General features: G+C 38.5%; 7 protein-coding genes across 11 annotated transcripts; 3 read left to right on the top strand and 4 right to left on the bottom strand.

Annotated features, from left to right (window-relative positions):
• Positions 1-76,229: 76,229 nt before the first annotated feature.
• Positions 76,230-204,266, bottom strand: LOC127965256 (uncharacterized). Its single transcript, XM_052565955.1, has 2 exons — positions 200,842-204,266; positions 76,230-76,282 (listed from the first exon to the last, which is right to left on the bottom strand). Exon 1 carries the CDS (start codon positions 204,203-204,205, stop codon positions 202,892-202,894), a length of 1,314 nt encoding a protein of 437 aa, XP_052421915.1. The 5' UTR covers positions 204,206-204,266; the 3' UTR covers positions 76,230-76,282; positions 200,842-202,891.
• On the top strand, positions 91,975-94,760 carry LOC127965259 (transcription factor Sp5-like). The gene is made up of 2 exons (XM_052565957.1): positions 91,975-92,292; positions 92,972-94,760. Exons 1-2 carry the CDS (start codon positions 92,242-92,244, stop codon positions 94,022-94,024), a joined length of 1,104 nt encoding a protein of 367 aa, XP_052421917.1. The 5' UTR covers positions 91,975-92,241; the 3' UTR covers positions 94,025-94,760.
• Positions 98,355-114,743, top strand: LOC127965255 (glutamate decarboxylase 1-like). 2 transcript variants are annotated; one of them, XM_052565953.1, is made up of 17 exons: positions 98,355-98,965; positions 99,905-100,085; positions 101,567-101,626; positions 103,038-103,190; positions 104,098-104,340; positions 104,616-104,706; positions 107,523-107,635; positions 107,834-107,949; positions 108,542-108,621; positions 108,694-108,748; positions 109,288-109,404; positions 109,497-109,561; positions 110,234-110,312; positions 110,512-110,661; positions 111,786-111,893; positions 111,982-112,071; positions 112,156-114,743. In XM_052565953.1, the coding sequence occupies exons 2-17, from the start codon at positions 99,995-99,997 to the stop codon at positions 112,327-112,329; spliced, it is 1,785 nt and encodes a 594-aa protein (XP_052421913.1). In that variant the 5' UTR covers positions 98,355-98,965; positions 99,905-99,994; the 3' UTR covers positions 112,330-114,743. The 2 variants fall into 2 exon arrangements, with proteins under 2 accessions (XP_052421913.1, XP_052421914.1); XM_052565954.1 differs by lacking the exons at positions 98,355-98,965; positions 99,905-100,085 and adding an exon at positions 100,092-100,279.
• On the bottom strand, positions 124,029-168,940 carry LOC127965253 (serine/threonine-protein kinase tousled-like 1-B). 3 transcript variants are annotated; one of them, XM_052565949.1, is made up of 23 exons: positions 168,908-168,940; positions 168,665-168,776; positions 153,694-153,815; positions 152,089-152,160; positions 140,113-140,151; positions 139,211-139,286; positions 139,035-139,078; positions 138,175-138,270; positions 136,505-136,591; positions 135,982-136,074; positions 135,702-135,812; positions 135,413-135,549; positions 133,161-133,349; positions 132,764-132,830; positions 132,404-132,501; positions 131,687-131,768; positions 131,505-131,596; positions 128,847-128,936; positions 128,598-128,767; positions 127,275-127,410; positions 127,080-127,191; positions 126,864-126,971; positions 124,029-124,887 (listed from the first exon to the last, which is right to left on the bottom strand). In XM_052565949.1, exons 3-23 carry the CDS (start codon positions 153,808-153,810, stop codon positions 124,747-124,749), a joined length of 2,157 nt encoding a protein of 718 aa, XP_052421909.1. In that variant the 5' UTR covers positions 153,811-153,815; positions 168,665-168,776; positions 168,908-168,940; the 3' UTR covers positions 124,029-124,746. The 3 variants fall into 3 exon arrangements, with proteins under 3 accessions (XP_052421909.1, XP_052421910.1, XP_052421911.1); XM_052565950.1 differs by lacking the exons at positions 168,665-168,776; positions 168,908-168,940 and adding an exon at positions 154,842-154,860; XM_052565951.1 differs by lacking the exons at positions 140,113-140,151; positions 168,908-168,940 and having other exon boundaries at positions 168,665-168,843.
• Positions 204,267-213,238: 8,972 nt separating the features above from the next.
• LOC127965251 (integrin alpha-6) lies at positions 213,239-237,596 on the bottom strand. Of its 2 annotated transcripts, XM_052565948.1 has the most exons (26): positions 237,319-237,596; positions 226,123-226,250; positions 225,930-226,009; positions 225,584-225,845; positions 224,272-224,403; positions 223,982-224,195; positions 222,326-222,519; positions 222,144-222,238; positions 221,562-221,689; positions 221,384-221,473; positions 221,237-221,298; positions 220,737-220,906; positions 219,311-219,454; positions 219,074-219,189; positions 218,736-218,886; positions 218,442-218,525; positions 218,293-218,372; positions 218,132-218,209; positions 216,783-216,885; positions 216,504-216,683; positions 216,302-216,403; positions 216,093-216,203; positions 215,902-216,000; positions 215,691-215,816; positions 214,129-214,244; positions 213,709-213,857 (listed from the first exon to the last, which is right to left on the bottom strand). In XM_052565948.1, exons 1-25 carry the CDS (start codon positions 237,498-237,500, stop codon positions 214,143-214,145), a joined length of 3,213 nt encoding a protein of 1,070 aa, XP_052421908.1. In that variant the 5' UTR covers positions 237,501-237,596; the 3' UTR covers positions 213,709-213,857; positions 214,129-214,142. The 2 variants fall into 2 exon arrangements, with proteins under 2 accessions (XP_052421907.1, XP_052421908.1); XM_052565947.1 differs by lacking the exon at positions 214,129-214,244 and having other exon boundaries at positions 213,239-213,857.
• Positions 237,597-254,386: 16,790 nt separating this feature from the next.
• Positions 254,387-256,813, top strand: LOC127965260 (homeobox protein Dlx2a-like). The gene is made up of 3 exons (XM_052565958.1): positions 254,387-254,859; positions 255,235-255,419; positions 255,832-256,813. Exons 1-3 carry the CDS (start codon positions 254,538-254,540, stop codon positions 256,111-256,113), a joined length of 789 nt encoding a protein of 262 aa, XP_052421918.1. The 5' UTR covers positions 254,387-254,537; the 3' UTR covers positions 256,114-256,813.
• A 4,556-nt stretch (positions 256,814-261,369) lies between these two features.
• On the bottom strand, positions 261,370-264,172 carry LOC127965261 (homeobox protein Dlx1a). Its single transcript, XM_052565959.1, has 3 exons — positions 263,647-264,172; positions 263,191-263,390; positions 261,370-262,921 (listed from the first exon to the last, which is right to left on the bottom strand). Exons 1-3 carry the CDS (start codon positions 263,957-263,959, stop codon positions 262,676-262,678), a joined length of 759 nt encoding a protein of 252 aa, XP_052421919.1. The 5' UTR covers positions 263,960-264,172; the 3' UTR covers positions 261,370-262,675.
• Positions 264,173-288,358: the final 24,186 nt, after the last annotated feature.

The following is a 288,358-nucleotide window of genomic DNA, read 5'->3' as shown; positions in this document are numbered from 1 at the left end:
CATTTAATTCTGAGGAATAAAATGAAATATTTATCTGACTATGAGAAGTTTACCTCTCTTCCTCCAAGGAGGTTTTTGGCGGTTATCAAGGGCTGCTGGGCGAGAGATGTCCAAAACTACAGTGTTCCAGCCCCTCATTCTGGGGGTGTCACTTCTCATACTCTGCAGAGTCTAGAGTCAGAGTGGTCCTCCCAGGCCGAAAGCTTCTAGTGTAAGGTGGTTCTGCAGATGGTAATTCTCACTGGATAGTCTTGGTCATAAACATCCTGATGAAAACACTATTGAAAATTACTGCCAAATATGTCTCAATGGGTCCTGCACACCACATAATCCATTTTGGTTCTCCTCTTCCTCAATTCAATTGGACATTTCCCATCCTGGTGGGCCCCTAGCAGGCTCTGGTACTGGAACAGAAGTAGAGGATGTAGGCCATTGAGGTGGTCTCTACTTGCGTAGCAGAGTCCTGGTCGAAGAGCCGATACTTGACCGTTCTGAGAAAGGATGAAGGGTTGCAGCCCATTTTTGATGTGCAACTTTTGAACCGCTCAGTCTTTGGACTGAGGTTAAATATGTTCGCACTCAAACAGGTTTTGTCTCAGACCAAGTCCAAGGACTGGCATGTCATGATCGATCTAAAAAATGCACATATCTCCATCCTTCCTCATCATAGGAAGTTCCTAAGGTTTGCTTGTGAGGGCAAAAACCTACCAATACCAGTTCTTCCTTTGGCCTTGCACTCTTACCCCACACTTTCATGACTCAGCCACATTGACAATTGGTTGATATTAGACTTAACTCCAAGAAAAGTGTGCTATCTCTAGTACAGAATACCACTTATCTGGGCGTAGTGTGGGATTCGACCACAATGCAAGCACATAGGTCTCCTGCTCGATTCGAGTCGATCCTCACCGCTGTTGCGAGAGTAAGAGAAGGCCGGTCACTCACTGTGAAGCAGTTCCAGACTGCTGTGTCTGATGGCAGCTGCATCCAACGTGATAACTCTTGGCCTGCTGTACATGAGACCTGCGCTCGCACCCTTTGTACAAGCTGGTACACCAGATCCTTGTGTGGTCCCTGGGTAAACTCCTCTCGCTGAGAGCAGTTCACATTCCTGGGCATCTGAATATGGGAGCAGACATCCTGTCGAGGCAGTGGCCAAGGCACAGGGAATGGATGCTTCACCTCGAGGTGGTAAAGCAGATATGGAGAGTTTTGGTCAGGCTTAGGTGGACCTATTGGTGACTCAGATGACGTCGCACTGTCCCCTCTTGTTCTCTCTGACTCATTCAGCTCCACTGTGGCTGGATGCCATGGTAAGGACGTGGCTGGGTCTTCCTCTTAATGCCTCTCCTCTGTTTGTTCTGCTCCCTGGAAATTTGAAGACAGTGGGGCCCGTCAATTGTTAGTAGCCCCCAATTCTTGCTGAGCCTGGAATGGTTCTTGGGCCTGATTTCCCTCCTTGACTACACTCCATGGTAGGGCTGCTCCGATCACGATCGCCCGATCATTATGCGCATCTCGTCAGTAAAGCCGGTTCTCTAATCAGCGGTTAATTACATCAGGTGAGTGATTTCACATAGAGCAGCTGTTACTACACAGAGCCGTTGTTAACTGAGAAGATGCGCAAATCCACTTCATTTTCAGCGTTTATTTGCGCATCTTCTCAGTTAACAACGGCTCTGTGTAGTAAGCAGCCCTACTCCATGGGAGATTCCACTCAGTAAAGATCACCTCTCACAGGCGGAAGGTGAGCCTATGCCCTGAGGTGTATAAGCAGTGGGTGTGGCCTCTGAGGAGGTACAACTTATAGCTATCCACAGGGTTGACCCATTCCACCCTAGAAGTCTTCCATTGTGGCCTACCATGCCCATCTCGTGGCCATTCATGGGTTTCCTCTGCAGTGCGCAGCGTTTTGACTTCGGGTTCCTGAAGGGGAATGTCAGCAGGTTACGCATGTTACCATGATTCCCCGAAGGGAATGAGATGCTGTGTCTCAGGGCCATACTTATGGCATCCCTGCCAGCATTTGCTTCATTCTTAGAAGCTTATGCTGGTTCCACCACAAGTGCTTTTAAACTTTTTGGTTACTATGTCCACCCACCCATGACTTCCCAATGGACTGATTGTGCATGTGATCCAGAGCATGGTCAAGCTGGAGGCGTTCCCGTAGCATTTTGATGCAGCATCTATTTCCCTTCAAGGAACCATGGTTAAATGCGTAATCTGGAGACGTTTTATTTGCAGGACCTACAGCTTCCTATGAATAGAAAACTCACACTCTTCTTATTCAAATGAGTGCACACAGCTCAATTCACTTTAAACAATTAATATGTAACTTAAGTAAACCACAAAAACATAAGTTCCCTTGCAGAAACTCGAGCTGTGTCGAAACGCTTTGGGAACGCCTTCAGCATGACCACAATCTGAATCACATGTGTAATCAGTCCAATGGATGGCATGAGACGTCAAATGTGGGGTGACATAAAGATCACTGAGCTTTAAAGCACGTGTGGTGAATACAATTGCAAATTCTGTCATTTAGCGAAGTGCTCTCTGTGTGTCAGTGCTGTGTATTGTTGTCTTTTTATTGTTTGGGAGCACAGCTCGCACAGTCAGATCTCTGGCTGCTGCAAAAGCTCCTCTCCCACCGTGGGTTTCGATTGGGATACAGGCATGTTTGTCTCCTGCTCGGATCAAGTTGATCCTCATTGCAGTCGCGAGACTGAGAGAAAGCTGTTCACTCACTGTCAAGCAGTTTCAGAAACTGCTGGGTCTGATTGCAGCTGCGTCCAACTGGATACCTTTCGGCCTGCTGTTCATGAGACTCCTACAGTGGTGGCACAAGACCAAGGGATTTTCCCCAAAGGTCAACCCACTTTGCATGATAAAGGTCATGCAGTGATGCTTTCATGCCTTAGACATGTGGAGAAAGCCTTGGTTCTTGTCTCTGGGACTGGTGTTGGGAATCCTTGTCGTTGCGTATGCTATCAACGGATGCGTCCCTCACCCGATGTGAGTGGTCATGAGTGGCCACCCAGCCCGTTACTTACACTTACTTTCGGACCTAAGAGTCCAGCAGGTTCTCCGAAATACAGCAGTTTTTTCTTACATCAACCAACAGGGATGTCTGCTTGTGTGGGCCCTCCTTTCGGTGTTTCGGTCACTAGAAGCATTGTTAGGTCTCCTCTTGCCACAGAGATTTTTTTTTTTTTTTTTTTTTGAGGCCTAAGACTTGCAAGAGACTTGTAAGGGTTTCATATGTGGGTTTTTTTTTTTATTATTTTAGGGGCAAACGTCTCTTATCTTTCCCACCACTATTTATTTGATCAAAATAATGTATTAATAATATAGTGAAAAACTATTTGCACTATTTTTATATATTTATTTATTTATTAGAAATTGTGATAGGTTCTTTTGAAGGTTCTTTGGTTTAATTAGGTTTTTAGGACAAATTTAGTTTGAAATGGAAACCTTTTGAAGCGAGATTGATTATCTTTACTGTTACTTTGGATCAATTTAATGCATCGTTGCTGAATATATTTTCTTAAAAAAAATTAAATGTTAAAAATGATACTAAGCCCAGATTCTTTACTGTAGTGTTAATGTAATCATAGATAAACAGTTGCTATTTCAGTGATGCATTAACACATCAACACCTCTTGTATCAGAATATAAAGATTTCCTGCAGTTTCACAAGTAAAATGTGTACTAATGAAATGTTTTGTGTCTCTCTGTCAGGTATTGTATAATGTCAGTGGTTTTCTGGAGAACAAACGGGACACTCTTCCTGCAGATTGTGTGGTGATTTTGAGGACATCCGAGAACAAACTCTAGCAGCTGTTTTCCAGCCCTCTGACTAAAACAGGTACCAGAATCATTAAGCACTATCACATAAGCTGTTCATGTCACGTCTGTGGCGTCGCTTCTGTCACCTCTGTCTAAGCCAATCAGAACTGACTGTCAGGCCAGTTGTATCCCAGCAGTGCCACAGAACATCTAGGAGGCTGAAACAGAGTGTCAGATTAATGGAAATACAGTAAGGGTGTTAAAACTGTCCCAGTCATTTGAGATGCTTCACACCCTATTTTCACTATCCAAAGGTCATTGGGTCAAGTCAGGACCAATGGATGAGAGTTACATTAAAATTCATGACAGTGGATTGTAAAATGTTAATAGCTATTGGTGTAAATGTTTGTTGTTAAATGATAAAGCAATCAATTGAAAGTGATGTTCACACTATTTGTCAGTATGCCATTTTTCACCAATATTAAAGGTCAATCTTAGATCCACAGAACTGCTGAGAGATCACATTACTGAGAGAATATTTCCATAAAATATAGGACACAAAATACAAATAAAAAAGGTATTTAATATGTATGAGGTATTAGTATGAAATTAGTTGGTATTAAAATTTATGAAAACATTAAAAATAGATAATAGGGTTCAAGTAACAGGATTTTAGATTTAGCCTAAATAAAGCTATCTTTGGGGTCAATAAGATTATTTCTTAAATTATTATTAATGAATGCTTTTATTCAACCAGAATGCATTAAATTACAAATAAATATTTATAAAATATTGTAAAATAATTATATTTTAAATAAATTATGTTATTTTAAACTATTCTTTAATGATCCAAAAAATGTAAAAACATTAGGTAATAAAAACCCTATAGCATAAAAATAACAATATCACACATAACCATAACAAATAACTACTGTACATACTAGCATTAGCACCCATCATAGTAATAATAATAATAATAATAATAATAATAATAATAACATTTTACACACAAATATTACACAGCACAGATGTTTCTTGAACATCAAATCTGCATATTAGAATGATTTCTGATAATAAAGCTTTGCATCACAGGAATACATTACATTTTTATATATATATATATTCAAGTAGAAAAATATACAGTATATATTTATTGTGGCAATTTCACAATATAACTGTTTTACTATATTTTATAAATGCATCCTTGATTAAATTAAATGCAGCCATAAGAGAGAAAAAAAGCAAATGCAAAAAAAAAAAAAAAAAAAAAAACTACAAATCTGTTGAATGCAGTTACAGTAGTACACTCTCATGCTCAATGCTGTACACACACAGAATTGAGGAATCACTGAATATATGTATATATATATATATATATATATATATATATATATATATATATATATATATTTATACACATTCTCTCTCTCTCGCATTGCTTTAAATATACCGAAACACTGATTTATTTGTGAAAGCATTTCCAATATTGTCTTTGTGTGAGTTTTGAGTTTATGGAAATTCACCATCCCATTGAAAATGGTCTGACTCACAGATGATTGCTGTGTGGACGTTCAGACTCAAATAAACGAGCTGAATTCAGAGACTGTGGCCACAGTCGTTGTCTCTCGTCCTCTCTTTCCCTGTTTCTCTCTCTTTCTTTATGAATACAAATCTCTCCCTCCATTATCTCTGGAGGGGCTGATCTCCAGGCAGAAGAATAGTGGAATAAAAAGGAAGGATAGAGCTGTGGATGGATGTGTTTTCATTTCCTCTAAGCTGTCCGCTAGGCTCCCGCTGCTTCTCTGCTATCTTCTGGAGTTTGGGATATTGCAGCGATAAGATTCTCAAATACCCTGAGGAAGAAAAGCAGCTATTTAGCCCAGTAAACTGCTTTTCCTCTGCTATCGTTCTGCCAGCCAGGTGCTTAGTAAAGCCAAGAGTTGCTAGACGGACACTCGACTTAGTGAGGTGTGAATAGGAGCACGCTGGGTAATTATCAGATGTGTATTTTCATGCGTCTCTTTAGTTAAGCTTTTATGTGTCTGGCCGCTGCCTTTGGCTACCTGTTAATGAGTGTTTAATCAGAACCCAATAAAAAAAAGATTTGAAGAACTGTGTTTTCAAATGAATGTGCTGAGCTTATAAAAGTGCTGGATACTTTGCTAAATGGAATAGGAGAATTGTATTGGTGAGTGTGTGTGTGTGTGTGTGTGTGTGTGTGTGTGAGTGTGTGTGTGTGTGTGTGTGTGTGTGTGTGTGTGTGTGTGTGTGTGGAAAGAAAGAGAGAGAGAGAGAGGGAGAGAGAGAGAGAGAGAGAGAGAGAGAGAGAGAGAGAGAGAGAGAGAGAGAGATGTTGCTTCCCTTTAGGTCCAAATCATAGGCTTTTGAAAATGGTATGAAACAGGGTATGATGGTTTAATAATTCAGTGGAATTTAAAGTAGATATATTCTAAACGAAAGTTAAAATAAACATTCATAATAAGCTATTAAAAATGTTATCATTGCTTACTTAAATATGCACATACATACTGTCAACAGAGAACAATTTATTTTCAAAGCATAGAGTACCACACAGTTTTATTATTAGTAGTATAATTATAATATTAGTATTATTGTTATTTAATACCACTGCAGGAAGAGTGTCTTTTTAAAATGTTTTTATTTTTAGAAAACCACTGACGTTTTACAAGACCTGGCATCTTACATATAAAAAGTTCAGATGCAAAAGCCTCTGGCATTTGAAGTTTTCTTCCTAAATGAGCAATTTTCTTAGGCTCCTATGTTTACGTTCTGTTATTTCACTTTAATGGCAATAAAAATAACCTATTCATTGCCATTAAAGTGAAATTACTGAACCTACACATAGGAGTCTGATAAAAATGCTATATACTGTATGTACAGTTAGGTCCATATGTATTTGGACACAAGCACAATTTTTATTATTTTAGCTGTTGACCAAAACATACTCAAGTTACAGACTTACAGTTGTATAATGAATACGAGCTTAAAGTGCACATTCTGAGCATCAAAATTAGAGGAAAGGTTTAGGAATTACAGCTCTTTAAAAACTAAATTAATTCATGTGATGCACAGTAAACTGATTTGAACAACCTATAATGAATTCTCAAGAACTTTTAGCAAACTAAAAACTCTATGTCTATGCAAAAACAAATAGTTCTTGATAATAAAAGGGTCTTTGATGGGTCTAATATGCTACAAAGAATCACCGAGCCTTTATTTTTAAGTGTGTAGCCATAATCCTCATTACTTAAATCACCTGATCCTTTTAATCTGCATGGCTTTAATTTGCATGTATTTTCCATTGTTCTCTGTTTTATTTATTTATTTATTTATTTATTTATTTATTGCTGTTATCTTTACAAATTCTGTCAGAGCCTGATTTAATCCGTTTGTCCTTGGTGACTCAGTGAAGCTGGTTTTCCTCTTCACAGTGCAGGGTGAGTTCAGTCCAGTAGGGGTCAGACTTGATGATTCAACCACTTCTCAATCACAGAGCTTCTTTGTATGATGCTGTTCTGAATCAGTGATGTCTGTAGCATATGTACATGCTGTAAAATGATAGCTTGATCATAAGTCCTGTGCTGAATAAATGGTGTTTGCTTAGGTGCTATGGAGGTTTATTTAGAAATAAGACACTTGGACACTTGGCATAGTGTTTCAATAACAGTCAGTTCATATTGCAAGTCTGTTTTGTTGTATTCCAATTTTACATAGTGTTTCATATTTTACATTGCGCAATTGTAAACTGTAGGTTAATTTTACATATTAATGGTAAGTTGATAGATAGTGTGTTTTTTAATTTTTTTATTAACACCAATTTAGGTTTATATGAATGTTTAAGGAAAAAAATAACATCTGTAATTGGTCACCCTTTCTTTTTTCACTCTTCTAAATCCCATTTTGACATCACTAATTCATTTGAAATATTCATGCAGTGAAAATATTCAATTTTTCACAGTCTCTCAGTTAATATGAGCTCATAAAGACACATGCATAATCATCATGAAGGATTAGCAAAAGCCTTCAGAGAAAGAAAAAAAAATGTTTGTGTACTTTAAATCTTAAAGAAGTATTACAAAATTAAATATCCTTGCAGATAATATAATATGAATGAAGTATATGACAACTTAAGTGTACACTTTCATGACAATGTTTCATAAAATACTTAAGTACTCTTTTAAATTGGGCACTTTATTAGTCAAATAAAATGTTTACTTTTAGTACATTTTTTGAATCAGTTTTATGAATCTATTATTGTGTTTTAAAGAAGAAATTTTAACCATATATCAAAGACAAGAAGTAATTATAAATTTATACATAAAGATGTACTTAAGTCCTGCTTAAGTAGAAAAAAAGCTAATTGCACTGAAGTATAAATTTAAAGTATATCACATGTTCATTTAATTTAAAATAACATGCACTTAAATGCCTTTCAGTTTGAACTTCCTATTTAAGTCTATATCCTATTTAAGTTTATTAATTTTGTAAAAAAAAAAAAAAAAAAAAAAAAAAGGTACTACTTTTAAGTATGCTAAAGTGTGCTTATTATTACTATTTTTTCCGCAATTGAATAACAGCACCACATATCCATATATATTTTTACACACTTCCATCTGAAAGTAACAGCAGTGTGGTTTCTGAGCAAAAAAGAAAGAAAAGCATTGTTTAGTTTATGATTGGTTGTCTGCTGCTAAACAACTTGCCGTACCAATAAACCGTTCTAGCTCTATATTGTTTTATTGTTTTTTTCTTCACACTTTATACATTTGGTATAGCAATTCAGGCTTAGCACCTCAGAAACATTTAGCTGTAAGTGTTAAAGCTATTAAAAGGAACTTTTAAAACACATCCTAACACCCTTTCATGTGTTAAATCTAGTTCAAATTGGCTCTAGCCCAAGGTGAAACATAGATTTTTAGGATGAATAAAGTTTCAGGAAAAATCTGCAACTCAGAGACTAACTCAGTGTTATTTTAAGAAATGTCACAGTAATGTTATATTAGGATTTAGCATTGTAAGAGTTTGCTCAGTGTTTAGATGTCTCTTTGAACCTTTGAAACGGCCGTGCTCAGAGTTCAGACCTCTGGTTTGGGTCTGGGGTCGGCCTGGAGTCCATGTGGTGCTGTTCTGTGAGAGGAAATGGATTATATTTGCATGAACAAATTCCCCTAAAGCCAGAGCTCTTGTGTGGATTTGGGGGTTGGAGGTGTTTGGTTTGGCCCTGTTCTAGAAAACTCCATGGGGCTTTTACTGCAGGCCTGTGGCCACACTGCATGTATATGCTCCTCTGTGTGGCCTTCCAGTGGATTTGCATGAAACATCTGTGCACTAGAACAGAAGCGTATGCTGTTCTGCTTACTGTCAGAAAGAGATGGTGGCTCTCGAGGTCTCTGGTGAGGAAATGAAGGTGTTTTTGCTGTATAGGAAATTGCAGAGTGCAGAATAGATTGTTGAGCAGTTTGTACATATGGACCCCATGAGTCGAGTCTGACTGGTTATTGACATCTGAATGTCTAAACTAAGTGAGGTTTGAATGTGATTATATTTGCGCAGTTATATAAGGAAACTCTTCTTTTAATTCCAGTGAAACATGCAGAACATTTTGTTTAAATAATGACAAACTAAAACGCTTTTTCTCAGGTTGTTCTGATTCAGCTTTAGCACCATTAAAGAGATAGATTACCCCAAAAGAACAATAACAAACAATCATCATTTCTTACTCTCATGTCATTCTAAACCTGCTTGACTTTCAATTTTTCCATTTCACATGTTTCAAATTTTCAGTTATTTTGCTTCCCAAAGACTCTTATTTTGAAATCCTTGTACTCGTGTACTCGTGTTTTCCAGTTTTTTGGTTAAGCCTTTCCAAGCATTACACATGCTTCGCCTATGACAAAACAGTTTCGCTTATTAAAAAAGTAGATGGACGCTGCTGTGATATCTTTTGAAAACAACATGGGCCATTTGGATTAAAATCTTATAATGACCTACTTAGCCTGGAATGTGTAAAGTCAAATTCACACTGCATGATTTTAGTCCCGATTTCCACTCACTGACAATTTTTTGTGCAAAATCTCAGACAAATGCCGAAATTGTCAATGTGGTGCTCGTTCACACTAGTGACAAATTCGACAATCATGCAGTGTGAATGATGCCCGTGAAATATTTGGCATGCTATATATCTGCACCTGTCCGCGATTCACAATCCTGCTGTATAAAATGAGTTCTGAATGAAAAATACATCGCCAATGAGAGAGCAAGATACAGGGCAGTGGGAAGTTGAGATAGGAGTAGACCACATTATCAGCAATCCTTGCTCTCTGCGTCTCCGCAACCATTTCCTTCAGCATAATCTTATTTTTGCCCTTTCGCTGTGTATCAGCGCACAGACCATTTGTAACGTTAACTTCTTGCGGGCTACCACTTTAATCACATTTCCAGTCTTGCGTGTGAACTCTGATCTCATGTGTGAATTTGCGTTATTTCCATATCACTTGTCGCGTGAGTTTGCGTGAGACCAGACAGAGTTTTCAGCAGTTCTTTCTATTGTAAAGTGATGCAGTGTGCAATGTGAAGACAGCAGCAACTGAATGCTACCCCAGATAGTTGTGCAGTGTGTAAACTGATCCAATTTACTTTCAGTCTCTCTAAAAAGTCCGAAACTGGTAGTAGTGACTTTAACAGGGCCCAAATTGCTATGGAAAGTTGTCAGAATGTCTTTGAAATGGTGAGCCAGTCTGAGAAGGACCAATTGACAAGCCGAGGACAGGGTGTTGGGTGCCCAAGGCTCATCAATGCATGAGGGCAACAAAGGCTATCCCGCCTGGTCCGGACCAACAGAAGGTCTACTGTGGCATAGGTAATGATTGTTATGGTATGAATGTTTGCATTACACTCCTTTGTATATGGGCCCAATGAGAGTGCCTTTCACCATCAAAAGAACCTACAATTGGTACACTAGCATTGGAACTGGACCTTGGAGAGCAGTGGAAGAATGTGGCCTGATCCGATGAGTCCCGTTTTCTTTTACATCACGTGGACAGCCATGTATGAGTGCACCATTTACCTGGGGAAGTGATGGCACTGGGATGCATGGGACAAATGGAGGGAATGTGATGCTCTGGGCAATGTACTGCTGGGAAATGTAAATTTGGAAGTAAATGTTGGACGTCCTTTTTACCCCTAAATTAAGCAGAAAAGAGTATATCAGGATTTTTATTTTAAGTACACACATTGTATTTAGTGTAGAAGATCCTAATGTATATTAGTCATCACATTCAGTGTTGTACTCTCACAAGTATTGCAATCTTTCAAATAGGAGAACCACTTTTTAACTTCAGCTTGACCTCGGGCAGGACTGTGTTAGGTTGACAATATCCCTTGCTGCTTTTCCGACTGTGATATTGGTTCTTAGTCACACTAAACCTGCCCAGCAGACTATCTCCTGATTAAAGCGGTCCACATACAAGAAGCCATAGCCCTTTACAGTGGACAGAACTAACGCGACTCTCAAACGGACGCCTCAAACCGCCTCCGGTCAAGTGCTGAACGGAGAGGGGATATGGGGGCAGGGTATCTTGGACTGGAAAAAATCACATTTGCCTGCTTTCCAAGCTGAGTTTTGAGCTTATTTCATATTTATTTAAAAGAGCAGAGAGCGTCTGAATAAGATATGAAGTATAAGGAACCGCCAGGAGATACGAAGACGCTTTCCTCAGCAGAAGTCAGTTTGTGTAGACTGCTGTCTGACAGCTTTGATTGTCCCCATGTGCCGACAGCTCGTTCCTGGGCTTCACATGCATACGCTGGGATGAAAGGTGTCATACTGAAGCAGCGATTGCTTTATAATCCAGGGCACATTGACTATTCTGGTCAATAGTAAGGCAGCACAAGTGGCAGCTTGGGCCGCTGTCCTCTGGGAGAATCTTGCTGGGCTTAATTTTCAAAGTGAATGCACAGGGCTTTCTTTCTCTTTTTCCCGTCTCCCGTTCGGCAGCTTGTGTCAGAAGCACATGTGAGGAGAGATGCTGGGTGTCATCCTTTGTCACAGGCCTGTGACTTAACAGACAGATTGACCTGATGGGAAGAGTGCGCACACACACACACACACACACACACACTCGATTTCCTTGCATTGTGTCCTGACCTCTCTCTTGGATCCTGCGTTCTTTCGTTAGAAATGGATTGCTTTTCAGAAATGCTTCTACTAGACTTTCCTCAATTATATATTCAAATCATATGAAAAAAAAAAATGCTTTGACAGGGTATAAATAATGATGTGTTTCAGGGTTAAGCTTATAGATTTAATTTAAAGAGTTGGGGGTTGTAATTTAGAAATCAGCCATTGAAATCCCAATATTTGTCAAACACTCGATACTGGGCAGGTTGCAGATTCACAGTTCAATCTGGACGTATCATGAACTGCTATGTGCGAGTCAAAACATCAAGAAGTCATCATGTGAATTAATACATGCATACAGAGGCACTGCTCCACTCTGTGTGTGTTTGCAAATCTGTGTGAAGGACAGGGATCCAGTATGTGTGTGTCAGTGTGCGTAGGTGCGTTATAAGCTGACTTCAGGGTAGATCCCCTTCGTCAGACCATGATGTCTGTGTGAAAAGCGTGAAAATTGCACTTATGCATCGCATGCTTGTTCCACTTGCACTAATTCATTTAGACAAATGTCCTTCAATAATCTACACTCAGAGATGAGAGAGAGAGGATGGGAGAGTCTCAGGCAGCGTTGTAAGGCAAGGTGGGGGGGTTAAGACAGGCGGGGAGAATCAGAAGTTCTTCTACAGTAATTTGTGTTTACCAGGTTGCATTTATAAACACAATATTGCTGCAATTATATCAGCATTAACCAAGCCCCAACTATATCTGCAATGATTTCAGTAACAGTATCTCTTTAAGCCACCCTTTAATTAACAATTATTATTTTACCATTTAGAGATGTGAACAACTGTTTTGACATTATTTCACTCTGTTTAGAGTAACACATGTTTCTCAGAAGTCATTTTTTTTTTTTTTTTTGTCAAATTGGACAGTGAAACTAATACACTTCTCTTCATCATGGAAGAAAAACGTTTTTGGCAAAAAAAAATTCTACTTTCTTAATCCATGTCATTACTCATCTTATGGTAAAGTGCCAGACTTTCCTCTGGTGATGTATGCAAGACTTATCCAGTCTTTTAGTCCACAAAAACTCTTTAATCTACTGCACGCTCTCATTTAGATGCCTCCATCCTATCAACAACCAATCCTATCAAGGACCAAGTCCTGTCCTACATATTTTCTTAATCAATAATCTGCATTACTCACATCACTTTCCACATCACAATGTGGAAAAAAACTATCTGTCGGTACTTCCATTACATTGTTTCCATAATATGCAAATGAATGGGTGACCAAAAGTTGACGCGTCAAAAACCATGCTTAGCAAATGTAAGAAAGTAACTCCTATAATCTAAGCTGATGAGAAAAATACTAATATTTGAACTTATAGAAAGTAAAAACCACCGCTTCCAGTCTTACATGAATCAATAAAAGCATTGTAAAGTGCTGTGTCTGTGCATGTTGTGCTGTCGTTTGTCAATTTGATTAATTATTTAATATTGTTAAGATGCACTTTTCAACATTTCACTTTAAAAACGGTACTTACAGTATTACAGAAATAATAGCAGAATGTAATGTTTTTGGACACTGGTATGTTATTTACAATAAAAGAAAAATGCATTATGATGTACATTTTTGTTGGAGCCTTTTATTAGGACTTAAGTCTATCTTTAAATGTAATTTCATAATTATATTTCAAGTGCACTGTTAAATGTACTGACAAACATTTAAACTAAAACTAGTTTTAGTAAACTAAAATATAATTTAATGTTTAAAGCAAACAAACATTCTGTATCGCAGAATGAATATATTTTAACATCCAAATAATCTTTATGCCATCACAAGCTGCTGTTGATGTAACTTACAATTAATCTAAGCAAATATATGCTTCATCACATTTATACCAATCAATTCCAGCTTATGGTGTTCATAAAACTGATTTTATTTTAACTGAACAGGAAAAATTGTCTATCCGGAATAGCTGTGCATTATTAAAAAAGAAAATTAATAAAAATAGCACATGTTTATTGCAGTGTAGACAGATTTTTGTATGCTGGTTTAAGACCAGTGGAAACTGGTTTGGCTGTTTTGTAAATGGACAGGATGAGATTGAGCACCGGCTCCAGATCCAGCACCCGTCAGTGGAAAAGAGCCACACATGCTCCATCTAACAGTGCTGCGTCAGGGTTTAGACTACAGCAGAGACAACATTTACCAGCAGCAGCCTACACGTGTAATCCCATTGGCAGGAGTGTGGGATTCCTGAGCTATAGTTAGATCTGAAACAACTCAATCCCTGACAAATAGAGCAATTAAGCGCGATCTGCTCTGAATGCTGGGAACCACGCATGTCCGTTCACATGAGACAGTCGTTATGAAACCAGCGTGGCGATGGAAAGCAGAATGATAATTGTTTTCTTGACTTATTGTTTGTTTGTTTGAGTCTGTGACCCATTCTCATCTGTCATCTGGTGTATTACTGGGGTGCAGACTACAAGAACAACAGATGTTTCATCTCCCTAGATTCCTTCACACACACACACACACACACACACACACAGTTGTGCTCTGCTTGGCGTTCCTGTGGTGGGTATTTTTCTAAAGGTGTGTGGCACATCTGCGCTGCCATTGTTTATTCATGCACCAGAGCCTTTGAAACGTGCTAAAATGCTTCCCACTCATTATAAAACTCCTGCCACCCATGGATTAGCACTTTGATGTCACCAATCCGGCTTCAAAGGCTCCTTCAGTACCATTAATCAGAGTTTAGTCTCTGAAGACCCAGCCAGGGAAAACATTTGGACATCTTGTGCAGAAACTTTTGAAAGGCTCAGACGGTGCTGCATATGCAACAGTGAGGTTTTATATCCCGAAGACGTGTGTGTGTGTGCGTGTGTGTGTGTGTGTTTAAGGAAGAGAGAGAAGAGGAAGCAGAAAGAGAGAGTGTATAAAGGATAGAGAGAAAGAGAGATGAGAGACAGTGACAGCTTACTCTGATCCTGAACGCTCTCAGCACTTGATATTAAACAGTGCATAGGTCACGACACGGGCTTCACTGAGGCTGCCTGTTAAAGGGTTTTTTACTTAAATAAGAGTTGTACTCTATTTCCCCATATTACATCACAAAACACTGATGTATTTCAGCTAGTGGGTAAATGAAGATCATGGTTGCACTCTACTAGCCCAGAAAAGATACTCTTGTTTTGTTTTTACCACTTTCAAAGGCTATGGTTTTATTACAGTGAGCCATTATAATAAAGAAAGATTAAGTTTGCCATTTGTCAATTTTATTAATGTTATTTAATATTGTCAAGATTAAAAAAAGGGAGGAGGAATTGAAATCGCATCATATGACCCCTTTAAAGTGCCCTAGAAAGAAAGAAAGAAAGAAAGAAAGAAAGAAAGAAAAAAGAAAGAAAGAAATTGCAAATGTTGCATTGATTTTGAAAGCAATAAGATATTGATAGGTTGCACTTTATTTTACAGTATGTGTACTTAAATACTTATAGTGTACTTACAGTGTATTTATCTAAGAAAGTTATGGTAATACAGGGTAACTACATGGGGTAGGGTTAGGTTCAGGGGTAGGTTCAGGGTTAGTACCTAGTTATTACATAGTTATTGTAATTACTATAATAAGTACATAGTATGTACATGAGGAACAGGACTGTGAAATAAAGTGCTACCGATTGATAACTATATCTGTGGTAATTCTGCAGACTTTGTTCCTAAGGGTAGAGCAATCTGGCGTTGAGGATCAAGATTACCGTCTTTGTATTTATAGTCTAGACTAGTCTTCTGGCTGATCTCCTCCAGGGTTCAAACATGCATTCTTTGGGTTTGCCGGCTCAGAGCACTACATTACTATGTTGTTTTATTCATTTGTGCCTCAGAGAGGGGAGATTGATGTGTCACTGATCTGTGTTTCTTCTTTCGCTGAGCAGGTAACGTGTCCACATCCAGGACAAGAGTGACAGCAGCATCCAGATCTCTGCCTCCACCGCTCAACAGCAGGAGAAATAAGGTCCGTGCTGTCATCTTTACACTCAGTCACAATTCAGTGTCTTTTCTGCTTTTTGTACAATTGTATCTGTTCAGTAAAGATGCAGATTTGATGTAACCTCAATGCTTGTTAATTTACCTTAGCTATTAGAGTTTTATATACTTTTATAAGTTACTGTATGGGCCACTACCAGTTACTTCATCAGCCAAAATAATTTTGCATCGGCTACAAATTCTGACTAAATATATTAGATATAATAATATAATAGATGTTATTATTATGCCAGTGTATTTACTCCAGAACCTCTGAACTCCTGTTTGCATGCTTCTCATTGTAAAACAGACTTTTTTTAATCTATTATCTGACTGTCAGAACTATCCGCTCTCCTCTCACTCTCCTAAATACCTGCTAAAGGTAAGAATCTCTTCATATCTGTCTTTAAATTCACTAGCCTCATATTTTCTAATGCAATTTTCACTCCTTTATTTGCTCTGTCTGGTTTGATTTAGTCTGTGAGCTAATGGAACAAAACCTAGAATATCTACATCTAAGATGGTTAATGTAAATCTAACACAAAATTTACTTTTAGTAGATATAGGCATGTAAAATGTACAATATCTCTTTTATTCAAATTGCTAAAATGAGGTCCCTCCCCTTATTCTATCTGCCACTGACTAGAATGTTTTTCTTAAAAAAATAATAATAATAATTTAAAAAAATCACTAAATAATTAGAAAGAAAAGGTAAGTAACATATTGAATAAACATGAAAACTTAAATAAAAAATCTGAAATAGCATTTTTTTTTAATGAACTATTTGCAACTGAAAAAGGAATTTTTAATGTTTTATTTTTAATTCAATGTGTTACAGCACTTGCCGCTTCACTGTTAATATTTTTAAAAGGTGTTCCTAAAGTGTAAGAATCAGATTTGTCCACTATACAAGCCCTTTAGTAATAGCAAAGCCCCAGGTGAGGTTAACATTTATATTTGTCACAGACTGAGGACTGTGTAAAGCTGGATTTGCTGTGGTATTGTATCCTGACTGCAGTGCTGAGTTGCTGTTCTTATGAAGGGAAACCCAGGGTAATTATTTCTCCCTTTTCCTGTGTTCTGTGTGTAAGATTAAAACAGTCCTGCAGACTACCTGCTGTATCAGAGAAATATAATTAGGCAGTGGCACACAGCACCCAGTTAACTGTCTTTAGTTAATATTGCAGGTACTTTTAAACTGCTTTAGTCACAGACGAGACGCTGTACAGAGTTCTGCTTGTAAGCAGAAGTGGGACAGATGTCTTATTAAAACAGTGGGTTAGTTCGATTGTCTCTCAGTCAGGGTTCATGTCCAACCCTTCAGTTTCTCACAAAGATCACACACACGCAGATGAAATAGAATATGAAGACGTGCTTTGCTGGTATAGACCTGCTCTAAATTATGTATCACCTTGATAAATTCATGAGGTCTGTTATTATACACATCATATCTTGTCCTTGTTAAGAACAGCTGGGAGCCTGAAGTTCATTATGAAAACCCGTCCCTGCAGTATTCAACCCCTCGTGCTTGGATCATGATGTTTTTAGTGCTTGTTCTGAATCTTTATATGCATTGATCATTGTCATTAGTAGCATTATACAGTAATAGATTCAAACAAAAGCACTTCACAATAAGGTCTGATTTGTTAACTAAATTAGTTAACATAATCTAACAATAAACATGATGGTTACACTTTATTATAAGGTGTCCTTGTTAAAGTGTAATTATATATTTAAGTACTGAGTAATATTAATGAAATACATGTTCTTAATATAAGGTTAGGGTTAGGATTAGGGTTTGCCTTAGAATTAGTCGCATGTAATTATGCATAATTTATTGTAAGTATATGCAACGAAATATAGTATTACCAAATAAGTATTACTTGATCATAGTTAAATATACTTTTTAAATGATATCTGTTTTTATTATTTACTGAAATGACAATAAACAGTTGCATCAACTAGCGTTAACAAAGATTTAAAAATATGTACAGTATTGCTTATTGTTAGTTTATGCTAGCTGATGCATGAACTAATTCAAACTAATAAGACTGTATTGGAAAGTTTTATTTAATATGCTGTGAAGTGAAGTCCCATTTATTTGAATAGGGCTTTATACAATACAGTTTTTTTTATTTTATTTTTTTTCTCAGCAGCTTTCCAAAACAGAAAAATAACAGTTTTGCAAAATGCATGGCTAAACGTTACACACACACACACACACACACACGTTTGTTTTTTGTGAAAAGTGTGTTCATCCCATAGGCATAATGGTTTTTATATTGTACAAACTGTATATTCTACGGCCCTACACCAACCCTAACCCTCACAGGAAACTTTGTGCATTTTTACTTTCTCAAAAAACTAATTCTGTATGATTTATAAGCGTGATTTTAATGATTTTACTAGTGTGATAATTGATAAAACAGTGAAACCAACCCAATCTCATTAGAAAAAGCAACTATTTTATAAAGTGGCACTTTTAAATGGATTTGTATTATGCAGTTTGTATGTACAGATACATGCTGTTTTTAAAAAAAATACAAAATGTATAAATAAATTCACCAACAGTTCACCAAATCTTAAAGTCGTTATGATTACAAATTGCCATTAGAGTGTGTTAGACAGACATTGTATGTGTGTGTGTTTGTACACGTGTGTATTGGTGATGTGCATATGTTCTGCATGCGGACTAAGCTACAGTAAGTGCTCCTCACATCATTAGTTTTGTGGGACCATTTCTCACTATTAACTAGTTGCTTATTAGCATGCCTGTTATTAACATATTGGCTGTTTATAAAGCACATATTCTGCATGATTATATTCTACATCTTTATTCCTACCCAATACATAAACGTGTGTGTGTGTGTCTTCTATTGTATGTTAAATATGGAGCATGTGATGGTTCAGCTGTGATACACCGGCATCCCAGAGACTGTCAACATCTGTCGACAGGGCTATTCTCACCGCATACTCATCCAGGAGTCTGTTAACAGGTAGAAAACAGCCACAGTGAAACGTAACGCTGGCAGAATGAGTGTTGCGCTTGTCCCGCAGGGCCCGAGAAACAATGCAGATCACACAAAACACAAGCTGCTAATGAGAGCGGGAGGAGAGAGATAACTGAACATCCTGAGAGAAGACTGACGATTCACAGCAAGTCAGACAATATCGTTGAGTTTAATATTAGATGCACAAAGGCTGATCATCTAGTTTTGTGGTTCATTTAGTTAGTGGTCTATTGCTCTTGTAGGGTTAGAAAACCAAATGAACTCTTAAAGGGTTAGTTCACAATTAGTTTGGTCACACTTTCTTCTGGGGACCAATTAACAAACTTTTACCTCAATAAACTCTGAATTCGCTGCATTTTAATAGTTAATAGTAATGTAGTTGTTAAGTGTATGTATGGGGCAGAGTTAAGGGATCTAGAATATGCTCACACAAAATAAAGCAATAAAATGTGCTTTATAAGTACAAATAAACAGCCAATATGCTAGTAATATTTGTGCTAATGAGCAACTAGTTAATAGTGAGTATTGGTCCCTAAAATAAAGTTTTGCCATTCAATTAAAGGGGTTTGTTGATTGCTATCGCTCATATTTATGATTAGGAATCCAAATAAACGCTTAAAGGGTTAGTTCACCCAAAATGTTTTGGAGAAAGCACAAATAAAGATCATTTTAATATTCTCTGATTTGGTTCTCGAGTCTCATGAAAGCATGGTTTACCATATTTGATGAGCTATATGTACAGTATGTGCATTGATTAATGTTAGTATGTAAATAAAAACATAAATTAAATCTGTTTATCCTGATTAAACCGCTTGATTAATTTGCAGTAGTTTTTATGAACTATATTGGTTGATTTAAAGGATGCACCGTTATGAGAGAATATTAAAATAGTTTCCTTTGTGTTTCAAAGATGAACATTAGTCTTATGGGTTTGGAACGACATGAGAGTGAGTAAATATAATCATTTACATTTTTAAGTGTACTAACTATGGCATGTGATTCTTGTGTGCTGCTTTCTGACTTATATTGAAGGAGAGACTCACGCTTTATTTAGATCATGGTATTTTAGACTTGAGATTAACTAAAGAAACCATCAAGCAACCATTCACCCATAACACCAAAGAATTATGGCAGCATTATTATCAGGAAAAATATAAATGTAGATTTAGTTTCTCTATTGACTGAAATTCCTGCTCCATTTTAAAGAGGTTATGTTATGAAAGGTGATCGTAATTATCATGTTATCCAGCAAAGAAGAAAAAAAAAAAAAAAAAACATTCAAACTCTAGACTTCATCAGTTATGCAGTCAAATGACATTATTCCGGGCGTTCCTGTTGGACCACAGGAATGTTATTAGGTTTAATTAGCCGAAGCTCTTGGGCTTCATGAAAAGAAGGGAAAAAGACAGACAGACAGACAGCTCGAGAGATCAAAGCTTCGAGAGCTCTCCATGAGCGCATATTGAACAGACCCACCTCCTCTAGTGCTCCCCACAGCTCCTGGGAAACTCACGTTGCAGGTTTATTATCTATATATTTTGACAGCTCTGAACGCAGACCATAATCTCATCAATAATAGGTCATTAAGCCTCTGAGAATACAAGGGATGCTAAATTAGACTCTGGTTGAGTAATTAGTGCTGAAGTGGTGCTATGAAGGGGCGGAGTGAATCTGCTGAAAGTTTCTCAGCGCCGTGGAAATTTATGGTCCAGATTGACTTTTCCGAGGCTTTGGGAATCGCACTTCATTTTCCATAAACTTTTCTGTTTCTTGCGCTTTCTTTCAACCCATCCTTTCTCTTTGTCTCGTGGGCCGTGAGATGGTGGACATGTAGGTCATCTCTTTTACATAAACATCCCAGACAATTTCTCTGCGCTCAGAGGGGCCGCTTTTTCCCCCCATCATCCTTTTGATCACAGAAGTGTCCTGATTATCTGTATTTTCCCTGATCGGTTCGCATGAAAGCTAAAGAAATACTTTGAGACTGTTCTGTTTGCGTTTCTTTGGTCGGACAACGTCTGGTGCTGTTCCTGATCCGCACTGACACCAGCTCCGTTTCTGTATGAGGAAATGGATTCAAACGGATCTTTTTGGAAAACCTTGTGAAGGGGAACTCTTTGTATTTTCAACCAGAGACATAACAGCTTTCAGGAGCATAGTTATGAAAGACCACGGTTCAAGTAGAATCAAAGGCAGTACTCTTTCTTAAACACAAAGGCTGATCTCTTCCGCTAGAGAGGGAGTAAATATACCCGGGATCAACCACAAGCTTCAGATGTTTCTATGAGACTAATGAGATTCAGGCTAGTGTATTTATAGGCAGGTATATTCAGAAGTATAACTGATGGCCCCCAGACAATAACAACAAGGCAACAATGGCCCCATACCTAGTGATTTATCAGAGAATCAGGTGACGGTTTACTTTTCTGTCCTGAGGTTTTTACAGCAGAAAGATGTTATCATTGGAATATCTAGAACGATCTGGAAAGATAGTCTCGAGATTAAGGACTGGTTATGTTTAATATGTAGGGCTAAATTTAGTGAATGGTGTCAAGTTATTTATTTCTGTTTTTTGACGTTGAAGGGTGGTGTAGATTGTTTAGTTTGTTACTCCTGTCAATTGTATTTTTAGCATGAAAAGATATTTAATACTTTGTTTGTTGCAGTATGATCTGTGTTTAATGTGTTGTTTTGCAAAACAACAAAAAGTACCAACCATACTATGGTACTACCAGTAAATTTTACCCTGTACTGCATAAAAATAATTATATAAATGCCTCTGTACATAAACATCAGGTGTGACCCAGTTTGCATAACTATGCAGTATTTGCTGGTTTTTAGTATAAATAGTGCGAGTAAAGTGTTCACACTGAAAATTCCAAAAATAAAAAGTGCCCAACCAAATGATCCACTTAAAGGGACAGTTCACCCAAAAATGAAAATTCTGTGATTAATTAGTCACCCTCATGTCGTTCTAAGCCTGGAAGAAATTAAGGTATTTTTGATGAAATCCAAGAGCTTTCTGACCCTCCATTGAGAGCAATGCATCTGTTCCCAAGTCCAGAATCGCAGTAAGGACATCATTAAGAAGAATTGTTCAATAAAGTCGTTATTTTGGTTTTCTTTGCACTAAAAAAGTATTCTTCATATAGCTTTGTAAAATCACAGTTGAACCACTGATGGACTATTTTAACGATTTCCTAACTATGTTTCTTTGCAAACAAGTTGCATTGTTGTTAATGGAGGGTCAGAAAGCTCTCGGATTTCAAATTTAAATATTTAAATTTGTATTCCAAAGATTAACAAAGGTCTTAAAAGGTTTTGGAATGAAAACAGGGTGAGTAATCAATGACAGAACTTAAATTTTGGGGTGAACTAACCTTTTACATAACAGATAAAATGAAGTGTGGATTGCTGCATGCTCATGCATTTGAGAAACAGCTCAGGTGATTGTTTAGTACCATAGCTTCTGTGATCTATTCTATACTGTAGGACAGCCCCAGTATTATTATTATTATTCTTTTTTATTTTTATTTTACACAGGGCATAAAAAAAAAGTATTCAGACCTTTTCATTTTGTTGAATGGCAAAGCCTCAACCAGATTTGAATTAACTTTGCTGAAGAAAAAAAATATATAATAATATTATTACTTATAGCACATTCGGAAGCAATAAGAGCAATCCAGACTCACTGGGAAAAAAATGTGCAAAAAATCATGACACTTTCAAAGTCAAATGTTCAGTCAGTGGTGCAAGCTTTTATCCAAAAACTGATGAACATAAATCTGTCATCGTTTAATTGTGTTTGTTGTTGTACATATCACAGAACTAAGAGTTTGCTCTCTGGTGAGTGGTGCTAAATGATTATGCTCTTCCCCATTTGAAGATACATACAACAACAATTAACTCCGCCCTAAACATAACTGACAGTGTAAAATTTGCACGCTTGTTTGCTTCTACGAGGCTGTATTGTACCAGGTGAGCTGCTGAGCAAGTTTACTCATCAGACAATCCACACATACATGGAGCTGGTTATGTGACGTGAAAAATCAAATGTATTTTTTTAAAATAGTGCTCCGTGATGCATCCATATGACTATGACTGGCATTCCACTTATATCATAAGCTTACATTTTTGTGCTCATTGCAAAATGTGTCTACTAGGAAATGCACAGAGAAGGAAGAGATCTGGACTCCAAACTAACTAAACAAGCTCTACACGTGTCTGACTTTGTGCCTCAGAGATGGTTAAGTGGGATATCTACTTGAGATATGTTAGATTAGATTCAACTTTATTGTCTCCCGATGGGAGAGGAGTGAACAGTCTGTGACTGGGGTGAGAGGAGTCTTCGATGATGCTTCTCACTCTCCTTAGGCAGCGTTTGTGGTAGACATCTTTGATGGAGGGGTATGTCATTTATTATTAATTTCCCTTTAATAGCACAAAAAAGCTTTCTCCTTTAGTGCATGCATTTTTGTTTTTCAGACCAATGCTTGCAGAAAAAGTATTTATGCTCCAAGGTCATGGTTTCTTTCCTCACATTCTTTCACAAACTCTCACTTCTGTCTGTGGGAGACGTTAAGGTAGTTATCTGTGAATCTAATTGACCAGATGGTTGGCATCTGCAACTCTGGGAAAAAAAGAAAAAGTTCAAAGTGCTCTTTTTCAGCCTGAACCCCTTGATGACTTCATGTCCCCGACAGACACATGAAGGTGGTGTTTTTATTGTGAGGTATGAGCATGCTTCCCTGCATCTGCATCGATGTGTGTTTGTGTCTCGCAGGTGTTTCTGAAGTACTATCATCTAGAGCAGCTCAATCTGATGTTACGGGATGTGATCGTGTGGGTGGTGTTGATGCAGGCCTACACCAAAGGCTGGCTGGGGGCTCGGCGGTACCAGAGAGAGAGAGAGAAACACAAAAACGGAGCGATTATCATACAGTCAACCCAGACTCAGTGCCAAATGACTGTGCATGTAATAGATGCACATGCAGGGCTCATGTCAAGGCTAGTTTAAGAGGATCACTGCATTTTACGTTTGTTGATCATGTTTGATGATTTATTACTGCAACCAAAATAAAGTTACATATCTGTCTAATATATAAGAATAAATTTGTTGAAATTTAAAGAAAAAAACAATTCCTTATTGTTGATCTTTGTTTGTATTACACTGCTGTTATGAATACTAGAAATTGTTTGCTATTATAAACTAGTAGTTTGTGTTTTAATCGCCTCATGTCTCTCTTTGTGTCTCTGTGTAGCCTGGAGGGGGTTTGAGAGCGTGAGCAGATCCAGTCAGTTACACAGCTCTGAACGCTGAACTCAAATCACACTAATGTCACAACACTGAGGAAATGTTCCCTGGAGAAATTCTGCTCTCATTTTCTTATTTTTTTTCCCTCGTTGTCTCTCAATTTCAGTGTACTGTGATTTATTGGCATGACAGGCAAACTTTGTAATGCTATTGCCTCTGAAATAAAAAAAAACTTTTTTACTCACAAGACACTGAATATATAAATATTTTTAAGATAAATATGTAATATTATACAAAAATTATATATATACCCCATTAAACACCATTTAAAAGTTTGTGTTTGTACGATTTTTATTATTATTATTTATTAAAAAAATTTAATAAATTAATGTTTATTTAGTGCATTCAATTGACAATTGAAAAGTGACAGTGAACGTCCATAATGTAACAAAATATGTAACTTTTTTTTTTAATTCTGTTCTTTTGAACTCTCTATTAATAAACAAATGTATCACAGTTTCCATAAAATAAATAATTTTTTTTGGAAGCACAACTGTTTTTAGCTATGATAAAAATAAGAAATGTTTCTTGTGAAGATTGGAGTAATGATGCTGAAAATTCAGCTTTGCCATTACTTGAATAAATTACATTTTAAAATATATTCAAACAGAATTTAGTTATTTTTTACTGTATTTTTAGTATTATTAGTCTTCACGTTACTGTTTTTATTATAGGTCTCCTCAGATAAATGCAGCCTTGGTGAGTATAAATTATTATTTCTGAAACATTAAAAAAATCACCCCAAACTTTTGAATGTTAGTGCAAATAAACATAATTACACGTGATATATCAATCAAGTTGACTGGAGTTTTTGGAAAAATAAGAAGGAAAAAGCTATTTCTTTCTCTCTCTAAACCTCTCCAAACTTGCATTTTTTAATTTTCCTTAAATTCATAAACTTCAGCATTTCACAAAGCACCTTTCCTGATCTCGAGAAACAATCCCATGAACCAGTGCTTCTAAATTAATAATGTGTGAAGCCAGCGTCTCTTTTGCAAGTTTGGGTAACATCATTTGGTCCCCGTGTTTCAGTAGAATGCTGCATTTTGAGCTTCTCTCTTTGCTTTCATCTGTTTCCCAGTGCATGCAACAGAAGAGCGGAGAGAGAGAGAGCGATAGAGCGATAGAAGGAGGGATGGGGGGCGCTGGGGGTTCCCTGCCACTTCCTCTCTCACATTCCCGGCCCATTACAGACTCTCACATACCAGAAACAAAATGGCTTTTTATACTGTCACCCTTCTCTTCTGAAATGTAAATGAATTCTAACTCGGTGTGGCCTGACGGAGATCAAAGCGGGCGTATTAACCTTCTCGGGGCGCGTCTTCTGAGGGCGTGAGGAGGGAGGGAGGGGTCCAGGGGGAGGACGGAGCGGGAGGAGTGCTGCTATTGTTCTCCTCTCCTCTCCCTGGAGTACTTCAATCCCCCTTTTTGGCAGACGTCTCTCTCCGGCTCTGTGCTCGCTGGTGCAGGTGGCGCCGTGTTCGGCCACATGTTCAGAGCCGTGTAGAGGTGTGTGCACTTTGAGGTGGGCCGTATTAGCATTTCTAAAACAAACACTCGTCTCTCAAACGGTTGCGATCCATAGGCTGAGAATGTGCTGAGCACAGAATGCAAATTAAACAGCGGCTTTCAGTAGGATATTTTTTTCTATATCCATATAGGATATCCATGAGATATCTATAGGATATTACTGGTGTGCATTCTGTTTTGAGGTTTATCTTGCACAACCAAAACTACAGTAAATGGCAGCTATATTAAATATGTTATATGGGCTATATTTATTATGTTTTATGATGGTAGTTTTAAAGACCACCAAAAACATCAATGACTCGCTTCATGTTATTCCAGACCTGTATGCATTTTAAATGTGTGCAAATTTGTTTAAAGAATGTCCTTATCCAAACAGATTCAGGTTTCCTATTTTATTTTTTTTTAATATGGTGGACGTCAATGGAACCATAACTTTTATTCAGAATATATTTTTTTGTGTGTTTCATAGAAGAAAGAAATTCATACAAGTTTGAAAAAGGCATGAGAGGAATAATTGATGACAGAATTCATTTTTAATTAATTGAATTAATTTTAGGGGCATTATAATGAATCCATTGCCTTATAAAACACACTATAACTTGTTGTATTGTCTAATGTTTAATCGTAACAATATTTATAAAACATTATAATACTTACGTATTAGTGGTTATAATTTTTAGGACTGTGATAATTTTATAACACATTATAAACACCATGTTATATCCACTTTTAAGTTATAATGGTGTATACTGTAGTTCTTATAATGTATAAAGTTTCTTAAATTCTTTTAAATTAAATTGTTAAATCTAAATCAATGCAATATGATTTTGTTGAATGTACAATATATGTGGAAATGTGTCATATAGCACATTGCTTAAAAAAACACAGATAAGTACAACTATAATACATACAACTATAATAAAAAAATATAATATACTTTACAGTAAAAGATGTAGTTGGATACTGTGCAGATTTTAAATAGACTCAGTATGAGACGTATAGCTATATGGGAGTAAAGTGTACACCAGTTACATACTGCATGTTAACGTGGTTTAAAAATTAGCAGTTTTTTGTCTTGTAAATGAACTGTACAGCAAACAGTCATGACTAGCAACTTAGTTTCTGAGATGCATACTGTGGTTAAGCAGCAAGTTATGTTGTGTACAAGAAACACACTCCTGGATGAAATACATCTAAACACCCACCATACACATGGCAAGATCTCCACTGCTACACTGTTTCCAGTGGTTTGTGTGTTTGAGTTTACAGGCCTGTGTTCACACCCTGATCTGCTCTGATTAAAGCTAAAGTTTTGTACGTTTTAATTGGACGTCTTATTGAAAGTGGAATAAATGACTGCTTTAGCATTTTAGAGCAGCACTGCTGCTTTCATGTGTTCTGGGGTTTACACTCATTTGTGTGAGTGATACAGTACTAATTACTCACTCAGAGCTCATTGTGTTTTTATCCTAAACATTCACTTAGTGTGTCTGATCAAAGGAAATGATTTATCTGAATTTATGTATACAAGTAGGAAACTTTTACATTGCACTCGATACAACCAAAAAGAAAAATTAGCTATTAGTCATACTAGTTTGTGGGATTTTTTTTTTATTAATGGAGTTTGCAAACATTACCATTATCATTGCTCAAACTTAGTGTTTGTGATTTGAACAAACCCACTCTCTGTGTTAATCTTTAGAGCTCATTTTGTGCTAAAGATTTCTCATTTGGTGTGCTATTACATTTCTGAGATATTTATAATAATCTCCTTGTATATGATGAAGCTAATAAATTGTGATTTTTGCAATTGTATTCATTGTTTGATCGTGTGAATGTGTGTTGCAGCATACAGAGACTACAGGAAAGACTACAGACAGTCGACAATGGACTGACTAAGTGAGTGAGGGTGTGTTCATTGTGTTTGTTTCCCTTGTATGTTATCATAGTGTATTTTTTGCATGATTGTGTTTGTTCTATACACTTGGTCTCCTAGGGCTTGTCCCAGTGATGTTGTGTTATGGTGTGTTCAAGCATTGTATCCACCTTCATTAAGTCACAACTCTTGAGTGACATCCCACTCACATGCACATGCACTCTGTGAATAAACACTAGTAGATGACCGTCTTTAACCTTTGACAGCAGGTTCTGTTTCTGAAACATGTTGCAGTGCTGAATGCAAGTCAGTGTACAACAAAATGCTGATCAACTCAACTATAAATATCAGCTCATTATATAAAAAACAACAAAAACAATCCTTGAAAGGTTATAGGTGCAAAATGATTTAATTTGATTTAATTTAAGAATGTGCACTAGAAACGTTTTTAAATATATTTTAAAATGTCTGCATGTTTAAAAGAATATGAATACTAATTTACATTCCTGCTTAATTAAAACAAGCTATCTGAGCTATGCAGCAGATAGTTGCTGACAATCATATCATAACTCGTTTTAATAGATTTTGTCAAATCTAAAGTTTTCATCTGCCCTCCCACATCTGAGAGTGTTTTGGGTGAGCGTATATGTTTATGTGCATGTGTGTGTGTGTGTGTGTGTGTGTGTATCCTCCAGCCAGTTGGCTTATCAGAGGGGATTCTCAATGCTTGTTTATATCAGAAATCTCAGTGGTGAAACTTCAAACCTCACACTTTGCTATTCTGTTTCATCAGTGCTGGAGAGAAGCGTTATAGATTTATTTTGACATCAACTGGCCCAATTTTCCCTTGTAAAGTTCATAAACTTACCTACATGCTCATTAGCTGACAGAAGCAGGTGTGTGTGCGCGCGCATGTGTGTGTTTGTGTGTTCATGTGTGCCTTTAAATCATGTTTATCAGAGTTACTGCACTAAACAGTTATGTCAGGGTTGGTGACTTTGACAAACTGGATGATGATGTCATTGATATTGATATTGAATTGAATTTTGTGTTGCTCAGGAGACTTATAGCCTGACACACGTTTTTGCTGTGAAGCTATTCACACATCCATTTTTTTTAATACATAACAGAATTTTCACATACACTGTTTAAAAAAATATTGTGGCTAAAGGCCTGTTCACACCAAGAATGATAACTATAAAGATAACTATATAAGCATCCTAAGCACTGTTTATTATAAACACGTGCTGCAGTTTTGTCACTTTAAGTGCTCAAGCCCTTCAAAGCACGCTGCCAGTGGTTTTACATTTACATTTATTCATTTAGCAGACACTTTTCTCCAAAGCAACTTAAAATTGGGGAATACAGCGATTCATCTTAAAGAGGCAAATAGATACAGGAAGTGCTCGTAATACCAAGTTCCAAGGAATGTTTAAATAAGTACAAGCTAGACATGGAGAGATTAAAGAAAAGAGAATTATTATTATTTATTTATTTTTTAATTAGGAAGTCAGATAGTGACAAAAGTGCTGAGTTTTCAGCTGATGCTTGAAAATAGTCAGGGATTCAGAGTTCCAGATAGGGGTTGGGAGATCGTTCCACCAGCCAGGAACAGTGAACGAGAATGTTCTGGAAAGTGATTTTGAGCCTCTCTGTCATGGTACCATGAGGCAAAGCTCACTCGTGGATCTCAGACTTCTGGAGGGGATGTAGACTCATACTAACGAGTGGAAGTAGGCAGGTGCTGAGCCTGTGCCTGTTCTATATGCAAGCATCAGTGTCTTGAACTTCATGCGAGCTGCAATTGGCAACCAGTGCAGGGATATAAAGAAAGGTGTGACGTGGGCTCTTTTGGGCTCATTAAAAACCAGTGGTGCGGCTGTATTCTGAATAATTTGTAGTAGCTTGTTTGTGCTTGATGGAAGTCCAGACAGAAGAGCATTGCAGTAGTCCAGCCTAGAAATGACAGAGCCTACACAAAACGTTTTTGCAGCATGCTCTGTTAGAAAGGGCCTGATCTTTCTGATGTTGTGCCATGCAAACCTGCAAGATTAAGCAGTTTTTGCAATGTGGTCTTTTAAAGTCACCTGGTCATCAAAGATTACACAAAGTTTTCTGACTGGGTAATTGCTGATGAACCTAGCTGGATGGTGAAATAATGCTGTAGAGTTGGAGTGGCAGGGAAGACAAGAAGCTTAGTCTTTGCCAGGTTGAGCTGCAGGCTTTCATCCATGCTGCGATATCCCCCATGCAGCCTAAGATCCATGCAGCTACGTTGGTTCATCTGGTTAAAATGAAAGATAAAGCTGTATGTCATCAGCATAGCAATGGTAGGAGAAGCTATGTGCCTGTAGTATGGGACCCAGTGATGCTGTGTATATGGAGAAGATGAGGGGTCCAAGAACTGAGCCCTGAGGAACCTCTGTGACCAGTTGATGTGCTTTGGATACCTCCCCATCCCAGGCCACCCTGAAAGATCTACCAGTGAGATACGATTCAAACCAGCGAAGTTTGAAGAGGGCAGATAGGAAGATCTCTTGATCGACACTGTCAAAAGCAGTTTATAGATCCTGCAAAATAAGAACTGATGATTTAGAATAAGCTTTTGCAATCCGCAGGGCTTTAGTGAATGATAGAAGCGCAGTCTCAGTTGAATGGCCACTCCTGAAACCTGACTGGTTAGTGTCCAGTTTGTTGCTCTGTGAAAGAAACAATTATACCTGGTTGAAAACATCTCATTCAAGGGTTCTCACTATAAATGACAGGAGAGAAACAGGGCTTTAGCTTTCTATAAGTGAAGTGTTTAATGTAGGTTTTTTGATCAGTGGGGTTACCCGAGCCTGCTTGAATGCAGTTGGGAAGGTGCCTGAGGAGAGATGTGTTTATGATGTGTGTGAGTGCTGGTAAGTGTGTAGGAGAGATCGCTTGGAGAAGGTGTGAGGGGATTGGGTCTAGAGGACATGTTGCAGGATGACTGGAGAGGAGAAATTTGGATACTTTTGCCTTAGTGAGGAGACAGAAGGAGAAGAGGGGAGTTTTAGATGTGGTTGTGGTTGGTTTGAGTTCCTTTGTGTGTTGGGCTGAGAATTGCCTACTGATTATTTTAGTTTTGTCTGTGAAGACAGATGTTATAGAAATGGTGGGAGGTGGTGGAGGGGGACAGAGGAGATAATTGAATGTTTTGAAGAGGTCACTTGTGTCTGAGTGTTGCTGATCATGTTGAAATATGGAGATTTGGCAGTGTGGACTTGAGCAGAGAAGGATAAAAGCAGAGATTGATACATACTCAGGTCTGACAGATCTTTTGATTTGCACCATTTTCTCTCAGCTGCCTTGAGTTTGGACTGATGCTCACGAAGAACATCGGATAACCAGGGTTTAGAAGGAGCTCAAGTGCTGACCTGGAGGAGAGAGGACATGTATCATCTAGACAAGAAGTTAAAGTGGAGAGTATAGTGTTAGTTGCTGCATTTACATCCAGAGATGAGAAATGGGTAGGTGAAGAGAGGAGGATACTACAGAGGAAAGACAGGAGAGAGAAAGGGAGCGTAGGTTTAGTCTAAAATAACAGGTAGAGGGGTTGGTGACACAAAATATTTACAACAATTTTTAAAACTGTCTTGTTCTTTATCATCTTACTTGATGTGAACGGGCCTTAACCGAGATCATTGGTCTTGGAAGAAAGGGTAATTCTGTCATTGTCATTTACTTATTCCATCTGTATAACAAAAAGAAAGAAAGAAAGAAAGAAAGAAAGAAAGAAAGAAAGAAAGAAAGAAAGAAAGAAAGATTTGTCTTGGCAAATCTATGAACAGTGTAAAGCACTGAGGACTTTATTTTGTTTATTTTTTTTGCCCAGAAACTGATATACACAGAATTTGTATGAACAACATAATATATAAAGAAAATTTACAACATGTGTAATAAGAATAATGTATTGGAATAACAGAATAAATACACAAGGACCTATGTAGCGTAATGAGAGGAAGCAGCTGGACCTGGTGCTGGAGAACATGTGCTGTTCCTCTGAGTGTTCTGGACTTTTCTTCTGTTCCGCTGTTCACAGAATCAGAAGAGACTTCATAGGCCACTCAATGCCACACGTTGCTTTTGAGCAGATGTTTACAATGGTTTGAAAGAGAGAGTGATGTAAACCAGAATACTCACAATATAAGTGTTGCGATGATGCAATCATATGCTAACAATGACATCATCTCGTAATAAATTAAATAGCTTTCTTGGAATAACGGAAATCCCGAACTTGCAGTTTGTGGGAAATTCTGATGGTTTTCTGAAAGAAGATCCTCCACCAGTCACCTCCCAGATGAAAAGGTCAGATATGATCATTCCAGAAAGTATCTGTTCAATTTTAAACGCAAAATAAATATGTTTTTTCATAACTGCACCATAAGCAGGTTTCCCCTGCTTCCTGTCCTTTTGCCCTTGGTCACTCTATAGTATGGAATAATGCATCACAGGTTTGAAACAACTGAGTAAACATTGACAGAGTTTCATTTTTGAACGAACTAGTCCTTTAATTGCACGTCTGATAGAGCTCATGTTAATGTGAACTCTGCTGTCACCTTACTGCAGTGGATATTACACGGAGCAACCCTCAGATCAAACAGCACAGTCCTTGAGACAAAAGAGACAGTTCCCTCGCAGAGAATTCACTTCTCCGCTGAGAGAGAGAGAGAGAGAGAGAGAGAGTAGAAAGCGAGGAACCCAGGGAGGTAGAGAGAGAAGGAGTGAATCAAAAGGCTGGAAAAGCGTGGTAGAGAGTAAACGCTGACTTCTCCCTGAGGTGATTTGTCTTTTCGCTGCTCTCTCTACAGATGTTGGAGCCCCTTTTTTCAGTAAAGACCTGAGGTTCTTTGCTAGGACTTTGATATCCTACTCGAATTCAATATGTGAAATAGTAGAGCCACTCTGTGACTTGGAGCACATCGCTGAGCTTTGAAGTCTGATCCAATTTTTGCTGCTCGCCATTTGATGTTGAAAGGATGAGATGAAGAAAACGTACAGTTTTTGCCAGTAACTCTGCTGAGCATATGTAAGATTAAAACAGCCCGCTCCTTCGGAGGGTGTACTTAGAAATGTTAAGCAGATTAATTCTTTCCTATAGCTCTTTTATTCAAAGATAAAATTAAATGTGTGTGGAAGTCTGCGAGGACGGCCTCCGTTATTTCCTGCATTACAATGAAGCGAGCGTGACGGGAGAGAAAGAGAGGGAGCGCTCTGCTGCCAGTGCATTAGCACTTACTGTTGCCAAACACTGTGTTAATGGATGCTCCAGAGCAGCCTGCTCTTAATAAATCACTGCAATTAATTCACACAAAAGCCCTGCTGCTGTTTTATTCATTATTATGTGCTTGTTTGTATTTGTTTGCTTTGTTTCCTCATGTGTTTTCTGTTGACGTGGGTGTGTGTGTGTGCATTTCTTTTCAGGTTGTCTCTGTCAGCAGAGAGGACAGCTCCGGTGACGTGTCTGTGCTGAAGACAGACAATCGGAGTGACAGCACACACACACACACACACACACACACATTTATACACACACACACAACATTCCCACAGTCCCGTATGAACAGAAACACAGACAAACAAATTACCCAGCATTTACTGTCCCTGTTGTCCTTCCAGATTGACTTTTGGAACAACTTAACCTTTTTGTTTACCATAAAATGAAAGTGTGACCTGTTGTCAAGGACAAAAATACCATAAAAGTACTTCAGCACCTTCAGAACTGGATCTGTGACATGACATGAGAGATAAGGCATCACTGAAGTCAAATCTTGTGCAACATGTCTTTATGCCGAGTTTGAATACACAGAAGAATCCCTTGCTAAAAAGTTTTTAAAACTGTATTTATACATTTACATTTAAATAATTTACAGTAAGGTGTCCTTGTTACATGTTTCATGTACTTACTATTAAAATAGCAATACATTATACATACTTATGTGCAAGTAACCCTAAGCCAGACCCAAATCCTAACCCTAAACATTTACTAATTACATGTAGTTAATTAATATTACTCAGTACTTAAATATATAAAGTGTAACCGAATATACTATGCTATGTGTGAACTGAATGAATGAAAAGAAAATGTGTTATAGTTAAAATTTATATTAAATGCAGTTAGTTGAAATTTTGCTGAAGTTAGCTTTTTTCACCCACTCGAGTAAGACTCGTATGAAATTTCATTATTACTTCTATTGTCTGCTGAAGCACTAATTATAAACTAAATGTAGTTGAATTTCTATTGTAGTATGATGAATTTAAATATATTTGCCACTACACATTTGTAATAATAAAGGTGTAGTTTAGTACATTGAAAATATCGTATTTTTTAAATGTAATGTTAGATAACAATACTGGTGATATTATTAAGATTAAGTAATTTACATGTGCTTTAGTATGTTAAACTTCAAAAATAGGTAAACTTCCTTAAAGCATGACAATTTTTCTTCTTTTAATTCACTGTACTTTAAAGTCAATAAATAAAATAAAAAATTTTAATTTAGATTTTATTGCAAAATGCACTTTAAAAAGTGAACTTAAGTGTGTTAAGAAACATGAAAGTGAACTCTTTTAAAGTATATTTAATTAGCCTTAATAATTTCCTCAATATAATTTTCCACTACTGTTTTTTTTTTTTTTTTAATGTACTTTAAATGTCGTAAGTGCACACTTAAGAAGTATATGTTTTATACAATTATGTGCACTTCTTTTTCAAAAGCTACAGAAAAGAATAATTTTAGTGAGGAAGACCTATTTTCACTTCCTTACACAAAGCTTTAGTATGGATCACAAGTCACATGAACTACTTCATGGTGTGTTTTAAAGTTTGAGCAGCACAAACATTCTGCTAAATGTCTTTCTTTTAAGTTGCATGCAAGAAAGAAAGTCATGCAAGTTTGTAAGTATATAAGGGTGAGTAAATGATGACAGAATCTTCATTTTCTGGCTTAACTATTCCTTTGATACTAGAAGTACCTGCTTTTCTCTCTCTGTCTAATTCTTGTGTCCTGTCATATCAGCTTATGGTTTGGCTGAGATTTCATTTTCAGGCCATACAGTGGATGAGAGGTGTGTGTCTTTGTCGAGGGTTTTTAAAAATCACACCAATCACATCAAAGACTTACACACGCCAGTGACTCTATTAAACACTCACAGTTACAGTGACACAGAGACCAAAACACACATATCTGCAGAACATATGTTTGCTTTGTGTTTTGCCTTGGGCTGTGAATTCCATTAATGAGAGCTGCCTGCGAGGCGCGTGTGTGTGTGTGTGTGTGTGTGTGTGTGTGTGGATGCACAGAGAGAGTGAAGGTGTGTCAATCAGGGGCGGGAGAGGCGGTGCTGCTGGGATCAGTTGCCGGGGGTCCATCATTAGAGTGATTAGTGAGGAAGGTGTGTGTGGGGGTGGGATTGAGATTAGCCGTGTGTCCGCGGATTAGCGGATTAAGACAGATAATGTAACACACACTCGGCTCTGCAGTGGCTCCGGATTACTGTCAGATCACCGCAGCACGCCTGGGTTAGACAGCCGCGTTAACTCTCTGTGACTGAGAACAGGTGACCCCGCTCATCCTGTCTGTCAGAAACACACACACACACACACACACGCACTGGAGATGACATACACTAACACAGAAAAACACTCAGTGTCCCTTCTCATACAATGTTACTCTTAAAATGTCTGATTCATTTTATGATTATTATTTATAAAATGTTGTGTAAATGATTGGTTTTATGGAGGTAGCGTGCACCTGGTTGCAATTATGGAAATTCACTTAATTAATTTGAGTTTTTATTTGTTGTGCAGCAATATTTGTTGTGCAGAAATATTGAGGATTAAGAAATCTGTGAGGTTTTATTTAATTGATTAAAAACAATGTGTGACAAGATGATTCTAGTGAATCTCTAAAGGGGCCTTTGTCTCAGATGTAGCTTTAGAAATTCTTTCATTTCTGTTTGATTGCGTTCTATAAATGAGTCTTTTAAGGTGATTTCTGGGCCTGCCACTGTTACTGAATAATGTTCAATAGTTTCCATGAGCATTAAAAGCTAGTAGTGTCAATAATATGTACTATTATACATAATGTTTCACACAGCTTTCCACACAGTTCAGTCTGTCGTTCACTGTATTTACACTCATGCAGTGCTGGAGCATAAAGATCTGCCAGCATGACTCTGGCTCGCTCTTTAAAGCTGTTTAAGTCAAATTAACTCACCTTGAATATGTAAAGAACAGAACTGCTGACTGGATCGCCCTGAGAGCCAACACACACACACACACACACACACACACATATACAGTTTGATTTTAGATCACAGTTTGATGTCTTCATCAGAGGAGCTATAGGCTAAACTAAAGGCTTGATACTGTGTGTGAGGAGAGAACACTGGGAAGTGTGTGTGGAAGTTATTTGGATGTGTGTGTGTGTGGATGTGTGTGCTGTGGAAGAGTAAACAGGGCAGACTTTGATCGGAGGAGATCAGAGTGTGTGTGTGTGTGTGTGTGTGTGTGTCAGGGGAGACAGCAGTGCCAGATGTCTGGAGTTCTGCTAACTTCCTGCCTCTCATCCTGCTGCTGTCACCCTGACACACACACACACACACACACACACATTATCCCTGTCTAACCTCTCCATATCAAATGTTTGGGAGGTCATGGCCAGTGTGTTACACTGAGACCCAAACACACTTCTCCTGTCTTTATTGGACGTTAAGTGCACTGCTGAGTCTCTGATCTGATCCCAGCTGTGACAGAGTGTGTTATGTGTTTGTGTCTGAACAGAAAGTCAGAATCAGAATCAGAATCAGATTGAGCTTTATTGCCAGGTATGTTTACACATACGAGGAATTTGTTTTCGTGACAGAAGCTCCGCAGTACAACAGAATGACAGCGACAGAACATAAAAAACATAATAAAAAAAAATAAAAAAAATACAAATAAGTAGATAGTGAATGACAATATACAAATAACAATTGTAGGCAGGTATATTACAAAATGAAGTTATGTATGTACATATATATTGTGTGCAAAATTTAAGTGTATACTAAGTATGTGTGTTAGATAAATAAAGTGTATGTGTATATAAATATAAAGTGTAGTGTGTTCGCCGTTATTATCAGCTGTTCATAAGATGGATTGCCTGAGGGAAGAAACTGGTCCTGTGTCTGGTCGTTCTAGTGCTCAGTGCTCTGTAGCGTCGACCAGATGGCAACAGTTCAAAGAGGGAGTGTGCTGGATGTAAGGGGTCCAGAGTGATTTTGACAGCCCTTTTTCTCACTCTGGATAAGTACAGTTCTTGAATAGAAGGGAGAGTTGAACCGATGATTCGCTCAGCAGTCCGGACTACTCTCTGTAGTCTGGCTCGCTGTTTAAAGCTGTTTAAGTCCATCACCGTTTCACAAAGCCTGTGATTTTAACTCTACACTGATGCTGTACAATCAGTACAAACTCAAGAGCCTTAATGGAGTATTCAGAAACACTTTAGTTCAGGGACCAGTTTTCAATATTAATTAGTTGATTATTAGCATGCATATTATAGCATATTGACACATTAGAATAGCCTCATTCTGTATTTAGATTCCACATACCTAAACTTAACAAATACCTTACTACTAATAATAAGCAACAAATTGGGAATTCATTTGTACAAAAGTTGTAATTAATAGTGAATATGCGTTCCCTAATCTAAAGTGTAAACAATTATACACATCTTAAACTTAAAGGAATAATTCACCCGAAAAAAAATAAATAAATAAATAAATTGACCTAATTTGCATATAAACATTGATCAATTCACACAGAGAACATGACATATGGTAATTATATTTTCAACACCTTAATGAACTAATGAAGCGTCATTGCTTTGGTGCAATGGACTTTTAAGGGACAGAAATCACTCAGATTTCATTAAAATATAGTGTGTGTTTTGAAGATTAACAAATGTCTTATTGGTTTGGAATTACATTAGTGAATTAGTGCTTCAGTGTTTATAGACAGCATCTGTATCCATTGCCACAGACGAACAATTTTATAAACAAACAAAAAAGTTATACAAATGGACTTAAGTTTTTCTCTATAGAATCTATAGATAAGAAAGAGTGTAGGGCTCAATAATGATAGCATTCAAAGTACTTTGGAAAGAAGATGAGTGTATCACATTATAGCAATGGAGAATGCCACACAATGCATTCAGTTATATACTGCATAATTTTGCTAGTCCCTCACCTTTATTTATATAACGTGTTATACAATGCTGATTGTGTCAAAGCAGCTTTACAGTCAAACAGGAATCCGAAATCCTCTTTTGGCATCCTAAAACAGAAAGCATATGAAAATATCCGGGTTAATTTTTATTTATTTTTTATCTTGTAATTATGTATGCATTTATTTATTTATTTTTGAAAAAACTTCAAAAAAGTCCTTGTACATACAGTTCACAGCAGTTTCTAGATGTGGCTGCAATAGTGGCTGCAAAGCATCAACAACTTTTATTCCTTTTCAGACTATTTATAATTATAGCAACAGATGATCAATGAGTAAATATTTGATTTCACATGGTTATTTGCCCAAAATAATTTTATGACCCTTACATTTTTACCATATTTGCTAAACTAATAAATGTTGATGTGTACATCATATAACCAGTTCACTATAGATGGTATTTTGGATATAGTAAACTTGCTTAGTAGCTCACCTGGTACAGCACTGAGCTTGCGATGTGAAGCTCTCAAAAAATCTCTTGCCGAAGCTGCAAAGGTATGATTGCTTCAATAAATAAGTTTTTATCTGCCGGTCACTTTTGTTAACACAATTGGTTATTTTTATTGAAGGGATTAGTGTAGGTGGTATGTTATTTTCAAACATGATAGCGCATTTGCCTATTAGCACCACTCATTGGACACTTCATTTCCAAACTCTCACAGTATGCACAACAACTTATGGAAAACAATAAAGAAATAATTCATCTGGCACACGTTCATCTGTTTTGGATGAAACTGAACATGACATACAAGTTTCAATAGAAATTTTATTAAAGGATACTATAATGTACCAAAAATGCTTGTGAGTATGTTTAGAAGTATTATTTAACCATATTTCAAAGACATTTCAATTAAAATTGTACTTAAGTCCAGCTTAAGTTGGTCAAAAAAGCACTTACTGCATTAAATATAAATTTAAACTATACTACTTTTGAAACAATTAAAACAATATATTCACTTCCCACTTATATTCTTTTGAAGTATATTATTAACATAATAAATCTTTTCAAAAGTACACTTCTTTTACACAATGCTATGGGTAATTCTGTTAACATGTTCTGCTTGTTTTTACTGAGAACCAAGTTCAAGTTGTGGTATTCAACAGCATCTGAAGCATAGACATATAGGGCCCTATTTTACAATCTAAACACCAAGTGTAAAGTGCACGGCGCAGGTGCACTCAGGGCGTGTCCAAATCCACTTTTGCTATTTTAACGACAGAAAAAAATATGGTCCTTGCGCCATTTTTGGAATGGGTTGTCCCTGTTCTCTTAATAAGTAATGGGCATAACATTCAATACACCAATCAGAGTATCATTCCCTTTAAGAGGGATTTATATATATGTGTGTGTGTGTGTGTGTGTGTGTGTGTCTGTTTTGGCATGATTGTTCAATTAATTAACCAATTTCATTCATCTTTATAAGTAGTAATAGGCTGAATTGCAAATAGGTAGCCTAATTCTAATATGCGCAATGATTATCCATCATTACATTTTTATAATTTATGTAGCCTGAACAATAATATTATTTTACACTGTAATCCTTTCATTTGGCATGTTTGTGTGATGCGCATCCCTGTGTGTAATAAGCAAAGACAACGTGCACAGTGGACTCGCCCAGAGGCGCATTTTCTACCAACGCGCTCTTTAAATAACAAAAAAATATTGCGCCATTGACTTTCGACTTTAGACCAGGTTTGAGTTGGTCTATGGCACAGTCTATTTTCAGCTCCTTAAAATAATGGGCGCACAAATGGGCGCAAATGCATTTACTAATTAAACGACATGGCGCCAAACTGAAACTAGCAAACATACTTGCTCTGCGCCTTGTGTCACATTGCGCCGGGTGTATGATAGGGCCCATAGTTTGGAAATAACCAAATATTCCTTCAAAGTAGAAAATGGGAGTTAGAGTTTCTCTCTTTCAGCCCCTCAGCATCATAATTTACCTTTCTTGTTTTCTCAGTGCTGACATATATGTTTACCAAGAGCATAATCTTATAAAGCGGGTTAACATAAGGAGCTCAGCTTTCATAAACCATGAAGTCTGATCCTTTTTAGCAGAGAGAGCAACAGAAGAGAACTAACTTGCACTTGTGAAGTACGGACATATAAAGACAATAATATGTTATTCCATATACATAAGTGTCCTTGAAAGGCATAAATAAAAATTCTAGAAAGAGACACTTTATGCTGTCTTCTCTAATTTATTTGTGTGCGGATGGCAGGCCTGCACATTGGCCTGAAGGGTTCTGGGGAGTGGGTGTGTTAGAATAGTCTGATCTGGGCTTTACTCAGTTTGTTGGCTGTGAAACACACCTCTGAACATGCATCATTGAGTACAAGATCAAAAGTTTTACAGGATTAGCACAAATGAGTAACAAAACAAATTAATGTGTGCAAACGAATAGATAGTGTCATCCCTAGTTAGTGTGCCTTCACTCACTTTGGTGGATTAAGTTCAGGAAGTGATAATTTCTTCAAGGTAGTTTGTGCCCAAATGAATTTAACCTTGGTTTGCGTAAAGTCAGATCTTCTCTTTGATTTGTTCTCAAACTGTGAACAACATGAACAACTAAATTTAATTTACATGTAACTACATAATAATTGTAGTTATACATTTTTGGGTAGCACTTTATTTTACAGTCCTGTTCCTCATGTACATACTATGTACTTATTATAGTAATTACAATAACTATGTAATAACTAAGTGCTAACCCTGAACCAACCCCTAAACCTAACCCTACCCCATGTAGTTACCCTGTATTACCAGAACATTCTTAGATAAATACAATGTAAGTACACTACAAGTACATGTTAGTACACGTACTGTAAAATAAAGTGCAACCAATTTTTGGTTAAACTTTATTTTAAGGTGTTCTTGTTACAGTGCAATTATACTTCTAAGTACTGAGTAATATTAACAGTGAGAAAACAAACAAAAAAAACAAAACAAAGAAACAGCACTGAAATGGCAAAGCCCAGGATTAAAAGAAATATCAACAGGAAAAAAACAAAAAGAAAAAAATATCAGAAACATTAGCGTAACAGTAGAAAAAAGGGATTAAGGTTAACCGTTTAGGGTTAAGTACAGTTATTAGTGCCTACATATTACTAGTTACTTTAATTACTTAAAGCTGCAGTCCATAACTTTTTATGGTTAAATATGATCAGAAATCAATATTTGAATAAGTTCATAACTAGCCAGGGTTCAGTATTGCCTTACTTTAACCTGTTTCACATCAGTTTGTTTATAATAATGTTTTCTTATTTGAGTGGTGCAGGTAGGAGAATGCTGCCGCAACATTAGGTCACATCTGTAAACATAAAGACTGAATCCTGGCTAGGCTATTGCTTGTGAAGGATCCAGCAGGTAGTGGATCATTTGTGGCCTTTTCTCACAGCAGCTAGAATAACTATATGTACCATTTTGGCAGATTGTAATCCGGAAAGGATTATGGGTTTATGAAACACATGTGAATTAAATTAAATTATATTCCAATTTTAAATGTGCTTCTGATTACAGATAGCCTGGAATTGCACAAGATTTGTAATTTAAAGACAACCAGTTCAAGGGGAGCATAATTTGCTTTTGGGGTTAAAATAATTTATTTATATGAAATTCAAGTGGTATGACAATTAGAGATTAAACTCTACAGAAATCTTCTTGCTTATACACACTATATTCACATAGTCACATAATGCTGATTTTGTTAACATTAACAATTTGAGAATAAAGTATAACACCAACAATGACAATTTGCATGGTTTGGTTTGATAAGAGCTCATTTAGATTTAAGTACCATTGGTAGCGCAATGTATTGTAATGCTTTTTTCCTCAGTTGGTCAGAACAAAAGTGGCAGATTTATTACTTACTTGTTCAGATGACAATATAAGGGGAAAATTATTATTTGGGTCATATATTCCAAGATGTAGACTAGAATCTGTGATTCATAAGTGCTATATCCACACCTGTGCGGTGATTGACTGCCACACACACATACTCCTCAAAGCATTAGATTAATCCTTGCGGGAGCTGAGCTGGAGCACAACCCACCCAAGGAAGATAATTCCTAACACACAGCTGCAACTGCAGGTTTTCAAACAGAAATGGAAACAAAGAGTCAAAACTTATGAACTGCAGCTTTAAGTACTATGTTCTTACTTTGTACTAAGTAAATAGTGCATTATATATGTGGGACAGGACTGTAAAACAGTGCTACCTATGTTCCCTATCTGTCGTTATTCGACATTAGGGGATTTACTTGGGAGCCCCAATCTTCTCTGACTTTAAGAGAAATCACCAATTAAATTTGGTTAGTGGATTTTGCATACCTGAGCCACTCCCCATACATACAAGTATAAATAGGTGACAGATACATCCACTCTTCAAATTTTTGCTTCGGAGCCGAGTGGATGAACGTGCTTGATCTCCATAAAGCCCATTTCATGTCTGAAACTGTTCTGGTTGGTGTTACGGTGCAATGGTGTCCCGCTGTGGTGTACCGCTATGGTGTCCCTGTCTGCAGTGATTCACCTGGGCACTTCAAATGAAAGAGCAAATTCTTAAAAGAGCAAATCATGTCCTCTTGGTTGTGGTTGTTTAGTCTCTTCTGAGGACTGGCACGATCGTTGTTTTCAGTGTCTGGGCATCCAAGTTGCCAAGCTGAAGCTGCGTCCATGGATGACTCATATGCCTGTTGTGGATATATGAGCATGGCTTTCCTGCGATCTTACCTCTCCTTTATAAAAAGAGCAGAGAACCAACGGCTGGCACTTACACTCGGCTGCTATGGCAGCTGTCAAATCAAACCCGGAGTTGATGGGCATGCTTGCCTGGGCAGCCATGAGCATCGTGCTGGAGGTCTGGGAAAAGCTGGCCGGTGTCACACTTGCTACCCATTCCCCTTCACCATCACCACTGAGCACCTTTTTTCCTTCTCCAGTAGGTTCCCCGGACAACGAACCCTGGTTGAGTATCCTCCAGGAACCCAGGCAGTCAGACTGGGCGGAGCAGTCTGAAGCCAGGCCCAGTTCTGGTGTTAGTTTGCCCTGATTCCGGTCAGCCCCTGTACTGGGCTAGGTGTCCATATGGCTTGATTTCCTTTAGGCAATTCTATATGTGTATTCTTACATTATAAGATTATCCTCACTGTGATCATGTGTCTTCCCTTTGACAGATCATTCTGTCAGTCTCTGCTGGCAGTCCTTCCATTCCTACTGTCAGGTAGGACCTGCCTCAGGTAGCCATTTTACAAATGTAGTACTGCCCCGGGCCTGGGTCAGTCAAATTTCTGCATATGACATCCGTAGCGCCCTTCTCCAGAAGGCTTGCTTACCCTCCGTTACTGCCGAGCTGTAACAACAAATAGGAAAGGTTGAAATCCCTTCTGTTAAGAAATGTATGTGGTGAAAGGAACAGTGGCTTGGCTATCACCAGCAGCTTTATATTCCCCTCTGATCCCTGCGGCTACCAAGGGCAAATTATTAGTGATGGGGTTGTGGGAAGGTTACTACCTTTTTGTGCCATTTGTCTGGTACGCGTTTGCTTGTCAACATTTGCGATGCCATAGGGTTGTTATGGGATTCATGTTGTGATGCTTTCCATGGACTCCTAATTTTTAGTCACCACATAACTCGTAATGACCGACTGATGGGGAACATCTCAGTGACGTACATAACCCGCATTCCCTCTTGGATGGAATGGAGACGTTATGTCCCCATGCCACAATCTCGAGTTCTCGGCTCCTCAGCGTAAAACCTGAAGAGTGGATGTACTTTCATTGTCGTTTTCTCTTAAAGTCAAAGATGATTGGGCTCCCAAGTGAATTCCCTAATGTTGAGTCACAACATAACTTCTCCATTCCCTCCATCAGGGAATAAAGGTTATGTACAGTACGTAACTGAGACATTTTGTATATACTCATTAATTAATGAAGCATGATATAATAAATGAAAGTCCACTGTTTAATAGGAATTTAATACATTTCAGGCTTTGTCATATTTTAATCATAATGTAAAAAGACAAACGTATACAGTGAGGTCACCAAAATCACCAAAACACCAGCCAATTCAAAAACATTCACATGAAGACGTTCACAATTGCTTTGATTTGAAATGTATTGCAAGGCATTCAGACTTGTTTAACTAAGTATTAAGTGGCCAAATACTTTTTTTAGCCAGTATGCATTATTTATTTATTTTTATTTTTATTTTTATTTTTATTTTTATTTTTATTTTTATTTTTATTTTTTGCTTATAATGAGTGTGGAGCAAAATCTTTGAATGTTTTGTGATGTAATTGTTGTTCAGATCATTTTTTATATTTAGGCTGCCTATGCAGAATGCAGAGCTAAAGTCATTGACTGTGTCTAATTGGCTGCTCTGCTGACTGTGTCAGCCGCAGGGAACATGTCATGTCATGCAGGATGAACACATATCTGGGATTTATTTTTTGGGTCCTTTATTGTCACCACCATAGTCATCGTATCTGTCACACAAACCATCTGGAGCCTATCCAGACAATCTCTCTCTCTCTCTCTCTCTCTCTCTCTCTCTCTCTCTCTCTCTCTCTCTCTCTCTCTCTCTCTCTCTCTCTCTCTCTCTCTCTCTCTCTCTCTCTCTCTCTCTCTCTCTCTCTGTGCAGGGGTGTGAGTGTTTGTTGAGTGTGTGAACAGAGCGTGGTGAGTGCGTGAATTCACTTTTGTGTGGCCACTGTGCCAAACAAAGTTTCTTTCTTTTTTATTTTTCACTTGTATTGTTTTTTTGTTTGTTTTTTGCTCTGTTTTTTGTATTTATATATATATATAGTGGCGAGTCTGTGAAGGTTGTCTATATGCCAGTATTTTTTACTGGCAGAATGACTGCAGGTGTAGGTGCAGGTGTCACAATACATCACGCCATAAAAAAAAGTGTTTAGAGCTTCTAGAATGAAAAACGCGGTTATTGTTTTTACGAAAACTGTTGAGTTGGCGAACGTCATAGTTGAAGGTGGAGTCATAATTGACAAGGCGTTTGTTCCATTGCTACCGCTGCCCACCCCATCAAAGAAGGTTATCCTTTAAAACGTCATTAAAAATGAGTTGCTTGTACAAATGTTAGAGCCAACACGGAAATTGGCCTACCCGATACACTTTTTTCAAACTGGCTGTAAATCCCCATCACTAAAATATGTAGTGTCATTTAAATGCTTTGTGTTTATGGTGTTAAAGGATAACAGAGAAGAGTTGGACTTAACATTTATCTTTAAACACACTGAATTCAATTATTTGATCTATGCCACAACGAATAACATGAGATGTAAACATCACTGATGAGCTCAATTTGAAAATCTGTTTTATGTTTTTTATGTATCTGTTCCCAGCAATGCAGTTGAAAGAATGGGTTTTTTTAAATATATTATGTAAAGCAATAAGTGATTGTAACATTGAAGATTTGTTTTAATAGGAGGGGAGTTAAATTGTACAGAAAATGTATCTGATTAAAATCATGTTGAGCCCCATATGGCTTCTCGAAAAAGACTTGTTCAATTAATAGAAATGCATGATTTAACAGACATATGGAGACATTTTCATAAAACACAGAGGCGGTGTACTTGGCTTAATTCATACAATAACATGTTGTCTTTAGCAAGGTTGGACAGATTTTATGGTTTTAGTTATCGACTTAATATTTCAGAGATTGTTCTATTATTCCAGTTTTCAGAAAAAGGGCCACGATCGTGTGTTGGAACTGCAGGCGGTGAGTAAAACTGCTTAAAATATCTCTGCCTCCTTGTTAATGCGTCCTCCTCCCATGCCGGAGACCCGGGTTCGAGCCCCGCTCGGAGTGAGTCGTTGCTGCTGCTGCTCTTGTTCAGTTTCAGCCTCGGGATCTGATTCTGGATCATAAATAAACGGCTGAATCTGACTGTTAGCCATGGTTTGTTTAGGATGATGTTTTTTTTTTTTCCTCACGGTAATGTCACAACTTCCAAACGCTCTCAACACAAAAGCCTACTGGCGCTCGTGATTCTTTAGCTCCGCCCACACGTCACACCTCCAGCCGGTCGTGTTTTTCTGGGAAAAATCGGTACAGACTATCTTTCTCTTATGAATATAATAAAACTAAAGACTTTTTGGAGTTATGAAGGATGCAGTACTACTCTATAGGTACTCAAGATTAACAGGATATTGAGTGACAACGAGCATTTCACCACCCCTTTAACTGATTTTGAATTTAAGGATATTTTAAAGTTTCTTTGGAATGAATAAGAACCAGAAAGTCTTATTTCCAATCATTGCAGCAATGATGGGACTTTGGTAAAATACAAATATGACAATTGAATCAACAGCGTGCTTGCAACATTACCAAAGACTTATCTAATTTAATGGAAAATTTAGAAGAAGGTATAAAGAAACTTCAAGAATTTATTGATATTGAACAAAATCAAGAGCATATTGAAATTTTAGACAAAAACTCTAGTGGGGTTATACAACACGTTTCAGGACCTACTCATTGTCGAAATCATACTCTAGATTTAATACTGTCAAATGGAATTGATGTTGATAGTGTTGAAATTATGCAGCCCGGTGATGATTTATCAGATCATTATTTAGTTTTGTGCAAACTTCATATAGACAAAATTGTAAATTCTACTTCTTGTTAAAAGTCAAGTCACCTTTATTTATATAGCGCTTTAAACAAAATACATTGCATCAAAGCAACTGAACAACATTCATTAGGAAAACAGTGTGTCAATAATGCAAAATGATAGTTAAAGGCAGTTCATCATTGAATTCAGTGATGTCATCTCTGTTCAGTTGAAATAGTGTCTGTGAATTTATTTGCAATCAAGTCAATGATATCGCTGTAGATGAAGTGACCCCAACTAAGTAAGCCAGAGGCGACAGCGGCAAGAACCGAAACTCCATCGGTGACAGAATGGAGAAAAAAACCTTGGGAGAAACCAGGTTCAGTTGGGGCCAGTTCTCCTCTGACCAGACGAAACCAGTAGTTCAATTCCAGGCTGCAGCAAAGTCAGATTGTGCAGAAGAATCATCTGTTTCCTGTGGTCTTGTCCTGGTGGTCCTCTGGGACAAGAGCCGCATTTCCACTGTCGGGCCAGTGCGAGCCAGGGCTTAAAGCGGGCCGGGCGGGGCTCATAGCCCCAGGCCAGTAGCACAGAGGCCAGAATAGCGCAGGGTTTCCACAGTGGAGCTTGAAGCACCGCTGCACGTCACTAAAACACGCCCTTTACACGCCTCTCAGAACAACGTCATGCAACCTCAAAAGTTCACCAACAAAGAGAAGTTATCAGAAAACTAAGAAATAAGTCACTGGAACATGTGTGATCACAAAACGAACATGATAAAAGCGGCCGTTTGATTGCATGCTTTGTTATATATCCAAATTCAAAAGCATCAATGTTTTAACTAGCTATATAATAAGTGATACATTGATAATATTGTTTTAATTTATCAGGACTCAAAATTATTTACTCATAAATACACTTATTTCTGTTTTATTTAATTATTTTTTATGCTCATGAAAATAGCCTGCTTATTCAGTCGAGTCTGTTTCTGTTTATTAGCCACAGTAGCCATCACATTTAGAATGAATGATAATATCTCTATTTTTATAAAAGCTCCCGAACAAAAAACATTATTAGGCCATATTCTTTTATGATAGGCAACGTGAGATAAACTCTCGAGATGAGGCTTGTGACAGATAATATAAGTTACTTAATAAATACACGATTGTGATAGAGAATAAGGAGCTGACGTCTGATTTCTTCAAGCGGTCATATTTTACCATGTTTACTATGGTAACATGTTTAGCGTGCATATCTTTTTCATCGCTTATAAATATTTCAGCCTTGTATGGTGATTATAATCCACATTGGATCAAGTTATTTCAAATACTTGCTGCTGACTGAAAGTGAGTTTTGAGCTTGACTTATTTAAAAGTGTTTAATGCTGGTGTTAAAGCTGTTATCTTTCTGAAATGATCCTCAGCGCAGACTCTCTATTTTTATAAAAGCTCCCAAACAAAAATCATTATTATATTTTGATGATATGCAACGTGGAGCTAAACTCACGAAACGAGACGACAGATAAAATGTTACTTAATAAATACACAATTGTAATAGAGAATAAGAAGCTGACGTCTGATTTATCCAATCGGTCATATTTACAATGTTTACTATGGTAACATGTTTAGCGTGCATAGTCTTTTACATCGCTTATAAATATTTCTGCCTTGTTTAATGATTATAATCCACATCGGATCAAGTTATTTCAAACACTTCCTGCTAACTAACAGTGAGTTTTGAGCTCATCTTATTTTAAAATGTCTTTAATGCTGCTGTTACAGCTGTTATCTTTCTGAAATGATCCGCGCTGACGCTCTCTAGACACGGAGAAACTCCGCCTTTGTTCATAACTCCTCCTCTAGCCCCAGCTGGCCTGCTTTGGCCCAAGGTTTTCGTCGGGCCAAAAAACCCTGGCAGTTGGCCACGAGGAAGCCCCGGCGAGGCACGATCAAGCCCCGGAAGTGATAGTGGAAACGCGAGTAGCCCTGGCACGCACTAGTACGCCCGGTCCTAGCTCGATAGTGGAAACACGGCTAAGGTCTTTACAGGGGATCTGTATCTGGGGCTCTAGTTGTCCTGGTCTCCGCTGTCTTTCAGGGCAGTAGAGGTCCTTTCTAGGTGCTGATCCTCCATCTGGTCTGGATACGTACTGGATCCGGGTGACTGCAGTGACCCTCTGATCTGGATACAGACTGGATCTGGTGGCTACGGTGACCTCGGAATAAGAGAGAAACAGACAAATATTAGTGTAGATGCCATTCTTCTAATGATGTGGCAAGTACACAGGGTGTTATGTGAAGTGTTCCCGGTTCTGGTTTACCTAATTAATGCAGCCTAAAAATCCTTTAATGGATTTGGGTATTAAAAGCATATTAGTATGTTATGTGTAAACCAGGTTAAAGAGATGGGTCTTTAATCTAGATTTAAACTGCAAGAGTGTGTCTGCCTCCCGAACAATGTTAGGTAGGTTATTCCAGAGTTTAGGAAAAGGATCTGCCGCCCACAGTTGATTTTGATATTCTAGGTATTACCTTTGCCTGAGTTTTGAGAACGTAGAGGATTATAATGTAAAAGGAGCTCATTCAAATACTGAGGTGCTAAACCATTCTAGGCTTTATAAGTAATAAGCAATATTTTAAAATCTATACAATGTTTGATAGGGAGCCAGTGCAGTGTTGTCAGGACCGGGCTAATATGGTCGTACTTCCTGGTTCTAGTTAGAACTCTTGCTGCTGCATTTTGGATGAACTGTAGTTTGTTTACTAAGCGTGCAGAACAACCGCCCAATACAAAGCATTACAATAATCTTACTTTGAGGTCATAAATGCATGGATTAACATTTCTGCAAATGACATTGAGAGCAATGGCCGTAATTTAGATACGTTTTTGAGATGGAAAAATGCACTTTTACAAATGCTAGAAATGTGGCTTTCTAAGGAAAGATTGCGATCAGCTAGCCCATCTAGGTTCCTAACTGATGATGAAGAATTGACAGAGCAACCATCAAGTCTTAGACAGTGTTCTAGGTTATTACAAACAGAGTTTTGAGGTCCTATAATTAACACCTCTGTTTTTTCAGAATTTAGCAGTAAGAAATTACTCGTCATGCAGTTTTTTATATCGACTATGCATTCCATTAGTTTTTCAAATTGGTGTGTTTCACCGGGCCGTGAAGAAATATAGAGCTGAGTATCATCAGCATAACAGTGAAAGCTAACACCATGTTTCCTGATCATATCTCCCAAGGGTAACATGTAAAGCATGAAGAGTAGCAGCCCTAGTACTGAGCCTTGAGGTACTCCATACTGCCCTTTTGATCGATGTGATACATCTTCATTCACTGCTACGAACTGATGGCGGTCATATAAGTATGATTTAAACCATGCTAATGCACTCCCATTAATGCCAACAAAGTTCAAGTTCAAGTCTGCTTTATTGTCAGTTTCCACATGTACAGTACATACATACAGTGAATCGAAATTGCGTTACTCTCAGACCTCGGTGCATATAGATAACATTAACATTAAAGCCTAAAAAAAATCTAGATCAAATATAAAATGTAGATACAACTACACAATAAGGGAATGTAAAATGAATGAAGTGAACAACAGTGCAGATAAAAGATTTTTAGTGCAAAAAAATCACTTATTAAAAACATCTTATTAGGTATGATTAAAGTGACAAGTGACAGGTGACAAAGGCTCAAGAGCAATTATTTTATATAACTGAATGATGAGGTAGTGGAATGACGTCAGTTCCATGCCGAATGAGGTAGTGAGCAGACCAATGATGCACAAAGTGACTAGTGCATGCCATCATATAATTAGTGTGTGTGTGGGGGGTGGGGGGGGTGTTCATAGTTCAGTGGTGCCTGGGGAAGAAGAGGGGAGGGGGGGGGGCAAGTTTGGGATGGAGTTCAGCTTCCTGACAGCCTGATGGATGAAACTGTCCTCCAGTCTGCTGGTCCTGGCCTGGGGACTCCGCAGTCTCCTCCCTGATGGTAGCAGGCTGTAAAAGCTGTGTGATGTGTGAGTGGGATCACCTGTGATGCAGAGGGCTTTGCGGGTGAGACATGTTCCATAAATGTCCTGGAGGGAGGGGAGAGAGACACCAATGATCTTCTCAGCTGCTCTCACTATGCGTTGCAGAGTCTTTCGGCAGGAAGCGTTGCAGGCGCCATACCACACAAGTGATTCGGCTCGACAGGATGCTCTCGATGGTGACTCTGTAGAAGGTGTACATGATGGGGGTGGGGCTCTGGCTCTCCTCAGTTTGCGGAGGAAGTAGAGATGCTGTTGTGTGTTGTGACCGGTTGGACCGATATGCAAACTGGAAGGGGTCCAGGGAAGCAAGGCGATGCAGAGGGACAACGAGGAGGCTGGAATCAGCGGATCATAAAGAGCGAGTTGGGGTGTAGGGGAGAAGCAGGTTGCAGAGGTAGGGGGGAGCAAGGCCATGCAGAGACTTAAAAGCGAGAAGGAGAATTTTGAATTTAATACGGTAAGCCACATGAATCCAGTGAAGATCATGCAGAATTGGGGAAATATGTGCAGAACGCTTGGTGTGGGTGAGTAGTCTGGCAGCAGAGTTTTGAATGTATTGTAATTTGTAAATGGAGCTAGCTGGTAGGGCAATGAAAAGTGCATTGCAGTAATCAAGACGTGAGGTGACAAATGCATGGATGACAGTTTCAGCATCTGAGATACTGATAAAGGGACAGAGCTAAGCGATACGACGTAGATGAAAGAATGCCAATTTGGTGATGGAATTAATGTGAGAGTGGAAAGATAGAGAGGAATCAAAAATTACACCAAGATTTTTAACAGTACTAGATGGTTTGATAAGAGAGCTGGCGATCTCACAGGTGAAGTTAGTAGGAATTTTGATGTAGGCAGTGACAGTCTCTGAGTACTCATGGAGGTCAGTGGTGTTATTGCATGTGGCAGCCTGTTTAACCATGTCCCAGTCAGTTGTGTTGAAGCAGTCTTGAAGAACCTCTGATGATCCTTCTGGCCACACTTTTAGCTGTTTGTAAACTGGTTTGGTGACTTTAATGAGCGGTCTGTATGAAGGCATTAGCATAACATTGATGTGGTCTGAGGCTCCGAGGTGGGGGAGGGGGATGGTTTTGTAACCTCTTCTCTGTGTGGTGTAAACAAAGTCCAAAATGTTATTACCTCGTGTTGGAAAGTTGATGTGCTGGTGTAAAAGATTGGATGACACACAATTTTCTCCAATTAAATTCGGATAAGACAGAGATACTAATTATTGGACCAAAAAACACTACACAGAATCTTGTAGATTACAATCTGCAACTAGACGGATGTACTGTTACTTCCTCTACAGTCAGAAATCTGGGTGTTATATTAGACAGCAATTTGTCTTTTGAAAATCATATTTCCAATGTTACAAAAACTGCATTCTTCCATCTTAGAAACATTGCCAAGCTACGAAACATGTTCTAGTTTAGTAACTAGTTCATGCATTCATGACCTCTAGACTGGACTATTGTAATGCACTTCTAGGTGGTTGTCCTGCTTCTTCAATAAACAAGCTACAGGTAGTCCAAAATGCAGCAGCTAGAGTCCTTACGAGGTCAAGAAAATATGATCATATTACCCCAATTTTACAGTCTCTGCACTGGCTACCTATTAAGTTCCATATCAGTTACAAATTATCATTACTTACATATAAGGCCCTAAATGGTTTAGCTCCAGCGTACCTAACTAGCCTTCTACCACGTTATAATTCGTCACACTCCCTAAGGTCACAAAACGCTGGACTTTTGGTCGTTCCTAGGATAGCAAAATCCACTAAAGGAGGTAGAGCTTTCTCACATTTGGCTCCCAAACTCTGGAATAGCCTTCCTGATAATGTTCGGGGTTCAGACACACTCTCTCTGTTTAAATCTAGATTAAACACACATCTCTTTCCCCAAGCATTCGAATAATGTATCTTTTTAACTGTGAGTGTAGTTGCATCTGTTCAAAGGTGCATTTTTATTCATTAACTTGGGTTAAACTAATTTTACTTTGTTGGATCAGCAGCTATGCTAATGATGTCTGTATTTTGTTTCTATGTTTCGCCACGGGATTTACATCCCGTGGTAACTAGGATTTAAACAAGCTCCAGTCTGGATCCAGAACACCTGAGAAGAGATGATGCTGACCCTCAGAGGACCCCAGATGATGCTACCTTGAATCAACAAACAGAACTAACAATTATTGCTAAATGTGTCACTGAATCATATAATAATTAATAATATTGATAGTTCATCGTCTAGCTGACTACGTCTTATATTATTATTATTATTATTTTTATTTTTTCTAAAATCCTGTCAAATGTGCACAAACTACTAGCTACTACTAAATATTGTAGAAACATAATTTTCTGTAAAGTTGCTTTGTAACGATTTATTTTGTAAAAAGCGCTATACAAATAAACTTGAATTGATTTGAATTGAATATTTTTGGAAACACACTCTTAAGGTCAGCATGGTTGAAATCCCCAGCTATGATGAGAAAAGCATCAGGGTGTGCTGTCTGCTGCTTACTGATGTGCTGGTACAGTTCATTTAGTGCGTCGTTCCTGTTGCTGATAATGTTGAACGGGGGAATGTACGCTGAAATGAGCAGTATAGCAGTATATTCCCTCGGCAGATAGAACGGCCGGCACTTAATAATCATAAACTCCAACAGGGGTGAGCAGTGTTTGCAGATCACAACAGTATTGTGGCCCCACGCGTCATTGATATAAACACAAAGCCCGCCACCGCGGGTTTTTCCTCCCATGACAAGAGCTCTGTCCGCTCGATAGCACGTCAGCTGGTCGACCTGAATAGCGAGATCTGGAACGCTGTTGCTGAGCCATGTTTCCGTGAACACAAAAACACAACGGTCTGTTACAGTCCTCTAAGTTGAGCATAGTAATCGAATTTAGTCCAGTTTATTGTCCAACAAGCGTACCTCATCCAGTGTGATGGTGGGGATAGATGGCTTGTGTGGGTTAGCCGTTAGCCTAGCCCGGATACCTCCGCGCTTACCCCTCTTATGCTTCCTCTCACGCCGCTTGTGGCGGCTCTGCTGTGGGCGAGATGCAGTAGTGGGGGTCGGTGATGGTGAAAGCCTCCGTAGCAGACTGAGATCACGCAGCTGTTCTGCGTGTGCAGAGTTTAACTGTAAAAATGCGGTTCTGCCGACATCGAGCAGAAACTCGCAACTGTATTTGCGCTTAGCAAACGCAGCACTAAGATACAATAAGACTAATAGAGAAATACACCCACGATCAGATGATAAGAGTAGATAATTTGTAACTCTAAGGAGTGAAATCTCAGTACTATGATATGGTCTAAATCCTGACTGGAAATCCTCACATATACCATTTTTCTCTAAGAAGGAATATAATTGTGGGGATACCACAAGTATGGTAGAACCATCACTTCTACCACAAAAGACTGCTTTTTAAGTTATCTTCGTGATGTATCCAAATTCCTTAGCATATCCAAAACCTCAGAACAACTTGATGATGTAACAAAAACTATGGACTCTCTCTTTTCTAGCACTTTAAATACAGTTGCTCCTTTACACTTAAGGAAGGTTAAGGAAAACAGTTTTACACCATGGTATAATGAGCATACTTGCACCCTAAAGAGAGCAGCTCGAAAAATGGAGCGCAGCTGGAGGAAAATAAAACTAGAGGTATTTCGTATTGCTTGGCGGAAAAAGTAACCTATCCTACAGAAAAGCATTAAAAACTGCTAGATCCGATTACTTTTCTTATTTTTTAGAAGAAAACAAACATAATCCCAGTTATTTATTCAATACAGTGGCTAAATTAACGAAAAATAAAGCCACAACAAGTGTTGACATTTCCCAACTCCACAGCAGTAATGACTTTATGAACTACTTTACTTCTAAAATCAATACTATTAGATATAAAATTGCAACCATTCAGCCGTCAGCTACAGTATCGCATCAGACAGTGCACTATAGACCCCCTACTATAGGAGAGGAAGAATTGTATAAACTTGTAAAATCATCTTAACCAACAACATGTATGTTAGACCCTATACCATCTAAGCTACTAAAAGAGGTGCTTCCAGAAGTCATAGATCCTATTCTGACAATTATAAATTCCTTGTTGTCATTAGGATATGTCCCCAAAACCTGTTATTAAGCCTCTCATCAAAAAACCACAACTTGACCCCAGAGAACTAGTTAATTATAGACCAATCTCGAATCTCCCTTTTTTGTCCACGATACTAGAAAAGGTGGTATCCTCACAATTATATTCCTTCTTAGATAAAATGGTATATGTGAGGATTTCCAGTCAGGATTTAGACCGTATCATAGTACTGAGACTGCTCTCCTTAGAGTTACAAATGATCTGCTCTTATCATCTGATCGTGGGTGTATCTTTCTAATAATTTTTTTCTGTAATTTCTGTAATTTCTTTATTTGAAAGGGGACAGTGTACATTAATAAACATTAAAACAATGTAAATGTACCCGAGTTAGCTCAAAAGTGCTAATTTTCATCGGTAGTCCCCCAGCCAGATTTAAACAAGGCAACCTTTAAAAATAATCACAAGTACGAAATCACACACAATAATAAAAATAAAATTGCATACAACACATTATGGTTAATAAGTACAATTCATATAAAAATTATATAATATTTAAATACACACATAAAAGCATTAGTGCCCACAAATTTGGCTCTCTACAAGCCATTTTTTTGCTTTCTTTTTGAATGAAAAGAAGGACGAGGACTCTCTAATGGTTGTCGGCACTGTGTTCCATTGCTGAACTGCTCTTATGGAGAAGACAGCCTGACCAAAAGCTGTTTTTCTCCGAGGTATGATGCAGTCTTCCCTCACTGCCCCTCTAGTTACCCTAACCTCACTGGATCTAAAATGTATAAAATCACATAGTGGAGGAGGTGCTAAGCCATATCTAATTTTATAGATTAAACAAATGTTTTTGAATTTAATTAGATTATCCCAGGTAAGTAACTGATATTTACTCAGAATACTACAGTGGTGGTAGTGATATGGTTTTTTATCCAGTATTTTTAATGCTTGTTTGTATAATCTTTCTAATGGTTTTATTGTTGTAGAGTGAGTATTAGACCAGCTTATTAAACAATATGTTATGTGGGATAAAATCATGGAAAAGAAATATAATTTAGCAGCTTCTGTTGACATGAAATCTCTAATGAATCTGAAATTCGCTAGACTGAACTTAATCCTATTACTAACTTTTTTGATGTGAGTTTTGAAATTGAGATTTGAATCTATATATAATCCTAAATATTTATATTCTGTGACGACCTGTAACCTTTCTCCAGATATAAAAATGTCAGGTTCTATATTTATATTGTTTTTAGAAAAAAACATGGTAACTGTTTTAGATATTTTCAATTGCAGACAGGATTGTTCAAGCCAGATTGAAATCGATGACATGGCCTCAGTTAGTTTAGAGGCAACTTCCTCTGCAGATTTTCCATAGGCCAAAATAACTGTGTCGTCTGCATACATCAAAGTGTCACAGTTCTTACACAAAGATGGTAACTCATTAATGTATAAACTAAAAAGAATTGGACCTAAAATTGAACCCTGTGGAACTCCAGTTGATAATAGTAAGGGGGTGGAATTATATTGGTCAATTCTTACACTTTGTGAACGAAATAAAAGATATGAGTTAATAAGACGAATAAATTTTAAAGAAAAATTAAATGCATGAAGTTTGTGCAGTAAAACTGAATGGTTAACTGTATCGAATGCTTTACGAAGATCTAAAAATATTCCTCCCACTATCCCTCCTTTGTCTATATTTGATTTAACCTTTTCCAGAAAATAACATGTTGCTGTCTCTGTAGAATGATAAGCCCTAAACCCAAACTGCATTGGATGCAAAGGAAAAGAACTGCAATTAAGATGATTGATGATTTGTTTAGCAACCAATTTTTCAAAAACTTTAGATACTGTTGGCAAAATGCTAATCGGTCGGTAATTAGATGTAAGAAGGGAGTTGCCACCTTTAAATATAGGAATGACACTAGCAATTTTCCATGACTCAGGAAATTTCCCTTGATCTAGTGACACATTGATGATATGTGTTAATGGACCCTTAATTGACTGACCTATTTGTTTTAGCATAAGTGTATCCATCCCATACACATCTTTAGCTCTTGAAGATTTAAGCTCTGTAATTGCCTTTTCCACATCGGATATAGATAGAGATTTTGGATATAGTGGGGACTCAATTAACACATCTAAAGTAATGACAGGTAAGTTGTTATATTTCACAGGGAAACTTTTAGCTATGGTATCCACAGAATCACCAAAATACTCATTTAGTGTCTGTGCCACATCAACTGGATCCTGCAAAAGCATGCCATTATTCTTTAGCTGTATTAAATTATTACTAGAATAAGTTTTACCTGTTAATTTATTAATCTGATCCCAAGTCGCTTTAGAGTTTCCATGACAATTTTTAATAATTGTCTTTGCTTTTCGTAGTTGTCTTATCACTTTATTTCGTATTGGATCTTAGTGCTGCGTTTGACACAACTGACCACAACATTCTTTTGAATAGACTTGAACACTTTGTTGGCATTAATGGAAGTGCAATTAGCATGGTTTAAATGGTACCTATATGACCGCCATCAGTTCGTAGCAGTGAATGAAGATGTATCACATCGATCACAAGTGCAGTATGGAGTACCTCAAGGCTCAGTACTAGAGAGTACAATCCTCAGTACAGAGGTGTTAATCTTAGGACCTAAAAACTCTGCTTGTAATAACCTAGAACACTGTCTAAGACTTGATGGCTGCTCTGTCAATTCTTCGTCATCAGTTAGGAACCTAGGTGTGCTATTTGATCGCAATCTTTCCTTAGAAAGCCACGTTTCTAGCATTTGTAAAACTGCATTTTTCCATCTCAAAAATATATCTAAATTACGGCCTATGAAAGTGAAGTGACATTCAGCCAAGTATGGTGACCCATACTCAGAATTTTTGCTCTGCATTTAACCCATCCGAAGTGCACACACACAGAGCAGTGAACACACACCCAGAGCAGTGGGCTGCAGCGCCCAGGGAGCAGTTGGGGGTTCGATGCCTTGCTCAAGGGCACTTAAGTCGTGGTATTGAAGGTGAAGAGAGAACTGTACATGCACTCCCCCCACCCACAATTCCTGCCGGCCCCGGACTCAAACTCACAATCTTTCAATTGGGAGTCCGACTCGCTAACCATTAGGCCACGACTTCCTATGCTCTCAATGTCAAATGCAGAAATGATAATCCATGCATTTATGACCTCAAGGTTAGATTATTGTAATGCTTTATTGGGCGGTTGTTCTGCACGCTTAGTAAACAAACTACAGCTAGTCCAAAATGCAGCAGCAAGAGTTCTTACTAGAACCAGGAAGTATGAACATATTAGCCCAGTCCTGTCATCGCTGTACTGGCTCCCTATCAAACATTGTATAGATTTTAAAATATTGCTTATTACTTATAAAGCCCTGAATGGTTTAGCACCTCAGTATTTGAATGAGCTCCTTTTACATTATACTACTCTACGTCCGCTACATTATCAAAACTCAGGCAATTTGATAATACCTAGAATATCAAAATCAACTGTGGGCGGCAGATCCTTTTCCTATTTTGCGCCTAAACTCTGGAATAACCTACCTAACATTGTTTGGGAGGCAGACACAGTCTTGCAGTTTAAATCTAGATTAAAGACCCATCTCTTTAACCTGGCATACACATAACATACTAATATGCTTTTAATATCCAAATCTGGCTTGCTTAGTTGGGGTCACTTCATCTACAGCGATATCGTTGACTTGATTGCAAATTAATGCACAGACACTATTTAACTGAACAGACATGACATCACTGAATTCAATGATGAACTGCCATTAACTGTCATTGGGCATTATTGACACAATGTTTTCCTAATGAATGTTGTTCTGTTGCTTTGACACTGTTTTGTTTAAAGCGCTATATAAATAAAGGTGACTTGACTTGACAAAAAAAAAAGAAAGAAAGAATTAATTGACTGAACTTTTTAGCACAAGGGGCCCTGATCAGATCCCGTTTCCAGAACATACAGTGGATGGATATATACATATATATTAAATTAGAATAATAAATCTTATTTGGCAAATGGCCGAATGGACAACCTGCTCTCCCTGCAGGGTTAAAATGAAGCAAAGATGGGTTTAAATACCTGGGTGTATATCTGGGAGATGATATGCCTGTTAAAAAAAAAAACATTCTAAGGAGTAGAATAAAAAATAGTTGATCGTTTGAATAAATGGAAGCTTTTACTTTACAAAACGTCTTATAGGGGACAGATTTTAATTATCAACAATTTGGCAGCCTCTGCTCTTTGGCATTGATTAACTTGTATTGATCCACCACACTTTAATTTATTTTGGGATAATTTACATTGGGTTTCACAAAGTGTTTTATTTTTGTCTAAAGATGAAGGGGGACAAGGTCTGATTCATTTGCAGAGCAGAGCGGCAGCTTTTAGGATAACATTTGTACAAAGGTTCATTGATACTTCTGTAAATTAAATTTGGAGTTTGGACTTTGTTTTGTATGAACCCTAAGAAAATGTCTGTATCCAAGTTACCTATTTATTATTGTAATTTATTTAAAGTGTGGTCACTTTTTAAAGTGTTGGGATGTGGAAATACTGACTCATTGTATTGGACTGTATTGCAAGAACCACTGAGTTTTGGTACACGTTTGGATTTGTCAAAATATATATATTTTTTTTTTTTGACATACTTGCTTATCAAGTCCCATGTCACTACTTGTGGGAGGCTAGTTTATATAACTTGATCTGAACTTTCTAACACCAAAGCAATGACGAAAAAGTTTGGTCTGAAGTCAATTCAAGTAATAACTCAGCTGTTGACTAAGTGGAAAGAAAACAGTACTGAAGAAGAACTAAAAATAATCAGAAACTTTGAAGAAGGGTGGACTCAGCCTGAGAATGATGCGGTTTTTTTTTTTTGTTTCCGGGTTTTGTGTTTTTTTGATGTGATGTGTTTTTTTTTCTTCCGGTTTTGTGTTTGGTAGCTGATTTGGAAATGTGTTATGGGTTTCTTTTAAGGTATAATAATTTAGTTTTGTCAGGGAAAGGGAAAACATTTGTTAAAACTATGCATATGTTGTAATAAAGATTTCAACAACAACAACAAAAAAAAGTCTTGATGGAAAAATAGACACACCTTGGCATAATGTTCTACACTTTAGTGAAAATGTACACAAGAATGTGTTACCAAATGTCCTCATAATAATTTCTCCAGCAACTAATGCCCCATCCACACGGAGACGGAGCTTACCCCAATCCGATCTTTTTTTTTCCTCGTCTCAAGAAATATCCCCGTCCACACGAAACCACATAATGATGTAGTATACATGCCAGACCAGTATGTGGCGCTGTAATTCTGCCACAGAGATACACTAAAAACAGAGAAGAAGACTTGGACTATGCTCATAAACCTTGCGCGTGGTACACAAACGAACATGAAACAATACATTTATTAATCAGTGTTAATGTTAGTTAATAAAAAGACAATCGTTCAGTGTTTGTTCGTGTTTTTTTTGCTGTTACGTGACGTAGAGGTGTCTGACTAGAGGGGAGCCGTGGGCTGATGAAAATATACGGATTAGCTGTCCAGACGAAAAACGCAAAGACGGCGTTTTCAAATTTATCCACTCTGGGATCCGGTTTTTAAAAATAGCATGAGGTTTCACCTCATGAAAACGCCGGATCCGTGTGGACGAAACGCCTTTCCGATAAAAAATTTGTGCGTATTCACAGAAACGCGTCTCCGTGTGGACGGGGCCTAAATTGTAAAAAACCTCCTGTAGAGACAACGATGGACTTACCTAAGTGATCTCTGTTAAACATTCAAAAATTCAATAGTGTTAGATCAGAAATACTGTGGCTGTGCAACATTTAGTTTGTGGAATCCAACAGATTAAGTCTTTTTTCTATTGGAACTATTTGTTAAAGCAGCCATCTGTCAGACTACAGTGTTCTGACAGACGCACAAGATTGAGCTGCACACCGAACTGAATAAAGCAACAGACTCTGTCCTTTAATCTCACAAACAAACCTGTGTATTATGCATAATAATAAGAACATTGCTCGCAGCAGGGGATTTGAAGTCTGATAATGATTGCCCTGAAATTTCTTGTTTAAGTGAATTTGCACATAAACTTTAATCAGTGTAGTGGCTGTGTAAAAAAGTATTATAAATAGAATCTGCTCAGAGAAGGTTTTACTTTGCTAATTGCACACTCTCAGAGAACTTGTGTTTGAATTATTTGAGAGCTGGCTCTCTTTTTGAACGCATCGCCACTAAATATATTAAACTTAGGCTATAGTTGGCATAAAAAGTTCCATGACCAGAGGCTTATTTAAATGAAGATAAATCAACTCATTAGCTTATTGTCACATGTTCAGTTTGTTTTGTTATAGTTTTCTTTGGGTTTTCTGTTTGGTTCCTGTTTTTCCTTATTTGGTCATGTTCCTGTTTTCATTAGTTCCTTTGCTCATTGCTTAATTATCAGTTACTCTACGTTGTGTTTCCCATTGTCCTTCTGCCTTTTTGTTATTAAACTGAGAGTTTGGTTTGCACCAACTGTCTCCTATGCCTTCCTCCTGACACAATCGTGATAGAAGACAGGAACAAAAAACATGATGTCAAGGGCTGAGGATAGGCTGTGTGGGCCACTGCAAAGTGGTCGGATTTCTGTTGAGCATTATTTATATGTATAGTATTTCAAAGTAAATAATTCTTAATTTATAAGAATTAAAATAATAAATAATAAAATAAGAATAAAATTTATATCTTATCACATCTTATGTAATGTAAAACATATTGCCTCCTTAGTGGTTAGCTAGCTACTTGCTACTTTTTTAAAGAGTAGCTTGACTTTGATAACAGCTTGAAACATTTCTCTTCATTTCTCCACCTGTTTTCAGTAGGTGAGATTTGGCTGAGTGAGCGCTGTATCGTGGGAAAGTCTAGTTAAATTGGTGCCAACTTTTGCAATCCTCTTAATGTCAGTGAGAAACAGAGTAACTTTAAAAGAGTTAACAGGATGTACTTTCACACAGGACAGTAACAGACTGAGTCTTTAAAATTATACTTATACTGTCCCATCTATTATAATATTAGCATCAGGGGTATTATGGTTTATGTCTTGGTGATGAGTTACGTGGATTTCCCTTCATCCTCATGAGGTGAGACTGTTTTGAGATAAAGACGGGTCTTATCATGCCAGATTTCCCCATGACCACAGACATCATCGATAGATATGTGTTACATGTGGAGATTAAATTAGATTAGATTTTGTTTCAAATAAACAATGTTCTTTTGTCAGTTTTTCAATGGCTACTTAAAATAAAGTAATGTGGTTTCAGAAAAATGAGTAGGGAAACTGTTTTCAACATCATTGATTACAATCAGAAGTGTTTTTCAGAAGGAAATCAGCATATTTCTGAAAGATCATGTGGCACTGAAGACTGGATACATTGCGTTTTAAAATGGAATCAAATAGAAAATTGTTGTTTATAAATGCAATCCAATTTCATAATATTGCTGTTTTTTGTTTTGTTTTGTTTCGTTTGTCTGCTTTATTAATGCAGGCTTTTCTTATCTAGCCTTCACTTTTCAATTATAGTATAAATATAATTCTGAAGAATGCATCACAGTAGTTTTTATTTTGCTAAACATAATTTTATTATCTCTAGCAAACATAATAAAGTGGTTTATTTTTATTTCATTTGACAATTATTATTTTGTCTATGATTTTCCCTGCTGAGTTACAGTATGATTATAACAAATGTAATGAAGAATATAACAGTATTACATGTATTTACATTTTTTTAAATCACAGTAATGGGAATACATCTATGAATTATTATAATGACAGTTGGTGGGAAAATGTGCTTAACTGACAAAATAATGCTGCAATGCATAATATTAAACCTATAAAATAGGCTGTAATTTCTTTATGGAAAAAAAGTATTCCATTTATTTTATTTTATTTTAGTTGAGTGTTTGTGTGTGTTCTTTGTAAATTCTCTACCGTGTGTGTAACTTAAAGCACCTTGGGATATTGTGATTAGATTTTAACAAGCCTGTTTCAGTTCCAATCATCAGATGTTACTGAGAGTCTGATGTCAGAACAGTTCCAGATTGGCCTGGAAATCCTCGCGCTTTAGTTTTGTTCGGTAGCTCGGTTTGGGAGGGTTTAAGAATGCAGTCTGCATGCACTTTTACAGGACAGGTAAATGTGTATATGGGGTTTCTCTTTGCATTTTTGTTCGCATTTATGTATGTATGTGGGTTAGTGTTGTGCTTTTATCTGAGTATGTGTGTGTGTGTATGTTGTTTCTCAGTATCTCTGTACAACAGTTTGTATGTGTGTATGGTCTGGTCTGCACATGCTCCATTTAGACATCAAAGAGTGCTGCTGATGATTTTGCCTTGCAATCCCCCCTCTCCTCCATCTGTACAAACAAACCCCGACGGCTCGGCCCAGCCCGAGACGTGTCAGGTGATCATGCACGTGAGCGACGGGAATCAATACGCCTCCCGCGTTTATAAGGCTAAAAACCCTTTTAGCATCTCTTTTATGTAGTTTCTGAAGCGCGTTCTGATTTTCAAGGGATTTAGAGGTGCTTTTTAAGAGCCAGCCTGAGTCTCGTCAAATTAAAACCATCTCTGAGAAGAATTCTCAGCCTTTTTATCTATCAAATACAAACATTTACGATATGCAAGGCAAATGGAACAACATAAAACTCAACCCCTTAGTGGGTTATTGTATTGCTTTTTTCTTCTTTTCTTCCACACAACAGTCTATAAGACAAATCAATAAGTCCTGAATAAAGGATTATATTTGTGAAAACCTTTAGAGATTACTGTCCCTCCCAACAAAAACAAACACAATGAGAAACATGCAATGGTTTGTTGTGCCATTAATGGATTTGAGTGACCGTCATTGTTTCTTGCCACCCAGTGGCAAATGTTCAATACTTCAGAAAGGGTATAATAAATATTGCCTGATTATGGTTCTCATTCTTAAACACACAAATGCATTTGGGAGATGCTTTGATCAAAATAAACTTTGCATTAAAGGTATGCATGTTATGTGTTCAGGCATTACCTGGGAATCAAACCCATGTCCTTGGTGTTGTTAGCACCATGCACTAATGTTTGTGCTACAGGAGTATTATTACTCAGGAGGAGTATGGAGTTACAGTATCATTCCAGCAGGCTTTTGTGCCTGACTAGTCACAATAATGTGATGTTTATTGAGAAGAAAAGAGGTCCCAATACCGAAACCTGAGGTACACCGGTGATAAGCTGGTTTCACCAGTGTGACTAGCTGTGTACAAAATGTAGTGTTGAAGACTGTGCTGCTGCTCTTGCAAATATTTAGTTTGGAATGAGTGAAAAAATGTTTTTATATTATTCAATGGCCCAATTTTTTTTTTCTGATCTTAACTGTGTAAAAGCTATTTTTGTTTGAAATTTATTATGAAACCTTGCTTAAAGTTTAGAGTTTGCTTGCTTGTCCAGCTTGTTTAGTTATTATTTATTTATTTATTTATTTTTTGTCATCTGTGATAGACAAATGACTAACCAGCCAATAAACTGCACATACCCCAATTGAAAGTCTTGGAAGAGCATGGACAATTTTTAATATAACTCCAGTTGGATTATTCTGTAAGAACAAAGTCACATACACCTAGGATGTGTCGAGGGTGAGTAGAAGATGGATGCATTTTCATTCTCGGGTGAATTAACCCTTTAATATGTACGTTTCCACGCACAGTGCCATCATTTTTGCAAGCGATAACAGTGTCTAATGCCATTAAAAAATGTTTAGTGAAACATGCTAACTGTTCTGCACCGATGAGCACAGAACACAGTTTAGAACGCCAACCTCAGAGGAAACAACAGAGCAGTGGATTTATTGATTAATTTACTGTATATTGCTGCTGCCACACTTATCTAAAATAAACATGCAATTTATTTCCTAGCTGTTTACCTTCACAGAAATAACCAATCATGTGTGTTTTTAACGTAATCTTGTGTGTGAAAGTTAACTTAGTTTAGTACTCACATGCTGTGACAGCTGCTTTCTGTACATGTGCTTCAGATGTGTGTTCTGTATAGCAGTATAGTTTGAACTCATATGGTTTAAAACACATAATTTGAGTGTGATAAACACGAGAATCAGAACCAAAATAGATGTTTAGCAGGTATAAACTGTAATGGCGTAGTTCTATTCTGAAAAAAAGCTATAAAGGCACATGCCACGCAGCTGACTTCAGCTTTGAGTAGGGAAGCAACCGTCGACAGGGGTGCTGGGAGTATGGCTATGCGATGCAGCGTCTCGTTCCTTCGAGGAACTAGGGTTACATTCGTTACCTTCATAACCGAGCTGCGTCGAACACTTTGGGGAATGATGTGCCAATGCTGCCAGACTTCCAAGCTCCTGCCTAGTGAGTATCCGAAGACCACAGCTAAGGCAAGAGAACAGAAGAGCCAGGAGCGGCTCACATATCGAGATTGTAGAATCTAGCAAATGTAGAGGGCATGGGCCATCCCGCAGCGTTGCAGATGTCCAAGAGGGACACACCTGCTAAGGCCTTAGAGGCAGCCATACCCTGAGTGGAGTGAGCCTTGGCTCCCAAAGGAAGGGGAAGACAAGAGGTCTCATAGGAGATGTTGATAGCCTCGACTATTCAACGACTTAGGGTCTGCTTAGAGGAAGGAAAACCCTTTTTTAGGAAGACCGTAGCAAACAAGCAATTGTCTGATTTTCTCCACAGGGCAGCTCTGTGGATGTATACGTCCAGCGCTCGAACTGGACACATACAGTTTAGCTTCTCCTGGTCTGGCTCCCGCAAGGGAGGAGGGCAGAAGGCCTACATTACTATGCGTTGTGGCGTAACAGAGGGAACTTTAGGAACGTAACATGGTCAAGGGTATAAAAATGCTTTGGCCATACCAGTGGCAAAGTCTAAGTAGGTAGGGGCCACCGAGAGGGCCTGAAGGTCTCCAACTCTCTTTAGAGAAGTAATAGCCAGTAAAAGGGCAGTCTTAAGGGTCAGATGTCATCTGATATATCATGAATTGGCTCAAATGGAGCTTTACAAAGAGCTTCACACATCACAACCAAGTGCCGGGGGGAACACGGGACCGTACTGGAGGTCTCAGCCTCAGCGCACCACGGCCGAAATGTGTAACTAGGGGGTGTCTACCCACTGACTGACCATTGAAAGGGATGTGGTAAGCAGCTATGGCCACCACGTACACCTTTAAGGTGGAATGAGTTAACCCCGCAGAGAGCCTAGCTTGGAGAAAATCAAGAACTGCACCAACTGGGTAGTTAACAGGGTCAAGCTGGTGGTCTATGTACCATGAGGTGAAGAACCTTCCACCTCAGGGCGTACAGTTTCCTCATTGAGGGAGCTCTGGATTGGAGGAGGGTCTCAACAGCCTCAGTTGAGAGACCGGAAGCTATGAACTGTGCCCCCTCAGGGGCCACACCCACAACTTCCACAACTCCGGGCGAAGGTGAATTATTTTGCCCTGCGCCTGAGAGAGTAGATCTGTCCTGATCGGAATCTACCATGGTGAGCCATCGGGCAGAGAGATCAGATCTGCGAGCCATACTGGGCCCGGCCAGAAAGGGGCTACTAATAGAAGACAGACCCCGTCCCGGTGTATTCTCGCCAGAACTCCCGGGAGCAAAGCAATAGGGGGAAAGGCATACAGACAAAGCCTCAGCCTGGTCTGTACCATAGCGTCCAGTCCCAGAGGAGCTGGAGGAACTAGAGAGAAACAGAGGGGACATTGCAATATCTCTTGAGTCGCAAAGAGGTCCAAAAACTCTCCATATCTACTTCACCCCCCGATTTGAGCTACAACCTGTTTGACAGTGAGCATTTTAAACTTCAGTGACATTACTGAGAGGTTTAGATGACGTAAGTCTAAGATCGGACGCTTCCCCCATCCTTCTTTGGAACTATAAAATACCGGCTGTAAAACCGGGACTCCCTGTCTAGAGGAGGGACCTTAATAGGGTATTCACTTCTTGTTCCATCACCAGAGCCTGCTGGGGGCTGACTACTGTCGGTGTAACCCCACTGAATGTCAGCGGTGGATGGCCGAACTGAATGCAATAGCCTCTTTCTACTGTGTGCAGGACCCATTGAGATACATTTGGTGCTAGAAGCCGCTGCGCCCTGAAACTCTGGCAGGCTTGGCAGGCCCACCTGAGGGCACTGAGGTGAGACGGGCCCCGTGTAATGAGGTGGACACCGCTCTACCCCAGTAGGGGCCGCCCTCTGTAGTCGTGTCCGAAATGCGTTATGACTTCTTGGCCGTGGACCTCCCAGCCTGAAGTATGGATCCATCGGATTCGGATTAGGCTGAGAAGTCACTGGGCCAGAGCGTTGCTTCAGCCTCTGGTCCCGAAGCGGGGAACACGGGCGCCAACGCTCTGTTTGTATGCGGAGGGAGCTGCTCCCGCCCAGCAGTCCCTCCAGTACATCTAACTACATGAGTTAAATAACTGTCATTATATTCCTCAGAATTTAATGCAATCAAACAATCAGACAAGTAAACACGGTCTGGATTGTGATACAATACACATTGAAGTGAAATATTGAACTTCTCAAAGTCAGATAACAGTCATTAGATTCCTCAGAATTTAATGCAATCCAACAATCAGACAAGTAAACACGGTCTAGGTTGTGATAAAGGACACATTGAAGTGATATATTGACTTCTCAAAGTCATTATATTCCTCAGAATTTAAAGCAATCAAACAATCAGACAATTAAACACGGTCTAGATTGTGATAAAGTACACATTGAAGTGATAGAACTAACTCCTCCTTATTAAATGGAGTTTAAACAACTAGACATGCGGTCGGCTATGGAAAAATTCATATCAAAACTGAAAATGATGTAATACACACGTTGCCTCGACAGCGCGTGAATAGCTTAGTCACACAAGCTGCTTATTAACGCTGCCAGTATAATGTAAGGCATAACACTGTTTGTTGTATACTGGTGCTTATGCAACTTTATGTTTGTGCAACGAGCTCTCCGATGCCCTCCGTGTCAATCTCTTCGGAGAAATAAAGGCAAAGCGTCAAGCCCGATGCTCGGGGGAAAGAACCGAAGCTCGGGCTTCGGAAACCCAGGAATCGGGCAGATCTGATGGGTAAGGTAGGAGATAAGGACATGCCCGTCTCCATTCCCTCCAGCAGATCGATCTGCGAACCCAACGAATGCCGGCGCCGCTCCGCCTCGGCGAAAGCGGGACCGGTATCATGAGGAATGCTGACGAAAACTCACTTCTCGTAGAGAGCCCTCCGGGATCGAAGGGCACATGAAATCATACGCAGCGTGCTTTGATCCCAGGCAGACCACTCACAGACTGTGTGTTTATCTTTGTTGAGCAGGGAGGATCACACAATCTGAACGCGGTCTGGATTCACCCTTCAGGTGCCTAGTCTTAGCTTTGCTCTTTGACATACTATAGCTACTTAAAGGAGCTAATAGTGACAAACGACAATAAATAAGACTGACAAGACAGAATGTCATGCACACATAGAGCTCTTGCTGAAAGGCACGTGCCTTTAAAGCTTCCTGGTCGCTACGTCACCCCGCCCGTGATGTCATGCCCTTCCATTGGACAGATTGCACACGATATTCAGAGTTGACCTTGCCAAAGGCGTTTCCCCAAAGCGTTCGACGCAGCTCGAGTTCCTGAAGAGGAACAGCTTGTTTCTGCTTCCACTCAAAATAGGCATTTTCAAAATGATATAATAGATGATCTGTGGAGTATTTTGAGCTAAACTTCATAGACACATTCTGGGGACAACAGAGACTTATAGTACATATTGTAAGAAGGGGCATAATATGTCTCCTTTAAATCAAATCCATGCAAAATACAGTACTTACGTAAACATAAACATCTGTTTCTATATGCATGAATAATGTAACAATGATTTCAGTTTCTTTCAACTGCTTACACGCAAAATCTTTACTTTTAACAAGATTTCTGAAAACTGACTCAAATAGCAGAAGTACACACCAAATCTGCAAAACCATGCATTAATTTGTGGCCATTGACTCAGTTTTCAATCAAAAACCTTTAGCAAAACACAACACACAATTCTTAATATAACACACAAAAATGTAACAGGAATTAATATTACAGCAAAGGTGCTTGCAAATGTTTGCTTTTGAGGTGTGTTGATATTTCGAATGCAGTGCTTTCATTTTGCAATACATGCCAGTCATTTTGCATTTTGTGTGCAATTCATGGAATTGTGTGTAAAGTTTTGAAATGTGTGTAAGCAGTTGAAAAAAAAAAAAAAACTACTGTAATGAAAGTTCTAATAAATTCATAGTACATTATCTGGCCAGTTCAATAAACATTTGTGTCTAACAGTTTTCAAAGAAAAAAAAGCTTAGAGTGTGTAGAGGGCTATGCGGCTGGTTTTGTCTATAGGGTGGCATTCTGCTAAAGTGGTGTGGTACACAGGCCTTAGGTGCACGGGATGAAGAGCGTTTAGATGGCTTTTTGCTGCCCCTGTGCTGCTGGTCTATCAGAGCAACAGTGGCAGCAATGAGGGAGAGCTCAGGATCAAATGCTCCTGATTTCCCAGACAAAGGGGGAGGATCAGCCACTAACCCACGTGTGTGTGTGTGTGTGTGTCTGTGTGCGTGTGTGTGTGTGTGTGTGTGTGTGTGCGTGTGTGTGTGTGTGTGTGTGGGAGTGAGACTTACATATCACTAATGGCTCAAGGTCAGACTACTTAACTCTGCATTAGAAGAATAACTAAAAGGTCTCTCTCTCTCTCTCTCTCTCTCTCTCAGTTTAAACAGCATTCATTTGACTAAAAGTTACAAGTTGAGTTGTACTTTCTCATATTTCATGTCTTATTAAGCAACTAAATTAAGTGTGATATAAGAGCATGTTCAACAAGGTAAAAGTGTAAAGTGGGATTTAATTTTATCCAATGAGAATTGATTGGATGGTAAAAACTGGACAGTTAAAGAGGAATGAGCAACAAAAATAATTTTAGAGGAAGAGCAATTGATCAAATTATATGATGATTAATGATCAGTGATTACAAACCTTTTTGCCTTTACAATAATAACTTTCTTTTATTTATTTAGCAGATGTGACATTGCATTTAAGGTTTGTATTTTTATTAGTTCATGCAAATTTGCAAAAATGCATTGTTAATTCAGTAAAAAATACAAATTTATAGTGAACTAATTATTTTAGTAAATAAGTATTAAATTATGAACATAAATGTTTTCATTGATTGATTTTCCCAGTATTATTTTGCTGGGAGGTAATATTCTTCTGTATGCTTAGTATCTGGATGAAATCACTGGTTTGCTGTCAAAACAAATTTGTTCATAAATGTGCTTCTCCGATTTTTCATCTCTTATTTTTGTCTTAAACAGTTATGCTCCTGGTTTGATCTTCGCTCATTGGGTAAATATAGAGTTTCTGTCCAAACCAGTTTTGATTTACAATCGTGAAATGACTTGCAGAGCAGTTCAGTTATGCAGGAAGCTTGTAAGTCCTTAAGCTTGGAAGATGGGAAAAGTCAACTTTTGCGCAAAGAAAATTTGAATTTAAAGTTGAAAGCGGTTTCAGCGTATGACACTGGGTGCTCTTGACCCATTTGGAGAACTTGTGCACCAGAACTGTGCAGTCATTACAAGTGCATCAATGTACAGCAGTAGAGCACATCACCCGCTCTTTAAACTCTTTTGAAGCAGCAGAAAGTTAAATCTATGCAAAGTAGAATTACACCCAGCCAGAGAAAGACTGAACCTCAACACTTTGAAGTGTGAGAAGGATAGAGATGTTCTGCGGTCTGTTCAAAGCCATCACGCCATTCTGTTCCGGAGCATTCTGCAGAACGACTACATCACTGAACTCTGTTTTAGAGAAGATTTACAGAGGATCTGGAAACATGATGAGCAGAGAAGCTCTGATTCGTCTGAAATGAAGGCGAGATGAAACAGGCCCAGATATTAAATATACATGTCTGTGTAGAAAGGTGTCCTGGATTTCTGCTCGTTTTGTCGTGTTTGTAGATCTGAAAGGTTACGAGTGAACATGAGGAAGCAAGACTCTTTTTCCTCTTCCTGACATGCTGTTTGATCTACGATAATTGTGAACCGACAGAATTTTGGTGGATCAGATGGTCGGGACTCGTGTAGGATTGTGAAAAGTACACACTGCATATTTAAACGATATAGCAGGGATTATTCAAAAAACGTTTCACAGTTTATTTTTTTGTTTTTTGTTTTCTTAACGTACAACCGTTTTCATCATTGATAATAGCAGCATATTAGAATGATTTCTGAAGATCATGTGACAGTGAAGACTGGAGGAATGATGCTGAAAATACAGCTGTGCATCACAGCAAGAAATCACATATTAAATATAAATTCACATAGAAAGCAGTTATTTTAAATTGAATTCAAATGTAATAATACTTATGTTTTACTGGTAGCACTTTATTTTACAGTCCTTTTCCTCATGTACATACAATGTACTTATTATAGTGATTACAATAAATATGTAATAACTAGGTACTACCCATAAACCTAACCCTACCCCCTGTAGTTACCTTGTATTACCAGAACTTTCTTAGATAAATACACTGTAAGCACACTACATGCTAGTACACGTACTGTTAAATAAAGTGCAACCGTTTTACTGTTAATTAATACTTTGTCACTGAATGATATATAGTGCCTTGGACACAACCATTGGGTTACAGTTTATTGTAAGTATTGGTTTTGTTGTTACAGTGTAATTAAATACTCTGTAATATGAATTTACTACATGTACTTACTATGAGACTATGGTTAGGGTCTAGTTTAGGATTGGTTGCATTCAATTTCTTGTAACAACTGTTATTACTAAGTATCTATATATAATGTGATGTGTTAATGTCTTCATTATGAACCGGACATGAATCACACCTTAAATCATGTGGCTTGTTATGGAGGGCGTACCATTACTTCTGGGTAGCCCTTTATTTTACAGCCTTTTTCTGCATGTACTTACTTATTATAGTAATTACAATAACTAGGTACTAACCCCGAACCAATGCCTAAACCTAACCTTGACCCATGTAATTACCTTATATTACCCAGTACTTTCATAGCTTAATACACTGAAAGTGAACACACTGTAAAATAAAGTGCAAGCCTTTTTTAGTCTGGTGAACAATAAAACGGATGAAAAAAAGTTGCACTCGATTCACTCGGACCAGTAAAAAAACCACCTAATTACCACAATTAGCACTTTTTCAACTTTTTCAAGGGCGAACAGCTCTCACATTTCCTTCTTCTTCAAAAGAGTTAAAATCTCACAGTGCACTATTGTTCAGTGTGATGTATTTATGTTGCAGCTGTCAGCTTTATTTGTGCTGCTCTGCTTATACAATTCCTGCAGGGCAACACAATGGGAGACGTGTCACTGATCCGGCCCACGTATGTGTGTGTGTGTGTGTGTGTGTGTGTCCTGCAGCTCCAATGGTGAAGCTACATCACCGTTCCCCTCGGCGAAGAGGACAGCAGCCCAAGCTCCTGAACAGCCCGAAAGACAGTCTTTATTACAGCCATCTCAATGTGAGTTCAAAGCCTTTCATGGAAGCCTTTGTCTAACTTTGTTTCCAGATGATAATACAATTAAAGCTACCTGTGCCAGACCCCCGAGCCCCCACCCCCACGCCGCTCCGCCGTTCTGTTGTCTCCACCATGTGCTTTGGCGCTTTATCTGTTGCTTTCATGTGAGGATGTCTCCCTTCACGGTGAATAATTGATGTGGTTTATCAAAGCCGAGCAAGATGCCTGCCTCATCAGCCTCAGCCGCACGCGCTTTGATCAAGAAAAATTATGCTGTGACTTCTGATATTATCAGCATCTGCACACATTCAACACAAAATCACTTTGAATTAAAAATTAATGATTCTCTAGCGCATGTTCGTTGCTTCGCGCTTGTCTTTTCTGAAGCTTTACTTACTCTGTGCATGTGTGTGTGTGTGTGTGTGTGCGTGTCTTTGAGTGCACTGGTTCTGTGTCCTCTCTGCAGAGAAGTCTGGATTATCAGGGGAGCAAGAGGAAACCCAGAAAACTGGGGTAAATAACAGCTTTCCTTCTTCATATCTAAACACCCCAACAGCGCAGGAGGGGAGCTGAGAAGACCACGGCTCTGTTTTCTTCTCATGCAAATGCGCAGCTGAAAATACGAGCTATTTTAGACGCGCCCTTTCCCCCCTATTATTTTTGGGAGGAGAGAAGCGTGATATAAGAATGCATGTATTAATTGTGAGATATGTGACCTCGCAGTCTGTGAAGTTAAGCCTGGTTCCTCTAATACCTCCAGCAGGCTGTATATCAGCACTCTTTATGAAAGGATTAACCGTTTCTTGCTTTTCCTTTCTTTTATTTATTTATTATTTTTAACCCCTGTGAAAAGTAAGAGAGCTTTCTTGCCTGTATAATTTTAAAACACTATTTAGCACCTTTAATTTGCAGCACTGAAGTTGCCTCACCACAGAGATGTTTCAGAAACAAATGCAACTGGAGACATGAGAAACTCAAAAGAGACAGAGAAACACACACATTAAGAGTCGGGGAAATGGAAATGGTATTGTGAAAAAAGTAGGGTTGATAGAGAAGATGCTGTGGGGACTCAATGGGAGTTAGTTTTAGTATTTCAGAGTGATAAATGATCTTCCTCCCACAAAGGGAAAGTCTGGATGTTTTGACTCTGAGGAGCTCAGAGAATATGTGAGGCTGAAGTTAGTAGTTGAGATAGTGGAAAGGTCATTAAAGTATATTAGAAAATTGATAAAAATGAGAAGAGACATGCAGCCAATTAAATTTAGAATCTAATTAGGGAAATTTGCATGTTCTGCAATTTTTAAGTACTTAAAAGAATATTTTTAACAGTATTTTGCTAATTTGTCTATCATTATTATGTATGCAGTTTTTATGAGCTCATATTAGTTGAGAAATTATGTTTAAATGTAATGTAAATTGAATTAATGTAATGAATTAATTTACCACATGTATTTCATTGGACTACTGAAGACAAAGCTCAAAGTATACTTTATTTGCCTCAAGGGGATATTTATGAAGAAAAAAAAAATATTAATAATAATAATAATTAATAATAATACATATGTGAAAATAAACAAATAAAAAACTATTCAATTAAGTTGAGGTCATTTTAAAAAGCTGTACTGATTATTGATCTTGTTTCATTTATAACATGGAGCTCTGTATCTCAGAAGGTACAAATGATGAGAGGTATCACTGAATTTCCTTCATCTGGTGAAGTATGCAGTGCTCATATATAAACTGAAGATTGCTGTCTATACCTAGTGCATCAGCTTAACACTAAGATTTCCAAAACATACAGGTAAACCATAACTAAAATGCTTTCTAAAACATTTTTTTACACACTTGTCTTATCAATCTTACAAAAAATATATGCATAAAAGTACAACCTTTTGATGTGTGTAAAAAAAAAAGGAAAAACTTGAAAGAAATTATGATACACAGCACCGAAAATAAGCCCTCTTCATAATTATTATTATTATTGGATGCAACAATTAAACAATTTATCTATATATACTGCATGTATATATATATATATATATATATATATATATATATATATATATATATATATATATATATATATATATATATATATATATATATATAATTTCTTCTTCTTTTTTTATGTCCACGTTATGTTTACTGCAAGGAACTACATGAAAAACCACCTAAAAAACCTGATCAAGTTAATTCATTAACATTAATTCTTTTTATTTATTTATTTATTTATTTAAGTATAGATCCAGTTAAATTAGATTCTGTTTTACTTTAAGCATATTTTTAGATTACCAAACCTATATTTTTACAATTTAGATTCTGTTTGCCTTAATGTATCGGTGACCCACTTATATTTATCTCTAATTTCTGAGGAAAATCAAGCTTTTGGATGGATAGGATGAATATTAGCAGTTACTATCTGCTATAGAGGCCTTCCATGAGGAGGAAGTTTTATCTGGCTCCTCCTCAAACCCGAAGACTGCCACTTCCATGGCTCCTCCCATTATCTCATCTAGATTAATTTAGCTCCGCCCACCAAAGTCGGTGAGAGACCACTGTCCCAGTACACAGTTAAACACAGACTACCAGCCAACACCTTACATGGTGACCAAATTATCCACTTAAATACATAATACATCATGGTAATAATTATTTAAAGGGACAGTTCATCCAAAAATGTAAGTACTGTCATCATTTAGTCTCTCTAATATTGTTACAAACCTGTGTGACTTACTTTGTTCTCTGAAACATATAAAATATATTTTAATAAAACTAGATTTATAAATTCATTGATTTGTTTGTTTGTCCTTACCATTGTCAATAATTGGCAAAGCTGTTTGATTACAAAAATTTTTTAAAAAATTACATGTACATATCTAGTCCTATAATCAACTTCTTTAAAGCATGACAAACGATTATAAAGAAAAATAATAATTTAATGTAATTTACTTTTCATTTGATGTTATTACAAAGTGCACTTCTTAAAAGTAATTTAAAGGGATAGTTCACCCAAAAATGAAAATTATGTCGTTATTGACTCAAACCTCATGTCGTTCCAAACCCGTAAGACCTCCATTCATCTTCAGAACACAGTTTAAGATATTTTAGATTTAGTCCGAGAGGTCTCAGTCCCTCCATTGAAGCTGTGTACGGTTTACTGCCAAGTCCAGAAAGGTAAGAAAAACATCATCAAAGTAGTCCATGTGACATCAGAGGGTCAGTTAGAATTTGTTGAAGCATCAAATTTTGGTCCAAAAATAACAAAAACTACGACTTTATTCAGCATTGTCTTCTCTTCCGTGTCTGTTGTGAGCGAGTTCAAGTGTAGTGATATCCATTTCCAGAACAGATCATTTGATTTAACTGGCTCTTCTTGAAGCAGTTCACTGAATCAAACTGAATTGTTTGAAACGTTTCGCGTCTCCAATACGCATTAATCCCCAAATGACTTAAGCTGTTAACTTTTTTAATGTGTCTGACACTCCCTCTGAGTTCAAACAAACCTATATCCAGGATTAATTCATTTACTCACAGTACACTGACTGAACTGCTGTGAAGAGAGAACTGAAGATGAACACCGAGCTGAGCCGGATAATGAACAAACGATTGACTCGTTCTTGAGTCAAGAACCGGTTGTATCGGTTTTCAAATCACCATTAGTGATGGGAAGGTCGGTTCTTTTCCGCGAACCGGTTCTTTCTTTCTTTTTTTCTTTTTTTTTATTTATATAGTGCTTTAAACAAAATACATTGTGTCAAAGCACTGAACAACATTCATTAGGAAAACAGTGTCTCAATAATGCAAAATGATAGTTAAAGGCAGTTCATCATTGAATTCAGTGATGTCATCTCTGCTCAGTTAAATAGTGTCTGTGCATTTATTTGCAATCAAGTCAATGATATCGCTGTAGATGAAGTGACCCCAACTAAGCAAGCCAGAGACAGCGACAGCGGCAAGGAACCGAAACTCCATCGGTGACAGAATGGAGAAAAAAACCTTGGGAGACTGAATCACACATGCACAGTATCATCAGCTCTTCTGTTCTCGAATCAGACGCGTCTGACAGAAACTGTTCTTGACTCGTGAATGAGTGAGTCTATTGTTCGTTATCTGACTTGGCTCAGTGTTCATCTTCAGTTCTTCACAGCAGTTCAGTCAGTGTACTGTTTGAGTACATGAATTACTCCGGGATATTGGTTTATTTTGACTCAGAGGGAGTGTCAGCCACATTAAAAAGTTAACAGCTTAAGACATTTGTGGATTAATGCGTATTGGAGACGAGAAGCATTTCAAATGATTCAGTTCAATTTGGTTAATTGGTTCAAGAAGATAGGGTTACATCGAATGATTCGTTCGCGAACCAGATATCACAAACTGCTTTGTTTTGAACTCTCTCACAACAGACACGGAAGAGAAGACAACACTGAATAAAGTCGTAGTTTTTGTTATTTTTGGACCAAAATGTATTTTCGATGCTTCAACAAATTCTAACTGACCCTCTGATGTCACATGGACTACCTTTCTGGACATGGACAGTAGACCGTACACACAGTTTCAATGGAGGGACTGAGAGCTCTCGGACTAAATCTAAAATATCTTAAACTGTGTTCAGAAGATGAACGGAGGTCTCACGGGTTTGGAACGACATGAGGGTGAGTCTTTAATGACATAATTTTTGGGTGAACTATCCCTTTAAGTATAGAAAACATAGTCTCGGAAGTGCGCTTTCTTTAGGTAAATTTAAATAAACATTTATTTCATAATATTATATGCTAGTTTTTAAAAATGTACATTTAAGATTTGAATTAAAAGTGCACATTCAGTATATTTAAACACACTTCTTTTTCACAAGGTTATGCTACTCATACAATTAATAATATGCAAACGCATTCTTGTACCAAGTAATAAAATGAGTGTAGAGAATTAATATAGAATTAATAACTATACAATAATATACAAGTTTATATGTGGTCTCAGGTAGACCTGTGTGTTATAAAATGAACAGTGTCTTTTCAGAATGTTTAAATGGTCAGTCCAGCATTGCAAATCAAGGCTGCATCTCATTGTTAGTTTTACTTGATCTTAGTGCTGCGTTCGACACCATAGATCTTGACATACTTATAGATCAATTACAAAACTATACAGGAATTCAAAGGCAGGGTTTAAGATGGTTTAGATCCTACTTGTCCGATTGCTTCCACTTTGTTTATTTAAACGGGAGTCATCTCAATTATCACCAGTAAAGTATGGAGTGCCACAAGGATCTGTCGAAGGTCCTCTGCTATTTTCAATATATAATAACAATAAAGCAATAATTATTGCTTTATTAAATTGGCTTCAGACATGACTCATACAGTCAGATTTTAGAAACTCAACCATCTGTAGAAGAAGATGAATGAAGATGTATCCTCTGCACAGGACTGGCAGTGGCAGCATCTCTCTCTGTTCTTCAGAGAAACATGTTTCAGTCTTCAGTAACTTCAAGCACAGCATTACAATCCCAACAATATGAACAAGTCACTCATTAGCTTCTTTGTTATTTGTTGCCCTTTATTTTTTCTATTTTTTTCACCACTTTCTGTGACTGTAGTCTTGTTTGCTATGGCAGACTGTCGGATCAGACACGTTTCACCCTAATACACCTGACAGACAGTGCAGATGTCACATGGTATGAATGAATGAAGAATTTAATGACAAAGCTCACTGAGTTTGGAGACGTTGATGTCCTGTGGTGTCGTTAAAGTCATTCAGGACACAACAGCAGTTATTCTGCAGAAACTCTGACTTTCTGATGACTTTCTACACATATACAGTGGCCCCACACCATACTTAGACATTAAAAATACATTAACGTCTCTGCATTATCAAACCAAGTGGCATTTATTTTAAAGATAGCAAACACAGTCTTAAAAGAAAACATTGACAGAAATTGAACTAATAAAATAAATAACTATACATGTAAAATTGTGAGATATAAATGTACAAAATTGTCACAAATACCTTTTATTTATATTTTATGGCAGATTAAAAAAAAACTGAATTGGGAGACTCGGAATTGCATTAAAGAAAGAAAATATGTGCTTATAATATTACATAATTCACACTTTTCCCCACATATTTGCAAGAAAAAGCCCAAATTGTGCAAACCAGTGTTAATTTTGACAGGCATTTTTGATTTAGTCTTAGTCTTTATCTTGAGACAAAAATGCTTAATAGTCTTAATCACATTTTAGTCATTTGAATCTTTAATAGTTTTAGTCTAGCTTTAGTCGACGAAAAGTCATTGCATTTTTGACAACTTTTAGTGATTACTATTGGTCAAGCTGAAGTTACCAACATTTATTTTGGTAGCTATTTTATATGTAGTCTTCAAACTAAAATATTCATTAATAATTCTCTATTGGTACTGAGGTCATTGTTTCAGATCACTAGTTTGCTTTTTTTGTAGACTATCCAACCACTGTGCCTGCCATACTGAAAATAGATCACAGTCTATGGACTTTTGCCTATAGGATGTATTTTGAATGTCCGGACGCGGCATACATTTTGTCATGGTTTTTATCATCAAATATTAGTTTTAGCTTGTCAACGTCTCATCTTTGTCACAGATTTTTTTTTTATCGTTAACGAATATTTTCTGTCATTGTCTTTGTTAACGAAATTAACCCTGGTGCAAACATTTTTTTTTTTATTATTACATAGTGAAAAGGAGCTTTTTATATAACTGATTAAGGCCCCGTCCACACGGAGACGGAGCTTACCCCAATCCGATCTTTTTTTTCCTCGTCTCAAGAAATATCCGCGTCCACACGAAATCGCATAATGATGTAGAATACATTCCAGACCAGTATGTGGCGCTGTAATTCTGCCACAGAGATACATTAAAAACAGAGAAGAAGACTTGGACTATGCTCATAAACATTGCGCGTGGTACACAAACGAACATGGAACAATACATTTATTAATCTGTGTTAATGTTAGTTAATAAAAAGACAATCGTTCAGTGTTTGTTCATGTTTTTGTTGCTGTTACGTGATGTAGAGGTGTCTGACTAGGGGGGAGCCGTGGGCTGATGACGTCATCGTTTCAGAAAATATAAGTATTAGCCGTCCAGACGAAAACGCAAAGACGGCGTTTTCAAATTTATCCACTCTGGGACCCAGTTTCAAAAAATAGCGGTTTCACCTGATGAAAACGCCGGGTCCGTGTGGACGAAACGCCTTTCCGATAAAAAATTTGTGCATATTCACAGAAAACGCCGGATGGACGTGTGGACGGGGCCTAAATGAAATCAACCAGTAATGTGACACTTTGTGGTTGTGAATTTTGTTACATAGTAGTGCATGATGTTGATATTTAGTGTGATTGTCTACACCTTTGGTTCCTCTGCTAGTGGAACCGTGTCATATATCCACTGAAAATCACTAAAACACCAACTGAATAAAAGACATTAAACAAAAAGTAGGAAAAAAAAAGGTAGTGAAGAGAAAATCAGTTGTTGACACTTGCTTTGATATTTTATACCTACTGCCGTAACACTCAGACGTTTAAGTGTAGTTTCAAAAAAGGTTCTTATATAAAGTTGTGAAGGTAATTCACCTATTTTTTTATATCATAAACAATAAAATGGTGCTGAAAATCAAATAATAACTGAACTAAACATTTAATGAATGTGTATTTAAAAATATTTTAAAAGAAATTGTCCTCATTGTGTAAAACTGCTTTTTAGGGCCCTTCCCCTTTGAGATTTTTATGACAACCCTGCACTCTCAGAGATGGATTTGACCTTATCTCGTAGCGTCAGGCAATATCTGCATTTCAAAGCCTCTCATGGTTATGGAAAGTTTGAGGAATACCCTACAATGTCTTTCTTATTTTTGATTCACATCCTTGATATAATTCTTTCATTAAACACAGTTTATCAAACCAATAATGATACAATCATTAATTTGAATTCTCCTCAAGGAGGCAGATAACATTAGCACATGAAAAGTGATTCTTCGCGTTTGATCCCCCCTCAGAGAAACACGGAGACAAAAAGACATGAAGAGAGCAAGATAAGACTGTTATGAATGCCTCGCATTTCAAATTGTTTTCAACTTTGTTCTTTTAAAAAAAAATTTTATTACTTTTTCTCCAAATCTTTTATTCAACACCTCCATTCATGGATTTGCCGTGATGTTGGTTGTAGATGAGGAATTCTGGACATAGCTCTCTCTGGGATGAGAAGGGCCACACCACGCACACAAGCTGTTTTGTGACGCTGTTTTTTTTTTTTTTTTTTAATTTGCATATCATTTGGTTCATCTGCAGTTGTTGACCCCGCAGGGCCCACAAGAAAATCTGATCTTTAGTAAAGATGTAGACAGATCTTTTTCTCTCAAACACCCTCCATGTCTTTCAATTGCTTTCAGGTCAAAAAAGCTTGCTTGCCTTATTGGCAAGGTTACATTTTCAATATTTTCAAAGAATAAATAAATATTGCACACATATTCAAACACTTGCGATATTAGACAGATATTTACAATACAAATGGTGGCTATCAGGTGATGTACATGAGTGTGTTTTTGAACTTAAATGTAAACAAATGGTCTCACCATTGATGCATATCTGTGTGTTTGTTGCCAATTGCCAAAGTAATTTATTGTGATTTGATGGTTTTCCTCCAATACTGCTGTCAGTCCATTTGATTTACAAGTCTGCTTTGTTCTCAAAACTCAGTCAATTTGATAATACCTAGAATATCAAAATCAACTGCGGGCGGCAGATCCTTTTCCTATTTAGCGCCTAAACTCTGGAATAACCTACCTAACATTGTTCGGGAGGCAGACACACTCTTGCAGTTTAAATCTAGATTAGAGACCCATCTCTTTAACCTGGCTTACACATAACATACTAGTATGGTTTTAATACCCAAATCCGTTAAGGATTTTTAGGCTGCATTAATTAGGTAAACCGGAACCGAAAACACTCCACATAACACCCGGTGTACTTGCTACATCATTAGAAGAATGGCATCTACGCTAATATTTGTCTGTTTCTCTCTTGTTCCGAGGTCACCGTAGCCACCAGATCCAGTCTGTGTCCAGATCAGAGGGTCACTGCAGTCACCCGGATCCAGTACGTATCCAGACCAGATGGAGGATCAGCACCTAGAAAGGACCTCTACACTCCTGAAAGACAGCGGAGCCCAGGACAACTAGAGCCCCAGATACAGATCCCCTGTAAAGACCTTGTCTCAGAGGAGCACCAGGACAAGACCACAGGAAACAGATGATTCTTCTGCACAATCTGACTTTGCTTCAGCCTGGAATTGAACTACTGGTTTCGTCTGGTCAGAGGAGAACTGGCCCCCCAACTGAGCCTGGTTTCTCCCAAGGTTTTTTTCTCCATTCTGTCACCGGTGGAGTTTCGGTTCCTTGCCGCTGTCGCCTCTGGCTTGCTTAGTTGGGGTCACTTCATCTACAGTGATATCATTGACTTGATTGCAAATAAATGCACAGACACTATTTAAACTGAACAGAGATGACATAACTGAATTCAATGATGAACTGCCTTTAACTATCATTTTTATATTATTGACACACTGTTTTCCTAATGAATGTTGTTCAGTGCTTTGACGCAATGTATTTTGTTTAAAGCACTATATAAATAAAGGTGACTTGACTTGACTTGACTTAGAGATGGCAAAAACTTTATGAAGGTTTTTTTTTTTTTTTTTTTTTTTTTTTTATTATGAAGAAGTGGAAGAGTTTGCCTATATTTCTGTTGAAATGATGTATGACATTTTTTAACAACCCAATCTGGCATTTTTCAATAGATTTCTGCCACTAAAGAAGTGGATCAATTTGCTCAATCAAATTTTGATCAATTCATCCCATTTTAATTATTATAATCAACACTTTGGGGTAATGAATCATCAGATCAATCTGCTCATCCTGCACATTTAACCCTCTGGGGTCTGAAGTGATTTTGGGGTCCTTGAGATGTTTTGACATGCCCTGACATATTTCAACTACTTACTACTGTTGGTCAACGTGTGATATATATATACAGGTACTGGTGATATACTGTTATTCGAATATCATCAGAAAGTTATTTCACTAATTTCATTCAAAAAGTGAAACTTGTCTATTATATTAATTCATTACACACAGACTGATATATTTCAAATGTTTATTTCTTTTAATTTTGATGATTATAACTGACAACTAAGGGAAATCCCAAATTCAGTATCTCAGAAAATTAGAATAGAACTTAAGACCAATACAAAGAAAGTATTTTTAGAAATCATGGCCAAATGAAAAGTATGAACATGAAAAGTATGAACATGAAAAGCATGAGCATGTACAGCACTCAATACTTAGCTGGGCTTCTTTTGCCTGAATTACTGCATCAATGCGGCGTGGTATGGAGTCGATCAGTCTGTGGCACTGCTCAGGTGTTATGAGAGCCCAGGTTACTCTGACAGTGGCCTTCAGCTCTTCTGCATTGTTGGGTCTGGCATATCGCATCTTCCTCTTCACAATACCACATAGATTTTCTATGGGGTTAAGGTCAGGCGAGTTTGCTGGCCAATTAAGAACAGGGATACCATGGTCCTTAAACCAGCTTTGGCACTGTGTTGGAAGTCCTGTTAGTAAATGAAATCTGCATCTCCATAAAGTTGTTTAGCAGCAGGAAGCATGAAGTGCTCTAAAACTTCCTGGTATACGGCTGCGTTGACGTTGGACCTTAGAAAACACAGTTGACAAACACCAACAGATGACATGGCACCCCAAATCATCACTGACTGTGGAAACTTTACACTGGATCTCAAGCAACATGGATTGTGTGCCTCTCCTCTCTTCCTCCAGACTCTGGGACCCTGATTTCCAAAGGAAATGCAAAATGTACTTTCATCAGAGAACATAACTTTGGACCATTTAGCAGCAGTCCAGTCCTTTTTGAAGCGAGACGCTTCTGACGCTGTATGTTGTTCAAGAGTGGCTTGACACAAGGAATGCGAAGCTGAAACCCATGTCTTGCATACGTCTGTGTGTAGTGGTTCTTGAAGCACTGACTCCAGCTGCAGTCCACTCTTTGTGAATCTCCCCCACATTTTTTATTGGGTTTTGTTTCACAATCCTCTCCAGGGTGCAGTTATCCCTATTGCTTGTACACTTTTTTCTAGCACATCTTTTCCTTCCCTTCGCCTCTCTATTAATGTGCTTGGACACAGAGCTCTGTGAACAGCTAATGCAATGACCTTATGTGTCTTGCCCTCCTTGTGCAAGGTGCCAATGGTCGTCTTTCGGAAAACTGTCAAGTCAGCAGTCTTCCCCATGATTGTGTAGCCTACAGAACTAGACTGAGAGACCATTTAAAGTTTTTGAGAGTTTTTAATTATCTGATTAGAGTGTGGCACCAGGTGTCTTCATTATTGAACCATTGCACAATATTAAAATATTCTGAGATATTTAATTTGAGATTTGAAATATATCAGTATGTGTGCAATGAATGAACATAATATACAAGTTACACTTTTTGAATGGAATTAGTGAAATATATCAACTTTTTGGCGATATTCTAATTATATGACCAGCACCTGTATATGTATATGTATACATAACTTCAGATGTATAACTTCATAAAAGTTGGGGTTTAGGCATCAAAAGTAACTAAGTAACTAACTGTTTTATGGATGCACTCTCAGGAAAAAAAAAAAAAAAAGGTACAAAAGATTTCACCGGGGTGATACCTTTTCAGAAGTCACACCATTGTACCAAAAGAGTCCATAATAATACATTATAGGTTAATATTAGTAGGCATACCTAAAAAGGTTTTTCTGAGAGTGTGGTAACTGTAATATTTTTACTGAAATCTTATTAGTATTAGATACACTACTAGTTAATGCAGAAAGTAATATTATTACTGTAACTAGATTCTGCCCAATACTGCTTATAACAAACACTCATTAACCAGATTTGGGTTTTGGAATTCATTTTTATGTTCAACTGAAAGTGTAGATTTATTTCGGTCACACTTTATTTAAAGGTCCAATTCTTGCTATTAACAAACCATTAACTATAACATTTGCCTCAATAAACTCCTAATTTGCTGCTTATTAATAGTTAATATGTATTAAGTATTGGGTAGGATTAGGAATGTAGAATATGGTCATGCAGAATATGTGCTTTATAAGCACTACTAACTGCCAATATGTTAATAATAGGCATGCTAATAAGCAACTAGTTATAACAATTGGTCCCCGTGCTAAAGTGTTACCTTTATTTCTTGTTAATTACAAAGTACATGTGGCTTTACATGTACGATTATCGAAATGCATTAATGCTTAATTATAAAGGACAGTAATTCCTATGCCTGCAGACAGAAGCAGATAAATGATCATCATAAAGTTGTGTTAATAAGACGTTTGGCTAGCGTGAGTGTGCTGAATAGTTCTAGTGCTAATCACAGCTGGCTGTGTCCAGTTTTCTAGCGCTTGGATGAGGCAGTAATGAGAATATTCTGCGAGTATTATTCCCCGTCTGAGAATATTTAGTTCCTCTGAAAAGCGCCAGCTGAAATAGGTCACTCTAACACCCGCGAGTGCCTCTTTAAAGAACATCGAATCCATTAAGAGAGATCTTGTTCCCTAGATTATTCTGGCCCTGATTTGCCATGGAAATCAATTTTGAACAAGCTCTCTAGTTTTTGTGCTTGCCTCTGAAGTTCGCCCTTTTATGGTGTAAACTGTTCTTCAGTGGGCATCCTCGGCTAACCGAGACAACATCAGACTGAAGAAAGTTTGTGTGACGTATTGTTTAATAATCAGAAGCAGGTTGAGAATTAAACAGAGCTGTGGAACTGTCAAACACAATGCTTTTATTGACAAGCTAAAGCAATCGATGGACCCTAACTTGTGTCTGCTCCGGTAAACAATGCTGGGCCTGCACCTGTGCTCTTTAATATCTCAATAAGTCTCCATAAAACCAGGACGGCCTATTCTTTGTGCTCATTAAAGCACCCTCTGCATCTGGAGCACCGGGCGATCTCTTTTAATGTGGTCGGCACACAACGCCGAACAGTTTTCCCCTGTTTGTTCTAGAGCATGTGTTTTCTTTTCCAAGTATGTGGAGATATTTTGCAGCCGTAATCTTTAGATAGAGCAGTATTTATTGTCAGACAGCACACTCTCTCATACTAATAGACAGGGTGGACTTCAAAGGGGGAACACAAATAGACTGGCATTGTCCTGTCTCTATATCCCCTAGAGTTCAAAGGAAGAGTTTTGAATAGCAGTGTTTCCAAAGCCTCTCTTTCAAACCTGCTGCGATATAAAGCAGGTAACCTGCCATTGATACACAAGAAACACACACACTCCTGCGTATATGTTCATTTGCTATGTGAGCCACATCTCGTAATCGCGTCGGGATAATAAGACTGGGAATGAAAGTAAACACTTTATTTTGCCGTCTTTGCTCGCCGCCTCTCAGAATAAACAGGTACTTTAGGATATTTAAAGATTAGCGGTGTGCTGCTTTTACGCTGACTGATGTGTGACAGACAGACATAAGAGCCAAACAGATGTCGGGTGCAGGAGTGGGCGCCCTCCCCGAAGACCGATTTAATGAAGAACCGCGGAAAGAGAGCGAGGTAGAGGAGAAAGACAGAAGGAGAGAGCGGGGTAGCGTAAGATGTATAAAGAGAAGGGCTGAGAGGGGGAGAAGGAGATAAAAGAGTGAGTGGAGTACGCACATCAAAGACTTGTTAATGATGCTGGATGCCATTAGGGCTTGTAGTGGCCTTTGTTTCGGTTTCCTAACACCTGCAATTTGTTGAGGGCTTTCTATGCCCCGCTGAATTACCCACATTTGCATGAGCACTAAGTGAATACCGGAGGGATAAAAGTGGGAGATTTTGCCCCACTGCATTTGGACTTGAATGTGGGCTATGGCCAAATCTGGCCAATGTTCAGCATCTGTCTCAGGAGTAATTGCTATTAGCCAACTGGGTCTAAAAGATATACCAAACTTACTTTGCCAGTTGATTTACATGAACTTAAGTGTGTTTCCTCAACTATAGACTCTTTTAGATCTCAAAAAAAAAAAAAATCCAAAAGTTTCCGGAAACTTTTCACCACTGCTTAATTTATTTTTATTTGTTTTTTGTTTTTGTTTTTTACATTTAAAAATGACTTTATGTGTACATTTCATCATTGTAGCCAGATTATTCATCCTAAAATATAAAAATAATAATTTTAAAAAATGATATTGTTAAAACTGTATTTAAAAATGTTATGATTTGTTGCATTACTAATTGGTAAGATTTTTTTTTTTTTTTTTTGGAAAGCATTTATTTATGATTTTTTTTATGCTCACCAAGACTCGTTTATTTGATCGGAAATGCTGTAAAATAGTAATATTGTGTAATGTTATTGCAATATAAGATAGTTTTATAGTTGCATATATTTTTAAATAATAATTAGTTATTTTGATCAAAGAAGAATTTTCTGCATCATTAATCAGTGTCACATGATCCTTCAGAAATCATTCTAACATGCTGATTTGATGTTAAAAAAAATGTTGAAAACAGTTGTGCTAATTAATATTTTTATGGAAACTGTGATACACAAGTCCAACAGAACTGCAATATATATTTTATTGTTTTGCAAACAAGCTTTTAGTTTGTAAAACTTTGTAAAAGTGGTTAAAATATGATTAAATTGTTAATGTAGGGTAAATAAAAACTGTCAAATCAGTATTAGCAAGCAAAAGAAAATATTTAAAATTTATTTTCCAGCACCGAAGGCTATAACAAAGACACAATGAAACAGAATGATGAATTTGATGCATCTAAATCTGCTGCGAAAAACAAAAATTAAATAGACTGTGAAACGTGTGATTTAAGGGAGTTTATCTTTCCAAAAGTGCCTATAGTTGAAGAAACAACTCTGAGCCTGAAAATGCATGAGTCTGTAATCGTGAGGTATGATCTGAAGTCTGTCCTGCATGAGCACGGCCATAAGGAAGCACATGTAGCCCATATCTCCTGAAAATGAGCTCAAGTTTCTTTTCCTGCGGGGCTTGGATAGATGTCTGGGGAAAATCAGAGCATGAAATTGCGATTAGCCCCTGTTGTTTGTGCAGACCAGGAACAGGCTACAGGACTTGGCGTGGCCGAAGGTGTAACCTGTTTTGTTTGGCCTTGCTGAAGCCCTCCCAGATGGTGCTCGCAGCTGCCACTGAGTAAACGCAAGCAGGACGAGCGCTGAGAGAAGAAGTGGCCACGACCTGTTTACATTCAGGAGAGACAACAACAAATCTGTCCCTCACAGTCAGAGCAAGCCGTGGTTTCTTACAGCTCGTCATAATCATACACACATAACCATTATGGGAAGTAATTCACCTAATTCAGCTTGAAACATTCGCTTCTCTACACTAAGCACTACAGAATATTAGTTCTGCAATCACAAAAAAAAAAAAAATTGCTGTGTTTTTGTCAGTTTATTTTTATTTTGTATATATATATATATATATATATATATATATATATATATATATATATATATATATTTTTTTTTTTTTTAAATCAAACTAAATGATGCGAAAATGAGAAATGTTTCCTGACATAAAATAAGTTTAGTTTTTTTGTTATATTTTATTTCAGTTAGTATTTATTTCAAGTAATTAAACTTTTTTCATGGTTATTAGGTTTAGTTTTAATTATTGACCCTGAGTGAGATGACTAATGGGATTTAAAATAATCCCTAAAATGCCAAACTAAATATTTAATATCTCAGTTTTGTCCGTGATTCAAACACAGATTAAATGACACAAAGTCTGTTGCTTCTGATTCACCGATTTTCATGCTAAAAATAAAAATACCCCAGGTATTCTCTCAGGTCTACTTAAAATTTTTTAGAAGGGGTCGAAATTATTTCTAAAATTTTAATCAGATTTGGCAAGATACTTTGTTTGCAAATTAATTTTAATTTAAATTCATCAAATTCTCCCAAAGCCTAACAATCTGAGCTGCTATCTACAGCTACTTTATACGTCTATTATTGTATTCAAGTGATTCTATATGCATTTCACAGATTTGCAAACAAGAGCATGCGGAAGAAACTTTATTTGAGATGAAGTTGACACTTAATATAAGTACAGCTGAGAAATTTCTGAATATCTCATATTCCAGTTGGACAGCTATTGTTTAATATTGATTTGCGCACAAAACTAAATGTTAATTATCTTGCTTTCTGTGATTAATTCAGCAGCGAGGAGAGCCTCGATTGTCTCAAGGACAAATCTGCACAGTGCTTCAAACCAAATCCGACCGAATCTAAAGTGAGAGTAAAAATCCATAAACTAGATGTTCTGGCCCCTGTGTATAATCCTAAACCTCTGATCACGCTGGAGGAAGCCAGACGTGACCCCCACAGTTACCCCGGGCCGGCGGGAACAGAGCGGGTCAGAGCTGTGATGCCACACACAGCGGTGAACGGGTGTTTAAGGGGCGACCTCTCCCTCATCTCCTGACCCGAGGCCCGTCAGCACACCACTCCAGCCTGAGCACAGGCAACAGGATCAGGTTTCAGGGGAAAATGTTGGAAATTAGCAAGAGCAGAGTCAGGCTCAGAACACAATGGCAGCTCTCTGTCAGGGGGAGACTTCAAAGAGCCGCTGAGTGACTGCTCTGAGTTGGACTTTGTTGTAGATCACTGAGGAAATTCACAGATGTTTTCTCATACGAGACACCATTACTGAGGCTCTCGCACCCGGTAGCCCCGAGCATTTCTCTGCCTTTCCATCTCTCCTGCTCTTGTGTGCGAGACAGATGTGGAACCCCTTTTTTCTTTTTTGCAGACTTTTCGCTTTATTTTCTTCTGCTGTCTGTCCAGAGAGCATGAAAAGTTAGGCTCTGACCTGTCCGAAAGAAGCCTTAAAAAAAAATCAAGAAACTCACTGTTGATGCTTTCATCAAATACGCACAGACGATGCTGTGATCCTGTCAGAAGACATCCATTTAAAGTTGTGCATCACCACCAAACTCCACCAAACTTGGAGATTATAGACTGATATTTTACATTATTTGCATGTGATTTGATTCAGCTCTTGTATTAACCCTATAAATCTTAATGTTTCTTGGCATCTAAATTATCAACATGATGCTGAAAAACAGGCTTTTGAGGAATATTATTTGTTCATCTCTCAAAAAAAACATTGTATTGCATTGCTTAACATCTACGTCTGCTTTATTTGTAAAGATCATTGATTTACATTACAAGCTATCAGAATGACATTTACACCATTAAATTTGTGTTTTATGTAACCACTGAAAACTAATCACCCTCTTTTTTCTTTAATTGAAGATTGCTTTCTCCAGACTTTTGCTACAAAATATGCTGTATATATATAAAATAATGAGAGGTAAATATGTATGTAGCAATATTTTCTCAGTATTTGGATTTCCGTTTTTATTACGAAAGAAGTGTTATATATCAGTTTTCTTCTAAAATAAAACAGAAAATGCAAACTGTTGTTAATTATATAAGGACTCCCCATGGTAGCCTGTTGAACTGTTAATATTTAAAATAACATGATGACAAGAGTAAGGGCTGACTTCACTGTGCTACATTTGTTTCTGTTTTTCTGTTTTGTCTGAGCGACAGACCGAAGTGTGTACATCCTCTTGGGAGAAAGTGATCAACTTGGGTGTTTCACAAGTTTCACTTGTACAGTATTACTGTTCTCAATATAATCTTGTCAGCTGTTTTGTATCCTAATCTATCTAAAAATAAATACAATTAAAAAAATAAAGTTTTGTCATTTATTGTGTGCCAAGTACTTTTAAAACTCTTTGCATGAACCACATAAACTAAATTAAGGGTTGCAAAACTTGAGCCTGTGGCACCCAGAAATATAGGTTATAAATATGTAGTTAAACACCATATAATTGGAGGTGGCCGTTAAAGAGAATAAACAGAACTGTGCCCTCTTGCATTTCTCTGTGGACCGCAGGGAAACAGATCTCCTCCCGGTGGGAATCCCCCTCCTCCCACATTAGTCTGTGAGAAACCTTAATCCCATCAAAAGAGCTGATCTGCTTCCACATCAACCCCTCCAAACTGCTGGAAAGGGACAGTTTAAAAAGTCATAGATTAAACACATCTCTCTGTGGGAGTTTACTTGTCTTGTCTTGTCTGTTTGTTTGTTTTTTATTTAGTCTGCTGCTCATATTCGAAGCTGCACTGATATGACAGCCTGCAAAACTCCTAAACACATCCTAACTTTGAGGCACTTCTGGTTTTACGATGCTTAGTCGTTGATTCCTGTGATATTTGCGGAGGTGTCACATGCGCTGGAGACTGAAGGCTTGACTGGTTCGGGGCGGAGCAGAGGGAGGAGAACTGGAAAATGTTCAGACTTTCTCATAGATTGGATCTCCTCCTCTTTGCCAGCCTGCAAACCACACAACTAAGACATCATCATCATCATCATCATCATGTCACCTCCACACCTTGATGTTGTGGGACTGTTCTTTCCTGAATGATTTGTCTCATCAACTATGAAAACAATAAACAGTTGCTTGTGCTTTTTGGTCTTTAATCACAAGCAATTAGTGCAACCAAAGAAAATAAAAATAGGTTGAGAGCTGCTTTGTTGACCTGTTCCAGAAACAATTTCTCATCCATTTTTATTATTTGTTAAAAATTGTATGTGGGAAAATTGCTGTCTGTGTTAAAGACATATTTCATGTTTCATTAAATTAAAATGGTTTTGTTGCATTTACTCACAGGACCGATTCCCTATATTTTATTTATTTGTTTCATTTGTTCAATTTTAATGTCTTCATTGTTGTGTTTATATTAGTGCTGTCAAACAAATAAATCGCATCCAAAATAAAAGTTTTGGTTTACACAATATATGAGTGTGAACTTTGTATATTTATTATTTAGATATAAATACACATACAAGCTCATACATATTTAAGAAAAATGTTATGTTTATATATTAAATAGATTTAGATATTATATTAGTTTTATGCTTATAAATATATACATGTAAATATTTTCTAAATATATGCTGTATATTTGTGTCTTTATATATACTTAATAAATATACACTGCACACACAAATATCTAAAAAAATTGTTTTATTTTTTTTTATTTTGGATGTGATTAATTGTTTGATAGCACTAGTTTATGTATTGCACACATACAATATAAGTATATTTTATGACATGTTATATCATGAATAACTGCGAGTTCACTGTGATTTTTGGAAAGAGCTAACCAGTCAAACATGTGATGTATCCAGTATAAGCCTAAATGACGGGACAGAAAAACTACGTGTGAACTTTCTACTCAGTCAAATGATTCATCCCTCCTGAAGTTATCTCGTGAACCTGTACCAGATCTCTGGAGATAGCACACCGTCCTATTGTCGCACAACAAATCCTTAATTACAGAAAGGGGGATCGGGTGACTCTGGCATCCAATAGCGGGGTCTCCAGGCGGCGAGGGGGTCTTTGATCAAGAAAATCCAATTATTTGTGTATATACATTTCCCACATTGTGATTACTTCATTAATTGTCCCGCCTTTATCCCCACCCGTCCCATCCCCCCTCTAATAATCAGCCCTTTTATCCAGAGCAACAAACACACCATAGGAGCTTTGTGTGGATTCAGAGGATTTGCTTCCCCCTCTCAAAGAGCCGCTCTTCTTTGATGATTGGGCAGCGGCGAACTTCAAAGTCATAAATCTCACTCCTGACTGGCTGGCGGCCCACCAAAGTCCTTATCAAATCCAAAGAAGTGATCCTTCACTCCCTCAGATAGTCCAGGGATAGCTGGAGGAGAGGAAGCGACGCGCGCGCACTTGCCGTGAGAAGACGTTTTCAAGTATTCGTGAAGAAGTGAATTTGGCTGCTTTTAAACCGGGAAGCTTGGGGAACTCGAGGAAGTGTTGCCATGGCAGCTGTGGCTGTGCTGAGGAACGACACACTACAGGCATTTCTTCAGGTTTGTCAAAAGTTTGAGATGTTGTTGAAAATGTCCTTCCTTTACGCGCGTGCGGCGGATAACGGATACAAACGGTGCTCAGTGAACTCCGGCAGATATACTTTGTTTTGGCGATTTAATATAAAATAAATAAATAAATTAGAAAGACTGTAGGAGCTGTAGGACTTTAACACGATGTTTCCAGCCATGTAATTAGTAATTACAGAGTTTTTGAGAGTTTCAGTTCGATTTCCATTATCAGTAATTAATTTAGTGGAACAAAAAGTGCAATAAACTTGCTTTGCAATTATTTGTAAATTTGTAACGCTGCAGTTAAGCTGCTTGTTTTTTTTTTTTGTTTTTTTTTTGTTTTTTTTTTTTAATAGTGCACATAATTAGAATGGTAAACACCTCAGATGAAACGTCATTTTTGACAGTAAACGTATTTCACAAATGCAGCTAATGTTATGCATATTGAAATAACCAAATTCCGTAGCTTTGCCCAACTTGAGAAGAGATTAAATGTGGTTATAGTTCAATTTACTCTTTTTAAAATCAAATCTGTCATTAAAACTAAGGTAAATCATTGAACACAACATAATAATCATAATAAACAAGGCTACAAAACAAAATCTTATCTTCAAAAAGGCTTCTTTTTTATTTTTAAATGTTTTAACACTGCTCTTTCCTTACGATCCAGGACCGCACTCCCAACTCCTCGCCGGAAAACAGCAAACACTCTCCTCTGGCGCTTCTAGCGGCGACGTGTAACCGGATCGGTCATCATCACGGATCCACACCCACGGACTTTATTCAAGTTCCCTACGACACGACCCTCGGGTCTCCGTCAAGGATTTTCCACCCTTGGAGTAACGAGGCCAATCCGCAGCCCTCGCTTTCCAACAATTCTTCGTTTGGACTGTCCTCCAAATCTCACCTGCAGGGCTCCTACACCACCCACCACGAGCTCCCCTTGACCCCTCCGGCCGACCCCACGTATCCTTATGACTTCTCTCCGGTCAAGATGTTGCCGTGCTCCATGCAGTCGTTACAATCAAGCTGCCCGCCGACCTACGTGCCGGCCGTCACCTACGCAGCGCCGCCCCCCATCCCGCACGGTTTCGTCCCGGGACACTCAGGGCTAGTCCATCAGCAGCAGAGACAGCTGTCTCCAAACCCCGGGGAGGAAATACCATGGTGGAGCCTTCAGCAAGGAAACCACGTCAGCCACCCGGCGAGCCTCGGCCCGCACCGCTTCCCCATCCAGAGGGGCTTGGTGTTGGGACACACAGACTTTGCACAGTACCAAACTCAAATCGCAGCCCTCCTCCACACCAAATCCCCGCTGGCCACCGCCAGGCGCTGCCGGAGATGCCGGTGTCCTAACTGCCAGTCGTCCAGCTCCAGTGACGAGCCGGGGAAAAAGAAACAGCACATCTGCCACATCCCCGGATGCGGGAAAGTATACGGCAAAACGTCCCACCTGAAGGCGCACCTGCGCTGGCACTCGGGAGAGAGACCCTTCGTGTGTAACTGGCTCTTCTGCGGGAAGAGCTTCACCCGATCGGACGAGTTACAGAGGCACCTGAGAACTCATACCGGGGAAAAACGCTTCGTGTGTCCGGACTGCTGCAAGAGGTTCATGAGGAGCGACCATTTGGCCAAACATGTGAAGACGCACCAGAACAAGAAGAGCAAAAGTCACGAAAAGACCTCTGATTACGTCAAACGAGAAGACCTCAGACCTGTGTAGTAGTAGACTTGGATGACCATAGACTAGTGCAATATATACAATCTTCAGGATCCTCATGAAGCGAAAACATGTTTTTTTATTATCATTATTATTATTAAAAAGGTTGATGAGACTTGTAAGACTGGGAGTCTCTCTTCATTTTTTTTTGGACTTGTACATAAAATTTCAAGTCATTCTCAGTTCCTCAAGGAACCCTGGAAAACCCTGTTTCCTGTCCCTGAGCTACTCAAAACATCAACAAGTTTTGACTTGTGTTCAGATCTCTGTCTTCGGTGGAAGATTTCTTTATTCTGTAGATATATTGATAGCTTTTGTTGAATGAAAGTGTCAGTTCTCGCTCCTTGTGGGGTGTTTTAGCATGCTATTGAAAACCATCTGTTAATCTTTCGAAATTATTGTGTGAAAATAAAGAATATGACTTGTACATGCCATTGAAACATAAGGCGGTGAAGTGGAGTTATTAAGAGTGGATAGATTTATTTTTTCAAGAGGAAAAATGTGAGTTAAACAGATGTCAAAGTTTGAATTTAAGTACGCTTGAGTGTGTATCGAACAGAGAAACAGTGAAACTCTGTTATCAATGTCTAGAATGAGCCGAGGATGAAGCACTGTGAAATTTATGAGTTATTAGGATACATAGAGCTCTTATGTTCAGTTCAAAGGACAGTTTTTTTTTACAGCATCATGTGAGTTTAAGAACAAAGTCTGCAAAAATGACAATAAAACAAACGCTAAATAAATGACATCAACTGTAGTTTTCAGTTTTTCGTAGTGTCACTCGTAAGCATTTTCTACATGCTGTCAGTATTTGATATGTAAAATACATGAACACATCCCCGTACTATTCTACAAAACATGTCTGTAATAATTGTTTTTGCACTCCCTCGCAATCCTAGAATCACATTAAAGAAATATTGTGACTAACTGTATAAAAGATGTGCTACTATAACATCAGGCTCCTAAGTTCGTATAATACCATCTGTGTGACCCGATTAGAAAACTGAATATCAGAACAGTGCTCAGCTCCATCTTGATGCAACATATTCAGATGCACTGTCTGCGAGTAATAGAAAAACCTCATTTCTAGGCAGATTTCGATGTGCTTACATTCGGATCCTGATGTTGTTTTTGCTGAACTGAAATCTGAGTCAGTTTTAACCTCAGTCTCTGGGAGTATCGTAGTTCTAATGAATTCCCTGTCTGAATTATACTGAGCGTTTTGCACACTGAAAGACAAAAAAAAAATACTTAAAAGTTTATTATTATTCAGGTAGTTTTCTACTTAAAGTTTCTATTATCTTGCATAAAACTACATCCGTTTAGAATACATTAAGGATGTGTGTGTTACTGATATTTGGAAGGGGAATTTTTGGCACCTGGAAAGATCTTTGAACCCTACTGTGCAGTTTCTCCTGCAATAGCGCCTCCGTCGGTGAAATCCTGGCACACATCACTAAACCCTCTTCTAATGTTGGGCCAGTTACCTGTGTTTAGCAGTTCTAGCTATACTAGTTCTAGCTGTACTGGTTAGGGTTAGTCTCTAAAGTCTCTACAGAAGAGCAAAAACAGCAACACCTGTGCCATACTGCTCGATCATTTAAACTGCATTTATAATGGTTACAGTTTTGGCGTAAAATGTATTAATAGTAGTATTAATAATAGTTTCTTAGACATACTATACAATAATATATGTTTCATATTTTCTAACTGGGAACATGCACTGGATCTTTATCCATCAACACCAGAGAGCTGAATATTTTAACAACCATATTGTGAATTATGTAAAGGAGAGAATCCCTAATCACTGTTTGGTTGTTTGTTTGTATGTTTTTTTTTTTTTTTTTTCAAAAATTAATCCTAAAATGTTAATATGTTGATTGAACTTTATTATTAAAACAGATCCTCTATCAAAATGAATAGTGATTTTCTCAACTATATACCGATTATTGCTTTTTGTTGAATGTGTAAAACAAGAAGACTTATTATTCAGACATTCGTTGTCATCTCTTCACATTAATTCATGTTTAAGCAAGTAATTTCTTGTGATATAAAAATACACGATCAGTAAGTTAGGCCTTACACATCACGAGAAGCCTATGCAAAGTAGTTCAGCCATTCACTAAAGAGATACAAGCTGCGATAAGAGCATACTGGTATTTGCTAACAATAGTATAACATTATTAAACATTGCCAAGATGAATACTAAAATACAAGCAGAGTATAAACTAACATAATCTTGATTTACAAAATAATATCAAGTGCTCTTTAGATTTTTGACTAGAATGAATAATAACTCCAAATGTCCCAATATGAAGTGAAAGAGCAATCAGTGAAGGATCTGCGCATGTGGCTTGTTCAGGTACTGAGATACATGTCTCCACGAGCCTCTTCAGCAGCAGGCAGTGAGCTGTTCCCACAGGGCAGACGAGGCTGTTCCTCTCCTCCAGAGGCTGAGATATGGTCAGGCTATCACAGCAGCACATGTGGCGGTGCACCGAGGGACTGCTGGAGGGAGTTTGTGTTTAAGCCTCACCGTGACCTGATCTGAATGCCACACTCTGATCTTCCTTTGATGTCAGTCTGTTGAAAGGCTGGCAGAATCAGGCGTTTAGACACACGTACTTAAGCATGCATACTCGCAATCTTACATGTGCTTGTTTATTTTAGAGTATTAAATGTGAAAAAAAAAAAATAAACCCAGGCCTAGCTGAGCATCAAAGGTTGTTTGGGGTGTGTTTAAGAGCATCACTTCTGGCTGCAGAATGAAGTGATGCTTTGCTTGAAAAGAGTGATACATTTCTCACCTCATACCTACTTTTCCTTTCTTTTTTCCCCTTCTCTTAACAACCAATTTATTTACTTTTTTTTATTAAGCAGAGAAAAGATACTTTGCTATATTGTGACCTGACTGCTCATTGCTTTTAAAAAAGGATTACATATAAACATATAAAAATATTTAATATTTTTTTTTAACATAATTGTATTATGCTAATTTACTAAGTGAAATACTTCCACTAAAATATATAGTCCCTGTGCGCTATAGACAGTGTGCAGTGTTATGATAAACAAGACAAACCTGTGACCAAAATATTTTTGTTTACCAATCAGGGCCAAAACTATTAATTTATTCATTTAAATTTGTGATTGATTGATTGATTGATTGATTGATTGATTGATTGATTGATTGCAAGTTGAGTTGCATTCTGAACATTCTTTTTAGACTATGAAATCTTTCTGTTTACCATCACTGGGGTTATCATTGTTATTATTATTATTATTATTATTATTATTATTATTATTATTATCAATACTTACCTGTAGCTATGAACTCTTGACCACATTCCAAAAAGTCAAATGTCTATGATTTCTAAGAAAAAAAGTTTTAATGATATGCAAACATAATACAATGTATGTATATTTTTATTTATTTTTATTTTTTAATTATTATTATTTTATTGCTTAATGGCATAATTTGCGTAGACGAAGCAGTTGTGCGTGTGGCCTGAGCTTTAATATACCAGCGCCACCTTGCGTCGACTAGAGGTTCTGAAGCTGTAAATAAAGGCTGCTGCTCACTGAAATGACCATGGCGTGAATCTAGAAATATGGCGTTGTTTTTGCTTTATTAATCGCATCCATAGACCGACTGCAAGACCAAAAGAAGTTAAAATCCAAGTTGCTTTATTTTGTAATGACCACATATGTCTATACTGATAATGTCAAAATAGAGATAAGAATTATTAGGTAAACTGTTAAAATTGAAGGGTTTGAAATTGAAGTTACTCAGTAAGGTGAGGTGTGCCTGACAATCCAAGACTCTGTTCAACAGAAAAATGATTCTCCGTTGAAGAGGGATCTTTGAGTTGAAAAAAAAAAAAAAAAAAAAAAAAACATCGAACAACCTCTTAGTAAACAATAACCAGTGGGTATGAGGATTTATTTGTATATTTATTTATGATTATTGTTATTATTATTAGTTTTTTTTTTTGTTTGTTTTTTTTTTTTTGCAGACCTGCAGATTTGAGTCACAGAGGGAGCAGTCCAGGTGCTGAAGATGCATTTAATATGACAGAATCCAGAGATCTGAGCCTATTACTCCTATACAGTCGATGCATTCCTTCTTATAAAAAGTGTTTAGGTAGAATAATACTTGAGGATTTTTATCACCTTGATAAAAACAGAAAAAAGAAACCATAAAAGCACTGCATGCATGAATTAAGAATCGGCTTTGGTTTATTGCATTAATTGAACGCTTGCTGCCACCATGTGGAGTTCTCCTACAACACCCGTCTGAACAGCCTTCACATTCATAAAACTTCTCAGACAACAGCTTCTCTTTTCAAGGTTAAGAAGATCACTTAGCGCATAAACATAAAGGAGAACGCTTCAAAGCTCGACGAGTCTCTCGCTTATAGATATTTATGAAGAACCTGTTCCAGTAACAGTAGCTAAAACGCAAGAACTCTCCGAGCAGTGTTGTCCTTGATGTCTGAAGGGCAGACTGACCCAGACTCCTCTCCGGAGCAGCATCTAATTGTGCTGTGCGCTGCTGTCGTGTCAAACTTGGAAAGTGTTTGTTCGTGAATTGCATTCTCATTTAAGACACAAAGTCCTTCGGGAAGGTGCCACAGCTGTCGTAATAACGCTCGTGCTGACGCTTCTGTAGAAGTGAGATGTGTTTCAGAGCCAGTCTGATGTTGTGGAGAGGTCCGAGGATTACTAACCGCGCGTCACGCGCATCCGGTGTCGAATAAATAGACGATTTACGCTTTGAGTAGCAGCAAGTAACACATCGCCTCCGGAGAGGTCATCGAGTTCCGTCGAGAATTTTTTTTAGATATAGTCGTGAGCTGATTTTGGAGGGAGAGCGCATCTGACCTCGAGGAAATTTAGTTTCGTGGAGATTTTGGATATTGTTGCATATCTCGCTTCTTTTACAAGGTGAGCGGTTTCTTGGACTTTTTAAAAAAAATGTTTTTGTTGATCTTCTAAAGTAAGACTGTAATTATTCATCTAACAGGTGTTTCACAGCAGACAGGCGTTCAGTACTGTCTGTGCTTTTGTGATGTAAGCTATGCTTATTTGGTAAAACTGTGGATTTTATGTCATTTTTAAAATACAAATTAATTAATAAATAAATTCTAACAATACTAATCTATATTGCATACAGGTATAGGTTTCTGTTAACCTTTCAACAGCCATCGGTTTCCTTCATCCATATCTCATCTGAATTGAGAAATCGATATGCACCATTTCTTAATCAATCTTAACATGTGTAGGCTATATTAATCCAGACAATATGTGATTGGCATGAAACCATTTCTGTGAATGAAACTTTTAGAGCACCGTTTCAGATCTAGGAGTCTTAAAATCATTTGACATTTTGAAAAAAAGGTCGTGTAATCTTTAATATAATCTCGGTTTATTTGATTTATTTGAGGAAGTAAGCCAACAATGAATCATTATAAGGCTCGGCAACCTGTGTGAGTAGACTGGTTTCTAAAAGGTAGGCTAATTTAATTATAATAGTTGTTTGATTTGAAACACATCCACTTAAATAATCCTTCATGCTGAAATGTTTTTTGTTAAGGTTCTGTTTAATAATAATAATAATAATAATAATAATAATAATAATAATAATAATAATAATAAGGTTCTGTAATAAGCTTGTCACCCAAAGAACCGAAAGTATTTTATTATTTTTAAAGAAAAGAGCAGCACATATAGGCTATATTAGACTATCTAATCCATTAGCATATTCGATTTAGTTATTATTTTAATTTATGATATGAAAAATCTGTTTAATTTTTTATTTTATTTTTTATTTATTTTTTTTTAATGCTATGATGCCGGTGTTGATGCTGAACTTCCTTCCTCCAGTCAGCTTGACTGTGTGTGTCTGCTGAATCAGGAGCAGTTTCTCTGAGAGTGACAGGGCTCTTTGGATTGAGGACTTAAACACTGGGGCTGATGGCTGCTTCCTCCTCCTCCTCCTCCTCCTCCTCCTCTTCTGGCGGAGATCCGGATCCCAACTCGACAAATTTACGGCCACCCTCCTCAAGTAGGTCCATCACCGATAAACCGCTATTTCACTCCGGCTATTTGCTTTGTGGCCAACGCCATTAATCTTGTCGCTGAGGCGAGAAAACGGCGCTGTTCGCGACGCGTCAGGAGCAACAAATCACCGCAGCGTTGAGCGCGCGGCGCGTCGGACGCCCGCATCACCCAGACAGACCAATACCGCTGTCAACATAGGTGATGGCCTTTAAACACACCTGCACACAGACAATTAGTGAAGACAGACGAGCAGCCAACTCTGATCCGACATTAGTTTTCAGATGCACGGGTTTAAAATGTAAGCTAGCTATTATTAAAATTAGGCTATATATAATTTGTGTCATTTAAAATTAGATATTACTATTATTAACATTAGCTATTATTAAAATGTATTAGGTAGTAAGCTGTCATTTTTATGTTGCAGGACAGTTTTATAGCTTCAGTTGTATCCTTCTTCTTTAGGTAGCCTATATTTTTGTCATCTCGGTCCAATGGTAAAAACGGGAACGAGTCTGTCTGTCGAAGTGTCTAATCACATGAAGTGTATCTATAATTGTAGGCACTCTAAATCTGTAGTAATGGCCCCCTGCTCGCTTCAGTGTGTTTCTGTGTGATGGCGGAGGCAAACAGCTCTGTTTATTAATTTCCTTATGTCCGGAAGAAACATGCTCTTCAAAAATTAGCCACGGCATATTGTGACTGTGTGTGTGTCTGTAGCTGCGGGGTACATTTGCTCACATTCATCCTGGACTCTGTTTTCTTTATTTTTTAAATTAGCAATTTTAGATTTAATTTCTCACATTTCTATTCTGATTTTTTTTTTTTTTTTTTAGAATTTCCAAAAGCATAAAATCCTCGCTATATTTGATAAATTCCATTGTTCTATTCTTTGAAGTGTCTTTTATGACGTCTTTTCAAAACAATTTCAATAAATTCGTCATATAGGCCTTCATTTAAATTGTGAAATCTAAAAAATAATAATAATAAAAAAAAACTAAAAAATAATAATAATAAATGCTTCCGATTTCATAAACTCGCATTATGTTTTCGTGCCACGTTTATCTGCCAAGCATGCCAATTATTTCCATCAAGTAAATCAGAATTGCAGTTGAAATAGAAAACGATTTAATGCACCTGAGATGAAAAGAGGAGAAGGCATTTGCAGAAGAATGGGACGGGATGCTGGGAGAGATAATGAGCTGCTGGTCAATGATGCTGAACTCATAATAGCGCTGCTGAGGGTTTGGGCCGAGGGGAGGGAGCTCCTCATCCACCTCTTGTCCTGGTTTGGCCTGCATTAATGCTGGATTCTGTTCAGCTGCCTGCCACATTAATTTCATATTAGGAGCATAAAGGATGGTGCATTTACCGCTTGGGTGCATTTAGAAAGAGGGCTTCAATTGTATTTTGTGGATAGGCGGGGACCATATAATTATCGCTTTATTTGCCAGATTACTTAGAGATTTCGCCGTTTTCTCCCCGTAGACTATGACTGGAGTGGAGTCGCTCATGGATGCACGAGGAAACTTGGGATGAAGATATGCGGTAAGTTGAAAAAAAGGCTAAATATATATAAATTAAGCAGTGAATATGACGGAAGAGTTTCATGGTTTTCAGCCCTGAAATAGCTACTACGCCAACTATTTTGAAAAACCACCTGGCACTGTGGTGCATAGGCTATTATGTCTGTATTAATTGCTTTCTAACGAGCAGATGTGTCTCATAGCGCCCCCTTTTGGTGGTTTCTGCTGGTCACCTAATTGACCGTCAACAACAGCAGCAGCAATTACCTCCATTATTTGCCGATGAATGGAGGAGAAGACTGAAAACGAGTTTCTTTTTTAAAAATGAAAAATTGCCTATTGGACTTCGCTGAAAGCCCGAAGAAGCACTGCAGTTAACAGACAAAACAAAACCAGAACAGCCTACAGAATTAGCTTGAAAAATGTTGCTTTGCTTAACCATGCGATTTAAAGAAAATCCCTTCGGTTCGTTTATTAAAGATAACGCTTTCCGATTGTTTTAGTCCGGCATCGAGTTGAGAGGTGAGCAGATGAATCTATGTGTGTCCCGAGAGAATTTGTGCTCAGTGGAGATCTATTAAAGCACAATCCGTCAAGCCTCTGTTTCGCAGCGATAACACGAACCCTTTACATAACGCTTACTGATAAGAGCTGATTTCAGAAGAAATAGTCTTTCGTGAATTAGTCGCATATGGCTGTTTCATTAGATACAGACGAATGGGAATATAAATAGTAAGGTTCGAATATAAATAAGATTGCATTTAGAATGACAATGTGGTTTACGGTTTAAGATATATACACATATATATATATATATATCCTAGGATCATCTGGCAGACTAGAAATGTGTCGTGGTAGAAGAGCCATGCACCGCTTGAATGATCCCATATCAGCTGAAGAAGATGAGGATGAAGACCATGAGGAAGCCGCAGAAGACAAAATATAATAATCTGCAGTGGCTCTTGCTGCTGTCTCGATGCAGGGTTTTTTCTTTTTTTTTTTTTTTTTTTGCTATGCTGTAATAATTCCTCTGTAGCCTAGCAGTGTGATGTCAATTCTGCACTCAGTTATCTTGTGCTGTTTGTTGTTTTTTAAACGAAGACACCCTAAATAAATAAATAAATAAAACTGTTTAACTGTATTTATTGTTATGGCTAATAACTGTACATGTAGGCTAACTGCATCTATAAACCGCGGTATGGTTCCTGTCGTGACGAGCATCAGCTGCGCTCGTGCCTGCTCTCTCATTTACAGTCCATCTACACCCCTGTGACACTGAGCTCATCATGTGATGGTCACCTGTGTCATGAACACACATGAGACACTTTATCTTTACCTTTACAGACACTTCATCTGTGTCAAAGTATGTGCTGCAATGTTTGGAGAAAACGGAGGCCGCTCATTTCAGTCTTCCTCTCTGTGTAATAATACAGGATTTTTGCAGAAGAACAATAATGTGGACGACAAGAGTCGAATTGTCGGGTTTATTAACGAACAGCAGCCCAAGAGCATCTTGACACGGGACAACGCGCGAGACGCTCGCTTCAGACGCGCAGAGACGGACTTCTCCAATCTGTATGCGCGAGGTGAGGCACACTGACCCCCTGATCATCAGGCTCGCCTTTTACTAAAATAACTTGATTATTAAATGTTACATAGGTTAAGTATATTTTTAGAATATAATTAATAATATGATTTGCAATGGGATTCTTTTTTTATGTACATATTTATTTTGATATGCAGTCAATTATGTTTAGAATTTATGAAAGGGCTCAAAAATTAAAGCAGTAAAGCAGATTGATATTAAAACAAACGATTGGTCTATCCTACGTTTTACATAGTTTGCCTGCAAATAGTTTGTCAGTAAATGATTATTTTTATTTTATTTTAAATGTTCTGCTTTCCACTCATACAAAAAAGAAAAAGAAAGAAAAAAGAAAGAAAAAAGGCTTGAATTATTATGATTTTTTAATGTTTTTGAAGGAAGCCTTTAATTAGACAATTAAACAAAAATGAAATATTATTAAATTATTATTTATAATATTATCACAATAGTTAAGTTTTGTGTTTGAATACATTTTAAAATGTGATTTATTTCTGTGATGCACAGCTGTATTTTCTTATTATTTTCTTATTATTTTCTATTTTCTTATTATTATCAATGTTCAAAACAGCTGAATTTATTTATTTTCTGTCTTCTTTTTTTTTTTTTTTTTTTTAAACTTACCCCAGACTTTTGTGGTAGTGTATCATTTTTGACATTGTGGGAATAATTTCATTTAAAACGAAAAATATTTCATATTCTGATCATATTTTGATCAAATGAATGCAGCCTTGGTGAGCATAAGAGACTTCTTTCAAAAACATTAAAAAGAGAGAAGAACCTCTCTTTCACCAGCATGTGTAAATAGCCTATTTTTCTACGAATGAAAACTGTAAGAACAAGCAGCAGTTTGATTGACGGATAAATCTTTGTAACAACTGTGGTCACAGATCTGCTTCCTGCTAAGAATGGAGAGGAGTATACGATGCAGTTCCTGCTGGAGGTGGTGGACATCCTCACTAACTATGTGCGCAAGACCTTCGACAGATCCACAAAAGTGCTGGACTTCCATCATCCGCACCAGCTGCTGGAGGGAATGGAGGGCTTCAACCTAGATCTGTGTGATGAGCCCGAGAGTCTGGAGCAGATCCTGGTGGACTGCAGGGACACGCTCAAATACGGCATCCGCACCGGTGACCCTCACCTGCTCCTCCGATTCAATGAATGCTTCACAATCTTACAGTGACACACACTCTTAAAAACAAAGGGGCTTAAACGATTAATCTCAGCGATGCCGAAGAAGAACCATTCTTTTTAGAATACAAAGAAGCTTTTGTGAAACAGAAAGGTTCTTTATGGAACCATTTAGACAAAAAGGTTCTTCTATGGCATCGAGAAGCACCTTTATTTTTCCAAGTGCATGCATGTGCATTGGTGTTAGTGTGTCATCTTCTTTCCTTGTCTGCAGGTCACCCAAGGTTTTTTAACCAGCTGTCTTCAGGTCTAGACATCATTGGTTTAGCTGGAGAGTGGTTGACTTCTACTGCCAACACTAACATGTGAGTTCCTCCTTCCTTCCTTCATTCATTCAGCTTCGTTGTGTTGCGCGAGGCAAACAATTTGACCAAATAAGACAATTCAGCAGTTTACAATTAAACTTTATGTTTAACCTATTTATGAAGTGTTATGGTACTTGCAAGACAGAACTAAAATAATATTCTTCAAAATCTCTAATGTTAAGTATTAAACATCAATTCAAGCCATTTTAGCTTTACAACTGCTACAACTGATAAAATGATAATAAAATAGATTACAATATTAAAATCTCCCATTGACTTGTGGTTGAACATTCAATTTATAACCACAATGTGAAAAGTGGGGACCTGCAAGTATTACCTTAAAGAGCTTTTTGTGCCTGATTTAGCTGGTAACATGCAGTTTTTATGGTATATCTTGATGTACATGCGAACCAGAGTTTATTCAGACACCTTCAACACTTCTCGCGTTATCACAGTTTATTTGCTATTGTTTTAGATAATGGCAACTCAGTTAAACTGTGTCAGAACAAATTCATCTTGATCATGTCAGAAACTTTAATAGAAAGGTATGTATGCATTTGATTGAATAGCTGTCTGCTTTTAAATTTAAGAACACAATTAATACCAATTTTGGTCAACCAGTTACCGAGCAATGCTTCATTTATATCAGTCTGTGTTGTAAAAAGTTTACATTAGCAATTAAATAAAAACACTTAAGCAAAACATGGTCAAGTCAAAGTGTCTGAATAATTTTTGTTCCCAAATGTTTATTAATTTTTACTGGCAATCCACTTTATGAAGAATCTTTTGGTAAAATATGTCACAGTTCACTTTATTTTGTTATCCTCACTTACATAAATGAACTTTAGTGTCCTGCACCCGCTAGTCAAAAAATACGTATATATCTGGTTTCTGAATAACTTTTGTTTTGACTGTATGTAGGCTGGCTCGGTGATGTTAAATAATAATGCTGACTCGAATAAAACCACTTATTTTATTCATTTTTGTCATTGCAACAACAGTAACATCATTTTTGCATAGTTAGTCAATTTGAACATGAAGTCATTGGTACATTTCAAAGACTCCTGCACAGAAGTCACAAAACATAACTGTGCTGACGCAGCGTTTAATTTACATGGAATCAAATAAACATAACATTTAAAAAGAAACATAATCATAAAACATTAATTTAAACAAATAATAAAACATATTAGCACGGTTAAATTCAGGAAAAGCAAGTGTAATGTTGCTCTGTTAACTGAAGACCAGGATATATATATATATATATATATATATATATATATATATATATATATATATATATATATATATATATATATATATATATATATATATATATATATATATATATATATATATATATATATATATATATATATATACATACATATATATATATATATATATATATATATATATATATATATATATATTCAATGTTTGCTCAGATTCTGAATCATGAGAGATAGTAATAGTGATGCTTGTCTTAGTAAACACTGCTGTGCTCTTATTGTCAGAACAGTATTTTTTATGTACTTTATTATAATAAATACATTTTTTATTGAATCTTTGGACAAATTGCTAAAAAAAAAATCTGCATACATATGTGTTTTTTGTTGAGGATTACTGTATATTTGGCACATTTGGCTTTTATTGTTAGTGTGCTAATGGAGAATATGGAGCTCATATTTGAGGAGGAAAAGCTGAACAAGACATGCAATTTGCTGCCATTTCTAATATTTATAAGGCCAAAAAAAAGAAAAAAAAGAAAAGCTGACAGCTTGTAATATAAACCAATGACACCTTTTTAACAGTATAACAGATTACTGACACAAAATTCATATAAATATCAGTTGTTACTCTACATCTCCCAATAATCTGTCTTAGTAAGATGATATTTAAATTCTTAGTTTTATGATCAAAGCTCAGTATTTCTGAAGCACACAATACAATGCAGTACAATGGTGATTGAGACTTCTTAAACATTCTTAAAACTGATTTTTTTGATACATTTCATCATGCATTTTCTAAACATGATGTATGGATAATCAAGAAAACATAAGTTGATTCAGGCCAGTAAGTGTTCTTGAAATATTGCTAAATATAAACGTTATCCTTATGTTTTTTTTTTTTTTTTTTTTTTTTTTTTTAATTTTTACAATTATACAAAAATACAGTTTACTTGAAAGGTATTCAAACTGGAGTATTTTTTTTTTTTTTTATAAATACTGTAAATAACATTCAGATCTGCTTTTAAAACTACCTTGTTTGTCTGGAAGAACTGTATGGACTGTGTGGTTTTATTGTATTTACCCAACAGTTATTAAAAAAAGGTAATTTGTAAGAGATAATGCACAAAAATAAATAAATAAATACGTTTTTTGTCATATATGTTTGAATATAAAATATAAAAGTACTGCTAGAGAAATCATAACTATAAATGGACTTTTGACTAGAAAACCTGTGACAACTATAGCCCCGGTCTCCGCACTATATGATTTCACCTTCTCAAGCTTGCACGGGTTCACGCTGTCTCTAAATTATGCGTCAGTACTGTTTATATTGATTAGACAGAACTGCATGAGCACTTGACATTTGCATGTACTAATGAGCTGCTCATCATCACTAATCACCGTGGATGATTATTGACTGGCGCTAATAGGTTGAAGATGCCTGCAGTGGGCTTCCTCCCATCACAGTGATTCAGTGATGGACTGAACAGACTGACATGAATACAGAGAGTTAGTGAATTACCTCCTGCTGTCAGGACACTCATTAATGTGGGACGAGCAGTAACGAGGTGTGTGTGTTTACAGGTTCACATATGAGATTGCACCAGTGTTTGTACTGATGGAACAGCTCACCCTGAAGAAAATGCGAGAGATCATTGGCTGGCCGAATGGAGAGGGCGATGGCATTTTCTCACCAGGTGTGGTCAAGTAAACAACAGTTGCTGATATTTATAAGGCCATTTATGATAACAAGAGGTGTGTGGTAGATTGTGTACAAAAGCAGACTTTTGATTATGTTGATAAAGGCCTTAGAAATGTGCATCAGATCTGATATAGTAAGCTTTATAGGGCTACTTACAGACCTGTTGGATGTGGTAAAATGTGTGTTCTTGCAGGAGGAGCGATCTCAAACATGTACAGCTTGATGGTGGCACGGTATAAACACTACCCTGAGGTTAAAATCAAAGGCATGGCAGCGGCTCCCAGATTGGTGCTGTTCACCTCTGAACATGTAGGTCATTTACACGCTCTCTGTCGTTGCGCTCCTTTGCTACGCTGTTAGATGCTGAGCCTGAAAGTATAGCCAACATTTTTAAGTTATCACTATGAATACATTGTTCCTATCAACTGTTTCTGAAGTCCACCCATAGAATAAAAATGGGACAAAATATGTACATTCTGTCGTTTTTTACTCATCCGTATCATCAAACACATAAGAAAATGTTTTGCAGTATACCTTGGTTTTTCTTTCTCATGCATTGCATGCAGCAAACTCCAAAACTGACAAAACAAGCACCTTAATTGTGTATTATATTGTAAGACTTCTGAAACCATATTCTAGCTTTTTGTGTCATTGCTGCATCTCTCACATCTCATTTGCATGCATTAAACCGATCTCGGTTCCTCGACAGATCAGTGATGTCAAACCCGGTGTAATGTGTCCTTATGCACAATATATGAATGTATGCAAATGCAAAAGAGATGTGAGAGTTATGCTGGCTGGTGCTGCTTTATATGTCTCGTCTGTCAGTTTAGAAGCTTTGAATATAATTACACACGCACAAGCCCCACCACTTACCAGTCCATTACAATGTTGTTCCCAGAGTCACTACTCTATAAAGAAGGCCAGTGCAGTGTTGGGATTCGGCACAGAGAATCTGATCTTGCTGAAGACAGATGAGAGGTAAGTGGAGGCTCTCTGTGTTTGTGGACCATTTCATTAATGAAAGTCTGTAACTTTTGCATGTTTTGTTAGAGGTAGAGTGATTCCGGCTGATCTGGAGGCCAAAGTCATTGATGCCAAACAGAAGGTGAGTCTCCAGTGCACAACCAAAAGACTTCAACATAATATGAGACTTTCCTGTTTAAATTGCATCTTTGTATAGAGTTCTAATCCAGTCATGAAATTACTGTCACAATCATGCACTCCTTCAAACACAGTCATTTAGACAATAATGCATAATCACTTTCAACAGTTTTCGTCTATTTTTTTTTTTTTACAGCTCCGATAACACATGGTTTTGTAAGGTAGAATTAATAATGCTTGAACAAAATACATACTGCACAATCCTGCATTCACACCTTTAACTTCTTGCACTGCAAACTTTGATTGAAAGCACATTGGCCTTCTAAAGCTAAAGCTGTATTGAAATGGCAACATTTCTTTAATATCACTATTAAAAAACGTAGTGCAGTTGATCAAACATGGGTTTCATTTAAATAAATGGGTTCCTTTAAGCCCATATTTGTTTCAGAAGCATTTCATGAGTTTAGTTTGAAAGATTTAGTGTTGAGCGACTCTTGTGCATGTTATCTGGTGAAATGGTTTTGTTGCGTCTCTGCTGTCTAGGGGTTTGTGCCAGTGTTTGTGAACGCTACAGCTGGATCTACAGTGTATGGAGCCTTTGATCCAATCAATGAGATCGCTGACATCTGTGAGAAATACAACATCTGGCTTCATGTGGATGTACGTTTGTGATTAGCATTATTCACTTACTGATTATGGTCACACTCTGAATAAGGTGCATTTAAACTGATGGTGTCAATGTGTGTTTTAAGGGAGCATGGGGTGGAGGTTTGCTGATGTCTAGAAAACACAGACACAAGCTGAATGGCGTAGAGAGGTATGGTGAATAAATTACACTCCAGGGGTAAAGGGTTGGTCTGAAAAGAGAAGATATATTAAATAAAATCAGCTTGCTTCACGAGTAGTATTTGGGTGATATAACATTCACATAGTAGTCATAATTTGATAAGAAGAAGCTATGTAGTAATGTTTAACACTTTGTTGTTCAATCTTTGGGAAAAGAGGTGAGCTTAATTGTATTGAAAGCCCACTTGTATCATATTTTAGGAAAACTGTACATGTGGATAATATTAATGAAATAAACAGACACTTGAAGTGTACTTAAGAGTGTACACTTGCGTGGCTGTTTCTAAACCCACTTAAAACTCTTTTAAAGACTGCACTTTTGAAATTATGTCAAATTAAATATTTTGTGTTTTTGGTGTGTTTTCTAGAGTCAATTGCCGTTAACATGGATTTGTTTTTTGTTTTTTTTGTTTGTTTTTTATTCATTTAGTTTATACAGCTGGCTACAAATGTTATCTTCACACTGCTGACAAACAACATAAAACAAAAATACAATGATTTTCCAAAAGTGGGGGAAACGTCATATTTCATATGTTATAGTGGTTGCTATACACCTGCTAAACACATACTCTACTGTGTTCTTATCTCTTTAACCAACTACACATGTGTGAACAGTGTTTTCTGATCAGTGTTGTCTCTGCAGAGCAAACTCTGTCACATGGAACCCACACAAGATGATGGGCGTTCCTCTACAGTGCTCCGCCATTCTGGTCCGAGAGAAGGTAAGAGAGAGAAGGAGAAATGGGGAAAATAATTAGTCTGAATATTAATAGAACAGCTTAAAGTTCAGTAATAGAATGCAAAGAAAGCTGGGTGAGAACAAGAGAAAAAGAGAGGCAGAGAGACAAAGAATCAAAAGAGAGAGAGCTGCTTGCTGACATGTTGTTATTATGATCATCTCCACTCACTGTGTGTTTTCAGGGTCTTCTTCAGGGCTGTAACTCCATGTGTGCAGGATATCTCTTTCAGCCGGATAAGCAGTATGATGTCACCTATGACACAGGGGACAAGGCCATACAGTGTGGCCGTCATGTAGACATCTTCAAATTCTGGCTCATGTGGAAGTCAAAGGTGTGTGTGCACATCCATTAGATCAGAACCTCAGTGCTCGATAAACTCGTGAATTAATCAAATGCAAGATACAGAAATCATGGTTTTAATGCAGTGATGGAAAACAAATCAGATGGATGGATGGATAAATGCATTGGGTAGACGGATGCATGAACATTTACATGAATTAATGAATGAATTAATGAAAAGTAGCAAAGGATGGATGGATGGAAGGAAGGAAGGATGGATGTATAGACAAAAAGTTTGATGATTGATGGATTAATAGATGGATGGATGAATATTTGAATGAATTAAGGATAAATGGGTGGAAGATCATTGGTTTTATGTATGAAGTTATGGATGCATGAATGGAAGGAAGAATGGATGGACGAAATGTTGGATGGATGATGGATTATTTGATGACTGGTTGAACAGATGGATATATGAACAATTAGATGGATGATAGATGGTTGAATAGTTGGATGGATGGATGGAAGGAAGGATGGATAGATGTATAGACAAAAAAGTTTGATGGTTGATGGATTAATAGATGGATGGATGAATATTTGAATGGATTATGGATAAATGGGTGGAAGATGAACGGTTGTATGTGTGAAGGGGTGGATGGATGGGTGAACGAACTGTTAGAATTAATGATGGATGGATGGATGGATGGAAAAAGGAATGGATGGATGAATGGATCGATGGATGGATGAACATATGGACGAAATGTTGGATGGATGATGAATTAATTGATGAATGGTTGAATGGATTGAAGGATGAACAATTAGATGGATGATGGATGGTTAAATAGTTGAATGGATGATGAATAAAGTAGTGGAAGATGAATGGTTGTACTATATGTATGAAGGGGTGGATGGATGGATTAATGATGGATGGATAATTGGATGGATAAATGAATGGTTGGATGCATGGATGGATTGATGAATGAATGGAAAGATGATGGGTTGGTGGAAGACTGGTTGGATAGATAATAGATGAATGGAGGGAAGAATGGGTGGATGAACAGTTGGATGGATGAATGGTGGATGTATGTTTACTGTATTGTAATCAATGTTAATCCAGCTCAAAGATGTGTTTGTAGAATATCAGATGTGATGTTATGGATCTGTTGTCTTTAACAGGGCACTATAGGCTTTGAGAAGCACATTGACAGATGTCTGGAGCTGTCTGAGTATCTCTACCACAAGATAAAGAACCGGGAAGGATATGAGATGGTGTTTGAAGGGGTGGTGAGTGAAAACAATCACATACTAGTACTATTCAGAGTCAAGGTTTCTTTCATAACTTTTTAATGATGCCCTTATGTCTGTTTTTTAGCCCCAACACACTAATGTGTGTTTCTGGTACATTCCTCCAAGCCTGAGGCTTCTGCCAGATGGAGAGGAGAAAAGACAACGACTTCATAAGGTAAGTAGATACTCACACACTTTCCTTCTCAGTCATTTCATTTAGCCAGTAACCTTGAGTTTATGTCCTTTGAATGATATCGAGGTTGCTCCCAAGATCAAGGCAATGATGATGGAGTGTGGAACAACAATGGTGGGCTACCAGCCTCAAGGCAATAAGGTCAACTTCTTCAGAATGGTTGTCTCTAATCCGGCTGTTACCAGGTCTGACATTGACTTCCTGATCGATGAGATAGAAAGACTGGGCCAGGATTTATAGAGTGCACAGGGTTGGATATTCAGTAGATGTTAGTAAATTCTGTAGAAATATAGGAAACGGAGAAGATGTTTTGAAGCAATGTATCAGCTGGACATTCCAGAGTATTAGACCAATGAGGTGCTCTAGAATAATGAACCTCTCTGATGTTCTAGAATGTTCCACTAAGAAACTGGACATTCCAGAATGCAGAGGTGGTGAGCTCTTAAAGCTATAATTTCATAATGAAGGATCAGATTTCCTCCTATGACATTATATGTCCTCTCTTCTTCCCTTCCCCCTGTTCTCTTGTCTCATGTCTATTGTGTTCTTTCTATTGTAACACGTATAAGGTTCCATTTCTGGTTAACTACATTTGTTGACATGAACTGATATTGCCAAAATACTTAATGCATATATTAATCTTACTTTGTTATTTTTAATATTTACAAATACATCCAAAATTATTTAATGGACCTGAGCTAACTTTAATTAGCAATGAGCAGTTGTATATTTATGAACTAAGGTTAACAAAGATTGATAAATACGGTTATATTATAACAGTATATTATATATGTCATATTAATAAATAGTGCAAATACTTTGCTCATTACTTAATGTCAAATACTTGATCCTGATAGACTGAAGAATGTTTTAGAGTTTTACACTGAAAACTGAAAAGCTGCATGTCTTTCTCAGTAGTGATATGGTAGCGTTGCTGTTCTTGAAGCCGTTAAACTTACAGTCCTTACATCAGCACCTTAGGTGTGCATTATTTTATAATAATTCAAGTGTCCATTTTCAATTATTCAATATTCAGTTCATTAACTCATGTTAAGTGATGAAACCTTGTTGTAGAGTGTTACCCTTTATTTTAACAGGAAATATCATCCTATAGAGCACAACTGTACATTTAAGAAATGTTCATGGTTCAGTTCAAATTAAGCTCTATGACAGTGTCTGTGATAAAAAGAAAAAAAAAAACTGTCCCTTTCTACAAATAAAAGAAAATAGTTCTTACAGTATTGCTTTCTCAGTGGAAATGTAACAGGCAAGGCATTGGAGTAGCAATACCTCACTGTATCAAAGTCACAGTCACAATTACAATAGAGAAACCTGCAGTTCAAATATCATAAGATAAGCACTTTATTAAACAACTGAGACTGACTTTTTTGTTTCGCTTTGCCCCATAGACATCCACTGTAAATGCATTAAACACAATATTTTTGTTCAGACTGAGGGACATAGAGCATAATGTTTCAACTGTGAACATTTCCTTTAAAATCCAGTTAACTAATCTGAATTCTCGATAAAAAAAAGTTTAAGAATATACAGTAGTATACCACTATCTAAGAGCCATCTGGACCGTCCGTGTGATTGCACAAATGCATAACTTCTTAGCTGTTATGTCCTGAAGATTAACTGAAGTATGTACCATTGTACCAAGTACTGTATTGACACACTGTTGTGTTTTTAGAATTTATGACTCTTTGTGTAAATTGTGATTGTTTGTGACAAACATATATCACATAGTTTTACAGTAAGAAATGTTTGAATAGTGGTAAAGATATTATTCTCTCCCAAGTATTTTCATTTGTATTTTGAGATACAGTATACATCTATATTATTTAAAACAGTGCATTAGAGATTTTAATTCATTTATCAACCAAAGACATAAAACAAAAATTCTAACTCTGCTACATTATATGGCCAGAAGTATGTGAACATCCCATTCTAATGAATGGATTTTGCTATTCCTGTACCTCCAGTGAAGAAACATTTCAATGCTACACCATAATACCCGTCTAGAGAAGCGGTGGTGCCCAAAACAGGGTCCACATATGGTTTACTAAGTCTGGTGGGGAAGACGTGAACCCCACTAAAAACTACTTTTCCAGACCCCCTCACCCAACATCAGTGCCTTTGGCCATATAGTGTATCTAAATGAATGTCTATCCTAAGATATCAATATAACAAAGCATTTTCTAACCATAGTGCAATGAATGCTGTAGTTGAGATTTAGTCAATGGTATTCATGAATTATTACAAAAAAAAGGAACTTTAAAAAGGGAAGAAAAAAATCAAAAATAAAGTCTCTTAGCTTTTGTTAAGAGAAAAGCACAGCGACGTCACAGCGATGATCCTCCAGAAAGGGGAATGTATTTTATTAGCAGCTATATTTGTAGTATTAGTAAGTTTAATTTCTTCAATATAGACCAAACACAATTTAACATTCCTAAATCAACAAACTATGCTAATATTTTGTGGACGCTTTGCTTACTTTAGTCTGCACATTAGATGTAAAGCTAATGATCTCTAGCTTGAAGTGCCTGAGTGTGTACTAACTACAAAATGTGCATTTTAACTGGCTTGCAGTACTGTATGTGCAATATCACTGTTCACTGTTACCAGTAGAAATAAACACTCAGCTTGAAAAATCTTGGTTTATTTTGTGTGTTTGCATAAATGAAGGGGATGATGTTCACTGAACGGTACGCTTGATCAAGAGTTGCACTGCTTAGAAATGACTCTATCTATATATCTGAGACCATCCAAGGTGTAATTGAGTTTGTTTCTTCATCAGATTTGGAGAAACGTAGCATTGCATCACTTGCTCAGCAATGGATGCTCTGAAGTGAATGGGTGCCATCAGAATGAGAGTCAAACAGCTGATAAAAACATCACAATAATCCACACCGCTCCAGTCCATCAGTTAATGTCTTGTGAAGTGAAAGTGTGTTTAATCTGTCACTTCTGGCCCAAATATGAGTCCATAATCCTTAACATAACCTTTTCCCATAGTGAAAAAGTCCATTCCCTAAGTTTAGAACTGTTTTGGACTGATTTTACTTGATCTGTGCATATTTCTCTCCTGATTCAGACGAGATGACTTTTTTCACTGGAGAAAGTATAGCGATAATTAATGATGAATTTGTTTCTTACAAACATACAACTTTTCGTTTCACGTGATGTTACTGATGGACTGGAGTGCTGTGGATTATTGTGCTGTTTTTCACAGCTGTTTGGACTCTCATTCTGACGGCACCCATTCACTGCAGTGGATCCCTTCCTGAGCAAGTGATGTAACGCTACATTTCTCCAAATCTGCTCCTGAAGAAACAAACTAATTTACATCTTGGATGGCCTGAGGATGAGTACATTTTGCAGCAAATTTTTATTTCTGAATGAACTACTCCTTGAATATATAATAAAAGCTGGACTCTACCTTATAATGGTTTTCTCTGTGGAAAAAGATGGGTTTCTTCAGTGCACCGAACAAGCACTGTGGTGAGGTCATCATTCATTGTAATTGACAAAGAGGCCACACCACTCATTAGACTCCATAAGAGGCTGGATTTCCATGTTCCAGCTCATTTCACAGGGATTATCTGTGCATTTCACAGCCATTGGATATAATGTTGAGACACAGCTGCAGCATTAAATGCAACTCTCTAATCGAAATGCAATCACTACAAAACGCACCATTAATTTACCCAAAAAGCTTCTAGTGGCAGATTTCAGAAAGTATTTTGCAGAAAATGAAAGTGATTTGCCCTGAGGACAGGGAAAAGAGACTCCCGTCTTACACCCAGCCTCCTCTGTCACTCCTCATTTCTCTCATTAATATCCCTGAGCAGGAGTTTTACTGAGTGACCGCAGCAGTGAAGTGTTTCCAGTCCAGTTCGCTCATTATTTACCTCTTTAAAGATATTTATCATAAAAGCCATCAGACCTTGTTCACTTTCATGAGCAAAGGCGGCCTGTGGGGAGCCAGTTTTTTAGCATCCTTTTATCTGGGCTGGGTTAATGCAGGAGAAAGGTATAGTTCAGTTTTTTTCTCTCTCTCTCTCTCATTTCAAGCTGGGTTTCATCCTGCTGCGTCCTGATACGGTCTGATTTCTGGCATTGAAGAAAACATGGAAAACAACAACAGCTTTACATTTTTTAAAATAAAGCCTCTTCTAGTTGTATAATAAGGCAGTGTATAGGCCTTTTGAATAATGTTAGCTCTTTGACAGATTGCGTTGTTCCTCTTTGTTCCTTTGGATGAAAGCATCTGCTAAATGCATGAATGTAAATGTAAAGGTTGCAAAAACAGGGTTCCACAGTGATGCCGTAATGATATATGGACATCAGTTAAAGAATTGCATGATTAATAGTATGTGTATGTAATGTCAATTAATTCTCTGTTGTTATTTATCTTCTGTCTCTGTTTGAGATTCCACTGATACACCTTTAAGTGTAATTTTCTCATAATGTCAAAAGGAAAAGCCTTGTGAAAGCAGCCAATAGTGCTCTCACTTACTCACATTATCTTCCCAGTCCTAGCAGAGCTCTTCTGCACACATCCAATCCAATTACAAGCATTATTAAACTTAGAGCTGCATTGGAAAGAATAAGATTGGCTCTATTCCCTCACACACACACACACACACACACACACACACACGTCTCAGGTGTGTGCAGTAGACTGAGGAAACCAGCTGTCTGCTCTGCCTTACTCAATATATACTGTAATGCAGTTTGCTCTCACACACTTTTGCCGTTGCATAAGATGACCATCCAAACCAAAACAGATTACTGTGAAACCTCTTTACGGTTAATGTCTCTTTTTTTTACGATAAGTAGCACTATTTTCTTTGAGGTGCTTTTGAGTACTGTGTAAATGCAATGGTGCATATGGTCATCACGGTCAATCATGGTGCATATCAAAGTAATGTGGCATTACCATCTGACACTTTGGCTGAATCTCAGACAAACACGCTTCCCATTCATACTTACTTTATTCAGAATCTAGTTTGATTATTAGATATGTGTGGTTGATTTAGCTGTATGGGTGAAAAGCTGTGCCCATCTAAAACGGGTTTGAGTGTGTGGTGTTAGTCTCAGGTCTCAGGTTGGGTTCTTGGTGTTTTTAAAATGTACAGATTCTTTGGGACAATCAAGTGCACCCCGAAAAAATAAGATAATTATTTTACTTCAAATGAATACGGCTTTGAAACTAAATTGGCCCACTTTTTAATTTATAAAAGTGTTTGAGAAAATCATTTTTTGTGAACATCAAATCATATCACACTTACAATTTACAGTTTTTAAATTATTTCTGCTCTTTTGAGTGTACTACTAGGTTCCTATTTAGGTATTGATTTTTATACTCGAGAGAAACCTTTAAGGCAAAAGAATACATGCAAAACCTTTTTTTTCCATGCGCTGATCAAGTTTAAGATTTTGAGATATTTTGTCTTTTTTTTTCAGACATAAAATATCCACTATTTAGACATTTTTCAGACTTACGGAGCAATAAAAGCAGATATCCCTGATGTAAATAAATAAATAAATAAAATAAAAAAAATAAAAATAAAAATATTAACCCAATGTCTTTACCCAATGTTCTGTCGAAGTGCAGGCCAATGTAAATTAGTGCCTTTTGTTTACATAATGCATAACTGAAACATAAAATTTTAAATGAAAAACAATTGTCTCAGTGCACAGTGATTAATCAGCTGATGGGGATCTCTGTTCATTTTACCCTGTGATACCTGTGATGTTTTGCTTTAGCTGTAAATATATGGCTTAAAGTTAAAGCTATCTATACGTATGATTTATGTAGGCTATTATATGAAGAGACGTGCTCCTTTTGCCGTTTAACTAGATGTGTTGGTTTAGGCTATAATATGATTCTAGTCTGAGGGATTACAGGTGATATGAAGTCATGTGACAAGACTGCTGAGGTTTACAATGTTTGTAGAGGAATAATGCATACTGCTACGACAAGACAAGACAAGACAAGAAAAGAAAAGAAAAGAAAAGAAAAGAAAAGAAAAGAAAAGAAAAGAAAAGAAAAGAAAAGAAAAGAAAAGAAAAGAAAAGAAAAGAAAAGCGAGTATGCACCAGTGTGTACTGCAGTATGCAGTATGTACTTCAGACACAGTCCGGGTCTGCAGCGCCCTCCAGCGTCTGATCTGATCTGATTGTTTTTTGTAATCTTTGTTTCCCTGTCGTTCTCGCCTTTATTTGTTCCTTCCTAAATCGCTTGCTAGAGCGCAGTGTAATCTAACACTTTAACCTGTGCATAAACGAGCGTCTTGTGCAGTCCTTACTAAATGATGCTGTTAACCATACTTCACTGATTACTCATTCAGCAATTATTCGTAATGATTGCTGCATCATTATCCATGCCTAATCGGTTATGTAAAATAAGATTTAGAGCACCTTGCAAAGCATCATGACTTCCACAAGCCTGGTTCAGGAGTGGTCTGCTCCTCACTCAGTAGTAGTCGGTGTGTTTTCTCCATCTCCTGTTAGTCTTTATTGGTCTTAATATAATCATTGAGTTACTGAGATCCTAAACATTTTCATTTGTTTTTATCTCCTGCTAAAATGAAGAGATTCTGAGAGTGCAGACCTTGCGTAACATTAGTGTGTAAGGGTCAAGATGATGATCTTTTTGTTTCTAGACCTTGAAGCATGTATTGATTTTTTTATTGTATGTAATGTTTTTTATTATATTCATATCTGTATTGAGATATATATATATATATTACCATAGACCAGCCCATCTTTAGTTACATTTTTAGCCGTAAGTTGTGCAAGTCTGATCATTAATTTTTCATTTATGTTGTCATGTCTCCAACATGTCCGACAAATATTGACATCATAAACATAGTCACAATATATGAAACTTGCATGCAACATGTGTGGTCCTCTCTCATGCTGCAGTTTTCCACAAGTTCATCAAACAACCGCAGTAAGAATATTTCATCAAGCACGGTGAGTAATGGCTTCTCCTACAATTGTTATTTGCACCTCTTGCCACATGTACAGTTTATCTATCTCTGTCGCTGATGAGGGATTCACATGTGATAAATGCAGGGAAATAGTTAGGCTGACAGAGAAGATTTCAGAATTAGAGACACGCATCCAAACTTTAATTGAGGACAGTAAGAATGTTAGGGCTCTAGATACGGCTTTGGATGCGTCTAGCTCAGGGATTCCTGTACATTGTCCGGTTCCAGCAGAGCTCCTGCAGCAGGGCAAATGGGTGACGGTGAGGCAGCGTAGTCGTGGGTCAAAACACCGCTCTTCTGTTCCGATCAAAACATTAAACAGGTTCTCCCCACTCAGTGATGCACCCACTGAGAAACCTGATGAAAGTGCTCTAGTTATTGGCGATTCTATTGTACGGAACGTGAATATAGAGACACCAGCCACCATAGTCAAATGTTTACCGGGAGCCAGAGCGCCTGACATCTTGGCAAATTTAAAAGTGCTGGCTAATGCTAAACGTAAATACAGTAAGATTGTTATTCATGCCGGCGCTAATGATGTTCGACTTCGCCAGTCGGAGATCACTAAAAATAACTTTAAAGAGGTGTGTGAACTTGCAAGCACGATGTCAGACACTGTAATATGCTCTGGTCCCCTCCCTGCTTACCGTGGTGACGAGATGCATAGCAGATTGTCATCACTCAATGGCTGGATGTCTAAGTGGTGCCCACTGAATAACATAGGTTTCATAGACAATTGGACGAGCTTTTGGGGCAGAACTGACCTGTTTAAAAGAGATGGTCTTCATCCCTCCTGGGGTGGCGCCACTCTTCTGTCTAGAAATATGGCAAATAGTCTTAGTGTTTATACTTGACTAACTGGGGCCCAGGTCAGGAAGCAGACAGACTGGCTAAACCGACCGTCTGCTAGCTGCCTCCCGTCACAGAGGTCAGTTAATTCTCAGCACATAGAGACTCTTTCACCTAGATATCACACTATAGAGACTGTGTCTGTTCCACGAACTAGAAAATACAAAAAACGTCCAAACCAAGTTAAGGTTAACAATTTAATTGAGGTTCAACAAATAAAAAACAAATGCAATATGGATAAACAAATGATAAAGATTGGCTTATTGAATATCAGATCCATTTCTACGAAAACACTTTTTGTAAATAATATGGTAACTGATCATAATATAGATGTGCTCTGCTTGACAGAAACCTGGCTAAAACCTGATGATTACATTATTTTAAATGAGTCCACCCCCCAAGATTACTGTTATAAACACGAGCCGCGTCTAAAAGACAAAGGGGGAGGAGTTGCTTCAATTTATAACAACGTTTTCAGGATTTCTCAGAGGGCAGGCTTCAAGTATAACTCGTTTGAAGTAATGGTGCTTCATATAACATTATCCAGAGAAACAAATGTTAATGATAAATCCCCTGTTATGTTTGTACTGGCTACTGTATACAGGCCACCATACAGACTTTATTAAAGAGTTTGGTGATTTTACATCCGAGTTAGTTCTGGCTGCAGATAAAGTCTTAATAGTTGGTGATTTTAATATCCATGTTGATAATGAAAAAGATGCATTGGGATCAGCATTTATAGACATTCTGAACTCTATTGGTGTTAGACAACATGTTTCAGGACCTACTCATTGTCGAAATCATACTCTAGATTTAATACTGTCACATGGAATTGATGTTGATAGTGTTGAAATTATGCAGCCAAGTGATGATATCTCAGATCATTATTTAGTTTTGTGTAAACTTCATATAGCCAAAATTGTAAATTCTACTTCTTGTTACAAGTATGGAAGAACCATCACTTCTACCACAAAAGACTGCTTTTTAAGTTATCTTCCTGATGTATCCGAATTCCTTAGCATATCCAAAACCTCAGAACAACTTGATGATGTAACAGAAACTATGGACTCTCTCTTTTCTAGAACTTTAAATACAGTTGCTCCTTTACGCTTAAGAAAGGTTAAGGAAAACAGTTTGACACCATGGTATAATGAGCATACTCGCACCCTAAAGAGAGCAGCCCGAAAAATGGAGCGCAGCTGGAGGAAAACAAAACTAGAGGTATTTCGTATTGCTTGGCGGGAAAGTAGCATATCCTACAGAAAAGCATTCAAAACCACTAGATCCGATTACTTTTCTTCTCTTTTAGAAGAAAACAAACATAACCCCAGGTATTTATTCAATACATTGGCTAAATTAACGAAAAATAAAGCCTCAACAAGTGTTGACATTTCCCAACACCACAGCAGTAATGACTTTATGAACTACTTTACTTCTAAAATCGGTACTATTAGAGATAAAATTGCAACCATTCAGCCGTTAGCTACAGTTTCGCATCAGACAGTGCACTATAGACCCCCTGAGGAACAGTTCCACTCATTCTCTAGTATGGGAGAGGAAGAATTGTATAAACTTGTTAAATCATCTAAACCAACAACATGTATGTTAGACCCTATCCCATCTAAGGTCCTAAAAGAGGTGCTTCCAGAAGTCATAGATCCTCTTCTGACTATTATTAATTCCTCATTGTCATTAGGATATGTCCCCAAAACCTTCAAACTGGCTGTTATTAAGCCTCTCATAAAAAAGCCACAACCTGACCCCAAAGAACTAGTTAATTATAGACCAATCTCGAATCTCCCTTTTCTGTCCAAGATACTAGAAAAGGTGGTATCCTCACAATTATATTCCTTCTTAGAGAAAAATGGTATATGTGAGGATTTCCAGTCAGGATTTAGACCGTATCATAGTACTGAGACTGTTCTCCTTAGAGTTACAAATGATCTGCTCTTATCATCTGATCGTGGGTGTATCTCTCTATTAGTTTTATTGGATCTTAGTGCTGCGTTTGACACAATTGACCACAACATTCTTTTGCATAGACTTGAACACTTTGTTGGCATCAGTGGAAGTGCATTAGCATGGTTTAAATCGTACTTATATGATCGCCATCAGTTCGTAGCAGTGAATGAAGATGTATCATATCAATCACAAGTGCAGTATGGAGTACCTCAAGGCTCAGTTCTAGGGCCGCTACTCTTCACGCTTTATATGTTACCCTTGGGAGATATCATCAGGAAACATGGTGTTAGCTTTCACTGTTATGCTGATGATACACAGCTCTATATTTCCTCGTAGCCCGGTGAAACACACCAATTTGGAAAACTAATGGAATGCATAGTCGATATAAAAAACTGGATGACGAGTAATTTCTTACTGCTAAATTCAGAAAAAAACAGAGGTGTTAATCATAGGGCCTAAAAACTCTACTTGTAATAACCTAGAACACTGTCTTGATGGTTGCTCTGTCAATTCTTCGTCATCAGTTAGGAACCTAGGTGTGCTACTTGATCGCAATCTTTCCTTAGAAAGCCACGTTTCTAGCATTTGTAAAACTGCATTTTTCCATCTCAAAAATATATCTAAATTACGGCCTATGCTCTCAATGTCAAATGCAGAAATGTTAATCCATGCATTTATGACTTCAAGGTTAGACTACTGTAATGCTTTATTGGGTGGTTGTTCTGCACGGTTAGTAAACAAACTACAGCTAGTCCAAAATGCAGCAGCAAGAGTTCTTACTAGAACCAGGAAGTATGACCATATTAGCCCGGTCCTGTCCACACTGCACTGGCTCCCTATCAAACATCGTATAGATTTTAAAATATTGCTTATTACTTATAAAGCCCTGAATGGTTTAGCACCTCAGTATTTGAATGAGCTCCTTTTACATTATACTCCTCTACGTCCACTACGTTCTCAAAACTCAGGCAATTTGATAATACCTAGAATATCAAAATCAACTGCGGGCGGCAGATCCTTTTCCTATTTGGCGCCTAAACTCTGGAATAACCAACCTAACATTGTTCGGGAGGCAGACACACTCTTGCAGTTTAAATCTAGATTAAAGACCCATCTCTTTAACCTGGCTTACACATAACATACTAATATGCTTTTAATATCCAAATCCGTTAAAGGATTTTTAGGCTGCATTAATTAGGTAAACTGGAACCGGAACACTTCACATAACACCGTACTTTCTACATCATTAGAAGAATGGCATCTACACTTATATTTGTCTGTTTCTCTCTTGTTCCGAGGTCACCGTAGCCACCAGATCCAGTCTGTATCCAGATCAGAGGGTCACTGCAGTCACCCGGATCCAGTACATATCCAGACCAGATGGAGGATCAGCACCTAGAAAGGACCTCTACTGCCCTGAAAGACAGCGGAGACCAGGACAACTAGAGCCCCAGATACAGATCCCCTGTAAAGACCTTGTCTCAGAGGACCACCAGGACAAGACCACAGGAAACAGATGATTCTTCTGCACAATCTGACTTTGCTGCAGCCTGGAATTGAACTACTGGTTTCGTCTGGTCAGATGAGAACTGGCCCCCCAACTGAGCCTGGTTTCACCCAAGGTTTTTTTCTCCATTCTGTCACCGATGGAGTTTCGGTTCCTTGCCGCTGTCGCCTCTGGCTTGCTTAGTTGGGGTCACTTCATCTACAGCGATATCGTTGACTTGATTGCAAATTAAAACAGACACTATTTCAACTGAACAGAGATGAGATCACTGAATTCAATGATGAACTGCCTTTAACTATCATTTTGCATTATTGACACACTGTTTTCCAAATGAATGTTGTTCAGTGCTTTGGCGCAATGTATTTTGTTTAAAGCATTATATAAATAAAGGTGATTGATTGATTGATAGATTGATTAAGCTCAGAAATACATTCCCACTACTTGTATATGATACATTAAAATTGACGGCGTTTACAAGGTGGCTCAGCTTACCCCACAACAATTTATGAATATAGATTTCAGAGAAATGCATTGCATTTGATTGCATACTGTGTGCATTAATTTGTAAGGCCAGTAGATGGCGCTACAGACCTTCAACCAGATTCAACACACTCAAAGATGCTTCCCGGCATTTATTTGCAATTATTATTTTAACAGGACTGTACAATTTATACCCAAAGTACATTATACAGTGGTTTGAAAAAGAGCAACAAAGCAGCAAAAATCAAAAAAGCACACCAGGAAACCAAATTTACAGGAGAAGAAAAAAAAGGCAAAATGTTAAACCTCTGTACAGAATAAATCTGCTGAAAGCTAATATCTGAAATCAAGGTCCTGTACAACAAATATACATGAATTCTTCTTTTATTCTGTCCTGCATAGGATTCTGTACATTGTCATCCGTCTACATTTGGTTCTTTTGTGCATTTAACATCAGCCGCTCTGTATGCAAGAATGACATTCTTGTAGCTAGTTGAACAAAGCAAGGAAAGCTAACACTGTTGTCTGTACCACATGACATTACTACAGAGTGAAGAATGAAAGCTGTTGCTCTTAACCCAGCAGAGGCCGTGGGAACTGATAGTGGTTTCAGGTCTCGCTCCTCTTTGAACGTGGAGGCAACCGTGTGAAAAACCAAATGACAACAGTCCCATCTCAAAGTACTTAACAGTAGCAGTGCCCTATCCAGTCTTCACAAGGCCTTATTTTTCTTCAATAATCGCGACATTCTCTGGGTGTGTCTGAATATTCATGCTTTCTTTGTCTTCATTCTCTTTCCAAATGTTCATCAAACTTCCCGGAGCTTGTCCTCCTCCAGCCGGGCTGTGTCTGCGGTCAGTAGGAGCTGGAGTTAGGAGCCAGGGCTCCTGAGGAACTGGGCCGTCTGATGTGAGGCAGCAGGTACGAGTCTCTGCCCAGCTGATGCACATCGAACCGGTCCTCCTTCCTGTAGGCCAGACACCGGCGGATGAACGCCTGCAGCAAACAGTGACACACCATTTATTACAAATCACAAAAAAAAGTTCACACTAAATCATTTGTGTCTAAGAAAACATGCAAAATAATTATTGAAACTCGTCACATTTGTCTGTTTAACGGCCCGTTGCATTATGACCATTGTGGCAATGACTATGAATAGCAGAAACTAGCCCTACACACACACACACACACACACGTTTTGGATGAGCAAGACTGAATGATATGTAATGTTTTTAAAGAAAACTTAAATAAATAAAAAACAGTAATCTTGCAAAATGTTATTACAATATAAAATAATGGACTATTTCAATATAATTTAAAATAAAATGCATTTCTGTGATGGAAGCTGAATTTCCATCAGTCATTACTTCAGTCTGAAGAGTCGCATGATCCTTCAGAAATCACTCTAATATACGGATTTATTACTAGAATTATTAACAGTTGTGCTGACAAATATTTTACTGCGATACTTAATATAAATATTTTCTAACAATTATAAATCTTTGCTATCACTTATCAATTTAACACATCTTTGCTGAATAAAAGCATTAAAAAAAAAGATTAAAAAAAATGTATTGCCCCGAAACTTTTGAAAATATTTATATTTTGAATAAATGCTGTTCTTTTTAAAGTTTTATTCAAAGAATCTTGAAAAAAGGATCAGTTTCCCCAAAACATATTTGATGCACATTAATAATTCTAGTAATAAATCAGTATATAAGAGTGATTTCTGAAGGATCATGCAACTCTTCAGACTGAAGTAATGATGCTGATGGAAATTCAGCTTTGCATCACAGAAATAAATTATATTTTAAAGATTATTAATATATTAATTATTTTATATCGTAATAACATTTTGCAAGAGTGCATTTTTTTCTGTATTTTTGATCAAATAAATGCAGCAAAAACTCCCGTAAAAACATGAACAATCATTTTGCAATCATATAGTGGTGCCTGATTGGCATGATTTTTTTAATGTTGTCATGTCACTAACATGTCTGACAGGTACATACCTACCGTGTATAAAACTTACATGCATAAACAGAATAAATGTCATTAGGTTGTAAAGATAAAAACACCCAAATTTGAGATTTTGCCTCAACAGCAGATGCTTTATAAAAGGGAGTTTTGAGCAATTTCTTGTGACGCTCTTAACAATGAAAACTTTGTTTGTGGTTAAACAAGTGACTTGTGTTTTAATATTAATATTCTATACACAATACAACAAACAAATAACTAGCAATAATATGTGCTAAACCCAGTTCACGAAGCAACGAGACCCCATTGATTTGTAACGTAGTGCTGGGGACATGTGACAGAATGAAGGAGCGTCCCGAGACACAGCAAAGAGAGAGCAGAATAACACGTGTCAGGAAAGAAACGCTCAGCAGTTTTACTGAATCAGATTCATTTACTGATATAGCTGATTATAGGACGCAATGAGCAGATTAGCACTGCTGCAGTCCATATTAATACGGTTTTCTCAGCATCATGTTCATTACTGGGAGAAGAAAAGGTTTGTCAAATTCAAATCATTTTTAGGAAATCTTGACAGTCTGAGTGAAACTGTTTATCGAAAGTCTGGCTAACTATTTAATGCACTAGCACCGCTGTAGTTAATATAACCGTTCTTAACAGCACAATCTTACTTTTGTTACAAAACTGTTCATTTTGTCAGCTATTTTCAGTTGTAGCCCTGTGTTAAATGTCCTTCATGTTTAGTCAACCTTATCCTACGTTGTTTGAGTATTATCATTTTCTTCTAGTTTTTCCTCAAAGAAACCCTTAAGTATTTTAATCGTTCTAGTCGATTTCATTGAATAGACATTTCAACAACTTTTTATTCACTGAAGCGCTTCTGTTTTAGAGGAAGCAGAACCTGCGTCAGTGTCATGTCAAGCACACAAACTCTGCTCCATAACTACAATACAACATTTCATACGGACTGTTTTTCAAAGCACATCTGAACTGACCTTGGCCTCGTTGCTGGCGACGGGTTTGGAAGGGAACTGAACCTCTGTGGCTTTCAGGATGGTGTTCTCCTGCAGGATGTCCTGCTGGGACTGGTTATGGCCAAATGGCTAGAGAAACAAATCAAGATTAACTGCAGCGTACTAGAAATCAGGAAAACCACAAACCTGTAGACGCTTCTGAGAATATTCTCACTCGTTCAGATAATTGCTCCTCACCTTTCTTCCATAGAGGCACTGGAAAAATATGACACCCACAGACCATACATCCACCTTATTGGAGATCTTTGGAGGCTCTTTACCCACAACAAAACACTCGGGGGGCAAGTACCTTACAGCCGAAACAAGACACGACTGAGTTACATGCTTTAACAGGCTAAAGCAGAAGTGTTGGAGGATCTGAGTGTGTGTTACCAGTAAGTGCCTGCTCCTTGTGAGGTCAGGTCCATCCCATCTACTCCATAGCTGTCATCGTCCATGATTTTAGACAGGCCGAAATCTGTGATCTTTATCTCTCCGCATGCATTTCCATCTACCAGTAAAATATTCCCTGCACACAACCACACACACAAATAAATACACATTCCCTATACTGGATATCGTTTTTATATCTTTCACATATGCATAATAAGGGTGGGGGGTGGGGGGGGTAATACATATGCTACCATTCAATAGTCTGAGGTCGGTTAGTTTTATAAGTATTTTTTTTTAAAGAAATCAAAAGTGACAAAAATTAAAATTGTTAAAGATATATAAAGGTGTTGTTTTAAAACATTCTACATATCAATTAATCCTGAAAAAGTATCATTACATTTTCTACAAAAATATAAATCTATAAAGCAGTGCAACATTTTCCAGCATTGATATAAAGCAATGTTTTTTTGTTTTTTCCAAGCGGAAAAACTGATTATTAAAATGATTTCTGAAGAATAATGTGGCACTTTTATTTGTCATTTTTACTATATTAAAAATAAATAAATGATAATAACTGCATATATATTTCTCAACGGTTCAAAACGGTCTAAACGGTATACACGTGGTATATATCTAAATGCACATGGGTCAAAGACGAAAAAGTGTTTAACCATAAAAAAAAAAAAAAAAGTGTAATACTGCTTTAAACTGCTGTAGTTTTCCTCCCCAAAAAATTCAAAAAGTTTTGTGTTTTATTTAATTGCAATTTTTTTTTTGTTCATACATTTTCCCCTGATTTACAGAAATGTCATTCAGTGTGACAATCTTGTCAGGCATATTTACAACAAAAATCAATTTATGACATATTAAAAGACTAATTACTTTCACCCCGAACACTAATGTGTTGTAATTTTACATTTTTAACATTTGCCACTATCCTAGGTTTTGCCCGTTTGTCAGTAAGACTTTTGTACTAATTTAAAACACAATAAAATTGAGTACGCTCCATTATTCTTTTAGATATTTTAATATGTACACGCCAGAATAAACATGTTGTTTGAATTTTTGCATAAATATTGTGTTACACTGAATGACAATGTAACATTATTTCAACCAAATTTTGTCATTTTATTCTCCAAAAACTTATTTTAAACTTTAAAAGTAGCATTTCTTTTAATGCGGACATCTTAACTTCTTTGACCCACATACAGGTTTAAAAACCAACCTGTATATAACCTGTGTATATAAAAAAATAACAATACCAACTTAGCGTATTTGAGTGTTAGACTGGTGTGTGGAGTAAAACGCAGAGAATGTGTTCACCGGGTTTGAGGTCATAGTGTATTATGGGTGGCTTGATCTCGTTCAGGTATCGTAGAGCATTAACAATCTGCATGACGATAGAGCGAGCTTCTTTCTCAGACATCAGCTTGTGCTGTTTCAAGTAGAAATCCAGATCATTTCCTTCACAGTACTCCAAAACCGTGCAAAACCTGCGGGAAACAGGAACTGATGTCACGGATGTGTCCGGACGGTTGAAAGCTGAACTGTGCAGGGCTGGAGCTAACTCACGTGTCTGTGTCCAGGGAGAAGTAGTCGTACAGTTTCACTATTCTGGGATGATCCAGCTGTTTATGTATTCGGTATTCCCGACAGGCGTGTCTGCAGAGAACAGAGGCACGGGTTAACATGGCCAACAGAGGGGAGACCCAGGCGAACAGCGTCATGAGACACAGACGCGCTCCGTTTCCAGACATTTACAGTTCTGTACTGAATACCAATGGGCATGGAAATACAGCTTTAATGTTGAGGGTTAAATACAGCTCCTCCAGCAGCAAGCTGTCAGGATAACTGGCATATCTGAATCCAAACGAGGTACGTATCATCCTTTAAATCAATTGCATTGTTGATGTCGTTTCACAACAGATGTGCTCCGGTTTTGTTTTTAGAAAATATATTTTTAACCATTCTCAGAAATCATTCATTGTGCATTACAGTTAATCTCAATCAAATAAATCAAATCTCAATCAAACTGCAGTTGGGTTATTTTGACTAGGTTAAAAAAATATATATCTTTAAAAAAACAGCTAACACAATAAAACCCAAAACATGACAGCATAATGAAAAACTTTATTTTTTATCATTTTTATATGATACGATACGATAGTATCGTGTATCGACGATAGTCAGAGATATTGAAATTAGCAGATTTCTCTGTCTATAATCAAGACAATATTATAGGCTCATTCTCCTATTAATGTATTAGATTATAATAATAATAACTATTATTATTCTTATTAGACGGCCTATTATAGTTCGGCTATCAAACTGCCCAGCTATTTCACTTCAGCACCGAATTACACACACACACACACACCGCAATAGAGGATTAGAGCCTGTATTCGGTGAAGTTGTAACGCTTTGACACTGATAACTTGTTAAATCCATGCAACGAAAGAGATAGGGAACAAGGAGTCAGTGTCCCACACATTTAATGGCTGCTACATGACAACGCCGTCTTCTCATACATGAGAGATTAACTCTTTCTTGGCGTTACAAATAAAGTAAAGACAAAAAAAATAACAACAAGCAGAGACAAGGCGGCAGAGCGAACTTATCCATAGTGGTTCTCATGTAGTCCTTCTCTTAAAAACTGATCACTTAACTTAAAACACTCACTAAGTGGTGATGACGTATAAGGAATACATGAGAAGCACTATATTTCATGCACACCGCACTATAATGTGATGCATGCAAAATACAGAGTTTTGGCCATTACAAAGTTTTCATCCACAAACAGACGTACATCGTCTGCAGATATAAGGCATCTCATTGCACTTTAAAAAGTAATCTGAACAGCCTATATATGTGCACTATTTTAAACGAGCCCTCATTGAGTGTAATGCCACAGTTACGTTAGAATGCATCTCATTCTTGTTTCTGTGGCGGTGCGTCGAGCTCATCATGAGGCGCGCGGTCCAGAGCGCTGTATGACTGATGCATCAGTTCAACTCAACTTTATATGTCTTTTGAATAGTTAATATTTGATATGTTTGTTTATGTCCAATATTAGTGTTAAACTGTTGGACTTTAAATTAAATGTACTATTGATTTTCACCGTTGACTGATTTTGCAGAACATTTAGACTTCCATGCACAAATGCGGCAGACTTGTCACAGGACGCGTGAAATGACAGCAGCGTATGTCTATATATGAACTAGCGGTTTTAAATATAGTATTTTTATATTTAACGTATGTTTGAAAGTATATATTTTCTCCATTATTGGTGATTCCATAGGCTCTCTCTCCTGCACCTGCGCGGTTTAAAACACCAAATAGTTATGATATGACAAGTACAGATAGTCCATCTCTTGCTCCACACATGAACAATAATATCGTGTATCGTCGATCTCACGGACTGATGATATGACAATTTAAAAAATGACCATATCGCCCAACACTAACATGCACATGATCATCTTCCCGAACGGATTGTACAGCTTTTTTTTTCCTCTCTCTCTTTCGGTCAAATTTCAGATGATGTCTATCTACCCTGTCTATGAAGTTAGGATAGTTCACTTTTTTCCCCTGTTTATGCAATCTGAAATCTAATTCCTCACTTGTGGTGATGGGCAGCATGCCACAGATGTAGGGCCCTAGGAAATCCATTTTATAATTTCCCTAAATTCCATTAGATTTTTTTTTCCAAATTCAGAGTTTCCCATTAGATTTTCCTGGATCCTGTTTTTTTTTCTAGACTGTTTTAATGAAATTAAAAATAATAATAATGAAATGTACATAATTTAATAGCATTATTATATTATATCAATATAGATCTTTATATTAGCCCAAGTAAAACATTTCTGTCAGTTTCTTCAAGTTAAACCAGACTTTTATTTTGACGGATTGCTGTGAAGACCTTTACGTTTCTGTCTGCGCCGTTCCTTCACAACGAGACGTGCAGAAAACACAGGATTGGTCTTTAAATAGTTTTTTGCGGTTTAATATTCACAGACACTTGTCCATATCGTGTTCTGCTTTAAGTGTACTAACCTACTTTTGATTTATTCATCCAAAATTTGAGAAATTCTATGGCATTCTGCGTTATACAGTGAAATGCATTTTCATGCCTGGATTCAGTCCTTGTTTTCCATATCCCAGAAATCATAAGGCCCTATACAGATTTAACAAAAACAGTTCCTTGAATAGCATCAGAGAGGAGGAACATACTTGTGGTAATTTTCTTTCTTCTCCTCTCTCCAGTTTTTGTTGAGCTGATGAATCTTCACAGCAGTGTAGCGCTGCTCAATTAAGTCAAACGCCTGAAGAGCAGAATGATGAATCAAACGATGTGTTTCTTTCTCAAAGGTCAGCTTATATCAGGCTGGGTTATAAATGAGGGGAAAGGGTACCTTGTAGACCTCGCTGAAGCCCCCCCTGCCCAGCAGATGTAACAGCAGGTAGCGCTCATTCAGGGTGGGATGGTCCTTGAATCTGAGAAAGAAGAAACAAATAGGAGAAAAGGGGACGGTCGGTGGAAAATAATCATGTAAAACTAACTCATGTTTTGGTGAAACAAACAACAATTTATAAAATTGACCCTTATGAATGGTTTTGTGGTCCAGGGTCACGTTTTTTTAAATTGAGATTTCTAGATCATCTGAAGGTTGAGTAAATAATCTTTTAATTGATGTATGGTTTGTTAGGAGGACAATATTTGTCTGAGATACAACTATTTGAAAATCTGCAATCTGAGGGTGCAAAAAACATCGAAATATTGAGAAAATCGCCTTTAAAGTTGTCCAAATTAAGTACTTAGCAAGGCGTATTACTAATCAACAAATAAGTTGTTATATTTATGGTGGGAAATTTACTAGACCTCTTCATGGAACATGATCTTTACTTAATTTTTGGCATAAAAGAAAAATCTTTAATTTCGACCCATACAATGTATTTGTGGCTATTGCTACAAATATACCAGACTGCTTTTGTGCTCCAGGGAACGTGGACCCTTTACAGTCAGTAAACTCATGGCAGTGCTTTTAATATGAGGAGTCAATGTCCAGTAAAAATGACAAAATAAAATGAAAAAGATCAGAGGCTGATGTCATCGTAGTGTGGGTACATACTGTGAACTGTCTTCATTGTTTATTCGTTTCAGCTCTCGGATGTGAAGATTTCGCACCCTCTCCAACCTCTCCAGCTCTGCCTGAATCTCTGCCTCCTCCTACAAAGGCACAAACACATGAAGAAACAAAACATACATAGGTAAAATCATATTGTGGTGTACTCTGCCACTTCTGCCTTCGGGAAAAGTAATGCCGCTTTTTAAAGAAATAATACTTTTAATAGGCAAAGACATTGACAATGTTACAAAAGTATATGCTGCTCTTTGGAGTACTTCTGTAGAAACAAAGACAGACGTTATTTTTATTAACTTTTTTTTTTTTTTTACATGTACTGATCCAAATCATACAGGAGCCACTGACCTTTTTGAGATTGCCGAGTCTCAGTTTGAAGATCTCCTCCTGCTCATGGTACTCCGCTAAAGTTAGCCTGCAGGAGCATCAGAGGAACAGGGTTAAAAAACCTCAACACATGTAATGGGCTAGGAAGATCTGACTGTCGAAGAGTGCAAAACAATCACAATTTGGAAGAAGCTGGTGCAATTTCTCCACACTGGTTTCTTAGAGACTTGTGATGAAGCAGAAAGAAAAAAAACAATCTAAATGAACCTTATAAATAATGTCCTGCAATTTATCAGAAACGTGTCATTCAGGAGAGTCTAAAAAACTTTGACTTCCAGCTTAAAGATCTTCTAAAGGATTTTCAAGGCAGTTATTTGTGAATGTTAGTGATTTCGCTGCAGTTTTCAGCAGCACTCACAGCTGAGGGAGGCTGGGTTTGAGGAAAGGGTCGTTCTCGGCGCCGTTCACAGCCTTGGTCTTGCGTGGTTTGGGCTCAGAGATGGTGCTGGGCGACTGTGAGCTGCTGGCTGATGGTGGCTTTCTCTTAGCTAACAGTTTCCTCTGTCTCTCGATTTCTTCACGTTGTTGAATGATCCATTCCTGCTGTCTGCATAAAAACAGGCAATGAGAAACAGTTCATACAGGCAAATCTGTAACCTGTAATCAGGGCTGCTGCAGGACTTTTAAGCTCAAATGTAAGACTTTTTAAGACCTGCGCAAATGAAATTAGACTGCGGTTCTAGGACCCTATTGTAAGAGCTGCTGTGAACTTGAGTGTTCAAGGGGGTGTCAGCAATCACCTTTTAGCCTAATCAGCTGTGCAAAACAGTTCACTGTGATGCTAGATGTTGTTTATTAGTATTCGTATTCAAATTAGTTTACAAAGTACTAATAAATCACACTAATTTGTACTGCAATTGTTTTACAGTTTACTGCATTTTAAACTGGTCACACATCACAAGCTAATAAACTGAAGTCTCGCACATTCACAAGTCTTTCTTTCCATTAAAACTGAATTTACAACAGGAATTTAAACAGAAATATATTAGGTTAAATATTACATTTAAACACAATTAAACAACTACATAATTCCTTAAAAATAATGATACACAGAATTGAATAGCAAGTGCTTTAGAATAAGTATGTGAGCCGCTAATACATGCATACAAAAATAAATAAATAAATAAATAAAACTCTAGGGTCATAGGAATGCAGTCTGGTATTGCAGGAATACCCTACTCACAACAACAGTCTTATTGAAACTGCACATTCATTCTCTGCCAGCAGGAGGCGCTTTCAGAACTGCATAAACAGAACCGTTTCCACAGTAACAGCAGAACACAAAGCAGCAGCAGCTGACTTTGATGTGCATTTAATGAAATCAAATCCCTTTGAAGTTTAAAGAGTAACTAAACCCTACACCAACTTTTTTTAGTTAATGATCTGTAAGAATGGGGCTTTATTAGTGCTGTTCATTGATTCGAGTAACTTTTTTGACATTTGAGTATAAAGGGTTTTATTTCTACAAAACATGGTGTAAAAACGTCTCAGTGTTGCCCTCTTCAGGTTGAACAGTGGCTACTGCAGTTGATTTTTCCTATTGGATGTTGCGGTGGCAAGTGACGTAAGCAGTTTCCAGCTCACCACGTACGAGCTACCACGCCCCTGGCAGTATAAAACCATCTTGTTCCGTCAAAATCACTGTAGTGAGAGTCAGGAGTTGGAATTGCGAGTATTGACAACGACCAGGATAGACTATTATAGCATCTATTTAGCATAGCATTTATATACTTATTTAGATCTTCAAGTTAGTGTAGATTTATCAGTATTTAGTACAGTGGACAGGATGGTACGGAGGTGTGTTGCTAGTTGCGACAGCACTGCTAGACTGCATAGTGTACCAGCAGACTTTAAAATTAGGCACCAGTGATTGTATGCACTTGGCCTGGAAGACCGCAAGTTGCAGCCTAGAGCTGCAGTGTGCAAACTGCATTTTACGCGGGATTGCTTCTCCAACGCAATGGAGAAGCGACGCGGTGCGGGAGTTAAGGCCGCAGTTTGAGCCAGCGGCTCGAATTGATATGAACAGACACCTCGACATCCTCCACTTCAGGTGAGGGTAGGTGAGAAAAGTCTCTACTTCAAATGATCGCTCTGTTCCAAAGCTACTTGCGTCATTACAGTCACTCTCCAGCGTCTCTGACAGCAGCTGTCAATCAATCATTCACTGCGGGTCTCAGGTTCACGCCACACTCGCTCAGCCCCGCCCTTGGTTCATCCCCTCTATCTCCGCTGTGATCTGCCCACTTTTCAGCATTTTTCAAATATTGTCAGTGGGTGGAGTCAGGCTCTGACCAGGGGTTTAGTTACCCTTCAATCATCACATTAAGCTGTGTGGCAATTCTGGTCCATATCCAAGTTTAAACCTCCTGAAATCATAATTTAGACTTCTACAATTTAAGACTTTTTATGACCTTTAATTTGATACAAGTAAATAAACAAGAAACCTACTACAGATAATTTGAGTGAAAACTGACAATTGTCCAAGGTATCGTAAAGTGTTCACACATGCATAGTAGTGTCTGCTTTTATAAAGCTAGAGATGACTGCATGTGCAAATACAGAAGTCTACTTTGGGCTTGTGCTGTCAATCTTCATTAAGCGTCTTACTTGACGAGGTTCTGGAAGGCGTAGCCATCTGTCCACTGCTCTGTAAACGAGGCTCCGTGTCTCACAGAGGTGAAATGACCCAAACGCAGTCGATCCTGCATGCTCTTCTCCCGACACGCCTGCTTCTCCTGTGTGCTCTGGACAAACACACACAGCTTCAGAACAATCTCATTCAGTTTACTGTTGAAACTATAATGATGGCATTACACCGCAACCGTGAACATTTACAGATGAGCACTGGGTATTTTCACATTCAAAAGGTTTCTGGAATATCACCAGGATGCTTCACCTTCTCAATCAGAAGTTTTTTGCTCATGGTGATGCACTTGTTTAAACGTTCCTTGTACTTTTCTAGAAGCTTTTGCTGCTCATCTATTTGTCTCCTAAGATCACAGTTTGCCTGCACAGAAGAGGAAGAAAAAGTACATATTTAAATAAAGTTTATTTTTTTTTTAAGTTAGGATTACACCAAGTCTGATGCACCTAAAATTTGCAAGTCACGGGTGATTTCACATCATTTGTTTTGGAATCATTCTTATTAATTTATTGAATGAATAATCTCCTCTCACCCGCAGAAGATCGTCTATCCTGCCCTCCTTCTTCTCCAGGTCCAGGTTCTTATTGCTCTCTATGGTGGCCAGCTTTACCACAGTCAGGTCAGTCTACAGGACAAACCGCACCCAATTCAACAACTTATGATAGATATTCTTCAAATAGTCATTTTATGTTACAGGACTTCATTTGTGATCAAAACGGATTTCACTTTTTTTTTGTTATATGAAAATTAAATGACAATAATCATGAAAACCTTTTACCATGCATTAACTTATTTGTGCTTCTTTCCAAATGCCTTAAATTGGTACATTTTATTGTTTTATCATTATCCCAGGCACATTTCAACTCAAAGTAATTTATGACAGCCATAAAAAAAGGCTAAATAAAATATATATATATAAAAAAATCCACTTTTCAAAAGTTAGCAGACTTGTTTACCAAGAAGAGTATTATGCTAACTACAAAAATCCACTTAAATTATGAATTGTTCTAAAACGACTGGCAATGAGATTCTTGTTATTTGACAGTAAGTCCTACCTGAACACTCTTGACCGCCATCGGTCTCGTAGAAATCATAGAGTCCACAAAACACAGACTAGTGGGGGACGAGCTGCTCTGCCGGGTCTGAAACACAACATTAGACTGTACTGTAATGTCATAGTACCATTGCAGTAGGGATGCAACGATTATTGATTAGTTGGTATGATTATAATCTGAGGAAAAATCATGGTTGCTCGATTATTACGATTACTATGCATTTATTCATTTCAAAACATTACTAGTATAATAAAGTCTTTAGATTTTAAAGTGTTATTTATTACTGCCTTTAGAACCAGAAAGAACACCGTAACCAATAATAGAAAACCGCACAAAATAATACTAATAATACTACAACTACCAATAATAATAATAATAATAATAATAATAATAATAACAATAAAGACAACCAAAAGTCCTTGGAAAACTTAGAAACGGTGAAAAAAATCTGTCACCTCTCTCTCTCGCTCTTTATCGATCGATGTAATAATTAATTCAAGTAGCAAAATGTTATAATTAATTCAAGTAAGTGTGATCTCACTGCACTACTTCATCTCAGTCTGGTCTGAAGCGGACAGAATGAGAAGCTAACAAGCGTCAAGTGATTTTGGTTTTCTTAAATTGTTCAGTGCACAGCTAGCCATGTATTATCCCTTATCATTTTTCGCTCTTTAGCAGCAGTTTTTTAAGGCAATATTTAAATGACACCATGATGTACCCAAAATGCTCCCACACAATCCACTTTGGGCATTTATTTGGTGGAAATAAAGGATTGCTGTTTGGTTCATCTGTCACAGTTAATCTAGTGTGTGTAGTAGCCTCTGTTTCTCTGATAAGCGCTGCATTTTAAGCTAGTGCACCGCTAGTGTTTTCATTGTGTGCAAGTTGCAAGAGTTTTGTTCAGTGCAACAGAAACACTTAGTGTAGCAGAGCCTTTACAATTAATTAACATTGACACTTTAAATCCTGCTGCACATACGGTATAATGGTGGTGTAATGCTACACAAAAATCTTCAACAATCAACTTGCTTTTAATGTCAAGGTTCAGTATGTTTCCAGTACAGCGGGTTAAAACAACAAACTTGCTTTTTTCCCTTTTTTATTAAACAGTAGATTACGGAGTATGTCACTCTCTCTGTAAATAAATAAAGTCTGTCAATACTGCTGCAACACACTGTATTATTAATATAACAGTTTACAGTGAAGTTGGGGGAAGACACCTTGTGGATGCTAAATAATTTAGCAAAATATATATTTTATTCCAATTACTATTTATTATGCTCCTATTCCATCGCGTTTTGTCTTTCAGACACCTGTGTGCACGTTAAGTGAAGTCTGTGAAGTTTATCAAAGACTAGCATCCTTTATTTTTCAGATGTGTTCACAATAGCATCCTAAGGTTTGCCCAGACAGAGGGTTCCACACATGAAAGACTTCTATCAAATATTTCCTGTACAAATACATGTATGTTCCCCTAATTAGCATTAAGAGCACCCTGACATGAAGCATCACACATTCAAAGTTCTGTTAATACAGATGCACTGCACTAAAAGACTTTCAAATCTGCTCATAACAATAAGCATGGAGTGGTGAAATCACAAGTGTTCACCAGAGAGGCATCTCTTAACAGCAGCAGGTGTAAACAGGGTATGAAGGAGTGTGTGACGTACGCTGGATCCCGGGGCAGAGTGGGAATGTGAGTTCTGGGGTGAGCGGATGACTGGTGGAAGACCTCTTACTGGACTGGACCCATTACCAGCCTGAAACTACAGATAGAGGGAAATAAACAAATCACGTGCTTTTAATGTAAGCAGCTCTAGACACCACTCCACTGAACACCACACAGACTGTGCTTTTTGGAGTTTGACAGCTACTGATAATGCTGTCATTGCATGGAAAAGCAACTTTTTTTTCCACTCCGAGTGAAGAAAAACCATTTGCGCTTGGAATGACATGAGGGTGACTAGATGACAAATGTCATTATAGTTTTCAAAGGTGATGGCGTAATGTTAAAACACTTTCTGCTTTCCTAGCTTAATGTGGAGAGAATTATAAAAACGCCACACTTAAAACTTGGTTGAGTTTGAGCATCGTCCTGATATAGCAAAACTGGTTCAAATTTGAATCACACCAATCCATTTTCAATTCATGTAAATTTGTGAATAAAAAATAAAAAAAAATCCTTAGTGTCTGACTCATTCGCTTTATCATCAGAAGTGTCTTTGATCAATGCAAAATATTTCACCACTTCCGAATATAACATTAATTGTATTCATATTTAACATTTATTATAAAAAAACTACTCTTCTCTATCCAATCACATCACTTAAGAAATGAATACCACCCTATATCATTTTCTGTTTTGCTTGAAAAGGTTGATAACTATGCTGCAAATATGATTTCGTGTTTTTAAAACAACATCATCCAAGCTGCAAAACACTACATATCAGTTACGCTTTCATTGAGCCAATGCCAACCATTTATCATATGCTTTCATTAGCTTCCCCACAAATTACTGACAGATACTCACATCAAAATAATCACTAATTTTGGGTCCCCGAATGACAGACTTTCCTATGAGAGAAAATAATAAAAAAAAAGATGTATGATAAAGCATATTAAGCTAAACGTAAAGAACATACTAGAAAACAGAGAGAGAGAGAGAGAGAGAGAGAGAGAGAGAGAGAGAGAGAGATGATTGTTTACCCTGACTGCTCTCTGACTGGATGTCAGCTTTCCTCTTCCTGCCCCGTGATGATTCAGAGTGCTTCTTTTCAGGAGTCTATAAATGAGAAACATTACATTCATTCACCATTTGTTATGAATTTATTCAGGTCTTATTTTGCACCCGATGCACAATAACGCTGGCCTCAGCAAGCAATGAACACCGCATTTAAATTCATCGTCTCCCGAGAGCAAATCGCAAATCTCTGAATAGTATAACGAGACATATTGTGTCTTCAAACTGTATTTAATGACTCTTGAGTCTAAATGACTCTAAGAATATCCCTAATGTGAGAGTGCATAAGCCGGGGCCTGGACCAATAATCGCAGTCTATTTTCTGTCTCGCTGGGGAAAGGATGCAGAAATATCCTGCTCTTTTCAGCACAGACAAAGAGGGGTGTGCTGCCAAGGGCATCTTTGTATTCTGATCAGAGAGGAGTTCTCGCTCAATGGCTTGGACTGAACCTCCTCGTCTGCCACCGAACCCCAGCGCAGATTTTGATATCCACACACTAACGCTATTAAGAGATAAACCGAGTCCTAGACACACACAAAAAAGAAATGCCGCCTCATCTATATGTTGATTTAAATGCTAATATTTTCATAGCTGTGAAACAGAAAGAGTGTTTCCAAAACAGATGTGGTTAAACGCCGCCTTTTATATTATACATTACTCCTTCATATTAATTTCTCATAATCTAAGATTAATTTGAGATTATCATAGAAAATGATGAAGTCTTGTGTGGGCTAAGCCTGTGCTTTTCTGGAAACCACACCATGTATTTCTAAAGAGAGGAGTGCCGATGTAACTGAACCAAGCGCCTCAAAAAGCATCATTTGTGTCTCTTTTCAATTCTCACATGACTGGGACTGAGAGACTTACTGAAAATGCAGGAGAACTTCCTCTTTTCCCATCTGAGCCCTGCAACAGAGAAAGAGGAAGAAAGAATGAGAGAAGAGGAAAAGGGAAAGGGAAAACCAATAAAATGAGGAAAACAAATAAGGAAAGGGTTAGACAGAAATTCATGGAAAAAGGAAAATGGAAGAATAAGGAAAAGGGAATTAAAAATAAAAGGAAAACCGGAAGAAAGGGTAGGGAAAATAAAAAAATAAAAAAAAATTGACGAAAAAGGAAGGATAAGGAAGAAGGAAGAGAGGAAGAGAAATAGAAAAGGAAAAGAGATGATGAAAGGATAATGAAAATGAAAAGACAATAATAAAATTAAAAGAAAAATGGAAGGATGAGGAAAAAGAAATGGAGGAAAACAATGGAGGAAATAAATTAAGAAAAAGATAAAGAAAACAAAGGAATGACAGCAAAATGAAAAAAAAAAAAAAAATGATGAAATGAAAAGGTCAGGAAAAGAAAAAAGGAACAGGAAACCAGAAGGAAGAGAAAATCATAGGATAAGGAAGAAGAAAAGGGAAGTAAATGAGTAAAATACAGTAAGGACAGAAAATACAGGAAGAGGATAGGAAAGGGAGAAAATGAAGGTAAAAGAAAAGAATATGATAGGAAAAACTGGAAGAAAAGAAAATAAGGGAGAACAGGATATCAGCAATAAGGCTAAAGAATGAAAAATAATTAAAGAAAAAGGATAGAATAAAAAAGGGGAACGTAAGGAAGACAGAATGAAAAGAAAATGGAAAACAAAATAAGAAAGGAGAAGGAACAGAGATGAAAGGAAAAGGAAAAGCAAAAGGTAGAGGAGAGGAGGAACAGGAGAGAGTTTTTAGATGCGAGTGGGTCAGGAGCTGCAGACTACAGCACAGGACTGAAGCTGCTGTTTATAATTAGCTCTCAGTGACAATGACAGAATGTCACGGTGGCCCTAACGAGCCAGCACAGCCTGATATTGATGTTCTGCACGCGCCACACTGGCACTTTTGGGTCACAACGACCACAAGCTCAAAGCAAACAGCACAAAGAAACACGCTCACCATCAGAGAAAATCAATTACTAATGCTCCAGTATAAGATGCTGACGCGATACAAAGGCAAATATAATTCAGTGCATCATCTGTGCTTCTTCATCTGTCAGTTGTCATTTGATAGAAGCTACAGAGGAGTACATTACACTGCGCATGAAGCCTTCTGAAATATAAAGATTATGTAATCTTCATTCCGGTCATTTAAAATGGAAATCCTTGATATATACATATACTCAAAACCATAATAAATATGCAAAGTCCTGCATTAAACATGTCATGTGCTTCAGGCTGCAGGTGTCGGAGGCTGTGATTAGTGTTCAGGGGATTATGGGTAATCTAGTGTATGTAGTCTTGAGGTGGGTCTGTAATGGAGGTTTTACGGGAAGTCTGATGGGTGTGTGTGTGTGTGTGTGTGTGTGTGTGTGTGTGTGTCTACACTATCTAGGTGTCTGACATCTGGCATAATAAGCAGCTCACAGCCACATGAGAGGAGTTTGTTCTCAACCTTCCAGTTCACTTTCTCTCTCCCTTCATAACTCGCTCCATTGGCTTCCTCCTCCTCTCTTGCCCTGATTTATGTCACAGCAGGTGTGTTGTGCGGGGGGAGGGGAGAACAATTCTCCTTATGATATGCTGTGTGTGTGTGTGTGTGTGTGTGTGTGTGTGTGTGTGTGTGTGTATGTGTGTGTGTGCGCATGCACATGTGTAGTGCTTTGCCTGCTGATGGTTTAACTATCGTGGCTTATGACAGATGCCAACCCAGCTTGAGTCTGCTACAAAACCTTAACACACACACACACACACACACACACACACACACACAGTGACACAGCATCCTCTACAGTATCAGGCAGAAGCACAGCCCTCAGCACACACAGAACTAGAGCTTCATTACAGGCAACATTTCCCATCGGCCTGAGTCACACTCACACAACAGCATCAATTTCTCTGTAACGCTTTGATTCAAAAGAAAACACAGCAGAACGTCTTTGCACCATCTGCTGAACTATGAACTGAGTTATTAACAACAGCTTTCATCAGGACTCAACCGTGCGCAGTTAGAAACAGAGCATCCATTACAGATCTCAGTTTGGAGCAAACACTTCATTGTACAATTAAATAAAAATTAGCTCATAAAACACTCACCCTCAGGTTATCATAAGTTCATATTACTTTGTTCTTTCAGACAAATCCAGTCGGAGTTATATAAAGAAAAATCTTTGATCTTTCAAGCTGTTTAATGTCACTCAGCAGGTGTTGCATGCATCAGTCCAAAAGAAGTTAAATAAAAAGCGCCCATCCGTAAAAAAAACACTCACACTGCTTTAATCTAGCTTGTGCTCACTGTTGTACACAGAAGAAGATTTGGGAGGATGGCAGTATGAGGTCGGCATATTCCTTACTTTAGCAAAGGAAAACGTTAGGTTACTTGCATAAACCCCGGTTCTCTGAACAGAGCGAGGTATCTCACTATGAGAAATGCCCCTGTAATGATAGAAAATGGAAGCAACAATTACACCAGGTCTGTCTGAAGGAAAGACCAATCACAGCTCATGACAAGGAGCCCACCCCCACTACTAATACATATATCTGTGATCCTCGAAAATTACATTCTAAGCATGATCTTCCCCAGTGTTATGCAAGTATCTCACTATGGGAATGATCTAGCCAAATCCAGAAATGCATGCTTTCTGAAGCTTCCGAACAGACCTGGGTATAACTCATTTGAAGTAATGGTGCTTCATATAACATTATCCATAGAATAATGTTAAAGTTAATGATAAATCCCCTGTTATGTTTGTACTGGCTACTGTATACAGGCCACCAGGGCACCATACAGACTTTATTAATGATTTTACATCCAAGTTAGTTCTGGCTGCAGATAAAGTTTTAATATTTTGTGATTTTAATATCCATGTTGATGTGAAAAAGATGCATTGGGATCAGAATTTATAGACATTCTGAACTCTATTGGGGTTAGACAACACGTTTCAGGACCTACTCATTGTCGAAATCATACTCTAGATTTAATACTGTCACATGGAATTGATGTTGATAGTGTTGAAATTATGCAGCCCAGTGATGATATCTCAGATCATTATTTAGTTTTGTGCAAACTTCATATAGGCAAAATTATAAATTCTACTTCTAGTTACAAGTATGGAAAAACCATCACTTCTACCACTAAAGACTGCTTTTTAAGATCTTCCTGATGTATCCGAATTCCTTAGCATATCCAAAACCTCAGAACAACTTGATGATGTAACAAACTATGGACTCTCTCTTTTCTAGCATTTTAAATACAGTTGCTCCTGTACGCTTAAGGAAGGTTAAGGAAACCAGTATGACACCATGGTATAATGAGCATACTCGCACCCTAAAGAGAGCAGCCCGAAAAATGGAGCGCAGCTGGAGGAAAACAAAACTAGAGGTATTTCGTATTGTTTGGCGGGAAAGTAACCTATCCTACAGAACAGCATTCAAAACCGCTAGATCCGATTACTTTTCTTCCTTTTAGAAGAAAACAAACATAACCCCAGGTATGTATTCAATACATTGGCTAAATTAACGAAAAATAAAGCCTCAACAAGTGGTGCCATTTCCCAACTCCACAGCAGTAATGACTTTATGAACTACTTTACTTCTAAAATTGATACTATTAAAGAGAAAATTGCAATCATTCAGCCGTCAGCTACAGTATTGCATCAGACAGTGCACTATAGACCCCCCGAGGAACAGTTCCACTCATTCTCTAGTATGGGAGAGGAAGAATTGTATAAACTTGTTAAATCATCTAAACCAACAACATGTATGTTAGACCCTATCCCATCTGAGGTCCTAAAAGAGGTGCTTCCAGAAGTCATAGATCCTCTTCTGACTATTATTAATTCCTCATGTTCATTAGGATATGTCCCCAAAACCTTTAAACTGGCTGTTATTAAGCCTCTCATCAAAAAACCACAACTTGGCCCCAAAGAACTACTTAAAGACCAATCTCGAATCTACCTTTTCTGTCCAAGATACTAGAAAAGGTGGTATCCTCACAATTATATTCCTTCTTAGAGAAAAATGGTATATGTGAGGATTTCCAGTCAGGATTTAGACCGTATCATAGTACTGAGACTGCTCTCCTTACAGTTACAAATGATCTGTTCTTATCATCTGATCGTGGTTGTATCTCTCTGTTAGTTTTATTGAATCTTAGTGCTGCGTTTGACACAATTGACCACAACATTTATTTGCATAGACCTACACTTTGTTGGCATTAATGGAAGTGCATTAGCACGGTTTAAATCGTACTTATATGACCGCCATCAGTTCGTAGCAGTGAATGAAGATGTATCATATCGATCACAAGTGCAGTATGGAGTACCTCAAGGCTCATTACTAGGGCCGCTACTCTTCACGCTTTATATGTTACCCTTGGGAGATATCATCAGGAAACATGGTGTTAGCTTTCACTGTTATGCTGATGATACTCAGCTCTATATTTCTTCACAGCCCGGTGAAACACACCAATTTGAAACACTAATGGAATGCATAGTCGATATAAAAAACTGGATGACGAGTAATTTCTTACTGCTAAATTCTGAAAAAACAGAGGTGTTAATTATAGGACCTAAAAACTCTGCATGTAATAACCTAGAACACTGTCTAAGACTTGATGGTTGCTCTTTCAATTCTTCGTCATCTGTTAGGAACCTAGGTGTGCTATTTGATCGCAATCAGCAAGTTCTCACTAGAACCAGGAAGTATGACCATATTAGCCCAGTCCTGTCAACACTGCACTGGCTCCCCTATCAAACATTGTATAGATTTTAAAATATTGCTTATTACTTCTAAAGCCCTGAAAGGTTTAGCACCTCAGTATTTGAATGAGCTCCTTTTACATTATAATCCTCTACGTCCGCTACGTTCTCAAACTCAGGCAATTTGATAATACCTAGAATATCAAAATCAACTGCGGGCGGCAGATCCTTTTCCTGTTTGGTGCCTTAACTCTGGAATAACCAACCTAACATTGTTTCGGGAGGCAGACACACTCTTGCAGTCTAAATCTAGATTAGAGACCCATCTCTTTAACCTGGCTTACACATAACATACTCATATGCTTTTAATATCCAAATCCGTTAAAGGATTTTTAGGCTGCATTAATTAGGTAAACCGGAACCGGGAACACTTCCCATAACACCCGATGTACTTGCTACATCATTAGAAGAATGGCATCTACACTAATATTAGTCTGTTTCTCTCTTATTCCAAGGTCACCATAGTCACCAGATCCAGTCTGTATCCTGATCACAGGGTCACTGCAGTCGCCTGGATCCAGTACGTATCCAGACCAGATGGTGGATCGGCACCTAAAAAGGACGTCTACATCCCTGAAAGACAGCGGAGACCAGGACAACCAAGCCCCAGATACAGATCCCCTGTAAAGACCTTGTCTCAGACGACCACCAGGACAAGACCATAGGAAACAGATGATTCTTCTTCATAATCTGACTTTGCTGCAGCCTGGAATTAAACTGCTAGTTTTGGTCAGAGGAGAACTGGCCCCCCAACTGAGCCTGGTTTCTCCCAAGGTTTTTTCCTCCATTCTGTCACCGATGGAGTTTTGGTTCCTTGCCGCCATCACCTCTGGCTTGCTTAGTAGGTGTCACTTCATCTACACCGATATCGTTGATTTGATTGCAAATAAATGCACAGACACTATTTAAACTGAACAGAGATGACATCACTGAATTCAATGATGAACTGCCTTTTCATTTTGCATTATTGACACACTGTTTTCCTAATGAATGTTGTTCAGTTGCTTTGACGCAATGCATTTTGTTTAAAGCGCTATATAAAACAAAAAGGTCACTTGACTTGGCAAGAACTAAAGATAACCTTTCCCTTCTCCAAAAAGCCAACAATGGGAAATACATGAGCCATAGGAGGTGTAGTGACATGCAGATGTTAAAACCTGATAAATGTATGAGGGAAAACCCAGCTTGAACAATGCCCACATGGTAGCCATACCCCTTGTTGAATGAGCCTTTAAGACTGATGCGAAATGAAGACCCATAGATCTATAGGCCAATTCAATCACCTCCACCATCCGATGGGAAAGGCGCTGTGAAGAGATCGGCTTTAACCTTACATTGAGTGACCCATGAAATTAATTACAGATCATTCTTCCTGAACAACCGTGTCCTGTTTACATAATAGTGTAACGCAAAGTGTGCAATTTCCACTCCTCTGAAGAAGAAAAGGAGGGGGTAAAAGAAACGCAACTCCAAAGCAGAGCAGTTATAAGCTGAATCACTGACTTTGGGAACGAAAGCCTGGTTATGCAGCAAAGTAACCTTGCTGTCATCCAGACTAAAATCCAGACATGCCCGATGGACCGACAAACCATGTAACTCACACACTAGCTTAAGCTGAGACTAAAGCAAGTAGTAAGACTGTTTAAAGATAGGAACTTAATATCAGCACTCTCCAGAGGTTCAAATGGGACCCCAGTAAAAGCATTCAGAACCACGGACAAGTACCATGATGGAACCAGATACTTAAATACTGCTCTCAAAAGCTTCACCCCTTCAAAAAATGGCATATAAGAGGGTGCCGTCCAACTGAGACTCCTTTGAAGCTTACATGACACACCAAAATAGCAGCCAGGTAAACTTTAATAACAGAAAACACTCTCCCATTGTTCATTAAGCTTTGTAAAAAGCAAAATTGCTCACCGTGCACAGAAAAATAATAACTATTTTACGAGTACACCGGTCCTCAAAGGCCATACAGTGAGTGTGCTGATGGCGCTCTAGTGCTCTTGATAGTGTTTAAAACCTCCTGCAGAAGCCCGTGTGCGTATAAATTTAACCCTTTACCAGCTAGACCCAAAAGATCAACTCATTCCGGGTGTGGGTGAAATACACACCCGAAAGGCACATTTCCGTCCCTGAGAGAGAAATACATCAGACAACTTGCGTCAGCCTTGCTGTACATCCCCCAAATCTGATCCAACACCTGTGGGTGGAACTCCCATACTCCATATAACAGGCTGCCCCTTGACAAGAGATTTCACCCATACATTCAGGACTCCTGATACGTGTGATGCGTGCAGTGAGGTGAAGTGAAGTGCAGACAGCAGATTTTTACTGCACTGCGTTCGGCAACATCTATCTTGACAGTTCGTTTGTGAATTGAAGCAGCTCAGAACAGGCGCTGAAGGAAAGTATTCATGGGTAAGAGAACAAGATTGCTGTTTTCAGGGATCACAGACATATATATAGGGAGGGGGTGGGCTCATTGTCATGAGCTGTGATTGGTCCGTTTTTCGGACATATGTGGTGTAACTGATGCTTCCAAAGTCTATCACAACTGGGGGGTTTCTAATAGTGAGATACCGAGCGATTGTCTGAACAAGTCTAGTCCTGGCTTATATCAAAAACCTCCGACATTATTCTTTACAAATCCTCATTTTGTACTTGTAATTTGTGAACTGTGTTTTGTTTTGAGCTCTCCTCTGTACTTCTGCGTTCACGTTCCTGAGCAGCGCATGCGCAAAGCCGACCTCGTATGTGATCTGCACGGAAGGTGCTTTCGTGTACAACAGTGAGAGCAAGATCACATTAATAAATTAGGTTATTTCCCTTTAGTGACGTAAAAGATTAGAATTTGCATATCTCACTCAGAGTCTTTCATAGTTTGTAATGTCAAAGCTTTCAACATGTCAGCAGGAAACTTACAGCTCATATAGCCACGAGATATGTATTTTATGAAGTCTGCTTTTGTGGCTTTTCTTTCTTTTTTACTTCAAAACATTTGCTCTGTCTATATGCGCTTAAATCTGCACTAACAATGTGTCCCTGCTACGTATTACACATGTGCAACTTCAATAAGCAGACAGAAAGCAGGTTAATGCATTTAAATTAAGAAGCAAAAGAACTACCTGTGTCAACCGGTTTATGCTTATGCCATTTATGACCCTACTCCGATAAAAGAAAATGATTTAACGCATTTACATGACCACACACATTTCGGCTTATTAAGCATAACAGGCTTAAGGTGCATGTAAATGCGGTCAATAAATGAAGAAAGCCAATCTTTTCTGTGAATGTATTTGAATTTGTATTTTCGGAAGTGTTTGACGAGGACATGCAAATTCAAAACAGAATGGATATTTCTCAGAGAATTACCAAGAGTAAAAGATGTGGTCATATGTTTAGCACAAATGCTTACTCAAAATTAACTAATAAAAGATATAACGAAATCAATATATTCTGACCAGGCCCTCATGTTGTACCAAACCCATAAGACTTCTGTTTATCTTTGAAACACAAATTTTGATATTTTAATTAGTCAGTCAAAGTTATTCAAAGTCCATAGCTCATTAGATTAGAGAGTAGCATTTTTCTAAATATTTTGCTATATTACACGTTTTCACAAGTTTTATGTACAGTGTAAATGTTTAAATAAAACTTATTTGAGACTTAATCATTTCAATGCATTACTATTTTTAATAAGATCAACAAACATTGAACTTCCTTTGTTTTTTATTTTGTACTGTTCTCAAAGGTCCACTTATGTTATCAAGATTTTTACATAAAAAAACATCATCATATAGAAGTAATAAGCTATTTTTTGTCCTGTTTTTGAGCCCCTCATCAGATCGCTCTGTTTGAAATTGCGTGGAGGATTGTAGACTCTGAAGTAAATGCCCACTGTTACAATGGCTAACACTTGTGTATGTTTGACAGCTTACATTCCTCATAGATGGTCGCTATTGTGATTTAGGTCATAAATCCATTACTCAATACATATCAAAGATTTGTAATTAGAGAAAGCAATAGTGACCATGTAATGAAAACAGTTAAAAACATTACATTCGGATCAAATATAGTTGCACAGCACTAGTGTTGTCACGATACCAAAATTATTGTTTCGATACTGATACCTAGTCAAGAATTGCTTTTTCTAAACTTTTCCTGAAAAAGGAAAATACTCTCAAATATCATTGCGGTGCTTTATTTTAAAACCGGGACAACATTCTAATCATATAACACACTAATAAATGAACAGCAGATATATTAAACTTTTGAACAAAATATGAAATAAAAAATAAATTAGAGCAATGACATTCAAGGTAAAGAAAGAATAAATTTAGAAGGCATTATCTCAGTTATCATAAGAAACATAAGAGTAATACATTTATCTTGATTCTGAACTTTGAATAAAAATATGAACAGTGATTATATAAAACAATGTTTATGAACTCAGAAGATTAAATGCCAAAATACAAATAATATCAATTTAAGCCATGGCATTCAAGAAAAAAAAAAAGCAAATAAAATTTAACAGCAATATCTCAGATTTTGTAATTTATTCTATGAGTTTTGTAACATTTTCTTTCAGTGGAGAAAACTCCACTGAGCTTTATTGAGCGTCATCTTTTTCTACCAGTTGTGGACCGGCGGCCACAGTATCACTTGTGCTCGCAAATGCAGCCTCATGATGCGCGGGTCCGTTTTTTTCTTCCAACCCGTGGGTCCAGCTTTTATGAAATTATTTGGCCGTCCCAGACCACAAATAAAGTAAGATTTCTTTACCGACCCCGACCCGCACATCGGGGACATCACAAAAGATACGTTGCTACTTAGACCTTCGTACTTTAACCTTATCAAAAAACCTAATAAAATATGAAAATAAATATTCCAAATAGGGCTGCACGATATTGGGAAAAAATTACATTGCGATATTTCATTTTTCTGCGATATATATTGCAATATTTTTTCTTACAAACAAAAATGGGGTGAGCACACTTACATTCTCATTTTAAATGATTTAAACATCGATACCATCGTGTCAATCGATTAATATGCGCAAGGGTGAGAGAGCAGGCCAGTGCTCCTGTTGTTTGAAGATGGCTCGCTCGCTCTCTCACTCGCTCTCGCTCTCTCTCGGTCTGTCTGTCTGTCTCTCTCTCGCGTTCGCTCTCTCTCTCTCTCTCTCTGTCTCTCTCTTGGTCTCTCTCTCGGTCTCTCTCTCGGTCTCTCTCTCGGTCTCTCTCTCGGTCTCTCGCGCGCACGCGCTCTCTCTCTCTCTCTCAGTCTCTCGCGCGCTCCCTCTCGCACGCTCTTTCTCTGCCCTGTTAAACTTGCATTTGGTTTTCAGTCCTGTCAATGATAAACTTTCACTATGATGGTTAAGCTGTGCAAAAAAAAAATAATCACATTCGTCAAGGGCCGGGGAGCAGCTGGCCCATACAGTTAATGAATAACGGATCAACTACGACAGCCTACATCGCACATCCTGCGATGTGACTATCGTGGATTTGTACATCGCGATATCGATGCTTAAACGACACATCGTGCAGCCCTAATTCCAAATATTTCTCGTTCACTGAAGTTCTTCCCTCCACAGCAGCGCGCGAGTGCGGCACTATTAGTAGCGCATGCGCAGCTCATGAACAGCTCTGTGAACCGTTTCATCCTGTTAAAGAGTTACTCAAGATGTGACTGAGCATGTGATTTGTTGAATCTAGTGAACGAATCCTCCCACACTGAACAAGATCGAGAGCTCTTCTCATTCGTGAATGAGTTGAATGAAATGACACATCTTGTTTATGAACGAAATTAATGCGTATACAGGGTCAGTGAGCCAAGCATGTAAATCTCGATCAGCAATCAGCAGATACAAAGGGCAGCTATAGGTTCTGTGCAGTTACACTCGTCTTCATATTTAGCATACAGAACACGTTAAACTCCACGTTTAATCCCCGATTAATGTGGATATTATATATGAAACCTCGTGCTTCGTTTATCTGAACAACTTAAACTATTAAATATGATTATGCACACATTTTAGTAAAGACAAATCAGTTTATTAAAGCCACTAATGCAGCCATCTCTGTAGTGCTGTTTTTGCTGCTTGCGTGAGGAGAAAACACACAGACGTCCATAGGGATGCACTGCAAGCGTGCGTTGCACACACCAACATGAAATATGTCTCTTACAAATCTAGAACGCAGTCATTCTTTGAAGTATTGATACTAATATATTTAGGAATAATGGCGTTTTTTAATTTCTGAGAATCGCGATACTTTTGAAGTGCAACACTAAACAGCACTGTCTTTTATTTTCAATCTTTCTTAAAATCAGTGGGTGGAGCTAAACAGGCAGTGATGCAGAATCAGTGGGTGGGGCTTAACAGACAGTGATGCAGAATCAGTGGGTGGAGCTAAACAGGCAGTGAAGTAGAAGCAAACATTGATCTGTGGAGGAAGTGCTTATCCACACTATTACATCATAGAGTTGTACATTCTAAAGGCTGTTATTTTGGCAGACTGCCTTCATACTCAAAACTTTTTTGTTAGTTGTTAGTCTTAAAAATGCTTACAAGCTGAGTTTTGAGTTCTGAAACTTACAGGATGATTTTATGGTACAATGATCTCTTATATGTCAAAAGATCACTGGAATTTAGTTTTTTCAGTTGACCCCTTTAAAAGGTTCATGAAGACATCATAAATGAAAAAGATATGTATCTAACAGAGACCTGACTGAAGCAAGGCTGTTTGAACATCCATTTGACATCTATATTTGATATGCTCTGTGTATATGGGTTATCAAGCTTTATACGTGAATAAAGTCCAAAAAAAGGACTTTTAGTGGCGGGACGTACATTTCTATAAAATATTTTCATTTGTGTTTTAAAGATGAATGAAATGCTTATTGGCCAATACATTAGGCTGCTGTGAATCTTCAGGTGATTAAATATCAACTGATTAATCAGGGCGATAATATCATTTGCTAACTGCAATTAATCAATGTTATAAATCATGATGTGATTATTTCCCACTGAATATTCTGTTAGAAAACACATCACAGAATGTAACAGGTATATGGTTTAAAGGTGTTCGTACGATCATACAGAATTAAACTCACCTCTGACTCTTTATCACTGGAGGAGCCCAAGCTACCAAAACTGTGATTGGAACATTCGTTGTTTGTCAAGGTCTGCAAAGGAGAAACACATTTACATGAGTCGATGCAGATGAGCCAGGCAGATGAATATGAGGTATTCATGCAGCAGGTGTTAGGAATTAATTATTTGACAACTTCAAGGAGAGGACAGTTGTATAAGCAAGGCAACATTACACAACAATAGAGAATTGCATGTTTCAGTATGATGCCCACTGTAACCTGACATGAACCTCACGGTCACAATGTCGTTCCTTTCAGAAAACACAAATTTCCTCAAAAGTAGGAAGACTTTGAGCCTCTGCCATGAAACTGGCTGTGTTTAAAAACAACATTAAATCAAGCAGCATCCAGAGGCAAGAAGCCCAAGTTTGTGTAACATCCTATTAGGGCTGCACAAAAAAATTAATTCACTGATTAAATGTTTGGTCAGTGTGCTTTAGAGTGAAGCACGGCACTGTGTTCTTTTAAGGGCTCCCTGTTTTCCGCCAGATTAAACATTTGATAGTTTACATTTGAAAATCTAGAAATGAAGATTTAATGTGTAATTTTATATCTGAAATGCAAACATTTGATAATTTTAACTATATACACAATATAATTCATTCTAGGGATGAAAATTCTTGGCCGAAGCCAAACAAAGTGAAACACTGGACCAAAGGTCGAATACCGAACATGGCTTTTCACGTTTGCTTCACAATTGCATAAATTAAATAGCCAAGCATTTAAATTAGATTAATAAAAGTTAGTAAAATAATACTTTTTGGTCATTTTTTGAGACTCCCTTATTGAATCAATCATGTATATTTTACTGTACAAATAAAAGCAGCCTTGCTGAGCAGAGAAAACATCTTTTAAAACATTAGAAAATATTACAGATCCCAATTTGAACACTGTGTGAATGCAATAATAAATTAAATAATAGTGCTATAATGTAATATTGTATTGATATTATAATTATTAATATTATTGTCTTTTTATATATTATTTAATAGAACATAACCAAAAGAGGTTTTTTTACACTATTTTTGGCCAAATAATTTTAGTTGCCGAACATTTGGTGCATACCTAATTATTTCAATATCTATCTATATATCCATCCATCTATAATATATAATTTTTTGCTTTACAGGGATATATTCACAAAGTATTGTTTTGTTTAAGTACAATTTATATTTAGTAATAATAATAATAATAATAATAATGATAATAATAATATAAAAGAAAGCAGCCTGGATGTACGTATACTTTTTCACCTATAATATCCCAACAGTCGCCAATTTGGTGAAAATAATTGGTGTCTGAACAATCAGTTGAAAAAAACAATTTATAAAAGGTAAGCTTTTTCCTAAGAACTATTCCTAGCAAGAAATAAGCATTACAGTCAATAAATATGTGCTCGATTAGCTCTAAACCTTGCTTGAAATCGTTCAACATCATAGGCAAGGCGTAATGGCATCTTGAAAGCCACAGAAGTTCTTCATACAAAAATGCTACCTCCTGCCACTACTACTGTTTGCAAGCTTGTGTGTTAGCAGTAACAGTTGGATGATAAACTCAGCCACTAACTTTGGTTCCTCCGCTAGCGCTGCCAGTGCTGCCCGCTGTGTTTCCACTGACTCCGCCCAGAAATCTGGCCTCCAGCAACTCCTGCCGGCGCGGGTCCAGACTGTGCAGCTCCTCCATAGCACCTGAGTGATAACACATACACATATAGGTCTAGATGTGTTTCAGCCTTGAAAAGTGCTTTGTTTGTACTCTCTTTATATAGGTAGACAGGACAGAAAAAAATAGCATGCACTGTGTTATATCTAACAGTCTCCTGGGTCATGTGCTTACAATCACAGGTACAGCACTCCCCGGAGCTTACACAGTACTCAAAACTAGATCACAAACAGGTGAAACAATCAGGGACACGAAAACATCCAGTGTTATCCTTCACTAGGGTTAACCAATTATGTGAGATTCAGCTCGAAAGGAGTAACAGCACAAAGAAGTTGCTATTGTAAAGCCTGTGTTATACTTCCGGATGAGCAATTCGAACGCGTACATGGCCAGCGCGGACGCAGACTTCAATTTATACTTCTGAATGTGCAGGCTGATGGTTCGCTCTGCAACAAACATGTGAACAAACGATTGCCCAGAATTACTGCACATCACTGTCTTTACATTCATTAATTGACAGATTCCACAGGTTCGAGTAGCAACGGGTTTCTTCACAAGGTTCTCTCAGGAGATGTTTTGCCAGATTTCTTCAATTAAGGATTGCTGCGTAATATGGTGTTACTTGCCTGAACTTCAAGTGAGTTGCGGGGCAAACCGAAAATCCAGCACTTCTACTTCAAGTCAAGTCACCTTTATTTATATAGCGCTTTAAACAAAATACATTGCGTAATAAACCCCTTCAGGCTGATACCAGACTGATCACTGTCAGGGTTTACTCTGTGATAACAACCGGCTGGATGTACATTATTCCTTAATTAAAATGCTTCACACACACACACACACAAAAACTGGTCTGTATTCAGGAAACATGAGCAAAAGGAATGCATTCATAAATGTATTCATCCAGAAATTGTTGCAGTTTATTCAATGGAACGAATTACACTATATGAAATCAAAATTCTGAAGACATCTAATTCTGTATTATTAAAATATTAATGTTATGACAAATAGTCAACAAAACTATGGGAATATGACCAAAAAAGTGAATGCACCTCTTATTTAAGCTTCCTCTTTTATCTAAATTCCAGCTCAGCTCATTCTGGACATCATCAGCTTGCATGTTCAAGAACTGCATCCATTTCTGTTTGTACTTTAAAGAAAAAAAAAAACAGTTCAGTTCATTAAAGCTGCGGTAGGGAACTTTTGACGCTCTACGGTTAATAAACAGAACTGCTTGCGTCTTGCGGAAGAACATCGTAGCCGGAACTACTTCTCTCTGTTTATGTCTATGAAGAATCACAAAGGTACTGGGTTACTCCGCCGCGGTACCCCCGAAGCAATCTAAAATAGTCTGAATATAAACACTTATTATAGGTGCACCCTAGTGATTCAGGACAAGCTAAAAACATGGTTTGGAAAATGGATTCATGGTGTACTCACTTATTATATACATTTTTCAACATTTTGAACACAAACAAAGTTACGGACCGCAGCTCTGATTGGTTATTTTTTACCGGGAGCGATGGAGTTTCTGCAAATGGCAATAGGACACTGGGAGGAGCCAGAGGAGCTTGATTTTTTTTTTTTTTTCACAGATTATCTGTCTCATATTCTACTGTCAGGGCATAATGAAAGGTTTAACAAATATGTAAAAAATATTTTTACAAAAGTTACCTACTGCAGCTTTAAATTAAGTACAATAAAAAATTATACAAAAACGCTTCAAATCTGTTGAAAATGAAAACGGATTTAACGCATGTAAATACAGTATCACATGACAAAATTAAATGTGTCCCTGTCTGAACGTTGTTCCCATCAAAGCTTTGTTTTTTACTGTAAAGTTGTTAAATATATTTACACTTAAAATCACAGTGAAATGGCCTAACAAAATGTTTTCACTGTATCAATATTTTGGTAGCACTTTATTTTACAGTCCTGTTCCCCATGTAGATACTATGTACTTATTATAGTAATTACAATAACTATGTAATAACTAGGTACTAACCCTAACCCTACCCCATGTAGTTACCTTGTATTACCAGAACTTTCTTAGATAAATACACTGTAAGTACACTATAAGTACATGTTAGTACACGTACTGTAAAATAAAGTGCAACCAATATTTTTATGATCCCATTAACTTCACAAAGCATATTTCAGTTGCAAAAGTCAATTTGGGCAGCGTTTCTTAGCCACGTCAAACTTCAGCTGTCTTGACTGTATGCTAAAGGGTGTGTGAAAGATCGCTGCTAGGAAGATGCCATCGTTACACACACCAGTGTATGGTTTAAAAAGCCTAACTGAAAGAAAACACGCATTGTTGAATGGTTTTACATATCAATTAGACAGAAATAGGATGCATTCTTCCAGTGTTTCATGAAAAAGCCTCATTGACAGACTATACAGGAGTGGTCATATGGATCTGTGAGAGCATGCATTTTAACATGCAGTGAGGAGATGCTGCAGCACACCCAACACAAGCACATTAAAACTGACATTTGAACAAAAATACCATTGTTCGCATGATTACTGTCTCTGCACAGCCACCCCATCCCTGTTTTCCCTTCAATCGCCCACTTCCTCCTGCTTTTCTCCCCGTCCTCCATCCTCTATTCTCCCCTGTGCTCTCTATCTGCCCCTGAGCGAGTGTCGCTGTGAGGTTTCTCTGGGCGTTCTCCTCAGGACTCACCCTGCTGTCATTATCTCTCTCTAATGAGCCGCCATTACGGCTCAACTCCAAGCAGATACCACAGCTCAGTGCAGGAACCACAGAGGAGCTATTCCACAGAGAAATAGTCCTATACTGCTGAGAGCGGTCCAAAAAAAACCTCCATAACACTTAATTATGAGGAGAAACTTGTGTATTGCTGAGACTGCAATATTACTAAATATAACCTACACACAATTGCTCAGTTCCAAAATATTGAAGACCATTTTTAAGGCATTGCAGGTGCGCTTCTGATGTGAAGGGATCTTCATTATGCTGCCAAATTCTAAGGTGACACATTGCATCCTTCATGGAGATTGAGGAGGACATAATCCACTTCTTATATAGTGTTGCAAATTAGTTTTGATGGTCCATGGTGGCTAAGAGGCTGATTTAGAGGGAAATTGCATTTAAAAAGCAGTACTAAGCAAAGCTTCGTGTTGTATGCAGTTCATATAATGCTAGGAGAGTTTAAACATTATGCTAAGCATTACAACTGAACTCATTTATTTATTTTAAATTAGGCTAATTCACTTGAACAACCAGTACTTAATGTGTAAAACTAAATGTGACGTTTTGATGGGATGAAATGTCTATTAAAGCAGTAAAGGCATATCACTTGTATGTGCTATAATTTTAATATTGTTTTTGGCAAGACTATAATTACTGAAATGATTATCAGTGATCTCATGGCTTTATTTTTCCTACAGTTTTCCATGAATAAATGTTCAATACAACTAAAATAGGACTAAAAAGTCATTTTTCATTGACAAATACTTTGTTTTCTTTTTCTGTTTTTCATTAAACTTAAATGTTTTAGTCAATTAGAAGAGGATAAAGTTGATTAAAGTTGGTAGTATCGGAATAATTTTGACGACGATGTAAAATTTGAATATATCGGGAATATCGAATATTTCAAATTCAAGCATTCTTTCCCAAAAGAACGCGCCGAATGTCCAAAAAAGGAACCTGTAACTGCTGACTGCTCTACGCCCTTCTACTACGAGAGCTTAATGATAGCGGTTGCCAGATAACAAGAGTTTAAATCTCCGAATCAGAGCTCCACTGTTACAAGGATACATTTTCTGCCCGGTGTTTGCTTATTTTAAGCAATCTGGCAACCATGCGCACGTGCTCACTCCTCATTGCGTAAGAGCCGCCGACGATAATCTGAAAACACTAACAAGCTGGAATTGAGCGATCTAATGAAAGCGTCGTTCAGCCGGTCTGTGTTCTGTCGTGAGATCTCAACTGTATTGTTTGCATTTGTGATCGCAAAATAAATGCACTTACTCGACCGCTGATGTTTGAATAGAGAAACATAGGCTATGGCCATTAGGAATTACTATTGGGGAATTTCACTGATATGTTTACCAGTTTCCATAATACAGACAGAGAGAATGCAAAGGTCTTTGGTATTCATTTCTATATATTTATATATAAGAAATAGCTATGTGCATCAGCAACTAGCTCCCCATCTAAGAAGGTTTTTAATGTCAGTAAGAACATAGTTTCATGCCACAGAGCTTCTCTTAAAACCCCAGACAGTTGACAGACTTGTGTTCTTAGCTTAAAAACTTGTTAAAAAAATTTAAATAAAATTTGCATAGTATAAATTGTGAATTGCATCCACTAAAAAGTTGACAGAATGCACTTTCTGTACTTAATTTGCACTGCTTCAGTTACATATAGGCCTACATGTATTCATTTAATAAAAAGCAGTAAGTGATCTCTTGGTCTAGATTTTTTTTTTAACTGCTTAAATAAGCTGTTTAGTCTAAATTGTTTTTTTGTGTTTTTTTTTTATGGGCAAAAGAAAATAATGTTTTTTTATTATTCAAATGCAAATGCAAACATATTGAGATATATATCGAATATCGTAAAAAATATTGTGTTGACAATATCGAGATATATATATATATATATATATATATATATATATATCGCCCAGCCCTACCAGGAACCACTTTTGACAGTACTGATATTAGTGGTCCAAACATTGAGATTTTCTTAACTGTAATATCATATCACGTTACCAGCCTTCGATAACATCTTCACATGTTCCCACATCAACCACAAACTAGAAAAATAAACAGCGTTCCATCCCCTCCACTGGGACTCATCTAAACCCAAGAGTCTTTCTTCCAAACCAACAGAGATGCCCAAAGCACCATACAATATACTCAATGTTTTAGAATTCACTTTCAATAATTTGCTTCATATGACAGAATTGCTCTGAAAAACAATGACCAGCTAATTCAGAGAGTGCAATGTCAAATTAAGCATCAGGTGACTGGAAGTGGCTGACGACACTGTGGAAACAGAAACAAACAGATATTCACACTCATCAATGACTCTCTTATGGAGTAATGCACATACAGACAGGTGAGAGTCTGATGCCACACTCCTCCACCGATGGGTGACCGCGCACACACACACACACACACACACACAGCTTTTCTCTCCTTCTCTGGAAAGCCAACAAAGCCAGAACACACAAATATAACAAGGAGAGAAAAACACAACACCCCTGAGACATAGGCTACAGGATTACATCAGGGGACATTCTGAGACCGAAACAAAAGAGAGAAACGGATACAGAATTATGGCTAGTATCAGATTAATACAAACTAAAACAAACACAGATTCAGTTCCTGTGTGTTAATGACAAGAACAGTATGGTGTAGAGCAGCAATCACTTTTTAACATCTCAAAACAGGGTAACATACAATCTCCTGTACTAGCAACGCTCTATCTATTAATGCGGATCTGGTCAGCAGAACGCTCAGACAGATACTTTGAGAAACCTGAGAAGTGTCACCTCACATGACAAAGAACACAACATTCACAACCACAAACTACAGTCCGGACCAGTGAAAAACCTGCTAAATTAAAATAAAAAGTGTGATCTTAATTTGTTCAAAGAAATTCTAAAAAATTAATTGATAAACCTTACATTTCATCCATACATCACTCAAAAAGGTGAAGAGTCAATTATAGTCATCACTGATTAATTGTTTTAAAGAAGAAGAATGCAACAAATGCAAATTTTGCTCTCTCTGACAGTAGGTGGCGCATATGGAAAAGCAGAAATAGAGCCAGAGGTCATTCACAAAGAACACTTTAAAGCTCTGAAAAACAAGCCACAGACATGGCCAAAGATATCAGTTTACATAGAAAACCTATAGGAAAGTAGCACAGTGAAATGCACAATTTGGTAGATGTCGCCCAACCCTAGTTATAATAACAAAAAATATTTAAATAAAATATTTAAGTGTTAAGCTTGCAGACAAATGCTACTATATCAGTAACCTATAATAAAAAGGTTGATGAACTATTGCCGCGTTTCCACCGCAGGAACTTTACCCAGGAACTAGGGACTTTGGCCTGGTACTTGGTGTGTTTCCACCGCAGGAACCAGGAACTAAAAGTTCCGGGTAAAAAAATGCCCCTCAGAAAATCCCTGCTGGCGAGGTGGTACTTTTTCAAAGTTCTGGAACTTTCGGGGGGGGGGAACTTGGGCGCTAAACATGCTGATTGGTTGAGTTCACGCAGCATTTGGTTCAACCACCATTTATTCGGATTATTTTCTAAATATTACTGTTGTTGTGTCATGAAATGTAACTTTAAAAGTATTTCAGACGAGAATGTAGTTGTTTAAAACTCAAATCTGTTGTTTATTTATAAAGACAGCGCCTATTTAAAAATGTGTTTCGCCGATCTTGTAGACGGTGAGCTCCACGCGATCAGCGAGAGCTCAGTGCTTATGTATCCGCCGAGAGCAGCCTCACCTCAGCTAGACCTACTGATATGTGCCAATGGCTCTGATGTGTCTTTAGTGGTTAAACAAAAAATAATTCATTTTGGGTAAATTAACAGGTTATCTTTGGCCTGTATTCAATTTATCTATATGTTAAAATTAAAATAAAGTCAAATTTATATAATATTTCGTTTCATTGTAATGGCTGTATATACACATATCCCTGAACTAAGGACATTTCTGCAGCTGTAATTATGTTTAAATGAAAACGAAAGGAAGCAGTGGTATTTGATATCCTATTTAGTTTTATTGTAAATATACAGAGAGGAAAATTGCAGTAGTGACGGTCAGCTGACTGATGTTACCAAGTACGCTGCTGTTTGCAGATTTATCGGATTTGCGTCATTGCGGACATCACACTCCCGAGTCGAAAGCACAAAGTCTGAACTTCCGTGGATGCACATCCAAAATCAGCATACTTTGTATTGAGAAACGTGCGCAGACCTACGTCACTAGTCTATTTGCCTAATCTTCCTGGTACTTTACACCGCGGTGGAAACGCAGAAAGCAACAGGTCTGGGGGGAAAATAGCTCCTGGGGAAAAAAGTTTCTTGTGCAAATGTTCCGGGTAATTTCGGTGGAAACGCGGCATTTGTTTTTGTTTTTTTTCATGGTTGTCTTTTTTTAGTTTTTTTATAATTATTATATTACTTGGTAAATGGTGCTATCAAAAAGGCACTGTTTTGCACTTTACAAAAATGCAAAACATTTAAATAGATCATGCACAATTTTTTTCCAACTAACATTTTCGAAATACATCAGAATGGCTTTACAAACAATTTACAAAAAAAAAAAATATATGTATTGTGTTTCATCATGACTGAGGCCCGCTGGGTTTACTTGCTAATAGTAAACAAAACATCAAGCAAATATACAAAAACCAAATAAATCTTTCCAAGATTCAAAGCCACAAAGCTCATTATGTGTAGAAACAAACGCATACTTCTCCAGAAACATTGACTGTGCACCACAAAACTGCATAAAGCCAGCCAATCAGATTGGAGCTTTTGATTTTGAGGATGCTTTTGTAATTTAAAAATAAAAATAATCAAAGAATGAATGGAATGTGCATCAGCTATTCCATGAATGGTCCGTGACTACATGCCTGAGGCTCAGAGCATCAAGCTGAAGTTTACATAAAGCTCTACAAGTAATGTCTCAAAGGACTAATGTCACCCACAGTACAAATGTGTTTTATGATACTAGTTCATAGAGTTTGTTTAAACAGCCACAATAAAACATTTATTGCAACTGTGTAAATGATAACTGTTCTGAAGAGGCTCCCACCCACTCAGGCACTAAATTAAATGAGAGCAGACGCAGACGGTGTTAGTATTGCTTGCTTCATAAATATGAGAGATTATTTCATCAGTGTCACTTTGACAGCGATAAAACAACTTTGTGACACTGTAGCACCATGTCACAATGAGAATACAAAGAACATCTTAATCCTAATAGTCCTACCACAAAGTTTCAGACGGTCACATTCCTTCTAAACATACAGTGGCCTGAAAAAGAATTTGGATAGTCAAGTCACATTTTAAAAATGTCTGAATGTTACTGCATTAGACCAAAGTAAATGAAGTAACATTGTGTGTTAGTCAAACGTTAGCAGATCACGTTGATAGATATTCTGCTAGAAGAACACCTGTGTCAATCTGGGGAAAACTGCTGACTATTTTCTGAAAGGTTCAGTAGTCTATAATGGCTGTGTGTACATGCAACCTGATAATGAGTTAATAATCCAATTAAGGATGTCAACGATTAATCGGCAATCAATTGTCGATAAGATATGCAATCCATTAAACCTAGCGCTGGTCAATTAAATGGTTTTAATTTTGGGCTGCGAGCGTCTCATGCGCAAAACATGTGAAAGCGGCTGTGAGTTACTGTGGCCAGGCTAGATATTTGGCAAAAAATTATTTGAAGTCAGTGATTAAAAGTAAATGACAATAAACCTGTAAAATTATAGAGGGTGAGATTTTCAGTATTTGGAAAAAAAACAAAATAATAATATATTATAATATATATATATAATAAAAAAAAAAAGGAAAATCATGACCCGGAAAACAGAACACAAAGCTGCGTAAGGCTTTTAAAGAGGTCATATGATGCTGCTAAAAAGAACAATATTTGGTGTAATGAAATATGTTTTTTTTTTTTTTTTTTTTTTTCACAATGTAAATTATTGTTTCTCCTTTATGTCCCACCTTTCTGAAACATGTTCATTTTTACAAAGCTCATCATTCTGAAAAGGTGTGCTCTGATTAGCCAGCTATCCAGCGAGTTGTGATTGGCTGAATACCTCAAGCGTGTGATGGAAATGCTACGTCCCTTAAAGCTGCAGTAGGTAACTTTTGCAAAAATATTTTTTACATATTTGTTAAACCTGTCATTATGTCCTGACAGTAGAATATGAGACAGATAATCTGTGAAAAAATCAAGCTCCTCTGGCTCCTCCCAGTGTCCTATGCCCATCTGCAGTTACAGACCACTCCCGGTAAAAATCAACCAATCAGAGCTGCGGTCCGTAACTTTTTTTTTGTGTTCAAAATGTAGAAAAATGTATATAATAAGCGAGTACACCATGAATCCATTTTCCAAACCGTGTTTTTGGCTTGTCCTGAATCACTAGGGTGCACCTATAATAAGTGTTTATATTCGGGGGTACTGTGGCGGAGTAACCCAGCACCTTTGTGATTCTTCACAGACATAAACAGAGAGAAGTAGTTCCGGCTACGATGTTCTTCCGCAAGACGCAAGCAGTTCTGTTTATTAACCGCTAGAGCATTAAGAGTTACCGAATGCAGCTTTAACATACAGTGTTATGTGTTTCGCCTCTACAGGCTTTGTCCTTGCAAAGTTGGAAATGCCTCACTTTTAGGGCTATGTATCGGCAAGAATTTGGCAATACGATACACATCACGATACAAGGGTTGTGATGAGAAGCACTGCAGTTCACTGACAGTGTGGAAGTTACCTTTGGGGTCATTTCATTTTACATGCCAATAATGTCAATTGTTTTGAGTGGCATTTGCATATTCTGTCACAGAGGTGACTATATGCCACTGCAATAGACAAATTTTGCAATATTAAGGTTAACAGTTAATTGATTGTTAATTTAAATGACGATTGACTGTTGAAATAATTGAAAATTATAATACCTAAATCAGACTGATGTATAAATCAGAACCTTAACTAATCTGAGGGAGCATGATATGAATAGAAATTTAATGTAAAAGAAAGAGCTGGTGTAGATCTTAATCTGTTAAATATAAAAAATAAAATAATAATAAAAAAACAAGAGAGTTTGTTATCAAGGACAAAATACCAAATATTTAGCTGTTTCTGGGCAAGGCGATTGACGCAGTGTATACATTAGAAATTTAGCTTGAAACAGATGTAATGCATAATGGAAAACACTAGAAATTGTCTTGCAAAGTTTAAGGCACAATTAAATAGTACTTTCTGAATGCGCAGTTCTATTGGATAAGGGGTTGGGCGATTCTACAAACTTGGCATCAGACGATGTCTACAGTAGGGCTGGGCGATATACCGAATATTAGCAATAATATCGAAATAATTTTGACGACTATGTAAAATTAGAAAATATTGGGAATATTGAATATTTTAAATTCAAGCATACTTTCCCGAAAGAACGCACCGTACATCCAAAAAAATGGGCATTTAACTGCGGACTGCTTTACACACCTCTACTTCAAGAGCTTTCATGAGACTGGTTTCCAGATAACAAGAGTTTAAATCCCCCAATCAGAGCTTTGCTGTTACAAGGATTTTCTGCTTGGTGTTTGCTTATTTTAAGCAATCTGGCAACCATGTGCACATGCAGAAGTGCCGATGCCAATGATCTGAAAACACTAACAAGCTGGAGTTTAGCGATCTAATGAAAGCGTCGTTCAGCCATGAGATCTCGACTGTATTGCTTGTGATTGTGATCAATGAATGAATGCACTTACTCGACCGCTGATGTTTGAATAGAGAAACATTGCGGATTAAACCCCCTATTTTATCCCCTATTTTCTTTTATTTTAATTTTACTGAGAAATACACACTATTCCTCATTCTGCCCAAAGTCCTTAAAACAAATGTGTCAACTGAATGCTATGAAAACATACAGTGCTTAATTTATTAGACCACCTGTCATAAGACAAAACACAAAAACATCAGAAAAATAATTCTAGAATTGTTATTGTAATTTTTGGACAAATAACAAACTGAAACAACTAAATAGTATTTATTCACAAAATAACAAAAATGGCCTCAATTACCTTTGATAACAGCTCACATGCTTGCTGGCATTGTTTATATACTGTTTGAATAATTGGGTATCTAAATTGAAAAAAATATTTATAAAAAAAAAACAAATTCTGTCTTTCTTTCACAGATAACAGCAATAATTATATTTTAGCATTAAAAACAGCTTACTACGGTTACTAAAAAATATTACGCATATTGGAGGACTAACCAATACAGAAAAGTAAAACATTATTTTGGTAATTACCAATACTGTAAGTTAAGAGCATCAGAGGCACAAACCTTGCATAAATTGATTAAAAACCGTACATAAATTTGTTTAAAAAAACAATATGGTAATGACTGTAGGCTACATAGTGAATATAGTTTTAGGCAATATAGTTTAAATCACTAGATCAAAAAAATTAATAATAATAATAATAATAATAATAATAATAATAATAAAGACGAATAAAATCACGGTAATGCTCTGAAGGAACATGCGTCGCCTGAACATTGATCAGTCAGTCTCCTCTTACTGCCATTTCTTTATCCTGTAAAAGTGTCTGATATTTATATTCAGACAATAACACGCTGCTGTAAATGTTAAACAACAGATATTAACTAGGGCTGGGCTATATGGCCTAAAAATAAAATCTCAGATTAAATTTTTTTTAATTCGATTTCCGATTTTTTTTTCGATTTCCCCCCTACTTAAGGAATGCAATAAGTAAAAACAGCAGATAACTTAAATCAAATTTAGCTTTTATTTAATCAAAAGTAGGGGTGCTCTGATCATGATCGGCCGATCGTTAATGCGCATCTCGTCAGTTAAGACGGTTCTCTAATCAGCAGTAAATTCCCTCAGGTGCGTGATTTCACATAGAGCAGCTGTTACTACACAGATCCGTTTGTTAACTGAGAAGATGCGCAAATAAACGCTGAAAATGAAGTGGATTTGTGCATCTTCTCAGTTATGGCTCCTTGTAGTAACAGCTGCTCTATGTGAAATCACGCACCTGAGGGAATTTACCGCTGAATAGAGAACCGGCTTTACTGACGAGATGCGCATTAACGATCGGCCGATCGTGATCGGAGCAGCCCTAATCAAATGCAAGACAAATGTAACCCCCATTTTCATATTCGGCTGGTGCCTGCTGCTTTTGATTGTGATGGGCTTTAGGCAGCGTGGGGTCTCTTGCTCCACGTCTGTCGCAGCAAACCCATACCAGTTCCAAACAACAGATGATTTTATTCCTTTCTTGGGAACAAACTTCCAACTCTCACCGGTAGCCATGTTGTCGCTTGCCGTTTCGTGTGTGCTATGATGTTGTTGTTGTCGCTTGCCATACTGCCATGTGAAACTAACGCTACGAAAGCTCCGGGGAGCCAAAAATGCACCATTACACAAAAACTCGATTTACTTATTTTTTTAAATCGCCTGTAACAAAGAATTCAAATTAATTCATTCAATCGATTTTTCGCCCAGGCCTTATATTAATGCACGCGACTCACAGGACTCACAGTTTAAACCTTAAAATAAATATTTCTCTGGATCACGTACCTTTCCTGCAGGAGCTCATTCTGTTTCCTCCACTAATTTTAGATGCAGTTTTGTCCATAAAAATGCATTATTCAGTGATGTAATTTGATGCTACCGGCTGCAGGTGGACATGCACTGTGGGCAGACCCGACTAATCGATGATGAGAATCGCTGTCGATGACTTTAATTATCGATAATAATCAATTTTATCGATAAGTTGTTGCAGCCCTAAATTAAATCTTTTTTGTTGGAATAAAATAGATGCGTTGGATAATTTAATATTTACTTTTTTCAATAATGTTATTATTTTATTATTAAATGTTTAAATTAAGCTTAATTATATTTTAGAGAAAATTTGAATGATGCCAAGTTTGTTACAAAAAAAATTGGATGCAGTGTTTAGTGTTCCCTACCGTAAACTTTGACACAACTGTACTGTATAAACAAAATTGACTTCACCACTGATCAGATCAGCTTTTCAGCTGTGTGTTACTGTTAAACACATATTGTGTAAAGTCATGCTTGAAACATGGGACTGAAACAACAGCATAAACGAAGCCGGCAGCTCTCTGAAGCAGACACTGCTGTATGACACTCTTGCTGGCAGCGTAGTGTCTGGCTGAAGTCTTTTAACCAGGCTTATCCCTCTCTCTCTCTCTCTAAAGGACCAAGAGCCAACATGGATGCCCAGCACATTCCCACTGACACAAAATGGCAGTGCAAAGATCAGTGGAGTTATCAGGCCAGGACACAGACAGGACCGCAGGGGAGCTTTATCATTAGAGTTCGTAATGGAGGCCGACGAGAGAAGGTGAGGCTATTCTGAGCAGCCACAGACACACTGGATGTGTTTCAAGAGTGCTATATAATCCAGTTATACTTCAAAACCAACACATCTGGGAGATTCACCTCGAGTAAACAGATGTGGCTTAATAACATCACCCAGACTTGATAAATTACCTTTCCACATCTCTAAAACCGAAAATAGAGACAACGTGATTCAAACACAAAACCGTGTAAAGGACAGCACTAGAAGAGTTAATACTCTCTTGTTCTTTGTCCTTTACACACTCTCTGGTGAAGAGGCATCATTTTCTTGACATTTTGCACGGGTCTCCTGCTCTCAGGCCCCTGCACATGCACCCGGGTGAACCCTTACAATACAGGGATGTCATTTCAGCTCTGCTCCTCACAGACACAGCGTCCACCTGTTTCTGACACGGACTTCTGCTGTCAATCAAACACACCTACTCTGGGCTTTATGCCATAACTTTTACAATGCTCTGTGTGTGTGAAGAATGCATTCATTCATTCAGAATTATGTTCTTATTTGCATTATTATAGATAGATACAATAAAATATAAACCAATTAAAATAAAGACTTTTGTAAACAAACAATTAAATAATAAACTCTGTATGTGATTTTTTGCAATCTCTATTCTTGCAGTAAAACAGCTCCTTTAAAGGCTCTCACCTAAAGCTCTCCCTGGGGGAATATCACTTATCTTTAGTCTCTTTGTAATGAAAACAACACATGCAGAAGCAACAGCACGGAAAGAGTACACCTAAATTATATCCTTTTTTAGGCATGTTGACAGACACACACACATTAGTGTTAGGATGTGATGCTCGTGACAGGGTGAAAGCTCGGCTGTGTGCACTGACACAAGTTGACAACTGGCCAACAACTCCAATAATATCCCAAAAGCCATACGTGTGGAAGTGGACGACACCTTAAAAAGGGCACAGTGCCAAATGTACAAGACCAAGCCCAAAGTGTGAGAATAACAGCCCTCTGTGTTTGATAGATCCTAAAAGCTTTAATACACACCTGTGCATGGAAACGCACTGTGATCAAATCTGACAACAATTAACAAGTGGATTCACAAGAGAGGGTAATAAAACGCGTAATGGAAAACAAAACAAATCCATTTATTTATCATGAACCAGTGTTCAAGTCTCACTCCTGCTACCTGAAACCTCAAATATTACGTCAAAATGATCAGTTTCCAGCGTAACTTCATCTTAAAATGCGATATCAAGTCGTCAATAAATGTTTTAAAACAGTAAGTTACCAGTTGACGCTCTCTTTATTTGTTATTTTGATTCGCTGGAGCGCATACTGAGCAGTTGCACTGTAGTACAGTAGGAGCTTATGATGCTAATTAGCCGAAAGCTAAAATGCTACAACGCTAGTCGCTCAACGGTAAGAGGTTTCCAAGCTAACCAGCTGCGAAGCTAAAATAGCTAGTTAGATGCTACTTCTACTGTTAGTTATGACAATACAAGCTAGGCGGCTAACTAGCATTGAAAACCAACACGCTACCATGCTAAAAATGCTAACATGCTTTTCAGCCAATTACAGAGCTAGCAGATTAGCTAGTCCGGCTAAAATGCTAAACCGACCGAATGCTAACCTCACACTATAGCTTGCAACCCAAGTCGGTCGAGTCATTTTACCCTAGTTTTAACTCCACTGGCGGAACCTTCCACCAAACCCTGACACGACCCAAAAGTAGAAGGTGAAGGGAATAAAAGAAGCCCACTTTACCGTCTTCGGCTGGTGCGAGCGGTGCGCGGAGCGTGACAATACGGCGCGCGCTGGTGCTAAGATGGCGCCCCCTCCAAACTTCCACTGCTACTTTGCGCACTCATCCAGCCACCTTAGAGAACCAGATAGCACAACATCAATCAGCGACATCAGACAGAATGTGGGAGGTTAAGTGAATGATGATTTTTTTTTTTTTTCACGGGGAGAGGAGGGGCTGTCAACACTTGGGACAGACACACAAACCTTCATCGCCCTCTGCAGTGCGTCCAGAAGCGCCTTCTGCTGCTGCTGCTGAGGAAGATAAAGATGACTAAACACATGAAACTGCTCTCTTAAAGTACTTTCTATCGCGATACTTGACACTCATCCCATGAAAGCCACTCAGAAATCACTGTCCCCTCAGTCTAAACATCATTTCCATCTCAAACAAGGTTATGCATGTGTGGTAAACATACAGCGGTGGCTTAAAGGGGGGGGGGGGGGGGTACAATGGTGTTTTGTGTATTCAGAGTTGTTAACAGTGTTAAAGAGATGGATTCTCATGCTAAATATGGCCAAAGTTGTAAAAAAATATATTTAGAAGAATGACTGAGAATTTATGTGCCGAAAATCTGTTTTGTTTTAGATCATGGATCTAATGACGTAGAAGAGAACGGAAGTCCTTATATGAGCATTTCTCCCAGAAAAGCGCGCCCGCGCACACACTGACCAGAGGAGAGCGAGACCGCGCACATCAACACTTCAAAATTGTCGGCAGTGCTGCATAGGATTTGTTCGAGAATGCCTCCAAATAAGTGCATTTTTGCATGTGAGGGAAAGTTTACAGTGTTCTGCTTCCCCAGGAACTCAGCGTTACATGAACAGTGGATGCAATTTGTTTTTCCAGGGCAGCAATGGAGTGTAGCAAGTCCTTTTGTGTGTTCTGGTCATTTGAGAGACGAATGTTTTATAAACAAGGCCCAAGGCTATGCTGGATTTGCACATCTTTTGCTATTAAAACATGGAGCCATCCCTGTGATAAAAGACCCAATTCATGTAAGTACAATTGCAGCAGATTTGTGTATTTTGTTGGAAATCAGCACATAAGTAAATATTATGTTAATGGAAACATCACGAAACATCAGTATTATAGCTCCGATCATCGGAAAGCTGTATTTTTCTTTTATAAATATGATAAAACTAAAGACATTTTGGATATATGAAGAATGCAGTACAACTCTATATACTCAAGATTAACATGAGATTAGTTGAAACTGTGTATGGTATGTACCCTTTTAATTATTAGGACTCTAGACTTTTCACCAGCTAAAAAAATGGGTTTGAGTCACTTGTTTCTATCGATCAGTGTTTCAGCAGGAGGAAATATCAGTTTACCTTTCCATTCATTTTGCCTTTAATTGTAACTAGATAAAAAAAAAAAAGTTTGTAGACAAATTTTAAGTTGGCCTGAAAGGGCCAAGCCAGAAACTTGTAGGATTAGGTTTTTACTTGCATGTAACTATGCAGAATTTATTGTTATTGTTATAGTAAGTACATGTAACGTGAAACAAGCACACCTTAAAATAAAGTGCTACCCATAACTGTAATGTGTCATCAAGTCACCTTTATTTATTTAGTGCTTTAAACAAAACAGATTGTCAAAGCAACTGAATAACACTAATTAAGAACACAGTGTGTCAATGTGCAAAATGACAGTTAAAGGCAGTTCATCATTGAATTCAGTGATGTCATCATCCAGCTCAGTTCAGTTTAAATAGTATCTGTGGATTAATTTGCAATCCAGTCAACGATATCACTGTAAATAAAGTGTCCCCAACTAAGCAAGCCAGAGGCGACAGCGGCAAGGAACCAAAACTCCATCGGTGACAGAACGGAGAAAAACCTTGGGAGAAACCAGCCTCAGCCGGGGGTCAGTTCTCCTCTGACCAGACGAAACCAGTAGTTCAATTCCAGGCTGCAGCAAAGTCAGATTGTGCAGAAGAATCATCTGTTTCCTGTGGTCTTGTCCTGGTGTTCATCTGAGACAAGGTCTTTACAGGGGATCTGTATCTGGGGCTCTAGTTGTCCTGGTCTCCGCTGTCTTTCAGGGATGTAGAGGTCCTTTCCTTTTCAGATCCGGGCGACTGCAGTGACCCTCTGATCAGGATACAGACTGGATCTGGTGGCTACGGTGACCTCGGAATAATAGAGAAACAGACTAATATTAGCGTAGATGCCATTCTTCTAGTGATGTAGCAAGTACATCGGGTGTTATGGGAAGTGTTCCCAGTTCCGGTTTACCTAATTAATGCAGCCTAAAAAACCTTTAACGGATTGGGATATTAGAAGCACATTAGTGTGTTATGTGTAAGCCAGGTTAAAGAGATGGGTCTTTAATCTAGATTTAAACTGCAAGAGTGTGTCTGCCTCCGGAAAAATGTTAGGTAGGTTATTCCAGAGTTTAGGCGCCAAATAGGAAAAGGATCTGCCACCCGCAGTTGATTTTGATATTCTAAGTATTATCAAATTGCCTGAGATTTGAGAAAGCAGCGGACGTGGAGGATTATAATGTAACAACAGCTCATTCAAATCAAAAATTAAATCAAAAGCTAAACTATTCAGGGCTTAGTTAATAAGTAATAAGCAAGATTTTGAAATCTATACGATGTTTATTAGGGAGCCAGTGCAGTGTTGACAGGACCGGGCTAATATGGTCATACTTCCTGGTTCTAGTAAGAACTCTTGCTGCTGCATTTTGGACTAACTGTAGTTTGTTTACTAAGCATGCAGAACAACCACGCAATAAAGCATTACAATAATCTAACCTTGAGGTCATAAACGCATGAATTAACATTTCTGCATTTGACATTGAGAGCATAGGCCATAATTGAGAAATATAATTTTGAGATGGAAAAATGCAGTTTTACAAATGCTAGAAACTTGGCTTTCTAAAGAAAGATATCTATCAAATAGCACACCTAGGTTCCTAACTGATGACAAAGAATTTATATTCCACATAACAAACATCCTTATACTTTAAGCACAGCATGGTATGAGCACAGACAAAACAAGGAATTCAGTGAGAGCAGAGGAGGTACACAACAGATGGCACATCGTACCCCACTTAAAGAAGCAAACCCATCATCAGATTCAACTTCATATCCCTGCCTTCCAGATTCAAGAGCTCAGTCCTTCGGAGCCTCCCAGTATCGCACTGCTACTAGAAAGCTACCTGAAGCTTCTATTCCCTTCCATGAGCAGACCGCTAACGACCAGTATGCCCCCTACAGTCCACTCAAGGTTCAAATAAGTACCAGTGCTCCACCTACCTTGCATGGAAAGGGTGCTTCGCTTGACTCGCATGCTTCTCCTTCATATGTGGGTTCCCCTGATCCTTATTCACTGCCAGCTAGGACTCCGCATTATTCACATTATATTGTGAGTCATGGTGCTAATGACCCAAGTTACCCACCTCAGCAGCAGAGAGCCTCCCTGACTGAGCCACAAAGCATGATGGTTTTGATTTGCAAAATGATGGGTCAGTTACAGCTAATGAAAGAAGAAGTTGCATCAAAGCATGGCACCCCTAGCAGATCACCACCCAGACCAGCACAGCCTTATAAAGAGCCACCTCCTGTGCATTATGAATACCCTGACCAACAATATGCTGGGCCATATGACAGATTCCAGAGCGGCTACGTGCCTGCGCCTGCGCCGAGATCAAAGATCGATATGTACCATCACTCAGTGCCCTTACCTACTCAGAAACCCAAGCCTTCTTGGGCAGAGCAGCCTTCCATTCAGCTAAAAGAGTCAGCTGCAGAATACCGTGGTCCTAAGCCCAGTATACCCTACCTGGTGCATAAAGATCCAAGCGAGTTTGCTCGCCTGAAGCTTGTGCTCCACAATCTGCTACCTGAAGATGCGTCAGAGTTGTTCAAGTTCCAGATCTTGGTGGACCATCTGCAACTGGAAGAGGCAAGACTGATTGCGGATTCTTTCCTTAACTCTCCATATCCTTATACAGAGACAATGGCTGTCTTGACAGAGAAATTTGGTAAGCCTCACCAACTTGCTTTGAGTAAGATTGCTCGAGTAATGGATGCACCAGATGTTCTTCCAGGAGACCCTGAAGCCTTCGAAAGGTTTGCATTACAAGTTCAAGCCCTGGTAGGACTGCTGAAATCCCTGGGACCAGATGGGGATGCTGAATTGACGTGCGGTTCTCATGTGGTTCGTCTGCTGACTAAGCTGCCACCTGATTTAAGAGCTGCTTTCAGGAGACAAATGTTGCCTAGTCAATCCTCAAGCTTTACACTTCCAGAGTTCTCCAAATGGTTGCAAGCTGAATCATGGTGTCAAAGTAGTCATGTGGTGGGAAACATTCAGATGAAAGGTTGGCCAAAGCAAAGGTCTGATAAACACAAAGAGCTAAGGTCAAGACCAGCTACTATACTGCATGGCAGCCCTGCCACAAATACAACTTCCTCCCTAATCAAACCTGCCACTCTGCCAGAGAACAAGGTGAAAATTAAAGCCTATTGTCCCTATTGTGAGAATGCAGACCATTTCCTTAGTCAGTGCGTCAACTTCCAGCAGCTCACGACCGAACAAGTGAAGCAATGGATTCAGACTAACAAACGCTGTTGGAAGTGTGGAAGGTCACATTTATCTGCACAGTGCAACCTGAAGAAACCCTGTAACAAGTGTAAAGGGAAACATTTGCTGATACTCCATGACATCAATTACAAGTCAGTCAAAGATAATTCCCCAGCATCAAGTTCCACTGCGGAAACTTTATACCTGGACAAACCTGGAACAGATAGCCGGGTTCTACTCAAAGTAGTCAGAGTTCTGCTGAAATATAATAACCGCACCTTGGACACTTATGCCATCCTAGACGATGGATCCGAACGCACCATCTTATTGTTTACTGCAGCCCAGAAACTGAATCTGAAAGGGGAAGAGGAGAAGCTATCCATTAGAACCATCCATCAGAAAGTGTCGCAACTGCAAGGCTCAAAGGTTTCATTCAGCATCTCTCCAGTGGCGCAACCACATAAGACATACCATATCAAGCAAGCCTTCACAGCCGACCACCTGGGGTTAGCTCAACAATCCTATCCTATGGAGGCCCTTGTAAGTAAGTACAAACACCTAAAGGGACTTCCTATCCAGTCCTTTGAGAAGATTTACCCACTCTTGCTGATTGGTGCTGATCAGCCTCATCTAATCACTCCAATCGAGCCAGTTAACCCGGGACCACCTGGCGGGCCAGCCGCCATCAAAACAAGACTGGGTTGGACACTACAGGGCCCAGTGAAGCTTCTTCTGAATCCTCTTCATCCTCAGCAGGTCCTTTTCACCTCTTTGTCACCCAAGCATACATAGTTGATGAGAAATGTCACAAAGCAATGGGAACTGGACATTCTCCCCTATCATAATGAGAAACAGGTCATTCGCTCCAGAGAGGATCAGGCGGCCCTTGAAATCCTGAACAAAGGAACTGTGAGAGTTGACATGAATGGCATTCAGAGGTATGCCACCCCACTGTTGCGTAAATCCAGTATGGCTTGTCTTAACACCTCCGAAGAAGCAGTAATGCCACTCCTTCATAGAACTGAAAGGCATCTCTTGAAAGACCCAGAACGAGCAGCTACCTATTCTGCGGAGATCAAGAAATGGTTGGAGGAAGGTTATGTGGCCAAACTTGATCCAGACAAACCACCACAGAGCCTTGAGCGGTGGTTCATACCACATCATATGGTCATGCACAAAGACAAAAATCGACTGGTATTCAACTGCTCATTCCAGTACGAGGGAATGAACCTAAATGAGTCCCTACTACCTGGCCCAGTACTAGGTCCGTCACTCCTTGGAGTCCTGATAAGATTCAGAGAGCATTCTGTAGCGGTGAGTGGGGACGTGAAAGGAATGTTCCATCAAGTTCGACTTCTGGAACAGGACAGACCTATCCTGCGATTCCTTTGGAGAGATATGGAACGAGACAGAGAACCGGACATCTATGAATGGCAGGTGCTCCCATTCGGCACTACTTGCAGCACTTGCTGCGCTTCCTATGCCCTGCATAAACATGTCATTGACAACACGGAGTCGGGTGATGACCTGCAATTCACTATTCAAAGGAGCTTCTATGTTGACAACTGTCTTCAGAGCCTGAACACAGCCGATGAGGCCAGAGGGCTGATTGACCGACTCAGAAAGCTACTGGCAAATGGAGGATTTAACTTCCGGCAGTGGGCTTCAAACCAACCTGGAGTAGTAAGCCATCTACCTAAGGAAGCTCAGTCTGCCAGTACAGAACTGTGGTTGTCACAAAGGGAAACTGAAGTTCCTGAATCCACTCTGGGTCTGCACTGGCACTGTCCCACAGACACTCTTAGGTACAAGCACCGTCCTTTAGAGTATGGACTACCCACAATGCGCAATTTATATCGGGTTCTCGCCAGTCAATATGATCCATTGGGCTTCATTCTCCCCTACACGACCAGAGCGAAAATCCTAGTGCAGAAACTGTGGGCTAAGCCGAAAGAATGGGACGATCCTCTATTTCCTGATAAACTTTTGCAGAGCTGGCTACAGTGGGAGGCTGAACTTAAGTCTCTTTCCTCCATTACTTTTCCTAGATGCTATGTGACTCCAGAAATGGACAATGATTCTGTAAGGAGAGAGATACATGTGTTCTGTGATGCATCAGAAAGGGCCTATGGTGCAGTCTCATACCTGAGAACAGAGAACAGTCAAGGCAAGGTACAGTTAGCATTCCTAATTGCACGCTCCCGAGTTGCACCCAAGAAACAGTTGTCAGTTCCCAGACTTGGACTCTGTGCCGCACTCTGTGGAGCTCAGTTAGCAGAGATGCTAAGGAAAGAACTTACACTTGAATATCACAGGATTACCTTGTGGTCCGATTCCACCACAGTACTTAATTGGTTGCAGTCAGAGTCCTGCCGGTTCAAAGTCTTTGTTGGCACCAGGGTTGCAGAGATACAAGAAACTACAAATCCACAGGATTGGAGGTACGTGGATTCTGCTCTGAATCCTGCGGATGATCTAACAAAGGGAAAATCGCTTGAGGACCTAGCCACTCCATACAGATGGAGCAATGGACCCCCGTTCCTTTTAATGCACTCTGATCACTGGCCAAAGAGCCCTGCTGCCAGCTGTCTGAAAGATGACTCAGAGTTACGCAAGTCAACATTTTGCGCCCTAAATGTAGTGACCTCCAAAGCAGAAATTCCTGATGCCAGCCAGTTTACAACTTACAGAGAATTACTGGAAGCTACTGCACGATGTGTCTATGGGGTGGCAAGTGAAGAACCACTGACAGCTGGAGACTTCCTACAACCAGAAATCCTTCAGTGGAGAGCATCTCATCTGGATAGTTTCTTTGATGACTTCCAATGCCTGAAACAATGTAAACCTCTCCCTTCTAACAGTAAACTACTCACCTTGAGTCCAGAGCTGGATGAAGAGATGGATGTTATTCGAGTGGGGGGAAGACTTAGACGAGCCGAAGCACTTGACATAGCAACTAAGCACCCAATTGTCCTTGACCCTAGTCATGCCCTTACCAAGCTCATCATTCAAGATTATGACCACCAGTTGAAACATCCTGGCCCAGAGAGAGTCCTGGCTGAAGTCAGAAGGAAGTTTTGGATTCTGCGTGGCAGAGAGGCCATCCGCAATCACCAGTTTCGATGCACTGACTGTCGGAGATGGAGAGCCAGCCCAAAAATCCCACAAATGTCAGACTTACCTGTAGCTCGACTTCAATTATTTAAGCCTGCATTTTATTCCACAGGAATGGATTGCTTTGGGCCCTTCTCAGTAAAGATTGGATGCAGAGTGGAGAAAAGATGGGGAATAATTTGGAAGTGTTTGACAACCAGATGCATCTACTTAGACATACTAGCAAGTATTGACTCTGATTCCTTCCTTATGGCATTTAGGAGGTTTGCGGCACGTAGAGGAACACCCTTCGAACTTTGGTCTGATCAAGGGACTAATTTTAAAGGTGGGGGGAGAGAATTGCATGAAGCCTTCAAAAGTATGTCACCTGAGTTACAGCTACAATTAGCGAAGCAGAAAGTTCACTTCCGCTTCAACCCACCTGGAGCCCCTCATTTCGGAGGAGCATGGGAACGGGAGATACGATCTGTTAAATCAGCTTTGTATGCTTCTGTGGGTGCTCAATCTGTTACAGAGGAAGTCCTCAGGACAGTGTTAACTGAGGTAGAGGGAATACTGAACTCCAAGCCTCTTGGATACCTATCCTCTGACGTTTCAGATATTGATCCTGTTACCCCAAATCACCTTCTCATGGGGCGGCTTGACGGCTCTCTCCCACAAGTTGTATATCCTCAAAGCGAAATGATCAGTCGGAAACGATGGCGCCACAGTCAGATCCTCACTGACTTATTCTGGTCTGCGTTCATCAAGTACTATCTACCCAATCTGCAAACTCGATCTAGATGGCAGAAAGATGTCAAGGACATTGCCATTGGAAACGTTGTTATGCTGGTAGACCCCCAATTGCCTAGAGCTATGTGGTTGATCGGAAAGGTCACCAATGTCATGCCAAGTTCAGATGGGCATATCAGAACTGCGGAAGTGCTCATCAAGGGATGGACTTATACCAGACCAGTTTCAAGGATGATTGTACTTCCTGCCATTCCTGATGACACAGATACCTCATAACTGCGGGCCATTTATCAGGCACATTTACATAGTGCCTAAATTTGGGGGCGGCTGTACAAAAGGCCCTCAAGGAATCAAGTATGTATATAGTTAATTCAGAAGCATTACCTACTATGTCCAGTACGTGGCAGTATACCCTCACTTACGTTCACTGCAAGTGTTGCAGCAGCCGTAGCTGCGATTGCGTTATGAGGAAATTACCTTAAGCTCCGGTCAGATGTGGACTGTTAGCGCTTGATTCCTGCTAAATTCACCTGTTCTGATTATTCCTGAGTGGTTTTAGTTGGTGTGCGTCAATAACGATATGTAAGTGCACTGTTTATTATTAATGTTACTTTGAGATTGTGTCTAGTCACTGTTTAATGCCGTGATATGTGACGATTCATCCTAATGCTAAGCTAATCTTGACTGGTAGTGAAAGACATCATCTGTACGAAGTTTGTCAAGCATTAAGCGATTATTCATGGTGACCATTCATTCTGTAATTGTAATCAATGGCTGCAGTTGACTACTTCATAAAGCGGATTTCTGTTCTGTTACTAATATATATTATCCTAATGTTAGTTTAATATTGTTCTAATGTCTTAGTGTGTGAGCATAATACTGTACTATTTGGGATGATAATATTACAGTTAGTAATTATTCCTTCTTTCTGTTCATTTTAGAACCACATCCATATACATCTAATTGTATATATTGGAACCACAGAAAGAAATACCTTTATGCCATACCGTGTTGATTGCTGATTCTGACTCATAAACATCCAAGTAAACCTACATCAACCTGATACTGTCTCCCTGAGTCGTGACTGACATCCTGTAGCGAATGCAACATATTACCAGTTAACCAGTTCAATCCTGTCTCTTCCGAACATGAAGCCTGCCCTCTGACAAATCCTGAAACCATTGTTATAAATTGAAGCAACACCTCCCCCTTTGCCTTTTGGAAGCAGCTCAGGTTTATAACAGTAATCTTGGGGGGTGGAATCATTTAAAATAATGTAATCATCAGGTTTTAGCCAGGTTTCTGTCAAATGGAGCACATCTAGATTATGATCAGTGATCATATTATTTACAAAAAGTGCTTTCATAGAAAGGGATCTGATATTCAATAAGCCAAGCTTTATCATTTGTTTATCCCTATTGCATCTGTTTTTTTTTTTATTTGTTGAACCTCAATTAAATTGTTAATCTTAACTTGGTTTGGGCATTTTTTATATTTTCTAGTTCGGGGAACAGACACAGTCTCTATAATGTGATATCTAGGTGAAAGAGTCTGGTGAGAATTAACTGACCTCTGTGATGGGAGGCAGCTTAGCAGACGTTCGGTTTAACCAGTCCGTCTGCTTTCTGACCTGGGCCCCAGTTAGTCAAGTATAAACTCAAAGACTATGTGCCATATTTCTAGAGAGAAGAGTGGCGCCACCCCAGGAGGGATGAAGACCATCTTTTTTCAACAGGTCAGGTCTGCCCCACGCTCTCGTTCAATTGTCTATGAAACCTATGATATTCTGTGGGCACCACTTAGACATCCAGCCATTGAGTGATGACAATCTGCTATGCATCTCGTCACCACGGTAAGCAGGGAGGGGACCAAAACATGTTACAGTGTCTGACATCATGCTTGCAAGTTCACACACCTCTTCAATGTTATTTTTAGTGATCTTCGACTGGCAAAGTCTAACATTATTAGCGCCAGGTGTCCTGACATTTTATCGTACCCGTCAGATTTTCCTACCCAGGTTTACAGTGCATGTGCACATCAATATCGCGTCCTTTTTCTCATGCTAAACAATAATATTTTAATGTATCTGCATTACTGCTAGGGTAGGTTTAGGGTTGGGGTAGGTGTAGTCTTTAATAAAAACACAATCTAATTGGTAGAAAATAATATTTATTGTTGGTTTCCTGTAGCTGTATCCTTTTAGTTACAACCGTGGATATAACACATAATTAGTGTATTTGCAGTACTGTAAGGGTAGGTTTAGGGTTGTGGTAGGTGTAGACGTTAATAAACCATAACTTACCAGTAGCATTATTCATTTTCGAATTGTACTACCCCCTGTTTTAGTGGGAGGTAGGAAAACCGGCATGAATAACAATCTTACTGTATTTACGTTTAGCATTAGCCAGCACTTTTAAATTTGCCAAGATGTCAGGCGCTCTGTTACAGTTAGTGAAAAAAAGGTTTGATGCCAGTTTTTCCTGATGTAGCTATGCAAAGATTTGATTTAAAAAACATATAATTTTTTTTTATTTAAATCTGTATTTTACTTCAAAACAATCTCAAAGTAAAAAGAGGTTCTAAAGTCTGATTTTGGTGGTTGTTTTTCGAAAACTACATTTTTATCATCTTAATTCAAGTGATGAAAGATTTTGAAAGTCTGTTTTGAGCACTGCTGTAAGGTGAACCCTGCTTTAATGTTTCAAAATAATTAACAATTTTAAAAAATCATTAGAAATTTAGAAAAGTAATCGAGTAACTGAAATAGTTACACTACTTAATACATTTTAAATATGATATCTTGTAACCTATTACATTACCAAAGGTTCCCAACACAGCATGTTTATTTGATTAATTATAATGTATTTAAATTCACTTTTAGAAGAACTGCAGTTTACTTTCAAGACTCTAATGCTAATTACTTGATTAAATAATAATGTACTACAAGACAATGCATTCATTACAATTAATTGAAACCTAAAAAAAGGCACATGGGAAGTTAAAAGAAACATAAAATTTGATTGCATTCTTGTTTTTGTTATGTTATATCTTCATCATCTTCTATACATGAAGTCTTTCACAAAGGCTGTGCCCTTTGAAATCTTGAGAGGACTTAGTGTTTAAGGCTCTTAGCCCAGTTCTTTCAGACCTCAGATAAGGCTTCCTGTATTTGCTTTGTATCCACAGTTTGTACTTCTTTCCTCTGTTTTCCTGCAATCTTCTGTCTTCCAGATTGTAAAGCTCCTCCAGACCAGCATCAGAAAACAACTGATGAACTTCATCTGTGTAGTGATCAGGATGTTCAGCATGAACAGTAGGTGTTTATACTAGACAAAAACTGGATGGACTCCAAAAATAAAGATCAGCTGAAACAGTATTACCTTTTGTGAAGAAAGACACACAGCTTCAACAGAAGGGTTAGAAGGTTAGAAGTGTTTTAAGCAGATTGATCTTTTATTTTTAACAGAGTGGTTATAAAGCCATCATGTGGAATCAGATGAGTTTGAACATAACAATTTATCCATATAATTTGTGGACACATTTTTATAATATTTAATATAACTGAGATACAATTACAGCTTTTTGATTTACCTTTTAGTTTTATATTTTAGTTTCATTTGTTACGTGCCTCCCTTGTCTAGGGTCAGGGCTTGTATATGAAGCTATATGGAGTATAACAGAATATTATATTGAGTGTGTATGTGTGTGTGTGTGAGAAAGAGAGCAATTTTTGAACGAGGTAGAAGACCACTTTTCTACCAACCACCTGGAGACCTTCTCTCCTTTCCCAGCACGCCACAGAAAACCACACAGACTGGTCGCAGTCTAGATTTTCAGTTTATTTAACAAACAAAACAACTTACAAAAGGGGTACTTTCTAATCTCTCAAAACAAAATCCAAAATAAACAAAAAAAAAAGTCTTAACTTACTCCCTTTCTAGCCAAAAACAGGTGAAAACATGGACAATAAAAGAAATGGCGTCCTCCTCCCTACAGCTCCGAAATTAATTAAACTTTCGTGTAAAAAAAAAAAAAAGTGTAACCTAAGGAGCTTGCTTGTACAAAAAAACAAATAAACAACAGCTCTCCAAAGTTTCAAACTGTATACACCAACAACAATGCAAACAGACAACTAGCACACATGCTATGGTCTGGGGCAGGTGAAAAGTCTCCAGAGGCAGCAAAGGCGAAGAAGGGCACACTTCAGATGGAGTCTCCAGCTTTTATCGACAAGCTTTCCCTCCAGCAGGCAATCAGAGCAACCAGGTGATTGATGACAACCAGAACCAGCTGATCTTCATTAAGCTTTTTCATGGCGTAGAGAGAAGAGAGAGACAAAACACTGCCAAGACAAATTGCAATCAACATAGCAGCAATTACTAAACAATGCACAAATAACACCTTATAAAACAAAATTACGCCCAAGTACATAACACCCCCACCACCAAATTTACAACCCTAAGGATTGTAAATACGGATTCTTTTCCAGTGTACAGTAGCATAAGGTCATCTCAGTCACCATCAGCATCACAGGCCCTAGAGAGTGCATTCGCCACCACATTGTCCGTACCTTTCTTGTGCTTGATGTTAAAGTTATATTCCTGCAGACATAGTGACCAGCGCATCAAGCGCTGATTTAGGTTGCACATGTGGGAGAGAAAAACAGGGTAGTGTATGGTACTGTAGTTTCGTTTTTGCAAAATCCACGGTAGTATCTGGCCATTCCAAGAAACAGGCATAATTGACGCTTGGTAATGGGAGCAGGAAATTTAACAACAGCAGCAACCTTTGCTGTTACGGGTTTTACACAACCTTGACCCACCTTTTTTCCAAGGTAAGTTACCACAGCTTTAGCAAACTCACATTTTGCTAGATTCAGAGTTAACTTGGTATTACTCAAAGTGCTAAACACCCTCTCCAAGCTATGGATGTGGCCTTGCCAATCACCTGAATAGACCACAATGTCATCCAGGTAGGCCTCACAGTCACACAACCCTGACAAGACTTTCTGCATGAGCCTCTGGGAATGTGGCTGGGGCATTTCACATCCCAAAAGCAATACAATTGTACTGGAGGAAGTTATCAGGGGTGGCAAAAGCAGAGATTTCACATGAGCATGCAGCTAAAGGGACCTGCCAATAGCCCTTTAATAGGTCTAGCTTTGTGACAAACTTTGAAGAACCAACTTTATCCACACAATCTTCCATACGGGGCAAGGGGAAATAATCGGGCTCTGTGATGCTATTTACCATTCGATTGTCAGTACAAAAACGAAAGGTAGAATCGGGCTTTGGGACCAGCAAGCATGGAGAGCTCCAGGGACTTTGGCTAGGTACAGCCAGCCCATTTTTAAGCAGGTAGTCCACCTCAGTCTTCATGATCTCTTGTTTTGCCGGATAACTTTGCGGGTGAAGTTTGACCCCTGGTCAGTTTGAATAACTCTGGCCAAGCCAAATGTTGTGCAAAACCTTATGACCTCTTTCAGAACTACTTGTGCTTTCAATGCAAGCAATGGTATGGCTTCAGGGTAACGGGTAGCAGTAAACATTGTTGTCAAAATATACTGGTGACCATGTTTCGACTTTGGAAGAGGCCTTACACAATCAATTACCAACCTCTCAAAAGGTTCTCCATTTGGTTTACAAGCACGCTGACAGATGTCACATGAGCGGCAGTAACGAGAGACAGCAGACTTGATTCCAGGCCAGTAAAAATGTTCAACAATCCTCTGAAATGTTTTTGTGACACCAAGGTGTCCAGCAAGAACATTTATGTTTGCCAATTGCAAAACATGAGAACGGTAGCTGGTAGGCAAAACAATCTGATATACTGTTTGCCAGTCACCTCTGAAAACTTGGGCTACCGCCTGCGCATCAGAATCCCATCATCCCAAAAGTACGCTACCTTTGCCAACAAAAGATTGCGACTGTCACTGCAGCACTAATGCAGTTTACAAGTGTAGGGTCTAATTTCTGGGCAGCAGCCTGATGTTCCCTACCCAGTATGGAATGAAGTTTGACTGGAAGCTGGAAGTCATGCTCAGAGACCATTTCATCTTCAACAGATAACTTGCACTCTACCAGTTTAGGTTGCTCCCTCATGAAAGAATCAGAGAGATCAACGACATCTTGAAAGCTTCTTGACTGAGAACGTGTAACAGCACATGCTGGAAAAGCTAGAGGATTTGTTGCAGAGAGATCATGGGAATCACAGACTATTGGCTTGCTTAAAACTTTTGGACTGGGAAAAACGTTACCACCGGCAAGGCCATTACCCAGTATGAGGCCGATATTATCTACAGGCAACCGGTTACACACACCCAATTGAACCAAGCCTGTAACAAGGTCAGATTTCAAATTAACATTGTGTAATGGAATGCTAATGCAGCCCATCTCAATACCACGCACAAGGAAATTTGCACCAGTATATGACACATCAGAGAACGGCAAAACATCCTCAAGCACAAAGGACTGAGCCGAACCAGTATCTCTCAGAACCTGCACACACTTCTCTGTGTCACCAGTTAGCGACACAAAAGCATTCAGAAGAAAAGGACCATAGGACGATGTGTCAGCAGCAAACAAATCAGGAACGGATTGTACAAATGCAACAACTTTAGGCTTTATATATGAGGCTTTCTGCTTCCATACCTTACAATCCCCAATCATGTGGCCAGGATCAAGACAGTAAAAGCAAACCCTCCTATCTGTGCTCTTTGAGGATGACTTCCCTCCACCACTAGTCTTGCTGACATTCACTCTGAGTGCATCTTGAACTCTAGACTCTGTGGCCAGGGATGTTTTAGGTTGACGCATTGAGAATAAGAGAGTTCGGTGGGTAAGTGCGAATTCATCGGCGAGCACGGCTGCATCAGAAAGTTTTGCCACTTTTTGTTCATTTAAATGAACGACAATGTTTTCCGATCCCGAGCCCAAGGAAGTAACACATTTTAATTTAATTTAAGCCTCCAGATTTAATAGTGAACATTTGATGTATAAAATTATTTATCTGATGAGGCCACATCATTGGAAACATTAGATCTCAGACTAAGAAGAGAGGCTAGAGACATTTTATTAATGAAAACGGAAAAGAAGAGAAGCTAGTCAATGGTACTATGAGTACAAATACAGATAGTGTGAGCTTATTCAAGGAAAAAAAAATATATGCCAGCCATTCTGTAACAGTTGCAGCCATTGAGTCAGAGAGAAAAAAATGAACTTCATCATGTTTTATCATAAAAAAATTTTGGACTGGATTGATCTAAGTCAAGTCAAGTCACCTTGTATATATACAATATATATATATAGCGCTTTAAACAAAATACATTGCGTCAAAGCAACTGAACAACATTCATTAGGAAAACAGTGTGTCAATAATGCAAAATGACAGTTAAAGGCAGTTCAACATTGAATTCAGTGATGTCATCTCTGTTCAGTTTAAATGGTGTCTGTGCATTCATTTGCAATCAAGTCAACGATATCGCTTTAGATGAACTGACCCCAACTAAGCAAGCCAGAGGCAATGGCAGCAAGGAACCAAAACTCTATCGGTGACAGAATGGAGGAAAAAACCTTGGGAGAAACCAGGCTCATTTGTGGGGCCAGTTCTCCTCTGACCAGACGAAACCATCAGTTCAATTCCCGGCTGCAGCAAAGTCAGATTGTGCAGAAGAATCATCTGTTTCCTGTGGTCTTGTCCTGGTGGTTGCTGAGACAAGGTCTTTACAGGGGATCTGAATCTGGGGCTCTAGTTTTCCTGGTCTCTGCTGTCTTTCAGGACTGTAGAGGTCCTCTCTAGGTGCCGATCCACCATCTGGTCTGGATACGTACTCGATCCAGGTGACTGCAGTGACCCTCTGGTCTGGATACAGACTGGATCTGGTGGCTACGGTGACCTCGGAATAAGAGAGAAACAGACTAATATTAGCGCAGATGCCATTCCTCTAATGATGTAGCAAGTACATTGTGTGTTATGGGAAGTGTACCCGGTTCCGGTTTACCTAATTAATGCAGCCTAAAAATCCTGTAACATAGTTGCGTATTAAAAGCATATTAGAATGTTCTGTGTAAGCCAGGTTAAAGAGATGGGTCTTTAATATAGATTTAAACTGCAAGAGTATGTCTGTCTTCCGAACAATGTTAGGTAGGTTATTCCAGAGTTTAGGCGCCAAATAGGAAAAGGATCTGCCGCCCACAGTTGGTTTTGAGTTTTGAGAACGCAGCAGATGTGGAGGATTATAATGTAACACGAGCTCATTCAAATACTGAGGTGCTAAACCATTCAGGGATTTATAGGTAATAAGCAATATTTTAAAATCTATACGATGTTGGATAGGGATCCAGTGCAGTGTTGACAGGACCGGCCTAATATGGTCATACTTCCTGGTTCTAGTAAGAAATCTTGCTGCTGCATTTTGGACTAAATGGAGTTTGTTTATGACTGCAGTCTGGCGCCGATACAGAGGATGGCTGCCTCCGTGACGTGCTCTGCAGTTGTTTTTGTGTTTTTGTTAGTTTGTCCTGTCTTTAGTTATATTCCTGCGATCAGTTTCACCAGGGACGAATTGCTGGACATTCGGCAACACACATCTCCCAATATATCACCGGTTTTCGACTATTCTGATGTTTTGCAGGACATTCTTGTCGGCGGAGTGGCTACGCTGATCACACGCTACAAGAGGACGCACAGGCAGGGAAAAAGAGCTTGCACGCTCGTGAGACTCAGAAAACGCGGATTTCGAACGCCGATGCCTAGCATCCATCTGGCAAATCTCCGCTCTCTACCCAACAAAATGGACAAACTGCTTCTGCTCTCTCAGACAAATAAGGATTTCTCACACTCTGTTGCTCTGTGTTTCACGGAAGCTTGGCTGAAGGACTCCATACCGAACAGCACGCACCATCTGCCAGACTTTTAGCTGTTTAGAGCGGACCGCAAAGCAGAATCAACGGGGAAATCGCGCGGTGGCGGGACATGCTTTTACATCAATGAATGCTGATGTACATCTCTTTAACACAGATGTAACTTTGTTAAAGAAGATGTGCTGCTCAAATCTCGAAACACTCTTCATTTACTGCAAGCTGTTCTATTCGCCACGGGACTTTCACTCGTTCATTTTGGTGAGTGTTTACATCCCTCCGCAAGCACACATGAGCTCAGCTTTACAAAAACTTGCTGATCAGATCACAGAGACAGAACAACAACATCCGGACTCCGTTTTAATCATTCTTGGGGACTTTAATAAAGGCAATCTCTCCCGTGAACTGCCAAAATACAGACAGCATGTTACATGTCCCACAAGAGACCAGTAATATACTGGATCACTGTTACCCCACAATAAAGGATGCATATCACTCTGTTTCACGAGCAGCTTTGGGACGTTCTGATCACCTTCTGGTTCATCTTATACCGACCTACAGGCCGAAACTAAAATCAGCTAAACCTGTATTAAGGACTGCAAAAAGATGAACTAATGAAGCAGAGCAGGATTTACAATCTTGTTTTGACCTCACTAATTTGAGTGTTTTTGAAGCTGGTGCCACAGATCTGGATGAACTCACAGAGAGCGTAACATCATATATAATTTTCTGTGAGGATATAAGCATTCCTACCAGGGCTCAACTAAATTACAACAATGACAAACCGTGGTTCACTGCAAAGCTCAGACAGCTCCGTCATCTCAAAGAAGATGCTTACATGAAGGGGGACAATGTCTTGTATAAACAGGCTAAATACACACTGGAAAAGGAGATCAAAGTGGCAAAGAGGAATTATCCTGGTAAAATAAGTAGACTCAGTATACTTCGAACGACTGCATCCCCCCTCTCCCCCACACCTGCAATACAGATCAGCGAGGATGCGGTGCGCCAGGTCTTCTGGAAGCAGAAAAGGAAAAAAGCACCAGGCCCGGATTGTGTTACACCAGCCTGTCTGAAATCCTGTGCTGACCAGCTGGCCCCATCTTTACAAAGATCTTCAACAGATCGCTGTGGCTGTGCGAAGACCCTTCATGCTTCAAACGCTCCACCATCATCCCCATCCCAAAGAAATCCAAAATTACAGAACTAAATGACTACAAGCCTGTGGCTCTAACGTCGGTGGTCATGAAGTCATTTGAAAAACTGGTTCTGGCCCACCTGAAGGACTTCACTGGTCCCTTGCTGGATCTTCTTCAGTTTGCCTACAGAGCAAACAGGTGCTGTGGACTGTGGAACTGTGGACGATGCAGTAAACATTGGACTGGATTATGTTCTGCAACACCTAGACAGACCTGGGAATTATGTGAGGATCCTGTTTGTGGACTTCAGCTCGGCCTTTAACCTGATCATCCCAAACCTCCTCCTGCCCAAACTAACTCAGCCCTCCGTGCCCACCTCCGTCTATCAGTGGATCAACAGCTTCCTGACAGACAGGCAGCAACTAGTGAGGCTGGGAAAATACACATCTAGCACCGGTACAATCAGCACCTGAGCTCCCCAGGGCTGTGTTCTCTCCCCACTGCTCTTCTCCCTGCACACCATTGATTGCACATCTAAGGACTCCTCTGTCAAGCTCCTGAAGTTTGCAGACGACACCACACTCATCGGCCTAATTCAGGACAGTGTAACAGATATGCAGGTCAGCGATTCATGGGTTAAATTCTGTTTTGTAAATTCAGACTGTTGGTACTAAATACCAGCCTGGCTGGACTTAAATTACTTTACGATACCCATGCGAGCCTCAAAGGATACCTGAAACCAAATTCCTTAACATACACACACACACACACACACAAAAGAAACCTTTCTTTTTGTTCCTTACTTTTGTAAGTCCTTTATTAAATATGTATTTTATATGTTTGTGTATTGCATAAAATGGTTAATCCTGGGTAAATGGTTAAAGTGCTGACTTATAAGTGGAAATGCTTGATTTCAATCTTATACTTTCTCAAAAAGAAATGTTCTGCAACCCCCACACTCCTTGGTAGCTCGTAAAATTTTACGAGCTCACAGGACCACAGGACAGGAAACCTAATCCTTACAAAAGAATGATAGAATGTACTCAAATGTAGTCTTAATGTGTATAGTATTGTTTTTGCGGTACATTAGAGGTTTCCCATATAAATTGGGAATATCTGCAGTGTTATCATGTGTTAAACAAATCTTTAAATGTGTAATTCGATCTAAAAATTAGATCTTTGGTCATTTATATATTATGTCTAGTCTTGTTCTAATCGTCATGCTTTGACAGACCCACTTATCTAAAGCAAAGTAATGAAAAATGTATTTAATCTGGAATAATGAACTTGTTTTAATATTCCTGATGAAATCGGACAGGCCCTAAATCATCAGGGGGTTGTCTCAACCGAGACAAAGGAACTTTCCCTCCGCTTCAGATCGCGGACATTCATTGGATGCTCCCTCGAAAATGGGCGTGAACTATTTCAAGCTATAAGAATTGACCAAACAAGGTCCACCCTCTCTTCGTCGCTCTTTTTGCTCTTCTTTCTCTTCTCCGTTCTCGGACACGCTGCTCTCCAACGTTGCTTCGCTCATAGCGCGAACCCCCTCAGCACAGGGGCTGAGAGAAAAAGCCATTTTAATGGCTCCTTTGGAAGCTTTCGTTTCGTTCGTTTTCTTTTCTTTTCTTTACTAAGTTTATTAAACTATTCGCCTCTCCACGCAAGGAAGACGAATTCTGGAACAATGTTTGTTGAACCTTTCAAATACCGCGCGAGGACAGAACAAAGGACCACGTGCTCCACGCTCACGCCAAGCGCAGCGTGCACGCGCGTCACATGGCCTCCGTTTCATGGCACATGGCTGTTTCAACGCGCAAAGCTCACAAGCTCGACGCCGATCTCACGCCACACTCACATGGGACACTTCTGCAAGTATCACTTTCTCTATGGAGATTTAAATGCTGGTTTAAAGTGTTATTATGATCTGATTTGTTGTTGGTTCCACTAAGGTTTACTGACTGATTTTCATACCTGAGCTCATTCTGTGATCTCTCTCGCTTTCTCCACTTCTCTCTCTCTCTCTCTCTCTCTCTCTCTCTCTTTTATTTGGATTCCGTTATGTCTTGTAAATGTTTATTGTCTGTATTTTCGTACGCATATTTACTCTGTGTGATTTGTAGTTTGATGTATTACTAGTTGAATTATTAAAAACTCATATATAAAATGATTGGCTTGGACTCCACCCCACTCACATTACGAGTCACTGAAATGTTTTGGTCTTTAGCTACAAGCTCTAAATTTAGAAACTAAATTTATCATAAGGATAGGATAATATTTTCATGGCCAGAGAATACTTTTCCTTGAATTATAAAAAGTGATATCTCTATTGAAAACTGATAGGTCAATCTGGCTTGCTGGACAATCCACTGTTTGATCTGCAGTAATTTACAGTAAGAGATCACAATAATTGATATGAAGAATGTAATATTGACATATTAATGAGTAAATTACAGTGCCCTGTGATTAGTATTGGTATTGGCAATTGAGCTATTTTTCATAATCAATAAAATTAAATGTAACTGTCATCTGAGATATATATTAATCAAATTCTTGATTAATTATTCAAATTCCCTATATATCATTTGAGTTAATTACTATGTAAAACTCATTGTTGTTACATTTTGGTGGAGAATGCGGGCATTTCAAACTTCGTTTTGTGAGCAATCAATCTGTGTATATGGTTTTTAATAATTTCTGCACGTGCGCTATGAAATTATGTAACGTTACTGGTGAGATAAGTCGCAAGACGCGAACTCACTTAACTGACTGAGGCAAAAAGCTGGTCAGTAGCACCTAGGTATTCATAGAAACTTAACAGTATAGTCACTGTTATTTTTAATGAAAGTAAACTGCAGTGTAATGTTAAAAGTATCCTGTTAAGAAAGACCAAAATCTTTTTACAGTGAGAACATTTTAATATGAATAATTAAAAGATGAAGAAATATTTTATTAGTTGCAACATGTAAATCTGAACATGAGCGATGTTCCTCTGATTCAATAAAAAGGCCTTCTTATTAAATATCGTTATTGAAGTCATGGTAAACCACATGATATTCAAAAAAAAATAAACGATAAAAACTCCTGGTCTAAAATTGGCTTAGCTACCCGATTTTTAAACCTAAAACATTTAAATCATAAGTGCTATTTTGATAAATGTTTATTGGAGTCAACAGTTGGAAAATTCCTGTTTTATTACAGTTGTGTTTTGGAAGTGAACGGATCCTTCTTCAACCTATGTTAATATAGCACCTCAGAGATTAAAACCTTTGGTTTGTTACTTGTGATTTTTGATGCAGAAAATCAGCCTGACAAACGATCAGATAATTTCTAAGTCATATTGAAACTGTAATTCCTCTATCTAAACACCAGAGGGAAGGCGTGGGTTAGAAATTTCAGGGTACACCCTGCTTTCTGATTCCAGCTTGCGTGAGTGCAAAGCTGCCAACCTGTGGCCATTTCAGATAATGCGCTCTAATTGCTAATTTATAATCCCCTGTGATGTATATTTGAATTGGATGTCTAAATTCTCGATAATTATTTGCATTTACACTCTTGCTCGTGCGAATATTATTACAGGGAAACAAAAGAATGTTCCCTGCCTTTGACTGTTTACATTTACTTTGAGTTTGGTTCAAACATGATTTGAATTAAAATGTAATTGTTAATAGTGGAAATCTAGATGTGTCAGGTCAACCACTGATTGACCCACTTAGAAGGTAAGCCGTCTAGTGGCAGTCTCCTGTTAAATCGACTAACATACCTCTGTCTTTTCCATTCTGTTTGAATTGCATGTCCAATTTTACCCTCTTTGATTAATCTCACACTGTTTGATTAATTTCATGATCATTAATGATAACTTACAAGCTATCAATGGTTATTATAGGATATTATTCAGATTTTCCTTTTTAATTCATACATGCTTATTTTAAATTTTGATTTAAACCAGTTTTGAATTTTTAATTTGAATTAAGTTTTCTGCTCAGCAGGTTAAAGACAGAGAAGCAGTACTTACCCCCACCTTGTGGTGAAAACCAGCTACTCCTTCTCCCTTGTTTCATTCCTGTCTTTTATTTTGATTTGTATTATTCTTTCTTCTCTCTTTTGATTTAGGTTATTTTAATAATTACCATTATTATAATTCCCTTTCTTTGTTTTATCATTATTAGGTAAAGCTGTTACCTTTCCTTTCTACATAGTTACTCAATTGATGTTAAACAAACCAAACCTTAATTAACTTAAAGTTTCCTTTGTTCATCCTTTGTGTATTTGATTGTAGAACTCCCTTGGTGATTGGACAATCATCTCAGGTTTCCAGTGAGCAAGGGGGCCGACCGGCGTTACCAACACTGGCTGTGAGTGAAACTCGGTCCCTCTTATCTCTGTTCGTTTGCGGCACGCAGTGGAGACATCAGCAATTTGGCACTCCAACGGTGATCAATCAGTCCAGCCGACACACGACGCAATCTCTGGGACCAGTACCTAAACCGGGGGCTAAATCGGGGCCCACTTTCTTTTCGAAGAGAGGGTCCTGGGGAACAGCCCAATTTTGTAGTGCTGTCTGGCGGTTGACATCTTGGTGTTGCCGGTTGTGTTAAAAGTCACAAGCTGTTTGAGAGGGCGCAGCGTCAGAGTAACGGAGGGCCAGGGACACTGCGGTTGAGTGTTTGGGAGCGCCAGGGAGGCTGACCGTGCCGCTGGATTCCACCCAGGTGAACCAAATGTGATAAAACCCATCCACTTATTATAAGCCACAGAATATTAGATATTCCCCCGGATATATTTTAAGTGTTTGACCCTTTTGCTTCTTTAAGCCACACCATATTTCTAGGTTTCCTACCCAGATAGCCCACTCACCTGTTGGCCCTATCTTAAAACCTAGCAGTAGGCTTAGGCCTCCTTATTCTCACTAACACATTGTGTTTCTTCTCATTTCAAGTGTTGTGTTTCACTTTGATCTTTTTCTACCACCTGTTCTGTTGTGATTTGTTTCTTTCATTTCACATAGAGACAGTAACCTGGGAGCCACCAACGAAGTTAAATAGTAGAGCGACCACCAGCAGCCGGTGTCATCACACGACCCGCTAGGCTACTGCCTGTCAAATCTCCATTTCAGGTCCTTCGTTGACCCAAGTTAATTGGCTACTTAACTGTCTGACTGTTTGCATCAGTCAGCCCCAAAATTCTCATAAACGGCACAGCCCGTATGAATATAGCTCGTTAAACGTAGAACGAACTTGCATTGGTCTTTTTGTGTGTGTGTGCTGTGCTTCTCTCGCCGACAGAGAATCAGGATGTTCCAGGCATCCAGTCCAGCAGTCCACGGGGGCCACCTCTCGACATGGTTGAAAGCAGTGACGACCCCCTTCCTGCCCAAGGACGCCAGTAACCTGCAGCACCCAGAGCAACTAGACACCGAGCTAGATGAACTGATGGCACGCGATCCAAACCAAAGCGACTACTACAGAGAACTCGCCAGGATCTTCGGAAGCCTAGTTCACATTCTCGTCACCCAGGCACGGCTCAGTGAACGGAGCAACATCGCGGAGGAGGCCTGGAAGGACCAGGCCCCAACCCAGAGTCATCTTGATCAGCTTCTCCTCGAGACCCAGAACCAGCACAAGAAAGAGGACGACACAGATCCAGAGCTACAGAAAGGAGTTGAAAGACTTCACAATGCCCTGCAAGATCTTCGCCTCGACACAGATCAAAGAGAACAGCTGGAGAGAGAAGCCAGAAAAGAACTCAACAAAAAACTCCAGCAAGGTGACGCTCTCCTAAAAAGAGCAGAGACTGAATTGAAAGAAAGAGACTATAAAACCTGGGCCTGCAAAACACACTTGCAAGCGGCCCGAGCTAAATTCAACAAGCTTACTCTGCAGAGAGATGAGCTCCAAAATGAACTTTACACTGTTCACACAGAACTGAGACAATTTCACAGATTACAGAGTGGCTGGATCGGAGAAACGCACACCACAAAATTTCTCCCGGGCCGCCACTCCAACCCTTTCAGCCAAGAACCCAGAGCTGGAAAAGGGGGTGTAATCTCCCTTCTAAGGAAATCACCAGCCAGCTTACAAGAACATCTGTCAACAACGGAGGGAAGAGAACCCTTCCAGAGAACGCATGTCACCAAACCCTGCACTGCTCACAGAGAACTTCACAAGCTAGCCAGAAGCATCTCTACATTCAATCCAGATCCTGCAGGAGGACATGACGTTCATGCTTCTTTACAAGCCATTGACTTTCATTTGCAAACTGTCGCTAACGTGACAGATGTGAACACATTGTACCTGTTAAAAATCACGTCCAGCCGTGATGTGCATTGCTTTCTGGATCGTCAACCAGAGACTGTCAAAGCGTACTACCAGCAACTGCTACAGACTTTGATTCTTGAATTCTCTGATCCAAACTCAGACCATGGGCTCCTTATTGCTATGGACCTCAAACAGGGCCGATTTGAAAACCCACAAACTTTCTGTAGTCAGCTACGAAACACCTACTTCGGAGCATGCAACGAACCAGGTATGGAACAGGATTTCAACTTAAAAACTCTGTTCCTCCCAAACCTACATGCCAGTTGGAGTTTTCATCTCAGAGTCCCAGCGTGTCCCCGTAACAGGACTACACAAGAGTTACGGAACTTAGCCCACAAAGCTTGCACCAAGCAAAAGACGATTTGTGAAAAGACTGTGAAATACCCCAAAGTCTCTGTCTCTGAGCACTGCTTGGAGTTAACCCTAGATGGCGCTCTACAACACCACAGTCACAGACATCTTTACAGAGAGTCAATACCATTCCAAGCCAGCAGAGGGCAACACAGTGCAGCCACGTCTGAGACAGCAGAGATCCTGAGGGTGCTGAAAGATCTTCTTCACATGAATACTCGCAAGGAAGATGAGCCAAGCACCCAGAACACTGCCCGAGCTCCACAGTCAACAGCTACAGCTAACTGAACGAGACAGCACAGGTCCTCACACCAGGTACCACAAACACAAGGTACCAGAAAATGCTGTTTTGACTACCTGCCTTCGCAGCGAGCTACACAAGACCGGTCCTCATCACCCACCGATCGTCCCACCTGCCCTAATGCCAACATTCCTGGGCAGCCCTGTCAAAAAGGGGGTGGGCCGAAAAGGAGTCAACAGGGAAGACCTGATCGGCACAGGATTAAACCTGACGGTGATCTCATCTTACCTTTTCAAAGACTCCAATTTGAAGCTAAGAGACAAGATCGAACTCTTACACCTCAAACTTATGAACTGAATGTACAGGTGTACAGACAGGATGACATCCAGTTTGAACAGGTTGTTTCCATTCACCTGACATTCGTTCCGATGAGTCTGATACATCCCATGTATGTCCCACCAATGAACACTCATACATTGCTCATCGACAAAGACCTGCTAGAACACTTTGACCCTTTTCTGAACTTCAAACAGCTAAAAGACTTTGCTCAAGTGCGAGAACCTCTTTCTCTCCAGCCACACAGGTTGCTAGAGCCAGACTGTCAGGTCGCAGAGGTCACGGGAACTCCCACAGAGCCAGACGGTCAGGTCACAGAGGTCACGGGAACCCCAGCAGCCAGCCATGAGTACAACGCCCTAACAACAGGCCCAAGTTCAAGCCTCTGTACCTTAGTCAACAAACAGGGTACGGTGGTACCAGCTTACACCAAAGGGGTCGCTGTTCGACTCAACCTGCAAGGTGGTCAAACCTTACACCACACGCTGGGTTTCTTCCAATCCTCACCTGAATGTGTGGAACTCGGACTCACACTTGCAAACAACAAGCATGTCAAACACCAACACCTGTTCCAGCAATGTGATAACATCACAAAAACACACAATGTGATCGTGTACTGGAAGAAGGAAAAAGGACACTCAAAGTTACCAAGTCTAGACAAGGACTTTAAAGATCACACTGACACCCTTGCCAAAACTGGCACACTAAACAACATTCTGTGGTCACTCCCAACCCACCCACCCACATTCAAGGTTGCAGTGATTACACACAGCACAAGAACTTTACTAGCTAAACTGCCTACCTCAGAATCGCTTACGCAGGCTCCGTTGTCTACACAGACCAACACAGCGGACATGCAGGCTTCTGAAACCTTGATAATGACTTTACCACCTCTCAGACCCCTCCATCCACCCTGGCAACCAGTCTACAGTCACTGACAACCAAAGCCCCAGACCACTGCATGATACACAAACCATGCTGCGTGCACAGAACAATATTGTGGGTTGTGCACCGTCTGACATCACAATGCCAGGGCGTGTAATGCCACGGAGCAAAAGGGGGATACTGCCAATATATTTCCATGACGCAGCATGTGCTGCACCACGCAGCACCAGAGCCACTGACACAACACTGAGGCAAGCGTCATGCCAGCAGCAAGATGTGGCAAAACATGGGCGAGGGCGAGCTAAACCCAGTCGCCGCCCACGAAGCAAAGAGACTGTCCTGTCCAACCAAAGACAGGCCTTGTTTGTTTCTTTCTCCCCTTTCTCTCTCTCTCTCCCTATTATCTGTACCAGGATGCTGCTGTGGTTTGCCGTGCCGTGCTGTCAGCCAAAGAGAGGACAGCTGCCACCGAGAAAACCGCTGAGACTCCTGACTACCGATGACAGGGCACACTACCCCAGCACTGTAACCGAATACAGCTGTACAAGGTTCCGATGGAGAGAGGACTCCCTCACTCACACTGAGGCCGATGTCAAACACCTGTTCAGCCAACATGAGAAAGTGACGGTTACACAAATGGAGTTAGGTGGACACCACCACCGCTCCAAACAGTTCCCGGGAGCTTTGCTTAGAGCCGCTGCTGCCGCCAGAATGTTTAACATTGTTATGTCCAGTGTCAATGCAGCGAACCAGACTGTAAACTCCTTGAAACCACTGTTTACTGTCTTCCAGAAGGACTTTACCCAGACTCAGCTGTTAACAGCATTAACAACAGCCATGCTGTGGGAGGTTAGCTCCTCCAAAGACAGCCTAACCACGAGTAAAACCCCACCACACATGATACCCTTAAGCCTTGTGTTAACTGTGCTGTCTTACACCATCACCATGCCAGCTGACCTGCTACGAATGCACCTGGCCAACTCTCTGGATAGCGCCTTCCTACGGCACGTAAACCCCAAACAGAGAGAAGTGAACATGCTCCTGAACCAACTCATCAGTGAGTCAAACCAAGTCTACAGACCTAAAGACATTGTCAGTGTCAGGATGTGGAAGAGCAACACCCACACCAAAACACACATTCCAAATGTGGTGGCCTACCACGACAGCAACACACAGCTGTACCTGGCCCCAAACATGCACATGTGTACTTTAACCAAAGACATTCATTATCTCTGCCTTAGCAAACCCTTCCTCAGACACAACTCTGAAGGAATCTGCGAGCTGCAACCCTGGGTCAGCGATACGCGCTGCCCTGCCGAAGCCAAGCCTCGTACACAAGTCACAGAAACGCAAGCAGAGATTGTGGGTAACAGATGGCTCGTCAACACTCCTGTGCGCTCAGCTATGCTGACCTACGACCAGCATGACACCGCCACCCGTGCCAACCTGCTGGACCAAGTACTGAAAGGTACCACCCAACACATTGACATTACTCCTGTCGATACAGCCCTCCAAGCACTGTCTCGACAGCCCATTCTGAACCAGTCATCTGCGGTCCTAGCCTGGACTGCTGCCGACACTGCACGGTGCATCTCCACCGTCATTGGTCCCGCCCTGACTCTTGGCGTGACCTTCATCCTATACAGGATACTCAACGAGATGCAAACCTCTACAGCCAAACTCACGACAACTGTGGCTGGAGGTCTCCGATGGAATCCCCGGAAAAGGGAAGCAAAGTCAAAGACAATACCGAACCTCACCAAGCTGAATCCTCAGCTTCAGGAACCACCTGTCATCATGACCCACCTGCTGCATGACCATCACGATTCACCTGTCATCTGCCCATCCGGGATGATTGCCGTCCGATGATGTCCACACAGGGACTTCATCTGACGTAAAGGGGGAGATGTAACAGATATGCAGGTCAGCGATTCATGGGTTAAATTCTGTTTTGTAAATTCAGACTGTTGGTACTAAATACCAGCCTGGCTGGACTTAAATTACTTTACGATACCCATGCGAGCCTCAAAGGATACCTGAAACCAAATTCCTTAACATACACACACACACACACACACAAAAGAAACCTTTCTTTTTGTTCCTTACTTTTGTAAGTCCTTTATTAAATATGTATTTTATATGTTTGTGTATTGCATAAAATGGTTAATCCTGGGTAAATGGTTAAAGTGCTGACTTATAAGTGGAAATGCTTGATTTCAATCTTATACTTTCTCAAAAAGAAATGTTCTGCAACCCCCACACTCCTTGGTAGCTCGTAAAATTTTACGAGCTCACAGGACCACAGGACAGGAAACCTAATCCTTACAAAAGAATGATAGAATGTACTCAAATGTAGTCTTAATGTGTATAGTATTGTTTTGCGGTACATTAGAGGTTTCCCATATAAATTGGGAATATCTGCAGTGTTATCATGTGTTAAACAAATCTTTAAATGTGTAATTCGATCTAAAAATTAGATCTTTGGTCATTTATATATTATGTCTAGTCTTGTTCTAATCGTCATGCTTTGACAGACCCACTTATCTAAAGCAAAGTAATGAAAAATGTATTTAATCTGGAATAATGAACTTGTTTTAATATTCCTGATGAAATCGGACAGGCCCTAAATCATCAGGGGGTTGTCTCAACCGAGACAAAGGAACTTTCCCTCCGCTTCAGATCGCGGACATTCATTGGATGCTCCCTCGAAAATGGGCGTGAACTATTTCAAGCTATAAGAATTGACCAAACAAGGTCCACCCTCTCTTCGTCGCTCTTTTTGCTCTTCTTTCTCTTCTCCGTTCTCGGACACGCTGCTCTCCAACGTTGCTTCGCTCATAGCGCGAACCCCCTCAGCACAGGGGCTGAGAGAAAAAGCCATTTTAATGGCTCCTTTGGAAGCTTTCGTTTCGTTCGTTTTCTTTTCTTTTCTTTACTAAGTTTATTAAACTATTCGCCTCTCCACGCAAGGAAGACGAATTCTGGAACAATGTTTGTTGAACCTTTCAAATACCGCGCGAGGACAGAACAAAGGACCACGTGCTCCACGCTCACGCCAAGCGCAGCGTGCACGCGCGTCACATGGCCTCCGTTTCATGGCACATGGCTGTTTCAACGCGCAAAGCTCACAAGCTCGACGCCGATCTCACGCCACACTCACATGGGACACTTCTGCAAGTATCACTTTCTCTATGGAGATTTAAATGCTGGTTTAAAGTGTTATTATGATCTGATTTGTTGTTGGTTCCACTAAGGTTTACTGACTGATTTTCATACCTGAGCTCATTCTGTGATCTCTCTCGCTTTCCCCACTTCTCTCTCTCTCTCTCTCTCTCTCTCTCTCTCTCTCTCTCTTTTATTTGGATTCCGTTATGTCTTGTAAATGTTTATTGTCTGTATTTTCGTACGCATATTTACTCTGTGTGATTTGTAGTTTGATGTATTACTAGTTGAATTATTAAAAACTCATATATAAAATGATTGGCTTGGACTCCACCCCACTCACATTACGAGTCACTGAAATGTTTTGGTCTTTAGCTACAAGCTCTAAATTTAGAAACTAAATTTATCATAAGGATAGGATAATATTTTCATGGCCAGAGAATACTTTTCCTTGAATTATAAAAAGTGATATCTCTATTGAAAACTGATAGGTCAATCTGGCTTGCTGGACAATCCACTGTTTGATCTGCAGTAATTTACAGTAAGAGATCACAATAATTGATATGAAGAATGTAATATTGACATATTAATGAGTAAATTACAGTGCCCTGTGATTAGTATTGGTATTGGCAATTGAGCTATTTTTCATAATCAATAAAATTAAATGTAACTGTCATCTGAGATATATATTAATCAAATTCTTGATTAATTATTCAAATTCCCTATATATCATTTGAGTTAATTACTATGTAAAACTCATTGTTGTTACAACAGTGACGAGTCTGCTTACAGAGAGGAGGTTAAAAAGCTGGCTGTCTGGTGCAATCTCAACACCCTGGAGCTGAACACACTGAAAACAGTGGAGATGATCGTGGACTTCAGGAGAAACCCCCCTGCACTTCCCCCACTCACCATCATGAACAGCACTGTGACTGCAGTGGAGTCATTCAGGTTCCTGGGCACCACTATCTCTCAGGACCTGAAGTGGGACATTCATAGTGACTCCATTGTGAAAAAGGCCCAGCAGAGGTTGTACTTCCTTCGCCAGCTGCGGAAGTTTAACCTGCGACAGGAGATGCTGAAACAGTTCTACTCCACCATCATTGAATCCATCCTCTGCACTTCAGTTACTGGTTCGGTTCGGATCGGACCTCAGAAAACTACAGAGGGTAGTCCGGACTGCTGAGCGAATCATCAGTGCAACCCTCCCATCTATTCAAGAACTGTACTTATGTCAGGGTTACTGAGGTAGAGGACCCAGATGCAGAATGAACAAGGGGTGTTTAATGACAAATTAGACAAAGCACAATAGGAGGGAGTGGTTTGAACAGTCCAGAGAGTAGGATAGGGCATACAACAGTGAACGTTCAACAGGAGGGGATACTGGGGCAATGACTGGATAGCTGAGGGTGACCACTGGAACCAGCATAGGGAGGCAGCAGCTAGGACCACTGCTCGGTGTTGGCAAGACCAGACAGAATGTAGATGACCAGGCAAGAGACAAAGGAGCAGAGAATTGCAGCTTGAAAGTCACTTGCCAGAACCGATACAGCTGCAAGGGTGAGGGAACCAGTGGTCAGGGAACGACAGACGGCCAGGCAGGGCTGGAGGGGGAGAACATAACAGACAGAGACAACACAAGACCAGACAAAACAACTAGCACACCAGACAACACAAACAATACAGAGAACAAGAAATTCCTTCCCAAAAAACAAGAAAAAGTAAACAAGTAAATAAATAGATAAATAAATACCAAGAAACTAAGGGAAAACACAATAAATAAAAGGTTAGGCCCTTACAGGAAAATGCTGAGGGAAAAAACTAAACTAGACTAGAGATTTGAATCAAGCAAAAGACTAGAAGGATAACTCATGGGTAATAGGTGAAAATAAGCTTAAACTAAAAAGGAACTAAAATAGAAGACCTAGGGGGAAAAATAGCTCTTGGAGAAACAAGTAGCTGGGCTCAACAGGAAAGTACAAAAAGCAAAAAAAAAAAACTAGATTTGACAAGAAAAACTTGAAACTGCAAAACACACGTAGGCAAAGAGAGCACAATAAGAAGCATACAGCGACATGAGGAACGGGTGACAACACTCTGACTAATGAGGACAAGGGGGCGTGACCCGGGAAAACAAGGAGGTGGGACAAGAGGAGCACGTGGCAGACACAATCAATCAATCAATCACCTTTATTTATATAGTGCTTTAAACAAAATACATTGCGCCAAAGCACTGAACAACATTCATTTGGAAAACAGTGTCTCAATAATGCAAAATGATAGTTAAAGGCAGTTCATCATTGAATTCATTGATGTCATCTCTGTTCAGTTGAAATAGTGTCTGTTTTAATTTGCAATCAAGTCAACGATATCGCTGTAGATGAAGTGACCCCAACTAAGCAAGCCAGAGGCGACAGCGGCAAGGAACCGAAACTCCATCGGTGAAAGAATGGAGAAAAAAAACCTTGGGAGAAACCAGGCTCAGTTGGGGGGCCAGTTCTCCTCTGACCAGACGAAACCAGTAGTTCAATTCCAGGCTGCAGCAAAGTCAGATTGTGCAGAAGAATCATCTGTTTCCTGTGGTCTTGTCCTGGTGCTCCTCTGAGACAAGGTCTTTACAGGGGATCTGTATCTGGGGCTCTAGTTGTCCTGGTCTCCGCTGTCTTTCAGGGCAGTAGAGGTCCTTTCTAGGTGCTGATCCACCATCTGGTCTGGATACGTACTGGATCCGGGTGACTGCAGTGACCCTCTGATCTGGACACAGACTGGATCTGGTGGCCACGGTGACCTCGGAACAAGAGAGAAACAGACAAATATTAGCGTAGATGCCATTCTTCTAATGATGTAGAAAGTACGGTGTTATGTGAAGTGTTCCGGTTCCAGTTTACCTAATTAATGCAGCCTAAAAATCCTTTAACGGATTTGGATATTAAAAGCATATTAGTATGTTATGTGTATGCCAGGTTAAAGAGATGGGTCTTTAATCTAGATTTAAACTGCAAGAGTGTGTCTGCCTCCCGAACAATGTTAGGTAGGTTATTCCAGAGATTAGGCGCCAAATAGGAAAAGGATCTGCCGCCCGCAGTTGATTTTGATATTCTAGGTATTATCAAATTGCCTGAGTTTTGAGAACGTAGCGGACGTAGAGGAGTATAATGTAAAAGGAGCTCATTCAAATACTGAGGTGCTAAACCATTCAGGGCTTTATAAGTAATAAGCAATATTTTAAAATCTATACGATGTTTGATAGGGAGCCAGTGCAGTGTGGACAGGACCGGGCTAATATGGTCATACTTCCTGGTTCTAGTAAGAACTCTTGCTGCTGCATTTTGGACTAGCTGTAGTTTGTTTACCAAGCGTGCAGAACAACCACCCAATAAAGCATTACAGTAGTCTAACCTTGAAATCATAAATGCATGGATTAACATTTCTGCATTTGACATTGAGAGCATAGGCCGTAATTTAGATATATTTTTGAGATGGAAAAATGCAGTTTTACAAATGCTAGAAACGTGGCTTTCTAAGGAAAGATTGCGATCAAGTAGCACACCTAGGTTCCTAACTGATGACGAAGAATTGACAGAGCAACCATCAAGTCTTAGACAGTGTTCTAGGTTATTACAAGTAGAGTTTTTAGGCCCTATGATTAACACCTCTGTTTTTTCTGAATTTAGCAGTAAGAAATTACTCGTCATCCAACTTTTTATATCGACTATGCATTCCATTAGTTTTTCAAATTGTTGTGTTTCACCGGGCTGCGAGGAAATATAGAGCTGCGTATCATCAGCATAACAGTGAAAGCTAACACCATGTTTCCTGATGATATCTCCCAAGGGTAACATATAAAGCGTGAAAAGTAGCGGCCCTAGAACTGAGCCTTGAGGTACTCCATACTGCACTTGTGATCGATATTATACATCTTCATTCACTGCTACGAACTGATGGCGGTCATATAAGTACGATTTAAACCATGCTAATGCACTTCCACTGATGCCAACAAAGTGTTCAAGTCTATGCAAAAGAATGTTGTGGTCAATTGTGTCAAACGCAGCACTAAGATCCAATAAAACTAATAGAGAGATACACCCACGATCAGATGATAAGAGCAGATCATTTGTAACTCTAAGGAGAGCAGTTTCAGTACTATGATAGGGTCTAAATCCTGACTGGAAATCCTCACATATACCATTTTTCTCTAAGAAGGAATATAATTGTGAGGATACCACCTTTTCTAGTATCTTGGACAGAAAAGGGAGATTCGAGATTGGTCTATAATTAACTAGTTCTCTGGGGTCAAGTTGTGGCTTTTTTATGAGAGGCTTAATAACAGCCAGTTTGAAGGTTTTGGGGACATGTCCTAATAACAATGAGGAATTAATAATAGTCAGAAGAGGACCTATGACTTCTGGAAGCACCTCTTTTAAGAGCTTAGATGGTATAGGGTCTAACATACATGTTGTAAGTTTAGATGATTTAACAAGTTTATACAATTCTTCCTCTCCTATAGTAGAGAATTAGTGGAACTGTTCCTCAGGGGGTCTATAGTGCACTGTCTGATGCGAAACTGTAGCTGACGGCTGAATGGTTGCAATTTTATCTCTAATAGTATCGATTTTAGAAGTAAAGTAGTTCATAAAGTCATTACTGCTGTGGTGTTGGGAAATGTCAACACTTGTTGAGGCTTTATTTTTCGTTAATTTAGCCACTGTATTGAATAAATACCTGGGGTTATGTTTGTTTTCTTCTAAAAGAGAAGAAAAGTAATCAGATCTAGCAGTTTTTAATGCTTTTCGGTAGGATATGCTACTTTCCCGCCAAGCAATACGAAATACCTCTAGTTTTGTTTTCCTCCAGCTGTGCTCCATTTTTCGGGCTGCTCTCTTTAGGGTGCGAGTATGCTCATTATACCATGGTGTCAAACTGTTTTCCTTAACCTTTCTTAAGCGTAAAGGAGCAACTGTATTTAAAGTGCTAGAAAAGAGAGAGTCCATAGTTTCTGTTACATCATCAAGTTGTTCTGAGGTTTTGGATATGCTAAGGAATTCGGATACATCAGGAAGATAACTTAAAAAGCTGTCTTTTGTGGTAGAAGTGATGGTTCTTCGATACTTGTAACAAGAAGTAGAATTTACAATTTTGGCTATATGAAGTTTACACAGAACTAAATAATGATCTGAGATATCATCACTTGGCTGAATAATTTCAACACTATCAACATCAATTCCATGTGACAGTATTAAATCTAGAGTATGATTTCGACAATGAGTAGGTCCTGAAACGTGTTGTCTAACACCAATAGAGTTCAGAATGTCTATAAATGCTGATCCCAATACATCTTTTTCATTATCGACATGGATATTAAAATCACCAACTATTAAGACTTTATCTGCAGCCAGAACTAACTCGGATGTAAAATCACCAAACTCTTTAATAAAGTCTGTATGGTGCCCTGGTGGCCTGTATACAGTAGCCAGTACAAACATAACAGGGGATTTATCATTAACATTGGTTTCTCTGGATAATGTTATATGAAGCACCATTACTTCAAACGAGTTATACTTGAAGCCTGCCCTCTGAGAAATCCTGAAAATGTTATTATAAATTGAAGCAACACCTCCCCCTTTGCCTTTTAGACGCGGCTCGTGTTTATAACAATAATCTTGGGGGGTGGACTCATTTAAAATAATGTAATCATCAGGTTTTAGCCAGGTTTCTGTCAAGCAGAGCACATCTATATTATGATCAGTTATCATATTATTTACAAAAAGTGTTTTCGTAGAAATGGATCTGATATTCAATAAGCCAATCTTTATCATTTGTTTATCCATATTGCATTTGTTTTTTATTTGTTGAACCTCAATTAAATTGTTAACCTTAACTTGGTTTGGACGTTTTTTGTATTTTCTAGTTCGTGGAACAGACACAGTCTCTATACACAAGAGACACAACCATGTGCTCAGGCACAAAATAAACAAAGACAAATTGAACAAAGACAGTACAAACAAGGCTGACAGGGCAGGATCCTGACAGTACCCCCCCCCCCCCCCTCCAAAGGACGCCTCCAGGCATCCACCCTGGGTGGAGGAGTTAAAGGGGGCACAGGTGAAAGGCCAGGATGCTGCCGGCTTGGGGAAACCCTGTCTATCCCACTCTGCAAAGGTGGGGTCATGGCTGGTGGCACCTCTCCCAACAGGAACACCTCTCTCAGGCAAGGGTTGCCAACTGGACTGGGTATTCTGGGTGGATTTCCGGGTATTCTTGGTTGGCAAGACATGACTAGCAAGGGATTCTGGAATGGCCTCAAATAGATTAGGGTTCTCTTGACCAGGCTCCAAAGGCGACTGTGGAATGTTTGTGAGGACTGTCAAAATGCTCTCCTGGGCCACAGGAAGAGACTCAGAAGCTGACTCTTGAATGAACTCAGAGGCTGATAAACTGCCCCCTGGGGCAGCTGGAATGGGCTGCGGACTTGGTTCTGGACTGCCCTCTGGGACTCCTGGAACTGACTCGGGAGTGGGTTCTCGACCGCCCTCAGGGGCTACTGAGCTGCCCTTCGGGGCTACTGGAACTGACTCGGGAGTGGGTTCTTGACCGCCCTCAGGGGCAGCTGAGCTGCCCTCCGGGGCTACTGGAACTGACTCGGGAGTGGGTTTTTGACCGCCCTCAGGGGCTGCTGAGCTGCCCTCCAGGGCTACTGGAACTGACTCGGGAGTGGGTTCTTGACCGCCCTCAGGGGATGCTGAGCTGCCCTCTGGGGCTACTGGAACTGACTCGGGAGTGGGTTCTGGGGATACTACAGGGATGCTCTTAGGGGCCTCTGGACCAAGTTCAAATACTGACACTGGACAGCCCTTGGGACTTGTTGAAATGCCCTCCTGGGATGCAGGAATAGGCTCAAGAACCGACTCTTGACTCCTGCTGGGGGATGACGAACTGCCCTCTGGCGTTATGAAGATTGACCAGGAAACTGGCTCTTGATGGCCATCGGGGGCTGCTAAACTACTCTCCAGACCTGGAACTGGCTCAAAGACAGTCTCAGGAACACCTCCTGTGGCTTCTAAATGGTCCTCTTGGGCCACCGCAACAGACTCTGGGATGGATTCTTGAGTGCCCTTGGGGGCATCAGGAACAGACTCATGAACGGATTCTTGGATTACTGATGCAGACGCTTGACTGGCGTCTGGGGCTGAATAAACTGGGATGAAGACTCTAGACTCTGGTGAGGGGCTTGTGAAGATTCTGGAGGCTCCATGGCAGAAGCATATTCAGTGCCGGTGGGGGCTGATGGCTTGAGAATGCCCTCCAGAGATATGACCGACATAGTGGGCTGTTTAGGAGTGGTCTCCATGGTAGTGTCAGGAGTGGCCAGCTCAGGCCTGACATGAGTGTCGGTGACAGAGAGAGGGGGCTGCTCAGGAATGACGTCCGTTACCCTAACAGGAAAATCATGCTGCTTAGAACCTGCCTCCATGGCCATAACTGAAGCATCAGGCAACTTGGGATCATCCAGAGTAAGTATACGAGGGGCATCTGAACAAAGGGTTCTAGCCATCCTTGCACGGGACATCCTACCCTTACGCCCCCCAGGGCGAATTCGTCATCTTGACCACTTCTTGAGTAACTTGGACTGACAAAAACACACAAGTATCAAGACTTGACATGACTGGCTTTGACTTAACTGGGACAGACTTGACGGACACCAGAACAGAGGTTGACTGGGAAACTTCCTTTAAAGCTACCTTGACAGCTTCAGAAGGCTTAATTGACTCAGAAGCAGGAGCTGGCACTGAGCTACTCTCAGAGGCTGGAGCCAGCACAGAGGACTCCATGGCAGCTGCAGCAACTTGGGCCACACTCTTCCTTCGGTCCCTTCGTTTCTCAGTGGGAGTTAGAAGATGATCGTGGACTTGACTCAAAGAGGGAAGGAGGGCAGGTTGATGGTCACTGCTTATATCCTCCGGAGGGTTAAGGATTTGCCAGCCCTTGCGGTGATGCACATAATTAGAGAAGTCCCAAAAATTCTAAATACGCTGCTGCTCCATCTCCCATCGAGGTAAGGGGTCATCCAGAGTGAGGTTGAAGGCCTCCTTTAGGGTTGCATCATCATATTCTAGGCCCCTAGCCATGGTCCAAAAGAATTGGGCATAGGACCGTGGTTCCTGGTCCTGCTGACGAAGTGATGCCAGTGCCTGTTGGAGCGCCAATCTCCCTTCCGCAGTGGCAGGTGGAACAATTTTAATTCTCATTCTGCTGGGTCCTAGAATGGCTGGTTCGTTCTGTCAGGGTTACTGAGGTAGAGGACCCAGATGCAGAATGAACAAGGGGTGTTTATTGACAAATTAGACAAAGCACAATAGGAGGGAGTGGTTTGAACAGTCCAGAGAGTAGGATAGGGCATACAACAGTGAAAGTCCAACAGGAGGGGATACTGGGGAAATGACTGGATAGCTGAGGGTGACCACTGGAACCAGCATAGGGAGGCAGCAGCTAGGACCACTGCTGGGAGTTGGAAAGACCAGACAGAATGTAGATGACCAGGCGAGAGACAAAGGAGCAGAGAATTGCAGCTTGAAAGTCACTTGCCAGAACCGATACAGCTGCAAGGGTGAGGGAACCAGTGGTCGGGGAACCACAGACGGCCAGGCAGGGCTGGAGGGGGAGAACACAACAGACAAAGACAACACAAGACCGGACAAAACAACTAGCACACTAGACAACACAAACAATACCTGGAACAAGAAATTCCTTCTCAAAAAACAAGAAAAAGTAAACAAATAAATAAATAAATACCAAGAAACTAAGGGAAAACACAATAAATAAAAGGTTAGGCCCTTACAGGAAAATGCTGAGGAAAAAAACTAAACTAGACTAGAGATTTAAATCTAGCAAAAGACTAGAAGGATAAATTATGGGTAATAGGTGAAAATAAGCTTAAACTAAAAAGGAACTAAAATAGAAGACCTAGGGGGAAAAATAACTCTTGGAGAAACAAGTAGAAACAGGAAAGTCCAAAAGGCAAAAAAAAACTAGATTTGACAAGAAAAACTTGAAACTGCAAAACACACGTAGGAAAACATTCAGCCAAAAACGAACCGACAGCTACAAGAGGAAAGAGAGCACAATAAGAAGCATACAGCGACATGAGGAACAGGTGACAACTCTCTGTCTACTGATGACTAAACAAGGGGGCGTGACCCGGGAAAACAAGGAGGTGGGACAAGAGGAGCATGTGGCAGACACAAGAGACACAACCATGTGCTCAGGCACAAAATAAACAAAGACACAAAGACAGTACAAACAAGGCTGACAGGGCAGGATCCTGACAACTTATCCAGAGTGAGCAAAAGGGCTGTTAAAATCACTCTGTACCCCTCACATCCAGCACACTCCCTCTTTGAACTGTTGCCATCTGGTCGACGCTACAGAGCACTGAGCACCAGAACGGCCAGACACAGGAAAAGTTTCTTCCCTCAGGCAATCCATCTAATGAACAGCTGATAATAACTGTGGAACACGCTACACTATTTATATTATTTATATATACATACACTTATTTATCTAACACACATACTTAGCGTACACTTAAATTTTTTGCACATAATATACCTGTACATACATAATGCGCATTGTAGTATACCTGCCATACATTGTCAATTTGTATATTTTCATTCCTTATCCACCTGTTTGTATTTTTTTTTTTTTTATTCCATTTTGTGTTTTTTGTTCTGTCACTGTCATGTTGCACTGTGGAGTTTCTGTCACGAAAACAAATTCCTTGTATGTGTGAACATACCTGGCAATAAAGCTCAGTCTGATTCTGATTTATTAAGCGTGCAGAACAACCCCCCAATAAAGCATTACAATAATCTACCCTTGAGGTCATAAATGCATGGATTAACATTTCTGCATTTGAGATTGAGAGCATAGGCCGTAATTTAGATATATTTCTAAGATGAAAAAATGCAGTTTTACAAATGCTAGAAAAACGTGGCTTTCTAAGGAAAGATTGTGATCAAATAGCACACCTAGGTTCCTAACAGATGACGAAGGATTGACAGAGCAGCCATCAAGTCTTAGACAATGTTCTAGATTATTACATGCAGATTCTTTAGGTCCTATAATTAACAACTCCGTTTTTTCAGAATTTAGAAGTAAGAAATTACTCATCATCCAGTTTTTTATATCGACTATGCATTCCATTAGTTTTTCAAATTGGTGTGTTTCACCGGGCCGCAAAGAAATATAGAGCTGAGTATCATCAGCATAACAGTGAAAGCTAACACCATGTTTCCTGATGATATCGCCCAAGAGTAACATATAAAGCGTGAACAATACTGCACTTGTGATCAATATAAGACCTCCTCATTCACTGCTACGAACTGATGGCGGTCATATAAGTATATGTATAAGTATATTTATACAATTCTTCCTCTCCTATAGTAGTGAATGAGTGGAACTGTTCCTCAGGGGGTCTACAGTGCACTGTCTGATGTGATACGGTAGCTGACGGCTGAATGGTTAAAATTTTATCTCTAATAGTATCGATTTTAGAAGTAAAGTAGTTCATAAAGTCATTACTGCTGTGATCTTGGGAAATGTCAACACTTGTTGAGGCTTTATTTTTCGTTAATTTAATTTATCAAGTTGTTCCAAAGTTTTGGATATGCTAAGGAATTCGGATACACCAGGAAGATAACTTAAGTTATTTGAATGATCAAAAAAAAAAAAAACATATGAATGATATTAAAGCTATTAAATATATGTTGCAATCGGTCGATTTGACTGAAGGACATAACAGAGAGTTGAACTGGGAATGGCTGCTAGGATTGAGACAGATACTGGTCAAATAAACAGACAGAGCAAGTGTGTGACAGTGTTAACATAATGAGAGTGTGTGTGAGAGTATGTGATCTTTATTAGCATACTGTGTGGATGGCAGAGAGCACAAAGACCACCAGAATAATGTCCAGACTCTCAGGGGGAAGGGAAATGCGTGACACAATGCAGGGTCATAGGTCATTAAACATGCAAAACCGATTAGTGAAGCATTTTAGATTTTGCGTTCAATGAACTACTGTGGACAGTTCATCATACTAATACAATTATCTAATGTTAGGAGTTCCACTTATTTCCATATGAAGCAGAGGAGGCAATCACATAAATACATGGTAATGATAATGACATGCGAGTTGCTTTAATTATATTTTGAATAAAAATAAAATAAAAAATAAATTACTTTTAACAGGCCCCTTTCGGGATTTTTAAGCTTACCATGGCTTCATTAAATTGATTAAAAATACAGTAAAACAGTACTATTGTGAAATATTATTACAACTATTTTCTTTTGAACATTTCAAAAAGACATTATTATTGTTATATTTTTATATGTGTTATATATGTGTTCCTGTAGCTCAAGTAGAAGAGCATTGCATTAACAAGCGCAAGGTTGAGGGTTCGAATCCTGGGGATCACATGATAGGAGAAAATTGTTATCCTGAATGCAAAACGTCTGCTAAATGCATTGATTTAATTTATATTTGTATTATTATTATCAGTGTTCTGGTTATTATTCCGTAGGGACAGTGAAATTCAAGAGAACATGATTTTATTTCAAATATTTAGTCTTCACTTTATGAATGATACATTCGATAGATTTAAGCTGTCCTTGCTTAAATAATTTATTTTACAAACATGCCCAAACCTTGGAAGGGTAGTCTGTATTGAAGGAGGTGTCCGAATCACATGGTCCTGGATGTCACAGAGACTCTGGGCGGACTCTTTTGACTTGGACTTATTCACAAAATGTTACAGTATTATTTCATGGGTACAGTTTTTAAAGCAGAATTAGTTTTACTCCGATTCAAGCATATATTGATGGAATAGAAATGTCGTGGATGTAATTTCCTCCACTAATCAATATGTCTCGCTGTTGGCATTTGATTAAAGTCTCTGCGTAGCAAAAAGCATCAAGCACCAGGATACAGAGCCAAACTCCCACACGACTGATCAGCCGTCATTAATATGAATGGAGAAGAGGATATGTTGCCCTCCCAATCTTTATCCATTCTCAGAGGCTTTCACTAATGTAAATCTGGGATGTGTGTGGGCTCTGTTTGTCATTCACCTGAATGAGCTCAAACGCTTCAGATGAGAAGTCACACACACACCTGCTTACTCCCAATAACTGTTTCTATTACAACCTTCAGATTTTCATCTCTTTATCTCACAATTGTATATTTATGGGATAATATACAATCAGCCACTGCTTGGTGTCCTGATCATTCTGTTACGGTCCGTTTTTTGAATGACAATGAACTGAACATTACTGACTGTACAGTATCCTGCATATTACACAAATATTTACCAAATACACTTCCAGTCAAAAGGTTTTGAATGGTAAGATTTTTAAAGAAGTCTCTTCTGCTCACCAAGCCGGTGTTTATTTGATCCAAAGTACAGCCCAAACTGTAACAATTTGAAATATAATTGTACTATTTAAAATAACTGCTTTCTATTTGAATATATTCTAAAATGTAATTTATTCCTGTGATTTCAAAGCTGGATTTGTAGCATGATTACTTCAGTCACATGATCCTTCAGAAATTATTCTAATATTCTGATTTTGCAGCTCAGAAATATGTATTATTATTATTATTATTATTATTATTATTATTATTATGTTGAAAAAAGCTGAGTAGAATTTTTTTTTTTTTTTGGTTGAATAGAACTCTTGTGTAACATTATAAATAATCTTTATATTTTAAATAAAATACATAAATTAACATTTTATTCATCATGTATTTAAATTGGAATCATCTACAATAAAAGGCTTTGTTTTTAACAAGCAGTTAAAGCTTAAGCTTAAATCTATTTGTATTTTATTGTAGTTGACAAACAACTTTAAATAACCTAAAAAAAAATATATATATATAAATGATTTTTTGTAGTAGGTTCATACAGTCAAACCAAAAAATTATTCACACATATTTAATGTATAATTTTTATTGAGACAGATTTTATTGTATTTTTTACTAGTGGGTGCAAGACACTATAGCTCATTTATGTAAGTGAGGATAACAAAATAAAGTGAACTGTGACATATTAAACCCAAAGATTCTTGATAAAGTGGACTACAAGTAAAATTCATAAAAATCCGGGACCAAAAAATATCCACAAACTTTGACCTGATCATATTTTGTGTAATGATTAAGTGATTAATGAAAAAAAAATAATAATAATTTTGGGGTGGAGTATCACTTTAAACAATTGTAATTCATGAAATTGCTGCATGAGTCTTCCTCCATCGAGACTCAGTGACACACATGCTGAACGGGAAGAAGATTGATCTGCTGGCTCAACTTCATCACTGCGTCACGGAGGATGATGTTGTGCCAACAGCACTGCCAACCAGCATCAAGCAAGCAGTACTCTGCACTACTAGTTAAACGTCTAAACACACATAAATGCTCTCATATAACGTGTCTTTCACTGCAGCCTCTTGATTGAAGACTTCTGTCACAGTTTACATGCTTCATGAGCTCTGTGTTGCAGTGTCTCACCGGCTCCTCTTTCCAAGAAGATGTGTTTCCCAGCAGAAACTGTGATATGAGGGATGCACAATGCTCAGGTACCAACACCACTGAACATATTAGATGACATAATGAAACAGTATGTTCTGGTTCTGGTGCTTCTGGTTATGTGCTTTGACGTCTCATCTTCAGTGCACAAGCTGGAGGATCGACTGGACGATCCAGAAGAGTTTTCAGTGTCCAGCAGTGCAGGTACGGCTGGCTTCATCAAACATCTGCCCTCTGCTGGACAAAAACACTCACCTGAACCAGCCTGAAAGAACATGGATGCTCTGAAAAAGTTTAGCATTGAGTATTTACAGAATTATTTTCTTGTTTGATGTATGATCTTCAACAGAGAGCAGAAAGATCACACACAGCGGCCAAAAACAACAGCTAAAGAAAAGGAAGAACAGAGCAGAGCCTGCACAATTAGATAGATAGATAGATAGATAGATAGATAGATAGATAGATAGATAGATAGATAGATAGATAGATTCATACAGTATATACACACACACAACCTTATATTTTATGATTCATATTTTAAAATATAGCTAGCTTACAATAGTATTTTAAAAGTGCATTTAATAGTTTGCTGCTGAAGTATTTGTGAAGCATCATCTGAATGGCACGCACTCACATGAGATGAAGACTGTACTCACAGTTTTATATAAAACATGTTTTAATCGTGCGAGGCATCCTCCTCGACGTATATTTCTGCATGTTGAAATGACGTGACCTGCAGTGTTTCACAAACCCTCAAGGACAGTAATCATTGGCTCATTAGCTGCCGCATGTGTATGAAAGCTAGTAGCATATGGTGCAAAAAGAGTGAAAATTACACTTTGAAAAACACTTATTATCATGCTTTTGCAGCAGAGAAAACGGGAGAATCAACACCTGTATGGTTAAAGAAGCAGAAAAAAAACTGATGTTAACAGGGGTACAAGGAAAGGATTTGGTGAGAGATAAAATCCTGACTTTTTTTGTTACACAGGTAAAGGCAAAGTCAGGGGTCTCCAACTTTACTCCTGGATAGCCTGCAGATTTCAGCTCAAATCACAATCGAACACATCTCAACCATTCATAATTAAAGTGCCCAAGGCTGGTGTGTTGGAACTGAAGTCTGCAGGAAAATAGCTTTCCAGGAGCAGCACAGAACTACTGGAGAACTGCTGAAAGACCCTCTAATGCCAACAGGTGGCAACAAAGAGCATTCTGGAGATGTGGCATGTTAAAATACAACAAATTATGCATGTGTGTTGTCAGAGCGATTTGGGTCAAACAACATTTTTCAGTAGTAAATCATTGACTCCTTTATTTTTTTCTCTTCTGACACTCAATCTGACATTCAGTCTAATTTACAGTTACCTAAAAGACATGAAAAATTATCTTTGGGCAGTTCATGCGCAGTAGGCATCTTGGTACAAAATGAAAAGATGAAATAAATAAACTGCATTGTAAAATATTTACACAAAAAAAAAAAAGCATGTAGCATCTCATGCATCTTCCAAAAATATCCAAACACTTTTTAAGGGGTGGCGTTGCAAACAAAAAGCCCAGAGATTTCCAGGAGTCAGTTTTTTTCCTCTAGTTACCAGAAACCTATGGATATGTAAAGGCATCTCCATGTCTCTCTCTAACAGTGGGATCACAGACTCGTAGGGGTGGACTTTCTCTGAAACCTTCACAACTAGAGATGCCTGATGGAAGCAAATTGTTCACAGAAAACGCAGAGACAGTCTCATGAGTAGCTCTCGTTCTCATCCCATGTGGTCATCCATTGCTTCTTCTCCAGGGGATCTAACATGTCCTTTCCATCTTTCACGAGACGTGTCTCCTTACGAATCCTCACCGCGTGATATTTCGGAACGCTGTCCTCATATTTGGAGCGTTTGAAAAATCCACACTGACGGAGAAAGAACAGAAGCACTTTAAGCATCATTTCAAGATACAAATTAAACATCATTCTGCGTTTATGTGCTTTGGAGAACACATGCTTGACAAGACAGGACATGAAGAAGCACATCCATCAAAACAAAACCGAGCTTGACATGGAAAGAGCGAAGCACACTGTGCAGCATGTGTCTCTCCCTTCCTTCTGACGAAGCACAGGATGAGTTAGTGAGTTAGACCACACGTCATGCAGACACCACTCTGCTGCAGCGAGCGTGTTTTACCCTGGAGAGGAGAGCTAGGCCTCAGTGGACTGTTTGTCTGAGGGCTGAACGTGAATCTCCGCTTTGTGAAAAGCGGCATCGTACTCGTCCTTCTGGGCCCGCTTGAAGAAACCACACTACAGAGGGGGCAAATTCAGGGGTCATTGCAAACATTTGTACTAAAGACTGGAATTCCACTAACACATCTTCACATGTCAAATATTAAAATATTAAAGGCAGTGTCATCTGCACTCAAATGCTACAGGATAATTTTGCTCATTTTTTCTTAATTAGGTGGTGATTTTAAGTGTATTTATGAAGTGTGTTCTTCTCAAGTTCTAGCAGAGGAACCACAGGTGTAGAGAAACACATTACCTATCAACACTATTCTCTTGTGAAGTGTGCATAATTCTGTTGAATGTGCACTTGTAGTGTACTTCAAATCCTAAAAGTATATATATATAAACTACTTGCACATAATATATAATTAATAAAGTAAAATACCACTTAAGTAGGCTAGCACACTTTTATGACTGTTTCTTATCATACTTAAGTCGACTTTTAAAAATGGCACTTCATAATATTGTCACTTTAATGTCATAATGTCTTTTTAAATCATATAATCTTTTTTAGAGTACAAAAAGTACACTTGTTTTGATGTGTTGACTTACTAAAGCACATTGTGAAGCACTTGATTATCATTTTAGCTGTTGTTTATTAGATATTACATTTAAAGTAATACTATTTATTTAAATACATGCAAGATTCAACTGCAATTTTAATTGACCATACATAATTGTTAGTTGATTTGGCAGTGCAATCTCAAATAAATTAGAATGATGTGAAAGTACATAAAAAACATACTTAAGTGGGTTTGAAAAAAAATAAGTTCAAATAATTGCATTTAATATAAATTAATATAATACATTTTCATTTAAATGCAGTTAGCATGCACTATAGTTTGCACTTTGCACTATTTCCTAAAAGTGTACATTTATAAATATTATTTTATTGAGTAAAAAATATATATTCATCATGGTATTTTTCAGTTTTTTATAAAAAAGTTAGATTTTTTGGCTTGTTTACTGAAATGACATTCAGAGTAGTGCAAGTCTCCAAGTACTTTTTTAGGGATTTTAAAAGTGTAAATGAGGATAAATTAAGATAAAATACAGTGCTGTCAAATGATTAATCGCTTCCAAAATAAACCTTTTTGTTTACATTATATATGTGTATACTGTGTGTATTTATTATGTGTATAAATACAAACACATGCATGTATATATTGAAATATATATATGTTTTGTTTATATATAAAATATATTTATATAAAATATAAGAATATAAATATATAAATGTATATACATGTTAATGTTTTTTAAATATATACTCTGTGTATACACAGAACACATGCATACATTACGTAATCATTTTTTTTTTTTTTTTTTTTTTTGGATGCGATTAACCGCACTAATAGAATATCAAAAGAGAAATTAGAATTGAAATATCCAAATAGAAGCTTTTAACCAGGAACTTTTTGTGGCTGATTTACTATCTGTATGCGGGTGTGAGTGTTTTATTACCTTCCAGAGTAACAGAACTAGAAGAGCCAGCATCAGAACTCCAGCTAAAACAGCCACCAGAATGATCCACCAGGGAACGCCTCCGAACGGAGTCCCGGCCGTCTCCGGGAACACGGTCAGCCTCACCTGCCATCACATCTACAGTGAGTCCAGCTGTCTGGACGACATATTTCATCTACATCTATTAGTGTGACAGATTTAACCGTGTTACCTGGGTCTCAGAATTTTTAAGGACAATGTTCTTGGCAGAAGCATCCAGACTTATGGAGGCTTTCACTATTATATCAAGGTAGCTGTAGGACACATAATCCTGTTTTAGAGAGGACACAAAACAGAATGCTTTAACAACCCGAGACATTCTTTCAAAGGAACACAGTAAGCACATGTTTGTATTGTCTTCACTTCAAGGAAAGTGGAGTTCCACAGCCGGGATTTGAGCATGATGAGCGCAGTGCTGTCCAAGCCCTGTAGGGGGCATTTGATCTCCACACATCTGGCATCTCCACTGCAAGACTACGAGGACAAAACGTTCATTACAAGCGTTGTTTTGGTGCTACAGCACCTGTAGAAATGAAACTTCACCACATATAGAAATAACGTCGCCTCGTTACCAGAGCCTTGTGCTTGCGTTTGTCAGGGATGAGAGATGTTTTACTGCCTTCAGCTGGTTTCCGCTCCTCAAGCTCACGCTTTCTCCTGCTGGATGTTGACTCCTAAAAGTATGACAGATGTGGTCACTCTTTGTCCGATCTTACAAATGTTTTCCCGATCTACCAGTTTAAAACATCCGACAGCATTAGGGGGATTTGAGACCTGACTCTGAAGTCGGAGAGGGTTGATCTCTGTCTCAGGTGAACAGGTGACTGACTGCAGGTCCCTGGTGTTGATCTTCATCAGATACAGCAGCCATTTCCCCACAGAGCTTTCTTTAGGCCACTGGATGCTCAGGGATGCAGTTCCAAAAGACTTCAGAGGCCTTCCCAAATTAATCACCTGCAAAAAAAAAATATATATATATAAATCAAATCTTAAGTTTAAAACAGAGCTTTTCGAGTGATAAGGTAGAGTCTTTAAAACATATTTAGCATTTACTCTGAATTCATATTCGACCAAGCTGCCGACTTCTTCCTCTGTCTTCATTGCACTCATGCCTCTGACCTCACCTCCGAAATAGACCTGAGACGGCTTGGCAGCCCTGATGAACAGCGAGAAAACACAATGTGACTAGACAAAGCACAAGTAAGTGTTTCAAGAAATGCACTTTACTGTATATTGGATGTGCATTTAAAATCTTTAAACTATATATTAAAAACGCTACTTGCAGATGCATTATTGATGAAATAAAAGGCAATGTGTGTGTTTGAATATATGCATAAACACTTTTAATATTATGCACATTATAATGATATTAAATTAAAAGTACATTTTAAATTTACTGTTTTAATAAACTTTTGCTTTAAAGTAGGCTACTTGATTATAATTGTAACTTTATTGTGTTATGTAACAAGTTATTATACTTGATATATACTAAATTTAAACTCCAATTACAAATATATTTAAAAACGTGACATACTGCTTTAATTTCAAATTACATTTAGTTTATCATAAATGATTTCGGCATTGCACATTAACTATATTTCAAAGATAATACAAACAAATAGCACGGTAACACTTTAGTATAGGGTCCAATTCACACTAATAAATAGTTGCTTATTAGCATGTCTATTATTAACATATTGGCTGTTTATTAGTGCTTAAATATATAAGTACATCTAATGCATGACATTCATAATCCTACCCAACACCCTAAACTTAACAACTACCTTATAAACTATTAATAATAAGCGGCAAATAAGGAGTTAATTGAGGCAAAAGTCATAGTTAATGATTAGTTAATAGTGAGAATTGGACCCTAAAATAAAGTGTGACCAATAGCACTTTAAAATAGGTCAAAAGCACTTTAAAATTCTGCTAATCGAATACAATATATATTTTCATTTAATTGCACTCATCATGTTTCCAAAAACATTCAATTCACACTTAAGTATATTCTTTTCAGCAACCGGTACTATAAAGTATGCTAAAGTGTACTTCTTTTTCACAACTGGTACGTAAGTGATGGCAGAGTTAGAGTACATTAGTAGTTATTAACAGTTGCTTTTAACCTAAGGTTAAGTGCTTTACTCAAGAGTACAGAGGTGACGGCAGCATATTGATTCAGGACTTTACTTTAGAAGTTTTGACACTTAAGTGAAGTCTTATTTGACACATAAGAGTCCCACAACCCTACTACAGCATACACTGCACATTAACTGAATATAACAGCATAGCTTGCATAATGTTACTGTAATAAGTAATGAAAGTCAGAAAATGTTCTCTCCTAGACGGCTATGGTTTTCGATGGAGAGCACATGCATGCCTAAATAAATGATAATACTTACCCTTGCACAGAAAGAAGTAGTTCAATCACCACTTTGGCTTTGGCCTTCACTTTGCCCAGGCCTTGCTGTGAACTCGTTCTGTGTGAGAACACAAATATCAGTATACGTTCATCTTAAAACTATGTCAGACATGTTTAAATCAACAGTGGTTTCAGACATACGTTTCGAGCTGAAGGTCGATCTCAACCTCTTTGGTGTCGAGCGATATCTTGCCAGTGCTCAAAATGATATAGAATGTTACCTACAGGAAAACGTTTGTATTTAAAAGTCGATTTCATGAGTAAAATTGCATCTTTGAAGTATGACTGACCTCTGAGTCTCGTTTAAAAGGGTTTCCCAGCTCGCAGTCTGCCTGGGAGCCATTCTGATTGGCCGCACAGATCACATGTTTATCCTACAGGACACAACATCATAGCACTGGTAATAGCTGCATCTAAGGCTTTACAGTTTGCTATTATCTCATTGTGAGGACTTCACTGTAAAGCATTGCTAATATATAACTAATTACAGAAACAGCAATATTTGGTGAAATAATGAATGAAAACATAAAAACGGGATCAAATGAAATAGAGAAGGATTGGACCCAGACTTGTGATCCACTTACAGTAGATCTGAATCCTGAATATGAGAGGGATTCATCAAAATGCCCAACCAATCTAGCTTCATGAGCATCATCTCCATTCCTGTTCCTGACTGTGACCTCCAGAGCGATGTCCTTCTGATCACTCAGAGAAATCACCGGCAAACCGTTCTCCCTAAAAGAGATCGGTTTGAGACGATAGCACCAACAAATTTGAACATGCAACCTATCAGGGCATGTAATAGTTAGCTACACGCTACATGTATGTTATTAATGCATCATTTTTCAGTTATGTATTAAACAGAGCTATATGAGCGTCGGTGTTGCATGCTTCTAGTATGAGATGTATTGCTGATACACACAGCGGTAGAGGAGGAAACACTTCTTGTTTGGACTCTCTGTAGCAGAACCTGTACTGCAGCTGGAGGTTACTCTGACAGATGTTGTCTGTGCCACATCCCTCCTTCAGGAAGTTCACCTAGGCCAGGAGAGATGGCAAATCAAAGCTTAATTTCATTCTGAATCTAAAGATGAAAGTAGAGCTTAAGATGTATTGACTGCTCATAAGATTATGTAGGTAAGTTATGTTAAGAGCATACCTCGGTGATGGTCTTGTTGGGCACAGTGGAGTCTAGTATTGGAGTTAGTTGTGGCAGAGAGCTGTGACGCTTGCCTCTCGTAGCGCTCTGAATGGCCACAGACACCTCGATAGGAATCGCTCTGAGCTTATCCCTGATGCCTTCCTGAAACCAGCACATGACAGATCCCACTCAGTCAACATGCAGTGAAAACAGAGGCTAATAAACACAGTTCCTGATTCCAAAATGAGAATTATAGGAATAGTGCACCCAGAAATAACAAATCTCACTAATGCACTGCATGATAAATCCGCAGATGTATGATTCTTCTTGTAAACGAAAACGGATTATCTGATAAAGTGAAGTCTTTCATGTTGGTCCTTTCCTCACCAATAGTGTTTTGTAAATGCATGCAAGCAATAGTTCTTATTGTGAACAACTAGTCCTTTTTCATCCATTAATTATTATTATTACTATTATTTTAAATCATCATGTTTAATCAAAATGTAATAACTCAGTCTTCTAGTAAATATGACAGATTGTTCATTGGTAACACAGGACAATTCAAAAGTTTGGAATCAGTCATTTTTAAAATCAGTTTTTAATGTTTTATTAAATGTATTTCTTCTGCTCATCAAGGCTGCATTTATTTGATCAAAAATACAGAAAAAAAAAACATTTTATGAGATATCGTTGCAATTTAAAATTTCAGTTTTAATACTTTAAAAAAAGCTGTATTTTCAGCATCATTACTCTAGTCTTCAGTGTCACATGATCTTCAGAAATCATTCAGATCTGATGATTTATATTCAGTGTTGGAAACAGTTTGAAACTTAATATTTTTTGGGACCTACGATACCTTTTCAGGATTCTTTGATAAAAAAAAAAATAAATAAAAAAAAGTTAAGCAAAGAAAAAAGTATCACAGGTTTCCAGCACTCATAATAAATCATCATATTTGAATGATTTCTGAAGATCATGTGACACTGAAGACTGGAGTAATGATGCTGGAAATACAGCTGTGCATCACAGAATTAAATAATATTTTAAAGTATTTCAAAATAGGAATTCAATATTAAAAATTGCAATAATATTTCACAATAGTACTGTTTTTTCTGTACTTTTTGATCAAATAAATGCAGCCTTGTTGAGCATAAGAGACTCGGTTAAAAAAAACATGAACATTCTGACTGATCTCAAACTTTTGAATTGGCGCTATATGCAGAACTTTTCCAATCTTTTAACCGTTTAAACCTCCCCCCGTGTGTTCATATTTGAGTGCCACGCCCACATCTCACAAGCCAATCAACAACAGATTCATCGAACCAAGTTCCCACCCTGTATGTTTTCTTTTTCCATAATCAATCACAATCAGATGTGCATCACAATACGGAAGAAAAGATCAGCGGCTGCCTCCGTTTCATCCCAACTTTAAAGCTGTATTTACTTGTAGTCTGAGTTTGGTCTTGTAACAGGCTTTCTTGTTCTGTCCTCGTAGCTCCAGAGAGCCGGTCGACTGGAAGTCCTGATCCATGGCTCTCTTCTCCAGAAACACAACCCTGGATGGGAGACCCAGCTTCCTGCGGTACCACTCGGCCTCAAGTGTATACGAGACGGCTGCAAACCAACCAACAAACAAAACATTTACAAGACCTCAGAGCAAACAAATGCTCTTATTTACAACAAAACATTTTGTCTTCTGTGAGCATCAATAACATCTTAACTACATCTTAGGCACTGTCCACATTAAGAACAATAACTATAAGGATAACGATAACTATAAAAGCATCCACATGGATGACAGCATTCTGTTTATTAGAGGCTTATGCTGCCATTATGTCGACTCAATCTCTTTAAAGTCAGGATTTTAGACAAAACAAAACAAACAAAAAAACTATTATTATAGATAATGATAGTTTGTCAGTATAAGAGCATGCACAGACTTACTGAGTTTGGGGTTGTAGGTGGAGGGCTTTGCTTTATATGAGAAACACGCTTCCACACTCAAGCTGAAAAGGATTCAACATTGAACACACAGAAACATTAGAGTTCAAAACACCAGGTGTATATTCATAAGTGGTGTTAGTATCTCACCATACGCTGCTGTCACACGTTTTCTTCGCCAAGTCGATCTCCTTTGGTGTCACCTTGATGTCTTTCTTGATGCTGATAACATTTTTGGACCTGCACACAAGACGGGTGTTATGTAATGCTATAGCGTCTCTAAACAGCTCCAGGTAATGACTTTACTTGAGAAGTGAGCTGTCGGCACCTGTATATGAAGACTGTGTCGGAGAGCGAGCCCACGGCGAGGTCAGGGTACGAGTTCTGGTCCAGGTCCATGTTTCCAGCCAGAGAATAGCCAAACATCTTAATGTTGTGCTGTCTACCCTCCAGAATCTACAAGATCATGGAAAGGTAAGACTGTATTCATTGTTTAACGGCAAAGACTGACACAAAAAAGAAAAAGTAAAGAAGAATATAATTATATATCATACACACACACACGACCCTGGAGCACAAAAGCAGTCTTAAGTCTCTGGGGTATATTTGTATCTGATCTATCTATCTGTATTCACAACAGAAAGAGTACAAAGTGAAATCAGACAAAAGCAAAGTAGAATCAAAACCAAATTAGATATACAATGAAATATCTAATGCATAAAAACAAGTAGGAATCTGGGTTTTATTTTCGCCAGCGTTTCATGCTGAAAATAGAAAACCTTTTAAACCAGATAACATTGGAAAAGAAGTCTCAGGGCCATTTATTCCTTTTAGTTGCACCAGTATTTGATCTTAGTAATTTCTCACTGATATTGAAAGCAAACCGAGAGCCAGACAGTGAGTGTCTAACCTGAGCTGGTGTGGTATTGATGCCGTCAGCAGATCCGTGGTAGATGTACACGCTACCAGACCCCGAGTCTGTGTATGGAGCACCTACTGCGATATCTGAGACACAAGCGGGAAGAATAGTAAACCGTCTGAAAGAAGTCATTATTTTGCATCCAAAACTAAAAGCCGACTTCTGCGTTCAACCTTGAAAAGAATCCAGATTGATGTCTCCAATGTTCTCCACAGCCAGACCGAACATGGAGTCTTTCGTTCCTTTCAGGCGAGTGGGAGCGACGTCCTTCCACCTTCCAGCTTTATTGATGTAAACAAACACGGCTCCTCCCACTTCCTCATCTCTCTGGAAGAACTGAGGAGCACCAACCACAACGTCCTGCCAGCTGGAGACACAAACATCACATTCACAAACCGGCCACTCGTTTTCAAGAGCTCCTTTATTTGCTGCAGATCTTAAATGTATTAAATTTAAATTTAAAAAATGTAAAAAAAAATTGCATTTAGCAGACGCTTTTATCCAAAGTGACTTACAGTGCATACAGGCTATCAATTTTTACATATCATGTGTTCCTGGGGAATCGAACCCCCAACCTTGCGCTTGATAAAGCAATGCTCTACCAATTGAGCTACAGGAACACTTGATCTTGTGTCACCAGTGTTGGGAAATCTAATAGGATACAGATCAAAAGTTACTCTATCTAAAATGTAATAAGTAGTGTGACTCTTTCAATTACTTTATTAATGTAACAGATCACATTTGATTATGTTTTGATTCAACATTTCTAAACTGTTAATCATTTTGATTATGTGAACCAGGCAGCGCTAACCTTACAGTGGAACTCAGCACTGATTACTATCTCTTTCACAATCCTTTATCCCTTGAATTAATATTATTATAATTCAATTCTCACCAATGCACTAAATTGTAAAGTACATGCAAAAAAAAAAAAAAAAAATCAAACTTTTGCAACTTACAATGCAAAAAAAAAAAAAAATCAGACTTACTCTGAAATCATTCGGAGGTTAAATACTGATTTAAAACCATAAAACAAAATAGTTTAGTAGCTATGATGCTGTTTTTGAAATCAAATCTTTGCATAGCTGTGACAGTAATAACTGGCATCTAACAATGACTTGGGGGGGGGGGGGGTTAAAAAAATACATATACATATACATAAACCCAAATATGAAATAAAATAGTTATCGAATAAGCATGTGTCCTATTCTGTGTCCTAATGAACTCCTGAAACATTGACGTCTGATATATTAAAGCAGTCACTGCAATTTATGAAAGAAATCAATTAAATCTGTTTGAATTAAATCGGATGTAACCCCCTTTGTAATCATTTACATTTTCATAAGTAAATGTAATTTAATAATAAATAAATAAAATTATCAGTAGCTATAACTGATTTACAATTACATTCATACACTTTATTTTAAGGTGTCCTTGTTACCGTGAAATTATATATTTAAGTACTGAGTAATATTAATTAACTGTAGGTACTTTGTCACCTCTGGCTTGCTTAGTTGGGGTCACTTCATCTACAGCGATATCATTGACTTGATTGCAAATAAATGCACAGACACTATTTAACTGAACAGAGATGACATAACTGAATTCAATGATGAACTGCCTTTAACTATCATTTTGCATTATTGACACACTGTTTTCCTAATGAATGTTGTTCAGTTGCTTTGACGCAATCCTTTTTGTTTTTTTTTATTTTTACTATAGTAGGTGCATGTAATATGTGTAACAAGGTCACCTTAAAATAAAGTGTTACCTTATTTTGTATTTAAATGGTGCAATTTAGTTGCATCCCAACACTGTGTGTCACCCACCCGTCTCCATTCAGGTCCACCACAGAGACATCATATCCAAAGGAGGATGCGAGTCCCGGTCCTTCCAGGATGTGTTCAGGTGTGAGCGTGGTGGACACTTCTCCCTCCGTCCGCAGAAACACCACTGCACCGCTGTGATTGGCTCTCGGCGCTCCGGACACTATGACGAGTCGGCCTTTCTCTGTGATGCTGTGTCCAGAATCTAGAGAGAATCCTGTGCATGTGCGAGAGTCAGCGTCACGATGCAAGCGCCGACCACAGCACACACAACACATGGTAATCACACGCACCTAAGTAGCTGTTGGCTGGGACAGGCACTAGATTTGGATCCAGGCGGTTTTCATCCCCGACCTCGTACGGGCCGTCATCAAACAAGCCCATCTCCAGAAGAGTGTTGTTCTTCTGCTCCACACGCACTATACCTACACGACAGAAGTGATGGGATGAGTGCTAAACAACTGGATTATGCCTGTACAGGAAAACTAATGATCGTGAAATGGTTATTTATGCAAAAAAGAAGTGTGGTTGATTGTTTTGAATGTGCACTTGTAGTGTACTTAAAACCTTTAAAGTATACAGTATATTTTTAAAAATTGCATAATTAAAAAATCTATAATTTTCACCCATTGAATGTACTTTTGGCTATTACTACAAATATACCCTAGCGACTTAAGACCAGGATCACATATATTAATTAATTTTGAAAAGTGTCAAATTAAAAGTTTCACTTTAAAGTGCATTTTAAATCATTATGTTAAATTTATTTTGTCATGCTTCAAAGAAGTAAACTTATGTTGATGTTATACTAAAATGCATGTTGTGTTCTTGATTGCAATTACATTGCTTAATTGAAGCTTTATCATGAGAAATGCTTCTTTATGAATATATTTAAAAACATGACATACAGTTTTCAAGTAAATTTTCGTTTACCACAAATGCTGGTCAGTACATTCAGAAGTACACTTTAAACATATTTCAAAGACAATAGAAGTAATTATGAAATTACAGTCCTACAAGTCCTACTTGAGTCTGTCAAAGAGCCCTCTAAATTTAATATACATTTAAACTAAAATACATTTTAATTTCATTGCAATTAACACACAATTAAGTGCCTGAAAACTTTACATCCAATTTGTACTTAAGTATATTCTTTTATAGTATATGTATATTAATTATATAATTTCTGTAAAAGTATGCTTTAAAAACTATGTACCTTTTTTCCGGAAGGGAATGCATTTGTGTGAATTAAGAATATAGTGAATAAGAGATGTTGCAGTGCTCCTCCTCACCAGTGGGGGTCACCATACATTTAAAACATGTAAGTAAACATACTGGCTATTTCTATTAATTAGTCCAAAATTGTAAATCAATGATAGCAGTATGAGGTGTCTTTAAGACCTGGCCAAATGTCAAAACAGTGACCTGTGAGTCAAAGCATAATTCCTGCTAAATGTTAGTGTTTGAGAATGAGCCAGTCTGGTCACATGACAGAACTTTTGATCTTCTACACCTCACAGTTACCACAGAATCGAGTCCAATAGGTGTGTATCTGTGTCCCTGTGTATGTGTGTGTTTTATTTTTCACATCAAAAGTCGTTCTACCTTTCCAGTTGTATGCCCCTGGTGCTCCAAAGATGACATAATGGTAGTCTTTAGTGAAGGTGGCAGCCAAGCCCTGCTGACAGGCCCCGAATCTCTCATGACCCCTGGTGCGACCATCGCAGAATTTCCAGTTCCCCCCATCCTCGTCTGACTGGCTGTCGATGCTCAGGTCCTGGCTGAGCATGTAGCAGCGTCCCGTGATGTCACGCGCCTCTTGGGGGGTGTTGGGGAACAACAGGCGCTGGTAGCGATGGGCACATGTCTGAGACACAAAGAAAGATGCTAGTTCTGCGCTGCTGATATTGACATTGTGTGATAAATAATAAATCAGTTAATGGGGACGTACCACAATCTTGCCTCCAGGTCCTTGGCTCTGAACAGTAACACCCATCCACTGGTTCTCCTTATTCTCCACACGGGCATCAACTGTGAGAGTCACCATGAACAGAAACCAAGTCGTGATTAAGCATGGAAACCAATGAACCAGGTCTCCAGTTCAAGCATCTTTAAATCTATGAGACTCCTGTCTTTCTGTGTACCATCATTGTCAAAGTCCACTCGAGTGCAGTCATCAGGATGGGTGGTGATGTCACAGCTGTACAGCCCACCCGTGACGTTTGCTCCCTGATTGGATAAAGCCCTGGCTTTGGGAGCACCGATCAACAATCTGTGTGGAGAAATGAGTAAAAGAATTATTAATAACTTTTTTTTTCTTCAAGTAACTTCCAACAATGGTCAATTTTTCCCCAGCAATGCATGCATCTTGTGTTGAAAAGGGCAATCCCAGAATTCACTGCATAAAAAAATATTGTCAACACATAAAAATACTCCATATGAGACTATCATGTTGATAAATCATGTTGATACTACACATATTGATATCACAAATAATCTGGTGCTAGTTACTATCTGGTTGACCCTCCAACATGTACTTTGCCGGTTGCCAGTCATCATAAACGAAACTACAGTATCTTAAATGACCTCTTAAATGAATAAATAAAGAGGAAGAAGAAGCAGTGTGTAGCTACTGCTGCCGTGTAAATTTATGTTACACTAAATGACAGACAAAAGTCACAGACACTCTACCCACATCTAAAAAAGTTTGCTCACCGCTGTTTTTGTGATTGTATGAAGTGTTAGACTGCTGTCTGCAGGAAGTGCCAATCAACGGTAAGTTGTTTTGTTCATCTTTCTATAGATATGGTTACCTTTCTACTGTTTTGAGTGCCAAAAAGTTAAGAAAAAAACAGTTAAAGGTTATTATTATTATTGTTACTATTATTATTGTTGTTGTTGTTTTTAGTATTATTATTAATTTCAATGATATCATTATCATGAATTTGTTTGGCCAGAATAATCATGTAGTGGAAATCTGATAAATAATCTCTGAGCATTAAGCCACAGTCACACTAATTTCTACAGATACTGCAACTGTAATACAATGTTATATACTCTGAGGCATGTTTTTTAAAACACAATGTGTAGAAAACGTAAACATACGCACTTAATTTTACTGCAAAGCAATCCTGCAGATTTAATATTTGCATTGTTATAGCTAAGAAGTCATCTGCCATTTTTCTTCTTTTGGTCAGATGTCTTCACGTGATAAAAATTCACAGAACAGAGCTCACCAATCTTCAACTTTAAAAAACACAGAGAAATTCCTGTGAGCTTGTGCTTCTGGTCTCCAGCATTTGAATGAATGGACGTCAATGGAAAAGTGTAGTTTGACCACCTGCTTGAGTGGAGTCTCTCGCACTATTTGCTAGTGTAGAGCATAGTAATGATGACGTATCAGTCCTTCATAAATGAGACTGGTGCTTGATGAAGAGGACCTGATAGATTATTTCATCAGCGGGTGTCTTCCTGTTTCCAACACCCATCAGCCAGCTGCGCCAAATCAATTATTTACACACACACTGCTATCATCACACCAGAACAGAAGACACACATAGGTGTAGATTTAGGGAGAGAGAAACCCTAATCATGTGTCTTTTTTGAATCAATGCTGAAAACAATCAAATAGGAGCTGATAAATGAAGCTCCAGGGTTTCTGAGAACTCATGAGTCACGCAAGTGATGTTGCATTTTTAATGACTGAGTGCTTATCAAAGCATAAATAGTGCATGTGCAGTCCGAACTTAAGAGAAGAAAAAACTGGATATACATTAAATCAATAACTGGCTTACCCAAAAACTTGCATGGTCTCACACTACATAAAGACTTATGACCATATAGCCATCTGCTGTGTAACCAATCCCTTTTTCCACAATTCATTCCAGACAAACCTTTCCTAAGAGAAGGAAAATTCTTTCACTGCCTTCTACCACAACTATAGTGTTTTTTGTTTTATTATTACTCTTTTTTTATTTACTAGACATAACTCAGCACTGAGGCACACACAGTGGCTGTTTGCTTCACTTCACACAGCGGTGCAGAACAGCTGGCTCAGCAACTGTTATTCTGATGAAACATTTCCAGAACATTCGTCTTATTTGACAGCCTTTATGAATCAACTATTCTGGGCACTTCACTGAATACATAAAAAATACATGAAAAACTTCGCTCTGTCAGACTCACAGTCAACACAGGGAACATATTGTAAGACTAACCAAGAAAGAAATAAAATGTGGGCACCGTTTTATTTTTTTATATTTTTTTTCTAGGCAGGAATCAGTTTAATGGTTTATTTCTGCTAATTTATATTGTTGCCTCCTTCTTGTTTGGTGACACATTCAAATTGAAATGGCCAGTCAACAACATTTTATTGCACTGGTTGCTGTTTGTATCTAGGTAATTCGCAAACTAAATGACCTTTAAATGGCGCTAAATAGTTAATGCTCTAACACATTTAATAATAATACCACCTATAAAGCTAACTGACAGTATCAACAAAAACAAACGTACAATAAACACACATTGCCAACCATGCCATTTTAGATTGCTTCCATAAGTCTATGACTAAGTCATAAGTCTTTTATCCTGACTTGTGTGTCACAGGACTATGCAAGTGCTCTGCATCACAAGTGCAGTGTTGTACCAGGTGAGCTACTGAGCAAGTTTACTACACCAGAAAAGCCATGGAGTCGGTTAATTGATTATCATGTCAAAATAGGGTGACCAGATGTCCCTGTTTTCTGAGAAGAGTCCTTGATTTTGTTGTGCTGTCCTTGGAAATGTCCTGTTTTACAGCATGTTAAAAACAACCTGCAACTACATTTTAAAAAGCACAACCAATAGAGTTCGGCAATCGTGTAGTGATTATTTTCACCAGCAGAGAGCTGCGAGCTACACAGATAATTTGGTCATGCACTGCTTCTTCAGCCACAAAGAACCGAACCGGGACTAGAGCAGAGCACTATTATCATCAATTATCAAAAGAGACACCGTTATCGGTTTCAGGGTAGTCGTGTACTAGCGATTCACGTTAAAGTAACACTGTTTGTGTGTACCTTAATTTCTTTTCGACTGAAGAAAGAGAGACATGGACATCTTGGATGACATGGGGGTGAGTAAATTATCAGCAAACGTTTTTTTAAAAATGAACTTCTCCTTTAACAATTCATTTCCAAAAGCATAAATGTAAATTATCATCTGGAAAGTAATTACTGTACTAACAGTTTGTTAAAATGTTAAACATATTAGCTAAATAGTTGTATTTATAATATGTTCTCATATTTATTGTTTTGTTTTGGCACTGTTTTTGTAAAGTCATAATTTAGTTGTAATACTGCTTTAATCTGTTTGCTATTTACAATAGTTATTTACTATTTTGTAAAATATCTTATTTTGGTGAATTTTATTAAAAAACTAGGGCCAGCTTAATCCTAAAACATCATAATAATTATTCATTACAATATAAGTATATGTATTTATTTAATGACCTTAATGCATTAGTTCACAAATCTTGCACAAAAAAGGGTTTTGTAATAATAACATTGTGTTTTGCCAGAAACTACAAAAAATAATTATTGTTATTATTATTATTATTATTTGTGTGAAAAGAAATAGAAGTTTTGTGTGTTTTACTGCCACTAGTGTTAATTTCAACTGGAAACTGCAGTGATTTATATGTACAGGTACATTTTGGGGAGTTTTGAGGCACATTTTACAATGAGGCTATGTTGCATAAATGAACATAACATTTTTAATAAATAAATTTTTTCGTTAGCTTAGGCCAATGTAGAGCTAACTTGTAAGCCTTGCTTAAACATTACAGCAAATGGAGTCCATTCCCACGAAGATGCGGCAGGTGGATGTTTGGAAAGCTCCAGGACCACAGCTCCTCTCAATCATGGTTGGGAAATTCAACACATATCTGATGGACAACACTAGGAATGACATGCCAGCGCTGGAGTTTCAGTACTCAACACTATGCTCTCTGGATGGGAAACAGGCCAGCCATTATGGTGTTGAGAGGTTTCATCAGCATTTCATCTGTGCACCCAGTGCCCCTTAATCTACTTTCCATGGTGAGTCTATTCAGATCAGCATGTAGACCACCAGAGGCTTACTATACTGGGACGAATGAAATGTGTCCTTGTATTCACAGGATAATAGGCATTGTCACTCATATTTTTCTATTATGAATGTCCACAACAAAAAAACATGAAAACTTGAGTTTACCACAATAAAACTGTGCTTTTACTCACCATCAGTGTTGGGAGTAACACATTACAAATAACCCAAGTTACGTAATCAGGCTACTTTTTCAGTAAAACCTTACTTTTTAATTTAGAAGAAAACATTTTTCCCCATTACAATAAATATTTGAATTTACATTTCCTTCAGCCTGTGGCTTATTCATTTCAGGTTTGGTTTTAAAAGGCTTTTTACATTTGCCAAAATGCAAAAGTAATGTAAAAGTAATGTAACATATTTCTTTGTAACTAAGGTGACAAGATTAGTTACACATTTTAGGGAGTGCAATATTGTAATGCATTACTTTTAAAAGTAACTTTCCCCAACGTGACCACCATCACCTAAAATAGAAATGACTGAAAACAAATGGCACACTTAAGTCTTGTGGTCTTCATTCATGTGCATCCATGAAGATGATACAGGTTGTCCTATACACTATTTTAGCTTTAAAATGTGTGTCTGTCAATTATGGTTTTACAGGAGTAAAATAAATAAATAAATAACTGTAGTTATTCCGAAAATGTATTTAACCATGGTAAAAGGTTCTTCTTTCTTGGGATTGTGTAGGATCATGTGTTTGTTGTGTTTATGCTTACTGAGGGATTTAATAATGTCAGCATGCTATTGTTTTGTTATTTTCATTAGGTACCTGTCTATTAATCTTCAAAATCACAGAAATGTTTGAGGAGACTGGCCTTGGGTGATTATAGGACTAAACGACTAATGACTGAGACAAATCATTAAAGATGAATGTGGAGAATGTGGCCCAGTCAACCTGACACTCCCTGTTTCCAGCCAACAGAAGGAAGGACAAAAGATCTAATTTAACTAAAACAACAGCATTTAACTTAAAAAGCCACAGAATGTTTTATTTTCAGTTTTGAGAAAATGTTGAGTTTAATTAGTCTAAGCATGTCATTCTTGACAGTAAGAGCGAGGGTTTATTTAATCAGGGTCACCAAGTTTATAGTCTGACTGAGCAAAATTCCCTTATAAACAATGACTTCTCGATAGCTTTGTCTGAATGTCCTCAATGCATATCTATGATTATCTTTTCTCCATCATCTAAACAGATTTATTTGTATAGAAAACATTCTAACTCCAAATCTGTGTTTTAAATTCACGCAGTTGTTAAACTAGACAATAATACAATCTACAAAACTTTTCTTTAATGTGAGTTTACATATGAAGACAAACTGCAGCAGTTATGATTAACAAGAGTAAACTGACAGTGGTCAGTGTGTGTGTTTTATTCTTTATACTCACAGCTGGCTGCAGCTGGCTGCAATCTGTCGCTTACATGCTCTACAGTTGCTTCACCTCGGCAGGAAACCTTTTTTTTTTGCCACCAAACTTGCTCACACTCCAGTGTAAGGATGGAGAGTTTGACCAAAGTTCTTTATAGCAAGCACAGTACCAACAATTATATATCTCAGCAATATTGTATATTATAAAAACTGGCATTCTTTCCTATATATATATATATCTTGATAATGTCAGATAACTTTGATAGAAAGGTTTGTAGTGAATTAGGTTGAAAGCTGATAGCTTTTTTAAATTTAAGTACACAATTATATAATACCATTTCCGGTTAAACAATTACCAAGCAATACTTAATTTTGCTCTTTCTGTGGTGTAAAAGTTTGCATTAGCAATTAAATAAAAAAGACTTAAGCAAACTTAGTAACAAATGAGTCAGTTTTGACATCAGTGTAAAAACAGATTGAAATGGTTCAACTGGAAACTGAGACTACTGCTGTAGAATCTCTCCCAGCTGTCACGTTTCTACAGTCTCACTGTAAATATATTCATCCCGCGCACTCTTATCCAGTGATTCAGCTAATACCTGTTTCAGACCGCTGCTTCATCACTGAAGGGGAGAGATGCCCAGACTCAGCTGTCTCTGCTCATCACTTTAGTCATGCAGCCCTTTCCATCTTTCCATTAGAAAATATACCAGCCATAACCTTTCACTAATTCTCAAAGTGTTACACACAGTCCAAAAGCATCCGTGCCAAAGCTGCAGCAGCTGCTGTGTGTCCCAAACACTGCTCAAAGAGAACTCACAATCACGAGCTGCGCAACTGTTTCACAAATTTGTCTTTTTCAAAATGATCCAGCAGTGCAATCGCTGCAGTTGTCTGAGATGATCTACACTGACTTCTTGTGTTGGGTTTTAATGGCTGTGGTTAGTTAAAATGAGTTAGTCTTGTGAGATGTTAAGTGTGTGTTCTATTATGTTGGGGTGTTTGTGTTCGGGTTTGGGGTTTGATGTATTTGTTTAAGGCAGGAATGGGTCACTGTTGAAATGTTCAAGGATGTCAAGCGTGACAATGCAATTATGGATCCAAATTTGGGCTTTATTGTAGACAAGCAGGTTGCAGCCTCAGCCAGCAATAATATCCATACGAAGACAAAAGAGTAATCCGTAAACAGGCAAGGGTCAGGACAGGCAGCAAAACAATCATAAAATCACAAAGGCAATGCAAGGTACCAGCAGCAGAAAAACACATAAACTAGTAAACGTTACAGGCAATAGAAATCCAAACAATACTCAGTGATGAGTGTGCGAAAGTGTCCAGCTTTAGTGTCCATAGTCCTCCTGATTGGAAACAGGTGTGGGTAATCAGTTCCTAGGCAGGGGTTATGGGAAATGTAGTCTGAGGAAAGGAATTGGAATTGGATGGAGTGCCCTCTAGGGGAGCTCATGAGCACTCCAGAAGGAGACCATGACAACTATACTCAATTAATTGGCTAAGCAACAACTAACTAATTGACTTAGGGTTGTGCAATAAAAAAAAAAATGAAATCATGATATGGCTCAAAATCCTGCAGAGTCCTCCGCAAATTTGGCAGAAACAGGTGAAAAATATCCAACTGTGTCGGATATGACTGCGGGTCGGGTCGGACACAGGGGAAACACGGGTCTAAACACGGGTTCAAAACAGTCACCTGCAAACGTAAATATAGGCCTACGTTCCACTTTTTAAAAAATCACAACTGCGCAAATGGCTGCATGAGTCATTAGTTAACAGACGTAAAGATCAGCCAGCTGTTTTTTTTTCCGTTGTTTTTTTTTCTTTTCTTTTATATATATATATATAAATTTTTAATTGCATCTGAAAATGACTGTGCAGCTCATTCAAATGCACGCTCTGTCGCAGATCCACCTCTCGCGATGCTCAGCTGTGAACGATTTAAAAATGGGTGTGTTCGACTTGAAGCACAACCTCATACGGTGGTATGAATAGTTCTTTTGTTGTTCTGTTTTCTTTCAGGATCAAAAATACAACAAATGAAAGCATTTATCTGTATTTCCGACTGATGAGAACTATGCATATACATTCATAAATCAGTCAATTTTGTATTTTATTATGAGATATTTTATTCTAATGTGATGAGTTAGTCAAGCACTGATGGACCAAAGAGCATGTATTTCGACATTTGCAGTAAAAACGTTACATATAAATTCTCAGAAAATGCATTTAATACCAATATATTGAAACGTCTGTTTATACTCCATTAATAAAGGAGTCCAGACATTGGAATAATATCCTTCCACATGCATTTTATATTTAATATGAGGGAAATAGACATGCATGAATGCTTGACACAAAAAATATTTAACTTTTAGGTAGCAAAATATTTTTTAGTAATTCTGTCAATTACACTAAGGTTATTACATTGTCTGCTATATATTTGCTTCTTATTTATTAAAATATGGGCAATTAACTGAGAAAACATTGATCAAAATTAAGATAAAATGTATAAAAAAACGAATATCTTTTAAAAAGTTTTCCATAAATAACCGGGCAATAAAATTCGAAAAAAGTGTGTCTAATGTGATTTGCTTAACTGATTTGATTTCGGGTGCGGGTCGGGTGTCGGTTCTATTTTAAGCGGGTCGGGTCGGGTGCGGATTTTAATTAGTGCTGCTGTCGGAAAACGGGTCGGATGCGGTTTTAAGCACTGCGGGTACGGGCGGGTGCGGATTTACAAAATCGGACCCATGCAGCTCTGTGGCTCAGTGCAATAACAACATCACAAAGGCGCAATTTAATTAAATAAATATATGCAGTGGTTATTTCAGAGTGAAGCACTGTGTTCTTTCATTGCACAGCCCTACAAACAATCCCATCAGACATGGATGTGTTTAATTGCATTTAAGTCACAATTACAAATTTAATCACAATTTTCCGTAATCATGAAGCCCTTAATCGAATAGTGAAATCGCTTGTCTACATAATATACTACATTTAACCTATACCCAAATTTGTTCTGCCACTTTGTTGTTGTTGTATCATGACTGTGGTACCTTGCCTGATCTTGCACACATACGTTGCACTTGTTTTTGGTCGATGAGACACATCAGATGTGTGATCTAATACAAGTGGAAAAATCAAAGTCTTTTTTAAATCAAATGTTTACAAGCTGCATCTGAATTTGGATTTCCTAATTTGATATGTACAGTTATTTTCCCATTCTTGCATAGGTTGCATAGATGCACTTGTCTTTTATTGAGAGCCTAATTAGCATCCCATAATTTTAAGCTACATATGTGATTGCATTATGCAAAAATCACCTGTTACAGCCTCATTGAACCAGCTTCAGTTTTAGCCCAAAATGTTCATTTTGATACAACCACAAAAAAAGCAAACACTTTTTTATTGTTATTATTCATCTGTAGAGTAGTGTAAACCAGGAAACAGTTGTGTACTGTTACAAAAATAAAATCACTAAAATCTTTTGGGCTACAAATTTACACACACCTGAGGAGACCAACACATTCACGGAACGAGTAGCCATCATTGTCACAAAAAGAAAAGAAAAGAAAGAAAAGGGGCCTCTAGCGATCTATCTCTCAAGTTACATGAGCACAGATGGCCTGGTGTACATATTCCCTGATTTCTCCTGCTCCAGTGTAGACAAATGCCAACCTGTTCATCCACCGCTCTGGACCCTCACAGCATCAGAGATGTCTTTTTCTTTTTGTTCATTAGTTTTGTTTTCGGAAATTAGCTTTCTTCTAATATATTATAAGAGCAGATGAGCACTGGTCTTCTGCACACCACAGGAAGCTGCCTGAATGAGAGGAAGGAAGACCTTTTGTGTGGCACTAAGTTTCCTTTTTCACACTTAAGATTGAAACAATGCAGTTTAAAGCAGTTTCTCAGTGTGAAAACTGCTCCAGCACTGACTAAGGGAAACGCAGTCACGCAGCACAGATGTGCTTTCAACACCCAGAGCCCACTGCACTCGTACCACCAGACTTCAGCTCTGTTCACAGAACGAGGCACAGCGCAAACTGTTGTACATTAATAAGACTGTCTGAAACATATTTCCTTTCCTTGCTGGACTCTATGTACCTAACCTTAACCCCACAGAACTGATCCTCTTTCGGGGTAAACAGAGAAAATACCGGCAAACTGCTGTAGAATCCCAAGCAGCCGACGTCTTCATGAAAACACTCAACAATGGTTCTTTTAAGATCTCAGATCATGAAGTTATTTGAGGAACCCACCATTTTTCTCACAGGATATGGTTTAGACCAAACAGCACCAACTGCAAATGTACTTCTTATACTCATTACACTCTCAGTCTCACATGGGTATTAATAATGTGATCTGAGAGAAACAGTGCATGAAGTGTATCAGATACTGCTTTCCCCCTGTAAACGACCTGTGTGGACCATTGTGCTGCTAGCAGCAGTCTGGCAGACACCCAAACACTGAGTCCCAGCAGAAACTGATTCACATACATTATTCACACAATCAGCTAACCCTGCAAGAATCAACAAATCCACATGAGATGGGAATAAATATGAAAGGCCTAGACATGCACGTCAATAGAAAGGCAAACAGTGCTACACATAGATGCGGTAAACAGGTGTCTTTCACCACACACAAAAGAAAACTCACACTTGTTCAATTCACACAACTGTTTAAACACACTCACAAATGAACAAACAGACACATGCCTCCTCACACTCGGACTGTTAAGTAAATCATTCAGCCTTTCCGTTTACTTGCAAATCTCAAATCTTTTCAGCCGTGCAGAGAAATGGTGTCTGCATTTAGTATAAATGAGATTATATAAAAATTCATATGGAGTAGCCACCCAGTTGCCAATTTACATTTCAGACTTGTTCAAAAAGGAGCCCTGAGTTATTCTTTTAGTGCCCCGACATGACAGATGTTTTACAGCCTCTGACCATAGCATCCAAACCTTTACTGAAAGAGGTTTAAAGAACTGACCTGAAAACCAAAAGACCGATCTGACTATAAAAAACTAAACAAAGGTAAAAGACAAGCTGGTATGCATGATAAATCAATATTATTAATGACTTCTGGCAGATACACTCTTTAAAATAATGATTCTCTATTGGAATCAGTGATTCCATGTGGTACCTTTAGCATCCCAAAAATATAATAATAATAATAATAATAATAACCCTTAAATGTCTTCATTGCTAAGGGGGGAAAACAATATTTTAAGAGTGGATCTTAAAATGAACCCAAAATGGTTCTTCTGTGGCACCACTGGATGTGGTTTAGACAAAACAGCACCAACTACAAATTTCAAAATAGGTTTTTGTAACTTTTTACAACTTTTTAAATCTCCAAATAACATTATAATCAACTCAAAAGCCATATTCAGCCAAAAAAGAAAATAAAAAAAAAATGTATGTAGTGTAGATTCGTTGCTTAATCTAAAATGCTGTAAATAACCCCTGAAGATCTTTTACTTTCAGATCAGACTTTGTGATACTGCTCTTTGAATTGTTTGAGTGTGAAAAGCCATTGTCCACTGGTGACTTGTCGCATCACGTTGGGGATTGTTAAATTGTCTGTAAGCTTGCCTTCCCCCACATGCAGACCGATGCACTAATCACCATTCCGACATACAATCACTAAGATCTCAGCATTCAGAAAGAGTTTATTCTTAACGAACTGCGCGCATCGTTTCTTGTCCCAGTAGAGGAGACAGAAGGTGCACAGGTGCGGGATGAACGGAGCGCCTAAAGCGCGCGCGTCTCATCAGACTCCCGCTCCGTCAGTGATCAGCATCGATACACAACATCTGATTCTACTCACATTCGTTTATCATACGGCTGGAGCTGCCGGTGCAAGGCGAGAGAGAATCCGAAGAGGCTGCCCGGCTGACCGTTCTTCCTCAGGACGTTTTGCGCGTCCAGGTTAAACGCACTTGTAGAAGTCCATAAGAGCAACGAAAAAAGGCACAGGTTCAGAGAGAATCCCTCGTCAAAGAGCCCCATTGCCTGGAATTAATGCGGTTGTATGAATATAGCCCTTGTTTTGGGGTAGTTCCCGCAGCACTGAGAGATCAGAAGCTGTAATCCGCACTGCACTGCGCTCAGGGAGAGAGAGAGAGAGAGAGAGAGAGAGAGAGAGAGAGAGAGGGAGAGAGACACCCGTCGCGTCGCCCCTCCTCTCTCTCTCTCCTGTCCCCTCAGCGCTCTACGTCATCACTACTGAGAGATGGACGAGTGTCAATATTGTCAATATAATTTTCATAAGTGAAATGTGTGTACTTGCACATTCTGGGTCTATTAATTTAGATCTTAAGAATTACAAAATTACATGATGAAATTAAAAATATAGTAATGCATGTATATATGTTTGTATATGTATATGTATATGTGTGTTTGTGTCGGTGTGTGTGTGTGTGTATAATATGGTCTCTGGCATACCTGAGGCCAGTTGCATACGCCTCTGTGTCCTCTAGGCTGTAGGGTGTCCCTTTTGTCATTTGAGTTTTTAGAAGGGTGCTCCTGAACATCATCCTCAATTTGCAGTTCTCTTAAGCCCATACTGAAGCAGCATCTCTAATTGATAGTAAAAGCAGCATTACATCACTAAAGCTTAAAGCTGGAAGAAGGCCGAAAAAGCTTTGGGTTCCACTTGGGACGGGGCTTTTTTGAAAGCATGGACTTGTAAGAGGACTACGAGGTGTGCATGCATCGACAGGCTAATGAGAGCATTCGTGGTGTGTCGTGTTGAGCTGCTCACTGCAGGCTGTTAGTCTACTGCATCTGAATGATGTGTAGATGTAAGGAAACAGCGGTCACTGATATGTGCTTGTGTCAGGCCGAGAGAAGTTTCGTTTTTTGTAGTTTTTTGCTTTTTGTTAAAGGAATGCAACATGCAACAATAATAACCTATATCCAATTTAAAAAAAAAATGTTGGATAAACAATGAACATATTATAATTAACCTATTACCTAAACAATGTGCCCCACATATGTCTTTTTGATTCATATTTTTATTGAGCAGGGTTACATTAAATTGAACAAAATGACTAACATTTTTTACAAATAAAGTATTCTATTTCAAATTAATTCTTTTACATTTTAACATATTCACATTGAAAAATGTGGTATGGTTATATTGTAATAAAATGTCTCAGTATTACTGCTTTTATGGTATTTTTGATCAAATGAATGCAGGGTTGGTTGGTAAAAGAAACTTCCTTATATAAGAACTATATATATATCCAGATACCTTTTTATCTAAAATCATAAATCATAGGCAGACCATTCTAGATGCAGCATGCAATTGAAAAAAAAAAAAGCAATTTAATCCACCAAATCTGTAAACATATTGTCAGGGAGTACATACTAAATTAATTATTGTTTCAATGTATTTGCTTGTCCACCACTAAAATCCCATTAGTCTGTGATGCTGCACTTAACCTGTGCAGATTACAATATTTTTATTTGGAAATACTCTTCCTGGAAATGAAACAACACGAGATCTCACACACACACACACACACACACACAGACCGAATGCAGTCATCAGTTCTCATCTGGGCTGGTGCATAAAGTGCACCATCATCATCATTTTGCCACAAAGAGTGTTACCGTAAATGCTCTCTTTCAGGAAATTAATAACCGTCATCCATGACAGAAAACAATGGCTTCACCTCTGCGGATCAATATGTTAGGATCCTCCTGCGGTTAAGACATGTGGTTTGCTGGATGATGGAAGACTTCAAGTGTGGCCTGTGTGATCTTCTTTGCATTCACCCTTATACTGGCAATCTTTGAGGTATCAGAATCATTTGTAAGATAATGATTAAAGCCCAAACCGTCAGTACAGAAAGGCTGTGAATTATTGTTCTGTTAAGGGTGCAAGGATTTTGCATCCTTCCTGTTCTCAGATCATGACATTTTTTGTGCCTTGGCACCACCTTAAAGTGGAAAAACAATTCGCTGCCAGCCCGTATCCGTCTGAAACACACTGCTTTAAGGAATGCCAAATGATCTAATGCCTCACGAATCTCACAGCAGAATGAAAGTCAGAGCAGAGTCATCTGAGTCTTGAGCGGCAGGACATTGACTCATCAGCCCACACTCAATGACAGCTCAGGGAGCAGGAGGAATGTGAATGGCACTGTTGTGGGAGCAGCGCTGATTCACTGCATGCACACTTACAGTCTCTCAACATGACCAAAGACTGGAGACCACAAGTGTGACCTCTGCAGGGAATTTGACCCTGCCAGTAGATGTGGCGGGATCATCAGCGCATTGTGCAGCAAACACAGTGCATTCACCACAGATCACAGGCAAACTGCTCGAGAATATCATAAATGGACTGATAATGAGGTTTGTTTTCTATATACCTTTCTTGATAGTATCAAATAGTGCTTAACAACTGTTGGTAGGCCTATGGGAACACAAAATGTCCATAATCATTAATAACATCTTTCAAAAGAGGATTAGATATTACTTATGATGATGTACATTCAATAAACCTTCAAATTTAACTTGGAGATAATTATTAAAGAGGCATAATAGTTGGTTTGTGTGCTAGTGCTTTGTGAGGCCATTCGGGACACAGTCATAAATCTTGTGTGATTGTTTAAAATTGAAATATAAAGTTAAATAACAAAAAATTTAATGATAAACACCATAGTAAAAAAGTAATGTATTTAAAGGACATTCATTTCTCACAACAGTTTTTTTCCAACTGCTTACACACAAAATCTTTACTTTCCACACAATTTCTGAAAGCTGACACTTAAACACTCAAAACAGGTCTCGGCCTTTGACTTAGTTTACAACTGCATTAAACACCTTTTGCAAAACAAAACACAATTCTTTATGCAATAAACAAAAATCTAACAGGAATTAATATTACGGCAAAGGTGTTTGCAAACAGTTGCTTTGAATGTTCTGAATGCAGTGCTTCATTTTACAAGAGATGTGAGGCATTTTGTGCGTGCAATTCTTCAATTGAAATAAAAAGGTAAAGTTTTGAAAATGTGTTTAAGCAGTTGAAAAAAAACTAATTATTGAACACTTTTTATAGTATCGTACATATTTACTGACATATCACTTGAGACGTACAGTACTGATGTAAAAACATACAACTAAACTTTATTAGGAGTACTACTTGTGCACAACGCACATTTCTTAATATTAAACCTAAAATGTGTTTTAATGTCACTATTGATGAGGACTGTATGGTATTTGAATGATACCAGTCTTTAAATACAATATATTTCAAGTGTATCTGAAGTATCCTTGCAAAAGATCCACTTTTAACACAATCAGATATACTTCAGCATATCTTTAGTAACACTGCTTTAGCACAATTAAAGTGCATTAAGCACAATATCAGTTGTATTATCAGGGTATTTTTATATGTAAATGTATTTGATATAGATATCTATTGATACATCACAGTGTGTGCATCAGTCACTGCTGTCTTTAACCCCCCACAGATACACCTGTCCTCTAGCAGGTGTCAGCTGTTGATAGTTAAACACTCACTTTGGGGGTTTCTGAACCAAAACACGCATGTACATGGAAATAACCCACTGTCACACTGAGGAACATCTGACATCAATCCGTCCGTCAGAAACAAAAACGACCATATTCCTCTTTAAATGCTTTTAGATGTGATGGGTTATGGTTAAAGAGCTTTTAGAGGACGGGAGTTGGACTCTCTCACTCTTTCCCCCATTCACTTAGACTAATAAAAAACGAGGATGAGGAAATTAGGCTTTCATCTCCATAAGGACCGAGCGGTATGCGGCCACCATACAGATTGATTTCATCATTGTGATGCACACAGTCTTGACTCATTTCCATATGTATCAGATCAGGACGAGGAAACAGAGAATCCTCTGACAGAATAACAAAGCTGTCCCCAGACACCTCCGCTCCGGTTTAACTTCAGTAACATCATGGTGTTGTTTCACCTGCTGCTTTTAAAAGTATCTGTAAAACTACAGGTGCTCGTGGGTCATTTCACTAAACTAAATCTAGTTTTGCATTCCCATGTCTTCTCAAACATTAGAAATCTAACAATTATTTAACACTTCATTCTAGAGCGTTAGAAGTAACCTGACTTTTTCCAAACCAGAAAAGCTCCTCCTGGTATTAGATTGATAACTAAAGCATAAGCGTAAAGCGTAAAGCATGCAACCTTTGATTTGAGCCCAGGGAAAAGACGTTTTCCTTGCATCAGTGGCTTGCTAAAGTGCTGAGTTGAATCTCAGTGAGAGCTTCCTGATCAGCCAGTGTTGTGACAGAGAGCAGGGGTTTTGTGTAAATCAGCTCCTGCAGCACAAAAGCTCAGCTCTGGTTCAGCAGTGACGGGGGTGGGGGTGCAGAACAATGAGGATGCCAGAACATTGGGACATCACCACATTCCTTCTCAGACCGCTCCTGCCAGTGACGCAGGGAATTGTGGGGGATCCCCATTGTTGTGGTTGCAGGGTGGTAAAGCGAGGTCACTCTTGAGGTCAAAAGGAAAGGAGCTGAAAGGAAAGCAGCACTATCTGCTGGATAAATGTGTGCAGACACTCTTTAGTGTACCACTGAACACTGTCAGAATAGTTTTCTCATGTGACCATGGGCTTCATATCTGCCTCTGTTCCCAAGATTGCATGCATTCTGATGGGAGAGCTTGTGATATACTGTTGATTAACACATAAAATAACCTAGACACGTCCCTCTTTTTTGCAATCCTTTTGGTTTAAAAACAGAAACATGAAGCTTTCAATAAAGTGCATCAATTCTTAAAATAGGTTAATATATTATTATTTGATTTATGTGGGTTTTTTTTTTCATTTGTTTGTTTTTTTACTACCCTACTAAAATAAGTAAATTTGTATTTAATACTAAGTTTAGTTTGTCTGTTAACATTATATATTGTTCAAGACTTACTGATTAAAAGATTATAATTAAACTTTATTTGGTGTACTACATGTGCACAATCCACATTTCTTAATATTAAGTCTAAAATGTGTTTTAATGTCACTGTTGATGAGGATTGCATGCTCTTTAAATGCAAGACATTTAAAATGTACCTGAATTATACTTGCATTAGTTCCACTTTAGCACAATCACACATACGTCAGTATATCTTTAGTTGAACTTCAGCACTTTCACACAATTAATGTGCATTGAGCTGGACTTTAAATTCACCGGTTGAGTATACTAAAAGTACAATTGCAGGGTATTTTTATTAGGTACATACATATGTAAATGTATTGGTAGCATACTTAGCAGGAAATAAATGCATTTCAAATCCATTTTCGTATATTTATTTTTCACTATGGTACTGAACTGATTTTCTTGTATTCTTGTGCTAATCACGTGGAATTTACCACAATGTTTATGAGGCATGTGAAAAGCAGATAAATGTTTTGTAGTCAGCATTATGCCACAGATGACATGCCTGCAAATGAAAATAAAGACAAAATGTGAAATTCAAAGAGGAGCCGAGGTAGGAGCCAAATGCAATCAGTGGAACCAGGAAACAGAAACAATATTAGCAAGGACAACGACTGACAAAGACGAATGTATACACAGAGAAGCTAACAGGATGACAGGTAACAAGAAACACCCGTGGAAGCAATCATAAAGAACAATGAAACAATAGGATTATAAGTTGACTACAAATGACTCTAGACAGGAAGTAGCACCAAACACAAGAACAAGAGCCAGTTCATGACAAAATGTAAGGTTTGCTTTGGATAATGATAAAACATTTCAGAGCATCTGTAATACAGAACCACTCATTATTAACAAACAATTTAAAATAACAATAACAAATACTTATAGGGCATATACTACAACAATTAAAAAGCAGCAGAATCTGTAGTACATTTGTGAATCTTGTAGGTATATTGGAAATGTACACACACACACACACACACACACACACACACACACACACACACATATATATATATATATGTATGTATATATATATATATATATATATATATATATATATATATATATGTATGTATATATATATATATATATATATATATACATACATATATATATATATATATATATATATATATATATATATATATATATATATATATATATATATATAATTATCTATTATATGTATAAAAATCCATGTATTATCATTTAACATCAACTGACATCAACACAAATCAAATTATAAAATAGAAGTGAAATGATATTTCCTTCCTTTATAATAGGTTATTTTGTCCTGTAAACCCTTTTATGTTATTATAAATATAATATAATGTGATGTGATATAATATAACAATATTCACACATATTTCAGACATTTTACTGTCGGAATGCATAACTAGTGCTTTATCATTATCACTGACGAAGCATGAAGTTTCCTGTTGTCCTTCTGTTTTCGCTGATGTTTTACTCTATCAACACAACATTATAAAACTGTATTCCTCTTCACAGTCAACAATAGCAGTTCCCCTTACAGTCTCAATCAAACTCTCTCTCCTTTCTCTGCTCAGAGTCAACACCGGCAGTTAATTGTGTCTATGTGAGCTGTAAACAGAGTAAAACAGCATCCTGTGCAAACACCAGATTTCTTGACCCTGCTAGATTTCCTCAACAGCAGGAACTGGGGTGAACGAGCATTAACTAGCTGTGTACTTTCTCATTTGTTCCGCTCCACACATGGCCAGCATGTTTGAGTAACCTGACAGAATTGAACTGCAGGGTTTGATGCTTAGGTCATGAGATGAATCGCTCAGTGAGGTCTGGTGCTCTCGCAGGACATATCAACATGCTGTTTGAAAATATTGACAATTTTACATATGCATTAGTCTGAGGACCTAAATGCAACTACTACACAACTACTACAACAGTTACCTTACCTGAGTGTGAGGGAAAACTGTTTTTACAATTATGCATTTAGCAGACGTTTTTAACCAAAGCGACTTACAGTGCATTCAGGCTATACATGTTTTTTTACTAGTATGTGTGTACCCTGGGAATCGAACCCACGACCTTACGCAATGCTCTACCACTGAGCCACAGGAACACTGTATGTGTGATAACACTAACTGATAAGGCTTAGCATCTGCTCATTACAACTGTATATCTTCAGATCTACAGGTGTCCAGCCTGTAAGAATAAGACCAAGAAATGAAGGACGTTAGATAATGAGAGGGGCCAAGACACATGGGGAGCTTTGAAAACAGTTCAAAAACAAAAAAAAACAAAAACAAAAACAAATGTATTAAGTCTTGAACTATTAGGGATGTAGTGTGATCTGATTTGAATTTAACACAGTGCGTCTCAACCAGTGGTGGACTGATAAATCGCTAAGGCCGATATATCGGCTGATATTTGTCATTTTTCAAATATCGGCATCGGCCAATAAGTTTTTCTGATCATTCATTCACGTAGCAGCAGCGGTGATTAGAGAACACGCTTGTGAAACACATTTAGAAAGGAGAAATCACTCTCTAAATAATCTAAATAGTCACTTTCTAAATAATAAAAGTATAACCCATAAACTAATAAGTATACATAAATAACTAGTTTTTTTTACTGATGCAAGCAATGCATCACAATACAATTGCACACATTTCTTTAAATCGATGCATCACATTGTTAACTTTTCTACAGATGCACCGCTGTGAATCGGTTTATCTTACCATCCCTAATAACTACTGATAGACTTTATTTTTATGTGTCCATTAATACATTTAAGTACTAAGTACTGAATATTTAACAATATTTACTTAGGATAAGGTTGAGGTTAAAATTAGGTTTTAGTTTAGCGTTATTAAGTAATTATGTAATTATTTGTAGTTATTACTATAGTAATTACATGTCACATGTAAAAATTATTATTATATTTTTTTTTCTAAAATCCTCTCAAACGTGCACAAACCGACAGTCACCACTTATAAGCTACTACTAAATATTGTAGAAACATAATTTTCTTTAAAGTTGCTTTGTAACGATTTGTATTGTAAAAAGCGCTATACAAATAAACTTGAATTGAATTGAACACGTGTAACAAGGACACTGTAAAATGAGAGGGTAGCACTTTATTTTAATGTGTCCCTGTTACATGTTACATGTACTTACTCTGCACATGCAAGTAACCCTAATCCTAACATTAATCATAGTAAGTACATATAGGTAATTAATATTACTTAGTACTTAAGTGTATAATTACACTGTAACAAGGACACCTTAAAATAAAATGTAACCATAAAGTGTTACCGAAAATCAGTATGTTTTTAGATTGTTCTTACATTGGAAATGCATGCATGTAATTGCATCTGTAATTACACTGTTGACGGTACTCTAACCCTAAGACAACTGTAAATTCTACCTAAACCTACTTGTATCCCAAATGCAACAGAAGCAAATGTGGATCTTGCAAAAGTTTTGCAAATTGACATACGCTGCTTATGCAAATCAGTCACGAACAGCCTTAGTACTTTTGAATCTATTTAAAGATAATAAATGGCACCCTCATGTTGGGGCTTGTGAATAATTGTAATACCCCTGAGTGCATTGTGTCCATTGATCTGCATTAGGATGTCATGCCTGTCTCTGATGCTGAACAAACACACTGATGAACTTATACATGCTGTCTGTCCTGACAGTGTATCTCACTTTCTGTGTCACTTTAACTGATGGATGTCAAGGTTGGAAACTGGTGAGGATTTTGACGATGACATTGCATCAGACATCCATAAAACACTCGAAATAAATATTTCGGCCTAAATTCATATGGACAGTTGACAGATTTATGCTGATTCTATGCAATGTGCATTTAAAAAATATGATTATTTTAATTACATTTAAAAATACATAATAACTTGAACAATACATTTTACCTGTTTTGTTTATGTATGACTGACAAATATTAGGTTTATTCCCCTATTTATAGTAAAACGATGTAATCCAAATGGATCGACATTTTGAACACACTTTATTTTAAGGTCAAATTCTCACTACTAACTAACTATTAACTTTTGTCCTTTGCCTCAATAAACTCTTAATTTGCTGCTTATTAATAGTTAAGGTAGAAGTTATGTTTAGGTATGGGGTGGATAAAGGGATCTAGAATATGGTCGTGCAGAATAAAGTATCAATATGTGCTTTGTAAGTACTAATATACAGCTAATATTTACATGCTAATAAGCAACTCTGTAATAATGAGAACTGGTCCTCAAAAAAAAGTGTTACTGAAACTAAATATGCAATCAGTGCATAAATCTTAAATGTAGTCCTAAATCTTTAATTAGTAGCCTACAGATGCCGAGTTTCTGTTGATGCATTTGACCATCATCAAAATCACTAAAGGTGAAATATGTGATTGTTTCTAATGGTGGTGCCGATTGTGTGGTGTAAAAATGAAGATGTGCGTGTTCTGTTGTGTGCTCATTTAACTGTGTGTTAAGGCAGATACAGGAGGAGGAACAGGGACGTGCTGGACTTGATTTATTCGTCACATGCTCTGCTCTCTGGAGCCATTAATGTAAACCCGGGCAGGATTTCGTTCGGCAGACTCTTGCACCTCCCCCACTTGTTATCGATCCTAGGATATTTAGGCTTGGTGCTCCAATGATGGAAAAACAGTAGAAATTCTCAACAGTCCTGGAAAAGAGAGCATGCTGGGAAGACTCTGAGGTTATCCCACTGATTAAAGACAAGTCACAATAGCTTGTAGAGTCTCTTGTGTGGTTTTGTATATCCTGTACGCTTTATCTGCTGCCTGTGATTGATGATGACTGTAAGAGTGGTCTTCACCTTTGACCCCTCACTACAGTATTCACCCCTGGTGACTAATGAATACCTAATGAAGAACTTTAAATGTGTTTTTAATGTTTATTAAGCATGTATCAATGCATTCCACACAAAGTCCTCTTTAATCATTTGTAAAGTTATAGATGTCAGTCTTCTTTACAGTCCAGTGAAGCTCAGTTTTGACTTCGTTTGAACACACAAAACATACATGGGATTATATTCATAGCTGTCATTTTATCAGAGGTGGAGGAGCAGAGCAAAAATGCTGAACCAAGTAGGCAGGCGAGCACATAAATATTGGTAGACAGATTGGCAAACTTCATATAAATCATAGATTTAAATTGAAATAATAATGAAGTACTAATAAATAGACTAAAAAACAGTATAGCAATTAGTTTTCCTAGACTGAAAGAGTATAATGCATTCCCTCTCTGTGTTTTTGAGCTGAAGAGTGTGAATAGAGAACGAGGTCACTCTTCTTTATTGTTGTGACTACGATGCATGAAATCACAAATAACAGAATCCAATCTCAATCTCAATCTTGTCTCTTTTGTCTTTCCAAGCTAACAACTCTCTAAAAGACACACGAGAGTCAAAGCCATATGAGAGTGTGTGAAATAATTCATGAGCTTTTGTATGATTGATAAAACATTAATGCTGAGGTCAGATTTCCAAACAGATGAATTTGTGTCCGGATGAAGTGACCACTACCATTACTTGTCTTCATTAGTCACACTTTTGTTTCTCTGAATCCTTTCACATTAAACTAAGATTGAATATTAAAAATAAAAACAAAGCATTTTTAAAATTCTGCTGACTTTCTGTCCCAAAATCCTCACACAGCTGTGAATGATCTGCTGTGGATGGACGCCAGTCTTGTGTGGATTCAGCATGAATAGTCCTGAAAGCGTTATGCAACAGAGAGTGTCGATTTTATTATGACAACATGATTTAAAGGATCATATTCTGCTAACTCAACCATAAATCCGCACAGCTTTGACATCAGCCGGTATGCCACCTGCTCCCTGCCTCATCTTGTTATTTGCATCTGACTGAACAGTGTGTCAGCTGGCCTGCACTGTCTGGAGAAACAGATCTCACAAAACTGTTATGTGACTGACAAACGCACAGTTGCATGGACTGAAAACAGTACATGAGTAAACCCCATAAAGTGCTGTCCATAGAAATTGTCACATATATGTTTTTATACATAGATTAATCTTAAGTAAGCATGGTGGGTCATGAAATTACTTCTGAGGAAACACATAAAAAATGTATTTTTCCGACTGTGCACAAACACACACACAAACACACACCCACACACGCACGCACACACACACACACACACACACACACACACACACACACACACACACACACACACACACACACACACACACACACTTATGTTGGTATATGTGGTTTATGGGGACTCTCCATAGGCATAATGGGTTTTATTCTGTACAAACTGTATTTTCTATTGCCCTACCCCAACCCTACACCTAAACCTAACCCTCACAGGAATCTTTGTGCATTTTTGGATTTTCAAAATATCTAATTCTGTATGATTTATAAGCGTTTTGAATTACGGGGAAACTAAAAATGTCCTCATAAACCACCTCCTCATTGTAATATCTGTGTCATACCTATGTCATTATACAAATTTGTGTCCTCATTAACCACCTAAACAAGCTCACACACACACACACACACACACACACACATACACACACATATATATATATATATTCAGTTAAAGTAAGTTACTAAAAAGCACATTCAGGGTGCTTGTTTGAAATATGCAAGCTTTAAAAAATTTAACCCATGACTAGCCTCATGCTCCACCAGTTACTCAACCCATAACAAGTGCCTGCCAAATAAAAACTGCCCAAACTGTGATGTTAGGTTAAAAAATTGAAGTCACACTCACTGAGACTGTTCTTTAATGTAGTTCTTCAGCTGCGTGTGAACTCCCTGCTCTTTGTTTATAAATAGCTCACCTCACAAGCCTCGGTTTGAATATTTACTCATCGTACATACGCTGTCTGTCCTGACCAACAGCCTCTGAACAGAAAATACCCATTAACCACAATTAGGGGTCACCAGTCTGTGAAAAAACTTTCAAAACAAGGTCTTGTTACACATTTGCTGTATGAATATGAATATGACAATTCAGCAGCTGAGTATTTGATGACTACATCTCTACACTGCTAACAACACTGTCAACCAGCATGAAATATGAACAAGAGTGTGCTTCAATTACACATCTGTTAAAACTGTAGTAAGCAAAGAAAAAAAGATGTTTATTATGTTTACAGAAGAGAATGTAATAGTTAAAATCTGTTAATTAACTGTGTTACCATATATTTCTCTGTGAAAAACAGTAAAAGGATGTTAAATTTGAGGCTATATATAATTTGCATTATACCACTTCGTGAAATATGCTGTAAAACATATCCCATATTGCTGGCAACCTGCCATATTTTTTTACCATAAATTCATCAGGATATTTTTACAGTGTACTAATGCATCTTCTTTCTCCTTGTCTATTGAAAATAGATTCCCTTACTGAAACTTGTTCACATTTCTGGATATGCATACATCGTGAGAAAGTCAACAGATACCACAATGACACTGCTGTTGATGCTAGTATCACCTTGTGAGAAGACAAGATATCAAACCACTGGCTCATTTCCAGCTTTTATCCTCGCTGATTCAGATGCTTGACCTCAGCATTTCAGAAAAGAACGCACTTTCAGACAGGAGTCAACTGTGACACTGCAGTCAGTATAAAGCTGACAGATAACTACAGCATCTAAGCGAAAGGTCTTTGCAAACACATCAAGGGCTATCAGCAGACTGGGTTAGACAGGAAAAACATGCTTGCTCTTTAGCAGAATCTAACCTCAATCCATCTGTTCGAGCAAATGTATAACACTTAAAGAAATATTCTGGGTTCCATGACAAATTCACCTCAATCGACAGCATTTGTTGCAATACGCTAATACACTAATACTAATAAAATAATAATAATTTTGACTCATCACTGTTTTTATTTTACAGCACTTGCCTTCTGTGGTGAAACGAGGAACAAGGAGACGTGTGGTAAACTCAAAGTAATATAGTTCAAAAACGGGGTTAAACAAGGTAGGCAGTGACACACAGGAAACTCAGCATGGGCGTTCAATGCCGGATGCTAGATAAAAAACAACACAGGGCTTAATCAAGGGGAGAAAACTAGATAATTAATCAAACACAGGAGGAACCAAATTAACACATAATGAGACAATGAGGACAGAAACATAACCAAAAATGGGCATAAGGAAACACAAGGGGAAACTTGGGGGAGGAAAACACAACACAAGACAGGAACACAGTCTGACATTACTCCCCCCTCCCGAGGGCGCGTGGGGGTGCTCTGGAGTCCCCTTAGGACAGACACGGGACAGCAGGCCTCCAGAGCGGTACCTGTTCCAGGACCCCTGGTGGATTTAGAGGTTCGGGAGCCACAGCAGAGCAGGCAGCTCGACCCCACTGATGACGGAGAGCCTAATCACACCGTGGTCAACGAGTCAGCACAACGCCGAGTGACTGAGAGGATCGCACCGGAAACAGAGCCGAACCCATCAGACAAGGTGCGAGAGCTGGTGACAATGCCTGACATGAGGGAGAAAGCCACGGATGGTGTGAGCGTGGAGAGGAGCCCTGCCCCCTGCACCGTGGCTGAAGGTGAGCTGAGTATGACACAGCAAATGTGCCACACCGGAGAGAAGAGGGCTACCCGAATACATTCCTTGACTCCACCTCCAGCCTCTAAAGCCTGGACTCCGCCTCGGCCAGTAGATCCAGAGGCTCCGACATGGCTCCTAGCTCCCTCGCCTTATGGTCACCCGTCGATCCACCAGTTGCACCAGGCTCCCTCGTCCCTCCAGCACTGCCTTGGTCTGGCATCAACCCGCCATCGCCTATGGACTCTGCTCCTCCAGCTGCACCTTGTTGCCTCATCCCACTGGCTCCATTGGGCTCCTTACTCTCGCCAGTTCCACTTTGGTCCTCAGTTGCTCCAGCTCCACCATGGATCTCCACCTCTGTCACCTCGGCATCCCCTTGGCTCGTTGGCTATCCACCATAGACTCCTTCACCCCCATTGGTCGACCCTCTGTAGTCCACGGGCATTCCTTCTCCATGGCTCCTCCCTCCGTCAGCTCTACCGTGGGTCGATATTATGGGTCCAGCTGGGCTCCTCCAGCTCCGGGTCCCTCCTGTCTCCTCTCTGGACTCTGTCTGATGGCCCCCTCCCGGGTGTCCGTACTCCTCCAGAACCCCCCCCCCCCCCCCCCCATGTAGTTTCTATGGCGCGAGGAAGGGCTTTCCGGGAGGGGGCGATATATCAGGGTTCTGGACTGTCTGTGTGTGTTTTGCTCCACGTGACCCAGTTTCTCCTCATGTTAACTGTGTTTTTTTTATTCAAGCTGTGTCTATTTTGTCAAGTCACCTTTATTTATATGGTGCTTTAAGCAAAATACAACATAAAGGCAGTTCATCATTAAATTCAGTGATGTCATCTCTGTTCAGTTAAAAAGTGTCTGTGCATTTATTTGCAATCAAGTCAATGATATCGCTGTAGATGAAGTGACCCCAACTAAGCAAGCCAGAGGCGACAGTGGCAAGGAACCGAAACTCCATCGGTGACAGAATGGAGAAACAAACCTTGGGAGAAACCAGGCTCAGTTGGGATGCCAGTTCTCCTCTGACCAGACGAAACCAGTAGTTCAATTCCAGGCTGCAGCAAAGTCAGATTGTGCAGAAGAATCATCTGTTTCCTGTGGTCTTGTCCTGGTGGTCCTCTGAGACAAGGTCTTTACAGGGGATCTGTATCTGGGGCTCTAGTTGTCCTGGTCTCCGCTGTCTTTCAGGGCAGTAGAGGTCCTTTCTAGGTGCTGATCCACCATCTGGTCTGGATACGTACTGGATCTGCGTGATTTTGTCCCTCGTTATCCTGCGTTTATTATCTCCAGTCTGTTCAGTTGGTGTTTGTCTGGTCTACCAGTGATGTACGTGTGTCTACCTCCTGTTCCCTGTGTTGGATTTACCCTCTGTGTTGGATACTATTAAAGACTCTTATGTTTATCCACGGCTCCGTGTTCCTTACATCAACTTAATGTGACACATACAATGGAAGTTTTTTTTAAGGGCAGAAATATAAAACGTATAATTTAATAAAAGCACTTTAATTCATCTCTTAAAACTCAGTGAACTGGAAATCTGTTTAAATCGTTGTTTTGTAGTTTATGCCATTACATTGTCAAGAAGGCAGCAAAGTTGTTGGCTACATTTGGAAATAACTTCACTCACAAAAGATGAGTAAGTGATTTCCTCACACTAAACCACGTGATCATATTGTTTATCTCTTGTGGTTATGCTTTTGAAACAGTAAGGATTTTATGCCCCCATTTATGGCCATCACTTGTAAAGCAGATTTTTATTCCATTATTCATATTTTTACGAACCGAATTATTATTGTTGTTATATCTATTCTACTCTCTATTCATATGTGACTGACTGCTATGCAGAACAAAACATTTAGTTTGACAAAGATATTCAGATATCATGCATTATAACATGTAATAACATTTAGCTTGTACTTATGCATATTAGACAACGCAGACAAAAGGTTTGTAAATCGTGCTAACTGTAAGTCGGTGCATTAGGCCGTGAAAAAACGAGAAAAAAAAAAAACCGAGCTGCTGTTGTTTTGATTGCGCGGGGAGCAGAGACACCTGCGGGATCACTGCTGTAACTGCTGCCAGGGGCCAAGAAGTACATCTTTTAATCTTGGTGCGTCATTAGGTCATTCTGGCGTTGCTTAATTCGCAGAAACTAATAGTATTAATGAGCTTAGCCTTTGCTGTAGTATAATGCGACAGTTTCGTAGCTGAGGCTGAGTAGGGCACAACCTAACCCTTTTTGACTTTCTCAGTTGTGCAAGGGGCTCAGAGTGTATTTTTTATCCACATTAATTTCACACATCTAGTACAAATGTGTCGCTTCATTATTACAGCGTATACGTTTTCAATCTAAAATGATGGCGTTTTTTGGGAATTAAAGTTAATCTGATTTTCCAGTTTGACACTGGACACAAACCTTCAGGGAGAAAGTCATATAGTCGCATTCATATTCATGAGCCTCAGGATTAGAGGCACAATTTCGCTTCCTCTGGTGGTCACTGCACTGATGTGATCCTGCACACTGTCAGTAGAGGTGCTGTTGCTATTTAAATGACCTTTCAAAGAGAATTCAGACTCTGATCTGTTTCTTTGCAAACATGCAACATAAAGAGTCAAGGTAACATACTATAACTTTTACTTGGCTTATAGTTGAAATCTATTAAACCCCAAAATTAAAGATAAAATTTTATGCAGAATGGACTGCCCTTTATTTTACAGTCGATATATATTATTCTACTTCTGTCGACGTTATCTGGACACCTTATTTAGCCAGATACTCTTAATCGATGTCATAAGCATTTGTCTAAAATGATAAGATACTTTATTTTTAGAATGAGTTTTAATAGGACGACAGTAGTAAACTCTCACCGACAGGTGTCGCTCAGGTCAGGATGCCATGCAGAAAAGAGCTGTGCCTTAGTGTTGTTTAAGACCTAAAACAAACCCCAAGTCTAAATTCTAATTGCTAGGTTGAAATCACCTCTCTATATTAAGAAGAAGCGTTGTATTTAACATTGAATCCATTGTATTTGCTTTCCAGGCATGCGCCAATTTGCTAACCTATTTTAAAGGTAACCGTAATTCAAACGCAGCCAACTGTGCGCGTTGGTTTGAACGATTAATAATAAAACAACAAACATTATGGGGATACATAAGAAGTGCATGTAATCAGAATATAGACTTATGCGTGAAATATGAATCAATGTTTAATTTTTTAAAGAAAGCACTATGAAGTGTGTTTTCATGCAGCACAGAGTATTGCAGTTAACCATCACCGTGAGCGTGCATCAGTGAGCAGTGTGTATCCCGCATTCATTGGCTGCTTCACGCGCACAAGTTCATCCTCCCCCGTGACGCGCGATAAATGTCCGTCCTCCCGCATCTCTGCTGACAGACAATCACAGTTCTGCTTTGCGTCGCTCCAAAGTGGAATGCAACACAACTCAGAAACCTTATTTAGTTTTGCGCGTTAGGAGAGATTTTATGGGTTCGCTCATTCGTTGGACTTGCGTTGAAGTATTTTTGCGTTACGAAAAACATGACTGGAGTTTTTGACAGCCTCAGTACAGATATGCATGCAAACCAGATTACCTCCAGCAGTTACCACAGTCTGCACAAATCCCAGGAATCCCCGACTCTTCCGGTGTCCACCGCCACCGACAGCAGCTACTATAACAATAACCAGCAGGCCGGGCAGTGCGCGGGCTCTCCATACGGCCAGATCAGCTCTTACCAGTACCAGAACAACAGCATGAACAGCGTCCAGTACAACACTAAGTCATATGAGCTGGGCTTCAGCAACGCGTTTGGTTCCTACAGCACGTTCGGCTCCTGCTCCTCAGCAGCTCCTGCGGATGCTGGTAAATATCTCTCCCTCTCTTGCTCACTTTGCGTTTTAACTTATGGTCACAACTGGCCGGTAATGTTAGCCTATGTGTGTGCATAATTACTGAGCAACAGTAAACATAGAGCGACGTTTAATGCAATGCATTAATCCTAATTTTGACGAGATTCCTTTAATTGCGCATTCTATTAATTATTACATCTGCGACCTCAAATATTGATTTGAAATTATGATACATTTGTTATTTTTGGTGTAGAATGAAAATGAAGTGTCACTCTGCAGCAATCTTGAAAGCCTCCTGAAGTTATTACAATTTTAAAATATTAGTTTGGGACAACTCCGGCCCTTTCAAGGCGTATTTACATCTACGTTTGTGTGTTTTCTCCCCCAGAAAAAGAGGAAAGTGAACCGGAAATTCGGATGGTTAATGGAAAACCAAAGAAAGTCAGAAAACCTCGTACTATCTACTCGAGTTTCCAGCTGGCGGCTCTGCTGAGGAGGTTTCAGAAGACTCAGTATCTGGCTCTGCCCGAGAGAGCCGAGCTGGCCGCTTCTCTGGGCCTCACGCAGACACAGGTACAGCTTCCTAAAACTTCTTTTTTTTTTACTTTTATTTTATTTTTTATTTTTTTATTTTTTTGATATAGTTAAATGCTAATTAATTTCTGACCTAAGAAAATATGGTTTAACAACAACAACAACAACAACAACAACAACAACAATAATAATAATAATAATAATAATAATAATAATAATAATAATATTAGCAGACACCTTATTCCCGTCCTTTAATTTTGTAGTGATCAAAACTGTAACAACATTTAAAATTGTAACTAAATAGGCAGAGGTAATAATAATTAAAAAAAAAATAAAAAAAAAATAAAAAAAAAATAATAATAATAATAATAAAATCGTATTTTGTAAAATATTATTAACAGCAGTTCCTTACAATGCTGTTCGAGATACTGAGTTGTCCTTGTTTTTTCAGGTTAAAATCTGGTTCCAGAATCGTCGTTCGAAGTTTAAGAAGTTGTGGAAAAGTGGAGAAATCCCGGCCGAGCAGCACGTGGCCTCCAGCGGGTCTCCAGCTCAGGCTTCGCCGCCTCTCAGCGCGTCCTGGGACTTTCACACGGGTTTGTCCCAGAGCAGCAGCCCCCCGAGCACGACCACCGCTTCCTTTCTGACTAACTACCCCTGGTACTCCTCCACGAGCCATCTACAGCCGCCGCTTCACCACAACACACCTGTCAGCGCCGGGACCATTTTTTGACTCGACAGACTCTAAAACTTCATTTTGCGAACTTGCATCAGATGACTTTTAGGCCTGTTTTCCAGTAGGACCATTGCCACGTTGATCATTGCCAGTGCGTTTTGGGCGTAACACTGTTTCTTCTCATGCTATGTCGTCAACAAGCAGACACTAAAAAATCATATAGGCTACAATTATTTTTGTATTTATTTATTTTGTTCAATGGGATTAAAACCAGTTGTTCGGTGAACTACTATTATCCAAAGCCTAGAGAGCTCATGCGGACATTAACGGAGTGAATATTGCAGCAGGGTGAAAGAGCACATGTAGCACAACCTGAAGCTGTTCGGTGCCTTCTGAAAATAACTTATCTGTCCCTCTCCACAGTAAATGTGTTTCATGCGCCTGTCTTTGATTTGTTTTTAGTCTGTTTGTTCGTTTTATATTTAGTGCGTAAAGTAAGTTGAAAATCTCTGTACGTCTATTTAATACTGTTGTCATTCGTGTATCACATAGGGCTCTCACGGTTTTTAATAATAAGGACAAAACACTAATGAAAAACACTCGTAAGCTACTGATTGTCCTAAAGTCATGTTCACATGTAAAGGGGTATTTTTTCTGGAGTACTTTGTTTAGGCTATTTATTTTGAAAACCGAATGAACATTTCTGACACTATAATGATTCAGACTTATTTAAATAAAATGAAACCTTCCATGTTAATGCATTTTATATGCGTCTATTCTTTGGGGATTACGAATGTAGTTTGTTTTCTCTCCTTGGTTCGCTGTTGGTAGGGTTTTTCTTTTCTTTTTTCACAGAACTGTCCACGCCTTCTTCTTTTTGCTTCGGCGCCAGTTGAGTCTCTAGTCTTTAATAAGTCTGGCTCGAGACGCGATGCAACTTCTTGTAAATGTTTCCCACAAAACCCACAAATTTAGGCTACCTTTTGTTGACTAACGTGACAGGTGTGTCCAGGTTACTCTGTAATAAGTATGTCAAGAGAATAGCATAAACAAGGTTCTTCATTAAATTCACTATAGGCACTATATAGTCTGACTATTTTCATACATTTTCGGATTCATAAAAGTTGAGGACAAAGGCTGGAGGAGGCCGACAGAAGCGCCTGGGGCTGGGAATGAGCGCGCAAACACGCCCCGGCATGAAGGCGTTCTGCTGGGTTCAGACTCTCTGGAGTCAGAGCTCTGCGCTCCAGACGTTTTATGAAGTCAGCGCAGCCAAAAAGGCAGTCTCACAAATGCCCCGAGCTAAACAACGTGGAAACATTTCTCACAACTTCCACCAGCCCACGCACAATGCGAGGCCTTTGTAACAGGGACTTGACTGCCCTGTAGCCTACATTAATTTTCCACGCCGCATAACAAAGAAAAAACTAGTTAATTTAGTGGAAAACAAAATGCCGAATTATGTGCAGGGGAATTTGAGTCATGCGTCATGCTGAAACCGACGCATGCACATGCAATGCATCACTTCAAACGAATAAGCGACAAAACTAAAAGTGTTAATTCCTTAAAATCAAACGCGTTGTCAAAACAAAAGCATGCACAATTTAAAAAAAGATTTTTTTTATTTCTTTTTTTTTTAAGTTATAATAACATAACCATGACCTCTTTTATTACAGAGCAGGCATGGACTATTATTAATTATGTATGACAAGTGTCACAGCTTGTGGCTTAATATCCCTTGTTCCTTTTGAAATGATACAAGTAACACTGGTTCCTTTTGGTCTCGCATGAATCAGTTTATTTGAGGATTCATGAGCAATAAAGCAGACGCATGTGATGAGGATGTATCCTGTCGGTGATTGCCACATTACAAGATGTTATGGTGTCGCCCCGGGCTGAGACTACGCCCGTATTGAAATGTGCCCTACAGAGATCCACAAGGTCCAGACTTTATCCGTTCAACAGTATAAACATTACGGGAAACGGGACTGCCGTGTTTAACCAATAGCGCTAAAGGCCTCATTAACGCGCTGTTAACGCAGAAGGGTTTACCCACGCCACGCGTCCCTTGAGACGAGCTCTTGGGAAGTTTTAACGCGATCAAGAACAATAAAATAGGCCTATCACATCAAGTGCAGCAGCCCAACAGCCCTCCGAGCAAACCGGATCATGTTAACCCATATTCCACACGCAGAGCAAACCAGACGCTTAACCACATGCACCAGCGGGTTTTGCGCCGGTTCTGTCAGCCTGTATTTTTGCTGTCTCGGTGTATCTGGCAAACATGGCCATGGATTAGGTCTATTAACTCAGGTGGTTCTACGTGGACAAGTGTCACACCTTGCAAATGCAAACGAATGTAAAACTGTATTGGAGCTGTCTGCGAGCGCACGCTCCGCGTGTCTTTCTCTCTGAAAGATTAGCAATGCTGTGGTTTCAGACACTTCCGGAATCCTGTAGACAACTTGAAAAATGCCATACCCCATCCCTAATTTATACTCTGATCTGTAATTTTATCCACAATTGCTCCAGTTGAGCATTCTGGCTCCCCGATCTGAAAGCCTGCAATTACTATATAATTCTTCGCAATTTTAGATGTCCTAATATGGACTGTAATTTTTGCGCAAGACAATTTCCAGCTATTTCAAGCATCAACATTGTCAAAGTTGTATGTACATAATAAATGGTAATATCAATGCATAGTTTTTAGCATAACATCTTGACTCCGCGATAATTATATCCGTTTGGAGCCAACGCAAAATTATCCTGAATTGCATGGTAACTGCTGCTTTAAATTTTTAAAAATTACTCATAATTTTCCCAAAGATTACCAAGATCTCGAGTGCACAATGTCATCAGCGTAATGAGGAGTAAACATTTATGCTAATAATCAGCAATTTTTTCCATCAGCTATAAAGAGGGAAAATAAAGCAGGATTTTTCATTCCTGCTCGGAGAGCGTGTCAGCTCTGAGCCCAGCTAGAGGAGGCAGATCCTGGGAGCCGGGGAGCCGAGGCTATGCCATGATGCTGGAGGAGCCGAGGCTATGCCATGATGCTGGATGCTCTTCTCCTGTTCTTCTGCTTCTCTCAACACTGACAGGCATCTTATAGCTACGTCTGCCACTCTTTGTGTTCGCGTTTATTGCATATTAAGGTAAGAAGGATGCGCATTCATTTTAAACATTTTATTTAACTTTTTATTTATTTTTTATTATTACAATTTTTTGCACTTGTTATTATGATGTATTATGATTATGACGAGTCAAACGATGTGGTTTTAAATGCGCTTTGCATCGAAAGCCTCTGAGCAAAATAGTATTTAGAAATGTTGTTAGGAGCATTATACTGGAGCACTGAAGACATATAAATATCGCCGGAGCATTCTTCAAAAAGTAACAATAATAAAACGTCGTCATTAAGCGAATAATAGCTACTGTTGGATAATTTGAACGAATTTGGCGGCTAAATTATTTTTTTATTTTTTTTTAGCTGGAAAATCTTATTTGGTTATTTGGAGAAAATAAAATATAGTAGCTGTACCATTTGCTGCTTTGAATCAGACTAGAGTGGTCTACCTCATTAATAAAGCTGTCTGAAATTGCGAGATATTTTGTCTAGCCTATAGAATCCAGTGGAAAATAAAGCAGCCCTTGTTCTATAATTTCACCTCTGCCTTCATCACTCCGACATTGTGCTCATTTCGATCCCTCTTCCCATTGACAAATCTCTCGGTATACACCTGCAAGCAATTTGCCAGCCTTACTTATAACTACCGCTGCGCACCTATTTCACTCGCCTTTTTTCCCTTTTCTTTTTTTCCCCCATCGCACAGCAAATTTTCTTTCAGTGCGCTATCTCTTTTGTTAACAAAAGATTCCACGTGCGAAAAAAAATTGCTCATAATTATCCCGTAGATGGGAAGCTGCATTAGAATAAGTAAGGAGGGAATGACTGTAATTATGTCTGGTTTGATGGGCCCTGCGCGTAATCAAGAGGAGAATAGAGTGAAATAACGCTGACCCTCTCTGCTCCACAGCTGCATGTCGGAGAAAGAGACGGAACAACGCTGCTTCTTCTTTCATTCCTTCCCAAGAGTTGTGCTTGGAATATTTTTAGGGGGCGAAATGACATATTTCACATTTATATTTAACTCTAACACTCGTCAAATCCACGGTAGCCTACAAGTTGCTGCATTGATTCATATCAATATTAGCCAATATGTAACAAATGTTCGAGAAAATATATAGGTGAAGGCCTATTCTGAAAATTAGCTAGACGCCTGGAAATTCTCGAGAGAAGATAAATAAATAAAAAAATAGTGCAATTTACTCTGGAAACCGGTAAAATGGACGCAGCATTGAAATCATAAAACGAATTAATAAGCATTGTGATCTATAACACCACGGCGGAGACTGTAAAGAATAATAATAATAATAATAGGACTACTACATTGTTTAAATAACAATAACACACGCGCACATATATAGTTCTCTGCGTATTAATCTGGAGAGCACTGCTGGAGCACTGAGCGCGCGGGGCCATTTCCTGCTTTGACCAGGACATTTTTAAAGACCACACATGAAGAGTGTCAAAATCTGTCACAATAATCGCTGCACCCCGCACCCACTGCAATGGGAAGAACTCAACACTCAAACAGCAGATGCAAGGCCAACTGAATTCACAGTATTTCTAATAGACTATCTTATGCATTGAAATATTATTGTCCAAATCCAATTTTAGACTGTGCATTTTTTATATCATTATTAATTTAATAAATATTAATAATTATACAAGTGAATTGCTATTAAGAATAGAATCGAAGGAATATATCCGCGACAGAACACTATAATAGCTAACTGGATATTATATTATTCTATTATTGTTCTGCATCAGAATTTCCCTAAAATGCGCAGTTAAACCATCAGCCCCAAACAAAAGACCCTTTGAGCACGTCATTCTTTACCTTTCTGCATCTGCCCCCCTCCCAGCCCCAGTCTTTCTTCGGCTGCCCCTCTGTGAGCGGCACCTGCCCGATTATTCACTTAACACACGGCCTTCAAAAGCAACCACACAAGAGCAGAAAAGAGCTCATAGCGGCTAAACGAAAGTGAAAAGAAACAAGTGCCTGTATTGTCGGAGGAATTACTGTGCTACAGAAACCACCACAAGATTAATCGGTGGTTCAGCCAGAGGTGTCGTTAAAAAAATAAAAAGACAAAAATTTAGTGAGAAAAATATGACGTTTTTGTAAATTAATGTATGCTAATTTAATAACTGTACTGGCTAATGATCAAAATGCTTTTTTATTTAGTTTGAAAAGCACGGTATCTGCAGAAAACAAGTAATTTTGGATATTGAAGCAAGTTGGCTAAGTCTTGAGACAGGCGTATTTATTTACAAAGCAAGTTTGATTTTTGCATTAGTTCAGTTGTGTCATCAGTACCTGAGTTGCATTATTATTATTATTATTATTATTATTATTATTATTATTATTATTATTATTATTATTATTATTATTATGTTTTGTTGTTGGTAAAGCAATAAACGTTGCGATGACATTGTGTAACTTCTTTCATAAGCAGATGTTTACTGTTCGAGTTTACACATTATATACAAGACTCCATGAGACAAAAACAATAAATTAATGTGACCGGTAACTACTTCTCAAAACGGAAAGACACATGGATTTTAATCAACACAATCATGTTTAGATCCTTTTGCACAAATTATTCAGCACACAACGAAAACGACTATTTCTGTACATTAGAGCTGTCAACACTCCCCATCTCTCGGTGACGGAGACGCGTTTATCTGCACTCCGCTTCTCTTCGGAGGATCCAGAAACACTCAGCTTTACAAACTAGGTTCAGATCCGAGGGGAATGCTTCTATTTTTATAATGCAGCCTGACGTCATAATTTAAAGAACATTTATTTTAAATAAAACATACGAACAGATACAAAACAAACAAAAAAACAAAGTTCTAAATAAGTTATATTTAAATAAACACAAAACGCCATACATAGAAAACAAGTTTGTTTAAAGGTTTCTTTGTGCCCTTTAAAATGGGGGAAATCTTGAGACGTTCACACTTGCTCACGGTGTGATTTATCCCAGTTTTTACACAAGCCTGCAGCGACTGTACGAGCTTCTGGAAGAAGCGCGTGTCTGTGTGATGTTCATGTCGCTCTCGTGCACTCTGTTGTGGATGGACAAACCGGTAATTCCAAATTTCTGACGGAAAATTACAAATTTGAAGAAAATGAAATACATTTCTGACTAGGTACAGTTTCATCATTTTTTTTTTTTTTTTTTTTTTTACACATCAAAAAAGTCACGGAAAGGGGAGAGCAGTAGCTTTGATTTAACCCACTTTCCCGGCATTCCCTTCAATTAAAAAAAAGAGATGCGTTTCCTCTCCGGTGCAGACGAGCCTCGCTCAGTCCACGCTGGCCGGTGTGTCAGCAGGTGTCTTTCAGAGAGCGTCCCCGGCTCGCATCTGGTCTGGGCTGCGGAGGGCCAGTGTGTGTGTAAGGCCGCAGGGTGAGTGGCCCGTGCTGGGTCCCCTGATCTGGGCCACTGGTGGAGAGAGGGGCGGGGTTGTGTCAGCAGTGCTGGTTCACATGAGCTGCGGCTGCTGCATAGTGTCCTGGTGTGCTGTGGGATACCATGAGGTGTAACTGGGAATATACGAGGTCGGTGTTGATGTTTTGACGCTGGCTGTTGAGTTCCAGACGCTCGCTACGGATGGAGATCCGGTGGACAGTCCGCGCCCGTTTGCCAAAGCGTTCGTGTCAATTGTTCCTCCTCCTTGCTTCATCAGTTTCTTAAACTTGGAGCGTTTATTCTGAAACCAGATCTTCACCTAAAAAGAAAAAAAGGGTAGGGAAGTCAGAACGAGCGACAGCATCTGTTTCTGTTATCTATATCGCATGCAATTGAATCGTTTTACGCATGATTTTAATTCTCTTTAAAAATGTCCCTCAAAAAAGTGCAACCCTTGATTAGCTACAGGCCCAAGACTTTAAAACAAACATGAGAAGATGCAATTACTAAAGCATTGAATGGTTGTATAAATTCGTGCACAAAATCGAATTGGTTTCTAGAAAGCGCGTGAATGCTGAGCACACATGCCTGTGTCTGCGTGAGCCCCAGGGACGCGGCGAGCTCGGCTCTCTCCGGTAGAGCCAGATACTGAGTCTGCTGGAACCTCCTGTTCAGAGCCTGCAGCTGGAGGCTGGAGTAGATGGTCCGGGGTTTGCGGATCTTTTTGCCTTTCCCGTTGAAACGCACCTCTCCTCCCTCCACCACGGTGTTTTTCTCTGACTCCGGCGCTGGGAGGGAGAGAGAAAAGAAGCTGTCTCACCGACTGTTCATGCAGCGCGGCTCACATCACTGTGCACAAGTTTTACAGGCGGCACTTTAGGTATAATTACCCTTAATTGCATACATTGTTTATAGCATTACGCAATAAATAATTACCAAGCCTAATAACAGCACATCTGGGCTACTCCAGTCCAACATTCTCGCAGCGCGCCGACAAACGCATCGACCAGCGAAGACCAAAGACATGCACGCAGTGTTTCTTACCTGGGTCCTCCAGCCTCGTCTGCGCCAGAGCCGAGTTGTTTGGGTAAGTCTGCACGGTGCTGAGGTACGGACTGGAGGAATGGCTACCGACCGAGTTGACGTATGGATAAGGCAGAGATCTGGGGAAGGACGGAGCCGGGCTGTACGCGCTCTCGTGCTGCGGGTGTCCGGATGAGTGTAAACAGTGCATTGAATAATGTCCGTGGCTCATAGATGAAGGCGACATTTGCTGACTTGGTGGCCCAAATTCCATGAACACGCTCTTTCCTGAGACTGGGCTGTTAAGACTCTCTGGTATTGTAGACATGGTCATGTCTCTCGCTCTCGCTCTCTCTCTCTCTCTCCCTGCTTTTTTGTTTTCTTCTATGATCTGAGTGAAGGATGGAGCCCAATTTAAGCGCAACTGATTTTTTCACTTTCCATTCATAAGAAAATGTAGTTTGTCTCTGTGAAAAGTCTAGGTACGATGCTGTGGATCCAGACAAACTCGCTCAAAGGTTTGAATCAGGGAATCATGAATATTTATCCAAGGTGCTCTCTGATTGGTCCACTCCCTCCAAGAGCGACGCGGATTGGTGATCCGAGGGTCGGGTCCGACGGACCTGATAAACTCAAGAAACAAGACCAACCTGTGACTCTATTGTGCAATGCTAATGTAGAAATTTAGGGAATGGACCGAGACGCATAGGCCGTGTGTGGAGGGCTCAAACACCTTCCTGCAGAGCCACAATATTTACCACACATCAGATTATAAAATATCATCAGATTTTGATGTTTGGTTTTGATATTTGAGATTTGGTTTCAAACAGTGTTCATTAACACATAATACTACACATTAAAACGAATAATCAACATGTTTTTTCAAAAACTAATTGTTTTCACACGATCAGTGCGTAATAATAATGCCCTGGCATTATTAGGCTATTATTTTATTAAAGTGCAAATTTAATAAGGAATAACAACAGCAAACAAAATTATTTGACCTAACAATATATTTAAAAATAAATATTAAAAACAATTTTAGCATGCTCTTGCATTTTCTGCTGGTCACGGCTTCGTGAGCAAAGCATTTAACACCTAACAGATATGATTAAGTACAGGTATAAACGCAAAGATGAATTACTTTGATGATTCATTTGGTTAAAATGCTAGTCTCGAGTGCTTGAAGACACAGCTGAATCCAGCTAAATTAGCATAACACTGTTGTTTAATTTTCATACGCATAATTAGCTGTGTATTTAACACTCGCGGCGTTGTGCACGCGCGCGTGGGTTGAATCATTGCGCTTGAGGATCAGAGAAACGGGTCGGTGTCGGTGTCGGTAACAGCTCCTGTTATCTGCCGGTTATTTTAAAATTATCTGCAGCTTTTAGTTTTAAGATGCGAAGCTTAAGTGCGATCAGTCCACATGTGGCAGACCCAATGATGCAGGAAAAGTTAAATAAATAAAAAATACATCAAAACAAATCAACAAATAAAACATCTACAACAGAGCAATATATTGCTAGCTATATTTATAAGTTCACACAGCACTACCTTAACAATTATCACAACAAATGCACACGCTTGCAGCTATATTTATCTACTTACTGATCCGTTAAAAAAAACTTTAAATGTTCATTTATTTGTTTCTAAATATTTTTTATAAATAAATAAATCGTATGTTTGTAAATATCTTAAGGAAGCAACATCCGAAACCACCCAAGTTAAAAAAGAAACATGCAATCGTATTCATATTATTATTTTTTATTGGAAATGAAATATAATAAATTTGACCATCAGACGAATTGTGGCGCAGAATTATCTCGATCTGTCTGCAATTAAACTGAGCATGGGCCTAACTCTTTGCTTACGGATTGCATTATTTAAATAATATCACTCATTTATAATCTGTAAAATAGTTTCAGCGTTTTGTTATACGGTTTGGATAACTGTGACATTAAAACATTGGTGTAAAATTATAAACGGCGACGCATGAAGTTACTCTAATCGATTGTAACATGTTTTTCCTGAATGTGTAGCTCTTCAGAAACACGTTGCATGACAGACAGAGCAATTCAATCAAACGTTTTGTTTAGATATTCGATAACATCGCGAGCTGGGGATATATCCGTTTTCAAGATAACTAACACGCCAAGAGAAGAGAAAAATAAAACCTCTGATTTTCACAGGACTGCTGCACATCCTCCTCTCATTTCTATCTCTCGTCCGCAGTCCTCCTCGAATCTGTCATAATCTCCACACGTGTTCTCTCACACTCCGTCATAATAAAATACAGTGAAATCAGAAAAACCTCGCACGAGAAAAACTCCTGAATATTGCACAGAGATGTCCCTGGAACTGACAAGATGCCCGGATGATATGCACTGACGACCACATCTGACAAATACCTGTTAGATAGCCACCATCCTCAGAATGGTCCAATTTAAAGCAATTTGTATTTCAGATGACATTCGCAATCAACCTCGAGGATCCTCATAATGAGCGAAAATAATGCCAATAATTATCACCAAACGAGTTACACGTGTTTATTGTCTTCGATTATTCTGAATATATGAGATACACATATATAAAGTGTTATGAGGACAGCAAATTTCATGTAACAAGACTAGCTTCAATTTTTACAATTACACGTGTAAAATTATTTATTTAGCAAATGCTCTCATTTTATATCACTGAATTATAATAATGCAATGACATTATTATTATTATTGATCGATTTGTAACAGTTAAGCACAGCACCAGTAATACATTTATTAGTTAAATATCCAGATCTAAAGTAAAAACAAAAAAAATCCCTGTGAGAAATCATCAAAATTGTTTTTTAATAAAACTCTAAAAAGAAAGTTTCTCTTGCAAATTATTTAACCATACGAATAACTTATAATCACTTTTTTTCTCTTGCTCTATGCTTACATTTTATTGTGGACAATTATTATTATTATTTATTTATTTTTTCAGTTTTGCTAAATTAAAAACCAAATCTGATATATTTACTTTTAGAACAAAAGTGGTTTTAATTTAAAAGGATGACAGAAAAAACGCTGGTCTCTCTTAAATGAAATCTGGACATCACAGAACAGTTTCTTACTGTCCATGTTGTCAGTCCCATCATAATTACACAGCTCAGTCCAACTGCCCACCGTGTCAGGATGAAACCACAGCAGTTTTCTGTTTAGACGCAACTCAAATAAAGCAGCATGTGAGATGATGAGTTAGAGCACTTTCCACAGAAGAGGATCATCAAGAACGAGAGTCAAACACCTGCTATGCTGCCCTGATTTAGTGCACCACACCAGTTCAGGCCCACTCAGTGTGTGTGTGTGTGTGTGTGTGTGTGTGTGTGTGTGTGTGCTTCTGATCCAGACATGAGCTGACAAACTGCTTCAAATAGAGACAATTGGGTTTATGGCCTCATCCGTCCTTTCAGGGTCTGGTTCTCAACTGTAAAGGGACTTCCGAGTTTGAAAATTGAAGGCGAAGTCTCTGATTAGTTTCTGTTTTTGGTGGCACGGGATTCTTTTTTAATTGTTTCAGTATGAAGCTCTCGTACCAGCTCAGTGTGACCCATGAGATGTCCCGTTGATAAAGTGTTCCTGAGAGCCAAAGCCCAAATCCGGACAGATGCCTAATTATTAAAAAAATTGTTAACAGATTGTAAGACAACATCACAATGGAACTGAGAATCAATCACGATGAAAATGGTCGAGTTTCATGGTGTAATGAGACATTACCGAAACATGTAACTGTATGTTTATTTATTGTCAGAAGAGCACAGTTTTGTGTTTGGATCTGTTAATAACACTCATGGTCTACATGTTCTGGCTTTCTAAACAGGGTCAATTCAGATTGTTTAATGGAATCAAATGTGAACTCAATTTGTTTGCATTAGCTTTCAAGCTTAATTTTGCATTGGGTGTGCTTTGCAGTAGATAAGTTATGTCTAAAATAAGTTGTAGTGCACTATATAATCTCTAATTCAGTCTACACTTCATGTGTTTGCCTCATGTGAGAGTGCATCCTTCTGACAGACCCTGCATTATGATGGAGGGCTATTTCAAATTAAAGAGACACAGCACTAATGAAACAGAATATGATCCCATTATCATATTAGAACAACACACACACATATCCCCACTGAAAATGACAGTGTAAAAAAGCTTAAATTTCCTCCACCACATATTTGGACTGAACAAATCAGGTTTAAGTGGAGCTGTTTAAAATGTTATTAAGAGAGCATTAACATTGACATCTCAGCCGAATGCGTCTGTGCTCTGTGTTTGGGGACGTATACCGGTCCAGTCTTTACCCAGGGACTTACAATTACAGCTTGTTTACACCCGCTCATATGAATTCAGCCCTGGGCTTTCCTTCAGCAGCAAAGACTCACAGCGGCAGATTCGATCAGACGTAATGATCCCATTTCAGAGAATCTGATCAATCCTGATGATGGTAAAACAGCTGTGGGTTTTCTCTTGGAGGGGTTTAAGCAGGCAGCACCTTCAATTTGCTGCTCCACTGAATTCCAATGGACAAAGAGACACTGTGAGAGTATTTGTTGAGACCAAGAGCAACGTGCATGTGTGTGTGTGTGTGTGTGTGTGTGTGAGAGACACTCTGAGGTGTAACCACAGATTACTGTGTCAATCAGAGTGGAAAAGTTAGGTGTGCTGTTAAAATAATGCAGTTGCAGGGTTTGTAACGTTTTGTTTCCACTAGAACATCAAAGACTAAAAAGTTTTGGACAAAATTAAACCCATTCCTTTTTTTTTCTGAATTGTGAATTTAATAGTTTTGGGTAACACTTTATTTTTAAGGGGTCCTTGTTACAGTGTAATTATACATTTAAGTACTGAGTAATATTAATGAACTACATGTACTTAATACAAAAGGGTTGGGATTAGGGTTATTTGCATGCAATTATGCATAATTTATTGATATTATAATAGTAATTACATGTAACATGGACACCTTAAAATAAAGTGCTACCATATTTGTAAACAATAAATACACAATTCTTCTCATAATCTCAGAATGTCACAGTTCTCTGACAGGTTTTTTTTTCTCTTTAAAAAATCTAAAAATAATAAATTTGTAATGCAAACCTTTTAGAATTTTGTACTCTTAACCATTATTATTGTGTGTAAATTTCTAAAAAATAACCTTTGAAAAGGCATATATAACAGAGATAAATTCAGAACAGCTTCAATCGAATTTTGGTTTAAAATTTAAAATAGATTTTTTTAGATATTTCACCTCTATAATTAAATTATTTTTGCATACCATATGTATTAAGCTCACGGATTTCTTCGATTATTTTCAGTCCCTTTTTTTTTAGCTTCAGCTGAGGGGTCTCATCGCCTCTTGTTCTGTTTTGGGACATGCACACATTATCACACGGGTTCTGTTTGCAGGTCTCTGCTATTTTATGGACAGTAAATATAATATTAGCCCGCATTGATATTAAAACACATACAAACCTTTGAATCATTTTGATGTCATGTTTGCTTAAATAAACAAACTGCTGTGTTAAATCTACCCATCATTACGGTTTCTGCCTTTAAAACACCATTCATTCTCTAAAATATGAAATGTAGCAGCAAATGACAGGTGTGCGTGTCACGCGATTACTAAAACACACGGCGGTCTGTGATTCGACTGGACGGGATCAGCTCGGGATCCTCTGCTACCTGCTCATCTACACCCATCACTCACCTGGGCCGCAGGTGAGGGTGAGCAGAGCCCGCCAGCCTCCCTCCATCATTACCACAGCAGCAGGGGTCAGAACAGTCTGCCCAGCATCCCCACACCTGCCCCAAAATTGCCCTCCAAAAATGACCAATTACCCGAGTTAGGTGTTACTGGGAGAAATAGAAAAATCCGCCCGACAGACGGTTAGGCCTTCTTAACGCATCGACGAGGAGGAAAAGAAAGGACTGCGGAATTGTCACGACTCGTGTGGTATTTGTGCTTGTTGTGTCTCCAGGCTCGAGACAGGCAGTCATCAAATCTTCAAACTACGCAGCAAATTAAATCCACTAAAAGTCATAGCCTGGCGAAGCGGAAGCGCTCGGAGCCGCCGAGGCCTGCGGATGATGATGTCACATCTGCGTCGTCATCACGTGCAGCGTTGCGTCATTTAGACTGCTGCCTTACGCGTAATGAAACCAGGTTTGATTACACCGTCGCAAATGCACTTCCCATTGTCCAATTAATGGCCCCACAAAGAATGGTAACATGCAAATTCTGTAATTAAATAATGAGGCGCGGCGGAGGGGGTTCTCCATCCCCTTTCGGGGTTTTGTTCGGAGTTAAGTCCCAAACAGAGACGGGGGAGAGGTCAGTCCTCCAGCACACCTGAACACGTCCCCCTCTCCCCTTGATCTCCCAAGGCAGACCGCTATTAGTCTTAATAATGGAAAATTGTCATGTTGATACACGTCTCTCTCTCTTTGTGAACAAGTTGTAGGTGGAAGCGCCATTTATTTCAAAGTTCTTTGTGCCGAAAGGCCAGGGACGGTGCTTTTGTGGTGGCGAAGAGGAAAAAGGTGCTGGATGCTCTTTCCATAGTCAAGATAATTATCCCTACTGTGACCTTAATGATCCGCCCTTCTCCCCCAGCGACTTCAGCACCCCCCACCCCCCGTGCCCTGTGTCAGGGAATATGAAAACCCCTATAATGAAACCATTTTGGCTGATGGAAAAAGGGCTCCTCGAGCCGCACTTGCCACAAAGACGGCTCAATTATGTGAGTAATTGTGATAATTTTCCATCCATTCATGGCTCTTTCTGAAAGGGAAGGAAAGAGAGGAGAAAACAGAGAGACACTGAAAGGGAAATTACACAGACAATGTCGAGTGTGAAAATCGTTACACAAAAATGACTGTAAGAAAAGTGTAAGTCTATAAATAAATATGTTAATGCGGCGAGGCCGTGCACACGCGCTCGGCCCCACGTCACAAACAAAAGGAGCGCGCGCGCGCTCTCGGGTGGATGACCGCTACAGGGGAATAATGCCGAGATGAAAGTCCATGTGCAGCTGTCTGAAAATTAAAGCTCTTTCGACTTCCTATTGACAAAGCTGAGCCCCTAAAAAAGCTCCCCAGTGGTTAGAGATCATTTGGAGCCCTGTGACAGGAAAAAGGATAATTACCTCTCTGAGAGAGCAGGCGGACTGACGCGCCCTTCAGACGCGCTGCTGAATGCAGGAGCTTGATAGAAGGCAGGGAGAATAATTTTGTGCTCTGCTTTTTCTTTTATTCCACGGAACATGTTTTGTTGGCTGGAAGACAAGGCGCGAGCGGCGCTGAGTGCATTAAACCCTGGGTGTTCGCAAATATAAGGTTCCTCCGTCCATCATCTCGTACCTAGAGAAGAACTCTGAAATGCATTAAAATGTCTGCGGCCAGACAAGCAGAGGTACTGAGATACTGCATTAGGTTTCTGTTTCCCAGCGGGAGACAGATTAAACATTTCCTCACAATGCTTAAGGATATTCAAAGAGCTCAGCCTGTAATTTCTCTCGCTCTCTGCAAGAAAAATCATTCTGCGTCATTTCACAAATGATACATGTAAATGCCGAGCAATTCATATTCATAACCTGACATTCCATTTTAATATTCTGCGATGAAATTTGCTTCTTACGGGGGCAAAGTGAAAGTAGTCAAATATTTACGCTTCTAAAGAGGAAATGTACACAGACTGAGATCTGTTGAACATCATGTTCAAACAAATAAAGCGGTTAGGGGCCGTCATATGTGTCTGGCCCTCAGCTTCCACCCAAACCACGCAATGGCATCCTCAGGTGTCTTCTTACTTCTTCCCCAAACTGCTCCCACATGTAGGGGTTTGACCCCCGGTGTGGGGGCCCACAGACATCTGGAGAAATCAAGGCCACTGGGAGCTCAAGCATTCAGATCAGAATCAGTCGATGGACTACAGATTCCCATCGGATGCTTTCAGGTCTTCTCTCACAATTATTTGTCCCCTCCTCTCATGGACACACACATGCATGTTCCTCAGTGAAACACACTGTTAATAGTTATGACCGAACAGTTGTCATTGCCAGAATGGTTCCTAAGACCCGGAATGTGTTTTCATCTGAAACATTTAATATCTCCGTCAGAAAGAAACGAACAGACAGATATCACTGCCCTTCAGCCGCTAACACCAACAAAACAACAATTATCATAAGTAACAGCTTCATTTGCATTGCATGTGTCAGCTTAATAAAGACCATAATAAGCATAACAAAAGAAGACACAACAGCACAAAACACCTGCAAATACAGCCTTAAATGTATGAATAAATGAACAGAGCATTAATCAAATGTGTGATTTACTGGCATTTCTAAAGAGTCATATTTTATGTGCAAAAGTGCTCAAATAAAAACACAGTACCCTGTATTTCTGCACTGTTAATAATAAAATCATGCTGATTATTTTCCTGCGCTGAGGCAGTCTGTTTATGAGATTTATAACATTGCCTTGAGAAGGATTAAAAAAATGAAAAATCAATACTATTTACTGGGGTCAAAAAGCATTCAAGTTAGAAATCAACTCAAATAAACAGATTTGCATAATGGAAATCATACAGTACATTATGAAAAAGGTACAAACATTGTATTTGATTGGATGGTGGATCAATGCAATATTACATGTTTTCACATTTGCCAGAAATGGAGGCCATAATGGGTTGAACATGAGGGAACTTCAGTGGGTTTCTGAGCTTATGAAAGCTAACAAATAATGAAATCATTAAACTAAGGCATTAACTAAGAGTTTTAAGGCATTACTATGTTATATGTACCAATATGCAGCCATTATGCACAATAAAAACACCAATTGAAACTAATACTAAATAGTGTTCAGATATATACTCTGTATATTTTGTTTTTGTCAGGAAGGTTAAAAATGCTTTATGTGATATTGGTAAAATTGGTGGGTTTTATTCAAATCAAAACTATTACTTCCCATCAGTGGAAGTTATTTTACTAAATGAAGTGCCATATTAAAAAAAAAATCATGCTGTATTCATTGAAATAAATATAATGGTATTGCCAATAACTGTAGCAGGCCTACCGTGTCAAACAAAAAGCACTGGGGTAATATTTTTAATGAAGCAAATCTCATGAGAGCTGAAACTAGTTTTTAGAGCGCGAGGTTGGTGAACAATGTTAAAGCAAGTGTGCAAAATGTAGATGTTAAAGAAAAAAATCGATAGGTGTGTTTTTAGTTCATCTGTGTTTTGAAGAGCACAGTGCTGTCAGTGTGTTGGTAAAACCCTCAGACCCCTGGAGCACAAGTGAAGGGTTCGAGATCCTCTGGTCTGGATGCATGAGTGTGTGTGTGTGTCAGCTGCTGTTATAAATGTAGAGTCAGTGTGAGGGATGCGTCGAGCTGTCTGTGTAGACTGATGCAGGCAGGGCGGCCGGCTGCTGACTCCTCTCTAATGACAGAGAGGGTAATGACAGAGCCCCAAACAGCAGGAAGAGGAAGATCAATCTACAGCCCGAGATAGAGAGAGAGAGAGATGGAAGAGAGGGGAGGGACGCGGTGCAAAAAACAGGGAAGCGAGATTTCTATTACACCGGCTCTCTGTGTGTTAGCTTTCCCGTGATCGTGTCTGCCTCCCTCGCCTCGCTGTGGCAGTCGCCCACGCTGCACATTAAAAACACAGCGGATCAATAACTATTAACACTCCTCCGCTCACGTGTGTCTCTCCCTCCATTCCTGCTTCTTTCTCCATTTCTCTCTGTCCACGACACTCGCTGGGCTGATGGGAGCGCGCCTGGGGTCAGAGGGAATTGAGAAACCTAGGGAAGGAAGGACAGAATAACGAGAGAGGTGAAATAAAACGAGACGGGAGTTACTAACCAGCTGCCTGAGCAAACAACACACATTTCTCATTCTCACTCTGTTTTTTTTCCTGGCAATACCGGTCATGCAAAAAATAATAATAAAAATAGCCCCATCAAAAGATATCAAAAGTCTGCATACAGTGAGGGCAAAAGGCACATAGAAAATCTGGGATTTCCCCAAAACCAGTGTTTCACTGGAAATAATATGCTGCAAAGTTGTAAAAAATGTAAAACATATGCTTAATTTATAAGAGGAGGTCAAACTTTCAATATTTTTAAATGACCAACTGATCACCAATCTATAAGCGGACTGCAGACTCATGCCTAAAAATGGTTACCACTGGTTTTATTCAAGTGAATAATATTGTTCAATATCACCTTAATACTTCATTTTATACAACCTGATCTCATGATGCATATGCCAAATAAAATCAAAAACTTGTGGTATTGATATGCAAAAATGGCGTGTATATGCTACGCAATGAATTAGGGTTGTGGGGTAGATGCGTATCATATGCACGTGAAAACTGTGTATCATATGCATGCCAAACACTTGCGTATCATATGCATGCCAAAGTCAATTTTTGAGTATCAATACCCCATTTTTTTTTTTTTTTGGCATACAATTTATGCACATTTCTATTAGAAATAGAATACATTTTCTCATTTTATACCTACACAGAAAATTGTTATTGTTGAGTTAAATCAGGCAGAAATAGCTCTTTAAGGTACCAAATATCAGACTACCACTCGTACTCACATTCGGCATTGATAACATCTCCCTCCCCAAGAGGAAAACTGTAGATACAGGGGCACACAAAAACAACATTGTGAGTAAAAAAAAAGGAAGGAGTTTCTGAGAAAGAGAGCAAAAGATAAACAGACTGGGAAAAATATGAGTGGAAAACACAAAATTAGCTGCAATTTGGTTAAATTTCTGGTTAATTGTCCTTCGGGACATGATTTGATCTACAGATGTCTAGCTGTATAAAACGCCTCAGTCAGCAACAGGAAAACCAAAAAACGTAATTATTACCAGCACAAGCAGCTGATTATTTCTAGCAGCAATAATATCAAATACTGAATTCTCACCTGATCAGGAATAAAATGATCCACCGTTGTGCAATCAGCAGGACGCCGAGAAGAAGACTGAGATTTTTAGATATTCACTTAATGGTCTGAGATCTGAGCTGCCTACGTGCTGTTTGTGCCTTAATATATCATAAAGTTTAGTAGTCAGATTAGTAGTCAACCATTGTCTGTTTTTAGTGACTGATTCTTAAACTGTTAAATCTGTGGATCTGTAAATGTGTGGTTTTACATGTTTAAATTGGAATAAATGACAGAATACATCCTGGAGGTATTACTTTTAAAGTGCAAAAACACATAACCCTCACCATTTCAATATTAAAAAACAGTAGAAACGAAGGATGACTTAATTCCAGGTGACTGTCTCCACAATTAGTGCACTGTGAATTGCTCTGGATGTGTCTGTTTAGTAATGAGGCGACCGATTAACTGTGACTGCAGATTAATGAAGTCTATGCTCTCACCGGCCTCTATGGACAAATTTCTGAACAACAGTTTGTGAAAATGTGACTGCATCCAGCTGTCAAACATCTCCAGACTGCACCAACACAAAGTACCATGTGACTTTAGCACTTTGTACAACAATAGCTTTAATCATCTCAGTAATATAAAACCACACTTTCCCATCTCAGACCAGTCATTACACCGGTCCCTGTGTAATTTGTCTCTTTCATTAGTGAGACGGGCCATCAATGAATTTTTTCAGTCTTGTACAGTCTCTATACAAGACCTCCCTATCTCATGTCAACTGAGGTCTCCCAATGGCTCTGTATCTGTATATCGGCCAAACACAGACTTCAGTGTGTTTCCTCAATTGCGCTTTATCTGAGCCCAAACCCAGAGGATCATAACAGTTTTGCCTGCTTGAGCCCTGGGCTTTGACTGCTCTGAATGGGTGGGTAATGGGACGGAGGGGGGGGTCCCAGCGTGATACAGGACAAGAGCTGAATACCTCAATACCTGTCAGGTGTACGGTGACATGGCAACATTGTTTGGGGAGGTTCAGATTGATTTCGGATAGCCTGGCCTGAGCAGAGGGGGCTGATTGCTGGATCGCTGAATAAAGCCATTGGTTTCATCTGTTGTCATGCCAACCTGGATGGAGGAGAAAAGAGGAAAGTAAAATGAAAAGTGACATGGAGAACTGAAAGATGGGGGGGGGGGGGGGGGGGTTCATCACAAATGACTGATGATTGTGTATTTACTGTTTGTGTTGTTTTAGAACCCGATTTAATAAAGGAATTATGCTTATATCAGTTAATGCTTAGTGTTCCTGTAGCTCAAGTGGTAGAGCATTGCGTTAACAAACGCAAGATTGGGGGTTCGATTTCCCTAGGAACACATGATAGGTAAAAATTGATAGCCTGAATGCACTGTAAGTCACTAAGCGTCTGCTCAATGCATACATTTAAATTTTTTTTATTTAATGCTGTAAACACGGCCAAAAAAAGTGTTCTGATTGCATTTCATAAAGTTAAGTTCTTCATCTTGCAGCCTGGTTGTGAGCTTATGAACATGTTGCAGACTAATACAATCTGGCATACTTTACTGCGACTGCTACAGATGAATAGCTCTAACCTCCTAAGCGCTGAACTATAGTTTGCAAAAATGGCTCGACTGTTTACTTAATTTTGTTTAAAGCCAAGTATAGGACTAATAAAATTGAGTTTTTGGCGTTGGCTTTTATACTAGGGGACTAAACATTATTATGTACTATGTGTGATGAATAAGTATGACTTTCAATTTAAGCTATAGTTCACCCAAAAATTAACATAGTCATCACTTACTCTTCCCCATATTGTTCAAAGTTAATGGCTATCAGCAAATGTTCAGTTTTGGCTGAACTTTTCCTTTAAATAGTTCTGGCATGAAACTCTAGATGGCGCTGTCTGATTGGTCTAACTCTATCTGACCTGATGACATCATTATCAGATGACACAGCTGATTGGTTCTCTCCTGTATCGGTAGCCAATGAGCTCTCTGCCTTACATTCAAATATATGACTAGTGCTTGCAGCAGCAGTGCAGCTTGCTTCAGAAACCCTCCTCCTTCCCCAGCTCCACCTGTATAGATCTGCTACGAGGTGATTCATGTCTGCTATATGGGGGTTATTTCATGTTATATTTGTAGCAGCAATATTTCTTACAATGTCACAGTACTGTATATATTACAATAAACTGTATATGTTAAAAAGTAATAAGTAATCAGTTAGTAACCAGCGCTGGAATCGGTTTCCTAAAGTACTTGTAATTAGAATAAATAAAAAATGTTAAATACTTGTAATCATACTACAGTTACTTTTTATTGATTACATGATTACATATTATTCACTCAATAGCGATAAACTATTCATAATTTATCAATTCTCCCTAATTCATTTCTAAAATAGCGTACTGTTTATATACATTTAAAAAAGACCAGCCATTAGACAGGTGGCTACACAGCCTTTGACCATTGGGTTTTGTAACAATATATATATAGTGTGTGTGTCTCTGTGTGTGTGTGTGTGTGTGTGTGTGTGCATGCATATTTGTCTGTGTGTGTTACATCATTACAAAATATGAATTTGAATAAATCGGTTCTCAGATAAATCTTTTAACTAATCCATAAAAAGACGCAAATCTTGGCAGAGAAGTGTTACAATCACAACTGGAGCGTTTGGAGAGTGAGGTCCATTAACCAGCCTCCATGTGTGAGGTGCGCTGTGTCCTCTCTCTCTCTCTCTCTCTACATGTGAGAAGTGTTCGACTGATATTGAGATGCTAATGGCTTCAGTACAATTATCTCTCCATTTGAGCAAATGGACTCGGCCATGCGTGTGTGTGTGTGATCGCCTGCCACCGTCTCAGAAAATTCGCTCTCCTGAACGTATCGCAGTGAACGGCTTCCATGAATATGTAACTACATCAGATTCTGTCTTTGTCACAGAGGGTCATTATGGGAGCAAAAGCTCCACAATGAGACTTTTATATTGGGGCAGCCAAAGAACAAGGCAAGCATCACTTTACAAAACACTGCATGTTACAGAGATGGAGCCACTGTATCTGGTGTTAACCATTCATTTTATGAATTGTGGGTATTTTATGAATGTGCTGTGTGCATGAAAGCAGCAATCAAACATTTGGTTAAGGACAGCGCTATTGATATTTTGGATTCTGGATTAAAATTGCTTCTACTAAGCACAAGGATTCAAACAAAACCATAATAAATACAGCGTGTTATTTGCCCCACACCTTTTGTGCTATGAACACCAAATTATAAGCTTAAGGAGAGGTAGGCTTTAATGTAATGTAAGATTTAAATAAAGGTAACAGTTCATTTTACAGGGTCTTTATTATACAATTTACGTGTACTATATATATATATATAAAAAAAAAAAAATAGTACATTATGCACAATTACAAGCAACTAACCTTGAACCAAATCCTAACCTTGTAGTCAATCCATGCTGATAATTAATATTGCAATAATAAAACAATTAATAACAGTACTTATTTGTGAAAGTACTGCACTAGCCGCAGACTAACACAGTCTTACATACTTTAGTGTGACTGGCACTCAACTGCACTTCTAGTAATATATGGTCTTTCAAACTGCATTCTGTAAAATCACAATCGTAATATCACTGCAGAAGAATAGCTGTGGCTTCAGTTAAACTGGTGGTTAGTGCTGGACTCTTCTTTGCAAAGGTGGTGCAACTGCTAAGTGAATTTGGGTTGGCTTTATCTTAAGGTGTCCTTGTGACACGCTACATTCACTTACTATATTATTAGCACAAAATTATGCATAATTGCATGCAATGACCCTAAATAAACCCTAATCCTAAACCTAACCCTATAGTACATGTTGTTAATTAATATTACTCAGTATTAAATGTATAAATACACTGTAACATGGACACCTTAAATTAAGTGTAACCTGAAATTGTATCAGAAAGTTTAAACCAAAATGTAGAGTTCCTCAAATGGAGTTTTGACTTTTGCTTGTATACTAGGGGACTAAACATCTTAGTTTTTATGTACAATGTATTATGCATGAGTTTTATGTTATGACATACTATCTGATTTTTAAAAAATCTATCGTCATTTTAGGATGCTCCACAGATCATCATGTGCTTCAATGGACATAAGAACATACAACCATCTTTAAAAGGAGTTCACAATATCATGTTTTGCCTATTTGATCAGTGAGCTACAGAAATTGGACAGAACATGAATATCTCTCTTTGTTTAACTGTTCACATTTTCCAAAATCATTTATTTATTTACTTTTTTAAATAAAAAGAAATGCTTACGTTTCAATATGGTCCCTGATTTTTTGGACAGTGTGTATTTTAAAAAATCATACAAACAGCTTTTTATTACATACAAAGGTGTGTGTGTTTCTGTGTTTGTGTGTGTGAATGTGTGCATGTGTGTGTGTGTGTGTGAGAGTGTGAGAGAGAGAGTGTGCGCTTGTTTTGGAGAAAGTAAAAATGCACAAAGTTTCCTGTGAGGGTTAGGGTTAGGTGTAGGGTTGGTGAAGGGCGATAGAATATACAGTTTCTACAGTATAAAAACCATTACGCCTATGGGATAAACCCACTTTTCACCAAAACAAACCTTATGTGTGTGTGTGCGTGTGTGTGTGTGTGTCTGCGACAGGGGATTTCCAGGTTTTTGGAAATCTCACTGCAGTCTCTATCCTCAAGATGTTTGTGTGTGTGTGTGTGTGTGTGTGTGTGTGTGTGTGTGTCGGAGGGACACAATGGTTGTCGTCACATAGTCTGGGCTAGTAATGTGCTGAGAGAGAAGGGAAAAAAGAGATTGTACATGAAGATGAGAGCAGGTTGACTCTCACAATACTCTCATTTAGAGCCGAGTCTTCCAGGCTCACAGGCCGTCAGCCTCTCTGTCTCCAAGCCTCAGCCCCAGGACCGGATCTCCACCCTGGGGACAGACAGACCACTGACGCCCCTCTCCACACATGAATCATGCACTGAAGACACGCTCAGGGCAAACACCGTCAGATAAGAGCTGGCCTGAAATAGGGACCTCCTAATACAGCATTCAGTGGTGTGGCGGGTGCTTAAATTAACATTGCACACCAAAATCAAGAAAAAAGTATCAAGCATCTTCTCTTTATTTTGAAATCTATAGTGAAAGACACAGGAAGTCTCCATTTATTTTTATACATTCTGCACAATTAAACTGGCAAGCATATTCTTGATCCAGCGATCTCTAATGTGATTGAGAGATTTTAAATATATATATATATCAGATAGTATTTGGTGATTTTAGCACTGACTGAGTTCCAATCCCGTGTTCTATCACTGTGCTATCAATTATTTCGTATACACTTTCTCCTAAATAGCACTGTATTGGGGTCAGTTCCTTGTCTAAATAGTTTGAAAAGTGGAGCAGACTGTTGTCAGTCAAATGTCTGGCTACATGAGACTACCGGACTTGACCGTGCATCACCTACGAGAGCACCAGGATCATATAGATGGACCACCTGTTACTGCTCGGTTGCAGGACGTAGATATATTTGAATGCCGGACACATCTATGAGATACACTGCCTTTAATGCCTTTCCATGTGAGTTGTGAAAAAAGCGAATCAAAGGCTGAATCATATTAAATGATCATGTCTCTTGAGAAGATTTGGATTAAACCTCTTGGATCTTATAGATTGATTTTGTGCAGTTTTGGTGAAAAGCCCAACTTTTAGTAACACTTTAGTACAGAGACCAATTCTTACTATTAACTAGATGCTTATTAGCGTGCCAATTATCATCATGTTGGCTGTTTAGTAATGCTTATAAAGCACATATTTTGCATGACTATATTCTGCATCCCTAATTATACCCAGTTAACTTAACATCTATACCTTATTAACTATCAATAAGCTGCAAATTAGGAGTTTATTGAGGCAAAATTCATATTAAATGGTTTGTTAATAGCGAGAATTGGAATTAAAATAAAGTGTGAAGGAACAGAATCTCTCAGGTTTTAAAAATGAACCAAAGTTTTTAGTGAAATGAATCTTTCATTTCAGTCTGTTCTTCAAAAAATGCTATTATATTTCTTCATATAAAAGGAGGGTACACTACACCTTTTGTTCCACTGACTTCCACTCACATGCATGTAAACGCAGGAGACTGGAAATGCAAGTTCACGTGAATTTGGTTGAGGCCCAAAGTTTTGGTGAACATGTCCTTTGAACTATCACGAGAAGATGTGTGACCAGCAGAAGACTGATTCATAACAACATGACCTCTCAGCTAAGTTAGGCTAGATAGACTTAGATTTAGCTAATTTTTACAGTTTAGATGTATTACCTGTTGAATTACATAAAACGGAAAAAAAAGACACTGCATTGTGATGTCAATTAGCAACATTTTGCATACTTGAAAGTGTAGTGTGACCACGGCTAAAGTTTTGACAAATTAAATTAAATTAAATTACTATTTTTTTATTTTATTTTAGCAATTTTTGAGCTCAGGGCCCATAATGAAAAAAAGGCTCAGGACACCTCTGCAATAAAAACATCTTTGGGAAAAATATACAGGTTTAGAATTACATATGGGTGAATAAATAATGATGCAGATTTTTGGGGGAACTGTCCCAAACAGAGGTAACAAACTTTCAGATCTTCACTGTACTTTAAAACCAGACTTCTGCACTCTGTCAGGAGTGATTCATTAGACTTGAGATTGAATAGTGCATTTCTGGACGCTGAGACGGCAGTGTGGTCAATGTAACCCGGCCACCTCATGTGAAGATGCTCGCTCATGATGAGGCGCTTACATGTGTTCCTCTGAAAATGCTGCCTGTTTAAAACCCTGCACACACACACTGCAGCTGGACCTCGCTCCGGTAATCAGAGGGGGTCTGTGGGTACAGATTCTCTGGCGTATGTGTAAGAGTGTGAACGGGGGGCTCGTGATCTCACGGGCCAATCAGGCCCCGAGCGGAGAGCCCAGAGGGTCCTGCAGAGCGGCGCTGTGGGGTTCAACACTGTCTTTCTCCTCATCATCTTCATCACCCACCAATCAGAGAACAGCACTAGAGCCACTCTCAACACACTGCACCCAGCGGGAAGACACACACACACACCAACACCCTTTGACACAGACATCTCCTGGCAGAGAACAGCATGAGTCCCAAAACACACTCAAATGCATTTCAAAAGCCATCAGAGGGCCACTGAATATACAATCACTCACGCACACAGGCATATTCTCCACAAGCCTCAGCAGGGCCTCCAATAGAGAGCCCCCTTTCTTTCTCAGACACACTCACAAATTCACCATTCACAGTAAGATAGCTCAACACACACACACACACCTTCTCTCACACAATCTCATATCCTTTCATTTCTCTCTTACAGACAAATCCTGCAGTTCATGAATCTTGAATCTCCTATACTCTTACCTAAACACACACACACACACACATTACTTATGTCATTCTTTCCAGTTCTGGAGGCCCAGAGAAAAGAGAAAAATGCTAATGATGTTTCTTTATTATCGCAACTGTTTCTTCTAGACAAAAATGCAGTGATAGAAACTGCATTCTCAAGAGAAGATATGAGTGGCTCTTGGCCATCAAAACTCACTGACACTATGTTTGAGGCCTGACAACTTTCCCAGTAAGATATCATAGAGACCTGATGGTGAACATTTTGAATTGAAAAACAAGATTTAAAGAGATCTGTAGAAGTCTTTAATCATTTTTTTATGAAATGACTTATAAAGATGCACTTAAAGGGTTAGTTCAGTCAGTGTACTGTCTGAGTACATTAATTACTCCGGGATACTGGTTTGTTTGAACTCAGAGGGAGCGTCAGACACATTAAAAAAGTGAACAGCTTAAAGGGGGGGGGTGAAATGCTCGTTTTCACTAAATCTCCTGTTAATCTTGAGTACCTATAGAGTAGTACTGCATCCTTCATAACTCTAGAAAGTCTTTGGTTTTATTATATTCATAAGAGAAAGATAGTCTGTACCGATTTTTCCCGGAAAAACACGACCGGCTGGAGGCGTGACGTGTGGGCGGAGCTAAAGAATCACGAGCGCCAGTAGGCTTTTGCGTTGAGAGCGTTTGGAAGCTGTGACACAGATCCAGAGGCTGAAATTTAACAAGAGCAGCATCAGCAAAGGCGTCTCTATGTGGTATGTACTGAAACTGTATATATTTGCTTAGCAGTTTTGGAAAATGACTAAGTTCAACTTTATGTCGTCTTTTTTTTTTTTTTTTTTAAGCTGTACATGTGGAAAGTGCAGTTTGATGACAACATCGCATGTTGTTTACTTGATGTGCTTACGCACTGATAGCGAAGTTAACAACACAGAGATATTTGAAGCAGTTTTACTCACCGCCTGCGGTTCCAACACACGATCGTGACCCTTTTTCGTTGGGACTGCATTATCCTTAAGAAATAAACGATGTGCAAATCCGGCGTCAAACTGGGCCTTGTTTGTAAAACAAGCATCTTCGAAATGCAGGGAACAAACAAAAACACTTGCACAACTCCGTTGATGCTCTGTAAAAATAAACTCCATCCACTGGTCCCTTAATGCTGTTTCTCTTTTGGTAATCTGTGCAGGGTTGTCTTGCCCTGGCAACCAAAAACACACTTCTTTTGTGACATTTCGCGACGCTCTCGCTCTGATCAGTGAAGTCTGTTGTGCTCTCAGTGCTCTGCTATACAGGAGCGCGTGCTCTTCCGGCAGAAGTGTCTCAGGACCCATATAAGGAAATTCCGCTCCATCTAACGTCACACAGACCCATACTCGAAAAAAAACTTTCCGAAACTCTTGACCAACTGGAAGAGGTATTTTTGGAACAGAAATACTCCTTCAAACGTACAACTTAATTTTTGAAACTTTGTCCATGTTTAGCATGGGAATCCAACTCTTTAACAGTGTAAAAAACTCAGTATGCATGAAATAGCATTTCACCCCCCTTTAAGTAATTTGTGGATTAATGCGTATTTTACACGCGAACCATTTCAAACGATTCAGTTCGATTTGGTGAACTGGTTCATGAAGATCCGGTTACATCAAATGATTCGTTCGCGAACTAAATATCACAAACTGTTTTGTTTTGAACTCTCTCTCACAACAGACACGGATGAGAAGACAATGCTGAATAAAGTCGTCGTTTTTGCTATTTTTGAACCAAAATGTATTTTCGATGCTTCAAAATATTCTAACTGACCCTCTGATGTCACATGGACTACTTTGATGATGTTTTTCTTACCTTTCTGGACATGGACAGTAGACCATACACAGCTTCAATGGAGGGACTGAGAGCTCTCGGACTAAATCTAAAATATCTTAAACTGTGTTCAGAAGATGAACGGAGGTCTCACGGGTTTGAGACCCGTGAGATTAAATGAGTATAGTCTATTTAATTTAAACTATACTCATTTAATTGAAAGTCAGGAAACATTACATTCAGTTCACACTGAAGTATATCATTTTAAAGTATATTATTTTTATGTTTAGCACTCTTTTTAATAGCATGCAACCCTCACATATTTATCAAAATATTACTGAGATTTGTTTATATCTAATGACAGAATTTTCTTTATTTTGTTGTAGGTGAATTATCCCTTTAAACCCCCCCCCCCCCCCTTTTATTTTCTTTTTCCTATACATAAAAGGTTTGTAATACCAATAATTGTAGGAATTACTTTAATCGAGATGTTGTTTTAAGCACCACTAAAATCTTCATCAGATAAAGTTAAACAAATACTTTCATGCTATTTTTATTTGTCCTTTTGAACTTTAGAAAACATTTCCATGACAAAATCATAACCTGAATGAAACATATCTGGGACCTTTTTATAAAGGAATTGTTCACCCAAAAATAAAAATGTTGTCATCATTCATTCACCCTCATGTCAGTCCTAATCCGTTTGACTTTATTTCTTCTGCACAACACAAAAGAAGATATTCTGAAGAATTGTGGTAAGCAACCAGTTTGGTTACCTTTGACTTCTATTGTATGGAAAATAAATAAATAAATAAATAATGTATGTATGAATGAATGAATGAATGAATGAATGAATTTTTTTTATATCAAGTTCCAATGAAGAAATTCTGCATTCAATTTTTTTTGTTTTGGTCTCCTGATCTATGAAAGAATAACCTGAGAGAAATCAAACTGTCCTGAACCAAAGGTTAAGGTGCCCTGAGGTCAAGAGGTCATTAGGGGTAAACCTAAATCAAATACTGTAAATCTCCCTGTGCATCTTTGCTGATTAGCAGAACATAAAAAGTGTGTGTATGCAGACCTTCTGATGAGGGCACGTGTATATCTAGATCTGATGGGCCTGTGTGTGTGTGTGTGTGTGCAGTCCTCCAGACAATGCTGAGCGTGTCTTTTAAAACCTCTGTGATTACCAGAACCTGTGTGGCCAACCATTTCAACCAATCAGGTCACTCCATTACGACTGCACACGCAAGCAGCTCATCAATATCCAGAAAGACGTGATGAACCTCTTCCGTCCAGGTGGAGGAAAGACCGAATCCTTGATTGTGCAGCTGTTACTACACTGCTGACAAGGGCCATGACCCACATCTATCTAGCCACGCTCCCTCGTTCACTAGACCATTGTCTGGAAAGAAGACCAAACCAGTCTCAAGAAAGCTTCCACGCATTGGCAAAGACATCTTCAGTTAACTCCCGAAACTCTGTTACACTTTAGATCTCATTCAGTGTTGTGTTCAGTTCAAGAAAAGATGTGTGATGTCACTGGTTCTGCACGTCTCGTCATTGAAGTCAAAATAAGTGAATGAATATAGAGAGCTATATCAGAATATTTTCAATGAGATCACCATCCGTGTGTTTCACAGAGGAATTAAAGTCATGCAGGTTTGTATCGGCATAAAGGTGGGTAAAATATGTCCGACTTTGAGATTCAGTATGGACTATTCTTTTAAAACCCTAAGCAATTGTCACGTTTTGCAAATTGAAAAGGTTTGTTTATTTCAAAGACTTGAATCAGTTTATTAATGTCATACAGATATATATTATAAAAATGGCATATGTCCATCAGTCAGCCCTAACAAAGATCATTGATAAAAATCAAGATCAGAAATGTGTTTTTTTTCCTGGTTCAGAGCATTTGACTCATGGTTTTTCCTGTAATACAGGATGCAGTAATTGTGTTACTCATATAGCCGTGACTTGAAAGATGTTGCTCAGCGATGATGGTGTTTAGCCTTCTACCTCACTTAACGTGGAGGACTAAGCAAGCTTTCATCTCCAAATAAGCTTCAGAAAGGATGGACATTGTTAAAATAAATCTTTCTGCTCCTACACAAAGGACTGGATTGAAATGGTGATTCCTCTCGGTGTGGAGTCAATCGAGAGGTTAGTAAGTGGTCTGCAGGAGAGCGAGAGCAGAGAGAAAACCGCATGTTGCTCTTTTGCTTCTTTCTTTTGTGTGTGTGTGTGTGTGTGTGTGTGTGTGTGTGTGTGTTTCTGTTTTTGCCATGACTCCAGAACAAACATCGTCTTCACAGACCATTTCATAGAGCTGCACCATCAGAGAGGGTGGGGTGGATGACCTATCTGCAGAACACTTACACAATCACGCTCGCTCGCCTCTCCATCAACACAGCTCTCATTATAGTCACCAAAAACAGCGTTCTGCTCTGAAGGGAAGAACAGTTACATATTAAATCATTTTTGGATGTTTATGATGTTATGGATGCTTATTATTATTGTGTAAAAATCACTATTACAGTACAAAAATCATTATATTTAAAAAAAAAGTATTTTGACCACATGAATCAAAGAGAAGTTTCACTTGCAGTGTTTTGTCAATTTGATTTTAACCCTGTCATGGAAAATAAATCACTGCAATTTTATTTATTCAAATATATATATATATATATATATATATATATATATATATATATATATATATATATATATAAATGTGATATAATAATTTTCTTTTATATTGAAGTTGTATGAAGTACAAAAAATTTATGAACACACACATGGCTAATTTGTAATTTTTATGTATTTTTTTATTACAAGAAGTCAAAGCCTGAACCATTATTTTATTATCATCATTTTTTTTTACATTTTTAATTTAAAAAGTAGATTCTGCTCATCAAGGATGCATTCATTTGACCAAAAAAGGTTTTATAACATGACTAAATTACATTTAAAAAATATATTTAAAATAAAACTATTATTTTAAATTGTAATAAAATATCACGTTATTACAGTTTTAAATACTAGACTTCATTCTGGTTTATGATTTATTTATTATCAATGTTGGAAACAGTTACTCTGCACATTTTTTATTTGTATTTTTTTATAAATTTTTATTTTTATTATGTTTTTGAACCTGTGACACTTTTGATGAATAAAAAGTAAAATAATAAATAAATAAATAAACAGCATTTACTAAAAATATAAATCGTTTTTAACAATAAAAGTCTTTACTACCACCTTTTTTATATATAATTCTAACACAACGTTGCTGAATAAAAGTATTAATTTCTTTTAAAAATAAATAAATAAATAAAACTGCCCCAAAACGTTTGAATGGAAGAGTATATTGTTACAAAATATTTATATTTTAAATAAATAAATAAATAAAATACGTTATTCATCAAACAATCCTGAAAAAGTACCACAGGTAAAAAAGAAATAGAAATTGGAGATATGATTTTTAAAATATCAGCAGTTACTTTTTCAAATATGGAATATGTGACTGTTTCCTGAGAATGGCAGGCCATTTGTTTGTTTAACAAGCCTCTCAAACTCAAAACATGGCATGGAGATCTAAAGAAAGATTATCCTAAATTCAATATATCCAAACATTTTGAAAATAGCCACATTTCATCAGCTGCAAGACGGACATCTGAACTCTGCACATACACAAGTCTGATCATGCTAAATAACCCAGACAAGTGACCTGAGCTGGGCACCACGGCTGTAAAAGTAGCTGAGAAGTCAAGGCTGAACTCACTGATGAGAGGCTTTTAGAAAGTGCTAAGGTTTGAGCTCCCAGTGCCATCAAACAATATTGGAAAACCTCTATTGACTCTGTGCCATGTGCAAAGCATTATTTGAGCTGATCTTTCTAGATGTCTACATGACGTGAAGATCAAGTTGTCAGGACGGCATTTTCCATCTAGTAGACAGGTATTATGTCACTGACAGATTTGTCAAAGCCTTCACTGGACCACACCAAGATGTAGAAGATGTTTGAGGTGTTTACAGCCCCCCCAGAGCAGGGCTAGTTCAAGGGCTGACCCACACGTCCGCCAAGCAAAATACTCCAAGACGCATGCAATTACAGACTCAGTCAAAGGGCATGCACAATTTGCAAGCCTATTTACACAGCGGAGAACGTACCTCCCACCCTGCCAGGAATAGAACAGATCAAGATCGGACGATACAGATGCTCTCAAATGAACACAGGCCCGGTTTCAGGGGAAGTCATAAGTCCTCAAACACAAGAGTCTTTTGAGAAGTGGGGAAAATTAGATTGAAGAAGGTTGAAGAAATATTAAAGGGGTCATGAACTGAGAAACCAGGATTCCCATATAAGAGGTCATTGTATGATAAAAACGTTCTGTAAGTTTCAGAATTTAAAACTTTCTCATTAGTCTAAAAACAGCTTTATTGAAGCCAAAACAACAGCTTTTAGAATGTACCACTCTATGATGTAATAGTGTGGATGAACACCGCCTCTGCGAAAGAAAAACACCAGCTTCTAGATCACTGCCTGTTTAGCCCCGCCAACC

The sequence above is a fragment of the Carassius gibelio genome, chromosome B9, assembly GCF_023724105.1.
Source record: "Carassius gibelio isolate Cgi1373 ecotype wild population from Czech Republic chromosome B9, carGib1.2-hapl.c, whole genome shotgun sequence".
Classification (NCBI taxonomy): Eukaryota; Metazoa; Chordata; class Actinopteri; order Cypriniformes; family Cyprinidae; genus Carassius; species Carassius gibelio.
Note: the sequence above shows the minus strand (reverse complement) of the source record. Positions and strands in the feature narration are given on the sequence as shown.

Excerpts from the sequence above, each read along its gene's own strand:
- LOC127965259 (XM_052565957.1), top strand. The coding sequence starts at position 92,242 with ATGGCAGCTGTGGCTGTGCTGAGGAACGACACACTACAGGCATTTCTT. Across the intron at positions 92,293-92,971 it reads CACTACAGGCATTTCTTCAG|GACCGCACTCCCAACTCCTC; the intron begins GTTTGTCAAAAG and ends CTTACGATCCAG.
- LOC127965255 (XM_052565953.1), top strand. The coding sequence starts at position 99,995 with ATGGCTGCTTCCTCCTCCTCCTCCTCCTCCTCCTCCTCTTCTGGCGGA. Across the intron at positions 109,405-109,496 it reads ACATCTGGCTTCATGTGGAT|GGAGCATGGGGTGGAGGTTT; the intron begins GTACGTTTGTGA and ends GTGTGTTTTAAG. Across the intron at positions 111,894-111,981 it reads AGATGGTGTTTGAAGGGGTG|CCCCAACACACTAATGTGTG; the intron begins GTGAGTGAAAAC and ends TCTGTTTTTTAG.
- LOC127965253 (XM_052565949.1), bottom strand. The coding sequence starts at position 153,810 with ATGGAGGAGCTGCACAGTCTGGACCCGCGCCGGCAGGAGTTGCTGGAG. Across the intron at positions 139,287-140,112 it reads GAAGTTCTCCTGCATTTTCA|ACTCCTGAAAAGAAGCACTC; the intron begins GTAAGTCTCTCA and ends TCTCATTTATAG. Across the intron at positions 135,550-135,701 it reads AAAAACTTCTGATTGAGAAG|AGCACACAGGAGAAGCAGGC; the intron begins GTGAAGCATCCT and ends GTGTTTGTCCAG.
- LOC127965256 (XM_052565955.1), bottom strand. The coding sequence starts at position 204,205 with ATGGATAAACAAATGATAAAGATTGGCTTATTGAATATCAGATCCATT.
- LOC127965251 (XM_052565947.1), bottom strand. The coding sequence starts at position 237,500 with ATGGGGCTCTTTGACGAGGGATTCTCTCTGAACCTGTGCCTTTTTTCG. Across the intron at positions 225,846-225,929 it reads GACCTGGAGGCAAGATTGTG|ACATGTGCCCATCGCTACCA; the intron begins GTACGTCCCCAT and ends TTTGTGTCTCAG. Across the intron at positions 216,204-216,301 it reads AACGCAAGCACAAGGCTCTG|TCTTGCAGTGGAGATGCCAG; the intron begins GTAACGAGGCGA and ends TTGTCCTCGTAG.
- LOC127965260 (XM_052565958.1), top strand. The coding sequence starts at position 254,538 with ATGACTGGAGTTTTTGACAGCCTCAGTACAGATATGCATGCAAACCAG. Across the intron at positions 254,860-255,234 it reads AGCAGCTCCTGCGGATGCTG|AAAAAGAGGAAAGTGAACCG; the intron begins GTAAATATCTCT and ends TTTCTCCCCCAG. Across the intron at positions 255,420-255,831 it reads TGGGCCTCACGCAGACACAG|GTTAAAATCTGGTTCCAGAA; the intron begins GTACAGCTTCCT and ends TTGTTTTTTCAG.
- LOC127965261 (XM_052565959.1), bottom strand. The coding sequence starts at position 263,959 with ATGACCATGTCTACAATACCAGAGAGTCTTAACAGCCCAGTCTCAGGA. Across the intron at positions 263,391-263,646 it reads GACGAGGCTGGAGGACCCAG|CGCCGGAGTCAGAGAAAAAC; the intron begins GTAAGAAACACT and ends TCTCCCTCCCAG. Across the intron at positions 262,922-263,190 it reads TGGGGCTCACGCAGACACAG|GTGAAGATCTGGTTTCAGAA; the intron begins GCATGTGTGCTC and ends TTTTCTTTTTAG.